Genomic DNA, 238,174 nt, shown 5'->3' with positions numbered 1-238,174 from the left:
AAGCAAGAAGATAAAATGGATAGAGGAAAAACACAGAAAGGAAGTCTTGTCAGTAGAAGCCTGAGAAGATGAACAGATTAGAGAAGCAACAAGACTTGGGAGGCAAAGTTGTATCCATCAAATTACAGACTGAGGGAAAAAAAAGGATGTGAATGTAAGAAAATTGGAAAAATCCTTCCTTTGCTCACAGACCTTATTTCTTTTAAGGCAACACATTTTTGAAGTTTTGAGTTTGAAACCATTTAGACTTAACCTTGAGGGAAGGAGTGTAGTAGAGTCACCAAGTTTACTAGCTGAAAGTCCTCTACCACTGCTTATTTCTCATGGTAATATCCCCTCGTAAGTGTAAATCATTCTGGAAATGCCTTCAGTATAAAAAGCATGTCCCCTCCAATAGCAAAGCATTCACACTGGGGAAAAAAACCTATGAATTTACTGAATGTGCGAAAACTTTTATGCATATGTCACATTTCATTGAACACAGAAGTCATTCTGAAGGGAAACCTTGTGCTTCTAAGGAATATTGAAAAGCCTTTAGCTAGATGATGGATTTCATCGAGCAGCAAAAAATTCATGGTAGAGAGAAAACAGTGAATATAGCAAAATACCTTTGACTATTAGAAAATTTGTATTAGAAAACTGAATGAACTGAGTATGATAAAATTTTCTCCCAAAATCTATCCCTTTCTCTGCATATGAGAAGTCATACAGAAAAGCCTCGTAAATGTAAGAAACGTGGAAATATCTTCAGACAAAAGTAAATCCTCATTTATCAAAAAATTCATATTGGGCCTGGGGCTATAGCTCAGTGGCAGAGCACTTGCCTCACATGTGTAAGGCACTGAGTTTGATCCTCAGCACCACATAAAAATAAACAAATAAAATAAAGGCATTCTGTCCATCTAAAACTCCAAAAACAAATTTTTTAAATTCATATTGGAGAGAAACCTTGTGAATGTGGTAAAGCATCCATTCAGATGTCTCACACCTCAGTTAGCAGAAAATTTATAGTAGGGAAAGCCCCTTTGCCTATAAGGTATGTGGGAAAGTCTTCAGCCACAAATTCAATCTTACTAAGCATGAGCATTTTCACAATAGAGAGAAACCCTTTGAATGTAATGATTGTGGGAAAACCTTTGGCCCAAAGCAGTACATCATTAAACATCAGAATACTCATACTAGAGAGCAGCTTTGTGAATGTAATGATTGTGGAAAATCCTTGAGCCAGAAGGAAAACCTTCTTACCCATAGAAAATCCACACTGGAAAGAAACCTTTTGAGTGTAAAGACTGTGGGAAACATTTCACTCAGAATTCCAACTTCATTAGATGCCAGAGAACTCACCCAGGAGAGAAGCCTTTTACATGTAAAAAGTGTGGTAAAACCTTTAGAGGTTTTATTGAGCATGAGAAAATTCATATTGGAGATAAACCCTTTAAATGTAATGAGTGGACAGAAGAAGTACCTTATAAAGTATCAAAACATTCATACTGGAGAGAAACCCTATGAATGTAATGAAGGTCCATACAGGTAAGAAGCCTTATCAATGCAGTGAATGTGGGAAAGCTTTCAGCCAGAAATCACACCATTTTAGACACCAGAAAATTCATACTTATTAAAAACCCTATGAATATCTGGGAACATGTGCATCAGAAATTTATATCTCATAATGCATCAGAAAGTCATTCTGAAGCAATGCACCACAAATGAGGTGAACTTGTACAAATGCTAACAACTTTCAGGACACTGAGAATTCATATAGAAGAGGAAGAAATTTGTGTGATAAAAAGACTCTGCCAACAACAAAAATCCTACAGTCAAAATGGTATAGGTAATGCTGAAACTATGGAGGTATTTCCACTAAAATTGAAACAGAAAACAGGCCTGCTACTCCATCAACATAGATGTGAAGTTCTTCACCAGTGTAATTTAAAAAAATGAGTTGTGTTAGAAAGGAATAGACCAAAAACAGATGGTACGATCATCTAAAAGAAATGAAACTCTGGTGGTAATGATTCAGCAGAGGGCAAGAGATTCCAGAAAGAGACCTATGCATTTAGTAGTACTTGCAATATTAAAGAAATCTGTCAGATGAGGAAATATGGGACAATTTAAAAAATTATTTGGAGGTAATTTGTTCTCTGAAGAGGACAGGAAAGAAACCATGATCACACAAGCAAAATTCATGGGGACTAAAGAGAGAAATATAAAAAAGCCATGTACTAAAATGGCTGTGACCTCAGGAGTAGGGAAACATTCCTTTATATGAACAAATTTTAAAATATTTAGCAGTTTTAGTTTTAAATGTATATGCTCGGGAGATAAGTACTGAGAACTTTCCTGTGGCTTGATTTGCTGTGGCTGTCAAATATTGAAAACAAAAGCCCATTAGGAACAGAAGAAAAGTTCTTATGATGGGATACTATATATCTGTAAAATGCAACAAATGAAATCCACATGCTACTAATGGAAGGATCTAAAATTAAAATCACATTAAGGGGGGAAAAAGTGGCAGAATGATGCATATAATATAGTAATTTTTTGTAAATTTGAATTAAAGCTTCATAAAATTTAGCACTTTATATTGGTAATGAATATATATGTGTATGTAAATTTTCTTAAATGAATTGGAGAAATACAGACCAAACTTTTGATAGTAGTGGCCTATGAAGAGTGAAGGGGGAAGGGAATGAGTATGAGGGGTAGGGTGGGGAAGGGGCTTCAGCTTTTTCTCTTAAAGGTTGCAAGTAAATATATGAAGATACTAGCTAATTCTGAATTGTGGTATGTGGATATATTATTTTTTGTACTTTTATGTACTTTTAAAAATTTCTCAAAGTTATTAAGAATGGAGGTGAGATTAGGAACTCTGTACTTGTAGAAATCATGCTATAATGGACAAATTCCCAATCAAATATGAACTTTTTATAGAAAATATTTCTAAAATTTTATCAATGATGAGTGGATGGACTTGCTGTCTATGTAATGTGAAATTATGTATTTTATTAAAATTAGAATGACAGTATACTAAAAAAAGATATAGGTTGGCAAGAATGGATTAAAAAACATGACCTAAGGGCTGGGGTTGTGGCTCAGTGTTAGAGTACTTGCCTAGCATATGTGAGGCACTGGGTTCAATTCTCAGTACCACATATAAATAAATAGAACAAAGGTCCATAGACAACGAAAATACATTTAAAAAATCCCAATTATATGCTGTTTGTAAGGAAACTGCTTTACAGGCAAAGACAGCCACAGGATAACAGTGAAAGGATGAGAACTGATATATCATGCTAATGGAATCCCAAAACAATCAGGCGAAGCTATTCTCATATACAACAGAGCAGACTTCAAGCCAAAATGAATCAGAAGAAACACAGAAGGTCACTTAATACTTGTAAAGGAAACAATCCAACAAGAAGATATTGTGACAGCAAACTTATGCCCCAAATGCTGGTGCACCTAATTATGTAAAACAGACACCATTCAGTTTAAATATTCAGATAGCCCACAAAACAATAATACTGGATGGTTTCAGTAAAGACTCTATAGACCTAAAAATAATATAAATCAATGGACTTAACAGAAATCTATAGAATATTTCATCCAATGATGGCTAAATTCACTTTCTTCTCAGCTGCTCATGGAACCTTCTCCAAAATAGACGAAATTTTAGGCTACAAAGCAATTCTTAGCAAATAAAACAAAACAATTGATCTAATTCCTTGCATCTTATCTGATCATATGGAATGAAATTAAAAATCAACACACAAAAAAACCCTGCAGTAACTATATGAACAATACTCTTTTGAATAATGAATGAGTAATAGAAGAAATCAGAGAAATTTAAAATTCTTAAAAATCAAATGAAAATAGTGGTACAGTGTACCAATATACTAGAACCTCTGGGACACTATAATGCTTCTAAGAGGAAACTTTATAGCTATAAGTACCTATATAGGAAAATCAGAAAGATCCCAAATAAACAACATAATGATGTATCTCAAGATCCTTGAAAAACAAGAACTAATTCCATATAATATAAAAATCAGGAATAAACCAATTCCAGTAGAAAGAAGGAAATACTTACGATGAGAGCTGAAATCAATGAAATAGAGAATAAAAAAATACAAAGATCAATGAAAAAAAACAGCAGATTCTTTGAAAAGATAAACATAATTGACAAAATAAATTAAATAAATTTTAAAAATTAGCTAAAGTAATCAAAAGAGAGAAGAATCAAATTAATAAAATTAGAGATAAAAAAGTAGATATCACAGAAATCCGGAGGATCATAGGGACTATTTTGAAAACTCATATTATAATAAATTAGAAAACATAGAAGAAATGGCTACATTTCTAGACACATATGATCTGCCAAAGTTGAATCAAGAGGACATATAAAACCAGTAATCAGGGGCTGGGGATGTGGCTCAAGCAGTAGTGCGCTCGCCTGGCATGCGTGCAGCCTGGGTTCGATCCTCAGCACCACATATAAAGATGTTGTGTTCGCCAAAAACTAAAAAATAAATATTTAAAAAAAAAACAGTAATCAGCAACATGATAAAAGCAGTAATAAAAAGTCTTCCAAAAAAAGGAAGCACACATGGATTCTGACCTGAATTTGATCAGACCTTTAAAGAAAAACTAATGCTAATACTCCTCAAATTATTCCATGAAACAGAAAGGGAGGGAACATTCTCAAATTCTTTCTAAGAAGCCAGTACCACCCCCATACCAAAACTAGATAAAGACACATCAAGGAGAGAAAAGTACAGACAAATATTCCTGATGACATTAGACACAAAAATACTTAATAAAATATTAGCGATCCACATTCAAAACTACATTAAGAAGATTGTACGCCATGATCAAGTTGGTTTCATCCCAGGGATGCAAGCTTGGTTAATATACACAAAGCAATAAATATGATTTACCACATAGAAATAATTAAGGACAAAAGTCACATGATCATCTCAACAGCTGCAGAAAAACCTTTCAACAAAATTTAGTACCCACTCATAATTAAAAAAACATTGAAGAAACTAGAAATAAAGGAACTTAACTTACCATCATAAAGGCTATATAAGACAAACCCATAGCCAGCATCTGAGTGCATAGGGAAAAACTGAAAGTATTTCCTCTAAAATCTGGAACAAGTCAAGGATGTCCATCCTCAATACATTACTAGAAATTCTAGCCTGAACAATTAGACAAGAGAAGGAAATAAAAGGGATAAAAATAGGAAAGAAAGAAGTCAAATTACCACTGTTTGCAGATGGTATTATCCTATACCTAGAAGATCCAAAAAGTTCCACCAGAAGACTTCTACAAATAATAAATAAATTCAACAAAGAAGCAGGATACAAAAACAACATAGAAAAATCAATAGCTTTTCCATACACTAATAATGAAACTGCTGAGAAAGAAATCAGAAAAAAAAATTCCATTTACAATGGCCTCAAAAATACATACGTAGGAATAAATCTAACCAAGGATATAAAAGACCTCTACAATGAAACTTATGGAACACCAGAAGAAGACACAAGGAGATGGAAAGACTTCCCATGTTCATGTATAGGCAGAATTAATATTGTTAAAATGGCCATATTACCAAAAGAAATAAACAGATTTAGTGCAACTCCATCAAAATATTAATGACATTCTTTACAGAACTAGAAAAAGCAGTTCTAAACTTCATTTGAAAGAATAAAGACCAAGAATAACAAAGCAATTTTAAGCCAAAAAAGTGATACTGGAGATATCACAACACCTGACTTCAAATTATACTACAGAGCTATAGAAACAAAAACTGCACGGTACTGTCATAAAAACAGACACATGAACCAATGGAACAGAAGAGAGAACACAGAAACAAGCCCACTCAGATATAGTCTTATGATCCTTAACAAAGTGCTAAAATCATAAACTAGAGATAAGAAACTGGGAAAACTGGGTATCCATATGTAGATGAATGAGACTAGATCCTTATCTCTAACTCTGTACAAAAATCAACTCAAAATGGATCAAAGACCTAGGAATTAGACCAGAAACTATGCAACTCCTAGAAGAAAACAAAGGGTCAACATTCCAACATACAGGCATAGACAACAACTTTCTCAATAGGACTCCTAAAGCTCAAGAAATAGTATCAAGAATTAATAAATGGGATAGCATCAAATTTAAGAGCTTCTGCACTGCAAAGGAAACAACTAAGAATACGAAGAAAGAATCTACAGAATGGGAGAAAATCTTTGCTAGCTATTCTTCTGAAGCATAAATATTCCAACTACATAAAGAACTCAAAAAATTTAACATCAAAAAGCCAAATTTGGGGGGCTGGGGATGTGGCTCAAGTGGTAGTGCGCTCGCCTGGCATGCGTGTGGCCCGGGTTCGATCCTCAGCACCACATACAAACAAAGATGTTGTGTCTGCTGAAAACTAAAAAATAAATGTTAAAAAATTCTCTCTCTCTCTCTCTCCCTCTCTCTCAAAAAATGAATGAAATATATTTTTAAAAAAATAAAAAAATAAAAGCCAAATTTGGGCTGGGGTTGTCACTCAGTGATAGAGCACTTGCCTAGCATGTGTGAGGCACTGGGTTCATTTTCAGCACCACATATAAATGAATAAATAAATAAAATAAAGGTCCATTAACAATAAAAATATTTTTTAAAAAACCAATTCAATAAATAAATGGGCAAATGAACTAAATAAATATTTCTCAAAAGAAAAAATATAAATGTCCAACAAATATATGAAAAATATCTAACATCTTTATTAATTAGAGAAATGCAAATAAGAACACTAAGATTTCATCATACTACAGTTAGAAGGCAGCCCTAAAGAATACAAAGAATAATAAATGCTGGAGGGGATGTAGAGAAAAAGAAATCCTTTTACACTATTTTGAGACTGTGAATTAGTACAATCGCTATGGACATCTGTATTGAGATTCCTCAAAAGACTATTATGGATAAGTACTATATAACTCAGCTACACAACCTCCTTAGTATTTGTCCCAAAGAATTAAAGTCAGCATTGTATACATGCGTAACCATGTTTATAACAGCACAATTCATAATAGATAAACTATGGAACCAGCGTAGGTGTCTGTCAATAGATGAATGGATAAATAAAATGTGAAATAAACACAATGGAGTTTTATTCAGCCATAAAAAAGAATGAAATTATGTCACTTCAGGAAAACAGCTGGAACTTGAAAACATTATGTTAAGTAAAATGAGCAAACTCAGAAAGTCAAAAGTCATGTTTTTCCTCATATGTGAAATTTAGAGAAGAAAAAAAAGGAAAAGAAGTTGCTGAAGATGGGGGCTATCATGAAAATCAAAGGAAGATTAATATGATAGAAATACTGGGGAATACTGACCCAATTATATTTTTATATCATGTGCATGTATGAATATATAACAATGAATTCCACCATTATGCACAATTATAATGCATCAATAAGAAATATGAAAAAAATAAAACTTAAGTAAGATTTTAGAAGGCTGCTCATCTATTTCAGTTTTAGGGACACTGGAATCAACTAGTTAATATCATATGAATCCTCAAGTCAGGTCATTCTTATCATTGTGCCAATTTTGGTGTCCATTACAGTAACAATACTCACCTTACCTTTGGCAATTAAGTACTACAATTTGTTCCACATAACCTTGAAATCCCATCATCCCTATTAATTCAGAGAGCTTTGTTTGATGGCAATACTTTTCTGTGTCATCCCTTTACTACTGAAAATAGCTCATTATACTCCTCATTATCACTAAAATGCTCAATGGAAGCAACTGCTTTGTCAACCAAACCTTCCCCATCCACTTGATTACAGATTGTCTATACCTGACAACTTAAATAAACATTGTAGAGTGTAGTGGTGCATGCCTATAATCTCAGCCACTCAGGAGGCTGAGGCTGGAGGATTGCAAGTTCAAGGTCAGTTCAGGTTACTTAGCAGGACCCTGTCTCAATATAAAAAGGGCTAGAGGGCTGGGATTTGGGATTGTGGCTCAGTGGTAGAGTGCTTGCCTAACATGTGTGAGGTATTGGGTTTGAACCTCAGCATCACATAAAAATAAATAAAAAAAGGTATTGTGTTCATCTACAACTAAAAAAAAAATTAAAAAGGCCCTGCAGATACAGAATAGTGGTAAGTAACCCCTGGATTCAATCCCCAGTGCCATACATAAATAAATAAATACTACTGCATGTCATAGATAACCACTGTCTGCTTTATCACTGGAAACAAGGCTCTTAAATTTAATAAAATCAGAGAATCAATTCTAGATATTTCAGAATCAACTTAGAGAACCCATCCTTATGGTTCTATTCTTCTAGAATGGGAACTGATAATAATTTCTTTTTTTCCTTTTCTTCGTAATAGGTATTGAATTTAGGGGCACTCAACCACTGAGCCACATCCCCAGCCTTATTTTGTATTTTATTAGAGACAGGGTCTCACTGAGTTGCTTAGTGTCTCATCATTGCTGAGGCTGGCTTTGAACTTGTGATCCTCCTGCCTCAGATTCCCAAACTGCTGGGATTACAGGCATGTGCCACTTCACCCGGCACAATTTCTGTATCTTTAGGAGTTTGATCAGAGAAACAGATCCTCTATGAATAATACAGAATAAGATGTTATAAGGATTAGACTTAACACAATTATGAGAATTTACAGAGAAATCTGTATTAAAGAAGTCATCCCTACATTTGGTGTTGGGCCTTAAGTCACTATATGTTAGTCAGATTGATACTCCAGAAGAAAAGCTGGATGTGAAGTTGGGGAAAACAAGGAAAAACTGAATCTCCACAGATGACTTGGAACCCATAGGACAAATTCCACCCAGTGACTGACTCTTAACCACCTCAAGCCTCAAAGGCATGAGCAACTTACAGAATCCAGCATTCTTTGCCACAAAGTTGGATGAAAACTTGGTCCAAGATTCAGGCTTAAGAAAAGACATGGAGGAAGCTGGGGAAGTTTCAAGTCCAGATGTTCTCCCACCCCAATTTCTGATGTGGGAAATAATGTATGTGTGCTACCATATGCTTATTACTCTTCTTCAATCTTTAAGCATATAAAAAATGGCTGCTGCCTTGCTTCTGCTTTCCAAATCTTGTGCCAATTTCTCTTGAAATTGAAACTATACAGGAGAGATAAATGAAGGTCCAGCATAGCTAAGTTGACAAGAGAAATTCACCACAGACATCAAACCACAGGTTTAGGAAGTTCTGAGAATTTCAAGCAGAATAAGAACAAAGAAAACCATACTCATGTGCTAGGGCTATAGATCAGTGGTAGAGTGCTTAGCTAGCACATGTAAGGCACTAGGTTTGATCCGCAGCACCACATAAAAATAAATAAATAAAAGAAAGATATTGTGTCCATCTACAACTAAAAAAAAATATTTTAAAAAAGAAAGAAAACCACACTTATACACATCATAGTAAAATTACCAAAAATCAATTAAAAGGAAAATTCTTGTGAGCAAATAAAAAACAGATTACCTTCAAAAGATCAAAAATAAACTAAGAGCAGATCTCTCAAGAGAAATAATTAAAGCAAAAAGATAACAAAATAAGAGATTCAAAGTACTAAAAAACAAAAACTACCAAATTATAATTCTATACCCACAAGCTGGGGTGATAGCTCAGTGGCAGAGAACTAACCTTGCATGCATGAGGCCCTGGTTTAATCCCCTGCACTGCAAAAAATAAAATAAAAATTAAAAAAAAAAGAAAAGAAAACAAAGAATTCTATACACATCTAAGATATATTTCAAGGATAAAGATGACATAAAGCCATCTTCACGAAAACAGAAACTGAGAAAAACTGTCCCCAGAAAATTCTTTTTTAAAGGAAATTCTAGGGATGTTTCTCATACAAGGGAAAAGAAAAGAAAAGAAAAGAAAAGAAAAGGTTACACAAAAGATCACAGCTGGGCACAGTCGCTTATGCCTGTAATCCCAGTGGCTCAGGAGGCTGATGTAGGAAGATCGCAGGTACAAAGCCAGCCTCAACAAAAGCAAGGCCCTAGCAACTAAGTTAGACCCTGTCTCTAAATAAAATACAAAATAGGGTAGGGATGTGGCTCAGTGATTGAGTGCCCCTGAGTTCAATCCCCAGTACCAAAAACAAACAACAACAACAACAACAAAAACCAGAGATGCACAATGAAATAAAGAGCAATAAAAAGGTAAATTCATAGATTGATGTAAGTGAATATGTCATATTGTTGAAAATGTAGGTAGGATTGTAGGATTAAAATACAAGATGATAATGGCTTATAAATCAGAAAGAGGCAAATGAGGTTAAGTTGTTTCAAGATCTTTGTACTATCAATAAGAAGGCTAAAACACTAGTAATATTATACTTCAATAAGTCAAAACTATATGTTATAATTTTTAAGATAAGTACAAAAAAAGACTTTAAGAGTGGATACGGTAAAAATGTGGATATACCTTCCAACTTAAAAAGGAAAAAAATAAAATAAATATTTAGTACAAATAACACAAAAAGAGGAAAGAAATAATACAGAACTGACAGGAAGATTATGATTATAAGCTCAAATATTATTACGGAGATTTGTTTTATTTGGAACATAAATGATAAATATTACCAAATTAGATTTGAGGAACTCAACCATATACTATTTATAAGAGAAAATTCTAAAACATAGAATATAAAAAAGTTAAAAAGCAAAAATTTAGAAAAAATAACCATGCAAATCTAGTATGGATAAATTAGTATCATATAAAATGACTACTTTCAAAATAAAAACATGTGAAGAAAGTAAGAATATGCCTACTGTAAAAATACAAAGAATAAACTTCACTAAGATTGAAGACTTCATTAGTATTTAAATTGTCTCCAACTTTTACTTTGCATTCTGGAGGTAGATGATCACAAATGGGAATGATGGCAAGGAAAGTTATAGAAGTTGGCCAAGGAGCATCTCAGTCTTGGGTGAGGGTTTCCTAGTTGTGTTTATGGTCAATAGAAAAGCCTGCTGTAAGAAACAATTTTATACCACACCTGGAATAGCAATTCCAAAAATTGTCTATGGACTAGTTCTTAACTAGAGCACTGTGTAACAAAAATAACAATGACCAAAAGTGACCAGCGTAGATTGATGACCAGAGGTCCCCTCACCACCATCATACTATTTTTGCTATGCAAAGAAAGCTTCAGGACCTTGATTCTATGCAAAGGATAGGAAGAGAATCAGAAAATTTTGGATATTATATTTTGTACGAACTTTGTCATTTATGGATGCATAGATCTGAGTGCCAAATATTTTTAAATTTATAAGTACAAATAAAAATTGAAAAACAAGTGTTGGGGAAAAATTCAGAACTAGTTCATAAGTGAAGATTGTATATAAACTGATAAAAACAAACTTACTGAAGTCCCCCAAAGAATAATTGGGCAAAGGAAGAAAAATATAAAAAGAAAATGTATTGTTGGGCACGGTGGCACACACCTGTAATCCAAGCTATTTGGGAGGCTGAAGCAGGAAATCATAAATCCCAGCCTAGCCTGGACAACTCAGTAAGACCCTATTTCAGAATTATAAAATGTTTTTAAAAGGCTCAGTGGTAGAGTGCTTGCCTTGCAATCCTGAAACCTTAGATTCAATCCTCACTACTACAAAAACAAAAACAAAAACAAACAAAAGAAGTTAAATAAACTAGTTTTTGAAACTCGATTCAAATTAAAGCAAAATAGAAATAAATCCATCAAGAAAATTAAAAGCAATCAAAATTCAATTATTTAAAACTGCCACTGACAGATGAAAAAAGAAACTGTCATATACCTCTGATTTAAGTGGAATAAGCTATAACCTTTTGAGTAAACACTTTCAAAATGGGCATAATGAATTTTAACAGTAAACACTGTCTTTGATTTAATAATGCCACTTGTGGAAATCTAGTCTAAGAACATTAGTCAGAATATGAAAATTTCTCTGCGTTATTATTTTATCAAGACAAGAATACTGGAAACATTCATAATGCCTAACAACAGATAGCTAAATAAGTATATTAGCATCTTCATGTCATGAAATATTCTGAAACCACTTTGAATGATGTATATTGAAAGTTCTAATAATTTGTTAAAATATTTATGATTATTTTAAGTGAAAAAGGAAAGCAAAATTATATAAATAATATGAACCTAAGAATATAAAAATAAACACAGAAAAAAGGCTAGAAAATATATACCACATGACTATCATTCAACAATGTGGCTGAGCAGATATTTTCTAATTTTTTGCATTTTTAACATTTAAAACAACAAACCATATTTCCTTCTATAAAAAAGAAAGTAAATTATTTTTTAAAAAGCCTCATACCCAAATACAACCTTCTCCCTCAAATACCACATAATGGATAATGTTTGCTACAATGTTAGAAGGCAGCAGGCCAGAAAAACTGGTCTGGGAGCAGTCCAGGAGTGGGAGTTCAACCATGAAAGGGGGCTGAGAAGGGACACTTGTTCCTGTGTTCAGAATTCCAGGAGGTCCCTAAGGGAGGGAGAGGCTGTAGGAGAAGAAGAGAAGGCAGCGTTCAGGGGCGGAGATCATGAGGACCAAATAGTGTTAGCTCAGTAACCCAAACAAGAGACTAAGATGACAGAGAATCATTATCTGAGAAGGACTTAGGGACACTGGAAGCACAGAGAAAGGTTCCCACTGAGCCGGATTTGGTCTTCAGTGTGAGACTGAGGTAGAAGGGAAATAGAATAGGTTAGGGTGCTATTAAGCATCCTACTCCTGTCCCAGAGTCAGGTCTCTTACCCACAAAATGAGGAAGTCTAATTTTGTCCACCTTCCCTACTATGTCAGATGTTTTCAACCTAAGGTAGAATCCAGTTGGCTATCAGATCAAAGAGCTCTTACATAAGTAAAAGTACAAAAAGTAAAACTCACCAGTCAAAGCTAAAGTATTCATTGGAGGTCTCTACCCACACGAACAGCAAAATCACAGATAATAAAAATGAAATTATCAGGAACACATGAAAGAATTGCTCACTCTGGAAAAAGAAAAAAGTCCAACTTAGCTCCATTTATTATTACCTCAGTGATTTCTGTATACATTTGACAAAGGTCAAGTATAGTTGAGTGTCATGTATTACCCACCCTAGGTTGGAATAACCACCCTTTTGATTTTTACCTCCACCTTCTTATAACCTTTATCACACTGAACTTTAGTTACATGCTTATTTTTTGTTTCTGATGTTATACTACCTTCTTTTAAGAAAAGAAACTTTTCTAACACATCTCAGTTTTGCCAATATCTAGCATAGTTTCTTGAATATAGCTGGCTCTCCACAAGCATCTTTCAGAGGCTTGTCACCTCTCCATCTCCCAAATATTTGTTTGGTGATTCATTCATTATTCATCATTGCATGTAGTCATTTATCTACCCACTTCGGAGTGCAATGAAGAATCAGAGTTAGGGAATTAGTACTTTTTTGAGGATCATTAGGACTTCATAAGCTACTTTCATTTGATTTATTTCTCCTAAAAATCACACGAATTAGATATTTTACAGAAGAAAGCTCAGAGAGGTAAAATAATTAGCTAAGATCAAATAGCTAAGAAGTGACAAGAGCAGAACTAGAACCCAGATTTGTGTGAGCTCAAAGCCAGAACTGAGGATTATCTTTATAGTGGAGGATCCAAACTAAGTCTTGAAGGCAACTCCCAACACTGAAAACCATATTACAAACCAGCAGCCACAGACTATTAAATCCTTCCTGAGATTGCTGAGTTATAATCTTAAGTGCCTCTGAGAAAATAAGTAAGTAATTCCACTTCTTTTAACTCTGTTTAATCTGTTGAAAATATAATAATTCTAAAACCCGAGGGAGTAAGAATAAAAAATAAAACAAAATGGATAACAGAAAGGGCATTTGCAAAAGTTGAAGTGAGACCTTAGGGGTATCTGAGTGTAAAAGGATGAACAACACAGGAGTTGACTTTGGTCCTAAACACATTTTCTACACCAATCTTGCATGGACTTTTTAAAAACGTGTTAAAACATAACATCACTTACCAACTCAAAACTCTCCCAGAGCTTCCGATTATATTAGAATATCACCACTGGGCATGGTCACCCACACCTGTAATCCCAGCTACTTGGGAACTGAGGCAGGAGGGCCACAAAGCCAGCCTGGGCAATTTAGTGAAACCATGTCTCAAAATAAAAAGGGTCAAGGATGTAGCTCAGTGATAGAGCACTTGCCTTGCACAAATGAGGCCCTCAGTTCAATCTCTCATATGGGGGGTGAAAAAAGAATATGACCTAAACTGCCCTCCATGGCCCACAAGGTCCTACCTGATAAGCCCTTGCCCATTCCCCACCTCATCCCATTACACATGCTGATTCTTTCTAGATGCATGTTTCTCACACAACCAAATTTGTTCCTACCTTAGGAGCCTTTTACTTAATAGTTCCTCTGCCTAGATACTTTTGCTCCCTAATACCCAAACACAACCACAATATACAATATTGACTCAACCACCTTCCATTCCAGTTTCTAACACAATGTCCTACTGTGGCATCTTGAAAGCTCTTGCTACTATCTTAAAGCATTCTTCTTCACTTATTGTTTATTACCTAATTCTTCTATTGAGATTTAAGCTGCAGGGAGGTCCAGGGGCCTACTCTATCTCAATTATTCTTTTTTTTTAAGTTGTAGATGGACACAATACCTTTACTTTTATTTATTTTTATGTGGTGCTGAAGATCTAACCCAGTGCCTCACACATGCTAGGCAAGCACTCTACCACTGAGCTATAACCCCAGCCCCTCTATCTCAATTATTGAAAGTGTTAAATAATTTTTTTGTTAAATAAATCTATTTCCATTTTTAAATTTTCAATGTGACCACTCTGGCTCAAAACTTTTCAAAGGCTCACCACTACTTATAGGATAATGTTCAAGTATTTTAGCTGGACATTAAAAAAATACTCTTTTCCAAACCTACTTTTTATTTACTCCCTTAAACATCTCTAAATTCAACACCATTAGTCATTTAGTCACTCTTTCCCTAAATACACCACTATACTTCTCTATCTCTGGACTTTTACTCATCTTATTCCCTTCATTCAGAATCCCCTGTGCCATCATTTCTATATGTCACTTCCACAGGCTAATGGCTCCAATCACAGCTATAATAATAACTAACACTGAGTGTTATGTGCCAAGCCCAACTGGAAGTATTTCCCACCTATTACCTCTTCCATTATAAAAACAAATTCTAGTGGTGGATCCTATTGTTATTATCTTCATTATTCTAAGAAAGATTCTGAAGCACTGAGATATTAATGAACTTGCTCACATTCCCACAATGGGGGAATTCTAATCTGGAGATAAGTACTCAATAGTGAAACATAAACTGAATCTGAGAATCTTTTCTTAGGATACAGTATCTTATTACACTCATTCTATATGCTATATTTGTTCCTCTGAGAGAAAAGGAACTTCGAAAATCATCTAGGGATCTTGATAGTTATCTAATTCAATTCCCTAGCTGAAGAGAAGCTCAGAGATAACCAATCCAAGGACAGAATCATAATTAGGACCCATAACACACTCCTGGACTCTGGTCTAGGGATTTTCTATTATACTGTACAGCCTCAAATGTTACTTTTTCCATGAAATCTTCCTTATTTTTTCTTCTATGTCCTTCTTTATAGTTCTCATGTGAATTTCTACCGCACTCCTAAGTAATAAATATTTGTAGGGCTCTACCCATTATCTCCATCTTTATCATCACTACTCTAATCTAGGCTACCAACATCTCTTACTTGAAATACTGCTATTATTTCTTCTCTAAAGGTGAAGAGCCTTTCTGTATTAGTTTTGTCCCTTCTAATATGTCCTCCAAACATTCAAATAATCATTTAAAAATATAGCTCATAACACATTATCAGGTTAAAGTTTTAAGGTTCTTTGCCCACAGCTAATGGGAATCAAACTCAGGGTCTCAGGCGTGCTAAGCACATGTTCTACCACTGAACTATACCCTAGTTCCTGTTTAGTCACTCTTTATTTTCCATATGATAGAGGTCAAATTCTTAAAACCATACAACATCTGATCCATCTCCCTCTCTAATTTCATTTCCCATCATTTCTCCATACATTTCTGATCCACCTAAAATAAATCTATCAATCTGCAAACTCAACATGTCCTTTGACTCCTTCTTCAATATCCATTCTTCTATAATCTCCAATTCTTCACCTATCCAATTCTTAATCACTTTTGCCTTCTAAATAAAATTATTGGTCTCTCCCTTGATAATATGCCTAAGTGCATATACACACAATTACAGCACTTATCTTGCTATACTAAAACTCTGTATACTTGACTTTCCTCCATTAGAATATGAATTCCTTGAGAGTAGTAACAATGTCAGAAGTACTTTTGGTATCCCCTGTGACTAGGTGGAAGCCAAGTATCTGGGTACGAAAGATACAGGGGACAGAACCTACTTCCAATCTACTCCAGGACGTCTCCAATTTCCTACCTCTTTCCTTGTGCTTCACATGCCAAGCAGAACAAATTAGAGATCCCTTGTCAGGTTCTTGGACCCTAGTTTAACCTTATTTACAAGCAAATGAAGGTACATGATCTGGCCCTTTTCTCACTTCAATATGCTCATCATTTGATCTCCTATATCATTTAGTCCACCAAAGGGTTCAAATATATGACTTAGAAATAAAAGTGGGGAAAAAAGTGGCCTTCCAAGAGGCCAGGCCACAAGCTATCACTGAGCCTTACTAGAGTTCTTCATTAAGGAAAATAAAGCATTAACTTGACCAATAATAAAGAAGCACTTTGGTTTCCTACTTACTGGGTTTTTTTCTCATGAGTATACTTCCCCTCGGAAATTTGCAGAGAAAAAAGAATTAAAAGATTCAGGCATTCCTATCATTATTATCCAAAGTACATGTATGAAGACACCAATTGGTGTGAATATACTTTGTATACAACCAGAGATATGAAAAATTGTTCTCTATATGTGTCATAAGAATTGTAATGTATTCCGTTGTCATTTATTTTTTTTAAAAAAATCAATTAAAAAATTGTAATGCATTGCACTGTCATATATAAATAAGAAAAAATAAAATTAAATAAAAAAAGATTCAGGCATTCCTGTAATCTCTAGCCAAAAATATATAATTGCACACAAAGCTCACTTTTTCTTCAAAGTTCACTGAATGAATAAATGTAAAAGTGAATGAATGAATAAATGAATAGCATAAAAAAGAGAATATAGGAAAGGAAAAATAAAGAATAAAAGTGAAAGTTTGAGATGTAGCAGCACACACCAAAAAAAGAAGAAAAGTGAAAGAAAAAGAAGACAGCAAGTACATGCTTCAGTGAGTTAAACTTTGGCTCCAGAATCTGCATAGGACTTTTTTGGAAGAACTGGTTCCTCAGCATCCCCAGTTCTGAAGACTCCAAAGAGCCATCTACGGCCAGGGGGTATCCCGTATTTCCCACTTTAAAGAAAGTATGCTTCAACTCCTTCTCATCTCTCAGAAGACTCCAAAGAGCCATCTATGGCCAGGGGGTATCCCGTGTTTCCCACTTTAAAGAAAGTATGCTTCAACTCCTTCTCATCTCTCTGTACCCGAGAGCAGCAACAGGATCCAATCTCAGTTTTTTTCCAATGTCTGTATTCCCAGTCGTAACTGTAGCAGCCAGTAAGGAAGGTGACATAGCATTTGTGATTGAAGATACGCTTAATCCTACTATTATAGTCTTTCAGTTTTTGTATTGTGTTCTTTCTTGTGCTCCTTCTTGTAATCCTTCTTGTGCTCCTTCCTATGATCCTTCCTGTGTTCCTTCTCACAGGCTTAATTTTGTTAACCTTCTTAGGCATGATTCACCCTTTTGCTGGAAGGACAAATAAAACAGTCAGAACCTAATATAGCTCCTGTTAATATATCCTATCCCATCATTCTACAGAAAATTCTATCAAAGGCAAATGGATAAGAAAATCCATTTACAATCAAGGATAATATATTGTATTTTGGAATAGAAGATTCTACCTTTTATACCAATCTTGAGCTGTTTTTTTGCTTTTGTTTTTCAGTCAATGCACCATTCTAAGTTTAGGTTTCTCATCTCTAAAATTGGACCATACTCTTAGCCTACCCACTAATAGATGCTAAAGGCATCAAACTAGATAATAAAATGAGACTTTAAAACTGTAATATGCAGGGCTGGGGCTGTAGCTCAGTGGTAAAGTGCCTGCTTTGCATGTGTGAGGCACTGGGTTCAATCCTTAGCACCACACAGAAATAGATACTGTGTTCATCTACAACTAAGAAAAAATTTTTAAATAAATAAATAAAACTGTAATATTCTCTTGAAATAACTTTAGATGTTATAGGCCTGGGAGAGGTAAATTAAAAATACAATACTCAATAGCTGCCCCTTTCCTTTCTTATTTCTTCCTTGTGGACTCAGTTAGGGTTAGCTTCAATTAATTTTTTTCCACATTTTTAAAACTGGTGCATTATAGTTGTACCTAATGGTGGGACCTGTTGTTATATATTTATACATGCACAAAATATAACAATATAATTTGGCCAATATCACACCCCTGCACTTTCCTCCTCTATCCCTTCCTAATACCTCCTGGTCCCTTTCTTTTATTCCACTAATTGCCCTTTGAGATTCAGCACCACCACCCTCAACATCTTTCTTTTCCTTTTTTCTCTCTAGCTTCTACATATGAAAGAAAACATATAACCCTTGACCTTCTGAGTTTGGCTTATTTCATTTAACACAATAGTCTCAAGTTGCATCCATTTTCCTGCAAATGACATGATTTCATTTTTTATGACTTAATTAAATTACATTGTGTACATACACCACATTTCTTTATCCATTCATCTATTGATGGACACCTAGGCTGGTTTCATAGTTTGGCTATTGTAAATTGTACTGCTATAAACACAAATTTATAGTAGGGTTAATGTCAATCATGAACGAAGGAATATTTAAAACAGCAACAGTTAGTTGGGTACAGTGACATGTTCTTATAGTCCCAGACACTTAGGCTGAAGCAAAAGAATCCCAAGTTCCAAATCAGCTTGGGCAACTTAATATAACCCTGTCTCAAAATAGAAAATAAAAAGGGCTGATGATGTATCTCAGTGATAAAGCGCCCTTAGGCTCAAACCCCAGTACAACAAACAAACAAACAACAACAACGACACAACAGCAACAGCCAAAAAAAGACAAAAGTTAATTTTTCCTTTGGCCAACAACAGCAACAAAAACAGAAAGAATGAAATATATAGTATGTGGCTTCACAATGGCATTAAGAACCCAGGAACCTTCCACCTTGCATTCCCAATACAAGGCTTCCTTGTCAGGATCCAAATGGCTGTTTAAGCTATAACTATCAACCCAAATTCTAGCTAGCAGAAAAGAGGAAAGAACAAAGCAGGTTACTCTCTCTTATTTCAAGACTATATATAGAAAATTGAACACGACATTTCAATAACAGAGATTTTCTGGTTGGCAAAAAGGGGGAAGAATAGATATTAAAGGAATACTACATTTTCTTGCCCCATTATGATAAGAGAGAGCTGTTCTCATACCAACTTAAAGATTGTATGAAATAAGTTTAATAAAAAAAAGAAAAGTAAATAACAGTTATAAAGGACCTGATACTAGGCAATTAGTCTCTACTCCAAAAAACTGTCATGTTCCACTTTGCTTTTTGTGAATGGCACTCTCTATTATTGTAATTAAGGATACATGGTCTGAACTTTGGTTGTCATAGAATAACAAGAGTTATACTTACTATTTCATCTTAAGTGATTAAAACTAGGAGAGAACATGAAACAAGTTTTTAGGCATTAGAGAACAGGCAGTAGAGGAGGGAAATGGAGAAGGGAAATAATGGAAGTAAATATTATTAAAGCCCAATTTACAACCTGCATAGCATTTTCAGGATGAAGCATAAAGGGGGGAAATGAAGGTGGATCCAGTAATACTAATCAGTACACACATGTGAAATTCCCCAAAGCTAGCAAAAGAACCACACAAAAGGAATTGATGGAACAATATAGAAGGCTCAAATAAGGCTGGAAATAGTTGATGTTTCTACCAATGAGGCAAAATATCCTTGTAATATATAAGATCTTAGCAAACTCAGAAATGTATTACTTAAGCAGTGGGGGAAAGTAGACCTTAGTTAGGCATGGTGGTGCATGCCTGCAGTCCCAGCACTCAGGAGGCAAAGGTGGGAGGACAGATTGAGTTTGGGAGTTCAAGATCAGCGCTGACAATACAATAAGACCCTATATTTAAAAATAAAGGGTGGGGGAAATGTTAAAGGCTACTATAATTGTTTAATGAAGTATAAAGGTAACCTTGAAAAGAATAAAAAATGTCTCCAAGTACCTTTACTGTTCTGAAACAAAACCCAAGAATTCCTTTTTGTCTTAATAGAAGAAGCAGCCAACAAAGTAAAATTGATGATATCTGGCACCATTCTAATAAAAAATTTCTAGTTATTCAAGGTGGCACCTGCCTATAATCCCAGCTACTCAGGAGGCTGAAGGAGGGGGACAGTAAGTCCAAAGAAACTTATACCCTGTCCTAAAATAAAAAATAAAAAGGGCTGGGAATATAGCTCAGTAGTAGACTACTTACCTAGCATATGCAAGGGCATAGGTTCAATTCCCAGTACCACAGTGATTATACACACACTCAAAACTATCAGGCATACAAAAAAAAAAAATGAAAGAGGAAAAGAATCAAGCAAAAATAGTCCAGCAATACCTCCAATGATAAAGTGAGTATATAAGGACATAAAAACAGTATTTAACTACATTTCATTGTTTAAGAATGCAGAAGAGCTGGGCATAGTGGCACATGCTGTAATCCCAGCAACTTTGGAGACTGAGGCAGGAAGATCTCAAGTTCAAAGCCAGCCTCAGAAGATTAGCAAAGCACTAAGCAACTCAGGGAGACCCTGTCTCTAAATAAAATATTAAAAGGGGCTGGGGAGGAGCACAAACAGGCCCAGGACAACCCCACTGACACCCACGGAGTCCAGGCAGGTCCAGGACAGCCTGCCTGCTCCAGTGGTATATAGGCAGGACCAGGACAGCCTCGCTGGCATCAACAGATCCCCACACTCAGTCTGGTGACAGCTGACAGCCACAACACTGCATTCCACAGAGCTGCATCTTTGAATACATTGCCCAATGCCCCCCACCCTGCACCCCCACCTGACCAGACACTCCATCACAGAAATCAGCCGTCACCAGCTTGGGACATCTTCACCACCATCTTTAGTTGGGGCAACTCCCAGCTTGGAACACAGGCTAGGCAGGTACCAGTAGTCCCCAACTCCCTCCTCCCCCTGGCACCACTAACCCCTCAGAGTGACTGCCCAATGCAAAACAGCTCTCCAAGATAGAAGCACAGCCCCCAGAGTGCAACCCACAAGACCTCTGGAGAGAAAAGTCCCGATTAGGAATTAGAAAGGCAGAGGGTGAAGGAGGAGGACAGCAAGTCCAACAAAAGCCTCTGAAACTTATACCCTGTCTTATACTATCTTCTTTAGATTCCTCTTTCACATTTCCTAAGATCTAATAACTCTGTATCCTCACCTCCTATCCCCTCAACATCTCATCCTTATACCTCACACCCAGATCTATGTCCACTATCAAAAACTATAAACCCACTTAAAAACCTACTGTTTATATTGTAGATAATGATTAACTCACCATTTCTATATATTGTGGCAAAACTGTAAATGTCTTAATAGCATCTATTTGGTTTAAGGTTATATATTGTTTGTATTGGGATCTGTTAATACTGTTCTTTCCCTCAAAGGAGAGGTATTGGAACCCTGCAGGGGCACTGTAAACTTATAGAGTAAAAAAAGTAATACCTTGGATCCACAGTGCTAGAAGGGAAGACACACAAACAACATGAAAAAAACAAGGGAAAAAGGTGTCCCAAACAAATCAAGATAGTATATTATTAGAATCCATGGCTGGCACAACAGAAGAAATGACAGAAAAGGAGTTTAGGATGCACATAATTAAAATGTTCTGTGAATTAAAGGATGATATAAGAGAACAAACACAGGCAGCAAAAGATAATTTTGATAAAGAGTTACATAAGCAAATACAGGAAGCAAAGGATTACTTCATTTAGGAGATAGAGGTTCTGAAAAACAAATGAATAGAAATTCTTGAAATGAAGGAAACAATAAACCAAATTAAAAGTTCAATAGAAAGCATCACAAACGCATTAGCCCATGTGGAAAACAGGACCTCAGACAATGAAGACAAAATATATAATCTTGAAAAGAATGTAGATCACACAATGAAGATGGTAAGAAACCATGAGCAGAACATTTGAACTATGAAACCACATAAAAAGACCAAATTTGGGCTGGGGATGTGGCTCAAGTGGTAGCGCGCTCGTCTGGTATGCGTGCAGCCCAGGTTCGATTCTCAGCACCACGTACAAACAAAGATGTTGTGTCCGCCGATAACTAAAAAAAATAAATATTAAAAAACCCCTCTCTCTCTCTCTCTCTCTCTCTCTCTCTCTCTCTCTCTCTCTCTCTCTCTTTCTCTCTCTCCTCTCTCACTCTCTCTTAAAAAAAAAAGACCAAATTTAAGATTTATTGGGCTAGAGGAAGATATAGAGTTCCTAACTAAAAGAATGAACAATCTATTCAATGAAATAATAGCAGAAATTTTTCCAAACATGAAGAATGAATTAGGAAACCAAATACAAGAGGCTTACAGGATGCCAAATGTACAAAATCACAACAGCTCCACACCAAGGCACCTTATAATGAAAATGCCTAGCATACAGAATGAGGAGAGAATTTTAAAAGCCACAGAGAAGGAATCAGATTACATACAAGGGGAAGCCAAATAGGTTATCAGCGGATCTTTCAACCTAGACCCTAAAAGCTACAAAATCCTGGAACAACATATACCAAGCTCTGAAAGAAAATGGATACCAACCAAGAATCTTATATCCAGTAAAATTAAGCTTTAGATTGATGACAAAATAAAAACCTTCCATGATACACAAAAGTTAAAAGAATTTACAGTTCAAAAGCCTGCACTACAGAACATCCTCAGCAAAATATTCCACAAGGAAATAAAAACAACAATGAAAATCAGCAGAGGGAGGTAATATATTAAAGGAAAACTAATCAAAGGAGAAACAAGTCAAGTTAAATGCCAAACATAAACAAAAATGGCTGGGAATACAAATCATGTCTCTATAATAACCCTGAATGTTAATGTCAGCCAATCAAAAGACATAGGCTAGCAGATTGGATTTTTTTAAAAAGGACCAACAATATGCTGCCTCCAAGAGACTCACCTCAGAAGAAAAGACATCCACAGACTAAAGATGAAAGGTTGCTAAAAAACATACCCCTCACATGGACTTTAGAAACAAGCAGGGGTCTCCATCCTCATATCAAATAAAGTAGACTTCAAGCCTAAGTTAATCAAAAGGAATAAAGAAAAACATTTCATACTGTTCAAGGGAGCCATACATCAATAAGACATAGCAATTATAAATATATATGCCCCAAACAATGGAACGTCTATGTTCATTAAACAAATTTTTCTCAAGCTCAAGAGGCAAATAGACCACAACACAATAATACCGGGTGACATACCTCTTTCACCACTGGATATAACTTCCAAACAAAAGCTGAACAAAGAAACTAGAGAACTCAATAATAAAATGCCACCACAGCCTAGAGTACCAGAGGGAAAGCCTGCCCACCCTGTGCCCGTGCAGGGAGCCACCCCGTGCAGACAGCCACCCGGTGCGGACAGCCACCCCATGCTAGGATTCCTTATTCACCAAAGCATGGCTCTACAGCCCAACACCAGGGTACATATAGGCTGGGGCTGCCACCACCATGAAACTGGGATAGCGCTGCTTCTATCAAGGAACAACACTAAGGACCTGGTAAGATATTACCAAGGTCCCTGTGGCCCAGCTGCACCAGAGGTTTCTCTACTAGAGGTGCTAACAGTTATCCTGTTGCTGAGGTAATCTTGCATGGGTTGCCTATCTCTTGTTTCTCCTACTAAGAGCCAAATTCTTATGATTACCCTCTCACTACTCATAATAATACCTCCATATTCTCACATCCTACCTCATAAACATCTCAGCCAACCCTCCAGTCACCCATCCCACCATCAGAAACTGTAAATATGCAAAACTATTGACAATATGGCTGAAGATAACCAAACTCATCATTTCTGACTATAGTGACAAAACCGTAAATGTAAAAATAGAAGGTAACTGATCTATGGCTGCACGTTGGGTATATTCAGTGCTGTAATATTGATCTCTCCCTAAAAAGTGAGGTATTGGTAACCTGTAGGCACACTATAAGACAATAGAGCATAAACTGTAATACCTCAGATCTACACTGCAAGAGAAGAAGACACATAGACATCATTAAAAAAACAAGGAAGGAAAGTGCCCCAAACAAACCAAGACACTACAACAATAGAATCCATAAATAGTGCAGTAGGTGAAATGTCAGAGAAGGACTTCATAACATACATAACTAAAATGATTTGGGAATTAAAGAATGACCTAAGTGAGCAGATACAGGCAAAAATCAATCACTCCAACAAAGAGACAAGAGAACAAATTCAGGCAACTATCAATCACACCAACAAAGAGATAAGAAAGCAAATATAGGTTGCAAGAGATTACTTCAAGAAAGAGAGATACTGGAAAAAAAAAACAGAAATCCTCAAAATGAAAGAAACAATAAGCCAATTAAAAAACTCAATAGATAGTATCACCAACAGATGAGACCACTTGGAAGACAGAATCTCAAACAATGAAGACAAAATATACAATCCTGAAAATAGAGTTGACATCACAGTGAAGATTATAAGAAACTATGAACAGAACATCTAAGAATTATGGGATACCATCAAAAGACCAAATTTAAGATTTACTGGGATAGAGGAAGGTTCAGATTCAAAACAAAGAAAAGCACAATCTTCTCAATGAAAAAATATCAGAAAATTTCCCAAGCATGAAGAATTAATTGGAAAATCAAATACAAGAGGCCTATAGGACATCCAAGTGTACAAAATTACAACATCTACACCAAGACACATTATAATGGAAATGCCTAGCATACAGAATAAAGATAGACTTTTAAAGGCCACAAAAAGAGAAAAATCAGATTATCTATAAGGGAAGACCAACTGGAATCTCAGTAGATTTTTTAACCCAGACTCTCAAACCCAGGAAATCCTGGAACAACATATACCAAGCTCTAAAATTTAATGGATGCTGACCAAGAATCTTATATCCAAAAAAACCGAGCTTCATATTTGATGATGAAATAAAAACATTCCATGATAAACAAAAGCTAAAAGAATTTACAGCAAGAAAGCTTGCACTACAGAACATTCTTGGCAAAATGTTCCATGAGGAGGAAATGAAAAACAACAATGCAAATCTGCAAAGGGAAGAATACAATAAAAGAAAAGCCAACCAAGGGAGAAGCCAAGTCAAGCTAAATACCAAAAATGACCGGTAATACAGATCATATCTCAATAATAACCCTAAATGTTAATGGCTCAAATTCAACAATCAAAATACATAGGCTGGTAGACTGGATTAAAAAAAAAAGACCCAACAATATACTGCCTTCAAGAGACTCATCTCATAGAAAAAGACATCCATAGACTGAAAGTAAAAGGTTGGGATAAAATATACTATTTAAATGGTCTATGTAAGCATGCAGGGATTTCTATCCTAGTATCAAATAAAGTAGACTTCAAGCCAAAGTTAATCATAAGGGATAAAGATGGACATTTCATACTGCTTAAGGGAACCATACACCAACAAGACATAACAGTTATAAATATATATGCCCCAAACAATAGAGCATCAATGTTCATCAGCCAAACTCTTCTCAAGTTTAAGAGTCAAATACATCAAAACACAATAATTCTGGGTGACTTTACACACCTCTTTCACCACTACACAGATCTTCCAAACAAAGCTAACAAAGAAACTATAGAACTCAACAATAAAATCAGTAACTTATACTTAACTGACTATAGAGTATATTATACACCAAAAAGCGAATACACTTTCTTCTCAGCAGCACATGAATCTTTCTCTAAAACAGACCATATGTTATGCCACAAAGCAAACTTTAGTAAATATAAAAAAGTTGAGATACTACCCTTCATTCTATCAGACCACAAGGAAATGAAATTAGAAATCAATGGTAAGATAAAAGCTATTCTAATACCTGGAGACTAAATAATATGCTACTGAATGTACAGTGGGTTGCAAAAGATATCAAGGAGGAGATTTAAAAATTCTCAGAGGTAAATAGGAACACTGATACAACATATCAAAAGCTCTGGAACACTATGAAGGCAGTTCTAAAAGGAGAAAAACTCAACAAATGAATGACCTAACATTACACCTCAAAGCCCTAGAAGGACAAGAACAAATCAACCCCCAAAGTGGTAGCAGACAGGAAATAATTAAAATCAGAGCTGAAATGGGGCTGAAGTTGTGGCTCAGTGGCAGAGTGCTTGCCTCACACATGTGAGGCACTGAGTTCGATCCTCAGCACCACATAAAAATAAATAAACAAAATAAAGATTAAAAAATCAGAGCTGAAATCAATAAAATTGAAACAAAAGAAACAAAAAAACTGACAAAACAAAAAATTGGTTCTTTGAAAAAATAAATAAAATTGATAAATAATTAGCCATGCTAATAACAAAGAGAAGGAGAGAGAAAAGTCAAATTATCAACATCCGTGATGAAAAAGGAAATATTACAACAGACACTACAGAAATATAGAAGATAATCAGAAATTATTTAGAAAATTTGTACTCCAATAAAATAGAAAATATCAAAGACATCGACAAATTTCTAGAATCATATGATATACCCAAACTAAATCAGGATGATGATACACCAACTTAAACAGATCAATTTCAAGCAATGAAATAGAAGAAACCATCACAAGCCTACAAACCAAGAAAATCCCAGGACCAGATGGATACCCCACAGCTGAGTTCTACAAGACCTTCAAAGAAGAACTAATACCAATACTCCTCAAATTATTTCATGAAATAGAAAAAGAGGGAACACTTCCAAACTCATTCTTTGAGGCCAATATCATCCTGATTCCAAAGCCAGGCAAAGACACATCAAAGAAAGAAAACTTCAGGCCAATATCTCTAATAAATATAGATACAAAAATTCTCAATAAAATTCTGAAAAATCAAATACAAAAACATATCAAAAAGATAGTACATCAGGATCAAGTGGGGTTCATCCAGGGATGCAAAGTTGGTTCAACATACAGAAAACAATAAATGTAATTCATTACATCAATAGACTCAAAGATAAAAACCATATGATCATCTCAACAGATGCTGAAAAAGCATTTGATAAAATACAGCATCCCTTCATGTTCAAAACACTAGAAAAACTAGGTTAACAGAAACATACCCCAACATTGTAAAGGTTATCTATGCTAAGCCCAAGGCCAACATCATTCTAAATAGAGAAAAATTGAAGGCATTCCCTCTAAAAACTGGAAAAAGACAGGGATGCCCTCTCTCACCACTTCTATTTAACATAGTTCTTGAAACTCTAGCCAGAGCAATCAGAAAGATGAAAGAAATTAAAGGGATACAGATAGGAAAACAAGAACTCAAATTATCACTATTTGCAGACGATATGATTCTATACCTAGAAGACCAAAACATTCCACCAGAAATCTCCTAAAACTAATAAATGAATTCAGCAAAGATGTGGGGAAACAGGCACACTCATACATTGCTGGTGGGACTACAAATTGGTGCAGCCAATATGGAAAGTAGTATGGAGATGCCTTGGAAAGCCGGGAATGAAACCCACCATTTGACCCAGCTATCCCACTTCTCGGTTTATACCCAGAGGACTTAAAAACAGCATACTACAGGGACACAGCCACATCAATGTTTATAGCAGTACAATTCACAATAGCTGATTGTAGAACCAACTTAGATGCCCTTCAGTACATGTATGGATAAAGAAAATGTGGTATATATACACAATGAAATATTACTCAGCATTATAAGAATATAAAATCATGGCATTCGTGGCTGGGGTTGTGACTCAGCAGTAGTGCACTCACCTAGCATGTGTGAGGCGCTGAGTTCAATCCTCAGCACCATAAATAAATAAATAAATAGTTATTTAAAAAATCATGGCATTCACAGGTAAATGGATGTGGAGAATATAACGCCAAATGAAGTAAGCCAATCACAAAAATGCCGAATGTTTTCTCTGACATCAGGATGCTGATTCTTAATGAGGATTGGGGGGGAGGGCATAGGAGGAATAGACAAACTTTAGGTAGGGCAAAGGAGAAGGAGGGGAAGGAAGCAGGTATGGGGGTAGGAAAGATGGTGGAATGAGATGGACATCATTACCCTAAGTACATGTATGAAGACACAAATGGTGTGACTCTACTTTGTATACAGCCAGAAACATGAAAAATCATGCTCTATATGTGTAATATAAATTGAATCACATTCTTCTGTTCATATATAACAAATTAGAATAAATAAATAAATTTTTAAAAAGGGGCTAGGGATGTGGCTCAGTGGATAAGCACCCTTGAGTTCAATCCCCAGTACCAAAAAAAAAAAAAAAAAAAAGAACAGGAAAATAAAAATAAGTGCGTTAAGAGAAGGAAGATATCTTTAAAATTTATCTTCTAGAAATGAAAAAACAATATCAGAGGTCAAGAATATGTACTAAGAACATATTAGATACTGAAGAAGAAAATTTAAATAAGAGAGTAGCTAATATAATATAAATATGACTAGACCCCCTGAAACAGAAAAGAGAAAAAATAAAGGATTAAAAACAATATTCAAAGAGTTTACAGCTAAAAATTTTACAATTCTGATGAAAACTATAAACCCACAGACCTAGAGAAGCACAACAAACCCTGAGGAAAAGATAAATATGGAAATTAAAAGACACATGATATACTTGCTTAAAAACACAGGTTAAGAGAAAAATCTCACAGCCAGACAGGAAAATAAAACACAGTACATGGAAACAAATAAAATGACCTTTTCACTTCCTTTCAAGAAAAATGATATCTTGTTGAAAACAATTAAAAGCTAGAAAACTATTGAGTAACAAACTTGAACTGAAGAAAGAAAACCAAAACTTGTTAACTACCAGAATTCAACACTTAGAAAAAAGTTAAAATTTACAAAGTGAAAAAAAGATCTTTATAGATATTCAAACTGGAAAAATTAATTACCACGTGACCTATACAATAATATTAAAGTAAGTCATTCAGTATGAAACAAAAAGATATCAGGTAGAAATATGCATCATCATAAGGGAATGAATTTCATTGTAAATAGTAAATATGTAGTAGATATAATAAAATAATGCTCCTCCTACTTATAAAATTATTTCAAAAGATAATTGAACATTTGCAACAAAAAGAATAACAAAGAATATCAATTTATAACAACTGTAGAAGTAAAATATGCAAGAATAGCCCAAAGATCAGGAGCAAGGAAATTAAAGTATGCTGTTGAAAGTTCTTATAGTATATGTGAAGCGGTAACCTATTATTTAAAGGTACAATCTAATAAGTGAAGGCAGAATCTAATAAGTATCTCAGTGGCAAAGCATCTGCCTAGCATGATAAAGGCCTTTGGTTCAATGCCTAGTACCACCAAAGGGGAGGTAGTTCTTGGAAGAATATTAGCAAAACTGATAAATTTCCAATCAGACTCTAAAGGGGAGAAAAAAAGTACACAAATTATCAATATCAGGAATAAGAGGGGCATCACCACAAACTCCAGAGACATCAAAAGGATAACAATGAAGTATTTTGAACATGCCTATAAATGCCTATAAATTCTAGATATACGAAATGGACAAATTCCTTAAAACTATCAAAATCCATTCAAGAAGATACAGACAACTTGAATCACCACATATCTACTAAATTGACTTATAGTTTAAAATAGTTCCCACCAAAAGAATACTGGGATTTCACTGATAAATTCTACAAAAAAAATATATATATATATATCTAAGGAAGAACTAACACCAATTCTACAAAAGCTCTTATATCAGAAGAGAAGTGAAGACTTTCTAAAATCATTTTATGTAACCAAATTACCTTAATACCAAACCCAAAGACATTATGAGAAAACAAAAGTACAAGCCAATGTTCCTCATGAACACAGATGCAAAACTTGGTAACCCAAAACAATACATGCTAACAAGTGTGGTATTTTTCCTAAGGACTGAAAGGCTTATCCAACATTTTGAAAAAATCATTTAATGTAATTCAACATATTATCAACTAAAGAAGATAAAACATGGTCATATAAATAAATGCATGAAACACTTTGAAACAAATTTCAACACAATTATTATTTTTAAAAAACTTAGCAAACAAGGACTACAGACAATTATTATGTCTTTAAATGGAGACTATATTAAAAACCAACACCTAATATACTACTTAATGGTGAAAGACTGAATGCTCTCCTAATATCAGAAATAAAGCAAGGATATCTGTTATTTCCAGTCCTTTTCAACATTAAATTACCAGCCCTGGTCAGTGCAATAAGGCTAGAAAAGGAAACAAAAGCATGCAGAATTAAAAGGGAGAAGGAAAAGTATATTTGCAGCCACCATTATTTATGCAGTAAATCCAAAGAACCTATAAAAATTTATTAGAACCAGTAAGTAAGTTAAGCAAGTTTGTAGGATACAAAGACCTATGTAAAAATAAAGAATTTTAGACAGAACTGGTAGTGTATATCTGTAATCCCAGAAACTAAGGAGGGTGAGGCAGGAGGATCGCAAGTCATTCTCAGTAATTTAGTGATGTCCTAAGCAACTTAGAGAGACCCTGTTTCAAAAAATAAAAAGGGTTGGGGATATGGTTTAGTGGTTAAACTCCTTGGGTTCAATCCTCATTGCCAAAATACATAAAGAACGAATGAACAAATGAATTTTTATATACTAGAAATGAACAAGAAGTTAAAATTGTTAAATCATGGGCTGGGGCTGGGGCTGGGGCTCAGCAGTAGCGCACTTGCCTGGCATGTGTGAGGCAGTGGGTTCGATTCTCAGCACCGCATATACAAGTAAATAAAGTTTTATCAACATCTAAAAAGTATAAATATTAAAAAAATATTTTTTAGTTGTATATTACACAATACCTTTATTTTATTTATTTACTTATGTAGTGCTGAGGATTAAACCCAGTGCCTCACATATGAGAGGCAAGTGTTCTATTGCTGAGCCACAACCACAGCCCCTAAAAAAAAAAAAAAAAAAAAAATTTGTTAAATCACCCTTTATATCATGGAACAGAAAAAAACATTAATGGGAAAATTAATGAAATCTTAATTACATCTGGAGTTCAGTCAATAGTAATATACTAATTTTGGTTTCTTAGTTTTGACAAATGAACCAGGCTCATATAAAACAAAAACATAAAGGGAAACTGAAATTGAGAAAGATGTATATGAGAACTGTCTGTACTAACTTTTCAAATTTTCTATAAATCTAAAATTATTTCAAGATAAAAAGTTTACTTTAAAAAATTAAATGAAAATTAATTTTAGTCAATTAAATTAAAATAATAATTTATAATAACAATAGTTATTATATTATAAATTGTTACCTAATAAGGTAACAATTTAAGCTTATGGTAAATTTTAACAAAATACATACAGACTTTGTATGCTGAAAACTATAAAGAGCTGATGAAAGAAATCAAAGAAGTCAAATACATAGAAAACTACATCATATTCTTGGGGTAGAACATTCGAAATTGTTAAGATCTCAATTTGGGGGTTTTAAAAATGGCAGAAGAAAGAAGGCTGCTTTCCTGGTTGCTCCGTGGTGTGAAATCAAGAAAGCAGATAGGCAGCTTCTCAGCAAGGTGAGTGAACAATAAAGGCGGGCAGGGCTTTACTGGAATTTAATACTGGACATTCAAAGCAGATCAGAGACACAGGAGGTTGGATATAATAAAATAAGGAAGAAATTCCCAGCACCACAGCTGCTGCTGTGGCCAGAGTCACCAGAGCAGAAAATGTGGGGTCCACAGGTGATGTAATGGACTAAGAATAGGCTCCTCCACCACACAAACGGAACCCAGGGGAGATCCCTGGGGTACAGTCTTCCAGCATGAATCAGCAATTGCTGGGCCCTGGAGGTGGACTGATTTAAAAGCTCCAGAACAACTTGCATTTATCAAAGAATATGGAGCATACCAAAACCTAAACCTGCCTCCAAGAGTTCTGCCTAGAGGATTACCTCTATCACTCCAGCAACCCCACCATGAAGGTGGGGCAAGACTCATTCAAGATAGCCCCACCTAACTGCTAAGAAGGGAAGCGGAGAATCTTTTGTACTCCACTGGAAACAATTCTTTAACTTTTCATTGACATGTTTCTTTTTTTTTTTTTTTTTTTTTTGCCTTTTTTCTTTTCTTTGTTTGTGACCTTAGTGGTTCATGGACATTTATACTTATTCATATTTTTTTCTTCTCATTTTTAGCATTTTTGAAGCCAGTTATTTTTCATGGATCAGTATTTTGGAGACTAGGAAATACTTTTGTTCAGTTTTGTTTTGTATTCTTTTATTTATATTTTTAATTTTTAAAAAATTGTGTGTGGGGGCTGGAGTGGTGGCTCAGTGGCAGAGCACATGCCTATCAGGTGCGAGGCACTGGGTTCAATTCTCAGGCCCACATATAAATAAATAAAAGTCCATTGACAACTAAAAATTATTTTAAAAAATTGTGTGTGTGTGTGTGTGTGTGTATATATATATGTGTGTGTGTATATATATATATTTATATATACACACACATATAAATGTGTGTGTATATATAAATATATAAAATAAATACATATATATACACACACATATATATATACATCACTTACCTGTTTCCCTTGATTCTCTCTTTACTTCTGCTCACAGCCAATCTCTATTGTTCTCTTTCACTCTTCCTTTATTTTCTTCCTTCCATCTTCTTTCCTCCTCTCTCATAAACATCATATCCTACATCATTTCTGTTCTCTCCCTGTCCTCCATTCAAAATTGTAAATACTTTTGCAAACTGACTGCTTTTATTGTAGGCAATAACTGACCATATCATTTCTGTTTATTGTGACAATTAATATGGTATACATCATAGCAGGAATTATTTGGTTTAACACTATAAATTGTTTGCATTGGTTGTTATTATAATTTGGTTATCCCTAAGCGGTGAGGTACTGGAAATGTTGAGGGACACTATCAGTTCACAAGATAGAAATTCTACTGCCTCAGATCCATTTGGTTAGATGGATAGACACACAAACAACTGGAAAAAGCAAGAGCACAAACCAAACACTAAACAAACCAAGATACTTCAATAACACAATCCACAGACACCACAGAGTGGAAGAACTGTCAGAGAAGGAGTTTAGAATGTACATAGTTAAACTGATCCGCAAGACAAAGGATGGTATAAGAAGAGAAATCAGAAAGAAAATACAGGAAGTGAAAGAACACTTTAATGAAGAATTAGAGATTCTGGAAAAAAAAAAATCAAGCAGAAATCCTCAAAATGTAGGAGTCAAACCAAATAAACCAAATTAAAAATTCAATGGAAAGTATCACCAACAGACTTTGATGACTTGGAAGACAGAGTTTCAGGCAATAAAGACAAAATATATAATCTTGAAAATAATGCTGAACATGGAGAAAAGATGTTAAGAGGCCATGAAAAGAACTTCCAAGAAATGTGGGATAACATGAAAACACCAAGTTTAAGGAAGGCTTGGAGATATAAAACAAAGGAATAAACAAACTTTTCAATGAAATGATATCAGAAAATTCCCCAAAACTAAAGAATAAAATGGAAAATCAATACAGGAGGCTTACAAGACTCCAAATACACAAAATTATAACATACCCACACCAAGGCACATTATTATGAAAATGCTAACATACTGAACAGGGATAGAATTTTTAAGGCTGCCAAAGAAAAACAATAGATCCCAGTTAGAGGGAAGCCATCCAGATCTCAGCTGATTTCTCAACCCAGACCCTCAACACTAGGAGGCCTTGGAATAATATATACCGAGCTCTAAATGACAATGGATGCCAGCCAAGAATACTATACCCAACAAAATTAAGCTTCAAAATTGATGATGAAATAAAAACCTTCCATGATAAACAAAAGTTAAAGGAATTCACAACTAGAAAGCTTGCACTACAAAACATAATCAAATATTTCATGAAGAAGAAATGAAAATCAGTAACGGAAGGAACTATACTAGAAGAATAGTCAACAAAGGAGAAACTAATTCAAATTAAAACCCTGAAATATATTAAAATGACAGGGAATAAAAATCATTTCTAAGTAATAACACTGAATGTAAATGGCCTAAACTCATCAATCAAAATATATAGACTGGCAAATTGGATTTAAAAAACAACACCCAACAACATGCTGTCTCCAAGAGACTCACCATGTAGGCAAAAACATTCACAGACAAAATACATATTATTCACAAGGATGTTAAAAACAAGCAGCAGTTTTTATCCTCATATTAGATTAAGTAGACTTAAAGCCAAAGTTAAAGAGAAGGGATAAAGAAGGACATTTTATATTGCTTAAGGGAATTATAGATCAAGATACATGAATCATAAAATTTATTCACCAAACAATAAGGCATCTATGTACATCAAACAAATTCTTCTCAATTTCAAGAATCAAATAGACCACAACACAATAATACTGGATGACTTTAGCATACCTCTCTCACCACTGGATAGATACACCAAACTAAAACTAAATTAAGAAGCCATAGAACTATATAATACAACTAATAATTTAGACTTAACAGACATAATAGAATATTTCATCCATCAATGACTGAATACACTTTCTTCTCAGCAGCCCATAGGTCCTTCTTTAAAGTAGACCAAATCTTAGGCCACAAAGCAACCCTTAGCATATAAAAAAAATAGAAATACTATCCTGCATTCTATCAGATCATAATGGGATAAAACTGGAAATCAATGATAAAATAAAATAAAGAAGCTACTCCAATAAATGGAGACTAAATAGCATGCTATTGAATGGATAGCAGAAGAAATAAAGAAGAAAATAATACTTAGAGGTAAATAAAGACACCAATACAACATAACAAAATATCTGGAACATTTTCTTATCTGGAACATTTTCTTTATCCATTCATCTATTGAAGGACACCCAGATTGGTTCCATAGTTTAGCTATTGTGAATTGAGCTGCTATAAACATTGACGTAGCTGCATTACTGTAGTATGCTGATTTTAAGTCCTTTGGGTATAAGCCAATCCCAAAAAACAAAAGACTGAATATTTTCTCTAATATGCAGATGCTAATTCACAATAAATGGGGTTGGGTACTAGAGAAGAATAATATTATGTTAGATTAGGTAAAGGGAAGTGAAGGGAAGCAGAGGGGATGTGGAGATAGGAAGAAGAGTAGAACAAAACAGACATTATTACTTTGTGTATAAATGTGACTTCATGATCAATGTGATTCTACAACATGTACACTCAGAAAAAATGAGAAATTCTATCCTATCTATGCATGATATATCAAAATGCATAAGTGCATTCTACTGTCATGTATAAATAATTAAAACAAATTAAAAACAACTTTTAAAAATCTCTGGGATAGGGCTGGGATTGTGGCTCAGTGGTAGAGCGCTCATCTAGCACGGGCGGGACCCGGGTTCGATCTTCAGCACCACATAAAAAAAAAAGGCATTGGGTTGTGTCCATCTACACCTAAAAAATAAAATATTAAAAAAATTTCTGGGATACACTGAATGCAGAGTGGTAAGAGGAAAGTTCATTGCATTGAACTCATTCATTAAAATAATAAAAAGTCAACAAATAAATGACCTAACATTATAATTCAAAGTCCTAGGGAAAAAAGAACAAATCAACACTAAAAGCAGAAGACAGAAAATAATTAAAATTAGAGCTCAAATCAATGAAATTGAAAAAAAAGAAGCAATTCAAAAAATTGACAAAAATGAAAAGTTGGTTCTTTGAAAAGATAAGTAAAATTGATAAATTTTAGCTACACTAACAGAGAGAGAAAACTCAAATTACTAAAATTTGTAATGAAAAAGGAAATATGACGATAGATACTACTGAAATACATAAGATACTAGAAATTATTTTGAAAATTTATACTTAAATGTACTAGAAAATCTCAACAAATTTTTAGAGACATATGATATACCAAAACTGAATTAGGAGGACATACACAATTTAAACAAATCAATTTCAAGCAATGAAAAAGAAGACACCATCAAAAGCCTACCAACCAAGAAAAGCCTAGGACCAAATGGACTCTCAGCAGAGTTCTACAAGACCTTCAAAGAAGAATTAACGCCAATACTCCTCAAATTATTCCATGAGGAGGGAATACTTCCAAATTCATTATATGAGGCTAATATTACCCTGATACCAAAACCAGACAAAGACACATCAAGGAAAGAAAATCTCAGGCTAACATCCCTGATGAACAGAGTTGTGAAAATTCTCATTGACATTCTGGCAAATTGCATACTAAAATATATCAAAAATACAGTGCACCTCAATCAAGTGGGGTTTATCCCAGTGATGCAAAGTTGGTTCAACATATGGAAATCAATAAACATAATATATCACATCAATAGACTTAAAGACAAGAATTAGATGATCATCTCAATAGATGCAGAAAAAGCATTTGACAAAATGCAGTACCTCTTCATGTTGAAAATACTAGAAAAACTAGGGATAGTAGGAACATGCATACCTCAACATTGTAAAATCTATTGCTAAGTCAGCCCAAGGCCAACATCATTCTAAATGGAGAAAAATTGAAAGTATTCCCTCTAAAAACTAGAATAAGACAAGGATGCCTTCTTCTATCACTTCTATTCAACATAGACCTTTAAACTCTAACCAGAGCTATCAGACAGACAAAAGAAATTAAAGGGATATGAATAAGAAATGAAAAACTCAAACTACTCCTATTTGCCAAGACATGATTCTATATTTAGAACATCCAAAAAATTCCCCCAGAGAACTTCTAGAACTAATAAATAAATTCAGCAAAATAGCAGAATATAGAATGAATAGGACATTAATTTCCTACATTCATATATGATTACATGACCAGTGTAATTCCACAGTGTGTAGGACCACAGAATGGGAAGTTGTACTCTGATTATGTATGATAGGTCAAAATACATTCTACTGTCATTATATCTAAAGAAAATAAAAATATTTTTGAGAATGTAGTGATAAAAAAGTAGTGATAAGCATTAATTAAAATTCAATTTCTACTACAGAATTTCACCTTAATTGAAAGACAAGGTAAAATGAGGTTAATTAATCCAGGTGAACACATTCCATTAAACTTTTTGTCAAGGAAGATGTTGTATATATAAATCTTGAGTTTGGGGAAATAATCCCATTTTCAAATGTGTTACTTCATTTAACCATAAATAAAGTTGTAATTATCGTGCATCCTGATTTCTGAATCTAATCAGCCACTGAAAGCATATGGCCATTGCACAAAGAATTTCTAGTTTAGAGTCATCCAACAATTCTGTTTTTTTAAAATATTTATTTTTTAGATGTAGATGGACACAACACAATGCCTTTATTTTTATGTGGTGCTGAGGATAGAATCGGGTCCCACCCATGCTAGGCAAGCGCTCTACCTCTGAGCCACAATCCCAGCCCCCAACATTTCTTTTTGTAAAATGTACTTGTTAAAGTCCTTCTCTTTATGTGTTTCAGCCACATATTCATGGAAAAACAACTCAGATATTTTTATTTCAGCCTCCAAACCCACCATTTCACTAGTCATGAATATTGGATTTTGTGCATACCTGCACTTTAGCACCTGCAAAAATATGTCTTTGACAAGCATTGATTTTCCCAGGATTCAAAAGTCATTTAAAATGAATCTATATAAAATAGTTTAGTTGTGATAATTTGAAAGAATTAAGAATTCTTTGTTTTCAATTGCCTGAAATACATAAAAGGCTTGCAAAAATATTTTTTTAAAGTGACCAGTAGTTGACAAAAATGTATCTGCTTCCAAAATTGTCCACTGGTCTTTCTCATTGATAGAAGTGCATTCAAGAATGGTAAGTTTACAATAAATTTTTTTAAAAAGTATTAAATTTACAAAGAGCAGAACAATGGGTTGAATTTGGTTATTTTTAAAAAATTTAAATTAAACTTATTTTAGCTAATAGCTAAGAACATAAAAATTATATATATTTACAGGGTTAGCATGTGATGTTTTCACAAATGAATACATTGTGTAGTGTTTATAACAGGTTAAATCTCTCTCCTCAAACATTTATCATATGTTTATAAAAACATCCAAAAATTCTTCCTTCCAGCTTTTTGAAATATATAGTATAGTAGCTTCTTGTTTCCTTTATGACCCTACTGTGCAATAGTACACTCCTCTTACTTCTATCTAACTATAATTTAGTACCCATCGATCAACTTCCCCCTGTCAAAAATCTCAATTTTCCCCAAACAAATCCACAAGTTCAATACAATTTCAAACAAAAATCTCTGTGTATGTCTTTTTTAGAAATCAATATACTGACTGTAAAATTTATACTGAAATGCAAAGGAAATAGAATGTCCAAAACAATTATTTAAAAACTAATGTATTTTTGAAGGGTTCAAACTTCCCAACTTCAAAACCTAATAATAACATCAAACTGGCAAAATGCCAAACACAGAAATTAGTTGATTTTCAAAAAAGGTAGGAAGGTAATTCAATGGAAAAATGATCATTTTGTTTTGTTTTGTTTTGTTTTACAATGGTTCTGAAACAACTGGATATGCATTCTATAAAGAATGAAAACAACTTTTTAATCTGTACAAAAATTAATTTAGGTGGATCATAAACACAAGCATAAAACCCAAATATATAAAACTTTTAGAATAAAAGAGAAGAAATCTATATCCATTGTTTAGGCAAAGATTTTGGTATAAACCAAAAGCATGATCCATGAAAAAAAAGCTTATAAATTAATGTCTGCTCTTCAAAAGATGTACTATGAAATCAAAAGGCAAGCCAAAGATGGGAGAAAAAAATTGCAAAATGAGTATCTGAAAATGATTGTATCCAGAATATAAAAAGAACTTAAAAACTTTTATAATAATAAAACAAACAACCCCAAAGTTTAAGGCAAAAAAATTTGAAAGGAAATTTCACTAGAGAACATTTACAGAGGTCAAACACATGAAAAGATGTTAAACATCTCCATTATTAGAAAATTGCCAAATAACACCACAATGAATACCACCTCCCACTAATTATAATATAGTCATTTTAGAAAACAGTTTAGCATTTTCCTATAAAATTAAATAAATATACATGGTATGATGCAGTAATGCCACTCCTAGTACTGACTCAAGTGAAATGAAAACTTAGGTTCATACAAAAATCCATGTTTGTGTTCACAGAAACTTTACTTGTAATCACCATAAACTACACACAACCCAAATGCCCTTCAATAGGTCAATGGATATACTAACTATAGTATAACCAAAAAACTCAGCACAAAATGAACAAACTGCTTGAACACACAATATGAGTCCTCAAATGCATGAAGTCAAATGAAAGAAGCCACAATCAAAGGGTATAGTGTATGATTATATTATATATGTAGCAGTTGCTGGGAAAGGCAAGACTATAGGAATAGAAACAGATCAGTGGTTGTCAGGTGCTGGGAATGGGGAGGGATAGAATGACTAAAAAGGGCATAGGAATGTAATTTGGAGAGCATGTGCTTAGCACACAAGATCCCAAGTTCAATCCCTACTCATTCCCCATCACCACAAAAAAAAAAAAAAAAAGCAAAGAATAGACATATCTTCAATGGAGATATACAAATGACCAAATATACAGATACAGATCTATATAGATATCTATACATATCTATGTAAATGTTTAACATTGCTAGTTATTAGGAAAATGCAACTCAAAACCATGGTGAGATGCCAGACATGGCGACACATATCTGTAATCCCAGCAACTCAGAAGGCTGAGGCAGGAAGATTGCAGGTTCAAAGCCAGCCTCAGCAACTTAGCAAGGCTGTAAGCAACCTAGTAAGACTCTGTCTCAAAATAAAAAATAAAAAGGGCTGGGGATATGACTTAGTGGTTAAACACCCTTGGGTTCAATCCCTGGTACCCCACCCCCAAAAAACCCACAGTGATATAGTACTTCACACACAATAGGATGATTGTAATTTTTTTAAAAATTCTTTATTTGTTCTTTTTAGTTATACATGACAATATGATACATACATGGAGTATAACCTCCCATTTTGTGGTTGTACATGATGTAAAGTTACACTGGTCATATATTCACTTACCAGCAAAGGAAAGTTATGCCTGATGTTTTCTACTTTCTTTCCTATTCCCATTCCCTCTCCCTTCCCTTCATTCCTCTTTGTCTAATCTAATTAATCTATCTGCTCCCCCATCCCCAATCCCTCCCACCCTGGCTTATTGTGAGTTACCATCTGCATATTGAAGAGAATGTTCAGCCTTTGGTTTGGGGGGGATTGGCTTATTTCACTTAGCATAATAGACTCCACTTCCATCCATTTACCAGCAAATGCCATAATTTCATTCTTCTTTGTGGCTAATATTCCATTGTGTATATACATTTTCTTTATCCATTCATCTGTTGAAGGGCACCTGGGTTGGTTCCATAGCTTGGCTCTTATAAATTGAGCAGCTATAAACATTGATATGATCTCATCACTGTGGTATCCTGATTTTAAGTCCTTTGTGTATAAACTGAGGAGTGGGATAACTGGATCAAATAGTGATTCCATTCCAAGTTTTCTGAGGACTCTCCATACTGTTTTCCAGAACTGTCATACCAACTTACAGTCCTACTAGCAATGTATGAGTCCTTTTTTCCCACATCCTCACCAACATTTACTGTTACTGGTATTCTTGATAATTGCCATTCTGACTAGAGTGAAATGAAATCTCAGTTTGTTTTTTTGTTTTGTTTTTAGAGAGAGAGAGAGAGAGAGAGAGAGAGTTTTTTAATATTTATTTTTTAGTTTTTGGTGGACACAACATCTTTGTATGTGGTGCTGAGGATCAAACCCAGGCTGCACGCATGCCAGGCGAGCGCGCTACCGCTTGAGCCCCATCCCCAGCCCTCAGTTTTTTTTAATTTTTAAATTCTTTTGTTGTAGATGAACACAATATCTTTATTTCTTTATTTTTACCAGTGCCTCACACATGCTAGGCAAGTGCTCTACCTCTGAGTCACAACCTCAGCCCCCTCAATATAGTTTTAATTTGCATTTCTCTAATTGCTAGAGGTGTTGAACATTTTTTCATATTTTTTTGACTGATCATATTTCTTCTTCTGTGAAGTGTCTGTTTAGTTCCTTTGCCCATATATTGTCTGGGTTATTTGTTTTGGTGTTAAGTTTTTTGAGTTCTTTATATAAAATGACTATAATTTAATTTAAAAAATAAAAATATTCCTTTTATGTAGACTATATATGGAACTCGAAAAATTCAATAGTAAAAAAGAATCACATTGTAAAATATCATTTTTATATTATTTTATATTATTATTTTCATGCTATTTTAAACTATCTAAATAAATAAACATTCCTCAAAGAAGGCATACAATGGGTAAGAGGGATAGGCTAAAATTATCAGGGAAATGCAAATTAAACCCACAATGAAAGCCAGGTATGGAAGTATATACCTATTATTCCAGAGACTCAAAAGTTTGAGGCATGAAAAGTACAAGTTTGAGGCCAACCTTGGCAACTAAGTGAGATTGTTTCAAAATTTAAAAAAAAAAAATAGAAAAGGATTGGGGATGTAGCTCACTCCAGGTTCAATCCTTGATACCACTAAATAAATAAATAGAACAACCACAATGAGATATATCACCCCACTCCAGTAAGAATAGCTATCATGGTAGATGGAAGGAGACCCTCATCATTATATAAAATACATGTATGATGATGTGAGGAAAGAAAAAAAAGAATTGTGTCACCTTAGATTGGGTAGAGAGAAGTGATGGGAGGGGAGGGGAGGGGAAGGGGGGAAAGGAAGGACAGTAGAATAAAATAGACATTATTATTGCTGTGTGTATATACGTGACTGCATGACCAATGTGATTCTGCAACCTGTACACTCAGAAAAATGAGAAATTATACCCCATCTGATTCAAATGTATGATATGTCATGGTCATTGTACTGTCATGTGTAACTAATTAAAACAAATTTAAAAATTTAAAAAAAAGAATAGCTATCATCCTATACTAAAGATGGGAGATCCAAGATGGCAGCTCACAAGTTATAAATAGTCTAGATGCTCATCAACAGATAAAGGAATTTTTTTAAATGTGCTATATATACACAATGGAGTTTACTCAGCCATAAAGAAGAATGAAATTGTGGCATTTTCTAGTAAGTGGATGGAACCAAGAATATCATGCCAAGTGAAATAATCCAGACCCAGAAAGTCAGGGTTGAATGTTTCTCTCATATGTGGAAGCTAGATCACAATAAGGAAAAGAAAAAATGAAAGATAAAGGCGAGGGGCATCTCATGAAAACAGAAGAGATCATTGGAGTAAAGGGGATTGAGGGGGAGAGAGATGGGATGAGGAAAAGGGAGGAACAATGCAATGAATCTGATCTAATTTTCCTACATACATATGTAAATATACCATAGTGAATTTCATTTTTATGCATAATTCATAATGCACTGATTTAAAAAAACACTATAAATAAAGAAAGATTAGTAGAGGAAAAGGAATAGGTGGAGGGAGGTGGGGAGGGAAAGGGGAAGTACTAAAGACTGAATGGAATAAACAATATTCCATGCTTGTATAATTATGTCAAAAGAACCCCAAGATTATGCATATCTATAATTAAAAAAGACTGCAGTAAATCCCATTAATAAGAAAGAAAGAAGAAAAAAGATAGTAACTCAGAGAAATCCACAATGGTGCAGCAGCTCTCTGAGAGTGAATTAGCAGTTCTGACACAGCAAACAGTGCACTCTCTCCTTTCAAAGGCATTGGAGGTTGAAATAAACAAGTGGATTATACTGAACCTATATGCTGAAGCTAAAATAAACTGACAGTACAAACCTACTCACAAAAGAACCCCCTCATATAAGACAAAGAGGAATACATTTCAATAGATAACACGACTTTTTTTTCAATACATTATAGTTATACGTAATAGTGGGATTCATTTTGACATATTCATAAATGCATATAATGTAGTTTTCTCCATTTCAATCCTAGTACTACTATTCCTTTCTCTCCCTTCCTCCCTCCCCATAATTCCTATCCTCTACCTGTTGACCTTCTATTTATTTATGTACTTACTTATTTCCTGGTACAATATGATTATACACAAAATTGGAATTCATTATGATATATATGCAAATAGCATAATTTGATCAACTTCATTCCCCAATTCTTCCCCTTTCCCACTCCTCCTCCCTCCTCTGAGATCCTCCACTTTTATTCTACTATCTCTCTTCAATTTTCACAAGATTCCCTTTTTTATTTATTTTTTTCTTTCTAGCTTCAACAAATGAGAGAAAACATTTGACCCTTGATTTTCTGAGTCTGGCTTATTTCCCTTACCATTATGTTCTCCAGTTCCATCCATTTACCAGCAAATGATGTAATTTCATTATTCTTTATGGCCAAGTAAAACTCAGGGAGAGAGAGAGAGAGTGAGACTATTGTTAATTGCACGGCTATAAACATCAATACACCTATATCACTATAGCATGCTGATTTTAGTTCTTTTGCATTAATACCAAGGATTGTGATAGCTGGGTCATATGGTGGTTCATTCCATTCCTTGTCTTACAAGAAATATCAATGCTGATTTTCAAAATGGTTGTAGTCATTTGCAGTCTCAGCAACAATGTGTAATATCAGACTAAAAGTCTAAGATCTCTGAAAACATGAGGAAACAGGCAAACAAGTCTGCCCCCTAAACTCACAATCCCCAAAGGAATCCACATATTGAAGGGGATAAAACTCCAGAAAAAGACTACACAAAATTGATAATTAGAATAATTAATGAGCTAAAATAAGATCAAAGGAACAAATTAGGAGAGAAAACACAGGAGACAAAAGACAATTTCAATGAAGAAATAGGAGAGATTCTGAAAAGAAAACAATCAGAACTCCTGGAAATGAAAGACATGATAAACCAAAAAATTAAGCTGAAAGTATTGCCAACAGATTAGAGTATGTAGAAAACAGAACTTCAAGCATTGAATACATGGCATATGAACTTGAACACTTAGTAAGCAATAAAGAATACACACACACACACACACACACACACACACTCTGACCATGATCAGAATACACAAGAACTCCAGAAAAACATAGAGGCCAAACTTAAAGATTGTCACTGCCTGGAACTGAAGAGGGTATGGGGGGAAAAGCGTGGAGATAAAGGCTAATGACATTCAGAACCTTTTCAGTGAAATAGTAGCAGAAAAATTTCCAAACCACAGGAATAAGCTGGATATTCACATAAAGGAGGCATATAGAACCCTAACAGACAAAAACCTTTCCAAAACACATCAAAATCAAAATACATAACACAGGGCTGGGGTTGTGGCTCAGTGGCAGAGTGCTTGCCTCCCACATGTGAGGCACTGGGTTCATTCCTCAACACCTCATGGCACTGGGTTCTATCCTCAGCACCACATAAAAATGCATAAACAAAATAAAGATATTGCATTTGTCTATAACCAAAAAATATTTTTTAAAAATACCTAATACAGAGAATAAGGATATAATATTAAAAGCCACAAGAGAAAACACGAGGTCATATTTAAAAGTAAATCAGTAAGGTTTAATTCTAACTTCTCAGCTCAGACTCTAAAGTCCAGGAGGGCTTGGAATGAGATAATCCAAGCCCTAAAAAAATTGCCAATAAAGATTTCTATATCTGATATATCCAGTAAAGCTACCATTCAGAATTGTAGAATTAAAAACTTTCTAAGATAAGGATAAACTAAAAGAATTCATGACCCTAAGTCTACACTATACAGTCTTACAGAAAATACTTCAGTATTACATACAGAAGAATTTAGAATCAAACTCCAGAGCTCCTGAAAGAATGAAACTCACCAGAAAAGCAGTTAAGAAAATTAAGACCAAATTAAATATTCAAACTAAAATAGTAGAAAATAAACTTCTCTATAGTATAAATATAAATGGTCTTGACTCAACAATTAAAAAGCATAAATTGGCAGAATGGATTTTTAAAAAAAGAGACCTAACTATATGCTGTTGGTAAGAGATTCAGCTCATAGGCAACCACATCTACAGGCTGAACGTAAAAAGATGAAAAAAAAAAATCCATGTACATGGAGTCCAACATACACAGGAGTGACTTTTCTCATATTTGACAAGGCAGATTTCAAGCCAAAATTAATCAGAAAAGGCAATCAAGGTCATGACATATCAGTAAAGGAAACAATTCAACAAGAAGATATGACAGTAAATATTTATGCCCCAAATGTCAGTAAATACAGTTACATAAAACAAAGATGCCAACTTTTTTCTCCCTGTACTGAGGAATGAACCAGGGTGATTTACCACTGAGCAAATCCCCAGAACTTTTTTTTAATTTTTAGATAGGGTCTGGTTAAGTTGCTTAGGGCCTCACTAGAGCTATCCTCAATCTTGTGATCCTCTTGCATCAGCCTCCCAAGTCATCAGGATTACAAATGTGCACCACCATGTTTATAAAACACCAAGTCCCAGATAGAACCCAATACAATAATATTAGATGCTTTCAACATATCAGTCTCTTCATCAAACAAATCATCCAGACAATAAAATCAATACAAATTTTTCTGAACTAAATAATACTATAAATCAAATTGATCTAACACACATATATAGAATATTTCATTGAACAACAGCTGAATTTACTGTCTTCTCAGCAGCTCATGGAAACTTTTCCAAGAAAACACAATATTTTAGTTCACAGAGTCACAAACAAAAAATATCTCCTGTATCTTATTAGATCATATGGAGTGATCTGATAATTAGAATCTGCAAATAGAAATCCACAACAAAAATATTTTTGTTGTTGTTTTTAGATACATATGACAATAGAGTATATTTTGACATATTATACATATATGGAGTACATACAACCCATTTCAATTAGGATCCCATTCTTGTGGTTGTACATATGTGGAGTTACACTGGTCATGTATTCATTTACGATCAAAGGAAAGTTATGTCCAATTTATTCTACTGTCTTTCCTAGTCCCCTCCCCTTCCCCTTCCCTTCATTCCCCTTTGTCTATTTAAACGAATCTATTCTTCTCCTCCCTACCCTCCCTTGTTGTGGGTTAGCATCCACCTATCAGAGAGAACACTTAGCCTTTATGTTTTGGGACTGGCTTATTTCACTTAGCATGATAGTATCCACTTTCACCCATTTAACAGCAAATGCCATAATTTCATTCTTCTTTGTTGCTGAGTAATAGTCCATTGTGTATATATACCACATTTTCTTTATCCAGTCATCTTTTGAAGGGCACCTAGGTTGGTTTCATAGCTTGGCTATTGTGAATTGAGCTGCTATAAAAACACTGATGTGATCTCATCACTGTGGTATGCTGATTTTATTCCTTTGGGTATAAACTGAGGAGCAAGATAACTGGATCATATGGTGGCTCCATTCTAAGTTTTCTGAGGAATCCCCATACTGTTTTCCATAATGGTTGCACCAACTTGCAGTTCCACCAATAATGTATGAGTGTACCTTTTCCCCACATTCTTGCCAATATTTATTGTTACTTGTATTCTTAATAATTGCCATTCAAGCTGGAGTGAGATGGAATCTCAGTATAGTTTTGATCTGCATTCCTCTAATTGCAAGAGATGTTGAAGATTTTTTTTTGACTAATAATATTTCTTCTTCTGTGAAGTTCATTTCCTTTGGGTTATTTGTTTTTTTGATGTTTTTTGAGTTCTTTGTATATCCTGGAGATTAATGCTCTATCTGAAGTGCAGATGGCACAGATTTTCTCGCATTCTATAGGTTCTCTGTTCAAGTTCTTGACTGTTTCCTTTGAACAGCAAGAAGAATTATTGAAACCACATAAACACATGGAGATTGAACTCTTTTGAAAGACGAATGAATTGTAGAAGAAATAAGAGGAGAAATCAAAAAGTTCCTAGAATCAAACAAGAATCGTGATACAATGTATCTAAAACTCTGGAACATTATGAGGCAATTCGAAAAGGAAAACTTATAGCATTAAATGCCTACATTTAAAAAACGGAAAGATCCCAAATAAACAATCTAATGTTACATCTCAAGGCCCTAGAAAAGCAGTAAAAAACTAATCCCCAAACCAAAAGAAGATAAAAAATAATTAAGATCGCAAGGCCAAAATTAATGAATTGAAGAATAAAAAATAATAAAGCCTCAAAAAATGATGCAACAAAGATTTGGTTCTTTGAAAAGATAAACAATATTGACAAACTCTTACCCAAATTAACCAAAAGATAGAGAAGACCCAAGTCAACAAAAATCGACATGAAAGAGGAGATGTCACCATAGATATCACTGAAATCCAGAGAATCATTAGGAACTATTTTGAAAACTTACATTCCAATAAACTGGAAAATCTGGAAGATACTGACAAAATTTCTAGATATATATATGACCAAGTCAAATTTAACTAAGATATAGAAATCAATATTAAGATATAGAGATCAGTATTAAGCAATGAGATTAAACAGTAATAAAAAGAGATTAAAACAGTAATAAAAGTACCCTTACCCCCCCCCCAAAAATCAGGACCAGGTGTATTCTCATACCTTTAAAGTACTAATCCCAATTCTCTTCAAATTATTCCACAAAATAGGAAGGGAGACCCAACAACATGCTGTTTTTAAGAGACTCATCTCATAGAAAAAGACATCCACAGACTGAAGGTGAAGTGTTGGGAAAAAATTTACCACTCATATGGACTGGTGGAAACAAGCAGGGGTTTCCATCCTTAGATCAAATAAAGTAGACTTCAGGCCAAAGTTAATCAAAAGGGATAAAGATGGACATTCCATACTGCTTAAGGGAACCATACATTAACAAGACATAACAATTATAAATATATATGCCCCAAACAATGAAGCATCTACATTCATCAAACAAACTCTTCTCAAGTTCAAGAGTCAAATAGACCACAACACAATAATTCTGGGTGACTTTAACACACCTCTTTCACCACTAGATAGATCTTCCAAACAAAGGTGAACAACGAAACTATAGAACTCAATAATACAATCAATAACTTATTCTTAACTGACATATACAGAATATTCCAGCCATCAATGAGTGAATACACTTTTTTCTCAGCAGCACATGGATCCTTCTCTAAAATAGACCATATATTATGCCACAAGGCAACTCTTAGCAAATACAAAAAAGTAGAGATACTACCCTACATTCTATCAGATCATAATGAAATGAAATTAGAAATCAATGATAAAATAAAAAATAAAAGCTACTCCAACACCTGGAGACTAAATAATATGCTACTGAATTAATAAAATATTGCAGAAGACATCAAAAAGGAGATTAAAAATTCTTAGAGGTAAATGAGAACACTGATACAACATATCAAAATCTCTGGGACACTAGGAAGGCAGTACTAAGAGGAAAGTTCATTGCATTGAGTTCACTCCTTCAACGAAGAAAAACTCAACAAATAAATGATCTAACATTATATCTCAAAGGCCTAGAAAAATAACAAATCAACATCAAAAGCAGAAGACAGAAAATAATTAAAATCAGAACTGAAATAAATGAAATTGAAACAAATAAACAAAAAAAAACCAATTGAAAAAAATTGACAAAACAAAAAGTTGGTTCTTTGGAACACTAAATAAAATCGATAAACCCTTATCCATGGTAACAAAGAGAAGGAGAGAGAAAACTCAGATTACTAAAATCTATGGTGAAAAAGGAAATATGACGGATACTACAGAAATACACAAGATAATTAGAAATTATTTCGAAAATTTGTATTCCAATAAAATAGAAAATATTGAAGATATTGACAATTTTCTAGATTTATGATTTACCCAAACTGAATCAGGACGATATACACAATTTAAACAGATCAATTTCAAGCAATGAAATAGAAGACACCATCACAAGCCTACAAACCGAGAAAAGCCCAGACTAGATGGATACAACAGATGAGAAACTGGAATGGAGGAAATGCTCACAAATTCACTCTATGAAGCCAGTATCACACTCACACCACAACCAGATAGACACATCAAGGAAAGAAAACTATAGACCAATATCCATCATGAACACAAGATGCAAAAATTCTTAATAAAATATTAGCAATACACATTCAAAAACACATTAAGAAGCAAGTTTGGGGCTGGGGATATAGATCAGTTGGCAGAGTGCTTGCCTTGGATGCACAAGGCCCTGGGTTCAACAATCAGCACCACACACACAAAAAGAAAAAAAAGAGAGAGAGAGAGAGAGAGAGAGAGAAGAAGAAGAAGAAGAAGAAGAAGAAGCAGCAGCAGCAGCAGCAGCAGTAGTAGTAGCAGCAAGCTTGGTTCAACATTCATAAATCAAATCAATACATACAGTTCACCACATAGACAATTAATGACAAAAATCACGTGATCACCTGAACAGTTGCAGACAAAGTCTTTAACAAAATTCAGCACCCATTCCTGATAAAAACACTGAAGAATCTAGGGACAGAAAGAACTTACCTCAACATCATAAAGGCTATATATGACAGATCCAAAGACAACATCATACTGAAGAGAGAAAAACAAAGCATTTCCTCTAAAATCAAAAAAAAAAAAAAAAAAAAAAAAACCAAGATGTCCACACTCACTGCTCTTGTTCAATATAATTCCTGAAACTCTAGCCAAAGCAATCTGGAAAAAGAAGGAAATTAAAGGGATACAAGTAGGAAAAGAAGAAGTCAAATTATCTGTTTGATCCTACACATAAAGGATTCAAAAAAATTTCACCAGAAGACTCTGGAGTAATAAAATAATTTTCATCAAAGTAGCAAAATGTATATAAAATCAATAAACAAAAATTAATAGTTTTCCTATACTCCAATAACATATCTCCTAAAAAAACAATTGCATTTACAATAGCCTCAAAAATATATCTGGGAATAAATCTAAGCAAGCAGGTGAAAGATCTCTTCAATAAAAACTACAGAACTCTGAATGAAGAACTTGAAAAAGACCTTAGAAAACAGAAAAACATCTCATGATCATGGACAGATTCTCTATCATCAAAATGGCCATACTATCAAAAGCAACCTACAGATTCAATGCAATCTTCATCAAAAGACCAAAGTCATTCTTCAAAGAATTAGGGAAAAAAATCCTAAAATTCACAAAAAAGAATAAAAGACCCAGAATAGTCAAAGCAATCCAAGCAATAAAAGATGGTTGAGGTATCACAATACCTGATCTCAAATTATACTACAGAGCCATACTAAAACAAATAGTTTTGGCATAAAAACAGACATGAAGTCACAGAGACAAATTCACATAGCTCTAATAATCTAATCTTTGACAAAGGTGTCAAGAACATACATTAGAGAAAAGATAGCCTTTTATAACAGATGGCTGAGAAAATTGGATATCCATACATAGAAGAAAGAAACAAGATTCTTTTCTCTCACCCTGAACAGAAGTCAACTCAAAGTAGATAGAAGACCTAGAAATTAGACCAGAAACTTTGCAACTGCTAGAAAAGAACACAGGGTCAACACTCCTATGTATTAGCACAGGTACTTACTTCCTAAGACTCCTAGAGCTCAGGAAATAAAACCAAGAATCAATATGTGAAATGGCATTAAATTAAATAAAAAGTTTTTGCAGAGCAAAAGAAATAATTACGAGTGAAGAGAGGGGCTGGGTGTGTAACTCAATAGCACAGTGCTTGCCTAGCATGTTCAAGCTGTGGATTCAATTGCCAGCACCTTCAAAATAATAATAATAATAATAATAATAATAATAATAATATGAAGAGAGCGCCTACAGAATAAGAGGAAGTCTGCTAGCAACTCTTTTGACAGTGGTTTAATATTCAGAATAACAAAGAATTCAAAAAACTTAACACCAGAAAAAAAAAATAACTGTAGGAATTCTGTGTTTGGGATTGGGGTCTACAAACTTCGTGATTGTGACATGCTTGGTGACTAGGAAGTTTCTGTGCAAAGATACAGAATGCCTGGCTGCTAGGTAATACCTGGTGACTGGGAAACTCCTGTGCAAAAGCATGGGATGCCTGGCTGCTCCAGCATTGTCCTTCACAAGTTTACCCTGCCTCCTCCCTTTGAGGTAATAAGACATCTATGCAGAAACTATTTTCCTTAGCTGTGTCCTTGGAGAGAAGGGGCTCTGTGTTTGTATTAACCTGGAACTTAGCTCAGTTAGCTAGCACTCGGGTTAAAGAAATACTAATTAGAATATAGTCATGGTAACACGAGGTATGTGTTCTTTGAGTTAATAAACTCCCAGGCAGGGAGGAGCAGACACTTCAATTCTGCATTTCTTCTTCACCACTTCACTTCACTCCTCTCCATTCATCCTGTCTGCCTGTACTTTTGTGTCTGTGTCTGTTCTTTGTGTGCCTCCTCCACAGGTGATCCTTCACAGCTAGCGTTCAACGTAGGGCACTAGACCCCACATGTCCTCCCAGTCCACAGAGAGTTTGGGACAACAAATTTGGCCCTGGCAGAGACCCTTCTGGACGCTGGAGGTAAAGGGGGAAGGAAGTGTCTCACACAGGCCTGGAGAGGGCCTTTGATGCATCTTTATATCGGCTGGTACGGAACCCTAATCAGTGATGCCATGGGAAATTCTCTGTCAGACATAAATTTTCTGTCAGATGTGCAAATGTGTCATCAGGCTGAGCTTGCTTTCCTACTTCGCAAGGCTGGACATACTGTAAGTGATAATAATCTTACTGCCATGCTGTCAGAGTAAAGCTCTTGCTGTCCCTTCTATCTAGAAAGTGGATCATTAAATTTGAAAGACTGGGAGAAGGTAGGTGAAATAATTCATGAAAAGCCACATTTTTGTATACCCATGTTGCAAACTTGGTTTTTTGTGTAGGGATGCAATTGATAAAACCTCAGTTTCTCAAATTGCACACTCTTCTTTTCTGTGCCTGGCCGTGTGGTCCCTTTAAATGACCTGCCACTGCCAGTAGTTGCTCCAGACATGCAGCTCCCCTAGGTGATTTAGAAGTTGCCCCACCCACAGCTAAATCCAAGTTAACTAAGTGTTTGGAACAAACTGTGGAGGAATGAGAATTTTATGATTTAGTTGTCTATTCCACTGGGTTAAATTTTGCTGGTCAGCCAGAGCATAAGCAACTACCTTCTGTTCTATTTAATGAGTTGCAATGTACTGTTTTAGAAAATTACAAAATCACTAAAATGGTAATTCATAAAGCTTCCTTGCTTGCCACTGCCTTAACCTCCCCACCCCTATTCAGGACAAAAGAAGAAAGAACTAATTTCTCCAGCCCCCACAGGATCCCATGACCCAAATGTTTCTAATACAGAGACCTCACAACCTCATTTCACAAACCTTTTCATGCTACTAGAACACTGGAATAGGTTTGATTACTACTAAAGACATCCAAGTGAAGCCTCCCAAGGCCAGGAGCCATAGCTCAGTTGATAGAGTATTTGCCTCACATGGACAAGGTCCTGGGTTCTAATCCCCAGCAACAACCTTTAAATGAAAGGAAAAATAAAAGGCTAGACTCTACTGTTACATGTTTTTTAATTACTGAAAGTAGACTGAATTAACCATTTGTTTTAATAAGCAGTCAATTACAGGATTTTCAGACACAAATACTAATCTCAAGAGGCCATCCCAGATTGGGGAAAAGAAAACAGAAATAAACAAGTGTCCAAAATCTCCCTATGGCTACCATGCTTTGCCTGTTCCAATCCACAACAAATCATTGCTTATGTTCAACCATATGTGGAAACTGTCATAAGAATTGTAAGGTTTAAAACAAAAAGAAAAAAGAAAAAACAACTCTCCAGAAAGAATATAAACTGCAACACATTCTCTAAGGAAATAATCTTATAAAAGAAAGAATGATTACAAGAGTTTTCCTTACTTTTTAACATCTACTGGATTTCTAACTTTCCTAGCCTTATATTTAAATGTGAATTATAGCCCCTATACAATTTACTAGGGTTGTAAAAAAACAGTTTACACCAAAAAAAAAAAAAAAAAAAAAAAAAGTGTGCCTTTTAAATCCAAGCCAATTGGCTGGCTATCTTACCTGTTTTCAGCCAGCTTTCTTAGCCTTAGCCAGCTCCTCCCCTTCTTAATGTTGCAGCACAAATGGAAAGAAAAAAGTAGAAAGATTTCAAATGCGCAAGTTTTCTTTTTTCAAAAAAGTTTTTCTTTTCTTTTCTTTTCTTTTTTTTAAGGTTATAGATTGTGGGTTTTTCTAGGTGGCCAAACAATAAAGTCTTAATTTCTAAAAAATATCTGAAATATAATGTAATATTAATTACTTCTAAAATTTTTCTTCAACACAAAAAGGATTAATAATATTAATCATGTTTTTCTAATGTCTTTATGTTGAGAGCCACAGCCGAAAGGGGCCCCAGCAAACTTCCAGCTGCCAGCTGATGATTGGCTCACAGCGGCCCCCAGCAAACTTCTAGCTGCCAACTGATTGGCTCCTCTGCAGTGATGCTCATTGGGCTGTTTCCCCGCCCTTTCAGACCACAGAGCTGCTCATTGGGGGACTTTTTCTGGCTCTGCCCACGCGACCCAGCCAATCAGCCTCAAGAGCAGAAGGAGTGGGGGAGGTTGAGAGGCTTGTGGGAAGCCAGTGGTGGCAGTTGGGCTCTGAAGGTTTTTCCTGAGGAGCTGTGTGGATTGGTGTGTGTGTTCTAAAAATAAAGTTCGTTTCTTTTGACAAGTGGCTCCTGAATTGTGCCCAGCCAGACTTCGGCATCTTTATGTTACAATTAAAATGAGTAAATTAAATTTAACATAAATGGGATTAGTCTTCATAAGTATGGTTTCTTAAATAAATTAAAAATTACAGCTGATGCCAAACTGATTTCTCCCTCTGTTTCCAGTTGTTAAAGAAACAAGATGTTGCCTCCTTTCTTAATTTACAGAGAATTAATGAAAAGTTATCGACAGTGATGGTGGATTGACTTCCTGTATCTAATGTGCCATTATCATTAATACTTTTTGTTGGAAAACCTTATGCTTTTGCAGTAGTAGTTGCTATTCATAATAAAAAATTATATATAATAAAATGGTTATTTTTTTTTTCATTTTTCAGGCTGTAATACTTTGCCTTTTACTGACATGTATCCTCAATTAATTGCTAATGATCATACTAAAATTTTATCCTTAACAGGCATGGGCATTTATGTTTTACAGTTTACTTATGAAAAAACTTTATATCTCTAATACTTACAGTTCATCCTATTATCAAGCTGTATTAACTAAATTTTTAGTTCCTATTGATTTTCACATGCCTCATGATGGACAATTCTCTTTGTTATATCAGGTTCTTTAATTATATCCCTTTTCCTTAATTTCTACTATTCCTCTTATAGATGAAATAACAGTGTATACAGGTGGAGGTAAACAAGGAAGAGTAATGTCTGTTTTTATTAATGGTGAATTAATATCTACCTTAAATTTATACCCTACCTCAAATTTCTCCACAGTGAGCTAAGTTAGCTACCATTATCCTGATGTTAATATTATCTTCTACTATTTTAAATGTTATTACAAATTCTCAATATATAGCTAAGCTTGTGCCTCATATTCCCATGGTTGTGTTATACCCTCGTTTGGATTCCAATTTACTGTCTCTTTTTTAATCCTTTAAACTCTTCTATAGCATCGTATATCTCCTATCTTCCTTGCTTTTGTATATTGCCATACCAGGATTTCTAGATCTTTGATGGAGGATAATAATCACACAGTGAAATCCCTTTATCCTTTGTTTCCAAATGCTGTGGAATCTCATGGATTGTTTTCATCAAAATGCTTGATCACTAATGAAAATGTTTTCCATCTTCTCTCAACAGGCTCATGCTATAGTTAACAACTGTTCTTACTGTGTTCTCTTATGGGCCCTGTGTAAAAATTTATAAATCTATGGGGCCTACATTCCAATGCACTTTGGCAAATAGATGTTACTCATTTACTTCATTTTCATCCTTACTCCTTTCTTCATGCTTTTATTAATACTCATTCTGGGTTTATTTAAGCTAGTGTCTACAGGTCTAAAAAATTATTTGCTTGCATTTCCCATTTATTGTTTTGTTATGCCACCATGGGCAAGCTTTCTTATTTAAAAACAGATAATGCCCCTACGTGTACATTTTGTGCTTTTGCACAATTTTGTAATCAATGAAATATAATTTTAAATCATAAAATTCCTCATACTCCTACTGGACAAACTTTGGTTAAATGAGTGCATGGTACTCTTAAAATATGCCTTTTAAAACTGAAACAAAAAAAAGGAGGAATCTAGCCTCTCTCACATTAATAATGCTTTAAATGTTGTTTTATTTACAGTTAATATGCTCAATATGCAAAATAAAGTTAATAGTCACAATTAGTTGTCTGCTTTGGATAGAGATTTTATTCCCAAACAGCCATTACTAAAAATTTATGTAAAACAGAGGGTTCCACCAGTCCCAGGATGATAAGACCCTATGCCTCTGATAACATGGGAAAAGGATAGACTGCTATGCTTACACCAACAGGTCCTGTTTGGACTAGAGCTCAATGCATGAGATCTATCAATTGTGAATGGACATCAAGGACTTCACAATCCAATTCCCAAGTTTCATTTGATCCTGAATGAGGAGAGTTCCACCAAACAAGAGAACAATGATCACTCTCCTCGAAAGAGAGGAAACATTAAAGGAGGACAGATAAAAAACATTAAAAGAGGATCCTAAGCTACTAGACTTCCAGTGACTTGGGAAAATATAAAATCATTAACAGCCTCAGCTCAACAGCTGTTGGCTCAAACTGGGTTCAAATGTACTCTGGAAAACTCAGTTACTGCCTTGTTTGCTAACCTCACACAGAACTTTGTAAATGTTTTGATCCTTATGATAATGTTACTCTGCTATTGTACCCCAGCTGTGGGAAACTTAGTTAAGTCAGACTCCTGGACTTCTAGAACCCATTATAATATCTGGGTTTGCTTGGCTGAAATTGTTATATACTTGCCAAAATTGTTACATACCTGTCGCATGGTACCCATTGTTGTCTCAGCAGATTAACTGTGTTCCTACCATCCTCGAAAGATTCAATGGGCCACAATCCTGCACAACATATTCATACAAGGTCTATTCCCCTTGATGAAAACTGTGATGATTCAATACATCTTCTTTCTAAGGTGGAATTTGACGCTTAGACATTTTCCTTAGTGGGTATCCCTGGACTAGCTGTCAGGGATTACTAAGCCACTATGAAGCTGGCCTGTGCTATGATAAAAAGTATTAATCATACCTCTATGACCATTAATATGCTTAATGAAGAACAAAAACAGCACTGTCAAGCCATTCTTGAAAATTGGGCTGCTATTGATTATCTATTATTGTTACATCATAAAGGATGTTAGGAGTTTAATAATATGTGTTGCTTCAATTTAAGTGATAACAGTAATTCTATTTCAAGGGACTTAGAAGCCTTAAAATATTATTAATAAAATCCAACAAGATGATGGAGGTTTAGACTTGTTGGATTGGCTAACTTCATAGTTACCCAATTTCATCTGGGTCAAACAATTATTCGTAGGTGGATGTTTGTTGCTATTAGGATTGTTATGTTGCACTTGCTACTGTCATTGCCTGCTCTATTTTTTGCCCCCACCAGTATTAAGAAGAAAATAGATATTATTCATCCAAGAGGCCTTAAAAAACAAAAGAGAGGAGCCATAGGAATTCTGTGTTTGGAACTGGGGGTCTACAAACTTCGTGATTGTGACATCCTTGGTGACTAGGAAGTTTCTGTGCAAAGATACAGAATGCCTGGCTGCTAGGTAATACCTGGTGACTGGGAAACTCCTGTGCAAAAGCACGGGATGCCTGACTGCCACAGCATTGTCCTTTATAAGTTTATGCAGACACTATCTGTTTTCCTTAGCAATGTCCTTGGAGAGAAGGGGCTTTGTGTTTGTATTAACCTGGAACTTAGCTCAGTTAGCTAGCACTTGGGTTAAAGAAATACTAATTAGAATATAGTCTTGGTAACACGAGGTAGGTGTTCTTTGAGTTAATAAACTCCCAGGCAGGGAGGAGCAGACACTTCAATTCTGCATTTCTTCTTCACCACTTCACATCACTCCTCTCCACTCATCCTGTCTGCTTGTACTTTTGTGTCTGTGTCTGTTCTTTGTGCACCTCCTCCACAGGTATTCCTCCACAGGTGATCCTTTACAAATAACCCAATCAATGAGCAAATGATCTCAAACTGACATTTTTTAAAAGGAAAAAATACAAATGGCCAAGAAACATATTTTAAAATCCAACACTTTTAGCAATCAGGAAATTCAAATAAAAACTACAATAAGATTTCATCTCACTCCAGTCAGAATGGCAATTATCGAGGATACAAATAACAATGAATGCTAAGTAAGATGTGGGGAAAAGAAAAAGTTATACCCATACATTGTTGGCAGGACTGTACAAATCAGTACAACTAATTTGGAAAGCAGTACGAAGATTCCTCAAAAGACTAGGAATGGGGGCTGGAGATGTGGCTCAAGCGGTAGCGCACTTGCCTGGCATGCATGCGGCCTGGGTTCAATCCTCAGCACCACTTACAAAGATTTGTGTCTGCCGAAAACTAAAAAATAAATATTAAAAAAAAAGTTCTCTCTCTCTCTCTCTCTCTCTCTCTCTCTCTCTCTCTCTCTCTCTCTCCTAAAATTAAAAAAAAAGACTAGGAATGGAACCATCATAGGAGCCAACTCTTCCACACCTTGGAATTTACCCAAAAGAATTAAAATCAACATACTATAGTGATAAATGCATACCAAATTTTACAGCAGGACAATTCACGATAGCCAACTTGTGGAACCAGACCAGGTAGTTACCAACAGATGAATAGATAAAGGAAATGTAGTAAATATAACCAATGAAGTTGTACTCAGCCATAAAGAAGAATGAAATCATGATCATTTGCTGGTGAAACAAGCCAAACCTAGAAATTCAAGGATTCAATGTTTTCTCTCATATGTGGAAGCTAAAGAGAGAGAAAAAAAAGGGACTATAAAAGGGATCTTATGAAAATAGAAGCAAGACCAACAGAACGGAGAAAGGGGATTGAAGGGAAATCAGAAGAGGGAGGAATGGGGAGTTACTGGAGAATGAAATCTACCAAATTATACTATGTCCATATACCACAATTCACTATTTAAATAATAACAGTAATAATGACCATAAGAGAGAGGTCAATAGAGTAGAAAAAGCAGAGGGGGAGAGGAAGGGAGAGAAAGCTAAGGTGAAGGTACCAGAGAATGAGACTGATCAAAGTATGTTATGTGCATGTAGGAATATGGCATAATGATTCTCATTATTATATATAATTACAGTGCATCAATTAAAAAAAAGAAACTAAAGGTAACAAGTGCTGGCAAGGATATAGAGAAAAGAAAACTCTTGTACACTGTTGGTAGGAATATAAATTACTATAGCCATTATGGGAAAATAGAATGGAGGTTCCTCAAAAAAATTAAAAATAGAAGTACCACATAATCCAGCAATCCACTACTTGGTATATATCCAAAGGAAATGAAATCAGTCTGTCAAAGAGACATTTATGCTCCCATGTTTATTGCAGCACTATTCACAATAGCCCCCAAATAGGAAAAAAAAAAAAAACCCTAAGTGACGATCAACTAATGAATGAATTTTTAAAATGTGGTACACATACACAATGGAATAGTATTTGACTATAAAAAGGATGAACTACTGTCATTTGTGGCAACATGGACAGAACTGGAGTCATGATGAAAAGTGAAATAAGCCAGGCACAAAAAGACAAGCAGGATTTCATACATATGTGGAATCTTAAAAAAAAGTGTGATATCATAGAAATTGAGAATGAAATGATGATTACCAGAAACATGGGAGAGTGGGGGATGGGGGAGATAGAGAAAAGTTATCAGTGGGTACTAAGTCAGGAGTAAGAAGTTCTGGTATACTATATTGTACAATAGGGTGACTACAGATAACAATAATGTGATTATGCAAAAAGGTAGAAAAAGAACTTTGAATATTTTTACTATAAAGAAATAATAAATGTTTGAGGAGATAGGCATACTTAACCTGATTTAAACATTACAAAATATATTGTTAGTATATAAATTTTGTATGATGTATTAAAATATAAATTCAATTTAAATTTTAAAAAAAGGAAAGAAAGAAAGGTTCTGTGACTGGAAGGTGGGTAAAATTCTGGGATACTGAAAAGGCAGGATTTTGTTTGGTTTTGTTTTGTACTGCAAGCAGAACCTGAGAGCACTTTATCACTAAGGTACATCCCCAGTCCTTTTTATTTTCTATTTTGAAAGAGGGTCTTTGTACGGGTTTGGTATTTGGGATTGGGGGGTCCCTGATGACTTCATAGCTGTGACATGCTTGGTGCCTGAGAAAGTTTCTGTGTAAAGGCATAGGATGCCCAGTTGCTATGGTAATGCCCTCCATGCTAAAGTCTTACCAGCTTCTACCTTAATCTTAGGCACATAACTCCTGGGAATAAAGGAATTTGCTTGCTTGATAACTACAATGTTTCACCAAGCTCTGGTTCTCCTGGAGCTGCCTGCCTAACAGTAACTTCAGATAATGGACCTTCTTGAGACTGCACAAAGCTCCTAACATTGCAATATTGTAACTATGAAATATAACTGCAGAATAAGCAACCTTACTGATACTTTAAACGATAATGTGGTTACGGTACTAATTACCTATAGTTACAAATACACGTGGCCGCTTGGCCAAAGAGCCAGTCTGCCACCTTCCCTGCCTCTGTACCTTGTCTGTCTACTTCTTATTATTCTTTACAGATCTTGCTAAATTGCTGAGGTTGGCCTCCAACTTGAGTTCTCCTGCCCTTCCAAATAGCTGAGTTACAGGCATGAGCCAATGTATCTGGCAGGTAAAAGGCAGCTCTTTAACCACAGTCATTACTACCACAATTTTCCACATACCTACAGACCTTTACTTGGTCAATGAACTAGCTGAACTAGCCAGGGTAGCCAAGTTCACATAATTCTGTACTATTTAAGAAAGGGATCAATAAACGAGGTTTCCCTTCCAGACTTCGGATTTTCACACTCATACATGGAATACATCTCAAGTCTCCATTTGGATTTTACCAACACCTCAAAACTAGTGTGCCAAAACTAAACCATTGATTTTCCTTCCAAAACCTACATTCCTCAAGAAGTTTGTCTATCTCATTAAAGGACACTGCCATTCGCTGGGTTGAATCCACTATGCCCCATCGTCCTATCTCTAGGACACCTATGAAAACTTATATGGAGCCATTTCATAGTGCACAGGACAATGGGGCATAATGGAAGCTCAAAAGCCAGGGGTGGCAGCGCACTGAGCATATCCGTGGGCCGATCCCTCGACTAGATCAACTAGAAGGCGGGATAAACACGACAGAAGAAGCAAAGGTGCTGAGCCTTCACGCCCACAGGTCCCTGGGGAAAGGCGCCTGCTCTCCTGGGCCGCAGGTGCGGGTGCGAGGAGGAAGCCCCTCCCTTGGGCGGTGGGGATGGTGGTGGCCAGGCTCAGCCGTCGTGGGACTCGGGTTTGGCTGCCGACTGATAACTCCCAATGTAACTTCCTCATGTAATCTAGTTACTGATGGGGACGCTCAGGAGGGAAAGCAAAGCTAGCCAAACTACTCACGGTGCCTTCGCAGTCCCAAACGCAAATCTAAGTCTCACGCCTGAGTAGACCTGCGTCTCTCAAGATGGAGGCCCAGCAGCAGCAGGCGGCCTCCAGACGGCCGTGCGGGGGGCGTGGCCGGGTGAGGGGCGTGGCCACGCGGGGCGGGGTCAGGGATGTTGCTTCCTAGAGCAAGGTTGTCTAAGTCCTGTGGTTCTGGGAATGGAAGCCAGAGCCTTTGGTTTGCATAAATATAACTTAAGTGCAAGGTTTTGTTCTTATTACTACTTTAATTCATTCTTGCAGTAACTATTTTTTGTAACCCACTTATTCATAAATTACCTTCTTTTTAAAGATTGATGTGATTTATTTATACCTTTATTTTATTTATTTATATGTGGTGCTGAGGATCGAACCCAGCGCCTCACACATGCTAGGCGAGAGCTCTACCGCTGAGCCACAGCCTCAGCCCCAAATTACCTCATTTAAAAAAATATTTTATCTTGGCTTTTTTTTTAAAGCCTGTTTCAAATATTTAAAGGGCCACAAATAGGCCAGTTTTAGATTATGTTTGTTTAATCTTTGACTACGATGTTTCTTTTAACTCTGACCTCATTCCTGAGCAGTAGATCACTATATCCGACTTCCCTTTAGTTGTCTCCATCTTCATGTCCAGCTTTGGACACCTCGAACTCAATGAACTTTAGCTTAAATTCATTATCTTTCCTTTCAAACCTCTTCTATCTCCTGTGGTTCCAAATCACTAAGTGACAAGGTCAGAAATAAGTGTCATCTTCTTGACCTTTCCCTTTCTGTTGTAATCTCTTCTCTCTCTCTGAGATCCTGACAGAACTTTGCCTATTGTAATACTTCCTATCCATTTCTCCTAATCATTCCATCATTCTCTTATTGCATTTCAATGCCCTCTAGGCCCCTAAACATCTCCGCGCATACCAGTCAGTTAGGTACTGCTATATTGTGGTAGTTACTCCAGCAAATTTCCAAAGAATCTCACTACTTCCGGTTTACCTCTCCCAAACTCTTTGAAAGAGCCACTGTCAGTCTTTTAAAAATGCAGATCTGACTGTGCTTAAACTCCATACCACAGTTTAAAAAGTTTTTAAAATGTTTAAGCTTCTTGCCTGCCCCCTCCCACTAATACTAAAACTCCAGCAAAACCAAACCTCTTGTACTACTTCCCTTCGCTATATACATCTTTATTCATGCTGTCCCGTTTATACATCTTTATTCATGCTGTCCCGACTGGCAGACTTACCCATTTCCCACACAATTTTTACCTGGCTAACTGGTTGTGAGCGAGCTATGTCATTAACATAGACCAAACACGCTCGTGTCTTCCCACAATGTTAGAATTTATTTAATAATAATAAATTCACAAGCTATACATCTTTTAGAGACTGCAGTTCACCAAATACTTGTGAGTCCGCAGATAGTCATTGAAAGGAAAGTGACCACAACACTCGGAAAGACCAAGATATTTTAATTGCAGCAGTGCAACAGAGGACAAAGCGAGAAAGAGAGAGAGAAGCAGAGAGAGAGAGAGAGAAGTAAAAGAAAGCAAGAGAGAGCAAAAGCAAGAGAAGAGAGATCAAGAGAAGAAAGAGAGCAAGAGCAAGAGAGGGGCCTGGCAGGAGGGAGATTTTTAGCCCAAATCTAATGGGGTCTCTGGGTCTGCAAGCTCCCTTGTTGGTGTACAGTAATTTGATCATACAGTAGTTTCTAAGGGTGTCATCTTCTATCTTTAGGCAGATGAGGCAGGGGTCAGATATGGGTTTCTGTTGCACCAGACCAGTAGGGATTGAGTGTTCAGCCTTGAGTGGGGTTGAGTGTTCAGACTTGACGCAAACAGGTGATAAAGGACTAGACAGAGGGGGTTTGAGTGCATGGGTTACCCTGCAGCTAACATTCGTTCAACTTGCCCTGTGGACAACTTCGTTCAGCCTGTCCTGCACCTAACAGTCATAAGCTGGGCAATTACAAGTTCTTTTATTCCATCCAGTTTAAACTATTAATGTCTATAACACTCAAGTCACATATCACACCTTCACAATTATATATATGATACATATTTTTATATAAATATAAACATGTATATAATATAAATACACATATAAACATAAACCTATTATATTAAAATATGTATGTGTGTGTGTGTGTGTGTGTGTGTGTGTGAGAGAGAGAGAGAGAGAGAGAGAGAGAGAGGCTAAGAAAGGGTTTTAGGAGGCTGAATTGAGAGATCAAAGAAAGAACAGATATGAACACAAAGAGTCGCTATAGGTGGTCAGAAAAGAATATGAACCAGCTAAAGAACTTGTTCAGGGCACAGAGCTGTCAAAAGAGTGGAACTTATTCTAGGCCAGTGTCCAGATGGACAGCAGTTTCAGAGTGTCAGCTTGAGATATCACCTTGGAGTAAGCCATGCATCCTCATCACAGGCAGGAGAAACGATGCTGAGCTGAAGCCCAGGGACAGAAATGAAGGTTCATTGCTATGGAGATTTCCAGGGCAAGTTTCATGAGGAGTAACCAAATGAAAGGATCAGTGTGCCACCAAGTCTGGTCCCAAGGTATTCCTCCTTTTATGGATCTTATGTGAGGGGTTTGCTTCATTTGGTGATCTTGGTGTGCTTGATAAACTCACGGACTTGGTGTTTCTGATATGGGATTGATGCACCATGCATCTGTGTCTTTCTGATTAATTTAGTACATTCACAGGTACCACAATTAATTTATCAGTCTCTGCTTCATGGTTGTACTAGGCAGATGGTGGTTGTTTACTTGTGCAAATAAGGTGTGGAGTCACTGTATCCCAGCACTTATATACAAAATGGAGTAACTAATGGCAAACTGCTTTATAAAATGGAATAACTCAAAGCAGGTCACAGCCTGCTCTCCTCAAACTCTTTTATCGGTTTGAGAGCTCAAGAAGCCTTTGGGCATCCCTGTTCCTTACCAACAGACTCAGTTGTATATCTCCTGCTGTGTTTCCCATATTTCCCTCCAAATAAACCTCCTATTACTTTAATAGCCACATTGATGACAATTACCTATTTTGTCTTGCTGAGGTTTTATAATCTATTTGCTGCTGGCCAGACCACATCTAACTCATCTCTATTACTGATACTTAGTAAAATACTTGACATATATCAGTTAATTGGTTGGTTAAATAAGTGCCCAGACGCTACAAACCCATCAATCCTTAACTTGAATAAGGTGGTTGGGCTGCATCTTTTCTGACCTCGCTGAATTCTCTGGAGTGTGCTTTCCAGTAACCAGCTGGGAAGATGTGACACTGTACAAAGAGAAAATGGATGACTTGCGTGAGATGATGAGCGTTTAGAGGGAGAAAAACAGATTGAGCCTTGAGGTATTTACCCTCTTCTTCCTAACTCCCATCTGGAATTATTGCTTTCCCCTTCACACAGCAGTTGGAACCCCGTGAAATTAGGCAGCAATCTCAGGGTTACATAATCTTTTGTTATGTGTAGATTTTCTAAAATTCCAATTCTATTATTATTATTATTATTTTGTACTGGGACTTGAACCCCATGTTGCTCTACCACTGAGCTATCCCCCCAGTTCTTTTGTTTTTCTTTTTTTTTTTTTTTTTATTGGTTATTCAAAACATTACAAAGATTGCAGAATCACATCGGTTACACATCCACATTTTTACATAATACCATAATAGTAACTGTTGTATTCTGTTACCTTTCCTATCCTCTACTATCCCCCCTCCCCTCCCCTCCCATCTTCTCTTTCTACCCCATCTACTGTAATTCATTTCTCTCCTTATTTTTTCCCCATTCCCCTCACAAACTCTTATATGTAATTTTGTATAACAATGAGGGTCTCCTTCCATTTCCTAGCAATTTCCCTTTTCTCTCCCTTTCCCTCCCACTTCATGACTCTGCTTATTGTTAATCTTTTCCTCCTGCTCTTCCTCCCTGCTCTGTTCTTGGTTGCTCTCATTATATCAAAGAAGACATTTGGCATTTGTTTTTTAGGGATTGGCTAGCTTCACTTAGCATAATCTGCTCTAGTGCCATCCATTTCCCTGCAAATTCCATGATTTTGTCATTTCTTAGTGGTGCGTAGTACTCCATTGTGTATAAATGCCACATTTTTTTTATCCATTCATCTATTGAGGGGCATCGGGGTTGGTTCCACAGTCTAGCTATTGTGAATTGTGCTGCTATGAACATCGATGTGGCAGTATCCCTGTAGTACGCTCTTTTGAGGTCTTCAGGGAATAGTCCGAGAAGGGCAATAGCTGGGTCAAATGGTGGTTCCATTCCCAGCTTTCCCAGGAATCTCCATACTGCTTTCCATATTGGCCTCACCATTTTGCAGTCCCACCAGCAATGTATAAGAGTACCCTTTTCCCCACATCCTCGCCAGCACTTGTTATTGTTCGACTTCATAATGGCTGCCAATCTTACTGGAGTGAGATGGTATCTTAGGGTGGTTTTGATTTGCATTTCTCTGACTGCTAGAGATGGTGAGCATTTTTTCATGTACTTGTTGATTGATTGTATGTCCTCCTCTGAGAAGTGTCTGTTCAGGTCTTTGGCCCATTTGTTGATTGGGTTATTTGTTTTCTTATTGTTTAATTTTTTGAGTTCTTTGTATACTCTGGATATTAGGGCTCTATCTGAAGTGTGAGGAGTAAAAATTTGTTCCCATGATGTAGGCTCCCTATTTACCTCTCTTATTGTTTCTCTTGCTGAGAAAAAACTTTTTAGTTTAAGTAAGTCCCATTTGTTGATTCTTGTTTTTAACTCTTGTGCTATGGGTGTCCTATTAAGGAATTTGGAGCCCGACCCCACAATATGTAGATCGGAGCCAACCTTTTCATCTATCAGACGCATAGTCTCTGATTTGATATCAAGGTCCTTGATCCATTTTGAGTTAACTTTTGTGCATGGCGAGAGGAGGGGATTCAGTTTCATTTTATTGCATATAGATTTCCAGTTTTCCCAGCACCATTTGTTGAAGATGCTATCCTTCCTCCATTGCATGCTTTTAGCCCCTTTATCGAATATAAGATAGTTGTAATTTTGTGGATTGGTTTCTGTGTCCTCTATTCTATACCATTGGTCCACCCGCCTGTTTTGGTACCAGTACCATGCTGTTTTTGTTACTATTGCTTTGTAGTACAGTTTGAAATCTGGTATCGCTACACCTCCTGATTCACACTTCCTGCTTAGAATTGCTTTTGCTATTCTGGGTCTTTTATTTTTCCATATGAATTTCATGATTGCTTTATCTATTTCTACAAGAAATGCCGTTGGGATTTTGATTGGCATTGCATTGAACCTATAGAGAACTTTTGGTAATATTGCCATTTTGATGATGTTAGTTCTGCCTATCCATGAACAGGGTATATTTTTCCATCTTCTGAGATCTTCTTCTATTTCTCTCTTTAGGGTTCTGTAGTTTTCATTGTATAAATCTTTCACCTCTTTTGTTAGGTTGATTCCCAAGTATTTTATTTTTTTTTGAGGCTATTGTGAATGGGGTAGATGTCCTCATTTCCAGTTCAGAAGATTTGTCGCTGATATACAGGAATGCCTTTGATTTATGCGTGTTGATTTTATATCCAGCCACTTTGCTGAATTCATTTATTAGCTCTAGTAGTTTCTTTGTAGACCCTTTTGTGTCTTCTAGGTATAGGATCATATCATCCGCAAATAGTGATAATTTAAGTTCTTCTTTTCCTATTTTTATGCCTTTAATTTCTTTCGTCTGTCTAATTGCTCTGGCCAGTGTTTCAAGAACTATATTGAATAGAAGTGGTGAGAGAGGGCATCCCTGTCTTGTTCCAGATTTTAGAGGGAATGCCTTCAGTTTTTTTCCATTTAGAATGATGCTAGCCTGAGGCTTAGCATATATAGCTTTTATAATTTTGAGGTAAGTTCCTGTTATCCCTAGTTTTTCTAATGTTTTGAACATAAAGGGATGCTGTACTTTGTCGAATGCTTTTTCTGCGTCCACCGAGATGATCATATGTTTCTTATCTTTAAGTCTATTGATGTGGTGAATAACGTTTATTGATTTCCGTATATTGAACCAGCCTTGCATCCCAGGGATGAATCCTACTTGATCATGGTGCACAATCTTTTTGATATGTTTTTGTATACGATTTGCCAGAATTTTATTGAGGATTTTTGCATCTAAATTCATTAGGGATATTGGTCTGTAGTTTTCTTTCTTTGAGGTGTCCTTCTCTGGTTTGGGAATCAGGGTGATATTGGCCTCATAGAATGAATTTGGGAGTTCTCCCTCTTTTTCTATCTCCTGAAATAGATTATGGAGTATTGGTATTAGTTCCTCTTTAAATGTTTTGTAAAACTCTGCTGTATATCCATCGGTCCTGGGCTTTTCTTGGTTGGTAGTCTTTTGATGGCTTCTTCTATTTCCTCTCTTGATATTGATCTGTTTAGGTTGTTTATATCTTCCTGATTCAATCTGGGTAGTTCATATGTCTCAAGGAATTTATCTATGCCTTCACTATCTTCTATTTTATTAGAGTATAGGGTTTCAAAATAATTTCTAATTATCGTCTGTATTTCTGAATTGTCTATTGTGATGTTGCCTTTTTCATCCCGTAAGCTAGTAATTTGGGTTCTCTCTCTTCTTCTCTTTGTTAGTGTGGCTAGTGGTCTATCAATCTTATTTATTTTTTCAAAGAACCAACTTTTAGTTTTGTCAATTTTTTCGATTGTTTCTTTTGTTTCGATTTCATTGATTTCTGCTCTAATTTTAATTATTTCTTGCCTTCTACTGTATTTGCTGCTGATTTGTTCTTCTTTTTCTAAGGCTTTGAGGTGTAGTATGAGGTCATTTATTTGTTGGCTTTTCCTTCTTTTAAGGAATGAACTCCATGAAATGAATTTTCCTCTTAGTACTGCTTTCATAGTGTCCCAAAGATTTCGATATGTTGTTTCTGAGTTTTCGTTTACCTCTAAGAATTTTTTAATTTCCTCTTTGATGTCTTCTGTAACCCTTTGTTCATTCAGTAGCATATTGTTTAATCTCCATGTGATGTAGGGTTTTTCCTTTCTCCTTTTATTATTGATTTCCAATTTCATTCCATTATGATCAGATAAAATGCATGGTAGTATCTCAACTCCTTTGTAATTGCTCAGCTTTGCCCTGTGACATAATATATGGTCTATTTTTGAGAAGGATCCATGTGCTGCTGAGAAGAAAGTGTATCCGCTTGATGTTGGGTGGTATATTCTGTATATATCAATTAAGTCTAAGTTATTTATTGTATTATTGAGCTCTATGGTTTCTTTATTCAATTTTTGTTTGGAAGATCTGTCCATTGGTGAGAGAGGTGTATTAAAATCTCCCATGATTATTGTGTTGTGGTCTATTAGACTCTTGAACTTGAGAAGAGTTTGTTTGATGAACGTAGCTGCACCATTGTTTGGGGCATATATATTAATGATCGTCAAGTCTTGTTGGTGTATGGTTCCCTTGAGCAGTATGTATTGTCCTTGTTTATCCCTTTTGATTAACTTTGGCTTGAAGTCTATTTTATTTGATACAAGTATGGACACCCCTGCTTGCTTCTGGGGTCCGTATGAGTGATATGATTTTTCCCAACCTTTCACCTTCAGTCTGTGTATGTCTTTTCCTATCAGATGAGTCTCCTGTAGGCAGCATATTGTTGGATCTTTTTTTTTAATCCATTCTACTAGCCTATGTCTTTTGATTGGTGCATTTAAGCCATTAACATTTAGGGTTACTATTGAGATATGGTTTGTATTTCCAGCCATATTTGGTTATGTATGACACTTAACATGATTAGTTTTTCCTCTATGCTTAGTTTTTCCTTTATTGTACTACCTCCCATTGTTGGTTTTCATTGTTATTTTTCATTTCCTCTTCCTGTAATGTTTTGCCAAGGATGTTTTGAAGAGCTGGTTTTCTAGCTGCAAATTCTTTTAACTTTTATCGTGGAAGATTTTTATTTCATCTTCAATCCTGAAGCTTAATTTCGCTGGATACATGATTCTTGGTTGGAACCCTTTTTCTTTCAGCGTTTGAAATATGTTGTTCCAGGATCTTCTAGCTTTCAGAGTCTGTGTTGAAAGATCAGCAGTTATCCTGATTGGTTTACCCCTAAATGTAATCTGCTTCCTCTCTCTTGTGGCTTTTAAGATTCTCTCCTTATTCTGTATGTTGGGCATCTTCATTATTATATGTCTTGGTGTGGATCTCTTATGATTTTGTATATTCGGTGTCCTGTAGGCTTCTAGTATTTGGATTTCTTTTTCATTCTTTAAGTCTGGGAAGTTTTCTAGTATTATTTCATTGAATAGATTACTCATTCCCTTGGTTTGGACCTCTGTACCCTCTTGTATCCCAATAACTCTTAGGTTTGGTTTCTTGATGTTATCCCATAATTCTTGGATGTTCTGCTCATGATTTCTTAACATTCTCGCTGAGCTGTCTATGTTCTTTTCAAGTTGAAAAACTTTGTCTTCGTTGTCTGAAGTTCTATCTTCCAAGTGTTCTACTCTGCTGGTAATACTCTCATTTGAGTTTTTAATTTGGTTTATTGTTTCCTGCATTTCCAGGATTTCTGTTTGTTTGTTTTTTATATCCTCTATCTCCCTATAGAGTTGATCTTTTGCTTCTTGGATTTGTTTATGTAATTCATTGTCAAAGTGATTTTTCATTGTCTGAATTTGATGAATAATATCTTCCTTGAGACTCCAGATCATCTGAAGCATGTATATCCTGAACTCTTTGTCTGACATTCCATCAGCTGCAGATATTACCTCATCTAATGTTGAATTGACCTGTATTGTTTGTGGTCCTTTCTTTCCTTGTCTTTTCATACTGCTCATGGTTCTTTCTAGCTTTGTGAAACTGTTGAGCTAATGTTTTTCCCCTTATATATTTGTATTGTTCTTGAATAGCTCCAATATCCCTCTTTTTCGGAGAAAGACAATGTTAACAGATCCCAATATCAACAGTACATTATCTAAGGACAAGTTTTCATTATTAATACATTTATAGTTAGATTCTAAGACTATAGATATTGGATTTAATTATTACTTAAGAATATATTCCTTAGTTTCATAAAAGGCGTACCATATCTGGTGGCATATAGAAAACTTAATTTCAGACGAAGGATGTTATACTTAAAGAGAAAGGAGTGAGGGAATGAGGTTAAACTAACTTAGCACCTTTGGAGAACTCTAACCACTCTACTGGTAATTTATGGAAGAATGTATATATTCAACCTCCTATTTAGATAGTTACCCTATGTATAGATAGCAAAAGTTAGGAGACTGAAAGTGGTATAGAGAGAATATGAATTAAAAAAAAAAAGAAAAGAAATAACAAGGAAGAAAAGAGAAATAAGAGAAGGGAAGGGAAGTAAGATAGAAATACAGAAAAAAATGGGGGGGAGGTGGGGTATATGCAATTCCTCTATATTATATTACTTTGGTAATTCAGTTGTTCATGCTCAGTTCTTGGTTTCACATATGCTGAAGTTGTGGAAGAGAGAGAAGAAAAGAGAAAGAGAGGAAAAAAAAAAAAAAAAAACAAAAGTCTCTCAGAACACTGTTTTCCTTGCTTCCAGTAGGTGGCGTTGTCTATTCCTAGTTTGAGCCTCTGTATTCAGGGTGGTGGGTATAGCCAGTGTGAAGGGAAATGAGCTTCCACCTGTATCTTCCCTACTCTAGTCTCTGAGGTAGAAACCAGGTGCCCCTACAGTTGTTGTTTTGTGTTGATAGCTACATTCCCCAAAAGCTTGTGGGAAATATTTTGAGTTATCGCAGCTAAGGGTGGGGGAGTTGGAAACCGGGTGCCTGGATCAGCCGCAACTGTGCTGGTAGCCACACCCACTTTGATGGATTTTAAGGGTTGATGGGCTTCCTGGAGACTAGCGCTCAGGGCGGGGACCGGACTTCCTCCTCTGGTCTGGCTGAGCGGCTGGCGCCTTCCTGCTCCGGTCTGGCTGGGCGGCTGTCGCGGCTTCCTGCTCCGGTCTGGCTGGGCAGCTGTCGCGGCTTCCTGCTCCGGTCTGGCTGGGCGGCTGTCGCGGCTTCCTCTCTTTTGTTTTTCTTTTGAAACAGAGTCTCTCTACATTGCCCAGGCTCTAGATTTTGCGATTCTTCTGCCTTAGTCTCCTGAGCCACTGGGATTACAGGTGTGTGCCAGAGCACCTGGCAGTGACTACTTCTTGAGAGACATTTTCCTTCATATTTTATCAACAGTGAATAAAATAAACTGAAGTGGTTGTTCCCAGGTTTGAGCAACACAGGTCTGGTCCTATTACTCCTGGTTTTAAAGGTTCACCAACAAGCAAAACAAACCCAAAGCATGTGAACAGAATAGTAAAAAGATCTTACTAAATAAGTTTAATTATAACATTCTTATTTCAATGAATATAAGTATTTAATAAATTTCTGTGGGAGGATTAAAATTTGATGGTTAAAAATCAATAATGAGGGCTGGGGTTGTGGCTCAGTGATAGAGCACTTGCTTAGCATGTGTGAGGCACTGGGTTCGAGTCTCAGCACCACATATAAGTAAATAAAGGTCCATCAACAACTAATAAAATATTTTTTAAAAAATCAGTAATGAAAATAGATTTGGGGACTTTATGTGGTTTCTTAGAACCACAGATTCCTATTGATAACTGGGAGGGATTTTTTTCCCCCCTGAAAGAACTGACTCAATTTATAGATTTTTCATTTATCTAATTAAACTGCCCTTTTGCAGTAAATATTCAAAGTCTGGTTGGCCCTGTCTAATCCTAGGCCAGAGAGAGAGAGAGAGAGGCAGAGAGAGAGAGAGAAATTAACTCAAATAAAATTGTGTTAGAGAAAACTTAAAAAAACTTTTGAAGCTACAAACTGAATGTTTAGGAGTCATTTCTTTAAAAGTCCACCATTCTTCTCAGAATAGATCCTCTCCTTAGTCAAATAGTTTCCACAAGAGGCAAACAAACTTCAGATAAAGTTTTTTATTTTTTCCTAGTGATTGTTGTTGCACTATTATCTTATTGATAATTCTTTTCTTATACATTTTTCTTAGTTGTAGATAGACACATACCTTTATTTATTTATTTATTTATTTATTTTTATGTGGTGCCAAGGATCAAACCTAGTGTCTCATGCATGTGAGGCAAGCACTCCAGCACTGAGCTACAATCCTAGCCCCTTATGGATAATTCTACAAACAACACAAAAGAGTTTGCAATCTCTAAGGCTTGTTTCAAATATTTAACACACACATATTCACAGAAACACACAGCCATTGTTATTTAAACATTTAGAGTGGCACATGTTCACCTAGGCCTTTGTGTATAGGCCTTTGTGTACAGGTGTCTCAGCAAAATATTTCAGTAATGTCATAAAACATAACCAATTCCTAACTTCCCTGCAGCCTGAAGTTAAGAAAATAGCTATTCCTACCATTTGTAGCTTTCTTGTTACCATAAGAGCAATCTAATTACTCACTGCTTAGACTAAAGAATGAATATAGGGGCTGGGGTTGTGGCTAAGCAGTAGAGTATTCGCCTACCTCATGCGAGGCCCTGGGTTCAATCCTCAGCACCACATATAAATAAATAAATAAATAAATAAATAAAGGTATTGTGTCCAACTGCAACTAAAAAATAAAAATAAACAAATAAATAAAACGAATGAATATTGGATCTGGGGTTGTGGCTCAGTGGTAGAGCATTTGCCTAATATGTGGGAGGCATGGGGTTTGAGCCTCAACACCACATATAAATAAATTAGTTAAATAAATGTATTGTGTTCCTCTACAGTTTTAAAAATATATATTTTTATAAAAGAATGAATATATAGTAAAGGGCTGTTTTAAGTGGCAGTTATCTAAACCTGCAAAATGATAATGTGACATAAAAATGGGTTAAATTTAGGACCTGTAGGTACATATGTTATCTCATTGTCAAGTGCCAGCCCTTCATTTCTCTTTCTTAGAGGCATGCTGAGGCTTGATGCAAGACCATAGTCAACCATGCAGCAACAGTGAATCAGGCTCAAAGCTTGAATTATTTTTTTTTGTCTCAACATATTTTGTATTTTTATTTTTATTTTTTTTTATTGTTGGTTGTTCAAAACATTACATAGTTCTTAATATATCATATTTCACACTTTGATTCAAGTGGGTTATGAACTCCCATTTTTACCCCGTATACAAATTGCAGAATCACATCAGTTGCACTTCCATTGATTTATATATTGCCATACTAGTGTCTGTTGTATTCTGCTGCCTTTCCTATCCTTTACTATCCCCCTCCCCTCCCCTCCCCTCCCCTCTTCTCTCTCTACCCCCTCTACTGCAGTTCATATCTCCCCCTTGTATTATTTTTCCCTTTCCCCTCGCTACCTCTTGTATGTAATTTTGTATAACCCTGTGGGTCTCCTTCCATTTCCATGCAATTTCCCTTCTCCCTCCCTTTCCTTCCCACCTCTCGTCCCTGTTTAATGTTAATCTTCTTCTCATGCTCTTCGTCCCTACTCTGTTCTTAGTTACTCTCCTTATATCAAAGAAGACATTTGGCATTTGTTTTTTAGGGATTGGCTGGCTTCACTTAGCATAATCTGCTCTAATGCCATCCATTTCCCTCCAAATTCTATGATTTTGTCATTTCTTAATGCAGAGTAATACTCCATTGTGTATAAATGCCACATTTTTTTTTATCCATTCGTCTATTGAAGGGCATCTAGGTTGGTTCCACAGTCTTGCTATTGTGAATTGTGCTGCTATGAACATCGATGTAGCAGTGTCCCTGTTGCATGCTCTATTTAGGTCTTTAGGGAATAGACCGAGAAGGGGAATAGCTGGGTCAAATGGTGGTTCCATTCCCAGCTTTCCAAGAAATCTCCATACTGCTTTCCAGATTGGCTGCACCAATTTGCAGTCCCACCAACAATGAACAAGTGTACCCTTTTCCCCACATCCTCGCCAGCACTTGTTGTTGTTTGACTTCATAATGGCTGCCAATCTTACTGGAGTGAGATGGTATCTTAGGGTGGTTTTGATTTGCATTTCTCTGACTGCTAGGGATGGTGAGCATTTTTTCATGTACTTGTTGATTGATTGTATGTCCTCCTCTGAGAAGTGTCTGTTCAGGTCTTTGGCCCATTTGTTGATTGGGTTATTTGTTATCTTGTTGTCTAATTTTTTGAGTTCTTTGTATACTCTGGATATTAGGGCTCTATCTGAAGTGTGAGGAGTAAAGATTTGTTCCCAGGATGTAGGCTCCCTATTTACCTCTCTTATTGTTTCTTTTGCTGAGAAAAAACTTTTTAGTTTGAGTAAGTCCCATTTTGCTAAATGTACATGGCATTCCTGTTTGACAAATATTCCTTTTATTGAAAGCAGTGAATCTCCTTTAAAGCAAAAGTTCATTGAAATTAATACTCTAGCTTTTAATATATCACAAGAAAATTGGAACAACAAATCTGAGATACTAAATACTAATATTAGGCATTTTATCCCTTAGCAACTTTATGAAGGAGAGAAAAGCTCAGTCTTTTGAACAAAGTATTTTCAAGTAGCCTCAGACCGATACAAGTTTTTTTTAACCAATGTTTAATTGGCCAGAAATCAGTATTGGATAAGATATATATAAGTACAGCTTAGGCTCCCAGTTATTGATTTTTCTATAAGACCCCCCACTTTAGTGCTAGTGAGAGTCAATAGTTGGCATAAAGTCTCCTGACAAACCAGTTTATTGTAAGCATTTCAAAACAGGACTACATTTGCTAAGTTCCAGAGATTGTATTCAATGTTTTACACACATTATTTCTTCAGAACCTTAGAGGTAGATACTATTATTATATTCATTATAGAGATCTAGAAACCTGCAAATAGCTTTTGCAAGGATACACATACTGTGATTGAACCAAAATGAAACAGCCATTTGATTCCAATTATATTACTTGGAAATAAATTAATTCTGCCAACAATTAGCCAGCCTGGAAGCGGACTCCAAGCACTATGTAAACCACAGACACAACCAGCACCTTGATGATACTCTGGGCAGAAAATCCAAGCAAGCCATGGCCAAACTTATAAGAACCGTGGGATAATTTGTAGGGGGTGTGTGTGCGCGCGCATGTGTATACGTGTGTGTGTGTGTGTGTGTGTGTGTGTGTGTGTGTGTTTGTGTGCAGGATGGGAATTGAATCCGGGGCCTTATACATAATTTGTGTTGTTTTAAGTCACAAAGTTAGTAGGAATTGTTACACAGCGATAGAAAACTAATACCCTGGGGATAGATGTATTCAAGACATATGTAGAATCAGACAAGCAGCAATTTTCATGAGGGTTTCTCTTGCCTCTATACTCTGCAGGCATTAAAAGGCACGGAAATGTACGTGTTAAGCTGCTGGACATGAATAATTTTCTACTGACTGAGTGGTTGTCTAGCTATCCCAGTAAATAGTCATCCCTATAAAGCCTAAATTATATGTTGGGAAGTCCATAGGACAACCAATACTTGGACAACTCTTAAGATTCTAGAGGGAAAATCATTAACAATTCCTCAGGTTTCATCACACTTATCAGATTACCATCACAACCTCCAAGTGAAGGGGTACAGCCTTTCGACTCTTATCACCCCTTTCTTCTGGATGGACTATACCATCATCTAGCTTTCTATCTCATACAAATGCAAACCAATTGTTACTTGTCCTTTCAGCAATTGCATGGAGGAACACCTGTGCCGCTAGGTTTTTTTCCTCCATAAAACAACAGCAGGGGCATCCATCTCATCACTTTTGACTCCTTAATCTAAAAGTCATCATCACCTAATTGTAAGAGCTGCTAGCCATTTGGTCCCAATTAAGGTTATCTCCTTCACCAGGAGGTAAAGATAAGAAGGTGATGATTAATTTTATATGTCAACTTGACTGGACCATGGGCTGCCCAGATAGCCCATGTAAGGCATGTAACACAAATTATTTCTGAGTGTTTCCAGAAAAGATTAGCATTTGAATTCGTGGGCTCAATAAAGTACATGGCCCTCCAAATGTGGGTGTGCAGCATCCATTCTGTTAAAGTCCTGGATAGAACAAAAAGGCAAAGGAAGATTGATTTGCTTTCTGCCAGGCTGCTTGAGTTGGAACATTCATATGCATTCAGTGCTAATGGTTCTCAGGCCTTCTGAGTCTGCCTGGAACTCATTCCATCAGCTCTCTGTTTTTCAGGCCTCCAAACTACGTGCCCTAACTTTCTAGGTCTCCAGCTTGCAGGGAGAAGATTGTGGGACTTCATCTCCATGAAACTTTCTACTAAAGCTCTTTATAAATATGAATTTCACATGGACTACCACTTTAGACCTTCCAAATCTTTGTTCCTGTTTACCCAGAGCAAGCAACATCTTAATAACACTGTGCCATCCAGGTGAAGAAAGTCAGATAAGGGTCCCATTTGATTGGCTCTGCTCAGGTAAGGTCATATACCATTGTTCACACAAGGGGCTGATCATCAGAAGACAAATTACATTGTGGACAAACCTAATTACGGACAACAATCATCCTCTGATAGGTCATGAGAACTAGTGCACCTTGACTGAGAAACAAACTCTTTGAAAACTAGTGTACCTTAACTGAGAAACAAACTCTTTGAGAACTAGTGTACCTTGACTGAGAAACAAAGAAACTCTTTGAGAAAGCAGCTCAACCAGTTTTATGAAAATAAATTTAGGAATTAATTAAAATAGCTTTATAAGACACAGTTTTAGAATAATGTTAGAAATATTATTTTATTTAGATTCTTAAGTTTAGAAATTCTTAAGTCTTTAGTTGTATAGGTTTCTGATATGTTTTAAGGATGATTCATAAACTTTAGGATATTTTAAATATAAGATTTAAAGGGAAAGGGAAGATGGCCGCGAAGGGAGTGCAGTAACTCCGAGTACTGCGTCACTGTGAGGGAAAATGATGAGTTAGAACGGCTAAAAGCTATCTGGTTAGGAATTTCCAGCAAAATTGGGGTGCTCCAAAACCTAGTGGAAGGATTTTCATCGCACGAGGATCAGCTTCAGGGGCTCAAAAGCGAGCGATTTGTCCGTACGGAGCGCTTATTGTTCGGCAGATCGCCCTGCGGCTGGAGTCTGCGGAGCGCACTGGGAAACGACGGGCTGGTGGCGCAGAGATACAGCGATGCTGATTCTGCGGGCTCCTGCCAGCTAGGCATTTGCTGAGTTCGGAGCTGAATTCTGGGTTGGAGACGGGGAAGGAAACGGTCCAGTTCGGTTCTCCACACCGGTCAGACCACGGAGGAAGCCAGCGGCCACCATCTTGGAGAGCTGACGTCACCATCCTTGTTTTTGACTGATTGCAGCTCTTTCAGCTATAGAACAGGTAATTTCAGGCTGACAATTGTCTGCGTCTCGCAGACAAATTGCTCAGACTTAGTGCTAAATAACACGCGGAAACTGCTTCTTGGAGCCTGCTCCTATCAGAACACGCACCGAGCCCGGAGCGGCGGAGCTCCGGCTACCGGAGCTGCTCTGGCCCAGGGCTATAGAACCCGCGGAAACTGCTTCTTGGAGCCCGCTCCTGTCGGAGCATGCACCAAGTCCGGAGAGGCCGAATTCTGGCTCCCGGAACTGCTCTGGCCCAGGGATAAAGAACCCGCGGAAACTGTCTCTCGGTCCGGGTCCTGCTGAATACTGTGAAGGCCAGAGGGGCGGAGCAGAGCCGCCGCCAGAGCCCGGAACAGGCCTAGCGACCTGCCGGCGTGGTGTCGCGTCGCCCCGGCTAGAGCAGGGGCCGAACAGAGCCGCCGCCAGAGCCCGGAACAGGCACAGCGACCTGCCGGCGTGGTGTCGCGTCGCTCCGGCTAGAGCAGGGGCCGAACAGAGCCGCCGCCAGAGCCCGGAACAGACACAGTGACCCGCCGGCGTGGTGTCGCGTCGCCCCGGCTAGAGCAGGGGCCGAACAGAGCCGCCGCCAGAGCCCGGAACAGGCACAGCGACCCGCCGGCGTGGTGTCGCGTCCCTCTGGCTAGAGCAGGGGCCGAACAGAGCCGCCGCCAGAGCCCGGAACAGGCACAGCGACCCGCCGGCGTGGTGTCGCGTGGCTCCGGCTAGAGCAGGGGCCGAACAGAGCCGCCGCCAGAGCCCGGAACAGGCACAGCGACCCGCCGGCGTGGTGTCTCGTCGCTCCGGCTAGAGCAGGGGCCGAACAGAGCCGCCGCCAGAGCCCGGAACAGGCACAGCGACCCGCCGGCGTGGTGTCGCGTCACTCTGGCTAGAGCAGGGGCCGAACAGAGCCGCCGCCGGGGCCCGGAGCAGACCCAGCGACCCGCCGGCGTGGTGTCACGTCGCTCCGGCTGGAGCGGGGGCCGATCAGAGCCGCCGCCTGTGCCCGGAACAGGTCCAGCGACCCGCCGGCGTGGTGTCTCGTCGCTCCGGCTAGAGCGGGGGCCGAACAGAGCCGCCGCCAGAGCCCGGAACAGGCCCAGCGACCCGCCGGCGTGGTGTCTCGTCGCTCCGGCTAGAGCGGGGGCCGAACAGAGCCGCCGCCTGCGCCCGGAGCAGGTCCAGAGACCTGCCGGCGTGGTGTCGCATCGCTCCGGCTCGAGCAGGGGCCGAACAGAGCCGCTGCCAGAGCCCGGAATAGGCCCAGCGACCCGCCGGCCTGGTTGTCAAGAATCCCCAATTGGAGTAGGGGGAAAGCAGATCCTCCACCCGCGTCCGCAAGGTAGGCAGGCCTGTGACAGTCTGGCAGAACAGCCCCAGCGGCCTGCCGGCGTGGTAGACACGTCACACCACTTGGGGGAGGGGCAGAGCAGAGCCGCTCCCCGAGCCTGGATCAGGCCCAGCGGCCCGCCAGCGTGGCAGTCACATCACTCCATTTGGAGTAGGGGCAGAGCAGAGCCGCAGCCCGCGCCCAGAACAGGCACAGCGACCTGCCGGGGTGGTAGTCACGACAACCCAATTGGAGAAGGGGCAGAGCAGAGCCGCCGCCCACGCCTGTAAGGTAGTCAGATCCGCGACTAACTGGTGGAACAGGCCCAGGGGTTCACGGACATGGTGACGTGGTAGACACGTCACACCAATAGGAGGAAGGGCAGAGCAGAGCCGCTGCCCGCGCCTCCAAGGTAGGCAGACCTGCGACCGACCGGCAGAACAGTCCCAGCGGCCCACCAGCGTGGTAGACAAATCACCCCAATTGGAGGAGGAGCAGAGCTGCCGCCCGCCCCTGCAAGGGAGACTTTTCAACTATACAAGAGCAATATAAATATATAGGGGGAAAAATTTCAAAAACACAATAGTTTCACTAAGCAGAAAGAAACACGAGCAATATGAAAAGACAAGGAAAGAAAGGACCACAAGCAATGCAGGTCAACTCAACTTTAGAAGAGGTTATAGCTGCAGCAGATGGAATGTCAGATAAAGAATTCAGGATATACATGCTGCAAATGATCTGGAGTCTCAAGGAAGACATTAGACAGCAAAATCAGACAATGAAAGATCATTTCGACCACTTCGACAATGTATTACATAAACAAATCCAAGAAGCAAAAGATCAACTATACAGGGAGATAGAGGTAATAAAAAACAAACAAACAGAAATCCTAGAAATGCAGGAAGCAATAAACCAACTTAAAAACTCAATTGAGAATACTACCAGCAGAGTAGAACACTTAGAAGATAGAACATCAGACAATGAAGACAAAGTATTTCAACTTGAAAAGAACATAGATAGCTCAGCAAAACTGTTAAGAAACCATGAGCAGAACATCCAAGAAATATGGGATAATATAAAGAGACCAAACTTAAGAGTCATTGGGATACAGGAAGGTATAGAGGTCCAAACCAAAGGAATGAACCACCTATTCAATGAAATAATACGAGAAAACTTCCCAGACTTGAAGAATGAGACAGAATCCCAAATCCTAGAAGCATACAGGACGCCGAATGTGCAAAATCATAAGAGATCCACACCTAGACACATTATAATGAAGATGCCCAACATACAGAATAAGGAGAGAATTTTAAAAGCTACAAGAGAAAGGAAGCAGATTACATTTAGGGGTAAACCAATCAGGATAACAGCTGATCTTTCAACACAGACTCTGAAAGCTAGAAGATCCTGGAATCACATATTTCAAAAACTGAAAGAAAATGGGTTCCAACCAAGAATCATGTATCCAGCGAAATTAAGCTTCAGGATGGAAGATGAAATTAAAACCTTCCACGATAAACAAAAGTTAAAAGAATTTGCAGCTAGAAAACCATGTCTTCAAAACATCCTCGGCAAAACATTACAGGAAGAGGAAATGGAAAATAACAATGAATACCAACAGTGGGAGGTAGGACAGTAAAGGGGGGGAAAATAATCAAAAAAGGAAAACAAACCATGTTTAGTAACATAAATAAACAATTATGGCTGGAAGAACAACCCATATCTCAATAATAACCCTAAATGTTAATGGCTTAAACTCACCAATCAAGAGACACAGACTAGTAGAATGGATCACAAAACAAGACCCAACAATATGCTGCCTACAGGAGACGCATTTGATAGGAAAAGACATACATAGACTGAAGGTGAAAGGTTGGGAAAAATCATATCACTCATATGGACTTAGGAAACAAGCAGGAGTGTCCATACTCATATCAAATAAAATAGATTTCAAGCCAAAGTTAATCAAAAGGGATAAAGAGGGACACTACATACTGCTCAAGGGAACCATACACCAACAAGACATAACTATCATAAATATATATGCCCCAAACAATGGTGCAGCTATGTTCATCAAACAAACTCTTCTTAAGTTTAAGAGTCTAATAGACCAACATACAATAATCATGGGAGACTTCAACACACCTCTCTCACCACTAGACAGATCTTCCAAACAAAAGTTGAATAAGGAAACTATAGAACTCAATAACACAATTAATAACCTAGACTTAATTGATATATATAGAATATACCACCCAACATCAAGCAGTTACACTTTTTTCTCAGCAGCACATGGATCCTTCTCAAAAATAGATCATATATTATGTCACAGGGCAACTCTTAGACAATATAAAGGAGTGGAGATAATACCATGCATCTTATCTGATCATAATGGAATGAAACTGAAAATCAACGATAAAAGAAGGAAGGAAAAAACATGCATCACTTGGAGAATGAACAATTGGTTACTAAATGATCAATGGGTTATAGAAGACATCAAGGAGGAAATTAAAAAATTCTTAGAGATAAATGAAAGCACAGACACAACATATCGGAATCTATGGGACACATTAAAAGCAGTTCTAAGAGGAAAATTCATTGCTTGGAGTTCATTCCTTAAAAAAAGAAAAAACCAACAAATAAATGATCTCATACTCCATCTCAAAATCCTAGAAAAAGAAGAGCAAAACAACAGCAAAAGAAGTAGAAGGCAAGAAATTATTAAAATCAGAGCTGAAATTAATGAAATCGAAACAAAAGAAACAATTCAAAAGATTGACAAAACTAAAAGTTGGTTCTTTGAAAAAATAAATAAAATCGACAGACCCTTAGCCATGCTAACGAAGAGAAGAAGAGAGAGAAATCAAATTACTAGCATACGGGATGAAAAAGGCAATATCACAACAGACACTTCAGAAATACAGAAGATAATCAGAAACTATTTTGAATCCTTATACTCCAATAAAATAGAAGATAGTGAAGGCATCGATAAATTTCTTAAGTCATATGATCTGCCCAGATTAAGGCAGGAGGATATAGACAACCTAAACAGACCAATATCAATTGAGGAAATAGAAGAAACCATCAAAAGACTACTAACTAAGAAAAGCCCAGGACCGGATGGGTATACAGCAGAGTTTTACAAAACCTTTAAAGAGGAACTAACACCAATACTTTTCAAGCTATTTCAGGAAATAGAAAAAGAGGGAGAACTTCCAAATTCTTTCTACGAGGCCAACATCACCCTGATTCCTAAACCAGACAAAGACACTTCAAAGAAAGAAAACTACAGACCAATATCTCTAATGAACCTAGATGCAAAAATCCTCAATAAAATTTTGGCAAATCGGATTCAAAAACATATCAAAAAAATTGTGCACCATGATCAAGTAGGATTCATCCCTGGGATGCAAGGCTGGTTCAATATACGGAAATCAATTAATGTTATTCACCACATCAATAGACTTAAAAATAAGAACCATATGATCATCTCGATAGATGCAGAAAAAGCATTCGACAAAGTACAGCATCCCTTTATGTTCAAAACGCTAGAAAAACTAGGGATAACAGGAACTTACCTCAACATTGTAAAAGCAATCTATGCTAAACCTCAGGCTAGCATCATTCTGAATGGAGAAAAATTGAAGGCATTCCCTCTAAAATCTGGAACAAGACAGGGATGCCCTCTCTCACCACTTCTGTTCAACATAGTTATCGAATCACTGGCCAGAGCAATAAGACAGACGAAAGAAATTAAAGGCATAAAAATAGGAAAAGAAGAACTTAAATTATCACTATTTGCAGATGACATGATTCTATACCTAGCAGACCCAAAAGGGTCTACAAAGAAACTATTAGAGCTAATAAATGAATTCAGTAAAGTGGCAGGATATAAAATCAACACACATAAATCAAAGGCATTCCTGTATATCAGCGACAAATCCTCTGAAATGGAAATGAGGACAACCACTCCATTCACAATATCCCCCCAAAAAATAAAATACTTAGGAATCAACCTAACAAAAGAGGTGAAAGACTTATACAATGAAAACTACAGAACCCTAAAGAGAGAAATAGAAGAGGATCTTAGAAGATGGAAAAATATACCCTGTTCATGGATAGGCAGAACTAACATCATCAAAATGACAATATTACCAAAAGTTCTCTATAGGTTTAATGCAATACCAATCAAAATCCCAATGGCATTTCTTATAGAAATAGAGAAAGTAATCATGAAATTCATATGGAAAAATAAAAGACCCAGAATAGCAAAAACAATGCTAAGCAGGAAGGGTGAATCAGGCGGTATAGCGATACCAGACTTCAAACTATACTACAGAGCAATAGTAACAAAAACAGCATGGTACTGGTACCAAAACAGGCGGGTGGACCAATGGTACAGAATAGAGGACACAGAAACCAACCCACAAAACTACAACTATCTTATATTTGATAAAGGGGCTAAAAGCATGCAATGGAGGAAGGATAGCATCTTCAACAAATGGTGCTGGGAAAACTGGAAATCCATATGCAACAAAATGAAACTGAATCCCTTTCTCTCGCCATGCACTAAAGTTAACTCAAAATGGATCAAGGAGCTTGATATCAAATCAGAGACACGGCGTCTGATAGAAGAAAAAGTCGGCTATGATCTACATACTGTGGGGTCGGGCTCCAAATTCCTCAATAGGACACCCATAGCACAACAGTTAATAACTAGAATCAACAAATGGGACTTACTCAAACTAAAAAGTTTTTTCTCAGCAAAAGAAACAACAAGAGAGGTAAATAGGGAGCCTACATCCTGGGAACAAATCTTTACTCCTCACACTTCAGATAGAGCCCTAATATCCAGAGTATACAAAGAACTCAAAAAATTAGACAACAAGATAACAAATAACCCAATCAACAAATGGGCCAAAGACATGAACAGACACTTCTCAGAGGAGGACATACAATCAATCAACAAGTACATGAAAAAATGCTCACCATCCCTAGCAGTCAGAGAAATGCAAATCAAAACCACCCTAAGATACCATCTCACTCCAGTAAGATTGGCAGCCATTAGGAAGTCAAACAACAACAAGTGCTGGCGAGGATGTGGGGAAAAGGGTACACTTGTTCATTGTTGGTGGGACTGCAAATTGGTGCAGCCAATCTGGAAAGCAGTATGGAGATTTCTTGGAAAGTTGGGAATGGAACCACCATTTGACCCAACTATTCCCCTTCTCGGTCTATTCCCTAAAGACCTAAATAGAGCATGCTACAGGGACACTGCTACATCGATGTTCATAGCAGCACAGTTCACAATAGCAAGACTGTGGAACCAACCTAGATGCCCTTCAATAGACGAATGGATAAAAAAAATGTGGCATTTATACACAATGGAATATTACTCTGCATTAAGAAATGACAAAATCATAGAATTTGGAGGGAAATGGATGGCATTAGAGCAGATTATGCTGAGTGAAGCCAGCCAATCCCTAAAAAACAAATGCCAAATGTCTTCTTTGATATAAGGAGAGTAACTAAGAACAGAGTAGGGACGAAGAGCATGAGAAGAAGATTAACATTAAACAGGGACGAGAGGTGGGAGGGAAAGGGAGGGAGAAGGGAAATTGCATGGAAATGGAAGGAGACCCTCAGGGTTATACAAAATTACATACAAGAGGTAACGAGGGGAAAGGGAAAAATAATACAAGGGGGAGATATGAACTGCAGTAGAGTGGGTAGAGAGAGAAGAGGGGAGGGGAGGGGAGGGGAGGGGGGTAGTAACGGATAGGAAAGGCAGCAGAATACAACAGACCCTAGTATGGCAATATATAAATCAATGGAAGTGTAACTGATGTGATTCTGCAATTTGTAAACGGAGTAAAAATGGGAGTTCATAACCCACTTGAATCAAAGTGTGAAATATGATATATCAAGAACTATGTAATGTTTTGAACAACCAACAATAAAAAAAAAATATTAAAAAAAAAAAAAAAAAAAAAAAAAAAAGATTTAAAGGGACTTTTTTAGATGGGAATTTTAAATTAGAAATAAAGTACAAGTGTACTTTAGGTTAATGATTGGTTAGGAGACTTAGACTCTGGTTACGTAGTTTGGCATTATTTAATAAGAAAATAACATATCTTGGGAAAAATAGTAAATCTTGGGAAAATCTGAAGAATGTAAATTAGTGACATATTTTATTAATGATTCTGTACTTTTAATAATTATATAACTGAAGGTCACATCCTGGAAAAATGTAAATTAATGTACCCTCAATCATGGTTAAGGAAATGTCATGTCTTGGCAAAGTTTTAAATTATATAATTAATGACGTATTGTGAATCTATAATGATAAGAAAAATTGTAATAAAAGGGGACCCAGAGAAAGCTTCTTTAGCTCTCTCTCTGGAGATTGCTCAAACAGAACAACTCCTGTCTCATCTTTTCGCCGACACCACTCATCCTTCAGGACTCCCTGGACCCCGCTGGGGCTGGACCCCGGCAACACATCAAGGTTTTTAATTCATTTGGAACTGGTCAGCCTCCCCCTTAGTATATACTACCCCCTACTTTTCCCAAGGTCATTGGTAACCATCACAGAATTCTATGCCAGAAGAGTCAGATGCTAACCCCCACCTAAATCTATTTTGAAGATTCTCAGAAACTTAGTGGAGCTAGTGCTTCAGACTTCTTTATGGTGAAAGTCTCCCAGGCAACTCCAAGACTTAAAAACCACTATCCTGGAATGCAATGCTAGGTGACCTCCCTCACCCCCTGGTCTGTGTTCTCAGGAACATAACTCTTAAGGTCCTTGGCTTGGCAGGTTTCCTACAACCAGGTAGTGATGCACAATCCCAGTCCTTAAAGATGACTGGCCAGCTGTCCTGTCTCAAGAGGAAATTTTCTCAACAAGTCTTGGTTCTCTAATTCCTTGGTTTATTTCACAGTACCCCAGTTACTGTACCAATTATTAAATAGATTAGGACAGCTGATCGAGTAACACATATTCCAGGACTTCTGTAAACATCAGGTTCACTATTGGTGCAAATTTATGGTGACAGGAAAATCATGGTGATAGGAATAGTAGCCAGTGTGTAGAAACTCTGCCTTCTAGGGTAGACACAGTGATCTAGAAGGCTCCAGATGTCATATTCTGGGATGAGGACTCCAAGCCTTGAGCTGTAGTGATTGTAATTTGCATACCTAGGAAGGACTAGCCTCTTCAGTATAATTAGGAGCTGGGATCCAGTTATAGTACCACATGAACAGAACACTGGCTGTGCCACCTTGGAGAAAGAAGTACTTTCTCTAATGTGATCAGGGCTGGGGCTCAAGCTTCACTGTTGTAGTTGTGAACGGCCTATGGCTTGATTAGCCACTTGAGAACTCTGCCAGGCTGTCAGCCTTAAGCATTTGGCCCCAGTCAATTTCTGCAAGGTTCTTCAGAGCCTTGGCAGTCCTCGGAGAATTAGCCTCAGACAAGTTAAAATGTTCACCTCACATGTTTACAGCAGCAATAATAAATTAACTACATCTCTCTTAAATTTGAATGGAAAATGATGTTTGTTTAAAGTTCACACACTGGCAGAACTAATACATATGGATATGTTAACAGTTTAAAGATGTTAAGAATGTGATTTCACTAAAAAACCAGGTTAATGATTCTCCCTTGGAGTGGGGACTGTAATGAGAAAAGAAATAGCAAGATGCAGACGGTTCTGGGGCACTGATGATGTTCCATTTCTTAATTTGGGTGGTGGATACTTATGTGTTTATAATTATTCTTTAAAAAGTACAAATGTTTTTGGCCCATTTCCCTTAATTTATAAGTACCAAGAAGAAAGAATATACATTGAAGTATAGATGGGTAAAAGGGCATCCTATCTGTACCTTACTCTCAAATGGTTCATTTTACATGAAATTCATTATTTTATATAAAAAATCAGAAAAGAAAAAAGGAAAAGCAGGAAGAAAGGAAGGCATACTCCAAGTAGAATATTTTCATCTCCTTTTATTGAAGGAAATAGAAATTTGTGCTACTGAGGCAGTAGTACCTCAGAGCATGACAAGGTAGTCAGTGGGGCTGACATGACAAGCCACAATGCTGGCCAGGCATCCTACCATAGTGGGAGGACCAAAACCACAATGATTGCAGGAGGTAGCATACATCCCCAACACCCAGTATAAGCATTTCTGTTTGCAGAGAGATTGGCCATGCATCTTAAAAACAGGGTCCCTTTATAGCTGGTAGGATATCATCTTAGGTCATCCCAAACTAATGTTTGGTCTTAGATTTACAGACCCTTTCCTTTGACCCAAATATTTAGGCCACCAGAAGATCTGAGTTCCTTTCAGTTCTTTATCGCAGACAGAAAAAGAAGCTGAGTTCTTGAAACGTCACATAAATATAGCAGGACAGTTGCTCATGCCCAGCCTTGCTCTAAAAGTAGCTACATTTTTTTCCTCTTGACTTCTCATTGCTCTCATTCAGCATGTGCCCTAGGAAACCTCTCAGTGTTATAAACAAGGACAGATTGCGGGCAGCAGCCTAGGGGATGCAGGGAATCAAAAGCTGCTACATAGCCAAGGCCATTTCACAAGAAACAGCATGGGGAGCACTACTAAGTCAAGGTTCTCCCAAACAGCTGCTAGAAGCACACACAAAGAAAAACATAGTAGTTCTCCCATGTCAGGATCAGCTGCACCAAAGTCATGGTCCAGGAAGCTGAGCCACTTCATGTCCCTGGCAGATTATCAAACCCCGTGGCATTCCCAAGCTGTTCTGGTTTTCAAATTCAATGAGGTGTTTGAGCAATTCAGTCACAGAAAAGCAAGCACTAAAGAAATCTCAAGGTTGCAAATTAATAATGTTATCAAACCTTAAATTTATATAGTCAAGAACTGATTGTGGGGGGCAAGAAGTGGGGGTGGTTGAGATTTTGCTATTTAGAAATAGGGGTCTAAGGTTTATTCATGTAAACTCTTTATCATAAACCACCCTCATATCCAGAAATCAGAAGAAAATCCAATTTAGAAATGGTCATCATCAGAAGTCACCTAATTTAGTTCTCTTTAGTGCTGTACACATGGTTTCCAGGATCAAAATCTTGAGAGCACTAGATCAGGAAATGGGAGAAGCAAGGCAAGGAGAAGAGGGCATCAGGGGTTGGAATTTCTGAAATGAGCATTTATTTCACAGAAAGCTTGGCACAATGAGGCTGGGGTGAACTCGATTTAGTGATTGTTCTTGGTTGCCTCCTTTGCTGCAGCAATCAGTGGAGTGAGGCTGGAGAGGGGCTTGGCAATCTTCAGGAACTGATGCTAGAAAGGAGATAAAGAGCAAAAACCACATTACTATTAACTGTTCTTCCTTAGCATATTATAAGACATAGAGGCATCCATGTTTATGCAAGGTGCTGCCTAGAGAGCTTCAGATCATCCCCAAATGAAGGTTATCTTTATGAGATAACCACTGTGGAAAACTGGTAGTAACTACCTACACGTAAACATACATTTACCCTATACTCAAGCAATTCCAATCCTAGGCATATTCCTAAGAGAAATGAATTTATGTAACCACCAAAAGGCACATTCAAGCATGTTCAAAGAAGTTTTACTTACAAAAGCCAATAACTAGAAAGAACCAAAATGTTTAAGAGAATGGAAGAATGAAGAGTGCTACATTCATATGATGCTATACAAAAAATCATACAGCAATAAAATGAATAAATAATTTATAAACTGACAACAAAATGAATCCCACAGACATGTTGAGTAAAAAATGTCAGATACAAACAGTTTTTATCTTTTTTTTTTTTTTTCCTTTTTGGTGCCAGGGATTGAACTCAGAGGCATTTTACCTCTGTGCTACATCCCTAGCCTTCTTTATTTTTTTATTTTGAGATGGGGTCTTGCTAAGTTGTAAGGATCTCACCAAGTTGCTGAGGCTGACCTCAAGTTTGTGATCCTTCCGCCTCAGCCTCCTGAGTGGCTGGGGTTACAGGCACACAGCACCATCCCAACAAGATAGTTCATATTAAATGATTTCGTTTCTTATTAGATGAGACTAAACAATAGTCATAATGAGAATAATAATTATCTTTGGGAAAGGTATTGACTGATTATGACCTAGTGGTACAATGTAATATTTCACTTCAAAAGCAATACTTTCTCTTCCCACCCTGCCCCCTATGTTGGGGATTGAAACCAGGAGCATTCTATGACTAGGGTACATCCCAGCCCCATTTTATTTATTTATTTAAATTTTAAGACAGGGTCTCTCTAAGTTTCAAAGACTGACTTTGAACTTGTAACCCACCTGCCTTAGTCTCCTGAATAGCTGGGATTATAGGCTTGCAACACCATGCCTAGCAGGGTTTTGTTTCTTTGTTTTAAAGAGATAAGGTATCATTATGTTGCTAGGCTGGCCCTGAACTCCTGGGCTCAAGGGATCCTCCTGTTCAGTCTTCCAAGTGGATAGGACTACAGGCATTGTCCATCATGTCTGGCTCAAAATGTTCTATCCTTGAATCCAGTAAGGCTAACTAATTCAGTGAGTATTTCAACATCTTAGTCTTTTCTCAAATCATTTTTACTGTGTTGTGTTTTGGGTCATGCCCTCAGCTTTTAAATAGGACCATTTAGGGGGAACATCATATAAAAAACTGCATCTACATTTTCAGTAAAACTGTTAATGCAAAACAGTTTTTTATGTAACTAAGAGACTCTTATCTAATTATTTTTAAATTTTATATTTAGTAGGGAAAAAGTTTTGTGTCTTGAGGATGTAGAATGTTTCTTCATTATAAGAAATACAAGGAACTATCAGAATTTCATTTCTTTGTTTTTAAAATTTTTTTAGTTGTAGATGAACACAATACCTTTATTTTGTGAGCACTCTACCACTAAGCTACAATCCCAGCCCCAGATTTCATTTCTGTCCTAGCTGCAAAGGAAACTGAGAACCTAATGTGATGTTTAACTCAATTATAACATCTAATTGCCACACTTATACTTAATTCCCTTGCTTAGTCAGACTGTATATGGACATATACAAACATTCTTTGCTGAAAATTGATTCAAATTCTACAGGGACAAAGATAAGATATAAAGAAGTACTGAGAAGACATTATTATAACTATGAAAGGAATAGAAGACATTGGTTAAATCATGAAAATATATCATCCTGTGTATTTCTTTTCATACATGTGTTCTCACAGAAGAAATAAATGTAAAAATTTCATGATTTAAGAGTCTAAAAGTTTTGTTTTTGAGTACTTCAATCTATACTAGCAAGTTAAAGAACCAGTGTTCTCAGATCACATTTTCTACAGCTCTTCTCTGAGGTAAGAGAGCAATGTGGTCCAAACCCAATGGGAAAACTCAGTTTTTCTCTTCTGAATAAAGTAAATTAGATAAGCCCTATGTGAGACCTTCCAGTTCTGACACTTTTTGAATCTACAAGAACAGTGGCCAAGGGGATGTACACTTAAGCCAAACAGATATAGACTGAAATCCTCGATCTATCACTTGTCAAGTATATAATCATGGAAAAGTTACTAAACCTCCATTCTTCACCTGTAAAAAATGGGAATATCAGGACCTATAACTATAATATGTATGTATAATATATATATGTAGGGCATGGCTGCCCGCTTCCAGGTTTTGGGGCCGCACATGTGGCTTGGATGGCTCCTGGCAATCAGTCAGGACGCAGTGCTGTGGATGGGTGGGTGGGTGGTGACGGAAAAGGAGGACCACCTCTAGGACAGGTTCAGGACTCTTCCTCCCTCGTGGACAGCTCGTGCCTTCCCTTACTGACTATGGGATGGGTGATGTGAACTCACCCCACCCCTCTGACCTTTACCCTGATTGGCTCCTGTGCAGTATATAAGTTGTGTGTACTTCCTCAATAAACGAGATCCTGCTTGATTCGTCTCCCTGGTGTATCTCATTGTCCTCCAGCGAGAGGGGGCTAGGTACAGGCCGCCAGTGGACCTTTACCTCTCTTGGCTCGTCCTAGTCAGGGCGTGCTTTCCCCACTTCTTTCACCCGTCAGGAGGAGATGGGGGGGGAGGGGACTAAAAACCCCGATATATATATATATACACACACACACACACACACACACACACACACACACGTATAATATGTTACTATATATATATAAAACACTATAAATAAATATAAAACACTACTAGTGGTAAAGATCTAATAACGCATTTATTATTAGCTATATTGTTATATCAGGAAGAAAACTCTAGAGGGCACTAACCTTTCAATAACTATAATTTTTTACTTAATTAAAAATATCTTCACGAATCATAGGCTTAGCATAATATTTGTACATCCCAATATCCAGGGTTTCCAGAACACAAGTCATACGAAAGGCAAAAGGGACTCTATATTGTACTATTTGCTATAAGGAGTCTTGTAGTCCTAAAGGATCCTAGAGACTAATGGTTTACACTTGGCAGAACCCAGATCTCATATGTAATGTAATGGCCAGTGCTCTTTAATCAGTAGCCTTAATTACAAAGAGATGCTAAAAATAATCAATTCAATAAATACTTTGAGCACCTATTCAGAGTTAGGTACAAGAAGAAATTCAGAGATTGATAAAATAGACGTTATAATACAGTGGGGTAAAAACAGACATACTCATAAATTGTTTTTGTACTGGTGATTGAACTCAGGGTCTTCAGCATGCTAGGCAAGCATTCTACTGCAGAGCTATACCCCCAGCCCTTTGTATTTTATTTGAGACAGGGTCTAAGATACCCAGGTTGGCTTCTAACTTGTAATCCTCCTTCCTCAGCTACTCAAGTGGCAGGTTTATAGGCATGAGCCCAGCTTTATAACTAACTTTAACACATGGTATTGTGCTAGGTCCTGCCCTGCTCTGCTCAGTCACTCCTTATGATACAAAAGTAATTGAAAGTGCATGCCTTCAGATCAATCACTATCATAAAGTATCATATGATACTTCCTATTAAACTACCAATAGGCAAGTTAGTAAAATGACACTAGAAGTAAGAAATTGTATTTGAAAAATAAATGTTAAGTACAAATGATGTGGCCTGCTAAAGGCAGTTTGCTACCATGTAAAATAATTATATTGTAATGTCAGGATTAGGCAGGTGGGAGTTCTTATAAAAGGCTTAGTGAACCTAGCTCTGAGTTTTCCTACACCCTTGTAAAGTCTCATTCCAATAACTAGAATGTCCCTGCCTCCATCTGAGAAGGTTTCCAAAGAAGAAACTGAAGATTTCCAAAGGTTGTATTCACTAACTATCCTCTAAACTGACATTCCTTTAGTTGAAACTATACTTTTGAATTTATTCCAGTAAAGTCTAACTTGTGTAAGACTTAATAAGTCAGAGAGCTGCTTCTCTCACAGACTCAAACTCTGCAAGACAAATTTAAAATTCAAACAAAACGAAGGAAGAGCTAAAGAAAGTTACAGGCAAAGATCAATAGGTGATCATAAAGTAGATCTAAAGCTGAGCTATGAGAATGTCTACAATTTTATAGGCTGAGGAGGAGGTTAAGGGAATATCATAAGCAAAGACCCAAGAATAAGGCTAGGGTGAGCATAGGAATTAGCAGGAGAAAAACCTACTTCTATAATAAATAAAACCTTACAGACAAAAGTGAAGTTCAAAAAGTTCAAAGGTTTGGTCAATAATTCCTCAAATTAGGTAATTACTTGCAGAGGGGCTAGTTACCTGCAATAGCTCTTTAGCCGAACCTCTCTTTTCCACATCCATCTCAAGACAGCGGTTCAAAAAGTCCCGGAAAATAGATGACAGCTTCTCTGGGTTCTGAAGCTCTGGAGTCCCATTAGTGGCAATGAGGTACAAGGCCTAGCAACAAAAGTGAAGAATTACTTTGAGCTCCAAATGAAGTTCTCGATTGGCTCCCCAGAAACCCCCTCTAAAAATATAGTTAACTGCTATATAATCTAGGATATAAAGCAGCAGCTGTGGTGTTCTGGAAAGAATATGACTTAAGGATCACTCAAACCCATGTGACCATGTGTATGCTACTGAATTTCCACCCTCATCTATCAAAAATAGTACCATTTTTTCAAAATTAAATAAATACACTTGGGAAGAACTTTGTAAATTTACAAAGCACGTTTACATATCTAAAGGCTTTTTACTACTCTTGATTACAAATAAAGGGTTCATTATTCAGTCAGCCTGATGATCTAAGGTGCCCCAGCAACTGGCAGAAATTATTCTTGATTCCTTCACCTCAGTTATCAAAGAGCAAATCTCTTCTTAGAGGAAAGAACTATAAAAAGGAATGTCTGGCCAAACATTAAACTGTTTCACTGCTGCCTCCCCAACCACCTAACATGAAGCATCTCTTGGAAAGGGAGAGAAAAACAGTAGTAGGAAACCTTAAAAGCACTCAACACATTAACTTACAAATTACTTATATAGCACTGCTTCATTTAACAATCACAATAACTCTGGGTAAGATGACAAGACAGATAATCCCCATTTCACATATAAGGTCCAGAAAGAAAGCTATGTGTGTAGGATCACAGTGTTCATGAATGCATGTCCTCTGATTTGACCCTGGTCTTATTTTAAAACATTACATCCCACTGATCAACATTTTCAAATCTGTAAGACCATTTTCTAAAATAGAAAAGGATTTATTATATGTGGAGTCAGAGATCAAAGCTGGGACCAAAAGGCAGAATCTGTAGATATTAGTTTTGGTTTGTAGATATTAGATATTAGTTTTCCAAGAATCAGAGCTATCCAAGAGTGACATGAGTATGTAGCTAATGGTAGATATGGACCTACCAGCAGCAATGTATAGAGAATTCCTGCACTGGACAGGAGTATGGATTAAATGTGAAAATAAAAGCAACCAGAATAACTTTCACATTTGACCACCAAAATTACAAACCTACTTTGCATCTTTGTAGCTGCTTCCTCTTCTATTAGGATAGATAGATTGTCCATGATCTAATCCAATGTCTTTTGATGCAATCCCTCTCATCTAATTAAGGACATCACTTTTGCATTGTCACTTCTCACTCATTTTCTCCTCTCCAAGAGATCATTGCCATTAACACACAAACATCATCTTTGAACCCATCCCTACCTGACTCCACTTCAAGATATTGTTTCATTTCTCTATTACCCTTCATGGCAATACTCCTTTAAGAGAAAAAATAAGCTTTATAAATGTCATCTTAACTTCCTCTGCTACTCTCAGGGCTTTTAGGCTTTTATCCCCATCACTGTATTGATAATGAATTGTCAAGGTCATCAATAACCTCTATTGCAAATCCAATGTTCATTTCTCAATCTTACCATACTCAACCTATCATTCACATTTAATAGAGTAAACATTCTCTTGCCTCCCATATACATTTCTCTCAGTTTTCTCGTACTAGGAAGGCCACCCCTTGGTCTTCTTTGCTGCTTTCTGAAACACTAGAATAACTCATAACTCAGTACTCAAACCTCTGTCTTCTTTAACTACACCACCCATAAGTGAATGATCTCAACTACTTTTGACCTTAAATAGCAATTTAAATAAATTTATATTTATATTTAGTCCTGACTTCTCACTCTTGAACTCCACTCTTACACCCAACTATACTCAACCTTTCCACTTGAATGAACACTTTTTAATGTTTTTTATTTTGTTCTAATTAGTTATACATGACAGTAGAATGAATTTTGACACATCATACATAATTGGAGTATAACTTCTCATTTGTCTGGTTGTACACGATGTAGAGTTACACAGGTCATGTAATCATATATGCACATAGAGTAATAACGTCTGATATCATTCCTACCCCCATCCCCCCTCTCCTCCCTTCACTTCCCTCTGTCTAGTCCAAAATACCTCTATTCTTTGACCTCGCCATTGTGAATTAGCATCTGCATATCAAAGAAAACATTTGGCCTTTGGTTCTTTGGGATTGACTTATTTCACTTAGCATAATATTCTCCAGTTCCATCCATTTATCAGCAAAGCCATGATTTCATTGAATGAATATTTTTTTAATTTTTTTTAAGTTGTAGATGGACATAATACCTTTATTTATTTTTATGTGGTGCTGAGGATCAAACCCAGTGCCTCACACGTGCAAGGCGCACGCTCTACAACTGAGCCACAACCCCAGCCCCTGAATGAACATTTTTAATCAAGATATTTGATACTTGTCAGGTTAAAAGTCAACGCTTTCAAGTCTGGAAGGTTCCAGCTTGACACTGGGTCTTTTTGAGGCCTGTGCCCTGGCCTGCTGCCCCCTTCCCCTTGTGTGGGCAGCTCTGCTCTCCTCACTCTCGTTGATAGGGTTGTAGTGCTTCACGCTTTTGTGACGCGGTCTGGCCTATCACAGTAACTCCTACCCAACTCCTTCATTTTACAGAAGGAGAAACAGGCTTAGAGGGCATTTTTGAGTAGTGTTTGTTCACTGTTGTGACTTGGTATGAAATTTTTATGCACCTTATTTTAAGTCATTCGTTTTGGGGAAAACCAGACCCTTATGACAAAGGAGATAAGCCAATAACATTCGAATGAGGAAGGACTTAAGTTTTTGAATTTTGCTGTGCATCTAGTCTACACCATGTATCAGACCCTTTATTACCTCTGGAACATAACCAGACCTGAATACCTTAAGGTCTTACAGCCTTAAGAATCCAGAACTTTAATTTATTAAAAGACCTGAAAATTCCTAGTTTTTTTTTTTTTTTTAAATTGTCACCTGTTTGCAAAACTTCAATGCTATCGACTGTTCTGTGGGAATAACTGTATATTCATGATGGCATTTACCAAAAATAAATGATGGTCTCCAGGGGAAAAAAAAAAAAAAGATATTCGATGCCATCTCTCTCTCTCTCTCTGTAATGGGAACTTAGGGACATTTTGTCACTGAGCTATATCCCTAACCCTCTTTATTTTTTGAAACAGAGCCTCACTAAGTTGCTAAGGGTGAACTCGAACCTGTGATCCTCCTGCCTCAGCCTCTCAAGTCGCTGAGATTACAGGTGTGCGCTACCACAAAAAAAAAAAAAAAAGCCATTCTTTACTACTATGTTCTTCCCCATCTCAACATATGGCAACTGAATTTTTCAGCAATACAGGCCTAACACCTCAGAGCCATTATGAATTCCACTTTCTCTAATATAGAATCCATCTTGTCAGTTATTCCTTCAAGACATTTCCTGAGTATGTCTAAGCCACCACTCTTGTCTGATCTACTACAATAGTCTTTCACAGTCTATTTTCTATAAAAGTGCTAAAACTTTACAATGATTTCTGAACTCTGTAGAATAAAAGTCAAGTTCTCATAAGGGTCTACAAGGTGGTACCTGCTGGTTCCTCTACTAGTTCCCTGACTTTGGCTACCACTTTACATCCTTCTCACTCACTGGTTATCCTCAGAATACCATAAGCACACTTTCAAATCAAGTCCTAGCCTAAGATTAATCTCATGACTTACCCCTTTAGGTTTCTGCTAAAATAACCTACAAGAGAGAATTTCTCTCTCTAAATACAACAGCATACTCTGCCTCCTTCCTCATTGCTTTCTTACCTCTCACTCTGCTTTTTTTCACATACTTATCATCAATTACTATGCATTAATTTGTCTTTCTATCATTACAACAATTTCTTGCATGTGACACAAACTCAATCATTGAATAAATTAATGAATTGCTTTTAGTATTCTTTTCTTCAGCATATATATGTATATAGTTATTTTTATTTTTTTATTTGCAGTACTGGGGATCAACTCAGGGCCCTGCATATGGTAGGCAAGTGCTCTACCACTGAGGTACATACCCAGTCCCAGCATTTATATTTTAAGTTCAACAGGGTCTACTTTTATTCAAAAAAGATATATTCAAGTTTAAAGTAATAGAGAGAGAAGAGCCTGAGTCCCATTTGCAGGCACTAGAGACAATAGCGCAAATACCTTGAAACAGGATTGGTAACACTTACTCTCAGAGGGTTTTCATTGAGGTATGGAGGCTCCCCTTCAATCATTTCAATGGCCATAATGCCCAGGGACCAGATGTCAACCTTGGGCCCATAGGCTTTCCGTGTCACAACCTCTGGTGCCATCCAATATGGAGTTCCCACCATAGTGCTTCGTTTGCTTTGCTCTGGGGTTATCTGTGCACAGAATCCAAAATCAGCTAGAAAAGGAAAATTAAAGAAAGTCAGGCATTTAGGTACTCCTTCAATAAGGGCTGACAGTGTGCCTACCCATAGGTGTCAGGGTCATTTTGCCACCCAGCTCTGCAACCCCTTATCTCACCAAATCAGAATTACTTTACTGCCACCTTCATGCTCAATTCCTAGACTATTTCCTGATCACCCCTGAAGAGAAGCAGGAAGAATATCAGGAACATCACCTCAGTTTCCTACATTTTCCTCAACCCAGAAGGACTAGACATTAAAATCAAAGTAGCCCATTTTGGCCCTAATTGCTTAGCCCAATTCTGTTTTATTCTTGAAAACCATTCCCATACTCCAGAATCTTGCCTTACTCTCTGAACGTAAGTTCCCTGAAAGGAGCCCCAATCACCTACAACTAGTTATGGCTTGGTTTTTAAAACATCAGTTCCTTATTAGGCCAGAGGCTGCTGACAGTCCTTCCATAAACTTCTCATCTACCTGTGACACAACCTCTTTGTCTAGACAACTCTCTTTACATATTTGAACAAACTGTTCTGCCTGGTGTTCTTTTCACATTATATTGAAATTACAAAATCATTTAGATCAGGAGGCCTTTGATAGTAAAATCTATGTATTCTTGCTGGGCGCAGCGGCGTGCCTGTAATGCCAGCAGCCTGGGAGGCTGAGGCAGGAGGATTGAAAGTTCAAAGCCAGCCTCAGCAATGGTGAGGCACTAAGCAACTCAGTGGGACCCTATTTCAAAATAAAATACAAAATAAGGCTGGGGATGTGGCTCAGTGGTCCAGTGCCCCCAAGTTCAATCTCCAGTACAAAAAAAAAAGATTGTATTCTTATTCATCTTGTACCCACAAAGGGGCTGGCAGATAATAGACATTCAGAAAAAGTTTGCTGAATAAATAAATGAATGATGAAATTATACAAAACTTTTTTCTAATTATTCATTACAAGTCTCTTGTAGTAATCTGAGAATTCTTGAAGGTTGGAAAATGCTCCCTTGGTGCTGACACAGGACCCAGCACAGAGTAGATATTCAGCAATTTGTCTTTCCTTTCTAAAGATATAAAAGGATGGAAAAATAATGAAAAGATATTCTATGATAATACTGAATAATAAAAAAGCCATAGTTCCCATGAAATAATAGACTCTCTTTATTATATGATGCCATCCTACAGGAGACAGGGCCATAGAGGGAGAGAAGTATTATTCCTCAGAGTCCTACTTACTTAGCTTGACAGAGCCATCCATTCCCAACAGAATATTGTCACTCTTGATGTCTCTGTGAATGACTTGATTTGAATGTAAAAACTCCAAAGCCTGCAGACACTATTTAAGTAGTGTAAAGAAAGAGAAAAAGAAGAATATATAATACAGAAAACTTGAGAGAAAAATCAACTAATCCATCCTCCTCATTTTAAGATATAGGAAATAAGCACCCATGAATAAAAGGACTTGCCCCAAATCAGAGGCACAGCCAAATCTAGAACCAACTCTTCTATCTCCCAGCTAAGCATACTTTTTACATTCCATGCTGTCTTTCACCTTATGATATTTCCTTAAGCAAGGCTTCAAGGCTGGGTGCAGTGGTGCCCATAAAAATCCCAGTGACTTGGAAAGCTGAGGCAGGAGGATCGCAAATCTAAGGACAACCTCAGAAACTTAGCTCAGTGGTAAACTCCCCTGGATTCTATCCCTAGTACCAAAAAATTAAGGAGCAAAGGATGATCTTGTGAAATTGGAACCTTCATACATTGTTGGTGGAAATATAAAATGGTACAGCCAATTTAGAAAACATTTTGGCAGTTCCTCAAAATGTTAAGTATATACAGTTGCCATATGACCAACAATTCTACTTTTAAATACCCAAGAGAATGAGAACATATGTCTAAACAAAAACTGGTATATGAATATTCATAGCAGCATTTTCCCCAACAGCAAAAAAAAGAAGAAGAAGAAAAGAGAGAAAATAATCTAAATATCTATGCATGGATATATAAAATGGAATATTATTTGGCAGTTGGTTCCTGGGGCTGGGGATGAAGTACTGATACATGATACAACATGGCTGAATCTTCTCAACATGCTGAGTGAAAGAAACTTGTCACAAAAGAGCACATATTATAGAATTCCGTTTATATGAAATTTCCAGAACAGGGAAACAACAGAGATAGAAAACAGATTGGTGGTTGCAAAGGGTTAGTTGTGGTGCAGGATATGGGAAGACACTGTTACTGGGTATGAAGTTTCTTTTTTTTTTTTTTTTAGTTGTAGTTGGACACAATACCTTTATTTTATTAATTTATTTGTATGTAGTGCTGAAGATCTAACCCAGTACCTCACATGTGCTAAGTAAGCACTCTATCACTGAGTTACAACCCTAGCCCCTGAAGGTTTCGTTTTTTGTTTTTTTTTTGAGAGAGAGATAAATGATCTAAAATTCATTATGGTGATAGTTGTATAACTATGAATATACTAAAAACTAGTGAATTATATACTTTAAATAGTTGAGTAATATGAGATATGAATTAAAACTCAATAAGCAGTTTAAAAAAGGGGATAATAATGTGTATTAGATTTTAAGGAAAGTAATACCACCTACTTATGTTAAACATTTAAACTTTTTTCAAAATGTTTTCTGATTCATATACAATGTTAGTTTTGCAATTTCCACTTTACAGATAAAATAATTTGAAGCAAAATAACTTCTCTAAGTACACACGTGCATGCATTTTCAACGAGTGAAAGTTGGTTTCTGGGATATTATAATGTCTTGTGACCCTCCAGAGGGTCATAGTATGTACACAATTATACAGTACATCTATGGTATTAAATTTTCATGAGAGGAGGGTATAACTGAGGGGAAAAAACATCTGAAAAGGCTCCTGAAGGAGGAGATAGGAAGGTTGGGAAACACTGCATTAGGTGGTAGAGCAAAGAAAGAACTCTCAAAAATTCCAGCCTTGGGGCTGGGGTTGTGGCTCAACAGCAGCATGCTCATCTAGCACATGTTCAATCCTCAGCATCACATAAAATAAATAAATAAAATAAAGGTGTTGTGTCCAACTATAACTAAAAAAATTTAAAAAAAGAATTCCAGCCTGATATGAATTCCACTAATTTACTTATGTGCATTCCATATCCCAAAGTTATTAATGCAAAAGTGATCATATTTTCTAGGGTAGTATTGATTTCACATATTTTTCTTAACATTAACTAAATATACAATATGCAAATTCATCTGCGGGCCTCCATGTCTTACAATATCAGATCTATCATACTCATTATACTCAGACTCCTAAAATCTTGGAACTCAGTTAATCCTTTACTCTTTCCCCAATTTCCTAACTTTTCTATTATTGCACATTAGAAAGTTCTAGTCTCTCAACAGCAAAACACTCAATATCCTCAATATCTCTGAATATCTCCTTCATCTTCTTTCTCTAATGGAAATGTAAAGATTTGACTATCCTCTGAGAACACTGTTTCTCTTGGAAGCCTTGTAGGAGTGCTTTTTGTTTTTCCTCCTACACCAGCATATTACAAACCCTAGACATGTAATAGCAATAAGGAGAAAGGAGAATATTTAAGCTTTGTTTTTGATTTGTTTTGTTCCAAAGTATTTTATTCTAGATTTTTGCTGGCTTGCTTCTACAAATCATTCAGATGCTTACTCACATCTATGGTGAAACCTTCTCTGACTGCTCTGTCTAAAATAGTACTTTCCCTGCTGGGGAACGATATTGGCCAAATTATATTTTTATATTGTGCGTATGTACAAATATGTAACAATACATCCTATCATTATGTCTAATTATAATAAACCAATAAGATATGGAAAAAATAAAATAGTACTTTCCCTACCACTACCTTCTTATCCTGCTTTATATTCTTCATGGCACACATATAAAGCAGAAAAGCAGAATAAAATTATGATTAAAATATCTGTCCATAGAGAAGAAATAAAGAAACTATTATGATGTGTTTATAGTAGTTATCTTTAAAGACTGAAATTCTGAGTGTTTGAATATATACTTCCTGGTATTTTCTCATTTTTCTACAATGAGCTGAATAAAGTTATCTGTAAAGAAAAAAATCATGATGATAGATACTATACAGATATTATATGAATATGATAAATCATGTCAACATTAATTTCTTCTGCTTCCACATAGTCAGGGCTGAAATTTCACTGGGTGTGGAACTTTCATGGACAGAAACATGGAAGTTATTTCCTGCTCAAGGCTGGATCTTGGCCTTACCTCACGGCACACAGCTGCAATCTGACCTTCATCCATACAGGTTTCTGTTACTACATCTGTTAAGGAGCCTCCAGCCAAGTATTCCATGACGACCCACAGTTCATCTCCCACAAGGTAACTGTAGGAATACAGAAAAAACATGAGAAGGAATAGTCAGAGTACAAAGAGCCACTGCATTAGGTTTCAAAGGCTAAGCACATGGACAATGATGCTACCTCACTCAGTTTTGGAAAAGTTTAGGATTCTTTACTTTGGGGAAAAGAGGAATCTGGGAGTCAGAATCATTAACTTTAAATCTCTTAAGAATGCTCATGGAGGGGGAAAAAAAAAGTATACATGTTCTATGAAGCCCCAAAAGGCAGAACTAAGGAAACCAGGTTGAAGAGACAATAAAATTACATTTGAGCACAACACAAATTAAAAGGACTGGCATGATTTCTACATCTCTAGAAGCATCCAAGTAGGGAGTATGCAAATATTCAAAAAAGATGAAACCTGGAATCCATGTTACCAACATTAGGGAGAACCACTAAACCTTCCTAAGAATTCTACCAGATCTGAGGTCCATGAGATTAAGTACTAGGTCTTGTCTAAGACTCTATCCCCAGAGTCCAACACAGCAGATACCCATATTTACTGAAAAAATCCATGAGTACAATAAGATAATTGTAAATATTAAATGAAATAATGGTAATAATTATTTTAAAAGCTATAGTGTTGTACACATAGTCATTATTATGCTGCCAATGACTTCTACTTTGAGTGTCCAAAAAAAAAAGTTATCTGTAAAGAAAAAATTCCAGTCTGATTAACCAAGCTACAGTTTATTAACATCTCCCTGGAGAAATTATGGGCTGACATGAGTTAGAACTGATAGTTCTTGGGGATTGGGTCACTCAGCACTTCTATGTGATAGTCACTAAACCTATCTAATCAATATTTTCTCACCTGTAGAACAGGACAAATAAAAACAAGGCTAGCTCAGAGCCCTACAAACTCTTCTGTTAGTCTTGGACAAAGAAACTAGGCTGGAAAAACATTTCTTGGGTTGGCTTGAGCTGTGAAGTATGTCATCTTTTTTTCTTCCTGATAACAGGATTACTGCCAGGCAGAAGGAGAAACTGTTTTTCAAGTTTGATAAAACTGGTCTCAAGCAAAAGGTATGATTGAATCCTAAAATCCTAATCTCTTGATCTTTTAACTATTAAGTCTTAAAATCTTTTCCTGTCTTCCTTTTTTTTTTTTTTTTTTTTTTTTTTGGCAATGCTGGGGATTAAACCTAGGGCCTCACCCTTGCTAGGCAAAGACTCTGCCACTGAGTTACATCCCCAGTCCAAGTCTTATAAAGTATTAAGGCCCATAAAGAATTAACACCTTTATAAAAGGCCTCAGAGGGTTGTCTCACATTTTCCACCATGTAAGGACACAACAAGATGGCACCATCTATGAACCAGCCTTAGACCTTCACCAGACAGTGAATCTGCTGACACATTGATCTTGGACTTTCCAGTTTACAGAGCTTTAAGGAATAAATCTGTGTAGTTTATAAGTTACTCAGTCTCTGGAATTTTGTAATGGTATCCCAAATGAATTAAGACATGAACCAAAAAATCAAGACTGTGTAAAAAGCCCTCCACTGCCTGAGCCTATTCATTCCCTGATGAAGAACACACATTTATGGCCTCTCACCCATACTGAAAAGACAACTGTCAGCTTAGACTAATTGGGAGAAAAATATGAAGGTCTAAGTGACTATATTTGGGCACTGACAAACACAGCCAATTTTCCTGGCTCTGACATATCACTGTTAAAGCTAAGACAATGCAAACCACATTCAGGTTATCTCAAACACTTTGTGGCTACATGCTATGTCAACGTGGCTTCAAAAATCCCATTTCAAAGGTAACACATACATTTTGGGAAAAATATCACATATTTTGTCCCATTTATTTTATGGAACATCTCACAAAAACCACAGACCCTCACTTGTAACACCTTCACTGAATGCTTGGGTTAAGGGTGTGCTCTTCTGTGCTTACACAGAGATTTTTTTTTTTCCTTTACAAAATCAGGTGCTGTTTGAAGATAAAGACTGTGTGCTATTTACTTCTGATTCCACATATAAGCCTCTGGAATACCAGTAAAGGTATGAAATGTAAACCTATAAATCTTCTAATCCATTCCCAGAATACGAATTCCTTCAATAACATGGTCCTGAATTTTATTGTTTATATTTTAGTAGTAATGGGAAGCACACTGTTTTATAAGACTGATAATATCCTTTTTTACAGCTATCATGGTTATTTATTAACATGGTTTGTCCCCCTAAACTCATGCTAGGGCTTGATCCCTAAAATTATATGTTAACGGCATTAAAAGGGCATTAAACAACTATGATGTTTTGATGTCTTTGAAATGTTATTGGATTTAGATAAACTCATTAGGATATAGTCCCCCATTGAATCTTGATGGCTTTATAAGGGACAAAGTCCATGGCCATTCCATTCTAAATGTGCCCAATCTCATCTGATCTCAGAACCTAAGCAGGGTTGGGCCTGGTTAGTACTTAAACAGGAGAGACAGAGAATAGACATACAGATATAGACACATATCTCCCTATCTCTTGCCATGTGATGCCCGGTGCTTCCTCACGACTGTCAGCTTAGATGTCTATGATGTCTCTAAAACCTCCCAGTTATGGAAAAAAGGAAAATGATGTGATAGAAAAAGCATGGATATTGGTCCTATGAATATTCAAATTTAAAACCCTAGTTTACTATTTACTGGTTTACTAGTCTTAGACCAGCGATTAACTTGTCAATCTTAGTTTCCTGATCTGTACAATATGACTAAGTCCTACCTCACAATGAGGTGTCATTCGTGAAAGTTCTTGGTAAAAGTAATGTTAGCTACTATAATGAGAAACAGAATTTTGTCAGTCTGGGATGATAGGCTGAAATAATAAGAATGTCATTTAATGGAGATAGCTTTAAAAGTTCTATACCAGAAAATAAAAATTCTAAACTGGAGAGTTTAATGCACACTTACATTTAAGAAAAAATCAGAAATTTTTAGTTGACCACAAACTTACCAGGAGTCAACAACGAAAGAGGCATCCTAATAAAATAAGAATGAAATCTAATTGTATTAAATTTAGAAAGAGTCCCACTCTCTCTATAGTGGTCAGATCTCAAATGAAACATCTAATACTGAGCATCACATTTTAAAAGAATAAAGAAAAACTAGGAGTTAGTCAGAAGGGTGAGCAGGATAAGGGAGGAAAGGTCTGGGATATAGAATGAAGGACAAATGTTTGAGAGAGGCAGATGAGCTGTAGGGTTTCTCTGATGCAGAATAAGAAGTAGTAGGATCAACTGTTAGAAGATACAGGATGGCAGGGTTCAGCTTCACCCAGAAGGATGTTCCAGCAATCAGAGATATCAAGCATTATGTGAGATGGGATTCAGAGAGCTCAGCACCACAATAAATACTTAAATGGAAGCAGTTTAGAATGCTTTGTTGCTCCCTCCTCTAACCCATTGGTTCCAAAGTTCCCATTCTTTTGACAGGACCCACCACTCCATACCTGTCCAAGTAGTTCACAATATTTGGATTCTTGTTTTCCCTCATAACCAGGATCTCATTGATAATCAGTTCTTTCTTTGGTTGCTGCTGAAGATTCATCTGTTTTATGGCAACCTGAAATCCAATATATTTGACGTGCAATTAGTCATTCAGCATTTACTGAGCACTTACTCAGTATCAAAACTTAAATACTAAGGAAACAAAGATGAATAAGATTCAGATACAGTCTGGGCCCTCAACTAATTCATAATTTATCAGTTAGACAAATGGTTTTCACACTGAAGTCCCCAAGCAAGAAGCATCAACATCTTCAGGAAACTCATTGGAAATAAATATTTTCAAGCTCCACCCCAAACCTACTGAATCAGAAACTAAGCCATAGATGCCATTCTGTTATACATCAAAGTTTAAAGATAAATGTAAAAAAATACTTTAAAATCACAAAATAAAAAAGATGCTATAAAAGAAGTTCAAGCAAAGAGCTACAGGAACACCAAATCTGGTGATGTACAGAAATTTCACATAGTGGGGAGGTTATTTTTTAAAATGTAATATGTAAAAATAAATGAGAGTTGACCAAATTAAGAAAAAAGGGAAAGATGCTGTGCACTGTGGTGCATGTTGACAATCTCTGCAACTTGGGAGGCTAAGGCAGGAGGATTACAAGTACAAGGCTAGGTTCAGTAACTTAGGGAGATCCTGTTTCAGAATAAAATTTTTTAAAAACTAAGGATATAGTTCAGTGATTGAGTGTCCCTGGATTCAATTCCTAGTACTGAAGTGTAGGGTAGAAAGAAAAGAGGAATGAGATCCCTAATGTTTATGTATGAAAAAGATCTTGACAGTGTATTTGTATAAGTAAAACAAATTTCCACATAACACAAATATAAGGTATACTTCAGTTTCCCAGGCACTTTGCATCCATTTTTATGTGTCTGATACTATATAAGGTATTCTGAAACTTGTTATTTTATTTAATCTTCAGAGACATCTGTATGTTAAGTATCACTAGCTCTTTAAAAGATGAGGAAATTGTGATCATACAGGATATGTGACTTGCATGCACAGTTATTCAATAGCAAAGTCGAGATTATAATTACATATTTTATCTTTTAAAAACAAAATTTTTTTTTTAGTTGTTGATGGACCTTTATTTTATTTATTTATATGTGGGTGCTGAGAATCAAACCCAGTGCCTCCCTCACACTTGCTAGGCAAGCGCTCTACCACTGAGCTACAATCCCAGCCCTCCATATTTTATCTTAATTTATTCTGTACATATAACCAGATTAATTTTACCTATTACACATTGGATAACTTCCCTGTTCAAAAACATAAATGGCTCCTTATTGCCTAGAACTATTCCTTAGCCCAACACTGAGAATTTTCATGCTCTGACCCCTATCTTACTCCCACTGTATTCCTGCATACTCTCCATGTTCCCCCTGCCTTTGTTCAGGATCTCTTCTCCATCTGGAATATCCTGCATCAATTCCATACATTTGAAAAACACTTATGCTCTTTATCAGGCTGAAGAAAACCTCATTTTCAAACCAAATTATACTTTTCCCTTTTTTAAAGTCCCATATGATCATAATTATACCTGTCTTTTGGAACTTATGACATGCTACCTTGTATGAAGATTAGTTAAAATTGTGTATGTGTGTTTATGCATGTGTGCACATGCACACATGTACCTGTGTGTATCTAGAAGTTTGTGAACTTGACTGAAAGTCCAGAATCCCCAATGCCAAGCATAGTGCTTGACACACAGACTTGGTGCTCAATGAATGTGAAAAGAGGGAAAGAGAATCCAGTGGGTAGAAAAGTACTTTGTCTTCAAACCATAAAAGTCAGCAATAGGTTACTACATCCCATATATATGCTTTAAGTTGTTTGCTAAGTATTCATTCCCCAGAGATGTTTTCCCTTTTTCCTGCTTAGTGGACAAGAACATGAGCATCTAATAGAACTACATTGTCTTTCCAGAGAAGCAAGAAATCTAAAGAAAGAATGATTCAAATTTTTATGGAAACAAACCCTATTACCTTTTCAAGTTAAACAGTTTGCTGCAGTTAATCCTTAAAAAAAAAAAGATCCAATAAAAAGGATCCAATCAATCATTAAAAAGAAAAAAATGATCCTTTAAAACATTTTGGCCACTTTCATTCCCTATCCCAAGTTGGAAAAAAATCACCTTGGAGCGGGTTTCCAAATAGGTAAGGTATCTGGTTTTGCTGCAGCTTTCTTTAACAGCTAAGGATTAGGTTTTCCTGTCTGAAAAGCAACATGTTGACCTAAAAACATTTAGTAAATCCTTATAATTAGGACTGGTATCAGAAAGGTGCCCTTGGAGTTCCTCAGGCCTCCTAGAGGATGGGATGGTGCTTATGGACCTCACAGTGATCACTGCAGACAGCAGAAAGTGAGGGAGAGTAGGGAGAGGCTAATATGGACGCTGTAGCAGGACACCAAGAGTTCTTTCCATTTGCTACTGACTAACTATGGTCCAGGCTAAATGCCATTACCTAGTCAAACACTACCTATTCAGACTAGCAGAATTTGACTTGAATTCCAAGAACCAAAGCTTCAGGCTTAACTGTCATTTACTGACTTTGACCGATCACAAGTTCTCTTTTAGTCTCCTCATCAATACATTGAGGATAATCACCTCAATTCTGATTCCCCTCCTCTAAGGATTGTTTTGAGTTTTAGGTAAGAAAATGGCCAACATGTTACTTATTTAAGTAAAGGATTAAGTAATAAAGGAAGATAACAATGAAAATAGTAGTCATAGTAATAATGGCAGCACTTGATAAGTACCTGGCATAGCAAGAATGAAACAGCAGCAGTAGTAACCAAAGCAACAACCAACCAACCTCCTCTCACTGCTACTGTTCATTGAATGGTTACCATGTGCAGGCTCTGTGCTAAGTACTCTATTTATATTATTTTAGTAATACCTAACTACCCTACAAAGTAAAAACCATGATTTCCTTTTTCAGGAAAGAAATTATGCCTGAGACTTACAAGAAAATTGCCTAAATCATAATCAATGCTCTCAGCTCTATGAGACTCTAAAGGCTTTTCCAGTCCGATCTTTCTATTATATGCATTCACTTTAAAAACAGGTTTGAAATATAATTGTTTGATCTGTAACTGGAAGACTTCCCAACACTAACATGCTAATCTTCCTATATGTGACAGAGTAGCTCTGCTTTTCCCAGCTGGATAACCTCCAATAACCACTCACTCAAAAAGACTAAGAGCATCCCTCTAGCTCCACTAAAGATCTATACTCCCTGTGGCAGGAAATAAGGCCTTCCTCATCACACTGCATTAGCCAACCTAATGGATTTGTTCCATTCATAGTTTTGTAACCACAAGGCAGGCACACAATGAAGTCCAGTTTCTTTTTCCTATAGCCAGCTCCTCACACAGGCAGCTTCCAGGGCTTCTAGGAGTTCTCCCTGCCTCCCCAGTCCCATCATTTGCCTGTCTCCCATATCAAGGGCTGTAATGCCTAAGAAACATGACATGAAGAGACCCTAGCATCTAATCTCAATTCTGTGGTGGCTTTGCAGCCCAAAATGCATAGAACTAGGAGTTAAAAGATTATAATCCAGTCCTTGCTAATTGCTGTTAGCACAACCTGTTAAAAAAAAAGTTATTTACACTTCTGGAACACTCCTCACCAATAAAAAGGTGATAACATCACCTATCTCATAGGGTTCTTTTTAGGATTGGTATAATCTTTTTAATTTTTTTTCCATCTTGGCATCAAATTCACTGTCTTTAAAACTGGCATGCTAATACTTCCTTTCCTCACCACTATTTTACTTTAAGGCAGATTCTGTCAACTCCATAAGACTTATATATTTATACCATGGAAATTATGGTGTTTTACATTTACTTATGATCTTAATGTTGCAGTGCTTGCATAAGACTGAATCTTTTATATAGTTCTGAGCACAAGGTACAGCATAAAGCAAAAGCTCAGTAAATACTTTGTAGAATATAAATAAAGATAGTGGTTCTTAAATTTATGATGTATTTTCACAAACACTCCTTTACTGAATTCTTTCAACACTTTTGTCAGGTATATGTTATTATACACTTTTTATAAATAAGTAAAATTTTCAGGCTCAGGGAGATCAAATGAATTTACCCAAAGTAATATAAATAGTTTAAGATAAGCATCTATGTCTTTGGATTCTCACCTCAAAGAACAATGAATATATGTTTATCTCTAATGGTGATTTTTAAAGTTGACTTACCCTAGATGGAGCTTTAACGCTTGCAAAAACCTAACAAGAGTTTAGTGAACTATGTGCTCCCCTATTAGACACTGCTTTTCCAGGATACCAGAATGTTTCAATCATCAAAATTATATAAGTGGCCATGTACATATAGTATGTCAAAATACATACACTCTGCTGTCATGTATATCTAAAAAGAAAACATTTGATTAATGGAAAAAAATATACAAGTGTGTTTCTAGAAGCCTCACTCTGAGGAGGCCAACTCTACTTTCACTGGAAGAGAGGGTGCCTCTCTCAATTTCTGGGTTCCAGCACTCTTTGGACTAAGAAATTCTCCCAGCCCACCTGCCAACATTCCTGATCTTCAGCCAAAGACTAAACTATGAAGAAATCCCAAGAGCTCTATATTCCCTTCATATTGTTCTTCTGCTATAGATTATATCTTGGGTCAGTAAGTTTTAAGCAATAAGGTCCGGGTTCTCCTGGCTTAATGAAATGAGGACAAAGAGGTGCCTCCAGATAAATGAGGACTCTAGTATCCAGTCATATCCTGGGCACAGAGTAACAGCAGAACCATTAGATGAGGAGGCAACAGACATGGGCTTAAATCTCCTTTAATAGATTTCTCCCTCAAGCACCAAGTCTGTATAAGCAATTATTCACTAGGCAGTGCTAAAAGAAAGCCTCTCAGGCAGGATCCAACCTCCTAACTACACTTATACCCCTTTTCTTTGTCCTTGAATACCACACTTGTAAGACATTCTCTCATTCAGTCCATCACCAAATCCTATCAAATCTACCTGTAAATGATCCCTCAAATCTATCTACTTCTATCATTCTATACTATGCTATTAACTTACTCTAAACAATCATCTTTCACCTGGAAGTACCTCCTGACTCACCTGGTCCTCTCTTACCTTTTCCAACCTGTTCTCCATATTGTAACTGCAGAAAACTTCCAAAATATTTGTCTCCTCATGCTATTTGGTTCTAGTATGATATAGATAGAAACTAGAAATGTCCTTATTGAGCTAAGAAAGGCTAAAAATTAAAAAAAAAAAAAACCATAAAAAAAAAACAATAGAAACGAAAGAGCTGGTGGTGTCTACTTACCTCCTGTCCTGTGGCAACATCCATTGCAGTGTACACAGTGCCAGAAGCACTGAACAGGTCAGGGAGAGAGAGAGAAAAATACAGATTTTCTAATAAAGTACCATTTGTTAAATGCAGCTCTATACACAATCTGGCAGTTTAAGTTAATAATAATTACAGCAAAAATAATCCCCCCCTGCCCCGTTCACAGCCCTCCCAATCCTCATATTTGACAGGCAATATGTGAATGTAAAGAGAACAGAGGCTCTACTGGTCAACTGACCTGAGTTTCAATCTAGAACTTCTACCTAATATTTACTAGCTATCCGATCTTGAGCAAGTTATGTAACTTCTCTGAGCTTCATTTTTCTCTTTCATAATATGAATATAAGAATTTAAATCAATTAGTTCACGTGACTAAAATAAAATATGATAGGTGTCAAGTACATAAGTTTCTTGCTCCTGTTTGCCTTCCTCTTCTTTACCACTCTTGGCAAGTTGCTATCTCTTGTGGCTTTAAACTCTTCATCTGTAAACAAGGACAGAATTAAATCTGTGATTTTCAACTGGGAGTGAGGTGGGATAGGAAAGCCTCCTAGGGAGAATTTCAGAATGAGGCAGAGTAGATGGCTTATTTATATTTATCAAAAAAATATATGAACTTGTGAGGTGTCAATAATGTTCTCTTTCTTTCCTGGGTCCCCCCCAGTTGTCTCCTTCTCCCTCTCTACTACTGATTGAACCCAGGGCTCACACATGCTAGGGAGGTACTTTACCACTGAGTTATATCCCCAGCCCTTTAATTTTGAGACAGGTCTTACCAAGTTGTTGAGGCTGCTCTCAAATGTGCAGTCCTCCTGCCTCAGCCTCCCCAATAGCTGGGATTATAGGCATGTACCACCATGCCCAGTTAGTAATGTTTTCTTTCTTAATCTGGATGTTGGTTACATGGGTATGTTCATTTTTTGAAAATTCATTGATTTGTTTGCTTATGCATGTTATCTTCAATTAAAATTTACACCAAAAAACTATAAAACTTGAAAAACCACACTGAATATTCTAAAATAATCTTGAAGTACCCTTTCCACTGATGTTTTATGATATTATGACCTTTTGAAACTGTGCTTTTCAATCATTTTTCCTGCCAAGAGAACATCAATTTTTAGTTTTCATTTTTCACCATAAAATGATATTAAATATACTTGTTCAAATATACATATTCACAGAAAATTTGATATTTCTACCCCACCCCAAGATAAGAATAACCCCACTAGACACACATATATGTACATGCAAGTATATATATATACACACACACACACACACACAAACAGGGTGGGGTAAGAGAAAGAAATGCTAGAAATAATGCTAGGAAAGTAATTGTGTTCATTTGAAAGAACTAAAACCCTCATTCTATGCCTATAAACACAAATCCTGTGTATCTGTACATGAGTAATTACAACATATATACGCAGGCCATGTCAGGTATACACGATGTAATTCGAAGACATTCTGAATTCTGATCTTTTACAAGAATGCATTCACTGAAGACCTGAGGTTATACTTCCCAGAGAAATCAGGACACTTTTAAGTATGCCTTCCAGCTAGAAATTATGATCACCAGCTCCCTAACCACCACTCTTTAGTTGGGAGTCCCGCTATATAACTGGAAACTGTGATCATAAGATATTGATTATCAAATGAGGAATGGCTTATTTGCACTGGCAGTTATTTCTTCACTGCTTTATCATCCAATCCCTGGCCATCCTCTGCCACAAAGTGGGTATCTATCTTCTTCCCATACCCCTCCTGATCCTATCAGATGTACTTTCTTTCTTTTTTTTCATATGGAGAATTAAACCCAGGGGTGCTTTACCATTGAACTATTCCCAGTCCTTTTTATTTTTTATTTTAAGACAGGATCTTGCTAAGTTTCTGAGGGTCTCACTAAGTTGCTGAAGCTGGCCTTGAACTCGCAATCCTCCTGCATCGGCCCCGCTACTTGCTAGGATTACAGGCATATACCACTGCACCTGACCAGATGCACCATTCTTTTGTTTTTTTGATTTTTTGTTTTAGTTGTAGATGGACACAATTTTATTTATTTTTATGTGGGGTTGAGGATCGAACCCCGTGCCTCACCCATGCTAGGGGGGGTGCTCAACCACTGAGCCACAACCCCAGCCCCAGATGCAACATTCTTAAAGGACAAACATGCTCAAGTTTCAGGAGATTGGACTATGTTGCCATGTTTACAAAGTTCTAGAAAGCTACTAAGCTCACTGGTTAGTACATAATTATTTCTACCTTGAAATCATATTGAGTCATATATTATTTCTCATATGTCAAGGCATATGAACACCAGGTTTGAAGTATAATAAACTTCAGCTCTTACTGGGGGGGAAAAAAAGCAAGCAAAAATTATTATAGTACAAATTCAACATATTGGGGTGGCATTTATATTTTTTAAATTATGGTATGCAGAAACATTAGCATAGGTGCTTAATAAATATTTTCTTTTTGCCTTAGCTATAACAGATCTGTCAAGTAAGAAGGAAAGAAAGTTTTGAATAGATCTCATACAGCTATTAAAAAGAAAAACTTTTTACAGATGTGAAAGTGAGAATCCATTAATCCACAATCCTTCAATTCCTTCTTCCTTTACAGACAAAGAAATTCAAATTCAGAGAAGGGATTTGATTTGTCCACACTTGTCCATGTACCTTTTTGCCTACACTCTTAAGGTCTCCGTTTAACTACCTAAAGGAAATGTCTTCTATATTACCCTGAAGCAAGCAAAATGATTTCTTCTCAACTTATACCAGTTCAGACTCACAAAAGTATATCTAGTAGGAAAAACAATGGGATCAGGAAAAAAAATGTAAGATCCACTCAACCCTAAGTTGTCTTGAGGATTAAACTAAACATTATACGTAAATAACATATGTACCTTATAGAAATGATACATAATCATAACATTCCTACATTATGCAATCTTCTCCTATTTTCAGAAGGAAAATTATAAGAAAGAATTTAAAACCGAAAATTTTCAATGACTTCATTAGCAACAATGCTTCTGTTCCACTAACATTCAGAGCCTACAATAAGTCAGGTTTATGGGTTTTTTTCCTTAAATTTCAGCTCTTTTGGTAATATGCAGAAATCTCATTATTTTCATGCAGAGATGTAATTTTTCTAGAGTAATTTGCACAAATCTTAAGTGTAACACTTGCTGATTTTTGTTCACTGCCAAGAGTTTCCCCTAAAGTTCCTTCATATTTCTTTCCCACTATCCCTCCCTCAGAAGTAATCACTATTCTGACTTCCACTGCTATTTAGTAGTTTTACCTGTTCTTGGATTTCATATAAATAAAATCATACCAGATCTGACCTTTTATGTATTGCTTTTGGGGCTCAAAATAATAGCCAAATACTTTTTTTAAAAAAAATTTCTAGTTTTTGATGGGCCTTTATTTTATTTGTGGTGCTGAAAATTGAACCCAGTGCCTCGCACATGCTAGGCAAGTGCTCTTCCACTGAGTCACAACCCTAGCCCCAATGGCCAAATACTTTTAAAGGACTTAGCACAATATATTGTAATTCTTTGTCTATCTCCTTCTATTGACCTGAGTTCCTTAAAGGCAGAGATTTCAGCACTGATGATGAGCTGTACTCATAAAGACTAGCACATGAAAAGAACTCAGTTAAAATTTGCTGAGTTCAGGGCACTAAGGGCAGCATATAAGTTGCAAAAAAGGAACCCAGATGAAGAGATTCTGTCAGCCACCTAGAAAAACAGGTGCTACTACACTAGCAGAAAGATCTGTAGTTCTGGGTTTTTCATTTCATATTAGTGCTAATAGGTCTTGGCACCAACTATAATTTAGGAAACTAGTTTTGTGTTAAATAAAAATGGTTCTCTTACTCTCACTGCAGGGGAATTTTTTGCAATATGGTCAACGAATAGCACATCTCTCATCTTAAGCATAATTCTCAGTACCAAACCTGATGTCAGCCTGACATAACACCTCCAGAGGGGGAGGTAAAGAAAGAAGAACAAAGTTCATGAGAGGCAAAACACAGCAGAATCTTATATGCTAACATACACAGTTTTAAGTCATTTCTCCAGGAAAAGAAAATGCCCCTACTAACCCTTGTCCAATCTTCTCAAACCGTGTATACTTCTTCTTAGGATCGCCCACACTCACTATGCTCCCTTTGAAAGAAACAGAGACCATGAATCATTTTTTTCCAGATCAAGACACAAAACAGACCCCATGTGCCCCTCAACCCCTGGAGTTGACAAGGATTAAAGAAGTGTCTCTAATTCCCGAAAAGCAAACTAAGCAAGCTCATAGCTTTTCCTCAATGAAGCCCAACCCAAGGTTTCATCTCCTTGACTGCTTTTATTCATAGTAATCTATTCCATTTCTAAACTCCTAAGAGCCATTCATATTAATTTTTTAATTCATTTAATAAATGTTTATTCATGATATGTACCAAGTCATAGGAATAAACAGATAAGGCACAGTTAAGAAAGTCTCTCAAGGAGCTCAATCTTATGGAAAAGATAGACAAGTAAGCATAAAATGCCATAAAACATAATAATTGCTGTGATGAATACCAATGGGATATAGAAAGAGATACAAAAAAAGAGACTGGAAAGACTCCAGAAAGGTGCCATCTGGGCCAACTTTTACAGGATAAGTAGAAGGCCAGCCAGGGAGAGAAAGCTGAGAAGTTTAAAACAGGATACTTCAAGTGCAAAGACACAGTGGTATGAAAGAACTCAGTGGGTTTCACAACTTGAATTCTAGAGGGGAACTGAGACCCAGGGAAGGGAATCTCCTTCCCGAGGATCACAGAGGATCACACAGCAAACTGGTGTCAGAGATAAGATTAGGAATTTGGTTTTTAGTCTCTGTCCACAGTATGCTTTTCTGTGTGTGTGTGGGGGGGGGGGGTTAGTTGGTTGGTTTAGGGAACAAGATCTATATAGGAGTAAAATAATGACTAGGTAAGTGGCTTTTACTTAATCTTTGATGAGGGCCCCAGGCGAGGGCAATTTTTAAGAGCAAAATTTGTTAAAAAGTCAAACAATTATCAGGAAGAAGTAAAGAGCTGCTTAACTAGAGCATTAGAAAGCAATGCTAGTTTGCAAACTTGGCCAAATAAGTCATACAAAAGCCTCTTTGGACGTAAGTAGGTACAGTGAATAAATCCAAGGCCCTTGTCAAATGATTTTTCCAAGTCAATAGATTAACCTAGTCCTTCCCTTAGTATAGTTCTGCCTTTTATGGAAACAGAAACAGACTACCCTCATTTCTGGCTGCTAAAATAGAGTGAAATGGAAGTGTCCACTCACAGAAAGAGGCAAGGAGCTCTATTCATAAGAATATAAGCTTGTGTTCAATTTTTGTTGTTGTTGTTTGTTTGGTTGGTATTGAGGTCTGAATCCAGGGGCACTTTACAACTGATCCACATTCCCAGCCCACCCCACTTTTTTTCCTGTGGTGCTGGGGATTGAACCCAAGGCCTTATGCATGCAAGGCAAGCACTCTACCAATTGAGCTATATCCCCAGCCCTACCCCTTTTAATTTTTTATTTTGAGACAGGATCTTGCTATAATTCTCAGGCTGGCCTCAAACTTGCTATCCTCCTGCCTCAGCCTCCCAAGTTGCTGGGATTACATATGCCACCATGCCTAGTCTTATATGCTTGTGTTCTAATCTCAGCCTTGCCACTTCCTAGTTGTGATTTGGGTCAGGATATTTAGCCTCTTTGGGACTAAAAAACCTTAACTTTAAAAACAAGGACCATAATGTCTGTCTTCACAGGGTTAACATGAGAATTAAATGAAAAAAAAAAAAAATCAAGAAAACATCCTGCTAGTCGTTTGATTCCATAGTACAGTTCACAAATGTTGGGCTTCTCTTCCTTTCTCTCCTGCAACCATGATGGCAGATCTGTCTTCTTCTAAGTCAATGATAAACATCTGTTATTAATCATAGCACGCTTTCCATCAGGTATAGGCAAGGCATCCATCTTTCTCAACACACTTTCCTACATTATTACTGGATAAAAGCTACTTATCTCCATGACATGCCTAGGGATAAGAGTTGCCTTGCCCTCAAAATGAGCTATCCACATTCTCTCCTATCACATCTCCATCCTAATATGGTAGCCAATCAGAGCTAATGAGACAGGTAAGTGAGGTGGAAGGGCAGGGTGAAGACAAGTACAATCTGCAAGGCTATGGCACCAAGTATAGCCAGCCAGTTACACTATCCTAACCTAGGATCAAGATCTTTTATAGTAATAGAATGCCATCTCTATGTTTGACCAGTCACAGACAAAAGGGAGGTTCAGAAAACTACAAAGTCCTTACGTAATTTCTCCAAGATTTCCTCATCAGACATTTTAGGCTTCTTCTTCTGCTTCTCAGTATTCCGGGTCAAAGCATCTGGCAAAGTGGTGTTATTCTCAGTAGGTGAAATGGGAGATGTAGCCACATCCCGAGTTGGAGTAGTCGGAAGTGGTTCAATCACGGACCGTGTGTATACCTGCATTATTGGTGTAAAATTTGGACAAAGCCAGCCTTTGTTAGCATAGAGAAACATCTTCCACATGAGCAGTTAGAATATCCACAGAATAAATTGCCCCAAATTCATTCTTTCTCATATTTCAAAATCTGTATTATTCTTCCTCTGTGCCTAGGCCCATCTGCTTGGGGTGAAATAGCCTTCCTTTCTCTCAATGTATATAACAGGGATTAGTGAGAGTTTCAGCACTGATGATACTTGAAAGGGCTATGCAACTCTCAGTAGAAATTATCTAGAGGAGATTCCATCATTAGATGGAAATCTTTCTCAGCTGTAATATGTTTTCCCAAGATGAAATGAAATTCTCTATTCCCATAGCACTCTGTACTGCTAATAACACTTAACATTTTCTGCCACTTTGTTACTCCCTCATTAGACTGAACCCTTACAGAGAAGGACTACTCTTGTTCTTCAAGAGGCAGTAGGGTGATTTAGAACACAGACTCACGAATTTGACTACCTGGGCTTAAATCCCAACTCTTATTCTTATCATATGCATGACTTTGGGCAGGCTACTTTTCTTTGTACTTGAGTTCCCTCATCTGTAAAATGGTGATATGATGCCTATCTTACACCTTTGTTATAAAAATACATTGATGAGTGAAATGATTAGAATTATTCCCAGTAGAAATTAAGCGCTTAAAATTTAGCTTCTGAAGATACTATTTCTTATTCATTCATTACTTAACAAACATTTATTGCAAATCTACTCTAAGCCTAATCCCATATAAAACACTGCCCATATACTCTCATTCTGGTAAAGGAGGTAAGAAAGTGACAAAAGAAACGGATAAAAGTAACATGAAATGAGAAACTGTACACTATTTCAAAAGAAACAATCCTAAATTACACTTCCTTTCCCAAGGAGTTGCTTCAAAGTATTTATCAGATTTTGTCATGAAAAATATCATACTTATCTTTTAGATAGTTTATCCTATGAGGACACAGAATGTATGTTACTCATTCTGAGTTCTTCTATCTAACCACTTACCTACCTAAGTAAGCATGAAGATAATGTTTGATGGAATTGATGAATAAATAAATGAGATCCTTCAGCTGGTCTGACTTCCTGACTACTCTAGCATAATGATTTCTCAATTTCCTATTCTCGTACATGTAGACAAACTCTATTCCAGGCATTTACAACTATACTCCTTGTCCTATATCTCTGCTTCTCCTGATATGGCTCCTTGAGAGGAAAAAGAAAACAACAAAACAATAACAACAACAAATAAAACCCTGACTTTTCCTTTTCTAATATTCTCCTTATCTGGCTTTCAGCACAGGTCTGCACACACAAAAATGCCACTGTGTATGGTAGAAAACAACTGGGATTTGGGGTTAATTACCTGCTTTCAAATCCTGGCTCTTTTGCTTACTAAATAGCTGTGGAGATATCAATTTATCTCCCCAAATCTCAGTTGCTTCTTCTATAAATTAGTAGTCAACAATACCTATTCAGAAAGGAATGCCATGAAATCAAATTTATCAATCCATTCCTTTATTCAATATTTACTGCACTTTGAAATCTGTCAAGAACTATGTTAAGTACTAAAAGTACATATATATAGATTGCCTCTATTTCAGAAGAGTTCAAGGTATAGAGGGGATGTTTTAAATGAATATGCTTATAAACCAATTAGCTCAATGTGAGATATTCTGACAACTTTTACTTTTTTTTTTTCCTTGAAAAAAAGGAAAAAGACAGTTTATTGTTTTGCTAGCAAAAGAGAAACACAGGAGACTCCTGTCCCAAAGGGTGTGATTCTCCAACATTTACTTTTAAAGCCCATTTTTCCTTAAGGTGATTTTGTGACCTATAGACAGGTGATTCTGTAGATTCTGTTCACAAATTCTCACTCTAAGTGGTCATCTAACCCCCTCAAATTTCTTCCACTATATTTCCTATATTCATTCAACCAACTTCTGCCTGAACACTTTCTGAATGCTCTCTTTCAGAGAGCCTTTTGTTTTTGCATTACCAGAGAGCTTAAGTCCTAGACGTTTCTCTCCTTATGGAACTCTCATAATAAAAAGCCCAAACAAAGAAACATTTGTAGTCTATCATCTGATGGCAGGTCAGTGTTCAATGATGCTAAATCAAGTAAAATCCACAGGAACTAGACTGCAAAGTGAAGACATAGGGACTTTGACTATTCTGAGCTGCAAGAACCTCAAAGGAAGTTAAAAGAAATCATTGCCAACATCCGGCATCAAAATGCACTCCTGCTGTACAGTATATTAATAGCACTAATGTATTTATAAATTCTCTTGGGTCTGTCAGTATCATCAATGTTGATGTAAGAGGCTGAATGCTGCACATTTAACAGAGAAGAAAAAGATCTGTAGCAAGACAATTTGTTGCTTCCCAGGAGACTGGAATAATTTATTTTAGCTCTGAACTAAGTTACACCAATTCTATGTATCTTCCTGTGCTATCGGTGGAGAACAAACAGAGTATACCAAAGCTGGGCTGACATAAACACCAATTAAATAGGATATGGTGGGACTATCTGCAAACCAAAAATAAATATACCTTCTTGTCTTTAATCACATAAAAAATACTGTCAGAAAAGGTGTTTAATGATTTCACTATCTCCAAAATCTAAGAATCCCTACAAGAATATTAAACTTCTAGGTCTCAATACTAATCCACTTTTCCCCTTCTCATTCTAATAAATCAGAAAGTTGTTCAGGTCCCCACAGACTCACAGATTTTGTGTGCTCTGGGCGTGGAGCAATCACTGGGGGTGGAGTAGCATCATCATCATCATCTTCATCTTCTGAAACTGGTGGCACTGCAGGGGTCTCGGACACAGTCTTCACATTCTATGTAGAGAAAAAAGGCCAAATTTATCTGGTTCCGTTTATATAGATATCAGGATTGCCAGTTCCCCAGAAGAAACCTCATCTGATATCACTTGTGAAATGTATATTGGCCTCTAAACTTTCCACATTTGCGTAGCCAGTCTCAGGTACTCAGTCAGCTTTTCTTTCTTAAGCCATCACTTCTCTGAACAGACTTTTGTCCTCTCCTTTTTACCAACCTCCTGGACCCATTATGTCATAAGAAGCCCTTGTCTCAGTCTCAAGACACAGAACATCAGGATCGAATCCACAAACTGGATTCTATCTACTTCACTAAGCCTCTCACCTGCCCTGAGATGAACTTTACCAGTACCATAATTAGATCAGTTTTGGGGACTGAAGGTGTAACTCAGTGGTAGAGCACTTGTCTAGCAAGTTCAAGGCTCTGAGTTCAATCCCCAACACTGGAAAGAAAATTTTTAAGAGGTTCTAGAGCCAGGTGGGGTGGCACACACCTGTATTCCCAGCAGCTCAGGAGGCTGTTACAGGAGAATCACAAGTTTAAGACCAGTCTCAGCAACTTAGTGAGGCCTTAAGCAACTCAGCAAGACCCTGTCTATAAATACAAAAAGGGCTGAGGATGTGGCTCAGTGGTTAAGCACCTTTGGATTCAATCCCCAGTACAAAAAAAAAAAAAAAAAAAAAGAAGAGGTCTAGATCTGCTTTAAATCTGTAGTAACTTGATTTTTCTACGCAAACTATACCAGAACTAGAAGATTTTAGGTCAGATACAGGCAAAAGTAATATACTATTACTGTTAATCACACAGTCTCAAGAGACAAAGTGATTCTAAAACTAGATTTGTGATAAAAATTTTCTAGCATTAGAACCATTTAGGCAATAGGAACCCTTTAATATATACTGATATAATTCAAAAGTTTCACATATTTTCAGAGCATATACTTTGTACTCAGTAAGATACTGTGATGGACACCGTTGACATAAAAGTACAAAGATAAAAAAGATGGTCCATGTCCATCTGGTATGAGAAAGAAAGAGGATGAATTCCCCTTCTACCTACCACATGGGCCTCTGAGAAAAGAAACCCAAGAGTCAGGAAGACATGGGATAAATGGAAGAAATAAGGAATACTGGACTAGAGCTATATCTGTTATACTAAGGGGAATGGGAAATCTCCTAGATTCTCACAGGACCTCCAATATGGGGCATAATTTAAAATATGACAGTTGCAGGACACATAACCAATTAACTGTGGTGACCACAGGCAATATGGTCTATCTTCTTGGTCTGAAGTTTCATCACTTGAGCAATGTGAAGGAAGAAGAGTGATATAAATTGAAGGCAGTGTAATTTTGAAAGTGAATATAAGTCACTTTCAGTTCTAAAATTCATCCCTGTCAAAGCATATATTCTGGTATTTTTCTATTCTAATTCCTTTTCTCCTTACTATTTCACCAAGCAAAATTTAATGAAGAAGCTGGATGTGGTTGTGCATGCCTATAATCCCAGCAGCTCGGAAGGTCAAGCAGGAGGATCATAAGTTCAAAGCCAGCCTCAACAAAAGCAAAGCACTAAGCAACTCAGTGAGACTTTGTCTCTAAATAAATCACAGAATAGCGCTGGAGATGTGGCTCAGTGGTCAATTGGCCCTGAGTTCAATCTCCAGTACTCAAAAAAAAAAAAAAAAATTAATGAAGAACATAAAGTGTTCATCATCTGGTAAGCCTGGGACTCCACTGGTGTATACTATAAACACTAGGTTTGCTGGCTTTCTAAAACTTACTATATCCAATAACCACAAACTTCTATTTTAAACAAAATCAGAAAGTCCAATTCATCATGCATCCACCCACCTTTACCCATCCATCCATCCATCCATCCATCCATTAGCTGTATGCCAGGTTCTATTCTAGGTTTTGGATCTCTACCGAAGAAAAAAATAAACAAGGTCCCTGGTTCTATGGCTTACATTCTAGAAGAGAATACAGTCAAAACAGCCACTATAGTATGAGGTGGTAATAAGATAAACGTATGGCAGTAGAGACTGAGGGATGGGGAAAACACTACTTTAGAAAGCACAGTCATAGAAAGTCCTCTCTAATGAGATGCCATGGTAAGAAATGATCTGAATGAATTGAGAAAGCAAGCCATAAGCTCTGTGGGAAACAGAGATTCCTAGGAGATGGGGGAAAATAAAACTGAGATAAAAACATGCTTGCCTATGTTCCCACAACCTCTAGGAATTCTACCTAAGTGGCTGTAACAATAAGCAAGAGGAATCAAGGAAAGGTGCCGCAGTCCGGCTGCAGCAAAATAACCAGGGGGTGACGAACAACTTGTGTACATTGATACAGCAGGAGTGAGAGCCATTTATTGTAGGACCGGAGGGGTATATATACATTCCACACAGCTTATCTTAATTAACATAAACTAACTACAGCAGTCAACCAATAAGGAATCTCCACACTTAATGGCTTGCTGGCATTACTTCACAAACCACTTCCTCTGGCAAAATGCCAGGCGCCATCTTGACTTGTTTATAGACCCTAACAGAAAGGAACAAGACTAGAAAGTAAGCTAGGAACCAGATTACATAAAGTCACTGGAACCATGATAAAAACTTTGGAAAGTATGCCTAGAATAAGAAGCCACTGGAGGACAACAAGCAGAATAGTGATGAAATCTATATATATTTTGCTTTTTAAAATATTTCTTTTAGTTGTAAATGGACACAATATCTTTATTTACTTATTTTTATGTGGTGCTAAGGATTGAACCCAATGCCTCACATATGTGAGGCAAGCACTCTACCACTAAGCTACAGCCCCAACCCTTTATTTTGCTTTTTAAAGTACTTTATTAATTTACCACAAATAAAGAGGAAAGATTCTTTATCATAGGTAATAAAATCCAAATTCCTATTTTATAACAAAACAGTAAAAAAAGCACCAAAGAAAATTTGCAACTGTAACTCTGGATCCTAGTTCTTGGTTCTTTTATTTACTCATCTATCTATCTCTCTCTCTATCATCTATAGTGGGGATTAAGCCCAGTATGCTCTACCATTGAGCTAAATCCCTAGTCCCCCAGCCAATCTCTCTCTCTCTCTCTCTCTCTCTCTCTCTCTCTCTCTCTCTCTCCCTCTCTCTCCTTCTCTCTCTCTCTCTCTCTCTCTCTCTCTCTCTCTCTCTTTAAGAAGAGTTTCACTAAGTTGCTCAGACTGGCTATTAATTTGTGATCCTCCTGTCTCAGCCTCCCTAGTAGCTGTGATTACAAGCAAATACCAATGTGCCCAGCTTTTTGGTTTTGTTATTTTTTAAAGATTATAAAAGTACTGCCAGATATGACAGAGAGATTGCAATTCTTCTCCCCAAAAGGCAACTATAAATCTGGTCAAAATTTACAAAAACATTTCAATATACTAGAAACCCAACAAAAGAATACAAAATATTGAGAAATGTCAATGATTAAAAACTGCTGTGTTTCTGGTAGAAATGGTGAGAATCCCTGAAATTCTGGTTTAGGCTTCTCCCATCCACCACACCTCCAGCTCCAGCAATGTAGGTGTTCCACAAGGGCACTGTAGGCTATATTGGCATGGTATGAAATTGCTTACTTTCATTTTGAGCTGTGCCCTGTGACACTATCAGCAGAGGCAACTTCCAAATGTGAAAGCATGAGAGGAGGGCCAACTGCTCAGCTCTGTTAGCCTGAAGCTGCAATCCTGAGTAGGACAAACAAATTTCTGACTGAGGTTGCTCACAGACACAGCAGACACTAGAAAGGTCCCACAACAGTCACACAAGCCTGGCTGTATACATGCAAATAAAAGATTCAAAGGGGCCCAACATAAAATAAAAACTGGACAGAAATGACAGAAAATATAGTAGAATACTCTACTACCTAAACACAAATCCATCAGCAGAGCAAAGAAACTTGATTTACTTTAAGTTTTTGAGCACAACTGTCCAATAATTAGCCATTAAGCTAAGCAGACACAGCAAGGAGACTCTGAAAATCCAGGCTATAAAATTAAAATAATACTAAAAACCAAACCAAAAAACTGAGCAGAAACATCAATATACATATACCAATAGAGACATATTTTACAGATTCATTCCTAGAAAATTAATATAAAGCCAATAACCTCCAGGGAATAAAAAACCAGTATCTGGAACTGGTACAGAATATTATCAAAAATGCTGAGTTTACAGTAAGAAATTACAAGACACGTGCAGAATACACTCAGAGGGAAAAAAGCAGTTAACAAAAATTTTCTGACTCTCCAAATGTTGCATTTAGAAATAAATATTTCAAATCAGTATAATAATACATTCAAAGAACTAAAAGGAACCATGTTTTAAGAATTAAAAAGAAAATATAACAACAATGTATTAACGGACTCTCAGTTGAAATTCCTTTAGAAGAACTAAATGGAAATACTAGAGTTAAGAATAAAGTAATAAATTAAAAACTCACTAGAGAAGATAAACAACAGACTCTATATGGCAGAAGAAAGAATAAGTGTATTTGAAAATGAGCCCATAGAAATTATCCAATTTTAAGAACAGAGGGGAAAAAAAAAGAAGATTGAAGAAAAGCTAAGAGATCATCAAAGAACTTTGGAACAACATAAAACACACCAATACACATAAAACAGGAATCCCTGATAAAGAAGAAGATGGAGCAGAAAAATATATCTAAAGAAGTAACAGGCAGGGCTGGGTATGTGGCTCAAGCAGTAGCGCGCTCCCCTGGCATGCGCAGGGTGCTGGGTTTGATCCTCAGCACCACATAAAAAAATAAATAAATAAAGATGTTGTGTCCACCGTAAACTAAAAAATAAATATTAAAAAAATCTTCTTTCTCTCTCTGTCTCTCTTTCTCTCTCTTTAAAAAGAAAAGAAAGAAAGAAAGAAAGAAAAGAAAAAGAAATAACAGGCACATTGGCGCAAGCTTGTAATCCCAGTGGCTTGGGAGGCTGGGACAGGAGGATTACAGGTTTAAAGCCAGCCTCAGCAACACAGCAAGGTCCCAAGCAACTTAGCAAGACACAGTCTCAAAATTAAAAATTTTTAATTAAAACAAACAGACTGTGAATGTGGCTCAGTGTTTAAGCATCCCTGGGCTCAATCTCTGGTATTAAAAAAAAAAAAAAAAAGTAAGGTACAGTTCTAAGAACCTCAATAAATCCCAACTAGGATAACCACAGAAAGATCCAAACCTAGACACATGATAATACTGCTAAAAGCCAAAGACACAATGAAGATCTCCAAACAGCAAGAGAAAAATGACATCATGCACAAAATCAATACGATTAATAGCTGACTTCTGATCAGGATATAGTTCTCTCTCAAAGTAACAGTCGGGAATTGGTTCCAGGAGCCACAGTGGATATGAAAACCTGTGGATGTTCAAGTGCCTTATATAAAACAGCACAGAACTCGCATATAACCTAAATACCTTCTTCAGCATACTTTCTTTACTCTTTGTAATGCAAGGCCTTGCAAGTAAATCACGCCCCATGTGCCATAATTCCTATGGCTGATATACTTTGCTTTAAATCATCTCTAGGTTACTTATAATACCTAATATGATGCAAACACTATGTAAATGTGTTATACTGTATTATATCGGGTCTATACATGTTAAAAATAGAAGCAGTTTTTCACCAGAATATTTTTGACCCATAGTTGGTTGAATCATAGATGTGAAATCCTTGGATATAAAAGGCTGAGTATACGTTAAAAATCAGTTAAAACTTCTTATTAGAAATAATGGAGGTCAGAAGGCACTGTGATGACATAGTCAAAGAGCTAACGCTTCTAAAAATTGACATCATAAAAATCCATATCCAACAAAAATATCATTTATAAGTGAAGATGATGATGAAAACATTCCAGGTTGAAAAAGACAGGGAGGCTGGCATGATGGGCAGGCTTGTGATCCCAACTTCTTGGAAAGCTGAGGTAGGAGGGCTGTAAATTCAAGACCAGCCTCAGCAACTTAGGGAGATCTTGTCTTAAAATAAAAATAAAAAGGTCTGGGGACGTGGCTTAGTAGTAGAACACACTTAGATTAAACCCCCAGTTCTGCAAAAATAAAAAAAGAAAAGGAGAATTTATTACTAGCAGAACAAAATATTAAAAGAGGCCCATAAAACTGAAAGGAAATAATACCAAAATAGCAAATCCACAAGTAAAAATGAAAAGCAGAGGAAATAGTAAGCATATGGATTGACATGACTCTATAAATATACCTTTTTAGATTTGTTCTGTTCATGTCTTAAAAAAAATAATATTGTATAAAGCAATAATTATAACACTGTACTGTTGGGCTTTTAATGTATCTATAGGGTATACATATTTATATAAACAACACATTTATGAATGATAGTAATAGCACAAAAAAAGGTGCATGGAATGAAGTATACTGGGCAAAGTTTCTATATTTTATTGAAATTTGATTTAATACTACTATGAATTCCAATAAAATAATCAAGATCCATAAATAAAACAATTAGCAAATGGCAAAAATAAACTGAGACACAACAATAATTATGTTAAATATCAGTGAACAAAACATCTCCAACAAAAGGCAGAAAATGTCAGACTGGAAGGAAAATAAAAGACAAACAAGATCTACCCATATGCTATCTATAAGAGACACTACATTTTCAAAGACATGAATAAGTTCAAAGAACAACAATGGAAAAATATGTACCATGAAAACAGTAGTCATAAAAGAACTAAATGGCTACATTAAGTTAAAAAAAAGTTAAGAGAAATATTTTTATAGACAAAGAGGGATATTTAGCAACAATTAAAAAGTCAAAAGGGGCGGGGCGGGGGCGGGGTTGTGGCTAGAGTGGTAGAGTGCTCGCTTAGCATGCATGAGGCACTGGGTTCGATCCTCAGCACCACATAAATGTAAAATAAAGATATTGTGTCTACCTAAAGCTTAAGAATAAATATTTTTAAAAAAGTCAAAACAAGCCAGGCGGTGGTTCATACCTGTAATCCCATTAGGGAGGCTAAGGCAGCAATAGCAATCTAAAAGGCCCTAAGCAACTCAGCAAGACCATCTCAAAATAAAGAAGGGCTGGGAATGTACCACAGTGGTTAAGTGCCCTGGGTTCAATCACACACACACATACACACCCACACACACACACACACACACACAAAAAAAAAAAAACTCACAATAGTTACACATATAAAACAGTATAAAGCAAGAGATGACATAATTGAAGAAAGCAATTTCATTATAGATATTTCAATTACAGTTAGAGATTTCAGTTCTCTATACTCAATAATTAATAGAACAAGAATGAAAATTAGCAAGGATATATAAGACTTGAACACCATCAATCAATCTGACCTCTACATATAACTGACATAAACAAAGCATTCCTTTTAACCACATATGGATCATTCTCCAAGATAAACTATATTATATGCTAGGCCATAAACATGTCTCAATAAACTTAAAAGAAATGAAATCACTCCAAATATATTACTTGACACAATGGAATTAAACTAGAGATCAACAATGGGAAAGACATTTCTCCAAAAAGAACACAAATGGCCAATAAGCACACGAAAAGATGCTTGACATCATTATTCACTAGGAAATGTAAATAAAACCACAATGAGATACTACTTCACACCCACTAAGATGACTATAATAAAAAAACAGAAAATAACAAGTATGGGCAAAGATAGAGAAATTAGAACCTTCTTAATTGCTGGTGGGAATGTAAAATGATGCCAACGTGATAGAAAACAGTCTGGCTATTCCACAAAAAGTTAAACATAAAGTTACCCTATGACACAGCAATTCTACTTCTTAGGTATATTATAACCAAGAGAAGCAAAAGCATTTATCCACACAAAGCCTGAACATAAATGTTCACAACAACATTATGCATTATAGGCAAAATGTGGAAACAGGTCAAAGTGGATATCATCTGATGAGGGATATATAAAATGTAAAATATCCTTACAATTATATACTATTTAAATATAAAAAGGAATGAAGTACTGATACATGGATGGACCTCAAAAGCATTATGTTAAGTAAAAAAAAAAAAGCTGTACACAAAGACTACATGATATATGAATTTATATAAACTGTCTAAAGGCAAGTTTATAGACAGAAAGCAACTGGTAGCTGAGCATGGGAGTTTGGTAAAAGGGCACAAGGAAAATTTGGGGGGGTGATGGCTATACAACTCTATACATTTATTAAAATCACTGAATTTAACATTTAAAATTAAATTGTAAATCATACCTCAATAGAACAGCTTTAAAAAGTAAACTTAATATTGTCAAAATAGCCATACTACCCAAAGTGCTATACAGATTCAATGCAATTCCAATTAAAATCCCATCATTCCTTATAGCATACTATAGTAACGCAGCCACATCAATGTTCATAGCATCTCAATTCACAATAGCTAAACTGTAGAAGTAATCTAGATGCCCTTCAATAGATGAATGGATAAAGAAACTGTGGTAGGTATACAGCAGAGTTTTACAAAACCTTCAAAGAAGAATTAATACCAATACTTTTCAAGCTATTTCAAGAAATAGAAAAAGAAGGAGCTCTTCCAAATTCATTCTATGAGGCCAACATCACCCTGATCCCGAAATCAGACAAAGACACTTCAAAGAAAGAAAACTACAGACCAACATCTCTAATAAACTTAGATGCAAAAATTCTCAATAAAATCCTGGCGAATCGAATACAAAAGCATATCAAAAAAATTGTGCACCATGATCAAGTAGGATCCATCCCTGGGATGCAAGGCTGGTTCAATATACGGAAATCAATAAATGTTATTCACCACATCAATAGACTTAAAGATAAGAACCATATGATCATCTCGATAGATGCAGAAAAAGCATTTGACAAAGTACAGCATCCCTTTATGTTCAAAACACTAGAAAAACTAGGGATAACAGGAACTTACCTCAACATTGTAAAAGCTATATATGCTAAGCCTCAGGCTAGCATCATTCTAAATGGAGAAAAATTGAAGGCATTCCCTCTAAAATCTGGAACTAGACAGGGATGCCCTCTCTCACCACTTCTATTCAATTTAGTTCTTGAAATACTAGCCAGAGCAATTAGACAGACAAAAGAAATTAAAGGCATAAAAATAGGAAAAGAACTTAAATTATTGCTATTTGCCCGGATGACATGATAATATATTTAACAGACCCAAAAGGGTCTACAAAGAAACTGCTAGAGTTAATAAATGAATTCAGCAAAGTGGCAGGATATAAAATCAACATGCATAAATCAAAGGCATTCCTGTATATCAGCAACAAAACTTCTGAAATGGAAATGAGGATAACCACTCCGTTCACAATATCCTCAAAGAAAATAAGATACTTGGGAATCAACCTAACAAAAGAGGTGAAAGATTTATATAATGAAAACTACAGAACCCTAAAGAGAGAGATAGAAGAAGATCTTAGAAGATGGAAAAACGTACCCTGTTCATGGATAGGCAGAACTAACATCATCAAAATGGCGATAATACCCAAAGTTCTCTACAGGTTTAATGCTATGCCAATCAAAATCCCAATGGCATTTCTTGTAGAAATAGAGAAAGCAATCATGAAATTCATATGGAAAAACAAAAGACCCAGAATAGCAAAAGCAATTCTAAGCAGGAAGTGTGAATCTGGAGGTATAGCGATACCAGAGTTCAAACTGTACTACAAAGCAATAGTAACAAAAACAGCGTGGTACTGGTACCAAAACAGGCAGGTGGATCAATGGTACAGAATAGAGGGCACAGAAACCAATCCACAAAATTACAACTTTCTTATATTTGATAAAGGGGCTAAAAACATGCAATGGAGGAAGGATAGCATCTTCAACAAATGGTGCTGGGAAAACTGGAAATCCATATGCAACAAAATGAAACTGAATCCCTTTCTCTCGCCATGCACAAAAGTTAACTCAAAATGGATCAAAGAGCTTGATATCAAATCAGAGACCCTACACCTGATAGAAGAAAAAGTTGGCTCCAATCTACATATTGTGGGGTCGGGCTCCAAATTCCTTAATAGGAAGCCCATAGCCCAAGAGTTAATAACAAGAATAAACAAATGGGACTTACTTAAACTAAAAAGTTTTTTCTCAGCAAGAGAAACAATAAGAGAAGTAAATAGGGAACCTACATCCTGGGAACAAATCTTTACTCCTCACACTTCAGATAGAGCCCTAATTTCCAGAATATACAAAAAACTCAAAAAATTAAACAATAAGATAACAAATAACCCAATCAACAAATGGGCCAAGGACCTGAACAGACACTTCTCAGAGGAGGACATACAATCAATCAATAAGTACATGAAAAAATGCTCACCATCTCTAGCAGTCAGAGAAATGCAAATCAAAACCACCCTAAGATACCATCTCACTCCAGTAAGATTGGCAGCCATTATGAAGTCAAACAACAATAAGTGCTTGCGAGGATGTAGGGAAAAGGGTACACTTGCACATTGCTGGTGGGACTGCAAATTGGTGCGGCCAATATGGAAAGCAGTATGGAGATTTCTTGGAAAGCTCGGAATGGAACCACCATTTGACCCAGCTATCGCCCTCCTCGGACTATTCCCTGAGGACCTTAAAAGAGCGTACTATAGGGATACTGCCACATCAATGATCATAGCAGCACAATTCACAATAGCTAGACTGTGGAACCAACCTAGATGCCCTTCAATAGATGAATGGATAAAAAAAATGTGGCATTTATACACAATGGAGTATTATGCAGCACTAAAAAATGACAAAATCATGGAATTTGCAGGGAAATGGATGGCATTAGAGCAGATTATGCTAAATGAAGCTAGCCAATCCTTAAAAACAAATGCCAAATGTCTTCTTTGATTTAAGGAGAGCAACCAAGAACTGAACAGGGAGAAAGAGCATGAGGAAAAGATTAACATTAAACTGAGATGAGTGGTGGGAGGGAAAGGGAGAGAGAAGGGAAATTGCATGGAAACGGAAGGAAACCCTCATCATTATACGAAATCACATATAAGAAGTTGTGAGGGGAAAGGGGCGGGGAACAAGGGAGAGAACTGAACAACAACAGATGAGGTAGAGAGGGAAGATGGGACGGGAGGGGAGAGGGGATAGTAGGGGATAGGAAAGGCAGCAGAATACAACAGTCACTAATATGGCATTATGTAAAAATTGTGAATGTGTAACTGATGTGATTCTGCAATTTATATTTGGGGTAAAAATGGAAGTTCATAACTCACTTGAATCAAATGTATGAAAGATGATATGTCATGAGATTTGTAATGTTTTGAATAACCAATAAAAAAAAGAAACTGTGGTATATATACACAATGGAATATTACGCTGCATTAAAAGAGAATAAAAGGGCTGGAGTTGGGGCTTAGCGGTAGAGTGCTTGCCTAGTACATGAGGAGCCCTGGGTTTGATCCTCAGCACCACAAATAAATCAATAAAAAAAAAATTAAAGGTATATGTCCATACAAAAAATAAATATTTTTAAAAAGAGAATAAAATTTTGGTATTTGCAGGTAAACGGATGGAGCTGGAGAATATCATGCTAAAAAACAAAGGCCAAATATTCTCTCTGATAAGTGGATACTGACCCATAATGGGGAGCAGGGAGGCTGGGCAAAATGGAGGAACTTTTATTGGGCAAGGGTGTTGAGGGTAGGGAGGGTACATGGGGGCAGGAAAGATGGTGGAATGAGATGACAACATTACCCTAGGTACATGTATGACTGCAAATATGGAGTGAGGCTATATCGTATACAACCATAGAAATGAAAAGTTGTGCTGCAATTGTGTACAATGAATCAAAATGCATTCTGCTGTCACATATACCTAATTAAAATAAATAAATAAAATTAAAAAAACAAGAATAAAAGGTAAACTTAAAAAATTATATGTAAAACCAATAGGTTCTCATTATAAATTCTAGGTAATAAAATACAAAATACATGGAGCAAAAAGTGAACATTCCAGGAATTGATATATGTAATCTAATTCCTGAAATCTCACTAAAACTAACATCAGGAATGGTCCTTTAAACACATTATATTCACAAGGATGGGGGCAACAGGAAAAGAAGGCAAGAACTGCAAAAAAGGAAGCAAAGCAGATGGCATGAGCTGAAAGGACTCAAGGAGACTGTGTATGAAGCTGCAAGTGGGCAAAGCTTGAAAACCAATCTATATGTCTAGCCTGTAGAATTCTCAAAATTAAAGTAAAATGCTAACACAATATACTTCCAGAACTACAGATAAAGTGGAGAAGAGGGAAGAATACTAAAGGCAGAGTCCTTGAAAGCTATTTAAGCAGCAGTTAGGCTCTAAATCTCTTCTCCCTGCTCTACAACCAGTAGGTGACTGCCTTCCCTTCCCTAGTTGAAGATTAGAGGTTTAGTCTCTGGAGATGGTAAAAAAGGATTCCTGGATTAGGGTTGCCAAGCACAAACACAAAAATACCACAGCAAAAAACAGTGAATTCTGGGACTTCTAGACCTTTTCTCTTACTAGGCTCCTAGAATACTTGTAGTCAGATCTTCATTATCAAAGCAGATTAGAAGATTCTTCTGTAGATCTGACCTGCCTAACAGGAAAGTTCTAAAGTCAAAAATATGAGTTTTCTCCAAATAATCCAGCTGGATTATCCTATGGTGATACAAACAAAAAAAGTTTTATTATGGTGATAGCTGAACAATTCTATAAATTTATTAAAATCACTTAACTGAATACCACACTACTGACCTAGAAATTCTAGCAAGCTTCTTATATAATCCAGTCATAAGTATGAGTAGACCTCCAAAGATTGCTAAATATATGAGGAAGAGCTCCCATAAACATGGAAGAAATCAAAATAACTAGGGAAAAGATGGTGGTGGAGGGGTGGCGGTGAAGATAGAATAAATAATAAGAAGAAAACATCAAAAGAAAGCCTATCATTAATGTCCTCTCTGGCCCTGCAGAGGACATCAGGTTTTATTGTCTTTTTCAGCACTTCAGTACTTAACTCCTTAACCTCCAATCCCCTCAAGAAAATTATTTGACCCAACCCACAAAATGTCCACAGAGATAAGAGAAGATACTAATTCTGGAAACAAGAATACAATGCCGTAATTTTTTAAAATGAAAGAGCACTTGGAAATTAAACATGAGTACTGAATTGAAAGGTCAATAGATAAATTGAAAGATGGAGATGAGGGAGTCTCCCAAAAATCAAGAACAGGACAACAGAGAATATGTAAGAAAAATTAAGAATAAGTCTAAAAGGTCCAAAATATAAATAAATAGGAGCTCTAGAAAGACAGAATAAAGAAAGCAGAAGAAAACAATGAAATAATTCAAGCAAATTTCCTAGAACTGAAGCCTTGAGTTTCCAGGTTGAAAGAGTTCACAAAGCTCCTTGAACAATAAATAGATGAAGACAGGAATATAATTATGAAATTTCCAAACAATGACAAAGAAGATCCTATGAGCTTTCCATGTGGCAAAAAGTAGGTCATATACAAAAAAGCAGAAATAACTTTGGACTTAACAATACTGAAAGCTAAACAAAGGAAGTGCAATGTTTTCTATATCTGATGGGAAATTATTCCCAGTCTAGAATTCTATAATCAGCCAAAGTATAATCAAATTTGAGAGCAAAATGGAGAAACTCCCATATTAAGACCTAAAAGATATTTAATATTTATTTCCCATTTATTTTCTCAAAACTGCTAGAGAACATGTACTACCAAAATGCAAAAGGCAGGCCTGGGGTAGAGAAAATAGAAATACCAACACAGAAAAGCAAAGAGACTGCCAAGACAATGGCAAAGGAGGAACTCAGAGTGACATCTATGTATTATAAGACTTCTAGTTCTATTTGATTTTTAATCTGAATTTGAAAAAAATAATTTTAAGTGAATATTATTAATCACCATCAACCCCAGAGGTAATTACTGTTACCATTTGGTATCTTTCAAAGATGATCTGTGAATGGTAAACATTGATCTTCACATGTCCAAACATGTTTTTATTTTGACTTGGTGCTTGAATGCTAGTTTGATTGTGTATTGAATTCCTGATAATAAATAATTTTCCTCATATTTCTGAAAATATTGCTCCTCTATCTGCTATTGCTAATGAGACATCTGATGCTACTGTTCCTCTGGACAGTGGCTGTATATTTTCTTTGGAAACTCTTTAAGATTTTTCTCTTTATCTTTGGGTGTCTTTCAATTGTCTGACTTGGTGATTGATAGACCTTTTACCCAAGACTTTCTTTTAGCTGAGGAACTTTTCTTCTCTTATTCTTTTAATTATTTTTTTTCCCACTCCACTGCCTCTGTTCTCTAATTTGTCATCTTAAATCTCCTTAACTAACCATGTATTATCCCTTATTTTCAAATTTCCACCTGTTTTTCTACTTTATATCATTAATTCTCTCTTATATGCATTTAATCTTTGTGAATTTATTTCTTTTTAAATTTTTATTTTTTAATTGTAGTTGGACACAATACCTTTATTTTATTTATTTATTTTTATGTGGTGCTGAGGATCGAATCCTGAGCCACAACCCCAGCCCTGCAAATTCATTTCTTAACACTTTTTTTCTGTGTGCATGTGGTACTGGGAATTGAATGCAGGGCCTCATACTATATCCCCAGCTCTTTTTTTATTTTATTTTATTTTTTAATTTGACACAGCGTCCTGCTAAATTGCCCAGGGTGGCCTCAAACTTGTGATCCCCCTACCTTAGCCTCCCAAGTCACTGGGAGTCACTGGGATTACAGGTGTGGGCTTCTGTGCCTGACTACATTTTTTTTAATTTCTAAGAACTCTCTTCTATCCCCTGATAGCTCCAATGCAGGTGTTTTGGGGGATGTAACATCTATAGAACTTTTTTGAACAATTATCTTTCCTGAATTATCTACTTCCTCTGAGGCTAGTTTTATTTCTTTATTTGGTCCCTCTCTAAAGTTTTGTTTCCCTCAAGTATCTAGAGTTCATATTTACAAGTGAAGGACTAGACTGATCAATGTAAGTAATCAACATGAGTTTTTCCTGCCACTATGTAAGTATGCTTCTCCACTGTACTCTCTGAATGGCAGGACTGAGTCAGTCTGGTTACGTATAGGCAGGTACCAGCAAGTGTTACTGTAGGATACGTAGGTATGGAAAAGGATATGTATAGAGAGTCCTCCCTCCCAATTATCAAAGTATGAGAAATTCTTGGTATAGAGAATTTTAATGTATTTTTCTGCTGCAAAAGCTACTTTTTTTCTCCTCTGTATCTATGGTAGAAATCTGCAATTAACTTGGGGTTTTTTTCTGCTTCTCTCTCAGGCCCCTGTGCCCATAGCAGCAGCTTTCCTCAAGGAAGCAGTTTCTTTAGAAAATTACCTGATTTTAGTTTAGAAACAAATGCATCTGCTGCCTTTTGCTCACTGTAAAGAGGAGACTACCCCTGATGTTTTAAATGTAGAATTTAATTAATACTCTTGAAGATGATCGAAGACTACTTTCTGCTTCATGTATAGATTCTTTTAGTTCCTTTTCTGTGAAGTTACTTTTTTCTCTTCCACTTATTTTTAAGCTGTGACTGCTTCTGCTCTGATCAATCTGACCTTACCTACTTTTTATCTTCCACAAATTCCTCACAATGGTTGATTTATGTCATGTTTAGTTCTAAAGTGCTGCTTTTATTTTTTAATATATCTTTCTGAAATTAAGAAATTTAGGCTAGTAAGAGAGATAGGCACATGAATTTAGTTCAGGAGCATGAATAAATTTCCAGAGTAATATTTCTAAGACGTTAGTTTAGACTAAAATGTACATCCAACTATTTCAGTCTTTTATTTACAATACTTCTTCAACTCTAACAACAAAGTTCAAATTTTCTTGCCCGATATACTGGAAACTTAACAGCACAGCTTTGTTCACCCTATCCCTAGACAGAAAAGCATTGCCTCTTTCTAATTATTTGTGTTTATCTGACAACTATCTTGTAAATATTTGCTTACATGTTCTGATTCATCACTAACTTGTGAGATCAAGAACAAAGACCCTGCTAGCCCTTGACTCATTAACACCCAAAGAATCTACCATATGGTAGATGTTCTTTTTATGAATGAGAATAAGGCATTAAAATAGCATAAAATCTTAGAGTCAAGTCTCAGACCCAGATAACAGAATTTTAGGCAGGAAAGAACCTTAAAGATCATGTTTGTTAAATGAATAATCCTTCAGGACCCAGTACCCTGTGCAACTTTCCTTGTACTATCAGGCAAAATAAACCATTCCATCAAATATGACCTCACTGCACATTATTCATGCAGCCATATCTTGGAGCTTTTATCTTCCTAGTCTGTCATTAATATTTTTTTCAAGGTAGCACACATTCATTTTTGTGTCACCTATACTTTGGCACAAAAAAGATATTAAGGAAATATTTATAGTATAAATGAATAGATGAATATTCAGGAGAACAGAATTTTGAACTGATTTCTACTACTAACTCATCAACAGTGGGGACAGAGTCAATGTTTCTGAGTTACAATTTTTAAAATCTTTATTATATAGATAACAATTTTGTTTGATTATTTCACAAATTAAGTGAATCCAAAATGGAGAACAATGACATGCTACCACAATAAAAATCCTATTTCTCTATAAAACTAGGAAATAAAGATACAACAACGAACTAGAGGGACAAATGTTCTGAATTGGGGGAGAAAAACGTCCTTGAGAGCCTGACTGGTTTTATTTGTAGATACTAAACCAGTACAGGTTTTTAACCAAGCAGGTGTTATCCTCTCTGCCATATGGCATGAGCCCCAGGGCACTTCCTCCACACTAGCAAACAACACTCTGCATTCTCCTTTATAAGACCTCTCTGACATCTTTCTCTGTTCCTTGCCACAATGAAAAGAACCCTGGACTGGATTCAGAAGACTCCAGTTATAATTTGGTACTAATTAGGAATTTTTTTTTAATATTTATTTTTTAGTTGTAGTTGGACACAATACCTTTATTTTATTTATTTATTTTTATGTGGTGCTGACGATTGAACCCAGGGCCTTGCATGTGTTAGGTGAGCACTCTACCACTGAGCCACAAACCTAGTCCCACTAATTAGGAATCTTCAGGAAAGTTTTTGTACCTGTGAAATGGGGATGGATAATACTTCCTTCACGAGGCAAACTGTGAGGACTAATTATGCTAACCTATAGAAAGTTATTTACACAGTGTTCATTACAGAATAGACACTTAATAAACGATAGCTACCACTCTTCCTATATATGTATAAAGATATTTGAATCACAAGGTACAACTCAACTTTGTTAGGCCCTTTCTTCAATGATTCACTGTTCAAACACCTACATTTGCAAATTCTTCTCCCATCTTTTATTCACATTTCTTCCATTTGATGAAAGGCAGCATGAATCAAGGGAAAGCAGTGCAGATTGAAAATCAGATGTCTATTGCCTTAAACCTTTTCTATTTTAGTTTTATAACCTATAAAATAATACGTAATAACCCACCTCATCAAGCTTCAGCAAATATGAAGAGATACTGAATAAGAAGGGATCTGTCATGTTACAAGGCAGCTTGTCGACATTTTTTTTAGTATAACTGATAAGGGTATAAATGACTCAGAATCAATCAATTCTCAGTGCTAGCAACATGGTTCAAAGTATTTTGGTGGTGACTCAGAATTGCATTAGACCTTACTACTCTCCTGCTTAAAAGTCTTTAAGTTCTCATTACCTTTAAGATGAAGTCAAAATCCTACAAGACGTGGCCTACTTACCACTCCTACTCACCACCCACGTGTACTCCCCGCACACTTCACATTCCAGTATTAAACCACTTGCAATTCCCTTATAAACTTCCACTCCATGCACATACAGTTCTCTTTCTGTCTGGAATATTCTCATCCTCCTTAATTTCTGCCCCACTCATTCAGTGCAGAATTTACCATCAATAAGCTTTCTCTGACACATCCAATCTTTCATTCAATAAATGTTTACTGAACATGGAACCTGTCAGATGCCAAAGATACAGCAATTAACAAGACAGGCATAGCCTCTGGCCTTATGAAGTTTATCATACTAAAATATAACTGTCTGTACTTTCATGTCTCCCATAAGACTGAAAGGTTCTTAGGCATTGGGACAATGTATCATTTCTGTATCACCACTACTCTACACAGGACTTGGCACAAAGTAGGGGCTCTTGTAAATATTTAGTAAATCAACATGGCACAACCACCTTTCTATAAGAGAAAATATTAGATATAAAGAATAGTGACATTCTCTTATATGTGTCATAATTAACTATAAGACCCTTTCAAACATCAACATCTCATTTCATACTCATAATTGCCCTGGAAAATACAATCTGAAAGTTGAGTTAAGCTAGTCTTACTTCCCAGTCAATTTGTCAATGATTCCTATAATATCACTTCAAATTACAGGACATCACTACAACTTCAAAAGGCAGAATAAATGACCTTAAGTGAAAAGAATCTTCTCTCTTCAACAATTAATTTCTAATCCTAGTTTTGCAGACCTTACTGAAAAGACGGAACTGTTCTAAATTCAAGTGTCTAAAAACGCATCCAGGCAAGGCAGATATATCTCATCTTATTAATGAGGAATCTAAAGCACAGAAAGACAAACTGGCTTTCCCAATGTTCAAAGCTACCTATGAAAAACAGCCTAGAAATCACATCTTGGTGGTTCCCAGGTTTCAATTTCTAGAGCATTAAAGCTGGAAGGGATGCACAATTTTTGTTAGTTCAATTCCTTTATTATATAGACAGACATTCTGAAGCTGAATGTAGGAGAGTGACCAAGATGAGTGCCTCCCAGCCCGGGATTTATCCTTATCATATCTTTTGACCCTTACTTCTGAACCTGCCCATTTCAGAAGAGAGAGAGAAAAAAAAAAAAAGACTTACCAAAGTGTTAGAAGAATTATAATCTTCAGCTGATTTATCTGCAAAGGAACAAAGACAAAAGACTTAGTAAACAATTGTAGTTAATCTTTGAGAGCTAAGGAAGTCTACCTGATCAAGCACTTCCCAGGTTTACAGAATAATAATAATATGAATGATAGTATGGGCCACATAACATGCTAAGTACCTTATACATATTATCCTCACTATGGCTCTGAGTATTATCATTATATCCACTTTTATCAATTTTATAGTTCAGGGAAGTGATTTGTCCTGGGGTTTATATAGGTTAAATAGAGGTTCAAGATCCGAATTATGATTTAATTCTAAATCTATGCTAGAACTGTGTCCACATCATCAGCTATATCATCAGCAGGCTTTGATGGTAGAGATAAGTTCCAAAGGAAAGGAATCCAAGGCACAGTCCTGAGCCATTATGCAAAATCATGGTCAACCCGCAGCTTCAGCTTTCACAAAGGATCCTTGTACATCCATGCCCATTCCCCACAGGGCCAGAAAGACTAAGAAAAGAGAGATTAATCATGTGAAGTCTAATTAAAAGCAAAAATTTATTTCCTAAGAATAGAATCAAGTGCCTCCAATGAAGTAATTATCAGATTTCACTGATTCTAATTCATACATTTTTCACATTAAGAGCTCTAAAATGGAGAGGTTTCCTACAATTATGGTTTGGTTGGCAGGTCCCGTCCCCTGCCATACTGGTAAATAAAAGAATGGTGCCTCCTTCAATCAATGTTATCTTGTACTTGCCAAAATATAAAACACAAACCCAATGGAAATTTCAGTAAGAAAATAAGTTTAAAGACAAGGTATTATCTCAGATAGAGCACTAATCTCTAGGGTATATAAAGAACTCAAAAAGCTAAACACCAAAAAAAAAAAAACAAAAAAACAAATAACCCAATCAATAAATGGGCCAAAGACCTGAACAGACACTTCTCAGAAGAGGATATACAATCTGTCAACAAATATATGAAAAAATGTTCATCACTCTAATAATTAGAAAAATGCAAATCCAAACCACTCTAAGATTTCACCTCACTCCAGTCAGAATAACAGCTATTATGAATATAAACAACAATAAATGTTGGCGAGGATGTGGGGAAAAAGGTACATTCATACACTGCTGGTGGGACTGCAAATTGGTGTAGCCAGTATTGAAAGAATTATGGAAAATTTCTTGGAAAATTGGGAATGGAACTGCCATTTGACCCAGCTATCTCTTTCCTCGGTCTATACCCAAAGGACTTAAAAACAGCATACTACAGATATACCACACAATTCACAATAGCTAAACTGTGAAACCAACCTAGATGTCCTTCAGCAGATAAGTGGATAAAAAAATGTGGCATATATACACAATGGAATATTACTCAGCAATAAAAGAGAATAAAGTCATGGCATTTGCAGCTAAATGGATGGAGTTGGAGAAGATAACGCCAAGTGAAGTTAGCCAATCCCAAAAAACCAAATGCTGAATGTTTTCTCTGATATAAGGAGGCTAACTCACTGTGGGGTAGGGAGAAGGAGCATGGGAGGAATAGAAGAACTCTAGATAGGGAAGAGGGATGGAAGGGGAAGGGAAGGAGCATGGGGTTAGAAATGATGGTGGAATATGATGGACATTATTATCCAAAGTGCATATATGAAGATACAGATTGGTGTGAATATACTTTGTATACAACCAGAGATATGAAAAATTGTGCTCTATATATGTAGTAAGAATTGTAATGCATTCTGCTGTCATATATAAATAAAAAAATTAATTAAAAATTTTTTGTTGTTGTTGATGTACCTTTGTTTTATTTATTTATATGTAGTGCTGAGAATCAAACCCAGTGCCTCACACATGCCAGGCAAGCACTCTATCACTGAGCTACGACACCATCCTAGCAATATGTTCTTAAAACAAGCCCTGAATCATCTGCTATGGCTTGAAGAAATCAATTCATGATATAATTTAAACATAATTGATTTGTTTCTCTTATCTAAATGAGTATCAGTTTAGGTGGAGTGCAACACCATGCTTTCACTGCACTACCCCTAATCTTACATGCTGCTAGTATTTTTGAGGATTGGGTATTCTGGTTATAACATACTTCTTATTGCCATAAAAAACAAGTAAACATTGCTTTTGTTAAAGATCATGGATATAATTTCTATATTTCAAAATCAAATTCCAAAGTACAGAATGACAGGATGAAAGTATTCCATTCTCTTCATTTTATAAATGAGGAAACTGAGGTTGAGAGTAAGAAAGAGACTGGTTCAAGGTCACATAAATAAGTGGCAAAGTAGGGCTAATACTCAACTAAGTTGTAAATCTAACCTACTTTTTCTCTAACACATCAGCTACTAATTGGAATAGAAAATCTAGTGTTGAAAAATAGGAAATTTAACGCCCCCAAATGGCATGGAGAGTTGTGCTTGGGTTAGGGACAGCACTGAGTTTAAAGGCCCAAGTTTAAAACACACTTCCATCATCTATCAGCTGAATCACCTTGGGTAAGACATTTAATTTCTCTAAGTCTAATAAACTTCTTTGAGTCTGTAAAATGGAGATAATAGTCCTTGCCCTGCCAATTCCCAAAGGCATTAGGAGATTCACATGAGATAATACACAAATTGAGGTAGTGTTACTATAACTAACTGAATGAGAAGGAGAAACAGGGAAAGGAGAGATATGACATTAAAATTAAACTATATCAAATATACAGTTTTGCCTAGAATTGGCCCTCATCTTCAACTTCTAGAAAATTAAAATCCTGCAGGATCGAGGTTGTGGCTTAGCAGTGGAGCACTCACCTAGTACATGCGAGGCCCTGGGTTTGATCCTCAGTACCACATAAAAATAAATAAAATAAAGGTATTATGTCCAACTACAATTAAATTAAAATCTTAAACATACATATAAATAATGTGTATATTGGTTTAAACACAAAAATAGATGCATACACATTTATACATATATATTAAATACTGTTCATATATGCATGTACAGATGAAAGTTACATAATTATCTGAATTTGCATGTCCATATACATATTCATCCATGAATACTTACATAGACTATAATTTCAAACATGTGCAAACCCACTGGGCAATGTCTCCATATGCACACCTATAACTTGCACACACAAACATACATGCATGCAGGAAACAGATTCTTCCAAAGACTTTACTATTGAAGATTTCAAAGATAGTTTATAATCTGATGTCTCTGATAAACTCCTTAATTTCCTGACTACCAGAAAACCTTCCCATTCAGAATCCCCTTACCCCAATTTCTCCTTGGAATGACCCAGTGAGGAAGTGAGACAGACCCAGCAGTGACAGACGCGAGGAAGGAAATACTGCTGGGTAGATGCATGGCCCTCTCCTGGGTACCACTATGGCAGAATGAGAGAAGCTACAGTCTGTCATCTCCACCATCTGTGCCCTTTGATACAAGCCAGATATTTGCAGGGGAAGCATCCTTCAAAATCAGCAAGTTCATCCTGATTCTCACCTTTTCCAACAATACTGCCCTTTGAAGAAGGTAGCATGAACAAAGAACACCAGGCTTGGAACTAAGAGACTAGCACTGCTACTATTTTAGCCACATTAGGCAGGCCTATGTCTTCCTAATGTGACTAAAAAACAAGGGGAGCTGATATGTACAAAGGTATTTCTTGCTCTAACATTCTAAGATGCTATAAAAAGCAAGTTTCCAAAAATATAGACTTCTCATAAGTTATCCTAGGAAAAGAAAAATTTCTCTGCTGTGGAAGGAGGGGCTCCAAATAAAATTACTAAAGAAAACTAGTTATTCAAAAGATGCTGGTGTAGGAATTGGATTCTAATCCCAATTCTGCTATAAAAAACATAATCCCTTATAAAGAGTGTATATCTAAGGATCATTTAAAATTGTTGGCTTTATTTCATTTGACAGATAAAAATTAGTCCCTTGAAGAAGAAACTGGCTTTGCCAACTTAAAAGATACTGATTAATGTTATTAAATAACTAATGATATTAACAATAATCATGACAATGATAGCTACATTTCTATGGTGCTTTTATAACTTATAAAAAACTTTTACATCAATGAGCTCATTTACTCCTCACTACAACCTCTTGAGATAGGAATTTGTTATGGTTTAGAATATAAGGTGTCCCCCTTAAAGCAACTGTGTTAATGCAGGCATGTTTGAAGGTGAAATGATTAGATTGTGAGATCTGAAACCCAATAAGTCCATCCTAGTTTGAATGAACTGAATGGATAGTAAATGTAGGCAGGAAGGGCGTGGCTAGAGGAGGTGAATCACTGGGGATTCATCTTCCTGTGACGACGCCTTCCTGTGCCATCTGTCTTCTTCCCAGCCACCATGAAGTGAGCAGTGCCTCTCCATTGCATCCTTTTGCCATAAGTTTCTGCCTCACCTGGAGCCCAGAGCAATGGAATTGGTTGACCATGAACTAAACCTGTGAACCTATGAAACAAAATAAACTTTCCCTCCTCTAAGTTATTTTTTGTCAGGTATTTTGGTCACAGGAACAAAAACCTAAATAAAACAGAATGATTATTCCCATTTTGAGGCACAAAGAAATGAAATGACTATAGAATCTTGTGAAAGTCAAAATCAAGACCTCTGGCACAAAGCCAGTATTCCTTTTACATAACACCATGCTATTTTTAAAAAACATGCAGTTTTGGAATAAGACAAGTTTGATGGGAAAAAAACTTCATCTTGGTTGTCAAATTCCCAAATCCCATCTTAGTGAGAATACCACCTTTTGCTCTTTCCACTTTCTTATTTCACTCCAGACCAATAAATATGTGGAGTTTTTCCACCCAGATTAAAACCTTCTTTTGCAACAACTGATGTGGACATAATCCTCCTACCTGTAAAGCTCATGTACTTCTGGCTGTTAGAGGTCTTCTTTGAGTTGTAAAATTCCAACACATCCAGAACAGCCTGCGGGTTTTTCTTCTGCTCTGACTTAGTGATGTTTGATGTCTGAAGCAAGCGGGCCCACTGCTCTGGCATTCCCTGTAAGACAGACATGCAAGGGTTTCAGGAAGAAATAGTTACAGGGGACCCTGAATAAAGATGGGCTTCTTAGTCATCCCTTCATCTCTGTGCCCTTAAAGTTTACACAAGCCTCTTCTGTAACACCACTCTTAACAGTTATTTTTTAATATGTTTGCTCCTTTACCATTTTATACCTCCTTCCAAGCAAGGACCATGTCTGATTTGCTCCTATATCCTCTATGTCATACACAGAGCCTGCATGGGGTCCCTCAGTAAGGGTTTATATAAGGAATGAAAATCAAAAGGATTCTCTGAATATACAATTTTGGAGATAGGAAAGTGCTCCTCTTGTGAATGTTAAGAAGACAGTAATAAAGGTCTCAAGCAAAGAAAAAGGGATCAGCAAGGTGAGAAAAAATTGAATCTAACAGCACACAGCCAGAACTCTAAAAGTCCAAAGGGCTTTGTGTAAACCAGGACTCACCGTAAACTCCCCTGTGACAGCATCAAAACCAACATGAATTGTGTGCTCAAAATCTGAAGGAAGAGAAATTTCTGGCCGCTCCTTCTCCTTCTTTTTATTTGCTGTGAGAGAAATAGGGAAGAGGAAATTTTTAGAAGAGGGGTATTACTAGGTTTTTAATGCTTATTTCAGCTCTTTCCTGAGCTGTAGGCTCCCCTAGAGAACAAGATTTGTCCCAACTTACATTTGTATTTACAGAGCCTAACTACAACCGGACTTAGAGTAGATACATGTCTAAAAACTGAATTCTTCCTGAATTAAAGCAAGGAAGGAGCAGAAGGAACATCTGTCATAGTTACTAGTCCTGATTTTACCACTAACTACCCAGCTGATATAGAGCAAGTCCTCTTCTGGAAGTTTTCCTTGATCTCCAGGTTGGGCAGTTCTTCACCTTCTCCTCTGTTCCCACAGCACCAACAGAGTGATTGACTATTTTAAGTGCTTATTTTCTCTACCAGACTAAATTCCAGGTGCAGGGGCCATGTCCAATTCATCACCAATTCTCAGGGGCTACCACATACCTGGCACTTAGGTGCCGAGATAGTGAGTGAAGAAAGGAACAAATGATCAGACACCTTAACTGGTCAAGCAGTCTAAGGAACCTGTCTAAGATATGCAAATTCTCTCCAGGACAGGAATAAAAGTTTCATTTCACAAGCTTGGCCAAACTTCTATGAAACTGATTACCCAGCCCTCATTAACCTTATTTTAAAGCAGCTGGCAGCCCAGCACACCAGCCAAAAGAAATTCTGAAGTCCTCATGCCTCCCACTAACCAGCATAACCTGATTAAAGGCAATAAAATGGGGGGAAAAAAAAACAAAACAAGATCTAGAGTACAAGTCAGTTTTACTTCTATCTCATTATAGTATACAGTCCAGTATCTGCTTTCCCAAGTAGACTATGGGGAGGATGAATTAAATGATCTCCATCTCCTGGTTCTAGGGATTGAACCCAGAGCTTCATCCCCAGCCCTTTTTGGTTTTTATTTTGAAATAGAGTCTTGCTAAGTTGCTAAGGCTATCCCTAAACTTGTGATCCAGTTGCCTCAGCCTCCCTAATAGCTGGGATTACAGGCATGCACCATTGGGCCCAGCTACAATGTACTAGATGATCTTAAGGGCCTTTCTAGCTCCCATATTTGGTGAGTCTATGAAACCAGAAAAATAAGTACTCTCAAAGCTCTATATTTGTTCCTTAGATGGCATCCTACAGTTTGTTTGTTTGCAGGGGAATGGGGGGAGGTGGTGCTGGAAATCAAACCCAGGGCCTCATGTATGCTAGGCAAGGACTATGCCACCAAGCTATATCTCCAGCCCTCCCACAGTTTTTAATAGACATTTTATATATACTATCTCACGTAATCACCATAATTCTGAGAAGCAATTTTTACCTGTAGATTAGGAAACTGTGGCACAGATTTGCCTAGCATCTTAAGTAAATGAAATCAAAGCAAGGTCCTGTACATTCTACTACTTTGTCTCCCCTAAAGAATTTCAAGTTGAATTAAGAAAATACACTTTGATATAATGAGAAGAAATAACATTAAGAAATTTCCATGTATATGTACCATGACATACATTATTTTCCTTCATTCTTACAATCTTATTAATAAATATTATCACTAAATAATTCACTCTTAGCCTCTAATGAGGATGTGATTTGAATCCAGGTCTGATTCCAAAGGTCTTTCTTTAGCGTCATTATAAGAACTATTTGCCCACATGCCAATTGCTAGGGTTTAAGTTATTTATGTAGTTGGCAATTTCTCTTCCAGAAGCAGCTGCTTTGAGAAAGAGAAGGCTAAGGGTTATACCAGGGCCCAAGTCAAGCAGTCATTTAAGACATAATTCCATCTGTCTCACTCACATCTAGAATATGTAGGACATGTGGCAGGGCTTTAGAACTGCTTTCTGTTCTAAACTGCTTTCTGTTTCTAAATTCCCTCTGTTCTGATCACTTAAATCACTTAAAGATTTTAAGGAAGTAAAACTACATTAATGTTTTATGTATTCTGGTTTTTTATGCTTATATATTTTATTATATTTTATGCATTATTTCTATTGCATATTATTAAAAGACTACACAATATAATATCATAACCATGGACAGTAAAGTCCAGAAGAAACTGGTAATGAAGATTCAGAGAATGGCTCAGAGGATGACTAGCTAATTGGAAAAAGCCAGGGGAAATGAAATCATAGGAGGATGGACTTAAGGACCTTCCAGCTCCTACATTCTCCAAGTCTGAAACGGAAATAAGGTACCCCATGACCTTTGAATATACCTCACATATTCCTACTTCCACATTTGTGCTCATTTTATTTTTTTTAATTTCCTTGTTTGGAATGTTCCTTCTCTCTGTCTCAGCTGTCTTTCAAAGACTTCTCTCAGGAAGGATTTCCTGACCTTTCCTCTCCCTGTGAATTCCCAAGGCACTGAGTCTGTTACACCATCATCCATCTAATCATTTCCTATCTTGTATGATCCTTGTATGAACTATAACTGATGAATTTTTAAAAAGCAAAATATAGTAAGCTGAGGGAAAAAAATCATGGTTTCTCATTATGACCATTATATTTCTGAATCTCAAACAAAACCCAGCACAGAGTTTACTTAGTTCATGAAAACCCCATAAAATACTAGGAAATGACTTTAGAGACCATCTAATTCCACTCCCTGAAGGAAGAGGCCCTAAAAAGTAAACTGACTTGCCCTGAGTCACAGAGCACATGGTGGTAAGACTCAGTCTACCTGATCAAGTCTTTTACTCTTCATTATACCCCTGATCCCTTCTGATTGATTTGAATGAAAGTAACTACTAACTGAATAATGGTTTAATATAAACCAGACTTGAGAAGAGGAAGACCCTGGCTAAAGTAGGAGAAGGGGAAAATAAGGAGAAAAGGGAAATATAGCTGGCAGATGGAGGCTGGGTGCTGTGCGATTTTGGCCAAATACTCACTAGCTGGGGACCACCAGCTGGAAACAGGGTTCCTGAGTCAGAAAGGCAAGACAAAACTAAAGAAAAAGCTATGTAGTCCCATAGCCACTTGGAACTCAGTTAATTGCTTTTTAGAAGTAACAATCACCACCCTCATATGTGCATAACTCTTTATAAAGCCCTTTCACTGTCTCCCTGATTCTTCACAACAAACCCAAGGAGCCAGACAATATGGATTAACATTTTATAGCTGAAAAGCCTAAGGTGAGGGAATCCAAAGACTGTTAGTAGGAATAATTTTGAAGTAGGAGTCAGGGGAAGAGGGATTCAGTATTATCATTTTTGTTAACTCACTGTGTAACCCTGGGAGAAAGTCTCCGAGTTTCTAGTCCTCAATCTGCAAAGCAGGACAATGACCCATGCTTAGAATAGAGATGAAGGTAGGCAACAAGTTACTATCTGGAGAAGATAATATTTTTAAAAAGTCATGAAGGATAAATAGGAGTTAACTAGGCAAAAATGGGGAAGATCATTCCAGAAAGAAACAGAATGTGCAAAGGGCCATAGGAGTAAAGAGTGTGATCTTTGTTCTGGCTTTCCACCTGCCCAGCATTCCATCCCAATTCCAAAATCTCTTATTAGGCATATACTCTAAATTTGGGATTAAGGATACAGTGGAAAAAATAAAGCAAACCCAGGATCCTGATGGTTCCATATCCCACAAACTTTAGTCTCCCTGTGGGGTGAAGGTTGCCGTAACAATTTTTTTGTGTGTGCCTGTATGATGAGTAGAGAGAAACCCAATGAAAATATGTATCTACACAAAAACTTCGAAGTATTCAAAGGTGAAAATAACACAAATGTCCCTCAACTGATGAGCAGATAAAATGTGGTATATCTCTATAATGAAATTCAGACAAAAAAAGTCTTCATCTATGCTACAAAATGAATGAACTTTGAAAACATTATGCTAAGTGAAAAGAAATAAGTCAAAAAAGATCACATATTGCATAATTCCATTTATATAAAGTATCCAGAACAGGCAAATCCATAGACAGAAAGTAGATTAGAGGCTGTTAAGGGGCTGAGAAAAGGGAAAAATAAAGTGTCTGCTAACAAATTTATAGGGTTTCTTTTGGGAGTGATAAACATGTACTGATATTAGTTGTAACAGTGATACTTTGTTGTTTTTTTTTTGTTGTTGTTTTTTTTTTTTTTTTGCAGGGCTGGGGCTCCAAGCCAGGGCCTCATACATGCTAGACATATACCCAAGCTACACCCCTAGCCCTTGATTGTGCAATTTTGTGAATTTACTAAAACCATTGAATTATGGTTTTTAGAATTATGGTTTTTAAGATGATAAACTATATAGTATATAAATTGTATTTCAATTTCTTAAAAAAGTAAATGTAACTGACCATATTAATAAAAAAGGAGTCTCTATGCATATATATAATGAATTAATATAGAAAACACTTTGCTAAAATGTGATACAATTCATGATTAAAAACTCTTAGCAAACCAAGATTACAAAGAATTTTATTTAACAAAAGTTAATTATCAAAACCACCAAAGCAGGGGCTAGAGTTGTAGCTCAGTGGTAGAGCCCTTGCCTTGTAAGTGTGAGGCACTGGGTTCCATCCTAGCACAAAAAACAAATAAAGGCATTGAGTCCATATACAACTTAAAAAAAAAAAAAAAAAAAAAAAAAAAAAAAAAAAAAACACCTCTAAAGCAAACATCATACTAACTATAAAATATTAGAACTTTTGTAGCTCAGCGGTAATGCATTTACCTTGTACACATAAGGCACTGCGCTTGATTCCCAGCACCACAATAATAAGCAATAAAATAAATAAAATAAAGGAACATCAACAACTAAAAAAAAAAAAAATTTAAAAAATTAGAAGTTTTTCCTCCACAATTAAAAAAAGGTAAGTTAATTGTATTCATCATAGTACTGTAGGTCCTTGAATTCATCATAGTACTGAAGGTATCAGCCAGTACAATTAGACAAGAAAAAGATGAGAAGTTGAAAAAAAGAAAACTATTATAATTTGTAGGTAATGTGTTCAAGTACATGAATGCAAAAAAAATTCAAATGAGAAATATTTTCATGGCTTAGTGTGGGCAAATATTTCAAAAATAAAACAACAAACATTAGAAAGTAATTAATAAATTTGACTATACTAAAAGTCTATAAACATTGTGCCAACCATCTAGCAAAGATACCATGAAGAAAATAACAGAAGGTACTTGTAACATATAATGGACAAAAACCCTACATCTAGATAAAACTCCTACAAATCAATAAAAAAAAAAAAAAAAACACTTTTAAATGGGCAAGACTTGAGAAAAGGAACTTCACAACAAAAGAATAGCCAATGGCCAATTAACACATGAGAAGTTGCTCAAGCTCATCAGTAATCAGAAACCAGGCTACATACACAACAGAATCAGTAAAATTAAAGACTGGTTGTACTAAGTGGTGACAGAGTAGCAGAATAACTGAAATTCTGAAGGACCATTGGTAGATGCTGGTAATATAAATTGAAACAACCATTCGAATTCTAGTATTATCTGCAAAGTGTAACATGAGCATGTCCATTACCCAGCAGTTTTACTATGTACATATAACCAATAGAAATTTGTACATATATGTAACAAGATATGTACAAGAATGATCAGAAAGGGCTAGGGCTATGGTTCAGTGGTAGTGCACTTGCCTGGCATGTGTGAGGCACTGGGTTTGATTCTCAGCACCGTGTATAAATAAATAAAATAAAGGTCTATCAACCATTTTTAAAAAATGTAAAAAAAAAAAATGATCAGAAAACATTCATAAGAGTTGATGACTAAAATTAATCCAATGTTTATCAACAGTACAATGGGAAATACTTTTAAAAGAAAATATTTGGACCAGATGCAGTGGCACATACCTGTAATCCCAGCGACTCAGGAGGCTGAGACAGGAGAATTGCAAGTTCAAGGCCAGCTTCAACAACTTAGCAAGGCCCTAAGTAACTTAGTGAGAAAATTTTCTCAAAATTCAAAATAAAAAAGGTTGGGAAATGGGGCTCAGTGGTAAAGCCACTTCTGGGTTTAATCCCCAGTACCAAAAAAAAAAAAAAAGAGAGAGAGAGAGAGAGACAGAATATTTGAATAATCACATAAATAATGTTGATCAAATGAAAGCAAACAAAAGAATATACATTATATGGTTCTATGTAAGTCAAGGACAAAGTAAAAAAAAAAACTCATTATGATGTTTATCTTTGGAAAGGAGAGAGATGTTAGTGCCTGGAAAGGAAAATGCAGAGTCTTTCAAGGAATCGTAATGATCTATTTCTTGATCAGGGCAGTAGCTACATAGGTGTGGTGATAATTCATTGAATTGTATACTTCCGAGATATGTAATTTTCTATACAAAGATTTAAAAATTTAGTGGAAGACATAAGAATCATGCTCAATGTGATACTACAGAGCATTTAGTTCAACTTACATCTTACAGAGCAGTTAGTTCATTAATTATGAGGTTGAAAAAGAAACTGAAGCCCAGAGAGATTCACTGAGTATTTCCTTGGAAAATGTTCAACACAAAGCTGGTCACTAAATCTAATTCCAAGTATAGCATATGTATATCAGTGTTTCCAATCCTTACTGATAACAAATAAATGAATTATGAGAACACAGAAGGTACAGAGGAAGAAAGGAAAGGAAAGGGAAATGGGAAATGGTTAAGTAAATGAACAGTATTTGAGATCTGAGTTTTAAGAGGATGTGATTATTTTGGGGGCCTCAGATTCACTTTATCCCAGAGCTCCAGGCTCATCCAGAGCTACAATCCTACTTCTGACACTGGAGAGAACTCTGAATAACTTCTTGGCAAAATGTGCTTCTGGTTCTGCTTAGTCTTAGTGCCCAAAATTATTTAATCTGTCTTTCCCATTAGCTCTGTCTAAACCAACAGGAAATACAACCTATATTTGGGGAGGGAAAAAAAGGCCATTCTTTTTTTGGTACCAGAGATTGAACCCAGGGGTGCTTAATCAGTGAGCCACATCCCCAGCCCTTTTTATTTATTTATTTTTATTTTGAGATAGGGTCTCACTAAATTGCTGAGGCTGGCTTTGAATTTGTGATTTTCCTTGCCTCAGCCTACCAAACCACTGGGATTATAGGCATGCACCTCGGCATCCAGTGAAAAAAGATCATTTTTAATTTCATCTTGGAAGAATCCTGTTAAGACTTGTTATTCTGTAAATCATATAACAATTCTAAAGTGTTAATAACAGATTCCAAAAGAAAATAATGACTCCAAGCAATAATAAGAAACAATAATGCATGACCATACTACCAAAACTACTACCAACTCTTAAAAACACCTGTTTACACAACACTTTTCACATTTGTAATCTTATAAGCCTTGAATCAACTCCATGAAATAAATATTATTATCTACACATATTACAGGTAAAATAACTGAGGCTAAAGGTAGAACAACTTACCAAAGTTCACCCCAGTCAGTAATAGGACTGGTGACAACCTCAAGCACTCAAACTCCTGGCACAGCTTCACTTTTATTAGAGATGGGGTCTGTGTTGCCCAGGCTGGTTTCAAACTCCTTGGCTCAAGTAATCCTCCTACCCCAACTTCCCAAGTAGCTGGGCACATACCACTGTGCCTAGTTTCACAGTTTCTATATGTACTGTGCCCTCCCCATAGAACAGACTAATTGAATATGCCAGTAAGTGACAAAATGAATGCTATTAAATACAAATTGTTTTTTTTTTAAGAGTTCAAAGAACCAGCCAAATAAGTTCTACTGAAAGCACTAGTCTGAACAACCCAAGGCTAGTTAAATTCTAATCCAATGTGGTATCCAAATGCTTCAAAGAATGAAAGACTACAGTTCAGAAGTCAAAAGACATTGGTTCAAATTCAGAATTCATGAACTGCAACTACACAGCATGTGACCTTTGACAAGTCACTGATACTTGAAGCCCAAGAGTGTAAGTGTCATATAGAGGAAAAGACCTTGGAATCAGACAGATAGAGGTCTAATTCCTGCTCTGCCATTTCCTAACTAGATTACCTTGGGCAAGTTATTTAATCACTGTGAACCTTCTGTAAAGTGAAATATTTATCTACCTGAAACAACTGGTGTACTTCACAAATATTAAAGCTCTTAATTTAACTTGTAGCACCTAATAGGCATTCAATAAATAGTAACTGGTTATTTTACTCTATTATTGTTATTACTATTTTATTATTATTTGTTATTACCATGACTATTTTTTGTTATTGTTATTAAAAAAGTTTTTAAAAATGTATGGCTTTGCAAACTAAACCTCACAAAAAAATGAGTTATCATTACTATTAGAAACTATCAGAGTAGGGGGCTGGGGTGGTGGCTCAGCAGTATAGCACCTGCCTAGCACATGTGAGGCACTGAGTTCGATCTTCAACACCACATAAAAATAAATAATAAAAATAGAGGTATTGTGTCCATCTACAACTAAAATAATAATAATAAAGAAACTGTCAGTAGATTTCTCAATCCACTCATCAAGACAAAGGAAATGTGGATGAGGATAGAGAGAAGGAAGAATCATCCTCATCCTGATTTCATGCAACTAAAGGTTTTAAGCTTACAGAAATAAAGAGTGAAAAGAGGCTTGCAACCTCACCCATCCAACTTTAGCCCTATCTGTGGCCTAGTCCATTTGGATTTCTCATAGTTTGAGAAAATAAATTAAGCCTGGAAAATCCCGTGTTTCAGTACAGCCATTAAAGTTTCAGCACAAATCACTGGCCTTATTTTTTTTTAAATTATTTTTAAGCCATACCTCTCATTGGCTTAGCTGAGCTAATCTGAGCACAAGACAGTAAAACATTCCAAACTTGGAGAGATAAACACTGACGTACTTAGTGTTAAAATTAACTTTGCTAAACTCTTCCCAAGTTCAGAGAATTCTACTTTGGTTGTGAAAATGCAGCCAGAAAAAGATCCAAACTAAATGCTGCAAGACTTCTTAGAATAAACCAAAGGCTCCAGATCCTAACCACAGAAACCAGGCTTTCCCACATGGAATTCTGCAACTCAACGCCACTATTACAGGCCTTCAATTACAGTTTCTCCTTCCAATCATGTATGCAGCCCCCGGGCACGCATTGAGGCCATACTGGAGATCAGCATTAGGTAATGCCTACAGACATCCTACCCACTGCCAGCTCAAATCTCAACTATGCCTGCAGAGAACTCTTCTTTTTTCATCTCCCTAGAGACATAACACTATCCCTGTAGAAATTCTAACTCTATTTAAAAGGCTGGGTGGGACCAGACATCTGTATTTTTGAAGTACCATTAATGAGTCCAAAGTATAACAAGGGTTAAAAAACAATTAACAGAGATATAAGTAGTAGAGTATGATGAAATAGGTTCCACACTCATCTCTACCACTTTCGACATGTAAGACCTTGAGGAATTTACTGTTCTCTAAGTTTCAGCCTTCCCAAGAGCAAAAAAGCTGTTGTAGATATCAGATAAGCAATAAATATTTCATTAAAATAAACTTCATATTAGTATTGTTTTACAGTTTAGAATGTTTTTATGTTCACTATGTCAAGTGACAAAAGCCTACTAATGACATAGAGTATACAGGAATTAGGATTATTCCTACTTTACAGAGGATGATATTGGAGTTAAAGGATATTTTTTAAAAGTAAATTATAGAATTAAATACCAGGGGCAGGATTCAATCTAGATTCTCTAAGTCCTGTTCTAGACCATTTCTTTTTAAGCTGATATAAATTCTCAAACACTATATGGAGGGCATACCACTTACAACACTGCCAACACTGCTGTGTATCCTGCTAGGACTAAGCTGAACAGCTTCTTGGTTAAGCAAAGGCTCCAAACAAAAAGAAAAAAATTATTTATTTTCCATGTATGCATTAATAATAGCCATCAAAGGTCTTAAAACAAAGGCGTGAAACCAATGTGCTCAATTTACATAAAATTCATAACTAGGAAATGAAAGAGAAGTTGCTAGATAGATCATTTTGCAAGAATTCTTATAACTGTGTTTTCTACTCTATGCTTTCAACTTACAGAGATGCAGCTTTGATCTTAAGACAATGAGATTTATTTTCAGACCAGATTTGGCACAGGGTTACTCAAATACAATTTCCAGAAGAACTCTGGGTCTACAACTCTATCACTGATTAAGGTAGTTTACAATGGTCTAGCTTCTTTTCACCTTTACAGACAATCCTGATCCAATGATCTTTGCAATTCCACATTTATATAATTAAAAGATTTCAAAGCTAAAAGAAACTGTGCATATCTGCTATTCTGACTCATTTTTTAGATGAAGGTACTGAAATATACAGAGAAGTAACTGACCCAAATCAGGTCTCCAATGTATGAGAGACTACAGCCCAGATATGTAGACCTTCACTTCCCCATTCAACATACAACATTGTCCTTTCAATTCCAATAAAGATTTGGTTCCTATCTCTTGTTTCAGATAGTAATCTCCTTTTTAAAAAAATGTATATACAGCTTTATTGAGATATAATTCACACACTATATAATTCACCCATATATAGTTCACAATTCAATTTTTTTAAAAATATTTTTTAGTTGTCAACGGGCCTTTATTTAATTAACTTATTTATATATTTATTTATGGTGCTGAGAATCGAACCCAGTGCCCCTCACACATGCTAGGCGAGTGCTCTACCACTGAGCCATGATCTCAGGCCCCAATTCAATGGTTTTTAGTGTATTCACAGACCTGGGAAAACATCACCACCACAATCAATTTTAAGGCATTTTCATCACTTCAAAAAGAAACCCAAGGGACCAGAGTTGTGGCTCAGTGGTAGAGCACTCGCCTAGCATGTGTGAGGCTCTGGGTTCGATCCCAGATACCACATAAAAATAAACAAATAAAATAAAGGTACTGTGTTTATCTACAACTAAAAAAATTTTAAAAAGAAAGAAACCCAAGAGCCAGGCACAATGGTGCACACTTGTATTTCTAGCAACTCAGGAGGCTGAGGCAGGAAGATCACAAGTTCAAAGGCAGCCTGACTCAAAATAAGATTTTTTTTAAAGGGGGCAGAGTGTCTAGAGATACAGTTCAGAGACAGAACCTCCTGGGTTCAGTCCCCAGTACCACAAGAAAAGGAAGGAAGGCAGAAAGAAAGCCATATTTTTTAGCTATCACCCCATAATCCCATCTGCCTCTTGGCCTCTGCAGTTCTAGACAAGCACTAATAAGCTTTTTGACTATGAATTTGCCTTTTGTGGACATTTCACATAAATGGAATCATATACCATGATCCGTTATGACTGGTTTACCTCATTTAACCCAATATTTCTAAGTTTCACCATGTTACACCATGGATTTTATTTTATTTTTTGTTCCCAAATAATATTTATCTATTCATTAGTTGATGAATATGGAAGTTGTTTATATTTCTGGCTTATTATGACTAATGCTGCTGCAAGCATTTAAGTAAAATTTTTTAATGTGGCTGTGTATCATTTCTCTTTGGCAGAACTGTTGGATTATAGGATCTCTCAACATTTAACCTTTTATGGAACTGCCATACTGCTTTTCACAGTGACTGTATCATGTAATATTCCCACCAGCAATTATATGAGTCACAATATCTATACATCTTCACCAACATTTGATATAATCTGTCTTTTTCATGACATCCATTGTAGTAGGTGTGAAAGAATATGTCATTGTGGTTTTGATTTATATTTCTGTGATAACCAATAACATTAAGCATCTTTTCACGTGCTTATTTACCATTTGTATATCTTCTTTAGAGAGATATTTACCTATTTAGAGAGATATTTCAGATCCTTTGTCTAATTTTATATTAGGTTATTTGTCTTCTTATTGTTGAGGTATGAAAGTTCTTTATGTATTCTAAATACAAGTCTCTTTAAAATGCATAATTTGGGAAAACTGTCTCTTTTATGGGTTACCTTTTTTTCTTTCTTGATGGTGTCCTCTGAAACACAAATACTTTTGATTTTGATGATGGCAGAAATTTTAGTTCTCAGTTTGAGTCAGAAAAATTTAAACTTTTTAATTTAAAAAGTCCTATTTCACTACTGTGGAAACTTGGGCTGAAAGCCTAATTATTTACAGAAGTCAAAAATATTGGTTGATAAAGTACAATATTGAAATTAACACATACCTACATTGAGAGATTTAAAAAATTGTCTATATATATGGGAGAAGGTTTCAGGGAAGGGTATCACTACCTAGCTATAAATCTCTTATAAAATATATAATTTGGGAAAATTACCTAGCACCTGTACTAAAGACATGGACAGCCACTTCAAAATACCTTCTCTTCTGTTTAGACCTCCAAAAATCCCACAATGAAGGTGAAGTAGAGGAAGGGATACCTACACATAGATACAATCCCACAGTAACTCATTAAAAGTCCTCAAAAGTTTAGTTATTCATTTCAGTTCATTTAAGTTAATTGACAAACATTTACCATATGCAAAATATGCCTATTAGACATGTCAATAAAAAGACTTCTGAAACATCATCTTTTCTGCTCTTTAACCACCAATCCTAATTTGTTCCTCTTCCCCATGTTCCTCATTTGATTAATGATTCTAACAACTACCATCTCCCTTGATCAGCAGTTATGCAGTTATATTTGTCTAAAACATGGGATATTTTCTCCATCTTATCACTGTGCTTTTTATATTTGTCCCACTGTTTTGGAATCCCAGTTCTGATTTGTCATGTAATCCATAGCTGTGTCTCCCAGCTTCTATTCATCAATAAAGGAGTAAAGAGAGTACTAGCATTTGAGTACTTTCCGCATAGAAGGTACTATATCAGAAAATTTGCATGTAATCTTCAGAACAACTCTGTGAGATATTATGTCAGTTTTAAAGATTGGAAACTAAAGGTCAAAGGGGTTAACTAACTGCCTAAGGTCACAAGGCTAGTTAAGTGGTGAAACAGGTCTATCTAAATCTGAAGTTCATGATAACTATTTACAGGTAGAAAGCCAATTTCTTCAGTATGCCACAAGAACAAAGACCTACAAGCATAACTGAGAACTTCACTTCAGATCAATCAAAATCTCAGTTAACATTTTTAGGGTGAAACAAAAAGCTATCTATGTGGATATCCAAAACTCTGTCTTTCACCACCTCATCCATAAGGATGTCAACAATTTTTTCACATGTATTGTTAAAATCCTGATTACTCTTCTAAAAGTTTTACTCATAAGAAAGAAATGAGGCTGCTTAGTATGACTGATTCATAGTGATACTCACAATGAGTCTTACTTATCTCTGCTTCCTTTTCTCAGCCATTCCTTGCTATTCTTACTGATATTTAATCCCCAAATCTGAGTGTAAGACCAGGAGATCTGAATAAAGAAGATGCAATCAAGAATTTGGAAAGAAGGCATTCCAAATGAAACTAATTTTGGAAAAACATAGACATTTCAAAATCCCTTATATTTTGTGACAATTGTTTATGAAACATAAATGGCTTCAGAATGTACAACCTCGGACAAAAGCATAATTATTCTCTTAGAATTTTGCTCAAATATAATTAAACAGTACAAAATGGGACTATTTTCCATTTTTTGCCACTTAAGGAAGGAAAGACAAGGGAAATATTTAACAAGAAAATAAAAGGTATTAAAGAAAAATTCAGTCAAGGAAGGACAGATCTTTTATCCAAGTTACAAAAAGTTATTTTTTAAAAAAGCATACAAATGAAAAGAAAGAAAGAAAATACTGTACTTTTATCTCCAGGTAAGATGGATCTGTAAAATCGGTCCTTCTTTTTCTTCTCCTCTGGATTTGGAGGCAGAGGTTTGGAACCATGATTTAGGGTTCCAGTGTCTTTGCTGCCAGCTCCAATCATAGTGCTGGTGTTTCTCATCGGAGGGGCTGGGGGTTTGTCTTGAATGTCTAGGCCGTTATTTGACATTGTCACCACCACCAGCAGCAGCTACTAGAATCAAAAGAAAGAACATAACTCTTTTATTATTTTTGAGCAAAAGGAAATGCATGTTAAAAATGTTCAAGAATCCAAATTATACAGCCCTTCCACTGTTCACCACGAATATTTCCAGCCTATCCAAGTCAATAATATTCATATATATAAATGCCTACTGTGTGCTAACCACGGCTAAAAACTCACTAGTATCTTGCTTTTTTCTGCAGCCTCATATCTAAAACACTAGAGAACACAGATAACCATTGTGATGTAGCTGAAAAGAAGAAATTTGTCCTAGCAAAAATCAAGTGCAAGGGCTGGGGTTATGGCTCAGTGGTAGAGCGCTTGCCTAGGATGGATGAGGGCCTGGGTTCGATCCTCAGTACCACATAAAAAAAGAAAGAAAAAAAGAAAGAACAACAAACAAATAAATAAAGGTTAAATTCTTGGGGGAAAAAAACAACAACAACAAGTGGGAAACCCAGTAATACTTACTAGCTTTAGAGAAATGTCTTAAACTGTTGGATTCCATTTATTCATCTATATGAAGGTTAAATACAATTGCTAACAGAATTTCACATAGTAAATTCTCTGACTGCCTCTAACTTTGTACCCTCAGGCAAGTTACACTTTCCCTCTTTGGAACTGACTGCATCAAGGATGCAGCAAAACTGCTGTTTTTGTAAATGGTTTTATTGGAACTCAATCACATCATTCATATTCATATACATATTGTCTCTTGCTTATTTAGGTTACACTAGCAAAGCTGAATACTTACAACAGAAACTGTATACTCATAAACCTACAATATTTACTCTTTGGCCCTTTACAGGAAAAGGTTGCTTCCCTGGACTGTATCTCCCTCCTCTAAAATTCTATCTTATTCTATATATATGATTGTCAATGTAGTAACCATCCTGCTGAGTATATTGGCAATCTCTAATGCTTCTGAGAAATGAAATAAAATCTAAATTAAAGGAAAAAATCTCTATTACACGCTACCAATAATTTTAAGGAAGACAAATACTATTACCTTCAAGTAAGCAATTGTCCTTGACAGTGGAGAAACAAACATGTATCCAGAATTCATAGTTTCTCATTATTCGTGTTAAAGTAGAAATTATATCTTTAATTATGACTATTTAGAATATAAGCTCCTTGGATTCAAACAAACAGTACTTTAAAGATAAAAGTCTTCCAAAATAAAAACCATAATAATCATATAAGATGTTTTAGAAAAATAGATGCTATGGCCTGGCCCCATAAAGTTTGATGTAGTATGGCTGGGTTAAGGTCAAAATTTATACCTGGTACATGCCTATAATCCCAGCAGCTCAAGAGACTGAGGCAGGAGGATAGTGAGTTCAATGACAGCCTCAGCAAAAACAAGGCACTAAGCAACTCAGCAAGAGTTGGGAAAATACAAAACAGGGCTGGAGATGTGGCTCAGTGGTCGAGTGTCTCTGTGTAACCCCCAATAAAAGAAGTAAGGTGTCCTCTTCTCCATGCTTCAAGACAATGGGTACATTTCCAGGTTATCAAATTTCTTTTTACTATGTTATAATTGTTTACTGGTATGTCTTCCCCAGAAGCCAGAATGTCCCTCAAATATTGAACCCAATTTTCCATCTCTACAATCCAACAGTGCCCTATATAGTATCTAATTTATAATATACTGAATATTTTCATTAATAAAGCTTGTACAGGTGTATGTGTGTGTATATACACACATACATTGCCTTTAAGGAGTTTAGTAATACAGATGAAATTCAAGGTCCTTCACAATCAACATCCACTTGCCTTACAATCTAAGCCACCACATCTAGACACAACCTACATTCAAATTATACCTCAGAAATCTGTTCTCCTGGACTTTCCAAGGTGTGTGTGTGTGTGTGTGTGTGTGTGTGGTGTTAGGGATTGAACCTGGGTCTCACACATGTGCCATACCACTGAAATATACAATCCAGGCCATCAAATAGTCTTAGTTACATACATTTACACACACACACACACACACACACACACACACACACACAGAGACCATCATGATTCCTGTCAGTGATTTCTCTCTTCTGACTGATAAAAATATTACTCATCTTTTGCAGCAGGCCCTGTATTCAATCCTCAGCACCAACACCAAAAAAAAAAAAAAAAAAAACAACTTACTCAATTTTAAAGTCAGATTCAGATGCATTTATTTGTATAATTCATCTAAACCCACCATTAGCAAACCAACTGTTCCTTACTCTTGTTTTTGAGCAAAAGAAATCAATTAAGCAAGGACAGTTTTGTTAATCTAGATTGACTCTCTGGGTAGTGTAGTTTTTATCAATTTCTTCCAGTTTCACTTCCTAAATTTGCCTTTGCTTTTCCTCCCAGCCCTGACCCAAAGAGAGCATCTACTATCTCACTTCTTAAGTATACCTTCCCACTCCAACTGCCAGTTTAAAAATTATACCCCTGCAGCCACCTCATACTCTAATCAAGCCCTCCCTGGATTTCCAGGTCCTTCAGTCAATGGCTTTGTTGAATGTAACTCCTTTCAGGCCCACAGCTCAGGAGTATGCCAGAAAGGCTTTATCAACCTTACAGGCTTTTCTCCACGTCTTAGTCTTTCACTGTTTGGAGAATTCTCAGGGCTATAGCTTCATTTTCAAAAGGATTCCAACTTACTAATAATTTAAAATCTGTTGAAATCTAATGTTTTAAACTTTTATCACATTCCAGCCTAAGTTATCCTACTGTACTTAAAAAAAAAAAAAAAAAAAAAAAACTTCAATGACAGGAAATTTACAATTTCAAAAGATAGCTTTGTCTATCTTGTCTGCTCATTTAAAGAATTCTCACATACATTAAGTTCTATCTATCTCATACTGCATCTCAATTTTCTATTTGCCTCTCCTTTCACTCTCCTCCTTGGCAGACAGACTATGAACTCCTTAAGGATAAAGTTCATATTTTATGTATTTCTCAATCCCCAATTCCAGGCCTGGCACAGAACAGGCAACCAATAAAGATTTGTTGGACAAACTTGGTGAAATAGAAGAACAAGTGAATAAACAAAGTAAAATAATCACTTCCATCTGTTAGTCCAAAAATCCCATTTCTCAGAGCTAGTCACAAAAGTCTATTACCTCTCCCCCAGATAGAACTTTAGATACTTGAAATAAGCTTTCAAGATCTCCAAAATCTATTCTGAATGCTAAACTTTTCTAGTATACCTTCAAACTACACCCCCAGAACACAATTCTGTACTTTCTTGATCACTGTCCTTTGAATTTATTTGAACTCAGGGTTTGTACATTACTTTCCAGTTTCCCTGCAGCTGGCCAAGTAGCCCTTTCCTATAATTGCTCCACAGTCTTTCCTGTCTTTACACTCACAATCTCCTCCCTGGTCATTTTGTTCATCTATGCTCAGCACAATGATTAGCACATTTTAAAACTTGTTTACAGGAAAACAGGTCCTGAAAGGAGAAGAAAAAACACTCAACTCTTGAATGAGGATAGCAAACACATCTTAAGTCTTCTAACAATCCTTATAAGCAACAGGCTTGGAAGGATGAGAAACCAATGCCTTCTGATAAGATGCAGTATAAAGCTAGACCCGACAACATTTATAATGAAAGTGTAGATGGAAGTCTTCTATCCATTCCAAACAATGAACAGACAACAGAGAGAAAGACAGACTGGACCACATTTAACCAATGCCCCAGAGATTCAGGGAACCTAATAATTTATGAGAAAAATATTATACTGAAGTAATTAATTATTAATCATTGAATGACTAATAAATGCAGGATCATTGTGAAATTTCAAAAGGGCCACCAGTAGGGTAATATGTAAAAAGATGACTATATAAAAGCAGAAGATCTGGGTTTAAGTCCTGGCTTTGTTATTTATTACAGAAGTCTCAACACCTACAAGATGCTATTTGATTTCCCACTATGCTATCTCTAGACTTTACACTGGTCAAGGGGCAACTAAGGAGGGATAGTAACTTGTGTCTCTTTTGAGCACACTATAAAAAGCCTAGGTACAATGTTAAAACATAAAGAAAAGAAAGAATACACTTTTCAGGTAGCCACCATATGTAAGCAACTTTACATACTGAATAAAAGTGGATAGGAATTTAGGGAAGGAGTGTGTTCACTGACAACTACCTCTTTGCATTTTATAACTCTGGATTCCACAGCCACTGTTATTAAACAGAATAAGGAAATCAAAGATTTTAAAATGTACCTAACATCAAAGTCAGAAGCAACCTTAGAGATAGATCATCTAATGAAAACACTTCATATTCAAGGTAGAATTATTAAGGTCCAAAGAATAGGAAGAAATTCACTAAGATCACACAGCATTTTAAAGATAGATAGAACCATCTCTAAACAAATAAAAATGTTACTCATCTTTTACTCATTCTTCACAGAAAAACTCAATTTTTTTTTTCAGTATTGGAAATTCAGGACCCCATGCATGCTAGGCAAGGATTTTTCTATTAAGCTATACCCCCAACCCTTCCAACCTCATCTTTAAACTCTCTCCCAAAGGATTTTCCAACTATACTGTTCTTGAGGTAATTTTAGCCCGTATGTACATACTTTTTCTGATATGAATTCTGCTACTTCTGATTTACGTCTGGGTCAGTCAAATATAGGCAATGGGAAATATAAAAATATAATAAGCATGTGTGGGTTGAACTTGATTAATATTTACCAAATGTTTAACATGAGCTAAATTCCATAAAAGGTAAATGAACTTATGCTTCTCAAACTAAAAAAAAAAATACCATAAATGTGGGTATTGTGACTAAAGACATGTGAAAGTTATGTACACCTTTGATGCATTTCCAGATTTTGCATTTGAGTACTGTTCAAATCAATAAAATTTAAAAAAAACCTTTTTCTTTTTTTTTTTTTTTTTAGTTGTAGAGACACAATACCTTTATTTATTTATTTTTATGTGGTGCTGAGGATCAAACCCAGTGCCCCACACCTGCTAGCTGCTAGGCAAGGGTTTTACCACTGAGCTATAGCCCCAGCTCCTCAAATCAATAAACTTTTACTGAATATTTACATTTAAGGTGCTATGTTGGAAACCAGGAATAAATAAATAGATAATGAATAAATTAATGAACAAATAAATAAATGAATAAGATATGACCCAACCCTGGAGGCTTTCACAGTCTAGTAAGCCAAGAAGCAGGACCCAGAAAACCACAATGCCAGGCCAATTATGAACAATGCTGTAGAACAGTAAAATGTTCAAGCACAGAAATGAAAGACTAAATTGAACTGGGATAATCAGTGAAGTTTCACAAAAAGTGGTATTTAAGTACAGCAACTTAACTAATAAATAGGTCAGCCTAGAAGTCTCCAACTCTTGACGATCAGGTTTGGACTATTATTCCCTGTGAGCTTTTAAAACACCAATGCTGAAGTACTTAGAAGAAAGTGTACTAATACCTGCAATTTACTTTGAAATGCATTTTTTAAAAAAGATTAATAGATGAGTGCAAGGATGTGATATAACTTAATACATGAGTTAATGTTTAAGATATAATTGATGCGATAAAGTGCAGTCATGCATTGCTTAACAATAGGGATATGTCCTAGAAATGTGTCCCTGTGTGAATATCACAGGGTATACTTACACAAACCTAGATGGTATGGGTCAATCACTCATGGTTTCTTACCATAATTGAGAGACATGGTAGGGCTGGGATGTGCTTAGTAGTAGAGTGCTTGTCTAGCAGGTGTAAAGCTGGTTTAGATTCCCAGCACCACAAAAAGAGAGAGAGTGACACATGTGATAAACTCAAGATGTATAAGGCTGCTGCCAGCACAACCTAGCATATTATTTTACAGTAAACTTATTTTTATAAGTATAAGTACACTCTAAAATAATAGGGAAAAATGTATAGCAAATACATAAACTATAGTTGTTTATTATCATTAACAAATATAATGTACTACACATAATTACTTTGTTGACCAAAATGTCATTCATTATGCAATACATGAGTGTGTATTAAAATGTGAATGGTAGCAGAATCTAGGTGGTGGGTACACAAATATTCACTATAAACCCCCTTCAATGTTCGAAATTTTTCCTAATATAATGTTGGTAGGAAAGACACTAATGCTTGGGCTGGATCTGGATCTTAAGTGTCTGATTTAATTGGTCTGGGATAGATCCAGTCATTAGTATCATACCTAGCCCAAAGAAAACAGGTAATAAATACATAAATAATATTGATGCAGAAAGAAGATGGCAAATGCATCCTAGAGAATAGAAGAATATGAATGTGAGAGTACAGTATGGTAGAATGCAACATAAAGGCTAACTACAGTGAAAAACTGAAAAAGTGGGACATAGTATATCACCACGGGCCTTTTATGTACTGTACCACACATAGCATGGGTCAGAAAAAATGATCTTGTCTAAGATATTCTAGAGCTGGGCATTAAATGCCCAATCTCAAAAATAATAGATGACATTGTTGATTAAAAAACAAGGCTGTGGAGAGACAACAATAAGAGAAAAGAGGTGAGCCTGGAGAAAGACACCAGTTGCTATCCATCGGTACTGAGGACTCTGAGCCTTGAGCTCACAGCATGGGACAGGGAGTTAGGACAGACCTCAAAACTTCCTAACAGAGTTGCTAAAATTCTAAGAAACTGTTTTCCTAGAGAATTTCCTTGATTAATTACCTTTACAACTAAGATTTCAGTCATCATTTGGAGCTCATATTTTAATAATCACTAACATCAGATCCACTTTGAAGTTTACAGAACACTTGGAAATCTATTTAGCTGGTATCATTTTTCTCATTCATTAAAACAAATATTTATCATCTACTGTTTGCCAGGCTAGACTAGGTGCAGGGAATAAAACAGTGAGCAAATATGAAGAAGCAAAGTTTCAGAGATGCTGCCAGTCACCCAGGGCCACACACCAAGTGGGCATCTGAGGCAGGGACCTGAAATGATGTCTACATGGCAACAGAACACTATACCATACATCACTGCTGCCTCGAAAGGCAAAGAAGTAGACTAGATCACTTCTAATATCACTAGGTAATTTCTCAGGCCATTATTTAAAATGAAAGAGGGAAAGGAAAAAGAAGAAATGAGACCTACTGTACATACTAATCACATTTCTTACTTTGAACAACCCAGGACAGCTACAACTGGCACGACCAACGCTCCTCCCAGAACTAGGAAGTATTATATGCCCTTGACGCCTGGTTATGAGAATCTGATCTTTAATTAATCTGTGCCAAGAGGTTTTCTTTGGCAGGAGACTGGAATGCCGCAGCCTTGAATTTGCTGAGGGATGTCCTTCTAACACGTCAAAGACATCCCCACTATGCAGCCTCCAGCCACTTGCTCTGCTTTAGCAACAAGAAAATAACTGCTGGGGCAGCAGAGAAGAAAATCGTAGATTGTTTCTGGGCTTTCAGAAAAGCTACTTTAATTTCTCCTCCTCAATTGCCTCTTATGTAAAATACAAACTAGGCTAAACTATTTTATAGAGTTATGAGAATTCAAAAGCCTACATACACACACACACACACACACACACACACACACACACACAGCACCAGCATGCTGCTTGGCACAAAATAGATATCCAATAAATATCTGTTCCCTTCCCCACCTATTCTAGGTTCATCTGTACTATTCCCTAGAATAGGAGGTGGCCATCAGTATGTGGTCATGCTTTCATGCTCCCGTCTTTCCCTTACTGCTCTATCTGCATAATTGTCCCAACTTGTTTGCCAAGCAAGCTCCTTCTCATCCTTCAAGGCCCCCCAACTTGACTCACTTTCTCCATGAAACCTCTGCAGAAGCCCCTTCCTCATTTCCTCAAAATTTAAGAGCACTTTATATTTCTATGGAGCAATCTCCAAATTTCATCTTATTGGCCATAATTTATGACCTCACCAGGCTATGAATAACTCAAGGGATGAAGTTGAGTCTATTTAATCTCTATGTCCCCAGGGTCCACCCAGCACAGATATGGCACACAACAGGTAATTAACAACAGTTTATCTTCTAAGGCAGCCTGTTTTTTCATGGAAAAAAACAAAGGAGCTGGAAGGATCCTAAAGAATCAGCCAGTTCCAAACCTTTTTTTATGAGAATCTGAAACCCATAGGGTATATAATTTATCTAAGATCACTAAAAGAAATATTGATAAAGGTATAACTAGTCTCTGATTATTCTGATTCTCTTAGAAACATTCTTTTCACATTAACTGTAATTTAAGATAGAGAGAGCAAAGGGCTATACCTGGGAGGCTTACAGAATTAGAGAAATGTGAGAGAGAACAAAGTGGGATGGAAAGGGCTGAGAGATTTGGAGTGAGAGATTTAAATTCACATAGGTTGGCCCAATCCTATATACCCACCCCTCCCACAAACACCACTTTCTCACTTTTAACATCCCTGCAGATAGTAACTAGAGTACTTGCAGAAAATAGTACTTACATGTCTTATAATCCTCTCCATTCTATCTTGGGAAATTCATGACCAGTAGCCCCAGTTGAGTTGTTCCCAACAGTTAAGGCAAAAAATTTCAAATTTAAGCTAGGTGTGGTGGCATGTGGGACTCTTATTCTGCTGTCTCCTAGATGTTTGAACTTCCAGCCAATCTCTGCCTGAACATGTCCTATAATTCCCACACTGCTACATGTTGCCTCAAAGGAATAATTTCTCTTGAAGTGGTGATAACCACAGCATGAAAATGGGCCACCTTCCTTCTTTTAAAAATAATCAGGACTAAGCCAATCAATCCTCCTGTGACTGTTTATGTCAGTCATCCATGATCACTCAAACTCTCATCCCCAGCTTTCTCTGTAGAGCCTCTGTTCAGACGAAATTTGCTAACTCTTCCCTGACCCTGGAACTCTTTTCACTATTTCCTTTGGAACTTCCTATTTGTCACTGGCTAACTCCCCTTTGACTTCTTGCCTTAAAAGAACCTGGCTATCACTTGAAAAGACTTCTTTAGTAGCCCTCTCAATTGCAGGCTATCTTCTCTCTCTCAGTCATGCCACAAACTTTGTACTTAATTTTAGGTGCCATTTGCAAATGATGTCTTTACCTTCCTCTTATAAAAACTTTTATTTTCCTTTGAGTAGCCCACTGACTGCTACCATACTTCTTTGCTGCTTATATTTCCTTGTCACTCCCACTCAAAGGCTTTAAGTTCCTGGCTCAATCTTTCTGTACCAGTCTAGTTATCACTCTAGCTGACTTTAACAGCCACAATGACAATACCACTTCATTCATCAATACCACTTCATTTTCTGACCCTAGGCCCAACTTAGCCAATCACATCCTGGACCTGATCACCAACATGTGCATCAACTCCAATATCACAAATTAATTTTATATATATATATATATATTTTTTTTTTTTCCAAATGCAGCAGCTCACTTGCTAAGAACTATTATAATTCCTAGATTTCATTTTGAGTTTTAATAAATTATCCATCAGTTGCCTCGCCATCATTTCTCTCTTTACCTCATCATAGTCTCTCAAAATTATTCAAACACAAAAAAACAAAAACAAATACTTGCCCTTCTCTCCCTTTCCAAAATTAAATTGGTAAATTTCAGTTTTAGGATAGCTGAACTCTGTGCTCTTTAAACTGTCTCTATACTGAAGCAGCCAGTGTCTTAGAGAACAAAACCTGGTTTCCTGCTTTCCCTTGAAAGTTGACTTCCTACATTACTTCCTATGACTTCCCACTCACCCTTCCCCTTAGCTGATGACCTTACTTTCAAGAAAAAAAGAAAAAAAAAACAGAAATTTTTGCAGGGAAACTGCATCTTACAGATCCAAATCTTTATGCCTCTCTGTACCTCTGTTCTCCTTCTCCCTCTAATTGTAACAAAGGTGTCCTTCCTCCCATCAAAAACCATTCTCTTGGGCTGGGGATATAGCTCAGTTGGTAGAGTGCTTGCACCACAAAAAAAAAAAAAAAAATCTCTTTTTCTCCCTGTGTTCCTTCATTTGCACTCCTTCTCACCTGGAATGATCTCTTTCAGTTATATCATGCTTTCTCTCTCTGTTAGATATATTCAGTCATTTGATAAATTTTGTCACTCAACAAGTATTTATTATAAATACACAACTTATCATTACTAATCTAGTTGAACAAGAAAAGATTTCTCTGCTCACTAGGTTTATGGTCTAGTAAGAGAAGTAAACAAAGATATGAACAAATAAATACATGATGTCAAGTCCATATGTATGTGTGAACACAGGGATGGCCTGATCAGGACAGGATTCTTTGAGGAAGTGACATGTAAGACCTAAATTAAATGAAACAACAAATCATAATAATATCTAGAAGAAGACATGAGAATATACTGGGCACCTAGAATAGCAAAAGGCCAGCGAGACTAAAGTTGAATGAACAAAGAGAAATGTTGTAAGAGACTGAGATTAGCGATACAGTCAGAGCTCAGATAATGCAGGGCCTCATAGGCAACAATAAGAAGTCTAGATAAGACTAGACAATAAGTAGCAAGTATAGGAAGACACTGAGGTATTTTTCTCTTTCCACATTTTTTATTGGTACATTATAACTGTACATAATGATGGGATTTGTTGTTACGTATTCATACATGCACACAATATAACAATATAATTTGGCCAATATCACTCCTTGGCACTTCCCCTCTCTATCCCCTCTGTTCATCCCTTGGTCCTTTAACTCTACAGATCTCCCTTTGATTTTTCATGAGATCCCTGCCCACCCACCTTTCTTTTCCTCTTTTCCTCTCTAGCTTCCACACGTGAGAGAAAATATACAACAAACATTTGAGTTTGGCTTATTTCACTCAACATAATGGTCTCAGATTTCATCTATTTTCCTGAAAATGACATAATTTCATTTTTCTTTATGGCTTTAAATTTGTGGTCTATTGTGTATTTATACCACATTTTCTTTATGCATTTATTTGCTGATGGACACCTAGGCTGGCTGGTTCCACAGTTTGGCTGCTGTGAATTGTGCTGCTATAAACATGGATATGCATGTATCACCTATAGTATGCTGACTTTAATTCTTTAGGGATAAACACCAAGGAGTAGTATAAGTGGGTTGTATGATGATTCCATTCCTAGTCTTTTGAGGAACCTCCATACTGATTTCCATAGTGGTTGTACTAATTTACAATTCCACCAAAAGACACTACAGGATTTTGAGCAGAGATCTGACATTCAACATAATTGCCTTCCCTTATCTTTCAAACACTTTCTTGACTTCTGGGGAAGCACATTCTCCTGGCTTTGCTTCCACTTTTCTGTCTACTCTTCTTTCCTTTGTAGACCCTCTTCCAGTTATCCTCACACATTTAAGGCTCAGAATCCCCTTTACTCTTACACTACACTCCCAAGATGCCCTCACCCATTCCCATAGCTTTACATTCCATAGGTATAGTGATGATGCCCATGTTCTCTTGCCAAACAGCTCTTTCAAACTAATAACTACCTATTAGACAACTCCACCCACATTGAGGTACTGGTGAGAAATGCAGGTGCAGTTGTCCAGTAGATGGTAAAACCTAACATGACCAAATGGAACTCCTGGTTTTCACAGTATCTGTCATTAGTTTTAATTATATTTGCTTTGTTATGACTCATCTCCCTCAATAGACAATAAGCTTTTACAAAGTAACAATTAAATCTCTTGTATTTACCAAATATACTTAGCAACTAAATAAAAGTTGGTAAAAGCAGGCACTCAGTAGACCCTAAGATTTACTAGACCCTGTCTCTTCCCTCAAAAAACTCACAAGCAAGGAGAAGAAGACACATAAATCACAATAACTACACCAAATATAAGTGTCACAAGGGCTGGGTTTATGGCTCAGTGGTACAGCACTTGCCTAACACATGTGAGACACACTGGATTCAATCCTCAGCACCACATAAAAAATAAATAAATAAAATAAAGGTATTTTTTTTAAAGTGCCAGTAATGAGTGTTGAGAAAAAGCACAAAGGTGCTAAATGAATCCAGACAAGGGGCCCTTAAAAGTCTAGGAGTCAAGGAAGACTTTCTTCAGAGGTGACTTGAGAGTTTATTTTTACAAGATAAGAATAACTATTAAAAATATAAATACAATTATTATTTCTTTTTTATATAATTACTTTTAAGTTTGATAATAACCTTTCAAGATAGATATATCTTCCATTTTATATATGAAGCTTAGAGAAACTAACATTCAGATAACTAGTAAACAGTAAAATTAGGATTTGAATTGAACTCAAATCTACTTTAATCTCTTCCCTATCTCTTTTTTTATGTTTGCTATATCACTGTCATTAAAAATAATATCTTTCATATTTGCCACTCAAAAAAAAGCACTCTTATATACCTCTTGGACTCCTTTTTTAAACATGGGCTCAATTATCAAGTCCTAAAACCTTCTATAGTACTTTTTCCCTTATTCATTGAAAACTGAGGCTCAGTTTTAGACAGTGGCATCACTAGGCTTTCAGGCTATAGCCTCTGAACATTTTTTTTCATTGCTTGAGAATGCATTCAGGAACATCCAAAAAACATCTGTATAGCACTTTACTCTTTGCACACTCTATGCACATACATGGTTGATAACATGATGTAAGTGTATTGATATCACCATTAGAGCAGACTTGAGTTTGGATCCCAGCTTTGCCACTGACTTGCTGAATTTAAAGTTCCCTCCTCTACATTATCACAGCCCCCTTGAGATTCCCTCTACAAAACTTATCACATGAGCTTCCACAATCCTTGACCTGAATTTGAAAGTAGTACTGAGATCAATTTCCACTTTTGTATCCCCAATACTAGTATAATTAGTATAAAGATGATGTTTCATAGAATGAATGGGTGCCACATTGAAACATACACATTCCACATTCCACACAGTGAGTGCCAATAAAACAGCAGTCTTGTCATTCTTATCTGCTTCCACTCTCACCCCTCACTTTGGGGCCACTGCTTAAGAAAAATTTGCAGAATAAAAATATAAACAAGCCCAAATAGCCAGTCTTAAGAGTAGAGAGAATGAACTTATATGGTCCCCTTTCCAAACCTATAATCCTTCCTTATATGCCCACCCCATCCACCCAGGTGCCCATGTCACCTTCTTCGTCAAAAAACCACTGTGTTCTCCTCCAGGACTGCTCCTTCTCTTCTCTCTCCAGCACCCCTGCTACCTCCTTTTCTCCCTTGACTCACAGGTCAACCTCCTTTCCTCCAAGTCACAGTTCTTCTAAACTGCCAAAGAATCAATGGTCATTTCCAAGTCAGTTATCTCAAAGGGAATTTTAGCCTCTGCCCAGTCCTACCTGACACTCTTGCTCACCTCCAACTCCAGCTTTGAAAAGCTGCCCACTTCCAATCTTGCTTCTTCCCCATTGTCCACCTGCTGCCCTCCACACTTCAAGGGAAGAAGGTGGGGAACAAATCCATAAAGATGTGTCATGCACAAGGCAAAGCATGGGGGCAGTAAAGAGAGACAGACATTTGGGGAAGATAAAATTTAGGTGAAAGCTAAAAGCAGGGGGTTGGGTAGAAAACAAGGAATGTTTGGACCTCACAAACACCACAGCTAAGGACCTATATAAGCAACCTATATAATGAGAAACTGTAACCAAAAATTCTAAGAGGAAAAGAGAAGAAAGTCTAAACAAGAGGCAGAGGACCCAAGAGAAAAAAAGCTTATGAAGGTGGAGAGATGAGAAAAGGAAAACAAGAGGAGAGCAGAAAGAAGGGAATAAGAGAGGTGGATAGGTGGGGGCAGGGACAGGAAAAATGACCAGGAGGAGAAAGAAAGAAAAGGAAAGAGAGATAGAAGAGTCACAGAAAAACTGGGAAAAGAAAGGAGGTTCAAAATTATCAAGCAGGTTAGTATCAGGCCTGACATGAGTTTCCTGGTGCCAAATAATAAAGAAGGGAAGAATTATAGTGATCTAGACATTACCCAGTCTCAAGGTCTGTCATTTACTTAGCAAAATAGAGTGCTCTAGAGAAGGCAGCCTAGTTTAAAGCAGCTTTATATCTAATTATTGAAGAATTGGCCAGGTCAAAGAAAAAACATTAACATACTTTGACCTGTTTTTTCTCAACGCCACCTCCCTACCCATAACATACCTACAGTCAACCCTAATATAAGCATTGGCATTCTCAGCCTCTGTCTTGCCCCTGAACTCACTGGGTTCTAAACAGACCATCAAGATGCCATACAAAAGGCTGGATGAAAGACAGGATACCAGTGTCTGCCTGTACCAAGTTCACCTAGGTCTCCCACAGTGTTGGGGGACATCTGTACAACCTATTCAAACCCTTTAACTAAATCACCTTTCCAAAAGACTGACAGCCTGGGAAAGCCAGAGTTCCAAACAGAATGTCATGCCCTTCGTTGCAGATAAGGAAACTGAGGTTCACAGAGGCCGCCAGAACAGGACCAGCACCCAGGTCTCCCATCTCCCAGCTCCCTCCACTTCTTATCAGAAAACAATGCCCACAGGCCTGGGTCCCAGCAAGCAGGCTGTCAGCCAAGGCAAGGAAAGCATCAGCCTGGCCACCAAGCAGAGGAGTCCTTACAAAGGAGTGGGCCCCCTAAAGAGGAACAGTTCCCCAAAAGCCCAGCTTCCCCTTCACACCCTCCCTGGCCAGAGCTCTGATTCCAGTGAAGGCCTAGCCCTGGGTGGGCTCAAGTGAAGGTACCACCCTCCGCCCTTTCTTTCATTAAGGGTCCCTTAAGATAAGGGGAATGTAATACTCCCCCAACATCTCCACTCCCGGAAGCCAGCAGAGACCCGATCAGAGCACAGCCCAGCTGGGCAAACCGCAGGCAGGGCCGGCATTACCTGGTGCGGAGAGCCGGCCCCGGCATCTCTGGCGATTGTTTCTGTCGCAGAGCCGCACCTCTCCCTCTAGCCGCCCAGCGGTGCGCACAAAGCCCGGGCTCCACTAGCTCGCTTGATTTGTCTGGGCCGGGCTCTGGCAACGCAGCCGCCCAGCTCCCGAGGTGCAGCACGCTCGCGCCCTCGCAGGCAGCAGCAGAACAGGCGCCCCGGCGGTTTGACGAAGGAAGGGACAAGGGGCGGGGAAGGAGGGAGGGAGGAGGCGGGAGGAGGCCGCCGCTTCTCCTTTCTGCAAAGTGCTGAGGGTGGTGACGGCTCCCTTCCCACGTCTTGCCTCTTCTCCCCCGCCTTCTCTGGTAGGAGGTAATTTCTCTCTAGGGCCAAGCTTTCCAAGGCCTGCCAGAGTCCTGGGTGAGCCCCAGAGTCAAGGAAAAAGAACCAGAGCTCCTCGGTGCCTTAGTTTCTGCAGCTGGCACAGAGGAGTCTTCTAGACCTCAAATCAGATTCAGAACTCTTTATCACAGTAAGCCTCCGGAAAGAGATGCAGATTCACCTTATCCCCCTACTCTATTCTCCTAAAAATGATGTCCCAGGAAAAGGCTGGGTGGGCTCTCATAAATGCTTGTAGGCAAAAAAACAACAACAACAACAACAACAAAACACCTCAATAGCTACCTAGTCATTAAGAGCTATATTGTGTACCATATGCTTTATAAAACTCACATCTACCTTATAAAGGAGGCACTATATAAAATCACGTATGTCAAAATGAGGTCAAGGAAAATGTAGTCTCATACAACATTTCTATAGCACCTAATTGTGTATCAGGCATGCAGATGGAAACTGAGCTGAATAACACACTACAGATTATTCACCAACACACTACAGATCAGACACCCCTAATGGGTGTCTCCCAAAAACTGAAAAAAAAAAAAAAAAAACACATTCACACTTTGTCAAATGCTCCTTAGGAGGCAGTATTACTTAATTATTCACCCCTCTTACCCAACCCACCCTTGCTCTTGAAAGACAAGGCAGGAGTCAGGTTACACAGATTATCTCTTCCAGGTCATAATTGGGAGTTCAGATTTCATTCCCCTTTTCAACAGGAAGACTTTAGAAGGTTTTTAAGCAGAATGACAAGATCTAATATTTTAAAAAGATCACTGACTGATCCATGGAGAAGGGGACATGAAAACAACTTAGTATATTCCTACAGAGCTCAGGTGACAGAAAATAATTTAGCCTAATGTAAAATAAGATGAAAACATAACCTCATTCTAAAGATATAGCTTAGCAGAAACAGCAGCAGAATGGGTATAAGACAGAATGAAATAAGAGAGAGCAGTGACTTAACCAAGATCAAACATCTGGTAAATGATTAAAGTATCCATGCCCTGGTCTGACTCCTAAACCTATGCTTAATTTATTTCTCTTGCTTATTTATTTATGTCTGCCATGCTGTTTTACATGAGATCACTGTGTTACATGAGACCTCTATTAACTGCAATCTCTCTCTCTTTACTGCCTGGCAAAGAACAGGTAACCAGCATTATGCCTGATTTTTATGGTATGAATCAATCTTCTTGACAGACATCTACAGTTTCATTCAGTTTGCCCAAATTAGTCTAACTGAAGAAGATGTTAGGGAAGAACTCCATGAATAAAGAAGGAACTTTTAAAAGTATTTATTCACCCTTCTTAGGCCCTGAGGACATGTGCTGTTCCAACCAACAGAGATCTCAAATTTAGTAGACGAAATTTCTTGAAGACACCTAGATTGACACAATAATAAAGATGAGGAGATCAACTACATTCTGAGAACTCAGTGTCAAAAGTGCTTTTTCTGTTATTCACTCTATAAATTGGAATGAAAGATAGTATAAGACCTTCACTTTACACTGTCTTTCATACCCATTTACAGAATAAATAACAGAAAAAGTTCTCTGACTTGGACACAGTTTTTCAAACTAAACTATCAATAATCACACCATGTCATCTTATTCAACTTTCCACCCCATGTGGCATCCTCTTATAGACGGTCATCCAGGCTTTGCTGGAATATACACAGGAACAGGGAGATCACTTTCCACTAGCATTATAAAAATAAATAAACAAATCATCTAAACACAGATTTTTTTCAGAAAAATTAACTCAAAATGGATCATAGGACTACATATAAAATGCAGCACTATAAAATGTCTCAAAGATAACACGGGAGAAAATCTGGATAACCTCGAATTTAGCAACAACGTTTTAGATATAATATCAAAAATATGATCCTTGGAAGAAAAAATTGACAAGTTAGATTTGATAACAATTTACAACTTCTGTTTTGCAAAAAATAAGGTTATGAGAATGAAAAGACAAGGTACAAACCAGGAGAAAATATTTGCAAAACACATCTAATAAAGAACTTGTATCCATATTATAAAAAGAATTATTTTAAGATTCTTTTTATTGTTTTTTTAAGTAATTACATATATATTTTTATGCAGTGCTAAAAATAATTGAACCCATGATAGGCAAGCATTCTGCTACAGGCTACAGCCCTAGCCCCCAAATTATACAAAGAATTCCTAAAACTGAACAATAAGAAAACAAATACCCAATAAAAAGAATGGTCTACATAAAGATCTGAACAAATACCTCACCAAAGAATATATACACATGACAAATAAGCATGTAAATAAATACTCAACATAGTAAGTAAGTCATTAGGGAGCTGCAAATTAGAACAACAATGTGATATCACCACATACCTATTAAAATGACCAAAATCCAAAATATTGACAACACCAAATGATTATGTGACATGGAACAGCAAGAATACTCATTCACTGCTAATAGAAATGGAAATGGACTCCAATTTGAAAGATGATTTGGCAGTTTCTTACATAACAAAATATACTTACTAAATAATCCAGCAATTGCACTTCTAGATATTTAACCCAAATAAGATAGAAACTATGTTTATATAAAAAGTGGCCCATCAATATTTATGGCACCTTTATTCATAATTGCCAAAAACTAGAGGCAACCAAGATGTTCTTCAATAGGTGAGTGAATAAACTGTGGTAAGTCCATACAATGGAATATGCAATAAAAAGAAACTATCGCCACACAGAAAGGCATGGAAAATTCTTAAATGTAGAATGTTATGTGAAAGAAGCCAATTTGAAAAATGGATTAGGGATGAAAAGGTAAAGTACAGGACATTTTAGAATGATGAAAATATTCTGTATTATACTATAATGGTGGATTATGCATTTGTCAAAATGCACAGAACTATACAACACAGGGAATAAACTATAATATAAACTACAGACTCTGATCAATAATAACATATTAATATTGGTTCATTAATACTATACTATTGCAACATGTTGATTAAAGGAAATCAGAAGATGTACAGAGATCTCTGTATGTTCTGCTCAATTGTTTTGTAAACCCAGAACTCCTCTGAAAAACAGTCAATTAAAATAAAATAAATAAAGGGAAAATATCAAGTGAAAAAAAGGATAAGATGAAGGTTACTTTCTTTTATTAGATTCATTAGACATAAAGCTACTCTGTCAAATTGCTATAAACATTTCTAAATACCTCACAATTTCTATGCTTATCGCACTGCAGATTGGGAAGTTAGAGTTTTAGGGACACCTCCACTAAACAGAGTCCTCTTTTAATGATTCTAAATGTCTAGTATCCCTAAGAGGAACATAAAACTCTGAGACTGTTCTAACCCCAGCATAATATAGTAGGACAATCACCTCCTTTAATTATACTTAGTATTTCCAATAATTCAGTCTGCAGCTGCACTGGATTTTTAACCACTGCAGTGGCTTTTTCTGACATTGAGCAAAACTACCATTTTCATAAGAATAGCATCATGCTAAGTTTCCTTAGTCTGCTCATATGTTGCCATTTCTTTGACCCATAAAATGCAGAGCTTTACTCTCATCCTCTTAAATTTCACCTTGCTGGCTTTAGCCCATCTATTCAAACTCTTACCCTCTCCCTCTGCCAACTAGCATATTAGTTCTCCCTTCTAAACTCTGTCACCTGCAAATCTAGTAAGTATTCTTCAAGTACTTATTAAACATTTATCATGTGCTCTTCTCTGTCCTAAGTTTTGGGAATTAAAGATCTCCAAAAAATGACCTATACCTCCAGGAAATCACCACTAATAGGGGAGGTTGGTATATATTAAACTACAAAGTGCTACCCTAGAAAACTGAATAGAATAAACAGGATGAGGTAAAAGAAGCAAAAATATATCTATGGAAGGCAAAATTAATATTGTCAAAATGACCATACTACCAAAAGTAATATACAGATTCAATGGAATCTCCATCAAATACTAATGACACTCTTCAAAGAACTGGAAAAAACAATCTTTAAATTATTTGGAAGATCAATGTCAGATTATTAAAAACTACTGACTAAAAGATATAATGAAAGAAAATTTTGAAATGAAGGATAATGTAGATATAAAATATACAGTGTCTAGGTGCAGGCAAAGAACTGCTTGAAGGAAAAATTATACATAAGAAGGGGGGAATATACATATAGGGCAATTATGTGTGTGTATATATATATATATATATATATATATATATATATATATATACATACATACATACATACACATATAGGGCAATTATTTAAACTACTTCACAAAGCTAAAAAAGAACAATTAGGGCTGGGGATGTGGCTCAAGTGGTAGCGCGCTCGCCTGACATGTGTGCAGCCCGGGTTCGATCCTCAGCACCACATACAAACAAAGATGTTTTGTCCACCAAAAACTAAAAAATAAATATTAAAAAAAAAAATCTCTCTCTCTCTTCCCCCCCCTCTCTCTTACTCTCTCTTTAAAAAAAAAAAGAACAATTAAAGCCAAAGTAAGTACAATAAAATAAACAATCATGTAAAATCACAAATTCATAAAATTGATAATAAACAAGGAAAATTAAAATCTACAACTAATTTTTAAAAATATTTTGAAAATTAATAAACTCTAGCAGAAAGGATAGATGTCCTTAATATTCAGGAGTAAAAGAGGGAAGTAGTATAACAGTTATGGAGAATTAGAAATGTAAGTTTCTGGGCATGTTGGTACACAGCTGTAATTTCAGCAACTATGAAGGCTGAGGCAGGAGGACCCCAAGTTCCAGGTAGCCTCAGCAACTGAGTTAGCCCCTCAGCAACTTAACAAGACTCTCAATAAGTAAGTAAATAAACTTATTTACTTTTCTAAATATTTCCTTTCTTACATACCCCTGGGGATGTAGCTGTATGGTAAAAGCACTCCTGGTTTCCATTTCCTGTGTAAAGAAAGAAAGAAAGGAAGGCAGGAAGGAAGAAAGAAAGAATTTTTTAAAAATAAATAAATAAATATGATGAACAACTGTATTGAAATTAATCTAAAAATTCTCATGAAATGGACATTTTAAAAATAATATGTTACTCAAGCTAATTCAAAATAAAATCATCAGAATAAAAAAAAATATTTGGAAGAATAAGAGATCCAAAATAGCCAAAGCAATCCTGAGCATGATAACCATACTTGATCTCAAATTATACCACAAGTTATAGTAACAAAAACAACATGGTATTGGCATCAAAATAGACATGAAGACCAGTGGAAAAGAAGAGAGGACACAGAGGAAAAAAACCCACATATTTATAATCATCTGATATTTGACAAACATGCCAAAAAATATGTTGCGAGTAAAGATAGCCTTTTTAACAAATGGTTCTGGAAAAACTGGATATCCCTATGTAAAAGAATGAAACTAGATCCCTATCTTTCACACTGCACAGAAAATCAAATCAAAATGGATCAAAGATTTAGGCATTAGACCAGAGATTTTGCAACTGCTCAAAGCAATCATATGATCAATACTCCAACATACAGGTGCAGGTATCAACTTCCTTAACAAGACCCCTGATGCTCAAGAAATAAAAAACTCAAATCAATAAGAGGGGAAGCATTAAATTAAAAAGCTTCTACACAGCAAAGGAAACAAGAATGTAAAGACAGCCTACAGAGTGGGAAAAAAATCTTTGCCAGCTGCTCCTCTGACAGAGGATTAGTATCCAGAATATAAAAAGAACTTCAGCAACTATGAAGGCTGAGGCAAGAGGACCTGCCTCAGTGTTAAGTTTTCAAAAAACTTAACACCAAAATTAAATAAACAAATAAAAAGGGCTAGGGATGGGGCTCAGTGGTTAAGTGTATCTGGGTTCAATGGTGGGTAACAAAAAGAAAAAGGAAAAATATTGTTGCCAACAAATATATGAAAAAAAAGTTCAATATCTCTAGTAATTGGGGAAATGCAAATAAAAACTACTCTAAAATTTTAATCTCATTCCAGTCAGAATGGCAATTATTATGAACACAAATAATAGTAAATGCTGAGGAGGATGCAGGAGAAAAGGTATATGCATACATTGTTGGAGGGACTGCAAATCAGTACAACCATTCTGGTAGGCAACATGGAGATTCCTCAAAAAAAGCTGGGAATGCAACCATCATATGACCCAGCTATTCCACTCCTTGGTATTATCCAAAAGAACTAAAATCGGCATACTATAGGGATACAAGCACTTCAAAGTTTATAGCAGCACAATTCACAATAGAAAAATTATGGAATCAGCCCAAATGCCTTTCAATAAATGAATGGATTAAGAAAATATGGTATATATGCAAATGGAGTTTTATTGGGTCATAAAGAAGAATGAAATTATGGCAGGCTGGGGTTCTAGCTCAGTGATAGAGTACTTGCCTAGCACAAGAGGCACTGGGTTTAATCCTCAGCACCATATAAAAATCAATAAAATAAAGATATTGTGTCCATCTACAACTAAAGATTTTTTTAATAAATTATTGCATTTTCCAGTAAATCGAAGAAAATGGAGAACATCATGCCAAGCTAGTAAGCCAGACTCAGAAAATTCGGATTGTTTTCTTTCATATGTAGAACCAAGAACAAAATAAGGGAAAGAAGGCAGATGTGGGGTGAGGAGATCTGATGCCATACAGAAGGGAAGATCAATGGAACAGAAGGAAGAGATGGGGGAGCAGGAAAGGGGAGGAAATATGGGATGGATTTAACAAAATCACATTATATGCATATATAAATATAACACAGGGAATTTTACCTTTGTGTATATGTAGAAAATACCAATCAAAAATAAATAAATGAGTGAAAGGAAGAGCAGTAGATAGAGGAAGGAGAATAGGGGATAGGAAGAGGGGAGGGAAATGTGGGAAAACAGGGATTGAAATCAAATACCATGCATGCATACTTTTGTCAAAATAAACCCAACTATGATGTATAACTATAATTAGAAAGAAAAAAAAGACCTCACCCTCAAAAAAAAAAAACCTATCACACAGTGTTAGGCAGGACCACAGATACCTTCAGCAGGAAAGATCAAATTGAGACATATTCTATTTTAGATTTCAGTTCTGAAAATCCAAATGCTGGTTTAGTTATAAAAGGCTTCCCCCCGCCCACCCCTCCCCTCACATTCTCATTCTCTTTCTCCCCCAATCATGGGTGCTGCTATAGGAAACTTGGCTAAATTTGGCTCCCTCTGATAAAACACAAGACTTATGAAATTGAGACATACTGGTAAGATGCCAGCAATTTTATTTATTACTTAAGGCTAACAGCTTATAATCAAGGAAGGAACTACTAGCTAAAGCAATGAAAAAGCATAATCAAATAAGGTAACAGAAGGGACTTTAGAGATGAAGCCACACATTCAAAGAAATTAAATTTTAGAGATAACAACTGACTTGCTAGAAATTATACAAAGAAATTAAATTTTAGAGTTAACAATTGACTCGCTAAAAATTTTACAAGTTAATTTGTCTTAAGTGCAACAACTCCTTGCATTTATATAATACTTTGGCTTACAAAGTAAATAATTCACATATTACTCTTACTAGCCATGGACTCTGGCCAGTAGTCTTTTGTTTGTGGAATCTTCTGAGGCCTAAGTAGGCCCTTTTAGGTAACATATATGACCTCTGTAGACTTATAAGTTTGCAAAACCTGTTAACTATTATAAAAGCTAATAATCAATAATATTAATTAGAAAGGAGCAAACCCAGTGCCTCTCACGTGCTAGGCAAGTGCTCCACCACTTATTTCACTTACCATAATTTTATTTATAGAGTACAGCTTTCAACCTAATAGCTTATATCTTTGACAACTACTTTGACTGAAATGCCTATAGATTTGAAAATGATTGCTTTTATTTGATTCTTTTGCAAACACAAAAAAACTTGTAGAACAATATATTTATTGAATTAAAATTTAAAACTTATACCAGCAGATAAAGGAAGTCAGTCGACCCATGATGATTTGGGGTTTAAAACAACCATTTAAATATGCCATATTTCTTGTAGTAATTAGATGGAAGGGCCAATAACCTCTTAAGGACACTCTCTGAAATAAAGTGGAGTATAAAATAACAAAAAATAAATAAATTTTAAAAATACTCTAGGGAGTAACAAACCTCAAAAAAATTCAAACAGTCAAAGCAATCATGACCAAAAAGAACAAAGTTGGAGACATAACGCTACCAGATTTTTAAACATATTACAAAACTACAGTAATCAAGCCAGGCACGGTGACACAGGTCTGTCCTTCCAGCTACGTGGGAGGATGGGGCAAGAGGATGGCAAATTTGATCCATGGACTAAACCCTCCAAACCTGTTAGCCACATTACATAAATAATCTCATCATCCATTCACCACTTATGAACATATTCTACACACCAGACAAAGTGCTAGTCATCATGTATACAAAGATGGTAAGACCTAGTTCCTATCCTCAAGGATAAGGACATTGTTAAGGACAATAGGAAACCATGCTGTGTCACTGACTGTCAGATTTAACAGGTCCAAAATCTGTTCCTCCTTCAGCTATATCTCTAATTCAATAGGTGGCAATTCTACTCTACTAAACCAAAAATCTGATTCATCAGTTTTTTGGCTTAATTTTCTTTTTTTTTTTAAGTTATACATGACAGAAGAATCTATTTTGATATATTTACACTAGCATGAAATGTATCTTATTGGGCTGGGATTGTGGCTCAGCGGTAGAGCGCTCACCTCGTACAGGTGGGACCCAGGTTCGATCCTCAGCACCACATAAAAATAAAGGCATTGTGTTGTGTCCATCTATACCTAAAAAATAAATAAATATTTCTTTAAAAAAAGAATTATATCTTACTCTAATTAGGATCCCAGTCTTGTGGATATACACGATGTTGAGATTCACTGTGGTGTATTCATATGTGTACATAGGAAAGTTACATCAGATTCATTCTATTGTCTTTCCTATTCCTATTCCTATCCCCCCTCCCTTTCCTTCATTCCCCTTTGTCTAAGCCACTGAACTTCTATTCCCCCACAACCCCCGACCTTATTGTGGGTTAGCATCTACATATCAGAGAAAACATTTGACCTTTGGTTTTTTGGCTTATTTCACTGACCGTGATTGTCTCTCAGCAAATGTTATAGTTATTCTTCTTTATGGCTGAGTAATATTCCATTGGGTATATATGCCATAATTTCTTTATCCATTCATCTATTGGTGGGCATCTATGTTGGTTCCATAGCTTAGCTATTGTGAATTGTGCTGCTATAAATATTGATGTGGCTATATCACTTGTAGTATGCTGAAAAAATCTGATTCATCTTTGACTCTAATTTTTCTAGGAGCTGCACATCAAACTCAACAACAAATCCTATCAACTCTACCTTCAAAAATATAGCTATATTGCGGTTGGGGCTGTAGCTCCAGTAGTAGAGTACTCACCTAGCATGTGTGAGACACTAGGTTCAATCATCAGCACCATATAAAAATTAATTAATTAATTAATTAAAGGTATTGTACAACTATAATTTTTTTAAATATAGCTATATTCCAATCACTTTTCATCACTTTTAATATCTAAACCTTGGTCCAAATCACCAGCAACTTTTGTCTAGAATATTGGTTCCTAAGGGTGGTGAGATAGGGGTGGAATTTGCTCCCCAGGGAATATTTGGCAATGCAATAGGAATCTGGGTTGATACAATTAGGGAGACGCAAATGGCATCTTGCAGTTAGAAGTTAAAGATGTTGTTAAGCATCCTATAATGCACAAACATGAACAAAGATTATCCAGCCCAAAATGTTAATAGTACCACTACTGAAAAATTCTAACTTACAATATTGCTATTACTAGCCTAAACTAAATTTACTCTTGCCTCCAAGAGTAATTCTTTTTTAAATTTATTTTTATGTGGTGCTGAGATCAAACCCAGTGCCTTACAAGTGCAAGGCAAGTGCTCTACCACTGAGCTACAACCCCAGCCCCCAAGAATGATTCGTTTAAAATGTTAAGTTTTGGGGCTGGGGATGTGGCTCAAGCGTTAGCGCACTCGCCTGGCATGCGTGCAGCCCAGGTTCGATCCTCAGTACCACATACAAACAAAGATGTTGTGTCCAAAGAAAACTAAAAAAAAAATAAGTATTAAAAAATTCTCTCTCTCTCTCTCTCTCTCTCTCTCTCTCTCTCTAAAAAAAATAAAATAAAATGTAAGTTTTAAAACAACACTCTCTTCTCAAATCTTCCAATAGTTTCCCAAATCACTGAGTGTAAAAGCCAAAGTCCTTATTTTAATTTAGAACGTCTTATATGATCTGACCTCATCCCCCCACTTCCTTCCCCCATCCCACCCTAGTACTTTTCTGACCTTGACCCCTACTTCTCCTTCCTTTACTCACTCTGCTCCTGGAATCCTGGCTTTCCAAAAAGGCTATGTAGAGTCTCACCTCTGGGCCTTTCAGGCAGGTCATTCTGCCTGAAACACATTTCTCTCAGATAGCCACGTGGCTTATTCCCACCTTTCTTTTAGGTGTCTGCTCAAATATTACTTTATCAGAAGTGTTCCCTGCCCATTCTTTTTTTTAATAACTTTTATTTTTTGTTTATTTGTTTTTATGTGGTGCTGAGGATCAAACCCAGGGCCTCATACATGGGAGGCAAGCGCTCTACCACTGAGCCACAACCCCAGTCCTCCCTGCCCATTCTTTATAAAATGATAAAAATCTCTCTCCACTCTTTATCAGCCCTTTTTTGTTGTTGTTGTTGGTACTAGGGATTGAAACCAGGGGTGCTCCTCCATTACTGAGTTACAAGCCCAGTCTTTTTTATTTTGTATTTTGCGACAGGGTTATGCCTAGGCTGGCCTTGAACTTGCAATCCTCCAAGTTTCTGGGATTACAGGTATGTACCACTGTGCCTGGCTTTTATCAGCATGCTTTATCCCCAACCACTGCTTTATTTTGTTCCTAGCACATATCATCCTCTGACATATTTCCTTCCAATTGGCTGATTCTCTCCAATAAAACATAGCCTCCAAAAAGGCAAAGACTCTTCATCTCCAGACCTCAGAACTATTCCTTGCCTACAGGAGTGATGGATAAACAATGGATGAATGAAGGAAAAAATGAGTGGAACTGGAAAGACCAGCATGGGGGAAAAAAATAAACAGAAAATGCTGAAGACCTGAAAAGAATATATGCAAGGAATGGCCTAAAAAGTGGCTCTATACTCATTATGCCATATCAACTACCTGTGTCCTCTGAACCAAGAAGAGAGATTAGGGAGGAAAGGAGTGAAGAATTCTATAAGAACATTATAATAATTAGAAGTGTCTGGTAATGAAATAGACAATCTTTGAGATATTATCATCTCCATCAGGAAAGTTGAAGCAGCAAATTGCTCTCCCATCAATTTCCCCTCTGCCTGTCTATTAGGACCCAGCTCAAATGTCAAACCTCTACCAAGTCTTCCAAGAACTCCTCAAACAGAATCAGTCACTCCTTATATTCTATATTCTAAGCCCAGAATAAGGCTGTGTTTCAATAAAACAGGCACTACCACACATTTCTATGGAATGACACAGAATACAAATACACTTTTACAAATACACTTAAAAGGCATTAAAGTCAAATTATTTTCAAATGTTTAACCATTCATCCAAATAAACCTCAATTTTGTCCAGGAAAGCAATGATATAATCAATAATCCCCTGAAGAGTTCAGAACCCTTATGATCCAATCAATACCTAAAACCTTGCTATATTGGGGACCATACTTTCAACACATGAGCTTTTGTTGGGAGGCATTCCAGATCCAAACCACAATCGCAACTGTATTAGTCAGCTTTTTGTTACCATGACCAAGATGCCTAACAATAACTTAGAAGCAGAAAAGTTTATTTTGGACTCCCAGTTTCAGAGGTCTCAGTCAATGGTCAGCCCACTCCACTCTGGGCCTGAGTAAAGCAGAACATGAAAGCAACAGGACATGATAGAAGAACACTACTCAGCTCATGATCCAGGAAAGAGGTGGGGGGGGGGGGGCGCGGAGAGACAGAGAGAACACAAGCACACTAAGAGCCAGAGAAAATATAATGCCATCCCCAAGGACACACACCAAGTGGCACTACTTTCTCCAACTACACCCTTCCTGCCTATAGTTACCACCCTTAGTCCATCCAAATTATTAACCCATCAAACAGCTTAATAGGCTGATGAGGTTACAGCTCTTACCATTGCTTAAATGTGCCACCTGAATCTTGCTGTATTGGGGTCTATGATCCCAAAACATGAGCTTTTTTAAAAAATTTTTTAATATTTAATTTTTAGTTTTCGGCGGACACAACATCTTTGTTTGTATGTGGTGCTAAGGATCAAACCCAGGCCACACTCAAGCCAGGCGAGCACGCTACTGCTTGAGCCACATCCCCAGCCCCCAAAACATGAGCTTTTGAGGGGACATCTCTAGATCCTAACCATAACAGGAAGGAAGTATTCAAAACTGATAGGGACATGTCAAAAACAATAGAGACCAACTTTATGGGTATTCTACTAGCCAAATTGAAATTTGAGCATCAAAAAATAATAATAATAATTACTAACAATAGCACAAGATTATTACTCATTGAATAATGTTAAGTCCATATAGATAGAAATAACTAAATACTTGAAAGTTTGGCAAGGAAAATGATTTACATAATTTCATAGTATTGCCCTACAAAATACATATTAATTATACGGAAGAAAAGAGTAACTTCAGAGCGGAAAAGCCTGTCAGACACCAATTTAAGCAAGTTGCCAAAATGAATAGCAACAGTAATGAGACAAACTGAAACCATCACCATCTGAAAAGATGCTTTGAGAAGAACATAGCATCGATTCTGTAATACTTCCTGCCAAACCTGTATTACCTGAAACTACTTATGACACTTAAAATACCTGAAATATCCAATATTCTATGAACCAATTGGCCTGTAATCTTCAGAATGTTAAGGTATCAAAGTCAAGGGAAAACTGAAATTTAAATGTAACATGATTCTAAACTATATTCTTTTGTTATAAAAGCCACTGGGACCAAGTGGCAAAACTTGAGTGGGTCTGAGGAATAATTAAATGGTAGTAATGGGCCAGGCGCAGTGGCACACGCCTATAATCACAGCAGTTTGGAAAGCTAAGGCAGGAGGATTGTGAGTTCAAAGCCAGCCTCAGCAACTCAGCAAGACCCTGTCTCTAGATAATTTTTTTTTTAATATTTATTTTTTAGGTGTAGATGGACACAACACAATGACTTTATTTTTATGTGGTGCTGAGGATCAAACCCGGGTCCCGCCTGTGCTAGGCAAGTGCTCCACCGCTGAGCCACAATCCCAGCCCCTAGATAAAAAATTTTTTTTAAAAAGGGATGGGGGTTGGAGTTGTGGCTCAGTGGTAGAGTGCTTGCCTAGCATGTGTGAGGCACTGGGTTCCGATCCTCAGCACCACATAAAAATAAACAAAATAAAGGTCCATTGACAACTAAAAAATACTGAAAAAAAAAAAAAAAGAGAGAGAGAGAGATGGGAATATGGCTCTGTGGTTAAGCACCCCAGGGTTCAATCCCAGGTACCCCCCCCAAAAAAAAAACAATTAGATGGTAGTAATGGATCAATGTTAATTTCCTGATTTATAGATGGTTGCACTGTGCTTACATAAGACTCTTCTTATTATACATGAAATACTTTGGGGCTGATGGAGCATTGTGACAGCAGCTCATTCTCAAATAATCCAAAAAATAAAAATTTTTGATTATTTACAAAAAAAAAATTTTAATGGAAAAGAAAACAAATGACAAAGATCTGAAATAGAGCAGTAACAGTAAAAGTAGTGAAAGAAGATGTTATTCCAGGGTCACATGGCAACACAATGAAGTTAGAGGAAAGGCTGTGACTAGACTCTGAACCTCATATTTCCTTACTACTATATAGAGCTCATGGAATGCCAAGGAAAATCATTTTCTAAAACTTACGCATCTGGTAATGATTAGATGTCAGGGGTTGTGGTAGAAGAAAAAGAAGATGGCAAGTCTTGAACTGAGTCAAACTGAGATTTCAAAGACACCAGTCTTTCCAGTGAAGAATATATCCAGAGACTCCCCTATTGATGGGTATGAAGCTTAATGATCTCAACTGTTCCTTCAACACTGAGATAATGACTCTGTTATTCTAAAAGCCCTTGTTCTGATTTTGGGCCAGACCTATGAGTGTCTGAATAACCAGTTGGCTAAATTAGTCTCAGACCTACTGTCTCCTCCAGCGTTCAGAACTGTTTAGGCTATGGGGACAAGCTTAACTGTCAACAAGAGCAAATTTTATCCTTTCTTAAAGTGGACCAATGTGACCCACATTATCAAGACCTTTTCAAAACAAGGGAGAGAAATAGAGGAAAAGATCTCTTTACTAATAGGCAGCAAAATATAAGAGAAAGACTCTAGAGTTAGACCTAGTTTTTTATTCCTGACTCTGCCTCTTTAGGCTGGTTTTTTAAATGCTCTGAACTAGAAGTTCTTATCTATCAAATGAGGTTAAATAACTATTTTGAAGTGCTGAAAAATGTTAAAAGTACCTACAAAAGTGCCTAAAATGCAGTTATTTAGCTACATTGTTGCTATATTATTTACCACAATTTGCTATTATTTGCATTCTTTTATAACATTTATTAATAATTTGCACTATTCCTTGTATTTGCCTTATTTGTTACATTATTTACATTATTTTTACTATAATATTTGTAACTCTTAATTTTTGCAAATAATTCACATGTATATGGTTTGTGGGCATCTACAATATCATTTATACCTCATATAAACCTTGAGAAATTATGTAATAGAAATGTTATTCTCTTTTCAATTTGATAGGAAGCATAAAAAGAAAAAACCGACTTGACCAATCTTAACCGTGAGTAAATAAACAACTAAATGCCAAAATATGTCTTCTCAACTCCCTCTCCAGGGGTCCTTCCCCCTTACAGGGCTTATGCCATGCTGAAGTAAATGGACCTTCTCCCGAGTTATCCCTTTTCACCAGAATATGGAATGAAGAAGACAAATAATCTCTCTGAGATGGGAATGCAAGGAAGGCCAACTAAGAAATAAATAAAGCATCTTTTCCCCACTCTGGACTAGAACAGGAATAGTCATCTATGTAGCTGCAACAAAATGGAACTCTTTAGAAGAACCAAGTAAAGAAAGTCCCTCAAAAGCCAAGTAATTTCACAATATACTATAACTAGAGAGGATCCTAAACATCATAATATCAAATTTCCTGTGTATTAATGGTGTCACTGATACCTGCAGAAGTAATAACTCACCAGTGTTTAGGAGAATGTGGAGAAATTAGAACTTTCATACAGTGTGGTGGGGTTGTAAAATGGTGCAACCCCTTTGGAAAAAATTCTAGAAGTGCCTCAAAAGACTAGACAAAGCATTAACATGTGATCCAGCTATTACAATCCTAGAGCTATAACTAAAGTAAATAAAAATATGCATCCACATAAAATTAAATGTGTTTGTGTTAGCATTACTTATAATAGCCAAAAAGTAGAAACAACCTCAATAGCCATCAACTAACCAATGAATAAAGTGTGGTATATCTAATAGTATTATCTGGCAATAAAGAAAATTGCATAGATACAAATAAGCAGGATTCCATACAATGGAATATTAATCAGAAAAAAAAAGCCAAATATTGTTTAGTAACAAAAAATAGATGTTAAAATATGGGTATGTCTTAAACATATTATGCTAAGGGAAAGGAACAATATGGAAAAGATTACATATCATATGATTTCATTTTTAGGAAATGTCCAAGGTAGGCAAATTAAATCTATAGAAATAAAAAGTAAAGCTGAATGAGGTGTAATCCCAGGGACTTGGGAAACTGAGACAGAAGGACTGCAAGTTCGAGGCCAGCCTCAGAAACTTAGCAACTTGGTGAGACCCTGTCTCAAAATAAAAAATCAAAAGGGATAGGGATGTAGATCAAAACTAGTCCCAAAACTACAACCAAATTTCTGTATAATCTTGAATAAATTAATCTCTTTTCACTTAATTCCCTTAATTCATTATCAGAGAGACAAAACAACATTGCCTATTAATTCAGAATATTTACAAATAAAGTAACTACTGTATACAGGCACTGTGCAGGAATACTGTGGTGAACAAAACAGAGTCCCTATGCTTATGGAGCTTACAGGATAGAATACTGAAGAACTCAGATATTAAGTAAATGAACAAGCCAATAACATAATTTGAATTTTTTACACCATCAGTGCAAAGGACTTCCACATCAGGAAGTAAGACGTGGGCAGGAGAGTACATATACAGAAGAAACCCTTACCAACAAATCCCAGGTTACAAAGCAGAAGTAGCTTCTCTCAGCTCTCCCTCCATCACAATCAGGAGTCAGTGTTTCCTTTTCATTATGTCACCTGACTACCTGCTACTTGGTACAGCTGAAAACATCACTGTCAACCACAAATAAACACAGAATGTATACCATCAGTTACCATGCAATCTATAGTACAAGTTCCCTTCTCTCTGAGTCTCAGTTTCTTCAACTATAAAATGGCAATAATACTACCTAGTTCACAGTATTGTTCTGAGGATAAAATAGAAAAAAGTGCTCTGAAAACTAAAGTGTTTTATCAGGAAGACAAAAAAACTCTCAGGGGCCAGTTAAGTACATAACAGTTTCCCTACCTATAAAACCATGATAACATTAGAACCTATCTTACAGAGTGACTACAAGTATTAAATCAGACAACTTGCAAGTAAGGTACTTAACACAGTCCCTGACACATACTTATAAAAACATTAGCTGCTATTAATTCACTCAACTAACTTTCCCTCAATTTCCTCACCTATGTAAAATAGTGATAATAATAGTACTTAACTCATAGGATTATTATGGGGATTAAATGACTTATTATAATTAAAGACTTAGAACACTGTTATAATATGTGCTATTTAAGTATGAGATTATATTATCATTAGTTTTATATTTTAACTGTCCCCACAATTTATATGCATATAGGCCACTGGTTCTCAACTAGATCAGTTTTGGTCCTCAGGAGACATTTGGCAATTTCTAGAGTCATTTTTGATTGTCAAACTGTGGGAGGATGGGGAATTCTATTGGCATCTATTGGATAGGAGATGGATGCTACTGAAAGTTCTATAATGCACAGGACAGTCTCACATCCCCAACATTCCCCCAACAAAGAATTATACAGACCCAAATATCAACAGTTATAAAACCAGAGAAACTCTAATACAGACTAAACAAACAGAACTTCTATCTTCTGAATCCCTCTGAACTCTTAAGAGTATATGGGTTTCTTTCTATACTTTATTCAACAGGTATAAACATTTTAGCTCTCCCCTTACTTTACCAAGACTCCAAATGCACAAATAATTTACAAAATTATTTGTGGGAAAGCCAGGACTGGAAGCCAAGTTTTAGGCTGGTGCTCCTTCCATTAGTTTACCCAAAGATACATCTCAGTTACCTTGCAAGCATTTCCTCTCCTCTCTCCCTTTCTTCCTCCTCACTACCACTCTACAGGTTTAAAAAAATCAATATCTATTTCCTTTCTAACAAAATCAGAAGTCAGATACAGGGCTGACTTCTTTCCCCACACTTCCAGTTGCCTACTTTCCCAAGGATCTGCCCTCCTGGGCTCCAGTCTGGGCAGAAAGCCCTTCCTACTTACCTTGCCCAGGGGTCCCCTTTCTTACCCGGCTATAATCTCTCCCAAGGTTAGGCAGGCAGGCGTTCTGCCAGAGAAGTTTAACTTGAGTTGGACAATGTGAATTAACTTCCTTTTCCCAGCCTACAGGAATGAACGGAGCTCAGGGAGGGGCCAAAGGCAAGTTGTAACAGCTTACATTGGACTTTCTCCCCAGGAAGTGGCTTTAAAGAGAAAAAAAAAGTCTGTATCTTGGTGAGAAAAACACTGGAGAAAGGATATATAAGAGAAAAGACGCTATGGGCTTTATAGAGCTCCCAGTCACATATTGGACATCTCAAATATTTCCCTCATTTAATTCTTACCAGTATTTCAAGGACAAATGCCCAATTCTTGGAAAAGGAAATTATTAAGCAAATATTCATTAAATGCCAGTCAGTGTAGTAATTTTACCTCATTTAATCTTCACAGCTTCTGAGGCAATTATTATTCCCTTTTTAGAGATGAAAAAGTTGAGATTAGAGAAGTTAGGTAACTTGCCTTAAGTCACTCAGACCGCAAGTAGCAGAGCTGAAAATTTATTCCCATATTTTTTAGACATCAGGAAACTAAACTCCTGTGATAGTTAATTTCATGTGTCAGCCTGACTGGCCACAGGCTGTCCAGATTAAACTGTTTTGCTTTTTTTTTTTTTTTCCTGGGTATGTCTGTGAGGGTGTTTCAGGATGAGATTAGTATTTGAACCAGAAGACTGTGTGTAGGTGGGCATCTGCTTAGGAACTGAATTTGCTCCTGCCTGTATGCTTGATCTGAGACATCTCAGCTCTTCTCCAGGTCTTCAGACTTGGACTAAAATACATCACTGGCTCTCCTGATTTTCCAGCTCGCAAATGGCAAACCATGAAACTGCTCAGTCTCCATAATTGCATGAACCAAATATTCATGATTAAAAACAGGGTAAGGGGTATCATACTGGTTGTTTTTCTGGACAAATATAGCTCTTAACTACTTAAACTGTTGTTGTTTTGATATTTTTTTATTGTAGGCAGACGTAATACCTTTATTTTATTTATTTATTTTTATGTGGTGCTGAAGATCAAACCCAGTGCCTCACACATGCCATGTGAGCACTCTACTGCTAAGCCACAATCCCAGCCCTCTGTTGTTATTTCAAATAAAAGTTTTTAATTTTATTGGAAACAGGTTTGTTTTTAAGTATAGGTATTTAGCCACAGTTTAGCCTTTTATACTGCATGGACTTTCAAGAGTTGTTATATGGTAATACAATCAGAATCTCTCTGCTTCTAAAACCCACGAACTGAGGGTCCGGAATATTTCAAATATTAAATTAAATATTGAAGTCTCATTACAACATTTCCTCATTTCCTCATGTATAACACATCATCTAACACATGATTCTTATATACTTGTTTTTTTCTCATCTCCCAAGTTCCTAAAGTTTAATGTTATCCAAAATCTTAACCTTATTTGTATATTGATTAATTTATCATATGTCTTCCCTGTGAACAAAGTTACAGAGATATGAAGGTCACTGGCCCTGGCTCTTTCTGCCTATGGTGAGAAGCTCGAACATCTTGCAGGAAAGGGAAATAGAACTTTCTACTGGGGATTATCAGGCCACATTTGATGTGGGAATATTAAGTGAGTCTCTCAGGTGGTAGGATTTTAATATTGCTCATTTTTTTTAAGAGAGAGAGAGAATCTTTTTTTTTTTTTTTTGGTTTTCGGTGGACACATCTTTTTTTTATTTTTATGTTTATGTGGTGCTGAAGATGAAACGCGCACGCCAGGCGAGTGCACTACCACTTGAGCCACATCCCCAGCCCAATATTGCTCATTTCTTTTTTTTTTTTTTTTTTTTGGAGAGAGTGAGAGAGAGAATTTTTTTTTTTTTAATATTTATTTTTTAGTTTTCGGCAGGCACAACATCTTTGTTTGTATGTGGTGCTGAGGATCGAACCCAGGCCGCACGCATGCCAGGTGAGCATGCTACCGCTTGAGCCACATCCCCAGCCCTCATTTCTTATCTTTGTGGTAGCTAGGTACAGGACACCAGACAAAGTAAATAATAGACTAATCAAGGACTTCAAGTAGACAGGCACCATGGCACAGATCTGAAGCCCCAGCTATTCCACAGGCCAAGACAGGAGGAACTTCTGAGCCCAGGAGTTCAAGACCAGCCTGCGTAACATAATAAGACTATCTTAAAAAACAAAAACAAAGGACATCAAGGAAGAAATGTTGTGGTTAGAGTTAGAAAGCAGATAAGTTTAACTGATATGGAGTCTCTATAGTTATGGTAGATGATACTAAAAGGATATATTGAGACCAGATTATGGAAATAAAGGCCAAACCAAAGATGTGGATGTTCAGCAAATAATGGTAAATTAGTATTTTACCAAAATCAAGCTAGTGATAAGCAGTTTAAATTAAAACTGGGAATACCTTCTAAAGATTACTTAGGTACTTGAATACTCAACTTTTTTTTTTTGAGAGAGAGAGAGAGAATTTTTTTAATATTTATTTTTTAGTTTTCGGTGGACACAACATCTTTATTTTATTTTTGTGTGGTGCTGAGGATCGAACCCAGCATCCCATGCATGCCAGGCGAGCGCGCTACCGCTTGAGCCACATCCCCAGCTCAATACTCAACTTTTTTAAAGATAATTTTTCCCTTCTTTTAATACATTTTATACCTGTTATCTGTATATTATGTTAATATTAAGCAATTATATTCAGTCTTGTCTTTCAGTCTTATAACCAAGTCTTAGCTGCACATACATCAGAAAATTTATTCTAGATCCTGTACTAGGTCCTAAGAATAAAAGATGTAAATATCAGGCAGTCGGTTCCTTAAAATAGTTTTTTAAACTGTTTTGACTCCAACTTACAATAAGAATGCATTTTATATTGGTAATTAGTACACACAGGTGTGCAAGTGCTCGCACACACACACAGAAAAATCAATAAACATAAAACTACAACAAAAGTTGCACAAAATAATCCTTGCTCTTTCCACATACAATATATCCTGACATTTTCTCTGGGGGATTCTATTGACTTTTTCTTTTAATTTTTTTTAAGTTGTTGATAGACCTTTATTTATTTATACATAGTGCTGAGAATTGAACCCAGTACCTCACACATGTCAGGCAAGTGCGCTACCTCTGAGCCCCAGCCCCAAGCCCTCTATCTGACTTTTTTAAAATGCCAGTCCAACCTACAATTTAAATCCACAACTCAAGGGTATGACTTACAGTTTGAAAACAACTTGAGAAACTCCCAGGTCAAAAGGGAAGATAAGGCATGAGTAACAAAAATAATTAGAAAAGGGCTGAGGCTGTGGCTCAGTTGTAGAGCACTTGCCTGGCATGCATGAGGCACTGGGTTCGATCCTCAGCACCACATAAAAATAAACAAACAAAATAAAAGCATTCTGTCCATTTACAACTACAAAATATTTTTAAAATAATAATAATTACAATAACACTAGCTAGAATTTTAGGTACTGAACAGTCTGATCCAACCCAAGAACCAGCCCAGGTCTGCTGTCTAAATCAACTGTCTAAATTTTTTTCACCATATCATACTGCAAATGCAGTATGGGAATTTCTAAACTGAGGAACACTTCCATAAGGAGTATTTTAGTCAGCTTTTTCACTGCTTTATCAAAAGACCTGACAACATCAATTAAAGAAGGAAAAGTTTATTTGGGGGCTCACAGTTTCAGAAGTCTCACTGCACAGGCAGCCGGCTCCATTCCTAGGGGCTCAATGTGAGGCAGAATATCATGGCAGAAGAATGTGGTAGAGGAAAGCAGCTCAAGTCTTGATAATTAGAAAGCAGAAAGAGACTTCACTGGCCAGATACAAAATACATACCCCAAAGACATGCCCCCAATGTCTACCTCCTCCAGCCATACCTTACCTGCTTTCATTTAATCCCCATTAGGGGATTAATTCACTGATTGGGTTAAGGCTCCCATACCCAATCATTGCACCTCTGAATGTTCTTGCATTGTCTCACACAAGCTTTTGGGGGACACCTCATATCTAAATTATAACAAGGAGTAAAGGATAAGGAGATGAAGAGGGATATGAAGAAACTTTATAAAAGTGAAGATTTGTGAGTTATGTCTTGAGGTAGGGATTTTCCTTATTTTGGTAGAGAGAAGAAGGGATTCGGAATGCAGCATCTTACTTACTTACCTACCTCCAAAATAAGTCTTTAAGCTTCTATAGGTGCTCTATAAATGTGTGTGGATGAAACCCTTTACCTTACAGCTTGACAATTTTAGAATGAAATTTATGAGGTTTTTTTTCTTTCTTTCTTTCTTTCTTTTTTTTTTTTTTTTTTGGTACTGGAGATTGAAGCCAGGGACACTTTACCACTGTGCTATATCCCCAGCCCTTTACAATTTTTATTTTGAGACAGGGTCTCACCAAGTTGCTTATGGCCTTGCTAAGTTGCTGAGGCTAGCCTGGAATTTGCAATTCCCCTGCTCACCCTCCTGAATCACTGGGTTTACAGGCATGTACCACTACACTTGGCTGAAACATATGTATTTTTAAGAGAATCTGCCACTCCCAACTGAAATCTCAGGGCACATAGTCTACATGACACTTAAAATGCACAGTTTCAGAACCTGGTAACTCTAGAAGAACTGTCTATACAAAAACATCCAGGACTTGCTACCAGAAAACCAGAGTCCTATCCAGTTCTATCACAGAATCTCCATGTGTAACCTTTTTTTTTTTTTTTTTTAAAGAGAGAGGTGAGAGAGAGAGAAAGAGAGAATTTTTAATATTTATTTTTTAGTTTTTGGCGGACACAACATCTTTGTTTGTATGTGATGCTGAAGATCGAACCCGGGCCGCACGCATGCTAGGCGAGCACGCTACCGCTTGAGCCACATCCCCAGCCCTCCATGTGTAACCTTGATCAGATGGCTTTACCTCTCTGAGATTCAGTTACTAATCCATTAAATAGTGGCCAGAACAAATAAGGTGACCAGTACATTTCTTTACTGATAAATTTAGCAAGTCCATAAAAAAAAATAATCTTTAAAAAAGCCATTTGCCCACAAAGACACAAAAGATGAATTTAAGGTTCTAGAACTAAATTTTGGATCTCTATCTTGCCTGACTCTTAGCTAGAGGCAAAATGGAAGAGTTACTCCCTGTATTAGTCAGCTTTTCAACACTGTGACCAAAATACTTGACAAGAAATACCAAAATACCTTAAAGGAGGAAAGGCTGGCTCACAGTTTCAGAGGTTTAGTCTATGGTGGGTCAACTCCATTGCTCTGGGTCCAAGGTGAGGTAGAACATCATGGTAGAAGGGCATAGTGGAGGACTTCTGCTCTGTTCATGGTGGACAGGAAGCAGAGAGACAGAGGGAAAGGGAATAAGAGGCCATGGGGAAAATGAACCCATCCAGGGTACACTCCCAGTGACCTACCTCCTCCAGCAATGCTCCATCTGCCTACAGTTATCACCCAGTTAGTGCATGTAAAGTAGAATGGAGTTACAGTTTTCATAATCTAACAACTTTGCCTCTAATGATTCCTACATTAACACAGGAGCTTTAGGGGCATACCTCATATTCAAACCATAACACACCAAATGGCCTGACATCCATAATTTCATCTGTCTAACCCTTGGTTTCCTCATGTAACTGGAAGCCACAGAGTAGCCGATTTCAGTTTAAAGAACCAAAAAATTTTCAACCATGAAAACAATTGCCTCTAGTAGTAAAGAGTTCTCCATCATAAAAGGATACAAGAAGATGTTGTAAGCTATTTGGTAGGAACTTCACAGAGGGAATTCAAACATGGGGTAAAGACTATGTTGAAAGCTCTTAAGGGGAAATTTTAGTCCTGAAATTATAATTCTCTCTGTATACAATAATAGAAAGAATAACCCTAAGAAGGCTCTGAAGAGGGAAAAAAAATACTCAAGGAGTTTTCTCATCCTTTCCATTCTGCTGTCGTCCTCCTTTCTATTTCCACCTTAATATAAAGATATTCACTCCCAGAGATATCATGTTATACCTGCCTTCTCTTTTCATGATTTTTTCTAATTTATGGAGAGGAAAGGAAAGGTTAAATTGTCATGGGAAGAATCTTTATGTATACCTGCCGGTAGGTGCCCAAGTCCATATAGAGAAAACATCTAAGGAGAGATGGAATGTATAAGATAATGCTCTACCCAACAGTATCTAAACCAAGGTAACCACACAGATTAATAGCCACCAAAACATAAAGTTAGGAATCCAGTATGGATATTTAATCCATTCCCAGGCACCCAGACTAGTATAAGTCACCTCTGTCATTGGAGAATCAGGTTATAAACTGAATGACCATGAGCCAGTCACTGCTTTTTTTGAAGCTGAAGAACCCAATTATAAAATGTCCCAATTCAAAGTGTGAAATGAATATATCAGACAAGATTTGCAAAATTTCTTCTAGCACTGATTGAATTACTCTAATATAAAATGGTATTTTTAAAATTTTAATTAGCATCAACCCTAAATTCTCAAAGATACACAAAGAAATAATAAATACCTGAAACCTAGTAAGCACTTACTAAGCACTTACTTACTAAGTGCAGTATTTAACATGCTTATTCCTTTAACTTTCAGAGCAATCCTATTTTACATATGAGAAAACAAACTCAGAAAGGTTAAGAAGCTTGCTCAAGGTCAGGCAGTTGAGGACCTGAAACCTGACTTAGATCAACTGATTCTAAATCCAATCCTCTTTTGAGAAAACCATAAATTTCTAGGCTTTTAATTAAAAATAGAATATTTGCCTGGAAAGTAAGAAAACAAAGAGTAAAGACGAACTTCAATCAACTGGCAAAGACCTGTTTGCTTTTTTCCATATTTTTATTGGTGCATTATAATTGTACATAATGGTGAGGGGTTAATTGTTACCATTCATAATATGTACAATATATAATAATATAATTTGGCCATATCATTCCCCAATATTTCCCCTTTTCCTCTCATTCTACCTCCCTCTGGTCCCTTTCCTCTACTCTATTGATCTCCCTTCAATTTTTATAAGATCCCCCCCATCTTTCTTCTCCTTTTTTCTTTCTAGTTTACATAAAGGAGAGAAAACATATGAGGCTCAACTTTCTGAGTCTAGCATATTTCACAAACATAATATTGTCAAAATCTATCCACTTTCCTATAAACAACATAATTTCATCCTTCATTATGGCAAAATAAAACTTCATGGTGTATATGTACCACATTTTCTCTATTTATTCATCCACTGACAGACACCTAGGTTGGTTTTGTAATTTGGCTATTGTGAATTGTGCTAATTCATGAGTATGAATATATTGCTATATGTAGTATGCTGACTTTAAGTCTTCTGGATAAATACTGAGAAGTGGTACATTCCATTCCTAGATTTTTGAAGAAACTCCAGACTGATTTCCATAATGGTTGTATTAATTTACAATGTTCCTTTACAGTGCATGAATATTCCTTTTTCCCCATATCTCACGAGCATTTATTATTATTTGTATTTTTGATGAATGTCATTCTAACTGGGGGGAGATGAAATCTCAGTGTAGTTTTGATATGCATTTCCCTAACAACAAAAGATTTGAACATTTTTTCATATATTTGTTGGCTATTTATATTTCTTCTTTTGAAAAGTGTCTGTTTAATTCATATGCTCATTATTGATTGGATTAGTTGTTTTTTTTTAATTTTTGGTAATGCATGTTTTTAGTTCTTTATGTATTGGGAATATTAATCCTATGTCAGAAGAGTAGCAAAGATTTCTCTCCCATTCTGTAGGCTCTTTATTCACATTCATCTTTCTTTTACTATGCAGAAGTTTTTAAATTTCATGCCATCGCATTTATTAATTTTTGGTACTATTTCCTGAGATTTAGGAGTCCTATTGAGGAAGATGTTGCCTGCATCTATATATTAGAGAATTGAGCCTACATTTTCTTCTAGGAGTTGTATAGTTTCTGGTCTACTTCCTAGGTTTTTAATCCATTTTGAGTTGACTTTTGTGAAAGGTGAGAGATAAGGGTCTAGACTCATTGTTCTGCACGTGGGCAATCAGTTTTCTCAGCATCATTTGTTTAAAAGTCTTTTTTCTCCAGTTTATGTTTTTGGCATCTTTGTCAATGATCAGATGACTGTATCTGTGTGGGTTTATCTCTTTGTTTTCTATTACGTACCTTTGGTCTATGTGTATGTTTTTACTTCAGTACATGCACTGTTTGTTACTAGAGTTCTATAGTATAATTTGAAGTCAGGTATTGAGATGCCTCCAGCATTGCTTTTTTGACTTATAATTGAAAGGAAAGTGAGAAAACGGAAATAGGCGAGTGAGAAATGAAAGAGACCAGGCAGAGATACACAAGACAGTTTATTTGTCAGAGCTGACAAATAAAGGCACATCCCTCCATTGTGGAGAGAGGCAACTCAGGCTGGAATTCTGGGGCTTTTATGGGGGAGGCTCAGGGTAGAGCCAGGTTGGTCCAAATATGGGTAATTAAGGGTGAGGTTGGTACTCCCTTGAGTGGAAAGAATGCAGTTAACAGAGGGGCTGGTTTTGAGGAAGTGGTAATACACCCTTGGGAAGAAAAATGGTGGCTGTTAAGGCTGTTAATTAGGATAGCCGCCCAGATGCTAAGCAAGGACTTACAATAATTTCTTTTGTTACTCTGGGTCTTTTAGTCTTTCAGATAACTTTTAGAACTGTTTTTTCTAGTTCTGTAAAAAATATCATTTCTATTTTGATGGGGATTGTACTGAATCTGTATATCACTTTTGGTAATATGGCCATTTTAAGAATATTAATTCTGCTTATCCATGAACATGGGAGGTTTTTCTTTCCATCTTCTCGTGTCTTTTCAGTGTTCATTATAAAGGTTTTTTCCCTCCTTGGTTCAATTTATTTCTAAGTATTTCATTTTATTTGAAGTTATTATGAATGGAATTGTTTTCCTAATTTCTTTCTTAGCACATTCATTATTGGTATAAGGGAAAACTGTTGACTTTTTTGTGTATTGATTTTGTAACTTGCTACTTTGCTGAATTTATTAGTTCTAGCAGTCATTTGGTGGAACTTTTTTGATTTTCTAAGTATAGAATCATATCATCCACAAACAGTAATAATTTGACTTGTTTCTTTCCTTATCCCTTTTCTTTCTTATCCCTTTTCTTTCTTCTCTTGCCTAATTTTCTGGCTAGAATTTTTGGTACTACATTGAATAGAAATTATAAGAGTAAGCATTCTTGGCTTCTCTGACATTCCAGATTTTAAAGGAAATGATGTTAGCTTTGGATTTGTTGTAAATAGCCGTTACGGTGTTGAAGTAAGAGACTCTAGTGAAACACTCCCATGTTTTGCTTAAGGAAACTATGCCTCATTTCAAAATACAGTAAGCAATGGATTCACTGGATTCACTGAAAAACAAGAGATCTTCTAATCTGCTAAAAGAAAAATTCATCTAAATTACTCCCACCTCTACCAGCTTTACTAGTTTATTCTCCAAAAGACACAGACCTGGGTACATAAAGGTAAAAAAAAAAAAAAAAAGTATGTTCACATCTAAATAATCCAAGGAAGCAGATGCCAACTTAGAAGACCAGCCCTTCTTACCCACTGAGGACCCATTCAGCCCACTCTTCTCCAGCAGGCTTGTTCTATGATTTTAGTCTTTCCAAGGAAGGTCTTTCTGGACCTACTGGACCTAGATCCTGGTTCCTGAAGACGTTATACCACTTTAGGGACAGGAGATACAGCTATTAGTGACTAAAGCCCACCTCAGCCAACACTGTTTAAATTATATATATACACATAGAGACATATAATATATATATATATATATATATATATATATATATATATATATGCACACCTATATAAATGTATAATTTTTTAAGGGAATGAGTGGGAAAGCCTAGATTTCTTAGGAGACATCTAGGTCCACCACTCTGCTACTCCAGCTGTAGAAATATAAAAAGAAGTATTCCCACACTATGTAGGTTACCTCCATTAACCTGGTTCAGTGGCATCAGAAAAAAATGACCCCTTTATTTCTACTGAGAAATCCTTTAAGACTTTAAATCACTCGATCAATCAAGCCATTTCCAAGATTTTTGTAGAGCCTCAAAATCTATTTCCAATCAAATCTTAAAATAACACTAATATTTAAACAGATAAAAAGTAGAGTTGCTCTGGTTAAAATTGAGGTGGGTAAGTTCACTTCCTCTTCCCACTTCCCAAACTTACTCCAGTAGCCTGTGATGTTCTACTTCAAAACCCTGAGACTCTAGTGAAACACTCCCATGTTTTGCTTAAGAAAACTGGAGTCCAAAGAGAGACTATGATCTAGAATCACCCAGTCAATGCAAAACTGGAACCCAAATCCAGATGTACTGATTTCAAAGCTAGTCAATTTCCCACCTCATCACACTACTCCTTTGATGAATTACTTGGAAATGAATGTTAAAGAGATTTTTTAAATATTAAATGCTGGAGGCATGTGCAGTTCTCTAATTTTCTCTATATGTAAAAGTCAAAATACTCAGCATGCTAGGACAATTTCACCAGGTAGTACCAATGGCAAAGAAACCCCCTGGTGCTTCCATCTTTATTAAAGCATCCGGTTGTTTGTAGAAACAGGAACGATGATGTTACTTAGAAATATTGCTAATAGATAAATGAGACCCAAGAGTCTTCTGAAGTATTTCCTGTTCATTGTGTCCCCAGAAACCATCACTTAAAGACATAGAAGAATTCTCCCCATATCTACTAAGCCTGGAACATAGAACAAAATCAGAATTTGCTTAGTTAGGTTACCTCCTTAATAAATGATGTGGGTAGCTGAGGTCTCAAAGTTTCTCTACCATTTTGATAGCCAGATTCCAGATGGCATCCAATGATTCCTACCTCCTGGAAACTGCATCTCTGTGTGGCCCTATCCCATTTGGTAAAAGGGTGGGTCTATGTAACTAAAAGAATACAGTGGAAGGATGGTATTTCACCTCTGAAACAGGATTATAACAGCCATTGTAGCTTCTGTTTGGGTTGTTCTCTCCTCTCTCAGATACTTCTTCGGGGAAACCAGCTACATTTATTATCATCTCATTTACTGAAGTTTTTGCACTTCAGGCATAAATGCAACTTTTCTATTCCTTTAACTTCATTTACAGTTTGTTCCAATGTAAATTGGTAGATTAAAACAAACAAACAAACAAAATACCAGGCCAGCACAATAGTATACACCTGGATCCCAGATACTGGGGAGGCCAAGGCAAGAGGATCACAAATTCAAGGTCAACAACTTAGGAGCAGAGATATGTGCTTCCTGGATGACAAGATTATTTCATCTGGAAAGAATCACCAGATTAAAATGGATGGAGTTGGAGAAGACAATGCTAAGTAAAGTTAGTCAATCCCAAAAAACCAAATGCCAAATGTTTTCTCTGATATAAGGAGGCTGATTCATAGTGGGGTATAGAGGGGGAGCATGGGAGGAATAAATGAACTCTAGATAGGGCAGAGGGGTGGGAGGGTAAGGGAGGGGGCATGGGGTTAGAAATGGTGGTGGAATGTGATGGACATCATTATCCAAAATGTATGTGTGAAGACACAAATTGGTATGAATATACTTTGTATACAACCAGAGATATGAAAAATTGTGCTCTGCATGTGTAATATGAATTGTAATACATTCTGCTGTTATATATAAATAAAAAATTAAGACAAACCAAAAAAAATGACTTATCAAAAGTAAAAAAAAAAAAAGAATCACCAGATTAAAACACATAAAGACATGGGCCCAACATGTATAAATAACTTGCTAAAAATCACACAATTAATAAGAGTTTGAACTCGGGTCTTATTTTTGTTACCTTTTTATACCATGTCTGCTATTGGGTCCACTTAATATATGATGAAACAACAGCTCATGCTACAAAACAAGGAGGCAGAGATGACTCTAAAGGCCTAATTTTGGGCCTCCTTTTACCAATTTCTTAAAAATCCTTTGTGCTGGTATGGTAGTACATTCCAGTAATCTTAGTGACTAGAGAGGCTGAGGCAGGGGGATCCCAAATTCAAGGCCAGCTTCAACAGTTTAGCAGGACCCTCGGCAACTTAGCAAGATCCTGTCTCAAAAATAAAACAGAACTGGGGATGTAGCTCAGTGGCAAAATGCCCCTGAGTTTAATCCCAAGTACAAAAAGAAAAGAAAAAGTACCAGGTGCGGTGGTGCACATCTGCAATCCCAGCAGCTCAGGAGGCTAAGGCAGGAGGATCCTGAGTTCAAAGCCAGCCTCAGCAATTTACCAAGGCCCTATACAACTCAGACCCTATCTCTAAATATAATACAAAATAGGGCTGGGGATGTGGCTCAGTGGTTGAATGCCCTTGAGTCCAATCCTAGGTACCCTAAAAAGAAAGAAGAAAAGAAAAAGTCCTTTGTGTTGGACTTTCCCTGGTAAGAGCTCAAGCAGTTGGGATAAGAACACCATAATCCAAGTGTCTAATTCTAATATGACAAAGCTTGGAGGCAAAACTCTTCAGAAGCATTAACACTGTTTCAGGTCAAAGCTTAGCTCATACACCTTGCCCAGGATAGTGTGAAAGAAGCAGCTTTTCATCCCTTTTTAGAACAGAACATGCCAAGAGGTAGGTGTTGTTACATCTGCTAACCAGCTGAAATGAATTCATTTTTAAAATGCCAAAATTATAGGATTGCCTACAATTCCAATTAAGGCATTAAAGATTCTAGAGCAATTTCTTAATACATAGCAATTATACAAGTGCCACAGCTATTTGCTAATCATTCCTCTATGCGCCCAACGGAATTCTTGTCCATCACGGAATTAAAACAACTATATACTCAATTTGTGTGTCTGTGATGTGTGTACAGAAAGAATATTGAACTAGGAGTCAGAAGAATATTCCTAAATACAGCTCAAGCTTTAGAGTCAGCAAACCTGGGTTTGAATGTCAGGTTAAAAGTTTCTTTATCTCTCTGGGCTTCAATGACCTCATATGTATAAGGGGCATGATGCCTATGTCAGAGACCTGTGAAGATTAAGTGAAAATCTCTCTTAGGCAAGTTGCTCAGCAGTGAGGCAACCGCTCAATATATGTTAGTTTCCTCTTTTATCAATCACCTGATACATTCTGGGTACTTCTAACATTAGAAAGGCTAATTATTTTGAGGAAATGTTTAAGGAGACAGGATATATGAATAAGCAATTATAATGCAGTATAATACAAAATATACATTACAATAAATGCTGTCATTAAATTAATTTAAAAGGAAATGTCCTCTCTGTAGGTGGTAAAATTAACCCAGAGAACACAAGAGAGAAACTCTTATCTACTGGCTAAGGAACCTAGGCTTTCTCTTCCTCTTTGAGGACAAGACTTGAGCTGATGGGCTTTTGGTGTAACCAGGTTTGAGGAAGGTGCTTCCGCCACTTCCTGAGGCCTTGCACAACTCAATTCAACCTCAAAAGGGAACACTAGCCCTCACAGAAACAGCTTTAAAAATAAATAAATAAATAAAGCAGGCAATGGACTTTAAAGGCAACTAGGCAGTGGGCTTAAAGGGAACAGAGGGGCTACAGAACATTAGAGGCATCAACTCTGTTACCATATTAATGGAGGAAGAAATGGAACAGTTACAAGACCATCATCTAAATGTCTTGAGTTATCAGGGACCAAAGAGGTCATTCAATTCAACAAGTCTTCATCCATAAAGAGAAACTGAAGCTCAAAGAGGGAACCCAGCAGGTAGAACTAGACCTAAAACAACACTGTATAGTTCAGTGTTGTATCATGTTGCATTTTCTCAAGAAAACACAGTGAAAGTGTTAGTTTTTCCAATGCAACACCAAGATCTTTTTGTTGTTTTGTGTTTTTTAGTGATAGTGGAGATGGAATACAGGGCCTCGGGCAAACACTTTATAACTGGGCTAACTCCCCACCTCCACCACCCCAAGTTTTTGCATATTTGTTTAGTTTTGTTTTGTTTTGAGAATCAAGACCTCAATATGTTGCTCAGGCTAGCCTAGAACTCCCTAGGTCCAGCAATCCTCCTGCCTCAGCTTCCACAGTAACTGTAAGTACAGGTATGTGCCACTGCATTCAGCTTAGATCTTAAAGCTTATAATGGTTTTGTTAGTTACCCTTATTGGTTTCTGGAATGAATAATTCTTTTTTTTTTGGTCTCATAATTCATTTAAAAATTCACTAGACACCAGGAACAGTGGCGCAACGCCCATAATCCCAGCAGCTCAGGAGGCTAAGGCAGGATGGTGAGTTCAAAGCCAGCCTTAGCAAACGTGAGGCACTAAACAACTCAGTGAGACCCTGTCTCTAAAAAAATACAAAACAGGGCTGAGGATGTGGCTCAAACCTGGTTATTCCAAAAGCCTTAGCAAACGTGAGGCACTAAACAACTCAGTGAGACCCTGTCTCTAAAAAAATACAAAACAGGGCTGAGGATGTGGCTCAGTAGTTGAGTGCCCCTGAGTTCAATCCCTGGTACCCTTCCCCCCAAAAATTCACTAGACAATTAGGGCTTCCCCAGGCAAATAATGTGGACTAAGAAAGTTTCTCAATACCTACATTCCAAATGCATTTTACTCTTTGAGTCTGTCTATGACTCTCCAATAAGTAACATCCAATAATAAGTATTCTGTTTCAGATATATATATATATCCATATATTCATATATATACATGTGTGTGTGTGTGTGTGTGTGTATATATATACACACACACACACATATATATATTTCAAATGCTGGAGAGGATGTGGAGGAAAAGGTACCTTTATATACTATTTTGGGGAATGTAAATTAAATTAGTAAAGCCACTATGGAAAACAGAATGAAGGGTCCTCAGAAAACTGAAAATAGATCTTTCACATAACATCACTATACCACTCCTGCATATTTACCAGAAGGAAATGAAGCATACAAAAGAGATACGTGCATGTCCATGTTTATTGCAACATTATTCACAATAGCCAAGATATGGAATCAGCCTAAGCACCTATCAACACATAAATGGATTTTAAAATATGGTATATATACACAAGGGAGTTTTATTCATAAAGAATGAAATCACATCATTTACTGAAAAATGGATGCAACAGACGATCGTGCTAAGCAAAATTAGCCAGACACAGAAAGATAAGCATTGCATGTTTTTTCTCATACGTGGAAACTTAAAAAGAAAAGAAAAGAAAAAGATGACTGGGAAATAGAAGGCAAGACTATTAGGGAAGGGGACAGGAGGAGAGAAGAGAAGGGGGAAAAAAGAACAGTGGGGCAGGTGGATATATTCAAAGAATAATATGTGCTTGTATGGAAATGCCACAATGAGACCCATTATATGATTTTAATATAATTGAATGAGTATAATTTTTTAAAATAAAAGAAACGATATACTGTTTCACCCTCTATGCTGAAAGGGAACACAGATTTGAGCCAGTCAAAATCCCTGCCTTCAAGGAGCTCCATTCTGCTCAGGCATTGCAATCAGTGATTGTCTGTTAGTCATAAAGGCCTGGGTTTAAATTCTGGATCTACCCATTAGTAGCTAAGGTAAGTCATTTCCTTTAATTAAACTCTAGACTCCTTATCTGTAAAACTGAGGGCAATATCATCAGTCTAAGTTAAAGTGTTACTTATGAGTAGTTGTTGAGATGATGTATTTAAAGGACCCAGCAGAATGTGTAATTCATAATTTATACTCTGTTTATTTACCACATTAATGGCTTATATGAGATTATCCTTTGGGAAGGTAATGGGAAGCAAAGAATATCTCAGCATTATGTTTTCCCATAATCTTGGACCCCTTAAGGAAACAATGTTCATGTTCTCAGGCTCTTGTGCATTAGCACCACAAACATCACCCTAGTGTTAAAAACTAGAAAGAGGAAACTGGCAGGTCCCACACAATGACTATGGCTATAGGAAATAACTGTCTGGCCCAACCAAGTTTGCAAAGGAAAACCAGCAGTGGAATAAAACTCAAAAATCCAAGACTTAAAACCCTCCAAATCTATAACATGAAAAAGTAGAAAAGCCTGGTTCAATAATGTTAAAAACTAGAAAAACATGATTAAATACAACTATCTCTGCAAGACAGAGGCAAAGTGAGAGATCAGAAACCCCTAGGGATTAATGGAATTCTATGAGCCACAAAGTTCTCTATTTCAACCAGACATTCTTTCAATAAAAATATATAACAATGGCCAGGTGTAGTGGCACACATCTATAATCCAGCTACTCAGGAGACTCAAGCAGGAGAATCACAAGTTCCAGGCCAGTCTGGGCAACTTAGTGAGATCCTCTCTCAAAATAAAATAATTAAAATAAACAGCTAGGTGTAACTCAGTGGTATAGTGCTCGTCCAGTACGTTTAAGGCCCTGGATTTCATACCCAGTATCACCAAAAAAAAAGAAAAAGAAAAAAAAAAGTGTGTGTGTATTTATATTTACACACATGTAATGTTTACACACACGTAATGTCTACACACACACACACACACACACACACACACATGTACATATGTCATAGTGTTTGGAACAGTAAAGAACATAGACAAGCATGGTTCCAACTTGGAAGGCATTTATATTCTCAGACACTGAGATCATAATGAAAAAAATATTACCACTAAGATCCTGATATATTGGTATTCGGGGTCTACACACAGGGGTGACCAAAAGTAGTACCATTTTTCCCATTTCCATTCTCCCTCCAAAGTTCCCCAGTTACCAAATTTCCTCCTCCTCTTTTCAATCCACTTACAATAAAACTTATTGTCTCTAGTAGGCATTCCCTGGGTGGAAGAGTTTGCCTGACTAAGGGCCACTGGAGTTTAGACTAGAAACCTGACTAACAGCAAAGCCCGTCCTTACCTCACCTACAGCTCCAGAACTAAACTCCCCAAATTCATTTTTTAAATTAAAGAAGAGTCAAGTTGTAGTGGCACACATCTGTAATCCCAGACGCTTGGAAGATTGAGGCAGGAGGAACACAAGTTCAAGGTCAGCACAGCAAGTTAGCAAGATCCTCTCTCAAAATAAAGATACATATAAATATAAATATAAAAAGGGCTAAGGATGCAGTTCAGTGGTAAAGCATCCCTGGACTCAATTCCCAGTACCAGGGGTGGAAAAAAAAAAAATTCAATAGTAAAGGGCTGGGGATGTAACTCCGTAGTGGAGTATTTGACTAACAAGGGCAAGGCCCTAGGTTCAATCCCCACTGCTGCAAAAATAAATAAATAAAACCACAGAAGAACAAGTTTGGCTATCTTTAAGACTTTATAGGAGGGTTGAGGCTGTGACTCAGTGGTAGATGCTTTCCTAGAACATGTGAGGCACTAGGTTCAATCCTCAGCACCACATAAAAATAATACATCAAACCTAAGCATAAATATACACGTTAACCTGTTTCTTTGAGTCTTCATTTCCTTCTTAAGGTTCCCATGCCACATAAAAACTACATTAAATAGGGGGTGGGGTTATGGCTCAGCAGTAGAGCGCTTGCCTTGCATGTGTGAGGCACTGGGTTTGATCCTCAGCACCACATAAATAAATAAAATAAAGGTATTGTGTTATGTACAACTAAAAAAAAATTTTTTTAAACATCTTAAATAAACCTGTGTAGTTTTTGCTGGTTAATCTGTCTTTTGTTATAGTGACCTCTGCTATTAGACAAACAATGGGAAGAGAAGATATTTCTTTTCCTTAATACTTAAACATCCTCAAAACAATAAGGGGAGCTATTATTATCCCAATTTCACAAAGTATGTGCATAGAAATGAAGTGACTTCCCCCAAATCACATACCTAATAGAGATGAAGCTGATTTGTAAGCAAACTGGGCATCTCCACTTTAAAGTCATCATTTTGTTTTTTGCATTGCATCTCACATTTTATTTTCATAATAATCCTATGAGGCAGGTAAAAGAGATATCATAATAATCCCATCTTACAAAGGAGAAAACCAATGCTTAAAGAAGTGATATTACTTTCTCAGGAACAAGTCAGTAGGTGGCAGAACCATGGTTTGTACATAAATCTCTTGCCCTCAAATCTGCAGTCTTTATCCTATTCCACATTTCAAGTTATACTGTGCCTTGCAGGGGGGTGCAGCAGAAATATACTTAACAGAGTTAAGTCAGAAGTCTGAGCTGTGGCCCTGACTCTTTTAACTTATTATATAATTTGAATGAATTATTTTTCCTATCTTGACCTCCATTTTCTTATCCATAAAATTAGGATGTTGGATTAGATCATTCCTAATGTTCCTGTCAGCTGGAAATCTAATTTGAACCAAGTTTATGAGAAGCTATTTCTTTAATTTCTTTGACACCCAATAGTAACTTTCTAAAAGAAAATAATATGACTGTATTTATGGTATAGATAAGGTGGGAAGTGCTCAGCACTACAGAGTAGAAATTATCCATTGAATTTCATGCCTTCCTTCCTCAAATGCCCAAGATGTAAACAAAGAAAAGGCCACAGTCACCTAATAACACAATGTTGGCAAATCTAATAACATTCCAAGTACACTAAGGAGTGAAAGATGTGTTCATGGTGAGGCCCTTTCTCCCTCTGCTGGATTTATATTTTTATTCAGTAATCTCTCTTCCTAGGTTGGGACATCAGCTCTGCTTCACTTATAGCAGAATATAAATACCATCAGATCTAAACAATGTAGAAATGATTTTTTTTGACTAAATAATGTTACAGAACCAAAAAAAATGACATTTAACCCAAGATATAAGTTTTTCCCTGCCAAGAAATTGGAAAAGGGTAAAATTGGAATACACACAACTTTGGGCAAATTCCCTGTGTGTCCTAGTTTCTTTAAATATAAGTAAGAGAGAGCCCAAACTGATTCTAAACATCTTTCTCACTAGACCCTAATAAGTATTCTATATTTAGAAAATATGAAATGTATAAAAAAATTGGGGGGAAAGGGCATTGTGGTACAAATTTAAAACAATATCACAGAATAAAATATAAAGAAATGAGTTATGCTACCAAGGCAGAATATAAAATATGTATGGCCACAACACCCTGAATACATATTAGACATAAGCAAAAAGAAACCTCTATATTCCTTTGACAGCAGAAGTAAATAATTCATGTAAAGCTGCAGGATAAGACCCCAGAGGCAGAACCTGTATTCAGACAGCTAAACCAGAGCTAAGTGGAATATGATCAAGAACTCAAGACCTGAAATAATCACTGAGAACCAGGAAACTGTCTTAAAAGAAAAGATACTCCTAATGAAGTCCCCAGAATAAAGTTCATGCACTTTAGCCAAGCATCATCATTCAGATTCTGCAAATATTTACTTATAAATATGCTTAATGAGCTAGGAATTTCCACCTACATTTGTTCATTTAATTCTCCCAACATCCTATTGGTTATATTCCCTATTTAATAGAATGGAGTGTGAAATTCAATGAGATAAAAAGACCAGGATGAAAATCCAAACTCTTACCTCCAAATTCAATATGCTTTTCTCTCTTATTCCTATTATAATCTATCTCCTTCACTATACAAGACCCTCAGACATACATTAACCAGTTTTATACCTCACAAGAACATGAAATAGACATTCAAGATTCCTCATAAACTGGTCCATATCTACAATTACAGTTTTGAAATAGATGCTGTTGGCTGCCTACCCCACATCCATTCCTCTCTTCCTCTTTCCTAACACAGCCCTGATTTTCATCAGGTATTCATCCCTCATCAGCCTATGTAACTAAGGTGGTTCTCAAATTTTGGCAAGCAATCCAAATCACCTAGATGGTTTATAAATACCCAGATTCCTAGGATGCACAAGCACAGTTTTTGACCCACAGGTCTAGGATGTGAGTTAAGATGTTCTCCTCCACCATCCCAGGTACTAGAGATCAAATCTAGAGCCTTAAGCATGCTAGATAAGTGTTCTACCACCAAGTTATAGTCCTTCTTTTATTTTTATTTTGAGGTAGGGTCTCATTAACTTGCCCAGGATAGCCTCAAATTTGCAATCCTCCTGCCTCAGCCTCCCAAGTAGCTGGGATTACAGATTTGTACCATGGCACCTGGTGAGAATTTGCATTTTTATAAAGTTCCTAAGTGACCACATTTTGAAAAGCACTGTCTGTGGAAAAGATAACCCCATCTCTAGCTCCAGGGATAAATCCTGATTCTACATCCAAACCAAACATGACAATCTCATTCTTTTTGCCAATGCTGAGTTCTTAAATAGTAATTATTATTAACCAATCAGCACCTGGCATGTCCCTGGAAACTCTTATAGCTCAGGGATGGGCAAATTCAATTTGAAGAGAAGAATTTTTTGTCCATTTTGGGGGATGAAGACAGTGGCTGGCTGATATTCTCTTCACTGACCCCTCTCGTCCTTCAAAGCTTATCTTCTTAACTGTTCTTATCAGCCAATTTACTACCATGATGAAAGCTAGCTTGGGGACTAAAGTGCCAAATATGGGATAAGACTGAACACAGGACATCCCTTTTGCTGAATATAAAACTCATTTGGATATCACATTAATTTATTGAGCAAAAGCTAGTATATGTTGTGGTGTTATTCCCAACTCTAAGAAGTGTGAATTTGTAGGTACAGTCCTCAGTGGCAAGTGATTTTTACACAAACTGTAGCAGAGGCAGCATAGTCCTAGTTCTAGCAGTTGAAGCAATAGTTTCCTGATTCTAGCAAAAACAGCAGCATCCTTAGGAGCTATTTTTTTAATATAGTTTGGAGAATTTGTTCCTAGAAGGTCAGTCTGGGTTCATTTCTTCTACTCCCACAAAGATTCTTTTTTTCCCCTTGTTGGAAATTAGACCCAGGCCTTATGCATGGCAGATAGAAACGCTACCACCGAGTTATACCACCGCCCCTTAACAAGATTCTTAATCTCTCTGATAGAATGAATTCAGTTTGCCCCAATAGTAAGAACCCCAACTAAGTCAGGCACCATGGTACACACCTGTGATCCCACCAACTCAGGAGGCTGAGGCAGGAGGATCTCAAGTCTGAGACCAGCCTGGGAAACCTAGTGAGACCCTTTATCAAAATAAAAAATAAAAAAGGGCTGGGAATACAGCTCAGTGATAGAGTGCCCCTAGGTTCAATTCCCAGTACCAAAGGCAGGGGTCAGGCTCTAACCAATAAACAGTCCAACATTAAAGATAACCCAATATTTACTATCATTGTCCCATAACACATGGCCCTTTCTTTCCGTGTCTTTGCATCAACTCTTCCTTCAGTGTGGAGTACCTATCTCAAAATCATCCAATTTGCAAAAGTTATGAACTTCCTTTATGATAAAGAGGAGTTGATCACAGATGAAAGAAAGAAAAGAGACTTGACAGAGGTGACAGCCCTGAAGAAATGAACAATGTGTCATCTGGTAGAGGAGGGACAGGCAAGAAGAAGAGAGTTATTTTAAGTGTAAAGGACAACCTTCATAAAGGCAGTAAGTAAGGTGTCACTTGCCACTAAGGACTGCACCTACAAATTCACAATTTCTTAGAATTGGAACCACAGTATACATTAGTTTTTGCTCAATAATGGTTAATCCAAGTTATTTTTACAACCAGTAGTCAGAATTTACTAAAAAATAATAATTGTGTACAAAAAATCTCTACTAAGAGCTACATGGAAGATTCCTAGAGCAGAGATCAAAACCCCTCAATGCTTACAATGCAGAAGGAAATATCTGAAAGAAAGATATCTGAAAAGATCAAAGGCACAACACAAAAACTATTCAAAAGTGCAAATTTTGGGTTGGATTGTAGCTCAGTGGTAGAGCGCTTGCGTCTCACATATGAGGCACTGAGTTTGATCCTCAGCACCACATTAAAAATAAATAAAGGTGTCCATCTATAACTAAAAATATTTTTAAAGAGTGCAAATTCATATAAATAACTGTAAAGAAAAAGGATTTAAATTGTTGAAATATCTAAACCTAGATGTTATTAAAAGAAAATTTCCCCCTAAAAATTCATTGATTCAAAAATACTATGCATCTAATACGCACTAAAATTCTAGGTGCTGAGGATACAGAAAGGTCCTGGCTTTCACAAGGTTTGTATTCTAATTGAAGGAGAATTAGAACAAAGGTTTTAAGGACAGGACTGTAAATTAAAAACACGTGTTGCTGAGGATCATTTTAGCTTCTTTACCCATGGAATAATGGTAGCCAAAATTTGTTGAGCTCTTGTTATATGTCAAAATCTGCTAAGTATTATACAATTATTACCTCATGTACCCTAATAGTAAACCTATGAAGTAGGTGTTAGTAGTACCAGTTAAGAATAAAGAGACTAAAACTACAGAGGTTAATTCACACAGTTAGTAAATGGGAGGGTCACAGGATTCAAAGTTAGGTCAGGCAGAGGTTTAACTATTACACAACATAGAAAGGATAAAATCAAATGACACAGAGCTTTGGTGAAATATGAGGTTTGGAATTAATTTGGTAAGAGCCTTTTTTGTTTTTGGCTTTTCTTACCTCTTCCATACAAAAGAAGGGGTTAGACACCCTAGGCTAATGTCATGTTCAGTTTCTGTTTCTATGATTTCAAGAATACAAAAAAATATTCAGGTACCTAGACCAATTATTCATGGAAAGGTACTCTGAAGGCTGCCACTGTGGAGTTCTTAGCCACTAACTGGGACCATGTGATTCCCCAGCTTCATTAAGGGGCACATTAGCATCACATTAATTGGTAGAAACAGCTGTAGCACAAACCTCCAGCAGATAGAAGGCTGGAGGCACAGAGAACAAAGGGAGAGCAGGAAAGCAATGATTGGCTGACCTGGTGCTGGCTAGGTCAGGCCTGGCATTTGGTCCCTCTGCATTTCTAAGTTCTCATGAATGTGGATACCCAGGCAGCAGCCCAAAGCTTCTCTCATTTCCATCTCAATCTCCAGGAAGAATTACAATAAGAACAAGAGCTACTGAGGCAGAGAACAGATTCTGAATATTAAAGTGCACACTAGGCAGAAACTGGCAAAACAAAGAACAAGACACATTTTCCTTTTCAACCTAACAAAGTGTAACAGTTACCATACACCTGCCATACAAGCTCTGGATCATACAATCTCTCTCTCTCTCTCTTTTTTTTTTTTAAATATTTTTTAGTTGTAGATGGACACAATGCCTTTATTTATCATTATGTGGCGCTGAGGATAGCCCCTCATACAGTCTCTTTTAAGGAGCTTTTCCAAATCCCCTCAATTGTTTTTCACTTCTTCCTTTATCTCTATGTAAGTACATTACAGGAATCACAGGAATATAATGAATAAAGCACCGTCCCAACCTCAGTGAGCTAAATCTAATGGGGGAACCAGCATACACAGAGGGGATTTTGTAATCCAAGGATAACTAGTACCCCAAAACACTACTTCAACTATTCTTCAAAAGTGCAAATTCTTGGACTGGGGATGTGGCTCAAGTGGTAGCGCGCTTGCCTGGCATGCCTGCGGCTCGGGTTCGATCCTCAGCACCACATACAAACAAAGATGTTGTGTCCGCCAAAAACTAAAAAATAAATATTAAAATTCTAAAAAAAAAAAAAAAATAAGTGCAAATTCTGGGTTGGATTGTAGCTCAGTGGTAGTGCCTCTCACATATGAGGCACTGGGTTCGATCCTCAGCACCACATTAAAAATAAATAAAGGTGTCCATCTATAACTAAAAATATTTTTTAAAGAGTGCAAATTCATATAAACAACTGTAAAGAAAAAGGATTTAAGTTGTTGAAATATATAAACCTAGATGTTATTAAGAGAAAATGAACAATGTGTCATCTGGCAGAGGAGGGACAGGCAAGAAGAAAAGAGTTATTTTAAGTGTAAAGGACAGCCTTCATAAAGGCAGTAAGGTGTCACTTGCCACTAAGGACTGCACCTACAAATTTAAGGTACCAAAATTTCTAATAAACCATCCCCAAAATTGAGTGCATCTTTAATGGGGGGAGGGTGATTTATAAGATAAATCTAAAGCAATTTTGATAATTATTTAACAAAATTTAAGTTATAATTGCCACTAAGGTAATTCTTAAAGAACATCTGTCACTTCACATTGGCTTTCAAAACATGTTGATAAGATCAATTATGTAAAATATTTAAGAGCTTTACTAGTTTTCCCAAGGGTCTTTCTTAAATCCTCTGTTACTTAAATCATTATCTTCCAACCCTCCTATTATGTCATTAACCACATTAATTTCCCTTTCAGCTTTTTAAATTTAGTTTTAACTGATGAATAAAATATAAAAATTGCACACATTTATGGGATTTCCTTCAGTTTTAAAGTGGTCTAATTTTAAAATAGTTTGTGTGTGGTTCAAGCCATTCTCCAATATCACTCTATTTCAACTTCATAAAACTCTTCAATTTTCATTTTAGAATCTATCAGTACCATATTGTTAGATGTTCATCTTCCTGCCATTAGAAGGGCACTTACTAATGAAAGGAGTGAGGAGGACAGAACCTAACAGTGAGCCAGAGGAATGTTAGAGTGGTACCTAATTATATAAATGGTCAGTCCCTATGGATATCAAGCAAATGTCTATACATCTAATTAGAGTGCAAAAGATGAGGAAAGTGCTATGGAAATTCAAGAAAACTTTTAAAATATCTGATTAACAATTATTCTATTCAATAACTCAACAAATATTTATTGAGAACCTACTACATGTCAGGCACGGTTCAAGATACTGAGAAATAAAGAAACAAAATATTCTCTTCTATGAACTTATAATCATGAATGGTGATGAAGACTGGGAATGCACACATGGAAGAAATGATATACAAGTTAGATCTTGAAGAATTAAGAGTTTTAACAGAGAAGAAAAGGAATTCCAGGCTAAGGGAATAGGATGATATGATGTGAAATTAAAAAAAAAAAAGAAAATCCTTTTAGATGATGGAGTAGGATCAGCAAGATGAGGCTGAAGAGGTAGCTGGGTAACAAGTTCCAATTGTTAAGTTCACTAAGTAACAAATTAACTTGCATATTCTCCTACCAACAATGATGGCTTTGGAGCCAAGAGCTACAGGATTAGAAAAATTATTCCAGGCAGAATAATGTTGAATAAGAGGGCAGAAAGACTGGCCTTCTAACTACTAGTTCAAAAATTACTAAAAAGCTGGGCATGGTGGCACATGCCTGTAATCCCAGCAGCTCCAGAGGTTGAGACAGGAGGATCACAAGTTCAAAGCCAGCCTCAGCAACTTAGCAAGGCCAGCAATGCAGTGAGATCCTATCTCTTAATAAAATACAAAAAAGGTCTGGGGATGGAGCCTGGGGTTGTGGCTCAGTGGTAGAGTGCTCGCCTAGTATGCACGAGGCACTGGGTTCCATCTTCAGCACCACATAAATGTGAAACAAAGATAATATGTCCACCTAAAACACTAAAAAATAAATATTAAAAAAGAATATTAAAAAATAAAAAAAGGTCTGGGGATATCTCAGTGGTTAAGTGCCCCTGAGTTCAATCCCTGATACCAAAAAAAAAAAAAAGTTACTAAAAGCAACTGAACAGATGATTATAGCCTATACCTGAGCAGAAGGAACAAAGAAAGAGAAACAAGTTCCAAAAAACAACACTTCAGGGATTAAACTGACAAGGCTTAATAATCAATTTTACTGATATTGTAGGTTTAATTCAGCAAATATTTCCAATACTGGTATGTTCCAGGCATTACACTAAGTGATGGGGTACAAGGGTAAACAAAAGAGACATGACTTTTAACTCCATTAAGCTGAAAGTCCTGATGTATAACAGTCAAGTAAATATACAATTATAAATTACAATTACAATATACAAATCATTACAAATGCCATTACAGAGAATAACAAAATGCTGCAAGAGGAAAACAAAGGGGATCTTCTTTAGATGAGTAAGGTCCTAGCTCAAAGTAGATACTGAATATTTATTCACAAAAGGAAGAAATGGAAGAAGTCAGAAGTCAGATTCTATGAAGAGCATTACCAGGGAGCAGCAGTATGAAGGTCCAGAAGAAAGACCTTCTCAAACTTTGTAGAACAGAGAGAGGGAAAAAAAAATGTTAGTCACTCTGAAGCACAGCCACTGAGATGGAGAGTAGCACAAAAAGAAGTTAGAAAAACAAAAGTAAGGGCCAGGTCATTCAGAATCTTATAATCATGTATAGGATGTTCTATTTTCTTATAAATGAAAGGGGGAAAAAACCTTAAATAAGTTTTAAGGAGAAAAACTCAGTTAAAAGGTTAGTGTACTAGTCCAGGGGTAAAGATTGAGATAATCTGGATCAGAGGGGTGATGACAGGAGAGGCAGATTGAATAAGAAAATGCATAATAAATACAACTGACAAGACTAGAAATGTAGTACATGTAGAAGAAAAGGAAGATGGAGGTGTCAGTGATGATAAACTTCTGGTTTGAGCAACTAAGGAAATAAAGATGCCACTTACTAAACCAGGATAACGAGGCCAGAACAGGTTAATAGGACAAGATAAAGAATGTGATTTTAAAGTACAGTAAGTAAAAGACATTGATCTCTGGGTGAAACTATGGAGCAGGCAACTGAACATAGGGGTCTAGAGGTATGAAGAAAGATTCAGGCTAGAAACATCCAAGAAAATAAAGGAGTCATTCTCTACAAACATCCAAAGGTAGGAGAACAAGGAAAATCAAGAAGGAAGAACATCCTGGAAGACTAGAAGAGAATTCTCCCTTGGGGCATTCTAACATTTAAATTCAAGGTAGAAAAAGGCAATACAATAAAGAGGAATGACAGAGGTAGGAAACAACAAGGTAAGTGATATCTTGCTGTGTTGCCTAGGCTGGCCTTGAACTCCTGGGCTCTCCTGCCTCATTCTTCTGCCTCATCCTTCAAAGTAGCCACCACAACACCCAGCAGAGAACACCATTATAAAGAGGAAGGAATCAAGAATGGCAACTGATGAGAGGTCCAGCGAGGTGGCACGCAGACTATAATTCCAGCAGCTCAGGACATTGAGGCAGGAGGATCAAAGCCAGCCTCAGCAAAAGCAAGGTGATAAGCAACTCAGTGAGACCCTGTCTTTAAATAAAATAAAAAATAGGGTTGGGGGTGTGGCTCAGTGGTCAAAACACACCCCACCCACTGCCAAAACAAAAAACTGATGAGAGGTCCAGTGAGATGATAATGAAAAGGGAATTCTATGGGACACCCAGACACCATGAACCATTTTTTTTTTCTTTTGGAACTGGGGATTAAACTCAGGATCATTCAACCATTTTTACTTTACATTTAGAGATAAGGTCTCATTGAGTTGCTTAAGGCCTTGATAAGTGGCTGAGGCTGCCCTTAAACTTGTGATCCTCCTGCCTCACAGTCCTGAGCCGCTGGGATTACAGTGTGTGCCAACACTCCCAGAACCATGAGCCTCTAGATGAAAAAAATACATCAGTGCCTATGAAGTGGCCATGCAAACCAAAATGAAATAAAACAAAAAACCTAAATCTGATCAAGTGTGGGAGGCCAACTAGCATGTGACCGTGTCAGTCTCCCCTATTGAGGGGTGTGGCGTCCTGCGGTCATGCTGCTGGATAGCCCTGGTCTTCTAGGGTTCCAGCGAGTGACTGTGTCTCCTGCATGGGCATGCCTTCCTACATCTCCATGGATGAAGCTATGCTCACCTATTCCTTTGTAATATTACCCCTGCCCTGTTTGGGATAGAATGTTCCAAGAAAATGCCTTTTGTGTGTCCCCTTCTCTTACTCTGCCCTTGGGTATGGCCTACCTAGATGGCAGTTAGCCTGCTGACAGCAGACATTATGAAGCTAGACTCAACCCCCTGAAACCTGACCCAGTGCCTCATTTGAATATCTTCTGAATAAAAGGGGTCTGCCCTTAAGGTCAAAAGAGCCATCACGTCACAGCACCCTCAAAGAAAAAGGTATTTCTGTCTCTCTTTTTTTTTTTAAGAGAGAGAGAGAATTTTAATATTTATTTTTTAGTTTTCGGCAGACACAACATCTTTGTTTGTATGTGGTACTGAGGATCGAACCCGGGCCATATGCATGCCAGGCGAGCGCGCTACCGCTTGAGCCACATCCCCAGCCCAATATCTTTATTATTTTTTTTCTTTTTGATGGTACTGGGGATTGAACCCAGGGCCTTGTGCATGCTAGGCAAACACTCTACTGAGCTATGCCCCCAGCTATTTCTGTCTCTTGTATGGTTATTTCACACAGCCCAGTTAGCCCAGTTAGCCCAGTTCCCCTCGAGTGACCCCTGAGTGTTTTAGTCACGTGCAATCCAGCAATCAAACTTAAAAATATAGCTATTAATTTACAAGAAATGTGTAGGACCAAGGAACTTGTTAAATTGTGGTATACAAAATCCACAGGGAGTAACCTACAGAACAGTGTGATTTCCTCAACAAATAAATTGAAAGGAGGGGGAAAAAGAGATTGAGAGGGAATTTAGAGATACCTAAAGACACAAAAGATGTGTAAGGTGCAGGCCTTACTTGGTTTTGTTCAAACTGATTAATAAAATAAATAAAAATCAGCATGACATCTGAATCACAACTTAATTTCTTTTTTGTACCAAGTATTAAACCCAAGGTGCTTTACTACCGATATCCCCAGCCCTTTGTTTTTTGTTGTTGTTGTTGTTTGGTTGGTTGGTTGGGGTTTTGTTTTTTTTTTAATTTTTTTGAGACAAGGTCTTGCTGAGTTGCTTAGGGCCTCACTAAATTGCGAAGGCTGGCTTTGAGTTTATGATCCTCCTGCCTCAGCCTCCCAAATCACTGGGATTATAGGTGTGCACCATCATGCCCAGCACACCTGAATATTTTGATGATATTATGGAATGACTGAGTATGGAGGAGAGGAGCTATGTTGTTTTTTGTTTGTTTGCTTTTTTTTTCTTAGGTAGACAATGGGGTCATCAGTGGCCTTAGCAAGAGCAATTTGTAATGAGGTGGTGGGGGTAGAAGTAGAGTGAAACAGGCTGCGGAGTAAATAGGGGTAAGGAACTAGAAGCAGCAGTTGTAAACAGCTACTTAAGATGACTAGCTTTGAAGGAGAGCAGAGAGGGTTTAGCTAGTGTCTGACATGGGATCTCAGGAACACTTGTGTTTCGTGGAGAAGAAAGTTGTTTTCCTTTAAATAGAATGTCTGAATATTGCTACAAAAACTCTGTAGAAAACAAAATTTAAAGAAGACATAAAGAGATTCCCAAGAAGGGACCATGGGAAGGAATCCAAAAGCATGTGGAGCCCTTTCCTAGAAAAGGGATCACTTCTTTTGTCATCAAAGAAGGGTGTCTTAGTCTGTTTTCTGTTGCTGATAACAAAACAGCTAAGACTAGGTAATTTTTAAAAAACAGAGATTAACTGGCTCACAGTTTTAGAGACTAGTAAGTTCAAAAGCAGGGTACTGGTGAGTGCTCCATGCTGCTTCAACTCATGGCAGAAGGCAGAAGGGCAAGCAGGGAAGTGTAGAAGAGGCAAAACACTAGGGACTCTCCCTTTAAAACAACTTATTCTTCTGATAACTAATCCAGTCCCATTAGTCCCTCTCAATGACCTAATCATCCCTTAAAGGCCCAATTCCCAACATCACAACAGCCATCAAATTTCAATATGAGTTTTGTAGAGGACAGACAATATTCAAACCATAGCAAAGGGGCAGAGGCAAGAATGGATACAAATACAAGTAGAACTTTAGATTTTAAACAGTGGGAATGTAGGGCACTATTTCATCTATAATATGTGAGGACAAGGCAGGGCATGAGGTCCGAAAGTGAGAAGAAGAGAAAGAAGGTGGTAGGTGAAGAATCAGGGAAAAACTGAAGAAAAGTGTGCAATTTTCAGGGCTAGAAAACAAGGAGATACATAGCTTGTGGAAAAGGGAAATGAATCAATTAAATAGAACAACTTCTGAGGAAATCATTTTAAAAAAAAGGCTGCAGAGTTATTTTCAGTTTGCAAATATTAAATCCTCAAAAAGAGCCCATTAGGTCTTGTACCCCTTGATCCAATAATCCTACCTATGGAAATGTATTCTAAAGGAATTTCTGAAAGGAGAAAGCTATATGCAAGATTATAGGAAAAACACTGTGCACTGTACACATTGATGTGTATATCAATGTAATTTATAATAAAAAAGGCATAAGTGGTTGTGATAGTTTTATGGTTAGACTATAGTTTCCACTTTTTCAATTAAATGCTAATCCAAAGGAGGCTGAGACAGGAGGGTCGCAAGTTCAAAGCCAGCCTCAGCAATTTAGCAAGGCCCTGCCTCAAAAGAAAAAATAAAAAGGGCCAGGAATGCAGCTCAGTGGTTGAGCATACCTAGGTTCAATCCAAAAATAAATAAACTAACTAATTAACTAAAAACAACACTAATCCTGGTGTTGCTATAAAGTAATATAGATGCAATTAATGTGTAGAATCAATTGACCTTAGGTATCCTCTGTAATTGTGTGGATTTAACCCTGTTGAAAGACCTTAAGAACAAAACTAAGGTTTCCCTGAAAAAGAATTCCCCTATTGGTTTCACTTCTCTGGGAGAACCCCAACTGACAAAATAGTTTGAGGATAATTATGAAATGTAATCCTAAATTTTATAGTAAAAATGAAGGAGTAACATGACAAGAATAATTATAGGACAAGAAAAAAGGGCAAACTCTGCTCTATATTATAGCTATGCAAAGATGTATGTTTATATAAACCAAAAAAGAGAAACAGAGCTTGTTAGAATGATAGTATCATAACTGAATTTTAAATGAATTAAAAGTACTACAAAGCAAGTGTGTAGAATACAGTTCTGTTATTTTAATGGAAGAATATTATATCTGTTAACCCTTAGAAATGTGAGGCACTTTAAAGAAAATAATACTAATCTAAAAGAAAACTGCCACTGTTTTTCGACTGACTTGAATTGTAGTATAAAGAACTGACCCTGTAGAAGGCAAAGGACCTCAATCTAATGTCATTTGTTAGTAATGTGAAATTCCTCAATTCAAATAAAAAACAAAATACCCAGAATGGTTGGTGATCTTAAGAATTTTCCGGCCAGGCATAGTGGCACACACCTGTAATCCCAGTGCATGGGAGGCTGAGGCAGGAAGATTGCAAGTTCAAAACCAACTTCAGCAATTTAGCAAGGCCCTAAGCAACTTATAGAGACTAAAAAAAAAAAAAAAAAACAAAGAAAAAAGAAAAAAAATATCCACACTCCTAGAAAGCATCAGGGCATGCCTTCAACTTTTATTCAAGTTAGAGGTACTTGCACTAGGCAGCTATATATTTAGCACATTGAGGTTTCTTCTTTTCTACCCTCTCAGACAGATACTAAAAGGATACCTTTATATTTGTTAAACTTGGAAAAAAAACAAATTTTCTTAGTAAAGAAGTCATATGCGGCATGGCCTAGCATGCACAAGGCCCTACGTTCAATCACTAGGACCAAAATAAAAAAAGAAAGAAAGAAAGAAAAGGTGTGGATCAGAATTTGTGTGTATGCTTTCATTCATTCATTTAAAAAATGAGTGCCTACTATATGCTAGGCACTGGAAATACAACAGTGAAGCAAAAAAAAAATACTTTTATTTTAAGGAAAAGGGTACTATATTAAAATTTTTCTCTTTAAGGGCCATGTCTTAAAGATAAATGATTCTCTGAAGTTTAGGATCTAGTAGGGCAAATAAACATTAATCAAATAAAGCCATAGAGAAGCAGGTATGGCTCTATGTATATGCTAACATGTTTAATAGTAGAGTATTCTGATACCTGAAACTTATTTTGAAATGATTCAAAATAATACGGATTAATGAACACATTGAGGGATGAACAGACATGCAATAAAGCAAATACAGCAAAATATCATAGAATCTAAATAATAGATGTTCGTGTATATATTCCCCATCCCTGTATTTTATTATTTATTTATTTATTTGTGGTGGTGGGTATTGAACCCATGGCCTTGTGCATACAAGGCAAGCACTCTACCAACTGAGCTATACCCACAACCCTCACATTTTATAATTTAAAAAGAATTTTTTAATCAATACCCAAAAATCAAAGGCATTTCTATATCAGTGACAAATCCACAGAAAGGGAAACAAAGAAAACCACCCCATTTTCAATACGCTCAAAAAACAAAAAATACTTGGGAATCAACTTAAGGAAAGAGGTGAAAGATCTATATAATGAAAATTACAGAACCCTAAAGAAAGAAATTAAAGAAGATCTTAGAAGATGGAAAGGTCAAACAAATGCCAAATGTCTTCTTTGATATAAGGAGAGTAACTAAGAACAGAGTAGGGACGAAGAGCATGAGAAGAAGATTAACATTAAACAGGGATGAGAGGTGGGAGGGAAAGGGAGAGAGAAGGGAAATTGCATGGAAATGGAAGGAGACCCTCAGGGGTATACAAAATTACATACAAGAGGAAGTGAGGGGAAAGGAGGAAAAATATAAGGGGGAGAAATGAATTACAGTAGAGGGGGTAGAGAGAGAAGAGGGGAGGGGAGGGGGGAGGGGGGATAGTAGAGGATAGGAAAGGCAGCAGAATACAACAGACACCAGAATGGCAATATGTAAATCAATGGTTGTGCAACTGATGTGATTCTGCAATCTGTATATGGGGTAAAAATGGGAGCTCATATCCCACTTGAATCAAAGTGTGAAATATGATATATCAAGAACTATGTAATGTTTTGAACAACCTACAATAAAAATTAATTTAAAAAAAAAAAGATGGAAAGGTCTACCTTGCTCTTGGATAGGCAGAATTAATATTATCAAAAGGACCATACTTCCAAAAGCACTATACAGATTTAAAGCACTTCTGACCAAAATTCCAATGACATTCCTCACAGAAATAGAAAAAGCAATCATGAAATTCATCTAGAAAAATAAGAGACCCAGAATAGCTAAATCAATCCTTAGCAGGAAAAATGAAGCAGGTGGCATCACTATATCAGACCTCAAACTATACTACAGAGCAACAGTAACAAAAACAGCATGGTATTGGCACCAAAACAGACTGGTAGACCAATGGTACAGAACAGAGGACACAGAGACTAACTCACAAAACTACAATTATCTTATATTAGACAAAGGTGCCAATAGCATGCATTGGAGAAAAGATAGCCTCTACAACAAATGGTGCTGGGAAAACTGGAAATCCATATGCAACAAAATGAAATTAAACCCCTATCTCTCACCAAGCACAAAACTCAACTCAAAATGGATCAAGGACTTAGGAATAAAACCAGAGAACCTGCATCTAATAGAAGAAAAAGTAGGCTTTAATCTCCCTCATGTGGGATTAGGCCCCAACTTCCTTAATAAGATTCCTGTGGCCCAAGAATTAAAATCAAAAATCAATAAATGAGATGAACTCAAACTAAAAAGTTTCTTCTTAGCAAAAGAAACAATCTGTGAGGTGAATAGAGAGCCTACATCTTGGGAGCAAATCTTTACCCCTCACACATCAGATAGAGCACTAATCTCTAGGGCATATAAAGAACTCAAAAAGCTAAGCACGAAAAAAAAAATAATCCAATAACAAGTGGGCCAAGGACCTGAACAGACACTTCTAAGAAGATGATGTACAATCAATCAACAAATACATGAAAAAATGATCATCATCACTAGCAATTAGAGAAATGCAAATCAAAACCAATCTGAAGATTTCATCTCACTCCAGTCAGAATGGGAGCTATTATGAAGACAAACAACAATAAATGTTGGTGAGGATGTGGGGGAAAACGTACACTTATACACTGCTGGTAGGACTGCAAATTGGTGCAGCCAATATGGAAAGCAGTATGGATTTCTTGGAAAATTGGGAATGGAACCATCATTTGACCCAGCTATCCCTCTCCTTGCTCTATACATGAAGACTTAAAAACAGCATACTACAGGGACATAACCACATTAATGTTTATAGCAGCACAATTCACAATAGCTAAACTGTGGAACCAACCTAGTTGCCTTTCAATAGATAAATGGATAAAAAAAAATGTGGCATATATACACAATGGAATACTACTCAGCAATAAAAGAGAATAAAATCATGGCATTTCCAGGTACATTGATGGAGTTTGAGAAGATAATGCTAAGTGAAGTTAGCCAATCCCAAAAAACCAAATGCCGAATGTTTTCTTTGATATAAGGAGGCTGATTCACAGTGGGATACAGAGCAGGAGCACAGGAGGAATAGACGAACTCCAGATAGGGCAGAGGGGTTGGAGGGGAAGAAGGGGGCATGGGGTTAATAATGATGGTGGAATGTGATGATCATTATTATCCAAAATACAGGTATGAAGACACGAATTGGTGTGAATATACTGTGTATACAACCAGAGATATGAAAAATTGTGCTCTATATGTGTAATAAGAATTGTAATGCATTCCGCTGTCACATATAAATAAAAAATTTTAAAAAAGAACTTTGAAACATACATAAAAGTTGAAAGAAGTTTACAACAGAAGTTTCAAGATGAGTTAACTCAAAGGAGAATTTTTTTAATTGTGGAATTCAACCTTAGATCTATTGTATTAAGGATATCCAGAGGCAGGATCAAGACCACTTACAAACTTGAAATAATCAATTTGTTCCTCAATATTTATCTGTGTGTATGTTTTAACTGACAATAGAATATTCTGCTCTCAAGACACTATGTTTAAAAGTGCTGGTTCATGTCCTTATTTTGATTCTCTATGGTGGGGGGCTGCAGGGAGGCTTTGGCAATTGCCTCAGGAAGCTGGATTTTTTTTTTTAACCTGGAATTATTTAGAAGTCAAGGGAAAATAAAGGAAACGCCACTGGTCAAGGGAGTACACAAATGAATGATCAGGAGAAGAGCAAACACCAGATTTGGAGACAGAAGATTTGAATTAAAGATTCCAGTTTGCAACCTCTCAGCTATATTATCATGCACAAGCCACCTAACATCTCTTCATCTGTAAAAATATAATATCTTAGAGCAGAATTCAATTATCAGACTGTATGTGAAACTGTGTGTATATGTCACTGTATACACACACACACACACACACACACACACATCAAATATCTCTAGGCTACTCAAGAAATTTAAATTTTCAAAAGTATATCATTATGGATTTTTCCAGTTTGATCATCTGGTTTTTGTTTATTCTTCTTAAGTTGCTTTATAAATTTATAAAGATATCTTCTTGAGATTAACTATCAAATAAAATATCAAATAAAATCCATTCTGAGGGGCTTGGGGTAGATTAGTGGTAGAACACATTGATGAGCTGGGTTCAACATCCAGTGCCAAATTAAAAAAAAAAAAAAAAAAAATCTACCCTGAAAACCTCATACTCTGGGCTAGACAACTCCAGATGAGAAAAAATTTTAAATAAGAGAGAATGGTATGAAATAGTAATTATCCAACAGGTGATAGAGGATTAAGAGTCTGTCCAACTATATAAAGTCCCATTCCACCCATAACCCAACCTGGAAATTTATAAATTGTGCTCTTCTAGTCCACTGGGAATTCTTTCCATAGTGAAATGCTGTTACTGATGGACTATGTCCTACTGTATTATAGGGAAAGGGTGATGGCAGAAGGTTAAGAATCACTGTTACAAATATTTGAGCTGGGGAAATTGATATCAAATTCAACAGATATATATGACACCTAAGGAAAACTGAGGCTTAGGGTGACAAATTTATTTGACTTGCTATAATTACACAATAAATAATCATTAAAATATCTGCAAATTCCAGCTTGATATCTCCAAATTGCCTCACTTGTACAAGAGCATAGAGGAATCTCTTACAGGAATGAAAAAAATACACACACACACATTTTAGAATTCAATAAAAAATCAAATATAAAGTGTTTGGTACTATGAAAGTCTTCATTCTGTAAAAGACTGTTTGAAGCAGGGAGTGGTGGTTCACACCCAATCCCAGCAACTCTGGAAGCTGTGGAAGGAGGATTTGTGAATTCAAAGTTATCCTCAGCAACTTGGCAAGACATTTAGCAACTCACTGAGACCCTGTCTCTAAATAAAATGCAAAAAAAAGACTGGGGATGTGGTCCAGTGGTTAAGCGCCCTTGGGTTCAATCCCCGGTATGAAAATAAATAAATAAATAAATAAATAAAAGGTTTTTTGAAGGGATGTGGGTGTAGCTCAGTGGTAGGACCAAGCATGCTAGGCAAATATTCTAAGTTCCATGGCAATGAAGCTGATGATGTTGATTTGTTCCTGAGCTCATTTATCCCCAAAATACAATGAGGTTAAGGAGCAAAGGTTACTGGGAAACAGGGAGATCACTATGCCAAACTCATTTTTCAAAAAGATAAGAAGGAAATAGATGAAATTATAATATTGGTATGATAAAATTCTGATGAATTTGTTGGAGGTATTTTAATCTCTAATCTCCAAATTTTGTGTAAGAAAAATTTACTCTTTCATACTAAAAGAAATATAAACATATCTTTAAGACAAACAAGATGGTTTAGGTAGACACTCAACTTGGAAGAGAAAGTATCTGAAAATATTTTAGGTTGTTGGACCCTGCTTACTAACTCCTGGGGGGAAAAAAATCCCAGCAATTAAGAATTCTAAGAACCCCAAACTTAAAAACACCTTTGGAGGTCATTTACTGCAAACTCCCAGCTAAGAGCCAATATCAGGCAAACACTTTCCAGCTTACCAACTGCTATACATAAATTCACAGAGCTAGCTTGATCCTCACAATCCTGTAAATGAGTGAGACAGCTAATGAGAAACATCAGTTCAAGTCAGAAAGATCTGGCTTCAAATCATAAATATGATGTATAGCCTCAGGCAATTAAATTAACCTCTCAGTTTTCTCTTCTATAAAATGAAGGCAAATGAACACCTGTCCTAGATAACCTAGGGAATTGTTTGAAGAACAATGTGAGATCTTATTAGTGAAAGTACCTTAGACATCATACAAAAGGCCTTTTATCATCTGGATCCTGTCTCTGCTTTCACCACTCCCCACTTTGAGTCCCACCATCTAAGCAATAAAAACTACTCAGGGTTCCCCACACAGGCTCTTGAATCTTCTGGCTCTCCTAACTGCTCTTCTAGAGGCCCTTCCTCTCCCCTGTTGCTACCCCTCCTCCACTGTTCCTGGTTAACCCCTGTTCGTGTTTCAGGACACTTCTGAGGTGTCACTTCCTTTAACAAGGCTTTCTAGGCCACCCCCATTTTAAGTAGGGTAGATGCTCTTCTTTTGTGTTCACACTGCACCCACACATATCACCTTGTGTCACTTTTGACTCAATAGAGTATAATTGTCTATATACATGTCTGCTTCTCCAGGAAAGGATAAACTCAAGAGTAGGAAATGGGTATGATTTGTCTATTTCTTCAGAGCGAGAGACAATGCCAGATGTCTAATGTGCCCGATGTTTAATATATGTCTAGCAAATGAATGAACTTTAAATGGCAATGAAATCACTTGTTTTCATACAATAGACATGAATATTATAAGACAGTGCTTTTCAACTTTATTTGCATATTAGAATCCCCTGTAGGGGCTAGGGATGTGGCTCAAGCGGTAGCCCGCTCGCCTGGTGTCCGTTAGGTCAGGGTTCGATCCTCAGCACCACATACAAACAAAGATGTTTGTGTCCGCTGAGAACTAAAAAATAAATATTAAAAAAAAAAAAAAGAATCCCCTGTAAACTTTTTTTAAAGTAAATTTGAGATACAGACCAGGCTACTGAACTTTTAAAAAAACCTTTTTTTTAAAACTTTTTTTTTTAAAGAGAGAGAGAAAATTTTTTTAATATTTATTTTTTAGTTCTCGGCGGACACAACATCTTTGTTTTTTTATGTGGTGCTGAGGATCGAACCCAGGCCGCATGTTCACTGTGGCTCAAGCGGTAGCGCGCTCGCCTGGCATGCGTGCGGCCCGGTTTGATCCTCAGCACCACATACAAACAAAGATGTTGTGTCCCCCGAGAACTAAAAAATAAATATTAAAAAACTTTCTCTCTCTCTCTCTCTAAAAAAAACAAACAAACAACAAAAAAAAAAACCTTTGTAAATAGTTCAAATGTACAGCCAACATAAAAACTATTGCTATAGGAACTGGGGTTGTGGCTCAGTGGTAGAACGCCCACCTAGCACATGTGAGGCTCTAGGTTTGATCCTCAGCACCACATGTGAATGAATAAAATAAAGGTATTGTGTCCACCTACAACTAAAAAAAATATTTAAAAAAAAAAAACACTGCTAGGGGCTGGGGATGTGGCTCAAGCCTTAGTGCGCTCGCCTGGCATGCGTGTGGCCCGGGTTCAATCCTCAGCACCACATACAAACAAAGATGTTGTGTCCGCCAAAAACTAAAAAATAAATATTAAAATTCTCAAAAAAAAAAACTGCTATACATAATTTTTAAGTCATAAAATTACAACTATTCCATCACACATCTATATAGCTCAACATTGATTCACATATTTTATTAATCTTCACAACTCTGTGTATTATTATCTTTTTTCCAAATGAAGAAATAGAGATTTAAATAAGTATAAAAGTTGCTCTTTGCCTCACTTCAAATTTAGTGCTTTTGTGTTTACATCTATCTCCTTCTCTAGAAAATGGCAGGTAATATTGCAGTAATACACAAAGTTCTATAAGGACAAGGGTTCAAATGAGAAATATACCAATCCCAGCTTTGTGGAAATCAGGAAGGAAATAGGAAGCTGGGCCTGAAGATCTAGTATAGGCAGACAGATGAGGGAGAAGCCATGTATATGTTGGCATTGCCATTCATCATCCCCAGAGATTCAAAAGGCAGATTCTATAAAGGAGAAAAATGCTCTTGTCAGCCTCAGTTGGTACCTACCCAGTATGAAAGGAAAAAGGACACTGGAAAGGGTTGAAAGTGGAAAGGTCAAGGAAGAAAGCCCCATAAGTAAGAATAGATTTCCGAATGCTACATGCAAATTACTTAACCCTGACTCCATGAATAAGAGCCAAGACATAAAGGACTTACATAACTAAGACTTAGATCAATTCTAGATAATTAATCAATAACATACAAAATTAATTAAAGAGAGATCAATAAACCTCTGGTTCTTTCTAGACATATTACTACACGATTCTTCAAGAAGGGATAATCTGGAGAATCCTGAAGAATAAATGATATCCCCCATCTAAAAGATAGAAGAGTAAAAGAAAAGAAATTATTCATGAGAGGAAGAGCTTAAAGGCAGGAAAATGCAATACATAATGTTAATAAATTCATGATGGCAAAAGGAAATGAACATTCAGTCACAGGTGACTCAGAATGTTGTATAAAACCTAATCTTATAGCTTCTGTAAAGAAATGTTATCTTCAAAGTATGCAGTCATGACCATCTGATAAAAAGTTTAATCAGCAAATTTTTTTTTCTAGTTTAAACTGTGGACTTTAGTTAAGGTTTTCTTAGAAAAAGTAAAGAAGGAATATAAAAGGATGCTTTGAGTGCCCCAAAGTTTAGCTTGATAGAGTTCAAAAGTCAGTCTATAGTGGCAAAAGTAAAGTACTACATTTAGAATTTTAAAATGTGTTTGTAAATCAATATTCAGGCACTTGCTAATTATGTGCTTTTGAATAAGCCAACATTTATGTGATCCTCAGTCTCCTAACACATAAAATGGGAATACCTACCTCACAGGGCTACTAAGAAGACTGAACAAAGTAACACCCAGGAATGATATTATTTTTCCTGTGTGAATGATAAATGTAAAAAATACAAATCTGTCTTCACCAATCTTTGCAATGCACAAAAGAGACCAGACTAAATAGAAAGAAATTTTATTTTAACTCTCATAGCAACATTTTTATTTGTAAAACATTCCTATATCCTCTATATGGAAATATGAAAGCAACCTGAGGACTGAAAATAGCACATAGCTGCCAAAGTCAGATGGACATAGGCTGGGATTGAGGTCTGCCACTTACTTGCAGAAAAGCCTGAACAAGTTTCCTTTTCCAGTATGAGCCTTAGCTTCTTTATCTATAAAATATACCAGCAATCATCTTATGTGATTATTCAGAGAACTAGAAAAAACTTGTTAAACAGCTAACAGAACAGGTGTTCAATAATGTAAGCAACTGTTAATAGTTATTACCACTTAAAAACTAGCTAATAAATTATGGTTTTCAAAGGTTTCTTTATACTCAATATTTTATTTAGTTGCTTCATAACCCTGTAAGCTAGCCACAGCAACTATTACTATTCCCATCTTAGAGTTAGGACAAAAGACATAAAACTACAAGGTCATGCAGTAAGACACATACTAAATTAAGGTCCCCTAACTTTACCCCACTATGAATTATAACATTACTCCTTAATAATTAAAATATCTATGAAGAGATATATTCTTTGGATCACCTTAAACATCAAACTTTCTGATTATGACTTAGAAAGATTTAAAAAAGAAGAAAGAGAAAATTCAATAAAAACAACAATAGTAGAATTCAGAATTGTCCCAAATTGGCAACTACTGATTCTACCTTGGTTTTTTGGTTTTCCCCAACAAAGCCAGTGAATGCTTAAAATTACTTTTTTTAATTTGCTTACCAAAATAATTGTTTGAAAAACTTATCCCTAAATTAAGAAAAAAATAATACAAAGACAGCTTTCTCCCTCCTATACAATCATATTCTTTTTTTTTTAAGAGAGAGAGAGAACCTTTTTTTTTTTTTTTTTGGTAGATGGACACAACACAATGCCTTTATTTTTATGTGGTACTGAGGATCGAACCCGGGTCCCACCCATTCCACAATCCCAGCCCCTCATATTCTTCTCTTTTTTTTTTTTAAGAGAGAGTGAGAGAGGGGGAGAGAGAGAGAGAGAGAGAGAGAGAGAGAGAATTTTTAATATTTATTTTTTAGTTATCGGCGGACACAACACCTTTGTTTGTATGTGGTGCTAAGGATCGAACCCGGGCCGCACGCATGCCAGGCGAGCGCGCTACCACTTGAGCCACATCCCCAGCCCCAATATATTCTTGTCTTTTATCTCATAATTTAAGCCCTTATCAAATCATGCTGCATTATCTTCAGCTCCTTTAGGACTTGGGCTACACCCTATATACAGCTGAGCGTCCTGCTCCAGCATAGGACCTGGTACCTGTCATATACCAGGACTCAAATACTGGAAAAGGACTCAATAACTGTTCATAAGGAAATGGATGAGCAAATGAAGACACTCTCTCAAGGGGAAGTTAGGAAAGGAAAAACTGGGCATGGTATGTTAGAGATAATAAGAAAGTGAAAGAAACAAAGCATTTTGAGAGCTTCATAAGGAAGAGAAACCTTTGTGTGGAGTCAAATAGGCCCTTGTATGGTTTTAAGTATCACTGAAGGAAGACAAAAACCACAGAAGACCAAGAAGAGACAGTTTCAAGTTAAAAGACTCAAAAGTTAAGGTGCAAAAAACAAACCTCGATTAGGATATTTCAACAGTTTCCAGGACCTTTGTGTGTGCACATGCGCGCGCGCACGCACGCAGGCACACACACACACACACACACACACACACACACAGAAAAACCCTTCGGGCTTCAGTTGTAGAAAGACACTAAAGGGAAGAAAAATTCAGGCTAAATGTTAGCTAATTAATCCAAAAATGTTAGAATCCCCCTAGATCTATACTCTGGAAAGTGGTTCCTCCTGAGAATCATTCTTGACTAAAAACCCCCTGCAGCAGCTGACAGTAAATAGGACAATCACATTATTCATTCAACAAATATTTGAATGTTTGCTATTTGCAGTCACTATCCTAGGCACTGGGCTTAAAACAATGAACTTGATCAGTTTAAACTTATTGCTCTCAAGAAGGTTTCATTCAAGCCAGATGTGGTGGCCTACATCAGAAATCCTAGCAACTTGGGAGGCTGAGTCAGGAGGATTGCAAGTTTGAGGTCAGCCTTAAAAACCTGAAGAGGCCCTAAGCAACTTAGTGAGACCCTGTCTCAAATTAAAAAGGGCTGGGGATGTGGCTGAGTAGTTAAGCACCCCTGAATACAAACCCCAAGAACATAAAAGAAAGCTTTCATTCTAGTTGTAAAAGATGATGGGGGATGGATAGATGGATGGACATAGTGTGGGATGAGATGTCATACTAGGCAGTAAATACTATGGAAAGAAAAAAAGGAGGAAGCTAACTGGCAGGATACAGATTTTCTCAGGATCAAATCTCCTTACCTAGTGATTCCTAAACTTTAACAAGTATCAGAATCACTTGGAGGACTTGATGAAGCAGAAGTTTTAAGGCCCAATCCCAGTTTTTCATTTGTAGGTGTGGGATAAGACCCATTAATTTGCCAACAAATGCCCAGATTATGCCGACAATCCTGGTCCAGGGACCATACTTTGAAAACTAATTGTTTCAACCCAAAGGATTAGGTAACCTGTCTCATGGGTCTTGATTTGCTTCTTCATTCATACACATTCATTCAAACACTTATGCAAAGTTCCAGGAATTTAGCTAGGCACTAAATGGAAACAGATTCTGCTCTCAAAAAATTCACAGGCTAATAGAAAAAGGTACAAACTCCTACGCATGGGTGACTGCTACCTGCCTGTCCTGGAGCATAAAAGCAAACTCCTAAAACTTTAAGGCAGAGAAGTGCTACAAAGAGTTATAAAAATGCTGTACACAAAAACAACTCATGCCATGGAGGGAAAGGAGGAGAGACTAAGGGACCCCTTTCCAGAGATCCAACAAGGACTTATCCACAGTCAAGTAAGAGAAGGCAGGCATTCCACATGCACATGCAAAAGCGTAGATGAAAAAGAGGATGTGAGGAGAATATAGAGTGAGGCTGCAAAGGCAGGCAGTAATCTAATCTCTTAAGAGTTTCTTATTACATGTTAAGGAGTCTGAAATTAATCTTTCAACAATGAAGGGTCCGGCAGGAGGCACTGATGTGATTAAGTTTTGTTGTACAAAGATCCTTCCTTTGTGTCCTCCAAGCCTAGCACTGGACTTCAAAACATGTGCTCAGCAAATGCATATTAAGTTGAGCTGAACAAGTTTACTTATCAAGTGCCCTCTTATGGATGAGGGGCCAGTTACCTTCTCTGCAGGGCTCACTTTGGCCAGGACAAGACTTGTAAAACAGGTCCAGCAACCTTAATTATTGCACACTACTCCAGGGACAACTGGAGTCCCCCAGAGGGCCTTCATTGTTTACATGTCTACCTCACCCACTAGACTTTGAGCTCTCAGAAGACAGAGACTGAATTCCCATAGCCTTTAGCAGAAGGCTTGAAACATAATAGCTCTCCAGACTCCAGTAATGTTGAATAAAAGAATGACTGAAAAAGCAATTTGACCGGGTAGACCCATGAGCTCATGTAGGCTCATGCAGTTCATTCCCTTCAGGGAATATTGCAGGGTACATGTTCCCAAAGCCCTTAAAAGCAGCACTTCTAGGTGAGGTGGCATGGGTTTCGTTGCAACTGATTTATAATTTCCAAATTGAAACAACAATGTTACAAGTGCAGTGGTACAAATCCCAATAAACCTCTGAAGGCCCCAATGGGAAGAAGTCAGCTCTCTCCCAGAGGGAAGGGGATGCCAGCATAGACTTCACAGTGGAGAGGAATCTTGAAAGGTGAGTGGATGATTGCTACCTGCCTCGGTGTCTGCAGCATAAAAGCAAACTCCTTAAGCTTTGAGGCTGGAAGTGACCTACTTAAGGTCACAAAGTTAGTAGGTGAGGCCACAGGGTAAGACAAAGGAGGTATCTCTGAATTGTTGACTTGTTTTCTCCTGACAACTGAGAGAGCGCCCAGAGTTTTACCAGGTGAAATTGAAAGATTTCTCTCTGGAACAACTCATAATAAAGGCAAGACTAATGAACTTTAATTTTTACTGGTAACCACAATGATAACCCTTCCCTTCACATCTCACAATGCTGGATATATAATAAAGGGTAAGACAATGAATTATCCAAGAGGACTTTGCTCACAACATCAAAGAAACACCCAATACTTCTCAAATAGTCTTCCAAAACACTCCCAGATTCAAGAGAGTGAAGGTTGTAATAGGCATGTCTTTTTGAAATGGAATAATGAACGTGAAACACTATGATACTCCTTTCCCCATCTGGTTTTAACTTTCCAAGTTACGGAGTATTCCCGGGGTGGGGGAGGGGCTGCCCAAGTCAAGTACTACCGCGCTTATTTTTTCAAGGCGTCGAACCCTAAAAGTGATTCCCCAAGCCAGGACCGGGCAATCTCTATGCAGAATGAATCGGTCGCTGCTTTGCTAGGCTTTGCCGGAGCCGGCTAGGGTGAACGTCGGAGGACCGCGAAGTTCGGAAGGGAGTCGGTCCGGGACCAGGTCCTGTCGTGCACCCGGCCCAGCCCGACCCCTCCTCCGCCCTGCCCCACTCTCGGATCCAGGAGTGCCCAAGCATCTGAGACCTGCGGTCGCACCGGTGCGTGCACAAGGGGCCTTTGTTGGCCCGCCTCGAACGGCCGGCCTTGCGGGGCGGCGCCTGCCTCACCTTACCTGGAGTCCCCGCCCGCCCGCCCGCCCGCCCGCCCGCCTGCCCGCCTGCCGGCCTGCCGAGGCGGAAGGCCCCCGGGGGAGAATGAATGGGCCCAGGCCTCCAGCCCACCCCGCTTGCCCGCTACACCGTCCCAGCCCCGGCGCCCCGGCCCGGGCAGCAGCGACACCAGGGGTACCGGGCAGGAGGCCGGCTCACCTTCCGCGCTCGCTCGGCTCCGCTCAGCTCCTCCTCCTCCTCCACCCGGGTGGCGGCAGCCGAGCCCCGAGCGCGCGAGTGTGCGCGAGCGGCCGCTTCACTCTCTCCCTCCCGCCGCCGCCGCCGCTGCGCGCTCCGAGCCTCCCTCAGGCCGCTCGCGCCGGGGATCCCCTCAGGACCACGGATCGACGAGGGAAGAGACGCTGAGGCGCGGGAGGGGACGGGGCGGCGCGCTGAGGAGTGTTGCTGGGGAAGGACCTGGGATCTGCGAGGGCGGGGACGCGAGGGGCTGCAGTGGACTCCGAGGGAGGAGGTGGGAAGTCGAGGGAGACTTGGTTCTTTCGGAAGAATCTCGAGAGCGCGGGGCTCCGTGGAAAGAGCGAAGTGTGAGAGGAAAGCGTCCGAGGAGTAGGATGGTGGATCCTGGGACCCAGGCGCCAGGAGGCGTGAGGGCGAGTAGAGGGGCGGGGACGTGTGGGGGAAATCGCGAGGGGCGGCTACTGTATGGTCGGCACCTTCGGCTCCAGCCGCAGCCGCACTATTGTACGCAGCGCGGCTGGGCCCGACCGCCTCGCCCACCAGCCCCCGCCCCCTCCCCGCGAAGCCGCGGCGCCGGCCGAGCCCTGTCCGCCCCGCCTCCAGCAGGTGGGAGGGGGCGGGGAGCGCTGGACGACCCACGTGAGCTAGGCCAACTCCGCTAGGGATACCGGCGCCCTGGATGACGTCATCGGCGCATGACGCCAGAGGCCGGGGAATCACCGGGCTGTCCGTGACGTCATTGCGCCACCTCTCTGTCCTTCGCCTGCGCTGTGTCCCGATGCAGTCTTTTTTGAAGCGTCGTTTCTTCTGAGAGGTTTTTTTGGATGATTTCGAGATGGGTACAGTCCCGATCGGAAAAGACGCTAACCCACTGGTCTTCAGCTTACAAAGCACCACAACATCCATTAGCTCATTGCCAAGAGCTGAATTTGAAAACTGGCGGATCTCCTGTGATCTCAGAGCCAGAAATATATTATTCTGGTTTTTTTTTTTTTTTTTTGGCGGGCGGGGGGGCGGGTAGGATTTAGGAGCAAGGGTATGGGAAGTTGGGGAAAAGGAATGATAATGGAGAAGTTTGAACTTTCCTAAACTGACAGAGGAAAAATCTGGGATCCCTTTCCTGTTCTTTTGCCACGGAAGCTGCTTTCTACCTAAACCTCTCTCCTGAGTTCATACTCTGCGTTTCCTAAAACTCCCAAACAGCGTTACTTCGTACCTTGCTGTACGACCATTTCATCAAGTCCAAAACTGAGGTAGCATTATCCACTAAAAGTCTGGAATCCGATGGTAGTGATAAACCTTAAAATTTATAAGCCATAATTTTAACATCGTAGTAAGTAATACCTGTGTATCTCCTAAGCCTCGGTTTTACCATAATACGGATAACTTAAAGTTAGTCGCATGAAGTCCTTTAGAATGTTGACAATTTCTATTGCCATTTCCCCCCACAGACTTGTTACTCTCTCTTATGTTTCTTTGACCTCCGCGAATGGACCACCAACCCAGCTGACTCCTACGCCAGAAATCTAGGCATAGGTCCCCATTCTTCCTCTCTCAACGTCCATATGAAATTGGTGGCCAAGGTTTATGGATTCTCCTAAATACTTTTCAAGTCCTTGCCCTTCTGTTCATCCACCACTTGGACAACTATAACAACCTTCAGTCTCTCCAAATCCAATCTATTTTTCACACTAGTCACCACAGTAGCCTTTTAAAACCACAAAGCTGATGATGTTCTCCCCTGTTAAACAGTCTGAAAACCTTATATTTCTTTCAGGATAAAGTCCAAGCTTCTTGACACTTCACAACCCAGCTGCTTACACCCACCTTTACTAGCTTCGTCTCACACTGTATATCTTTTGCTCCAACCACACCAAAATACTACTTATTTCTTTGAACACATACTTTTTTATGTCTCATTGCCAACACCATTTATTACAAAGCTCGACTCAATTAGATATCAGATGTATTCATTCAACTAATATTTCTGGACTTTTCCTGAGCTTAACAATGTAATCCTATAGTACTTACATGCCTTATGGTATAGTAACTGCATTTATGTATGTGACTCCATCAGTGCCTTAAGAACAACTCATATTTCTAGATCTGTC

At 36.9% G+C, this 238,174-nt stretch overlaps 1 protein-coding gene across 4 annotated transcripts; it reads right to left on the bottom strand.

Moving 5' to 3' along the window:
- Positions 1–86,915: 86,915 nt before the first annotated feature.
- Positions 86,916–236,069, bottom strand: Pak1 (p21 (RAC1) activated kinase 1). 4 transcript variants are annotated; one of them, XM_076843942.2, is made up of 15 exons: positions 236,025–236,069; positions 158,038–158,248; positions 144,243–144,343; positions 143,629–143,776; positions 138,728–138,765; positions 119,621–119,737; positions 116,695–116,869; positions 114,458–114,521; positions 110,327–110,375; positions 104,953–105,065; positions 101,367–101,484; positions 98,334–98,433; positions 96,910–97,106; positions 92,652–92,789; positions 86,916–88,245 (listed from the first exon to the last, which is right to left on the bottom strand). In XM_076843942.2, the coding sequence occupies exons 2-15, from the start codon at positions 158,225–158,227 to the stop codon at positions 88,159–88,161; spliced, it is 1,635 nt and encodes a 544-aa protein (XP_076700057.1). In that variant the 5' UTR covers positions 158,228–158,248; positions 236,025–236,069; the 3' UTR covers positions 86,916–88,158. The 4 variants fall into 4 exon arrangements, with proteins under 4 accessions (XP_076700057.1, XP_076700055.1, XP_076700054.1 ...); XM_076843940.2 differs by having other exon boundaries at positions 158,038–158,251; positions 236,025–236,058; XM_076843939.2 differs by lacking the exon at positions 236,025–236,069 and adding an exon at positions 173,117–173,290 and having other exon boundaries at positions 158,038–158,251.
- Positions 236,070–238,174: the final 2,105 nt, after the last annotated feature.

This window comes from Callospermophilus lateralis, chromosome 2 (assembly GCF_048772815.1).
Source record: "Callospermophilus lateralis isolate mCalLat2 chromosome 2, mCalLat2.hap1, whole genome shotgun sequence".
NCBI classification, from domain to species: Eukaryota; Metazoa; Chordata; class Mammalia; order Rodentia; family Sciuridae; genus Callospermophilus; species Callospermophilus lateralis.
Note: the sequence above shows the minus strand (reverse complement) of the source record. Positions and strands in the feature narration are given on the sequence as shown.

Bases quoted from the DNA above. Each gene is read 5' to 3' on its own strand.
- Pak1 (XM_076843942.2), bottom strand. From the start codon at position 158,227: ATGTCAAATAACGGCCTAGACATTCAAGACAAACCCCCAGCCCCTCCG. The intron at 138,766-143,628 runs GTAGGAGGATTA...GTTCCTTTGCAG, and splicing joins GAAGTACATGAGCTTTACAG to ATAAATCAGCTGAAGATTAT. The intron at 101,485-104,952 runs GTATGGAGTGGT...GTATTCCTACAG, and splicing joins ATTGTGAACTACTTGGACAG to TTACCTTGTGGGAGATGAAC.